A 229,136-nucleotide genomic window follows, 5' to 3' on the forward strand; every position below is an offset into this window, starting at 1 on the left:
GGTTTTATGCCAAAACAGGAAATATGGTGGAGGAAATATTGAGATGTACCCAAGTTACATTATTGGGATATAAAATCTAGTAATTAAAGCTGTCAGTTAAATATAGTAGGGATGTGTCTTTCTGCCCATTGATCCATAATGCCGTTTGCGAGAACGCCATGGTGATTTATTAATGCACACTGAAGGCCTTTACACATGATCAGCTGTGAAACCGCTTTGGGCTGGCTGTCCCATTGTTGTCCTATAGAGAGGCTGGCAGTTATTTTCAAATCTTTATTAACAGCATTATTGATAGGCTTATATTTATACCACAATTGGAGATGTATCAGGATTTATTGGGAGAAAACAAGCAGTTCTATGTAAAATCAGACATTCAGCATTTCAATATGGCCGGAATATAATTGTCCATGTTTCATACCCACATTTTGTGATTATCTGACAATATGAGATTGGCAGTTTAATCAGGCTCCTTTGATCGAATAGTCTATAATCTGGGGTCACTCCTAATATATTGTGGGTTGAAAAGAACAATATTTCTCAGTTCTACAAAGCCGTTCTTAAAAGGAACTCAAACAAATATACATTTCACCACTGCTGAAAGGCACCGTTTATAGCCTACAACAAAGCACTTGTACAGGGTCTTAGAACGGATATCTAACTCCAATGCACTTCTCTGATTGCCAAATATCACGAATAGTATAACCTCTGTATTGAACAGGCAGATCTGATTCGACTGAGAAAATTCTGAGTTGGGGACAGCCCTAGTTGGTGGAAAAGGGGTATCTGACAGTCTCATTCCAAAGGGATTCATGCTGTTGCCCTCGGCTGACTTGGTCGGTGGTATGAATGAGAGAGAGCGTGAGAGAGAAGTTCAATTCCAGCTAACTCTCACCTCCACACTTTGTCGTGAAACGGCAGTAGATGTTGGATTGTCGTTTTAGTAAAAAAAAAATGTAAATGGCCTCCCAAAGCTCTCCCAAGTCTGTGTTCAGAAAGGTGTGTGTGAGTGTGGGAAGGTGATTTCACACACTATTCAAACATCCGACAATCACCTCAGTTGAAGCATACTAACATCCTTGCATCGGACAATCTTTCAAGCCAACAATCTAACAACTGGGCCCATTCTGTGCAGCTATTGAACAGGTGTTTGTAGGTGAAATGTAAAGCTCAAGCTCTCTTCTTTTATGCTTATGTCTGTCACTATTTTGTGTCTTTACAAACTAACGTAAATGCCACCTAGGAGAGACTGTCAGAGAGCGTGTGATGTTATCCCCATTTGAGTGATTATCGTGACTCGCCTCTCTGGAACAGCCGGTCTCAGAGCGAGTATAAACATTTATTCCTTCAGACACAAAAAACATTAATAAATAAAAAAGATACCCTGGCCTTTACAAAGTCATCTTTCTCCCGTCCGCAAACACACATCTCCCAGCCCGTGCATGAAAATGTGTAGACAGCCAGTTTAGAGATTAGATCGAAGGATTGGCTTCTGCTGCTCTGGTGGAAGCTATCTTTCTCAGTGGCAGTTTGACACTAACGTGGTCCCTGTAGACTCATGATCAGAAAACAAAAGGCCAAATCTGGGCGAGGACAGGACAGAGAGCCTGCCACCCTTATGCAAAGTTTCAGGCTTGACGGTGGCGAGTCATTGGTATCTGTATTTAATGCCGCTTCATTACCTTCGAGCCAAGCGAGTAATTAAGGTTTCAAATTGGATTCTGATTGACAAACCGTGACGGGCTGTGTTTCAACACATATAGTCCAGGCAAAATAGCGTTTTTCGACAGACAAATTGTAAAATAATTTTTTTCAGCTCAGATAATTTCTATGAGGTGTCCAGAACAACATACTAAAAGTCCTAAGAAATCCTAGTTGAGGAAATATGTTTAATTCTCATCAATCCGAGATGTGTGCCAATAAGGTGAAACACCAATAAATCGGGTTATTTTTTTCCTTTAGTCCTATCAAAATGAAACTTTACACAATGAAAGTATCCATGATAATTAACATTTTTTGTATTGCAAGTTTCTTTGAAAATTAATTGTAATATGCAAATGAGCTATACACTAATCGTACACGCCCAAAATAAACCCAAATAGGCTTAATTTTTTCCTTTACTCCTACCACAATAAAACTTTACATAGTAAAAGTATACTAGAAAAGTCACTTTTTTTGTATTACAAGTTGCTTTTTAAATGCATTTGAATATGCACATGAGCTCCACACTTATTGAATATCCAATCATCCTACTGCCAATGGGTGATGGCGATGCTGTTTTTAGACTGGCCTCTAACCTGAAAAACTGCCTGGCTTACCTGCCAGGGGTATAACAGGTGCCTCTCATGAATTAGATTAACCCCTCCCTTAGCTAGTGTAATTTTTTACTTTTTTTCAGTGCCATTCCCTTTCCCATGCCAAATAAACGAGACTGAAATGGCATGGATAGAGGAGATTGTCAGACACCTTGGGACCAAGTAACTCCTTTGTCTACTTTATGCACCATACAGTGCTGCTTGAAATGTGTATGTGAACCCCTTGAGCCTTTATGAATTTTATTTATCAATACCAGTATTTTTTACAGTCATATGAAAAAGTTTGGGAACCCCTCTCAGCCGGCAACATTGCACTGATTTGTTGAACCATGTACAGATACACAATCTGCAGCCAGATGTTCTTGCAGGTCTTTGGAGGTGATCTTTGGGTTGTGTGCAACCATTCTCACAATCCGCCGCATATGCCGCTCTTGTACTTTTCTTGGTCTGCTAGACCTGGGTTTAACTGCAACTGTGCCTGTGTCCTTCCATTCCCTGACAACGTTCCTTACAGTAGAAATTGACAATTGAAACCTTTGGGAAAGCTTCTTGTAGCCTTCCCCTAAACCGTGATAATGAATAATCTTTGTTTTTAAGATCTTTTGGGAGCAGTTTTGATGATCCCATTCTGTCTCACTTCAGCAGAGAATCAAAAAGAAGTGCAACTTGCATTTAGGCACCTAAAATACATTTTCTCATGATTAAACAGACATTTCTATGAGGTTCAAGGCTTAACAACATAATCCAACCAACTTTGTGTTTAAAGTCATCAGTTTTACATGCTGTTACAGGCATTAAAATCAACAAAACCACAAGGGTACCCATATTTTTGCACAGCCAGTTTTTCACATTTTATTTTATTTCATACAACCAAATACTGCTTTTCAAAAAATCTTTGTTTGGAAAACATCCCAGTACTTAGCTGTTCCTGGTAAATTAAAGACATACGACTTTTATCTTTTTTTTGTGAAAGCAGAGTCAATTATAATGCCGGCTGAGAGGGGTTCCCAAACTTTTTCATATGACTGTATATGAAATAACAGATTTTTGTTTATCAATTAAACATTTTTCTTTTCCAGAAATCAATTGTTAAAACAGATTTTAAAAAATGATTTGCCAACTTTTGTATGTGAAAAAGTTTGTGAACCCTGAGCTGCATTGGTAATCAGGTGGGCCAAATTTGTGATGAAATGGACCAATGTTATAAAGAAATTGGGTGGCACTAGATAAAACAGAGATCAAACCAGGTCAGTGTAGGCCCACCAAAGTGAACCCATACAGATCAGACTTGCCAAAAGGGAAAGACAATCTCAGAGGATCTCAGGAAGAGAGATGTGATGTTGCACATTTGTCTGGGGACAGCTATCAATTAATTTATTTGGTTCTTGTGCCATAAACAGCTTGTGTGCATTAAGATCAGCATGATGAAACAAGAGTACTAGCAAGTCTGTGTCATCACCTACTGAGACTGTGTCTTTTGTTCTGGCAGAGGCAATGGCAGTTTGGACAATGAGCACATCTGCATCGTGCTTTGTATGGTTTGTGATACACCATTTTTTGTCTTACAAGTTTCTTTGAAAATGAATTTTAATATGCAAATGAGCTATACACTTATCAAATATAGGCTACCCAAATTATATCCGCATAGGCTTAATTTGAACCTTTACTCCTACCACATTAAAACTTTACACAATGAAAGTCTACATGAAAAGTAAAACATTTGTATTAGAAGTTAACTTATAATGGTCAAGGCTTTCCAGAAGGGGTTGGTCGAACGTCAGAACAGGGGTCACATCATACTGCAGAGCTTGAGTTGCCACAAACCTCAATGTTGAGTATATGCAGGATTCATCACTGGGATCAAGATCAATCATTGGAAGGAATGTTACTGAAGCTCTCCCAGGGTGTTCATCTAGAAGATGCAGGATCTGCATCATACCAGACCATGATGGCCTTTGAGAGTGAAGGAGGAGGGTTGTCTTCCACAAAACATCCAGCTGTGATGTTTTGTTATCTGCTGGCAACAGAGCCAGTGGCTGATACACAATAGGCTCACGTATAGGAGGAATCATAAAGTACTGAATGTGTATGCGACCAACTGCAGCAATATCTGCAGCAGTCACTTGGATCTTTAAAAGAAAAAATGAAGCCTATGCGAATATATTTTGGGTAGCCTATATTTGATTAGAGTATAGCTAATTTGCATATTAAAATCAATTCTCAAAGATAAAAATGGAATATCACAAACCATGCAAAGCACGATGCAGATGTGCTCATTGTCCAAACTGCTATTGCCTCTGCCAGAACAAAAGACACAGTCTCAGTAGGTGATGACACAGACTTGTCAGAACTCTTGTTGCATCATGCTGATCTGAATGCACAGGAGCCGTTTATGGCACAAGAACCAAAGAAAGCAACAAAAACAAGACGGATATGGTGCATAAAGTAGACAAAGGAGTTACTTGGTCCCAAGGTGTGTGACAATCTCTTCTTTCTCCATGCCATTTCAGGCTGTGATTCTACGTCTCGTCTATTTGGCATAGGAAAGGGAATGGCACTAGCCTGGAAATCCAGACCTGCCACTAGGCGCTGGCAAGTTAAATGTGCTGCGCCTGTTGGTCTGGGCACTCTCCATTGAAGCTCATTAAATATGTCAAGAAATCCTGAGCTACATTTCAATTGGTTCTATCTGATATGGGCGGGCCAGAGCCCTATGTATGGTGCTCTGGGGCGGACGTAAACGGATGACGACAGTGCGCCGTCGAAGCCGTGATATTAAACATCAAAGATAGCTGCGGATATGTTGTTTGAGTTTGAGACGGCTTTGGCCTCGACCCTTTACAATTTGGAAGACGGCACTCAATCTTTCATTAGCAAGTAAGAGGAATATTCTGTTTTGCAGACGACCACGGCAAAAGTTAAATTTAACAGTTAATCCCGCTGTTCGCTAAATGAACGGGGCTTAATACGGCACATTGTTCATTGCTCTGATTGGTTGTAGTGCTATCAAATTGCGTGCAGTGGCATTTGAAGAGACAAATCTAATTCATGAGAGGCACCCCTGGCAGGTAAGCCAGGCAGTTTTTCAGGTTTGAGGCCAGTCTAAAAGCAGCATTGCCATCACCCATTGGCAGTAGGATGATTGGATATTCAATAAGTGTGGAGCTGATGTGCATATTCAAATTCATTTAAAAAGAAACTTGTAATACAAAAAAAGTGACTTTTCAAGTATACTTTTACTATGTAAAGTTTTATTGTGGTAGGAGTAAAGGAAAAAATTAAGCCTATTTGGGTTTATTTTGGGCATGTACGATTAGTGTATAGCTCATTTGCATATTAAAATTCATTTTCAAAGAAACTTGTAATACAATTTTTTTTTATTTTCATGGATACTTTCATTGTGTAAAGTTTCATTTTGATAGGACTAAGGGAAAAAAATAGCCCTATTGGGATTTATTGGTGTTTCACCTTATTGGCACACATCTCGGATTGATGAGAATTAAATATATTTCCTCAACTAGGATTTCTTAGGACTTTTAGTATGTTGTTCTGGACACCTCATAGAAATTATCTGAGCTGAAAAAAATTATTTTACAATTTGTCTGTTTTTTGGCCCAAAAATGGGTTACTTTGCCTGGCCTAATATGCTGACATAAAGAGTACAGAGATGGTACAGATGAAGAAGAAGAGTGACGGGAAGGCTTGCAAACGGGTCCTCGCTTGATTGGCGGTGAACTGGAATGGACAGCGTGTCTGACAGGTTTCCAGGCTGTGAGAGACGGTCATTAGTGCACTTCAGTGGTGGGGATATGTTATCTTCCCTTAGGTTGTGTGTGTGCCTGCGTGTGTGCGTGCATGCGTGTGCGTGTGTGTGTGAGAAAGAGAGAGGTCACTGCTTAAATGAAATTTACACACACAGGCAGAGATACTTTCCACTTGCACAAACACGCCACGTATCATCGACTGTGGCCAAAACCAATCATATGTCTCTCCTCAGGTGTCCTCCAGCTTCTCGCGTGGACACCTGCTGCCTATTGATTTTCCCTCGCTGTGAAACACAGGTCCACATCCCATCTCAGGAAGTGGATTTCATGCAGAGATACACAGCTGAGATTGTGGGAGAAAAATCTAATTTGCTTAATTTCCTTGGAAGCCGAGGCGAACTGGAAAGCATTTTGAGATACAACATTAACTCTGTTATAAAAAAAAAGGCGTGAAGCGTGAGGGAGATACTGCGTGCTTGCTTGCTGAGTCTGTTGACACGCTGTTATTAAGTCACTTCTAGTCAATTTGATTGGCCTGGCCCTCTGGGTTTAATGTGCAGAAATCTACCTCAAGAGCCTTTTCTGCTTCATCTCGGCCTCTTACTTAAACAAAAGCAATTCAATTTTACGCATGTTTATCGTTCCTTAGCTTTTATGATCACCACATCTGTCACTGTTGAGACTTTTTCCACTAGGAATATACTCTTTCGAATGAAGGATTAAGGCCATGTTACACCCTGCCTGGCTTTAAAGTCCAGTTTGTTCTGGAGTATGGGTTGATTCCTCCATTCACTGAAGGCATTGTACGATTAGATTCTTTTTGCCCTAAAAAAAATCTGCCTTAGATATTTGGGGAAAAAAAATATAAGTGGTGTTTTTTTGTGCTGTACATTTAAACACTGGGATCCTGGAGCTGTCCCAATACTATCCAGGTCAGCATCATTCATCATTTAACGCACCCAGAGTCTTCTTGGATATCTGGCCTGTCTCTGAATCTTTCTGCTTGCAAATGAATCACAACACAACAACTCACTTGAACAATCACATGAATCATTGAACAACTGTGCAGTGACAAATGAAATGCTATTTCCATTACAGTTCGGTTCAAAGGATCCTTCGGTTGTTCTTTGTATTTTTCATATTGTCAATAATTCCATGAAAACCCACATTTCTGCAAAAATGTACCATACACAATGTTTTCTTGACCTGGTTCATAGTACTTTTAACTCTCAAAGAGTGAAAGCTGTGTGTTACATTAGGAGCTTCTCCAACACATTGGATATATTGCTCTCCTGCTGCTGAGATCACACTGTCCAGGAGTGAATAGAGGAAATGAGTGAGAAATATGAACCGAGCATAGTGCAGGGTGTTGAGAAACAATGTGATACTGGTGGGGTTGTACAAATGTTGCGTGTAGGGCAAAATCCACCCAGACACAAATTAGCTATACTCGCTTGTCCCTTATGGTGACAGACAGGGTGCCAGATGGAGAGAGAGAGAGAGATCTCTGAAGGTCAGTGTTCCATGTTTGATTCTGTGTACAATGTCCATGCTTCTCTCATTTGATACTTAACTTGAGTGAGATAGCTTGGATGTCAGTGTATAATCAAGACAAATATTGTGTTACGTGCTACTTAATGCTCAAGTAACCAAATCACATACACGCAGACCTCCGGTAAAATCCGTCATACCCTGCAGAGTTCCAGTAAGCAGCAGATTTTTAGCTCTAAGTGGAACAATAGACGACCAGATTTGTTTAATTCACAGGAGCACTGATGTTGCAAGAGGAAAACTTTTTATTTTTTATTTTGGCATTTTCAAGCTTTATTAGACAGTACAGAGATGAAATGGGGAGACAGAGAGAGAGAGAGAGAGAGAGAGAGAGAGAGGGGGGGGGGGGGGGTGGATGACCTGCAGTAAAGGTCCACGGATCGGATTTGAACCTGTGACCACTGCAACGAAGGCCGGTATGGTACACGCTCTATCCACTACGCCACTGGAGCGCCCCGCAAGAGGAAAACCTTTTAATGTCATGTTGAGATGCTCAAGTACAAGGCTACAACAACACAAGGATTCACAAATGAAGTTAGCAATGAGTTAAGCATTAACTAAGCAAAGCTGTTACTTTGAGCTTAGTTATTGCTTATTAAACATTTACTGAGCATTTATTAATAAGTTAATGCTTAGTTAATGTTTTTAAAGCCTTAACTAAACTTTACGTAACAGTTAATTAATGTACCCTTATTGTAAAGTGTTACTAATGTTTTGCTTATCAACAAATCACATTAAAACACCAAACACGAAGTGTCTGTCAGTCTCATTACTTTTCTGAGTCTACACAGGATACGACACCTGATCATAAGGTTTTTACATTAAGGAAAATCATCACCAGCATTGAAATGTCACTGGTCTGATGTTTCCACCTTTCCCCATGAAACGGTCCAAGACTGAGAGGAAAGTACAGAAGAACTGAAGCTGCTCTGTAGTCATTATGCCACCTTGGTTTCTGATCTAAATGTCAGTCATCATTTTTAATTTGCCAAATATTCCAGTTCCTCTGCTAACCCGCTGGATGTCCAGCTATGACTCTGTTATGTTTATCGCGTGTTCATTACTCATCCATGTTTGCTTTGCTGTCCTGCAAATAGGAGCCCAGCTGCTCCCAGCACACCTGCTTGTCTTTAATTGGTGGATTGATTCTGCTGTCTGTATGCGGGGCCACCTGCAGGAAAAGCCAGACTGACCGGTGGTAAAATGCCGCAAAGTTACAAAACACCATGTGGGGCTGCAATGTGGCTTTGTGGCCAGATGTCCCCCGTAGGGTATTAAGACTCAAAGAAAAAACGCTCCATTATTAGTTTGACCGGCATGAATTTTGGTGGAAATTATGAAAACCTTCTCCACACTGTGTTTGGATAAAGCAGTGAGTCACCGTGCTTTCCTCTGAGCTACATTATTAGTGCAGAGCTGAAAAGGGAGTGCATTTCCTCTGCTCAGAACTTTAACTGTCTCCTTGCTCATGTTTACTCACGACAGAGAGAACGGCAGCAGTAATGTGTGCTCTGTGTGCTCAGGGAGGGCCGCGCAAGGACACCGCGCCTACTGCAGCACACAACTCTGTGATATTGTTATTATGCATTCTTAGCATGACTACACTGCTATAGAGGCTCAGGTAAATATTAGATCATTGACTTTACTAATGTGTGCCAAGGACGTAGGGAGTATCGTGTTATGATCTGCATTTTGGAGTTCCTGCTTTTAATACACTCATTTGCCAATTTATTCGATACACGTTATGAAACCTAACACAGCTAAATATGATTATACAATATTCTTGTTGTTTAAAAAAAATCAAAAATTATCATTTAGATTTTGAAACGCATTTACGTGATAGGGATCAAGTTAGACTTAATAGTCCATGGGTCAGTGATGTCTTTCACTCAACTTTTGACTCAAAAGCTAGAGGGGCAGCTATTTTGGTTAATAAAAGAGTACATTTTACCGCTTCTAAGATCATAGCTGATAAGAATGGGAGATATATGATTGTCGCAGGCCTTCTATACCAGAATCCGGTTTTATTAGTAAACATTTATGCTCCAAAATTTGCCACCCTGCCTTTCTTAGACATCCATCTTTTAATTCTTGCTGGGGACCTGAACTGTGTTATGAATCCAACACTGGACCGCTCTAATCCCCATACTCTCAACCAATCTTCCATGTCTAAATCAATTTCTGATTTTATGCTCCAAAATGGGTTTGTAGATCCTTGGAGATTTCATAATCCCCAAACTAAAGCATATTCTTTTTTCTCCCAAATCCATCAATCCTATTCCCGCATTGATTATTTTTTTGTTGATGGTTCCCTGGTCTCCAACGTGACCTTCTCCGAGTATCATTCAATTGTTATATCTGATCATGCTCCTCTTATTCTCAATATACAACTTTCAGGCCAACCTCGTTTCTCCTCACCCTGGAGGTTTAAAGCTCCCATATTATACACTTTTCAGTACTATTATACACCATATTATATGGTCTTAGTGGTCCCTAATACGTTTTTCTTTAATTGTTTGCTGAAAAAAACTTTCAGATAATTTATTGTACTATGCTGATGTTCAGCTAATCTCACAATGGCCTATTTAAAAAAAAATAGCTGCAGCTCCCCTCGTAAATATACAATCTTTGAGCTCCCCCCGCCCCCTGTCCGGAAGGGAAGCCAGATACGCCTCGCCCTCTGTCTGTCAGGGCCGTGGACCAATAAGAAATAGGGGTGTGGGCTGCACAGTGGAAGCTTCTGGCTTTCCAGTTTGTGAGGTCAGAAACGAGGAGAATTCTGACTGGAGTATATTGGGGGGGAGGGGGGGGGGGTTTCAGAAAGGGGGAGAGTGAGAAAAGGAGAGATTGTTATTTAAAAAAAATATTTTGGCAGTCTCTAGGCACACCGTGGACCCATGGATATGTTAGAACACATTTAAAAAGTGCATTTAGCATAATATGTGACCTTTAACACTCTGCTTCTGTCTGATGATGCATTCAACACCTTTATATTGTCCTCAATTGATGACTTTATAACTATTAACAAAGATGACTCTGTCTCTTACTCATTATTATGGGAGTCGCTCAAAGCCTATTTGCGTGGTCAAATTATTTCTTACTCAGCTCATCGCAATAAAACCCGTAAGGCCAGGCTAAATTAACTCCTAATTAAAATCCGGGATATTGATGGACAAAATGCTATTAACCCATCCCAGAGTTTAGTGAAACAGAGATTTGATCTACAGGCAGAGTTGGACCTCCTTACAACAAGCGACGCTAAGCGACTTTTAGTACGTTCTCGTACTACTTATTATGAGCATGGTGATAAGCCGAGTAGACTCCTGGCTCATCAATTGAAACGTCAAACTACTTCTCGATTAATTCCACAAATTAAAGATTCTAAAAATATCTGAGATTTATGACAAACTCATGGCTCTGGAAAACAATTCCGCTGTCAAAAGCAAAAATGCTTGGGAGCGTGAGCTTGGGGTAAATTTTACAGATCAATGGTGGGATAAGGCTGTGCATAGTATACGCTCATCTTCTCCTTGTGCCAGGCTGCAGCTTATACAGTTTAAAGTGTTACATAGAGTCCATTTTAGCAAATCCAGACTATCGGAAATGTATCGAAATGTTGTGGACCAGTGGCATCTGTCACATTGGACCAATGTGACAGATGCCACGCCTCCTCTTGTAACTTGAGTCATATGTTTTTTTACTGTCCCAGACTAAACAGATTCTGGAATGACTTTTTTATGACCATGACAAAGGTTCTAGGAGCCCAACTTAAAACAGACCCCTTTATTGCAATATTCGGAACCCCATCTCAACAACCCCATATCACAGCCTTACAATCAGAAACATTAGCCTTTACTTTCCTTCTGGCAAGACGCCGTATTTTACTGATGTGGAAATCCCCCAATCCCCCATCAATTCAAATCTGGCTCCAAGATGTTATGTTTTTTTTTAAATTCGAGAAAATTAAATTAACAGTGAAAGGCTGCACTAACAAATTCACAAAAAAATGGTCTTCTTTTATAAATTATTTAAATTCTCTATCAACCCTGGCCTAGTCTGGCATGACCACTTCCGCCAGCGTCTATTCGCTTGCGTCGAAAAGCAACGCAGCCCCATGCGCAGCCCTGACGCAGCCCCCTCCTTTTCCGGTTGCTGGCTTTCCCCTATTGTGATCCAATTCGCTCACTGTCAACCCGTGTGCTTATGTGCAGCGCTCTCTCTCACACACACACACAGGGTGTGGGAAGTCACATTATTGTAGACAGAAATAAAGTGTGGCGATACTTCGGCGGTCCGGGACGTATCCTAGCTTAGCCTAGCTGTCCAACTTCATTGTACAACTACCCCCGGGCAGAAATACCCTCATAAACTCTGGAAAATGAAGCGTGGGGGTTTGAATTGAGCACCGGACCTTATAACCAGCTAGATTAAGATCCGCCGTTCCCTTTCTTTGGTGAATTAGGGACTAAGCAGCGGTGTTTTAGCGACGGGGAAAGATTCCAACGGCTTCCACTATCACCTAGCAACTTACGGCTACTTGCTGCAGTTGGTGTAGCGCTCACAACGTCAAAACCCTGTTCTGCCTGTAAACAGACGGACTACGGCTCTGACTACAGCGATAGGAGGTGGTGACATAAGTTCTCGAATGCTATAAATTCTACTCGACCGCCGTAGCCGTCCTCTCAACCGCCGATGATAATGTTACCAGAGATAACACTACGTGGCAAGTTAACTCCGGTTAAAGGGACACTGTGTAATGTGACATCATCAAGAAAGTTCTAGAAAGTTCTAGAATGCAACGCTCCCTGGGTAACCCCTCCCCTTTCGAATAATAACAGAAGCTACAGTGGCCTTCAAGGACAAGAACAATTCTAAATTTTAAACAATGCACCTGACATTCCAAAAACATGGATTCCTCCATACGACATGCCCGCTCAATGGACAAAATGTAACATTCATTTTTGTAATTCTCTGCTCAGGAGGATAATTAAGATTATTGGCAGAGGTGATTTTACACCAATGAGGACATATTTATGAATGACGATATTGATTTTAGCTAATGACTTACTTAAAATGTTACACAGTGTCCCTTTAAGTTATCCCGTGAGCTCCTCGGGGGCTAAAGTGTATGGTGTCTTGACATGCTGGTTAGAAAGCAACACACTATGTATATTCCTTTTGTCTTTAATAGTTTTTGTGTGGCGTTTGCGGGTTTAGCCATTTCTCTGACAGTCTCTGGGCGTGAAGACGTTCCATCAAAATAAGTCCCCCCCCGGCACTATTTTGCAGGACACCGCTGCTGCTTCCCGGGGTTAGCCCCGCCCTAGATGATTGTGATTGGTTTAAACAAATACAAACAGGCTAGCCCAGTTTCCCCCGGTTTCCCCACCCGAATAGACGGCTCTAAACAGAGTACTTCCAGACCATACTATTTGCTGTAGTTTGGTCTGGCTTCGCGAGACTAACCCTGGCCCAAAACTTTTTCTTTTTTCTTTTAACTGTTTATTTGTGTTCCTTACGTTATTTAGTCGCTGCTTGTTTTTTTTGTTTTTTGTTTTTGTTTTGTCTTTTATGGAACTTTTCATGCCAATTTGTTTGCATTTTTGTGTAAACGCTTGTTTTTGTTTTTTGTGTGAAAAATGAAAAAAGCCAAAAAAAAAAAAATATATATATATGAACTTGGTGTTTAGCATTGATCCCAAAGCACCACTGTGCATTAATGCTGTCTCACAGAGTGGCTGCTGGGGCTAGACTCTCAAATTTGTTCCAAAAGAAGGCGCAGTAAGTGCATAATTGAGGAAGGCTGTGTTTAGCAGTCTGAATCTTTGAAATGAAAAGTATCTATGAATCAAGTCATTCTATCCCCCGCAGCTGCAGCTCATCTTAAAATGCTATAATCACCGAGGTCACCGTAGGCCTTTGGTTTCAAATGAAGCGCAGATGATTCCTGCTGCTTCGTTAGTGGTAATTCATGTAAAATGAAGGGAAGAGGTAGCAGAAGAAAGGACGAGGATGAAAGAGACAGTGATGAATAAGGACTGTAGGAGGCTGGTGTGGCCTTATGCAGATCCTTCCACCCAACTTAATTTGTATTTCTCCTATCAACTTAAATTATACAAACAGACCGAATTTTGTTCTTCTCCTCAGTGACGCATTTAATCCAGTATTCATTTTCCTGGTTGCTTTTATTAACTGCGTTGGAAGCTATTTTTGTGCAAATCAGGTTATTCACAGCAATTTCCTTGATCAGGCACTGCAGCTACATTGAGAATCGTGTCTGTGTCTGTGCGTGTGTGCGTGAGTGCGCATGTGTTCATGTTAAGCATTGGAATCTCATAAATTCTCTTAGAAACAGAAGAAATCAGGGCCAATTAGCATTTCCACAGCACAGTTAAGACTGACATTTTCCCTGCGGACCATTTATCATAATCAAGGCGCCCATAGCTCATATCTTGTTCGGCCCCTGACTCCTCCTGTCCATGAGTCTTTGTCTTAAATACTGAACTCTAAACGATGAGTGTGTGTGCGCACACAGGGGATAACATCAGTCAAATGCTCTACTTGTGCACAGTAATGTTTTGAGCTCAAGGCTGACATTAGCATTGCATTTGGATGTTTGGCAGAAAATAATTTACTTTTTTCATTAATTTCATTATGTTTGCATGCTTACATTTGCTACTTACCACTGGGTACAGTCGATGAGAGACTGAATGTGAATTGGGGATCGGAACATTTTTGATCTTGGATAGATGGATGGATTGATATATAGTTAGAGGAGTTTATTTTACCCTTAAGGGATCATAGCATCATGAATATTTTAACCAAATTTGTCAATCCATTTGTCAATCCAATCAAGTCTGTATCAACGTGTTGAATCAAATAAAAAAATTAAAGTTATGTTGGCGTGCAGGTGTGCAGATAATTAGTCTTGTGAATTTCAGGGACAGATAGAGCCTTGCTAATAGAAGTTGAGAAATAAGGATGATGTGTCCTGGCTTGGAGCCAAATTGGGAGGTTGTTAAGCTGCTTCGGAGCTGTCATTTTCTACCAATTAATTTGGACTCCCTTTTTTATCCTAAAGGAACCAGTGTATTATTTTAATTAATGCTTTTTACACTGTCCAAAGGATGAACATATTTTCCAGGACTTCTACTGCCAACCCATGTATTTTTTCTGACTTACCTGAGTTACCTTCTGTCTGTTTGACCTCATCTAGGTTTCCCAAGAGTGGTCCCCTCCTGTCATCTTCCCCAAGAAGAGGAAAGGGAAATAACTGAAAGAGGAGCGAGTTGCAACATAATGTAGTTCTTTCTTACTTCCTGCGTATGCAACATATTTGCTCGGTTGATTTTGGTGGGAGTGTAGTAGTCTGAGGGACCAATGGAGCAGGCTGTGGAGGATCTGAACCTCTCCTATCTGCTGGAACATGAGAGGGAGATGATTCTGAAGGTGCTGCAGAAAGACGAGAAACTCAGGAAACGAGAGGAGAAGAGGATACGGTGAGGATTTCCGCATGGCCCGTTTGACCCCATGACTCAGATGTTCTATGTTAATAAACCTTCCATGTTTTTCTCCTCCTACAGGAAGCTGAAGAATGAGCTTTTGGAGATCAAACGGAAAGGTTCCCGTCGGCACCAGGAGCTGGGGGAGAGACAGTGTGCCCGCTGCCTTAAGGCTTTAGGGCTGATCTTCGAGCGCGGAGAGCTCTGCGAGGATTGTCAGCTGCGTGTCTGCTGCGACTGCAGTGTTAAAACTCCAGAAACACGGCAGTGGAGGTGCAATGTTTGTGCCAAGATAACGTAAGTGTGATGCCTGCAGGGACGAAAAAGAACAGGAATTACATGTTAAACAACACCACATGAGTGTCTGTAAGGGTCTCACATATTTCGGAGCTGTGATCTTCCTGGAAGGCATAAAGGAATAATCCACCCAAACCCCCCCCCAAAAAAGCCTCCTACTAGCACTGAAGATGTTTTAAACAGTTGAAATGTTGGCATTTAGTAGCAGGAATAGGACAAGTGTAACTGCTGTAAAATATCTGGGTTTGTTTGCATTTAGGTGAGCTGGTTCCAAGGTAACGTAATGTAATGTTTCCAAAATCAAAGAAAATATCAGCTATAATGACAGGTCAAAATGTCTGCCTTCAAAAAGGTATTTTTATTTTGGATGTCAAATAGCCAAATGTGTTTTGTTTTTATTGTCATATACTGTTTATATATGTGTACGTATTAGTGATGTCCCAGGAGATTTTGTCTTTCGAGACCTCATTATCTGAGACAGCGTAGAATTATGAGACTGAGACCCCCAGAAAGTTCTATTGAGACCAGTCTTGCTTTTACAAATCTTTCCATTGCTGTTCAAACAATGGCTTGTTGTGAGTGTTGTGCAACTGGAAAGCCTGTTAAGTTCTTACCACAACCTAAAACTCAGCCTTAAGCTTTCTACCAGTTCATGACTGTTTAAGACTCAACAATCAGTGCATGCTGATGGAAACAACCTTAACACTTTGTTAGTCTAGTCTTTGTAGTTTGCTGCTAATTTGGTTTATCCCAAGTTTGAGCTGCTGAATCACTGTATTTTTTTGCATTTTGTGATTTAGGTATTTATTCTTGCATTATGATATGTTTGGAAAACACAATATAAAAAATGTAGTTATTGTTAAATTATTAGGAACTAACCAAATAATTGCTGATAATCATCAGGGTTTTGGTGTCTGCCCAAAGCTAAAATTAATCTGCAAAATATCAGACTGAAACATAAGCAGGAAAGTAGTCCCATCAATCAGTTTTTTCATCCAGGGGTCCACTGCAGTACTGCAGCTCCACAGACTCATTGATTTCGGTCTTACATTTCATTCACAACCATCTTGAATATATCTTTTCAACTTCTTTGGGAAGTGATATAAGGTATAAAACACAGACTTACCAATGCTTTTGTTTCAGGCCTCTGGATTTATGTAAATCCTTAAATCCATCCTGTTCCTGCTGCTTATCCATGTCCAGGCTGTGTTTAATAATTAATCACTAATATATTTAGAAATGATTGGTATATATACAGCTTTGAAATACTATATGACAATAATGTGATTGGTAAATAACTATGTCCTGTCATCAGCACTGGTTTTCATTGATATCATTAATACTTTGCCCGGTGTGATCGTGAAACAGGTGTTAAACTCCATTCTATGTTATATTTAGAAGGTCATAAAAAGTCTTGAAGCAAACTTTGTGAAACCTGCAGAAAGAGTTTTTAGGTGGATTTTTCATTGGAAAGAAAAAAAAACACATGATGTATGTTGAAGCCAAGGCCGGCGGTTGCCAGGGGCCAGGGTGGGCCGTGCCCACTCAATCAATTATTTTTATTTTTTTTGGTGGAGGTCCAGACCCACTATCGGACGGACCTGTTCATTCGCTGTCCAAGAAAATGTAAAATTAAATTCAGACAATTAATTAATACTAAAGAATATACCATTACCATGCATTGCTTCTAATTGTATTATTGGGTGGGCAGGACAGCCTGCCTCCATGTTACCCACCTGCTTATAGTAGTCACTGGTCAGCAGAGCCGGCCCGAGGCATAAGCGAAATGAGTGGTTGCTTAGGGTCCCGACTGCCAGGGGGTCCCGACTGCCAGGGGGCCTTAATTTTCCTCTCAAAGTGCACCAGATTCATGCATTTCACTTTAAAAAGGTAAAATAAAATCTCCCGGGCCCCCCTAGCAGGGTCGTGACCTCGGGTGGCTACTACTTTCACCCAGCTGGACATCGGAGGCAATAGTGGAAAGACTATATATCTATATAGTGTGTATAGTATATAGCTCTGGACTACCACCATACAGGTTGCCCAGTCCGAAAGCTTTCTCTTCAATCAGCTCAGGCTGCCTACAGTTAATACTGCGATAAAAAAAACATGCAAGAATCAAATCTCCCACACAGCAACACTCAAAGTTTATTTGCATATTGTGTTCTACACAATTCACAGTAAATGTGCCAAAAAGCAGACGCAGAGCTCTGCGCGCGCTCGCATCTTCGGTCTCTCTGCCCAGTGTGCCCACCTAAAATTTCTACAGGCCCACCCTAATCTAACTGTCTAGAACCGGGCCTGGTTGAGGCCATGTATTCCCCAGTAACAGGTGGACGGTGTGTTTGCAGGGAGCTGAAGGTGGTGACAGGAGAGTGGTTCCTGGAGGAGCGGTCCAAGCGCTTTGAGCAGGGCGTGCCGGGCAGCGACGTGATCAAACAGACAATCCTGAGCAGCCCGCCCGGTGAGTTTCTCCACTAATCTTCTGCAAACTGTACAGCTGGTATATCAAGCCATAATGATAATGTGAGAATAGTGTGTTGGTGGTGCTGGGTAAAGTAATGTTGGATATGTGCTAAAATCTTGCTGTTTTTGATCATAAGTCCCAGACGCTAAGTCTACAGAAAACGTCTCGTCTGATTCGGAGAGATCCAGCACACCAAAATCCAGCACCCCAAAATCCAACCGAAGTGGAATACGCAATGTCGTGGACGGTGCCAGGAGGAAAGGGTAATTATTGGAGAAAAAGAAGCACAAGTTATGTAAATGCGAACACTAACAAATTCTGACTTTGATGGGGTTTATTCAATTAATTACACAACACGAAAATTTGGATTTTATGCGGTAGGACTCTTCATCTCCAACAACCACATTTGAAGGAGATCTGCACTGTGTTGAGGACTCACCTCAATACAAAGGCATTAGAAAATGCCAAGTGGTTGCTTATTTGATTAGATTTTATTTCCAGAGAACCTGAATGCATTTTAAAACACATTTAGTAAAGCAACACAGCAGTAATCTGATTGTGCCTGGCTAGCATCACTTGTCTTCTGGGCTGTACTGTTTAATGGGGCCTGAAGGCATCACGTGATTCAGACAAAGAAACCATACAGACAAATTCTAGTAGTAGTGAACCATAAAGATTCTCATGGTAGCGCAAGAGGAAAAGTCAGAAAATAATCAAAATCAGAAGGCTTCATCCTTTCAAGTTTGTGAAGGCTTGTAGCAAACGGAGTACCAATCAATCAAGTTGATGTTGAGATGTTTCAGTCAGGACCAAAGTGGTTGACAAACCAACCAAAACCCCCTTTATCAAGGCTGGTCAGCATGGCTTAAAAATCATGATGTGCATCGTGGCTAATCATATTTGTATCCTGTTAACTGACAAAAAGAGAAACAAACAGGACGGAAAGCAACCTATTTAGAAGAAATAATGAATCAAAATAATTGTGTTAATGTACCATGGTCTAGAGTGAATTCCTGTAGTGGAGCGACAAGATGATGACTGAATATCTCCTATATACAGTAGGTAACATACTCTCTGTGTTTGTGTCTGTGCATGTGTACGTGTGTTTGTGTGTGTGTAGAAAGATGAAGATGGACAAAAAAGGCAGCCGAACCACCTTGAAGCCAGAGAACGGATCTGTTACCGATGGAGATGCTCAAAGCATACGAAGTGTTCGCTCTTCTCTGAGTCCACGTTCAAACAGGTGTGTCCATCCCCCACACTATATAAATAGTAAACTGTACCATGGGATGTCAGTTTCCTATCATACCTCACATTGACACTCCAGAGCTCTATAATATACTGTAGACTTTTATTTTTTGAATTTTTAGCAATGAGGTTAAACTGGGTTATATTTCTTTTGAAGAGTGAGGATTTCCAGGCGTCAAAGCTACAAAGCATGTCAGTGACCATATAAAAGAAACAAGCCTCAAAGAACAAGTGAGAAGGCAATGACAGTTGAAAGCTCAGTCAAATTAAATTATATATTAAAGTGTTAGTAAAATTTGATGAAATATTTTAAGCATTATGCAGCCCTAAAATTTGAGCAGGTTATTTCCCACAAGTGTTACACAAGTATCTAAGACTTGAATCAATATTTAATTCACAAGGAAGGATTAAAGGATCATGTCATGGGTGTTCTTCTTGTTGATCTTGACCTAGTTTTCCTTTTTGTTGTTTTCAAGGGGCGGTGCTGTTGCTTCAGAGTCCTCAGGGATGCCCACAGTACCCAACAACCTGCGCTCCCAAACTCTGGACAGATTGTCTACTTCCAGCGAAAACCGGAGGGTCAGGGTCAGCAACTGACACACACACACACACACACACACACACACACACACACACACACACACACACACACACACACACACACACACACACACACACACACACACAGTGATACAATGGGGACAAATATCTGAATTATAAAGTCATTTTAAACAGCTTTGGGTGTGTCTGTTTGTGTTTGCATGCAGCCTGACGGAGCGGAGAGCGTTGCCAGTTTACAGTCTGGCGATATTGGATCTGAGAAAAAAGCTCTTGGCCATAATAGGACGAATTCGGGGACTCCGACCATATCCGTGTCCAAGGCCTCGGGATCATCAGGTATCTCCACTACAACTCACACACCTATTTCAGTTTTTATTTATTTATTTACTCCAGATTGAAGGACATGACTCCTCCTGTTGTTGTTTTAAAACCTCAGAGCTCACACACTACATTTGCGATATCTTAATTTAAAGTTTCAAGATGAATGTAGTGCAGCAGTATCACATCAAAGCTGATGGTAGAAAGTGTGCTGAAAGTCTGGAGGTCTGCAAAAAAATTCCCCAACTCTGACTGTTAAGTAAAAGCACAAACTTACTCACAACTTGTGTCAGGTTCAACCTACCCTCATGTCACTGTCTGCTACTTCTTTTTTTAAGGATCATCTCCTCTTTGTCTCCCCTGTATATCTGATCCACCGCTTGAAGCTGCTAAGGAGAGAGTGGAGATTTTTAAAGTGGCTCAGATTAGCGTTGTTAGCCTTCAAAGAGCTGCTGATTGAGGATGTCCACTCACTCCCACAGATGTGTCAGACCATATTTAGACCATATATCCAGGATTACATAAACTGAAGATGTAGCCATTTTGTTTTGTGGCAGCGTGTTTCCAGTTTTAGGATATATTTTTTAAGATCCTAGTACCTTTGATCGTTGTATTCATAGGCTTTTCATCTGTGTGGATATGCTCCAAAGATACAGTTTGCCCCCCGTCCCCCGAGGAGTCTTCACACCCTCAGATTTTGATACTCACTTGTGCTGCAGTTTGGAAGCTTATGCAAAACTTCTCACTTCTTTGAACTCCTAAGGGATTTAAAAATCTAAATTATCTTCCCTGTTTTTGCCTGTTCATCTACAGTATGTATGTTACATTCAAATGAACATTTACTTAAATGTTTTGGGAAAGACACCCATTTTGATCTATATCAATCTCATCTCTGGATCTGACTGTATGTTTACATGGAGCTAGAGCTGGTGACTAATAATAAGAATTGTACGTATAATTTCTTACAGTGTACAGAGAGTTTTTTTTTGCCATTTTGAAACAAAACTAAAACACAAGAGCAAAAGTGTGAACTGCTCCTTTAAATCATCAGCTTTCTTTGCTGATTGCTCTCAGTTTACCCTTTTTATGCAAAGCTTTCTTGTGCATTGAAGATTCTTTAGTGTTATATGGAGAGTTCATTTACACACATTTTTCCAAGCAGAAGCCATGGTGTAATCATTAGTTACCCTCTCTTGCACTGACTGCTTCTCTGCCGCAGTCTTTTGCCTCCTTGGTGCCTCACTCCCTTCAAACAGCATCTTTGAAACTAAACTTTTGAACTCTCTCTCTCTCCTCTGTATCCCCCTCTCTTCTCCTCCCTTCCTGCAGCAGATCACAGTCGCTCAGAGATGGACCTGACACTTCCCGGATCTGAACCCATTGACGACACGTTCAGCCTCAGGAGCCGCTCCATTCCCGGCTTTAATGAATCAGTGAGCAACTCATCACACACTCTTAAAATTCAAGCAGTGTCTGTTTTGATCATTCGGTCCATACATCTTTTTAATCTGTCTACATACTATACTGTATGCTAATGAACTCCACGTGATACTTTAATGCCCCATATGTGAATGTTAATTTCACTTCAGAACTCACTTCAAAGAGCCTATACAGGCGTCAGAATGGCTGTAGGCTGAAAACAGGTGGAGCATCAGATGTTCAGTATAGTAAAGAGGTGCGGTGCGTTGTCTCTGCGCTCATTGAGTCATTTGCATTCAAAGAGCTTCACAGAAAAACCCAGCCTCAGACTCTCATATAACTTACTCATTCATTCATGATCAAGGGATTCCTGTGAGCATGAATAGAAGAGTTTGTAAGTTTACTTTGCAATGGCATAGCGATTTTCTATTATCTTATTCCAGAAAGGTGAGTAGTAAACATATTACCACACTCTGTCCTGACTCTGTCATATTGAATTTATGGGCGCTGTCTTCATCCACCCACACACACACAGAGCTGCTGTGTTGAAAACTGTGCAACATACAAATACGCTTTGGCCAGCCTCCCGGATACCATCTCCCCTTTGATTAAATCTGAGCGCTCTCATCCGCAGGAGTTTTCTGACGAGGATACTGGGGAAGATGTGGATGCTGCGATGTCGGCCCACGGCGTGAGTGCCAGCGGCCGCGTCAGCGCCGCAGTTTCAACGGTAACGCCCGTGTTGGAGCTTGCACAAACACAACAAAATTAAAAAACACACATTCTGAGAAGTCCTGTGTGCTCACATACAGTACAAACAATAACTTGCACATTCTGTATACAGACGTCATGCACTCACCCTGGCCTCATGAGTCTGTCAAGTGTGTATAGTGTTTCTATTGTTGACTGACTGTGTAAACATAGTGTGAGCTTCAGGGCCAAGGGACAAAGCTTGTCACATTTAATTTCTTCACGCAGCATTTGTGTTACAAACACCCTCCGCACACTTAGGAAGCCTGCTGCATTTGAACAAACTAACATCACTTTTAGTGTTATAATGAAAGGGTTAGGGTTATGTGTATTACATATACTACATGTGCAGATGATACACATTAATAGTGTATTGTTGTATACATGTTGTGTTTTTTGGTCTGTATAAAGTTTTTGAAAATGTCTTGTTAGATTGTTTTGAAACTTTCTATCTTTTATCATATTATATATAGTCACATAGCCAAAGTAACCAAAAACATATTTTCTCACATTGTTGCAATGTACATAGGAGCTTAGAAGAATACTATTTATGAAGCTCAAAGCAATAAGAAAATACATTTAATGCTGCGCTGATCCTATTTTCTTTTTATATCCGCAATAGTTTAATTGACTGTGTGTATTGTGAAGGGTGCGACTCGTTGTAGTGCATCCACAGATTATTATTGCCCAACTCTGCTATTTCTCTCAGCTCCAAAAGTCTTTTAGCATCTCTAAGCTAAGGTCCGCAACGTTACTGTTTTGGTTCCCTCTCTTCTCATGAACAATAGCGACAACAATTATCCGAAGACATGGAACATAAAAGCAATACTATCAGTGTGGGTAAATGTAACATTACTTCTACTTTTCTACATTCATTTCCCACATTTACACTTCAGTAAAGCCACATACTATTTTCCTCTGAACACCCTTGTGACCAACTGAGTCGTAGATATTGAAATGGCCTGAATAATTGGCTTGTCTCCTGACTCGTGTGCCTGCGTGTGTGTGTGTGTGTGTGTGTGCGTGTGCGTGTGCGTGTGTTGATTGGTTGTGGTTGTGTTTGTGGACATGTGAAAGCGGCTGCATAGGTAATAAGGCGAGACAGACGTCCTGCCTGTCTGACATTTATCGTGTCGTCTCCTAAATGAGCAACAGCCTTCACTGAGCCGTCGTGTGAATAGCAGTGGAAGGAGGTGATGAGGGACATTATGCTGAGAGTCTAGTCTGTCATTAACGGCGAGCCACTGGCCCACTGTTACATTGTTGATTCACAACACGGAGGGCTTTGGTGGATCATGAAAACACCACTGAAGTAGTATAAGTGCCATCTTTTGACAGTGCAATTTTTATTGTAGGTTAGATAGTGATTAGGTCTATTAAATTAATTCAGTTTTACTGAATATTTCAAAAGGAGCAACACATATAACCTCAGTTTCAGGTTTATTAGGTTAGGTCAGTTGATTGCAGTGTAATACAGTCCTGTGATTAAAAAAACAAAACCTTTTAAAAGGTTAGAATCGTTATAGAGAGCTATTGATTTCACTTTATGATCCCTTTGCAGGGTGTGATTTGTGATGCTGTATTATAGCATTATAGCATTTTACAGAGAGTCTTTCTATTATTTAGCCTTCCATTCATTGTTATAAATCAGCTGTTCAAAATAATTACACCTGAAAGGTACAGTGATTAAAGATTTTTTTCTAAGGGTTTAAGAATATTTTCAATCACAATTATCTTGAGCTGGATAATCGTCACATTACATTTTAATATTATCCCATGCCTAATGTAAAAACTACGAATGTTTGTACCACAGCTCTTAGTTATTATAATGTGTGTGTGTGTGTCTGTGTGTCCGCGTCCGTGTCCAGTGCCTCCATGTCGATTTCACAGATGAATCCAGATGAGTTGTAATCTCTGTGGTTTCATCTGATAATCACCATGGTAACAGTGTGTAATGTGCTTTCTGGCTGTGCTGCTGTCAACTGGGTTTTTCTGCAGCTCCTCCTCTGGGGCCTAGGCCGGAGGGGGGGGGGGGGGGGGCGGGGGTCTGGGTCTGTGCTCAGGGTCTGCTGCCTCTATCACTAACATCAAAGAGCTCAGATCTCTCCTCTCTTCCTCTTCTTCTTCCCTTCTTCCTTGCCCTCCCCGTTTTGATCTCTCTGTCTCTTAAACTCAAATCGGACACTATAGTGCTCCACTCCCGTCTCAGAGAGAAGGTGGGGGCATCTCAATATCCCTGACTCGGATGCTGAGACTGTAAGTCGTCCCAATTCTATGCTTGTGCATGCGTTTACAGTCACCATTAAGTCATAGAACACATGAAGCACAAAAACATACGTATTACACGCAGTAGTGTGTACAGAGCAGTTGTATTCTACATATCTTTACTATGTGTGTGTCTGTGTTCATGCTTCGCCTTTTTATTGTGATTATGGCAACAGCTGTTTTCCATTAAGTCTAAGCTCCTCGTATTAAGCTAGTCATCTCTCACACCGGCTCCCTGCAGGAAATAAATGAGGTAGACTTTCCGTTCGTTAGAAGAAGCACAGTGTGCAGCTGTTTCAACACTGGCTTCTTTAATTCAGCGCTCTTGAGACAGTCGTATTATTATTATGGAGTGGATTATTCCAGGCACATCCTATCAAGTGTTAACACGCAATGACCTGCTGTGGTTGTAATTAGTTTAAGTCTTTTGTTCATGAAATAGGTTTTTGCAGCAGTACAATTTAAGGGGGTGGGGGGCAAAATCTGGACTTTAAGCTCTTTAGTTTGTTGTGAAAGACAGCCAGACACACAGGTCAAAACACTTGCTGTTCAATAACAATTTGCAGTGTTCACTAATCTAACACTGGATTTTCACCCTTTGGAGTTTTGTATTTATTTATTACAGTGCATTTCCTTATTCTTCTCTTATACATTCATGGTCCTTATATCTAATCTGCCTATCATTTGAGATTTCAGATTCTCAATTATGAAGATTTCATGCTTTTCTGTTCTCTATGATAGTAAGTTAAATATCTTTTGGGTTTAGGACTGTTGATGCTCAGACCTTTCCAAACTCTCAAAGATGCGTTCTAAGTGTCTTCTAAGAAAAATGTATCATCCACTACCCTCATTATTACTGTCTACACCCAGTAACCGAGGTAATATCGAATTTATGGACACAATACAAACTGCAAACATGTGACACGAACATCAACCTAACGGTGAATCTTCATCTAGAATTATTGGATATTGGTCAAATATTTAAACTTTTTTTAAAACCTTCATTGATCTTCCCTGAGATAAGTGCTGTCCCTCATGAAGGCCCTCTTCATATCTCATATACAGTATTAGAGTGCCCTGATCTCCTCTGTACCGTATGTCTAGATGGCCTATGCATCTTTGTAGTCTACATATACGTAGTAGTATTTCAACTTCTTCAATGGCCGCAGTGGCAATTTTGAATGTCTGATCTTGAGGTTTTGTATGCCCCTGTAAAGCACTTTGAATGGCCTTGTGTCTGAATTGTGCTATATAAATAAAGTTGCCTTGCCTTGCCTTAACATTACCCGGTGTTGCTTGCCACATATGTTATTCAATTCAAGTTCACAAAGGGACTGTGACTGTTTCATTTCTGCCATGTTTCATCATCCCTGTGTAAAGCTTTATTCACTGTTGTTGTTGTTTTCATCCTCCCCCGAGTCTCTTTCACGCTTTTATACCTTTTTAAATGTTTCTCTTTCGTTTTTCTTTCAAAACCTCTTCAACTCCTCCATTAACCTCCCCCCTCTCTCTCTCTCTTCTCCCCCTCTCTCTCTCTTATCTCCTCTGTGTGCCTAACAGAGTAGCATAAACAGCATGATGAGCATGTACAGTGAGACCGGTGACTATGGCAACGCCAGGGTCAGCGGCGAGATCCTGCTGAACATCAGCTACAGCTACAAAACTGGTGCTCTCAACGTCCTCGTCAAAGAGTGTCACAACCTGGCAACGGGAGATGAGAGGAAGCAACGCACGGACGCGTAAGAAATCTGACACACAAGCACACACACGTACATTATTTATGTCACTCTGGAGGACTTTACATAGACTTACATCGTTTTATTGAAGATTTAACCTTACGCTAACCTAAATCAGTGACACAAATATCAGGGACATGGCTTTTTTTCCCAAATTGCACAAGCCGTTCCCCAATCAATTGGTCTACTGTGTATCCCTGCAAGTCACTTTGGTCAGATCACATGTACACACACACGCGCGCGCACGCAGGCGCACACACACACACACACACACACACACACACACACACACACACACACACACACACACACACACACACACATTCACACACTGCTTAGAGATTGTCAGTTAATTTTACTCTTCAAAATATATTGTTATGATGAAAAAAAACTTGTATTAGTAGTATTAACTCAGGGGCCTTTGATATTTCCTATTTGTTGTTATGAACAAGGACAAACTGTCAGTCTGAGTCACTGTGTCTGTCTCCTGGCAGCTATGTGAAGACTTACCTACTGCCGGATATGTCACGACAGAGCAAGAGGAAGACCAGCATCAAGGCCAACAGCATTAATCCTGTGTTCAATGAGAATCTGAGGGTCAGTGGCTAAAAAAAAAAAGCTCAAGTTATTGATTCCTGGATATCGAGTCATCAGGCTTATGTTTTTTTTGTTTTGATTTTTCTCCCTGTGTTGTGTAGTATGTGATCAGCCACTCACAGCTGGAGACACGGACCCTGCAGGTCTCGGTGTGGCACCACGACCGTTTCGGACACAACAGCTTCTTGGGAGAGGTGGAGCTGACCTTTGACTCCTGGGAATTTGATTCCCAAATAGAGGAGTGGTACTCTCTGCAGTCCAAGGTATAGGAACCAGGATCTTTCTGACCTGTTGTCTTCTCCTTCCTCTTCATGGGACAAACACACACACACAAAGTCAAATGTTTGAGGGGCATTGTTGTGAATGACCTTTTTGCAGGTGGACGGCAACATAGACTCCACAATGCAGTATAAAGGAGAACTGACCGTGGTGTTGAAGTACATACCTGCAGAGAAGAACCTCACTCTGCCTCTGGACCAAGTACAAGGTACGTTCTATGTTTTTATGGCTGAACCACTCAATCAAATGGAAATGTTCTAGACGTCTTGTGGATCATTTTCCATTTATTTCCCTACCAGCATACTGTACTTGTTATATATGGAAACTTGTATAGCTTTACTGTGATTTGAAATCAACGTGTTGTGGGTTTTGGGGGTGTGGAATGGCTCAGTCCTAAGAAGCAGCCACAGGTTTGAATACGGCCTGTGGTCGTTCTCTGCCCCATTGCATCTCTGTCTCTTCAAACTGTCTAATAAAGCAAAAAAAATGCCAAACAATTATCATAATGAGGCTGCTTTTTCCTCCCAACTCAGTTATTTCTAAAATTAAACATTTCCCCCCTTCAAAAAAGTTGTTTATGCACTTTTTTTTTTGTAATTCACATATTTATTAAATGTTCACAGGTGGTCACATAGATACAGGGACATCTGATACAAATTCATAATACAAATTCATAATACAAAGTCATATTTCATGTTTCATGGCTTCCATATTATTGTTTTCATGGTGACATAAAAAATAAATAAAAATAGTAACAATAATAATAATAATAATAATAATAATAATAATAATAATAATAATAATAATAATAATAATAATAATAATAATAATAATAATAATAATAATAATAATAGAGAAAGAAAAAAGTAAAATAATAAGAAACATCTAGATACTTCCCCCATGTGGAGATAAGAGCCAATATTTATTCTCCTTTCTTCTCCCCTCAATGTGCCATGGTCAGACCCCACAAGCAAAAACAGGCCAATGACAAAAAAAAATAAATAAAAATAAATAAATAAATACATTTGTTACCATGGTCCGGTGATGTTAGCTGCCTTTGCAGTTGTGGCTGTATTAATTTGGGTCACTATCCACCTTTATGTGGTCCCAAAACCCTTCCCAAGAGGATACCCCCTCCCCCCAATTGTCACTTAATCGGTTCAACATGCATTCATAAGATACAGTTTCAGTCATTGCATTGGCCCATTCTTCAACTTGTGGGGCTTTTGGTATCTTCCAGTGTCTTAAAATAACACGGCAAGCCGTTACTATACCTACAATAATTACAGAAAAGTCACACTTCGATACGTTAGGTATTTGAGATTTGTCCCCTAATAGACAGAGCTCTGGGCTTAAAGGAATTTCTGAACCAAACCAATTGCTTAAAATGAAAATAATCTTAGTCCAGAGAGGCCTGACCATAGCACACTCCCAGATACAATGGAGAAAAGTACCAATTTCAGTTTTACATTTCCAGCATAGGTTATCATTCAATAGTTTCATTCTATGGAGTTTAGAAGGTGTATAATAGTATCTATGTAAAATCTTGTATTGTGTGAGCTTTCCCCTCGCCTCTCTCACATATTTACCACAATCAGCCAAAATATTTGCCCAGTTATCACACTTAATTTCTCCACCAATATCTCTCTGCCAAATCGATCTCATAATATTTGAATCATTACACATAGAAGCATTAGCAGTCTTGTAAAACTGGGAGGCTTTACATTTTTCTGGTGGTAGTTTCATATACTTCATGACATTATTATCAACCACACTGTATGGCTTGGAACTAATACAGCTCCGTATCTGCAAGTATTTCCAAAAATGATCCTTTCCCACCAGGTTAAATCGCTCTAAAAGTTCATTGTATGATAACAGCACTCCGTCCTCAAATAAATCGCTAATAGTACATACACCTCTGGAGTGCCACTGTTTCCAGTACACAGATGTTTTTCCAATGCGGACATCAGGGTTATGCCATAATGATGAATATTTTTGTACAGTATGTTTAAGTTTAAAGATTTTATGGACTTTAATCCACACATCCTTTAAATGTAAAAGTACGGGGTTTGTGATATTAGACCTTTTTTGAGATATAACCTCTATAGGATTGAAGGGTGAGCATATCTCCCTTTCAATATCCATCCAAGCTGCATTATTTTCTGTAACATGCCAATATCTTGCAATTTTAGCCATTTCAAAAGATAAATAATACAATCTCATGTCAGGAAGACCCAGCCCTCCATTTTCTTTATGCGAACATACTTTTCTCAGTTTAATTCGTGGCCTTTTCCCTTCCCATAGGAAGTGTTTTACTATATCATCTAATTGTCTAAATATAGTAGATGGTATTATAATTGGGAGCATCATAGTAACATAATTAAACTGCGGGGCTACCACCATTTTTATTATACTGACTTTTCCCCATAATGTGAGTCTGATCTTCTCCCACTTTTGAAAGTTAGTTTTGATCTTTTGGAGTAAAGGGTTAAAGTTCAACGTTACTATTTCCCCTATGTCCTGGGACAGTTTAATGCCAAGGTATTTCATCCCGTTATGTACCCATCTGAAGTTGTACTTCTCTACCATAAATGGAAAGCAGGACTTGGATAGGGGCATCGCTTCCGATTTAGTCCAGTTTATAGAATAACCTGAACATTTTGAAAAGGATTGGATTGTGTCCATCAAATATGATAAGGATGTTAGGGGGTCAGACACCACTGCTAAGATATCATCGGCATAAAGTAATAGTTTGTGTTCTTTATCTCCTCCCTTAACACCTTTTATTCCAGTGTGTGCCCTAATGGACACTGCTAATACCTCTAGGAAAATGATAAACAATAATGGGCTTAATGAGCATCCTTGACGTGTACCTCGGGTCAGATTAAAAAAGGGGGATACCGTTCCGTTGGTCATCACTGCTGCCTTCGGTTCTTTATACAACATTTTTACCCATTTAATAAAATTAGAGTCGAAGCCAAAATGGGATAGGGTGTGGAACAAAAATTGCCATTCCACCCTATCAAAGGCTTTCTCCGCATCAAGGGAGATGGCAGTAACTGGGGTGTTTTGAGATTGACTCGACCACATTAAATGTAACAAAAGCCTTATATTGTCAGTTGAGGTTCTATTTTTCATGAAACCAACTTGATTGGGATGAATAATACTAGGTAATACACATTGCAAGCGTGTGGCTAGGATTTTGGTCAGGATTTTACAGTCAATGCACTTTTGAATTTCCGATAATTTAATTCAGTCTCTAATTACTGCAGATGTAAGCAAAAGAAAAAAGACCTATGCTCTGAATCCATGCTCCATTCTGTGTGCTGACTTCTTAAAATAAACAAGAGTACTAGTTAACATCGTGTGTATTGTAACTCATCATATATCGCCTTATTCAGTAAAGCAGAACCAGAACATTAAATCGGAGTGGCTGTGATAAAATGGAAGAAAACTAGTACTTTTATTCTTTTCTCTTAGATGGACATTTTAGGTTTTTGATTTTTTTCTGGACCTCTCTATTATGTCATTTCTTTTTAACACATATATATATAACTGAATTTAGCTTAGTATATGTCATGAGTGTGTGTGCTTGGCTATGTATATATAAGATGCGTGTTTATGTGCCCGCACCTCAGCTTCGCTCATGTCAACAGAAAACTTGTATCTCAGGTGTTGCATAAACAAACCTTTACCTTCGAGCTGTATGTTGTTTATTCTTTGTCTCTGTCTGTCTGTCCCTTAGTGAAGAAAAGCTTCCTGAAAAGCAAGAAGGCGAGCAGCTTCACTCTTCCTAAAGGGGGCATGGTAGAGCTGCTCGTCAAAGGAGCCAAAAATCTGACTGCTGTCAAGTCTGGGGGCACTTCGGATCCTTTTGTGAAAGGGTAAGACGCATTTGAATGGTGACCAGCCAGACTGAGGCACAGTTTTAAAGTTTTGTAAAATGAATAAGAATCTTAGTTTGTGTGATGAACAAAACCGTATAAACAACTTTAATTACTCTCTAAGTTGAAATAATATATCTTTAAATAGCCGCTTTTGAAAGCACACATATCCTGCCCATTTGTAGTGATTTTGTCTGTCAATAGGAGTTATTACTTTCTTGATTTTCTTTTTATTGATTTGGTGTCTTTTTGAAGTCCCTTGATTGACATTCCAACAACAAAAGTGTACATTAGGTGCACCTTGGCCTGTTTAGTAATGATACTAAGAAGCTAACCTTTCGACTATAGCGGTCCGGTAGGTAGATTCTGCTGGAGGTATGTGCAACCCCTGGCCACCCTTCTGAGCCCACCCTGGGCTCATTTTATAAGGTATGATTTTGAAAAGCACATCCCTGAGCATTGTAAAGTAAAGTTGTCATTACTTTCTCTCAGATACCTCCTCCCTGACAGCAACAAGTCAACCAAGCACAAGACGGTGGTGGATCGACGCACCGTGAACCCGCAGTGGAACCACACCTTTACCTACTGCGGCCTGCAGGCAGGAGACCTGGAGAACGTCTGCCTGGAGCTCACTGTGTGGGACAAAGAGGCCCTCGCCAGCAATGTCTTCCTGGGGGGAGTCAGGCTCGGAGCTGGCACAGGTGCGAGTAAAAAAATTAAAAAAAAGTCTCTGCTTGCATTTTGTTAGTATGTGCGACATTACAGTATAGCATTTCCACATATTTTCTTTTTTTTCTTCTTCTATGAGGTCTTGAAAGTCTTTCTTGGAATTTCAAATAAGGTGATTAAAACCTCTGAAGCGTTCAGTTCTCAAGTATCTTGTAAAAACTGGTTGCATAACTGGAATACAAAGATCTTTAGGTGCTCAAATTAGAATGTGTAGTGTTTATAATTACACAATGATAAAAACTTAATTCCAATTATAATAATCGTGAAGAAGTTGCCTCTAAATATCACTTCAACTATTGTTAATGCGCGTCAGGGCTTTAATGTCGTTCCAACAATGTTAAATCAAATGTTTACGTGTTTGTCTCTTTTCTCCCCTCAAGGCACTAGCTACGGGAACGAGGTGGACTGGATGGATTCGTACGGGGAGGAACAGAGGCTGTGGAAACGCATGATGGAGAACCCAGAGGTCCCGCAGGAGTGCACTCTGATGCTGCGCTCCAGCATGGCAAGCAGCAAGTGCAACACATGAGCGGTGGGAGAGGAGAGAGAGAGAGAAAGAGAGAGAGAGAGAGAGAGAGAAGGAAAAAAATAAAACATTGAAGGACTCAGACGGCCATAAAGGAACAGAGACTGTCATTCTACTGGCTTCCTCCTTAGCCTCAATGTGAAGCTCTGTTCAGATCCCTTCTCCTGTCCAGAACAGCCAGTCATGCCTTACACTCTCATCCCCCACACACACACCCATGCCCTAATCTTGACCAAGCACTGCTGTTTACTACTTTATATGAATGAAAAAAAACATCTGTTATGTTTGACTTGCTGTTCCTACTGAAGAAGCACGCGGTGTGACTCCCGATGTGTTGTCCCTCGTCTGTTTGATTCATGAACCAGAGTCATATTTGCATGTGGTTACAGATGGACACCCTGTGTAAGGCATTAAGATGCACTGATTCATAATGTAAAGACTTAGACATTCCATTTGTAAGCAACCAAACTACATCCTGGTCTCAAGCACAAGCTCATGCTGACATCCATCCCCTTTTAAAAAAGGCTTTGTGCAGTGGTGGAAAGTGTCATATAGTTCTTGTACTTGGACTTGACTATTATAACTACTATAAGAACAGTTACAATTATTTTAGTAAAATTATAACAGTAGTACAAACGGTATGATTTATGTGGAAGGATCATCTCCTTTTTATGTCAATAGGGTTTTTATTTTAAATGTTCAATCTCTTTACTTACAAGCTTTCGTTAAAATGGAGGGAACATTTTATCAAAGTAAAATTAAGTATACTCCAATAGGCTACTGTGTTATTGTTAACAAAGTTCTATTTAGGGTTGAAGTATAAATACTGATTTTAAAATATACTCAAAAAACGTTTGGTTGGCCCAACACTAGGTCTAGATAGAAATCTCTCAACAACTTTTTGATGGATTGTTTTTAAAATGTGTGCAGACATTCATGGCGCCCAGATGATGAATCCCTTGATATTTTGTAACCTGTCACACAAAGTTTACCCGTAATGGTTCCTAGTCAATTTTCTAAGATCTGACTTCTGTTCTAGTGCCAAAACTTGTGTTTCCTCACACGACAGAAATATCTCAACTAGCTGTTGGATGGATAAACATGATAACCATCAACTCTCACCTTCCAAAAAGGTACAAGTTCTTGAAAAATGTACATGCAGTAACAAGAGCACTTGTAGTTGAGCTAACTTTCCACTTCTTCAACAATGGAGACACTAGTTAAGAGTAGCGTTGATGTAAATTTACATAGCACTGTATCAGTGTGAAACTGCATGGTATTAGATGAGGCAGAGGTAGAAGAACAAAAAGGTTGTATTAAGCACTGAAAAAGACATCACTTTAAACTGGCGTGGTTTTAGGTGTGTTCCCAGGAGCCCAGACACGGGGGCTGTGTGAAAGAGTGAGTCAGCACCGAGGCGCGCTGCCCTCAACTCACGGGGAGCCTAATAATGAGTCAGCTACAGTCTCCTTGTCCCCGTAGCCCCGGGCCGAAATAACCACCATCCTGAGATTAATCACACTATTCACAAAGACATTTCTCGAGGGGGGGGGGGGAAAAAAATCATATGGAATGCCAATTATGTCTGCTTATCCTTGGCAACTCTCTGCTCTTAAAACTCCAAGAGGGAAACCGTTTCTCACTGCACAAGTAGGGCCTATAGTAATAATACACATTGTTTACTGTACAAAAATATTTTAGATGCGGCTCGTGCAATACCTGAATACTAAAGAAACTCTTGATGTATGGCATGTACTATCTCTGTTGTGTCCGGTTTCCAAGCATCAAACTCACTGTATTCAATCCTACTTTGTCCTAAATGTGTTAACAAGAATATTTTCAAATAAACACATCTTTCCATACACTGACTGTTTATTAATTAATTTATGTTTATTAATGAATGCTAAGCTCCCAAATATCAAAAAGTGCTGACCTTCTGCTTTAAAGAACAACACTTGTTCCTCGAAAATGCTTTGAACAAGTTGTGTGTTCTTTGTTTTGTTTCAAAAACATATCCAAAAATGGTTATAAAGAGGGAGATTTCCCCCTTTTTCAGTTTCTCTCTGGTCCTCTGACGATCATGCTCATGTCTTGCATTAACACTGACACACTGGAGATCAAACCCTCAATGATAACACATATTTAATCACTGTCTTTAGACACAGATTTACCGCACACTAACAAAGCAGCGTCACTGTCCCATCCTACACATAAAAACACACACAGTCCAGAGAGTGTGAGAATAAATCATTATTATAGATGAGATACATAAATATTTGACAGATGAAGAGTAATTCAGTTCATACAGTAATGGACCTTTTTGTACAAAATAGTAAAACATTTCTGCTGTGAAAATATCAATAATAATAATACAAATAATAATATATATAATAAAAAAAAAATACAGATAGACAAAACACAAAAATCAACATGATTGCAATATACTGTGTGACCCATTCCATTTAGTAACTCTTTAAAAAAAAAACTTTGATAACACACGTTGGACTGAATGAGTTCAGGTAGGAGTGTGTGACCTGATACAAACTGAAAAAGTCTGAGGGAAAAGATGGCTGACAGTCCATGGAAGTGTTTTATTTTTATTCTTATGATTGACAGTTCTGTCCCGCTTCCTGCTGTTGCAACATATCTTCTATGCGGAGGGGGAAGGTGTCGATGGTGGTGAATAATTCAGCCGCCGTGATCGGGAACGGGTAGCGTTGTTTGTCCATGCCCTGCTTGTCTAGCAGCACCATTTGGAAAGACCTTTGAGGAATGCGCAGCAGTAACCTAGGAAACGAACATCAGCTCAGTTAGCAGCTAGAACGAGGCGAATATGGACGTCATGAAGGTGGTTATAATTGTGTGTGTGTGTGTGTGTGTGTGTGTGTGTGTGTGTGTGTGTGTGTGTGTGTGTGTGTGTGTGTGTGTGTGTGTGTGTGTGTGTGTGTGTGTGTGTGTGTGTGTGTGTGTGTGTGTGTGTATATGAGTACCTGAGCTGCAGGGCCAGTGCTGGGGGCAGCAGCCGGTGTCGTATTCTGCCAATCTGTGCTGGGTAAGTCCCAACCAGCTCTATCACCGTCACGTGTCTCAAGTCCAGTCCACACTGAGCGTGCTGCAAAGACAAATACAAAAAAGAAACTGGTCAATCAATAATATTGATCTTTTCATAGCTTTGGTATTGTTCCCTATGCAGGCAAAATAAAACTAGGTACACACATAAGAAATAGATAGACTCTAAAGAATTTTTGTTCCACAAAGTGAGTGCCGCATAAAAGAAAACAACTCCTTTTAGGATATTGTGGATTATGACTCAGACCAAAAAGTTTTATTTACTCATAACAAGGAAACAATAAGATTATTTCTAACTGTTTCCATTTATAAAAGACTGCATATTGAAACATTCTAGAAACACTTGAATAAGTTGTTTAAATTAGAAATAGGATAAGAAAGCTCTTATAGCAGATTTCTTTATATAACTACCCAATTGATTCCTGCTTCACTCCCTCAGGTTGTGTGTTTTAAACGTGAGCTCCACTTTCAGCCAATAACTAGTCACTTTGAAAGCTTGGGCACTTGATGACAGCTCTGACTTAATGTTTTCCGTCAAGGAGGAGACACATCCATCCCTAGAATAGCCTTATCAAAGCCAGTGTCGGTGTCACTTATTCATGGCCCACCCTGACATTTCCTCTGTCCCACTTTCAAGTGGCAAAGCGAGAAAGAAAAACCAATCTTACAAACACACAGCGGCTCTGTTTTCGGAGCAGCAGCAGTAGGCGGCGCAAATCACAGCAGTGCCTCCTCCCTCCGTCTATAACAAGTGGTGCCTCACCTGCAGGTTTGTCATCTGGAAGCGGTAATTATGATTGGCAGCCGTTGGTGCCGAGATGATGAGGAGCCGTCGTTTCTCATAGAACTGGTCCAGCAGTGCAGCAGCTGAACGCACTCCCACGTTGATGTTCATGGCTGTGAAGACATCGAATGTACAATTAAGTGATTAATACAAGATAGAACACAGTACAAGATATTTTAATTCAACACGATATTACTAGGGACCCGTCATCATTTGAATGTTTCGAGGCTGCTGAATAGATGGAATCTAACAAGAAGCTCGTGAAAGTGTATTCAACAGTGAACTGATCATGCAATCGTTTGCTGATGGTCCGATGCACAAGAGCTGCAACAAGATGTGTCCAATACTTTTTCATGTCTCACATACACAGACAGTCGATAGAAGGATGTCCAGTATTGATTTTTCTCATTGATTGGTAGCCCGGGAAGCCATTTTCACCTCCGTTAAGCTTCTCACATAGAACCAGTCTAGCACAGGAAGGCAACATTTTACACAAAACTGTTGTTTGTTGCCACAAATAAAAAATAAATGGAAGTGAAACATGGAACTATAGCCCAATCAGAGCATCACACCTGCTTAATTGCCATAAACGTAGCCCAATTTGTGCTTTGAGGGATTTTCTTACCAAATCTGACTTAAAGGTGAACTTATTAGATTTTGAGGTCAAAGGTTAATGCTACCACTGTGCTCTCACCCTAGGGCAATAATATGTCTATAATAAATAATAATAATAAAAACCTATGTAGTAGGTAATGCATATCTATGTAGTAGTTACTACAATTTAGTTGACCTTATTGCAAAGTGTTTTCAATATTAATACTGTGCCATAATGAAATTATTATTACAAATCATCAACTCTATTTTATTCCTTCAGTTGCATTTATCAATCTAGTTTTTGCAAAAGGAACTCAGAAATAAATAATAAGTTAGAAAAAAATAAACGATTGTTGTGTTACTGTAAGAATGTGTGTGTTTATCTGCACACAGTATTTACCTGCACAGGCTGTCTCTGTGCCAGACCAGGTGAGTCCATACTGACACACTCTGGCAGGACTGCCCCGCAGCTCATAGCCACCGGTGCAAGTGAATTCACAGTTGGCACCATAGTTGTCTCCGTCACTGTCACACTTCATATAACCGTTGTCCGGGGCAAATAAAGGGCTGCAGCGGCGCACTGCACAGGGAGAGGGGCGAGTTAGACACAAAATGTCAGGAAACATAACACGTTTTGGTGCAAAGGTGTTATTTTGTTTGAGCAATGCTGCAGATATAATTTAGGCCAATAAAATGTAAAAAAAAATAAAAATAAAATTATATGATAAAAAATGTACAAGTCCACATCATTTAAAGGGAGAACAACTCAATTTTAACGGAAGTAACAGTTTTATTGAATAATGAAATGTCATTCTCTATGTATGCTCTTGCCTGTAGACAATTATAAAATTGTAAATTATAAAAGCATATTCAGTTGACCTGCTGTGCACTGACAAACAGATATGTGGGTAACACTAGCAATTCATATGATATAATCTGTGTGTAACAACTGAACACAGTCGTTATTTTGCAAAGTATTACTACCAAATTACAAAGCACTTCCGGCCCGAGGGGACTTCCTGAGGAACAGCCTGTTAAATTAATTGTTACTGACCTCGCACTCTGACAGTGAAGCGGCAGGATCCTTTGTTCCCGGCACGGTCATACACAGTGTAGGACATCTTATGGAGCCCCTCTGGGAAATCTGTTTTGGGAGGCTTCCCTTTCAGAATAACACTGCAAAAAGACAGATTCTGTTATAATCTTTACCTGTGATCTACCTGTTCACAATGGGATAACCGGCTGCACTGTAAATCTGAAAAAGGGGCGGTGGAGAGAAGACTGACTCTGTGAGGATGCCATCTGCGGTGTCTAAGCCCTCTGGTGTGTCCCAGCTCGCCCTCACTGTCAGCTTTCCAGGCTCTGCCCACTTGTCTTTTACATTGGGACACTTGATTTTTGGAGGATCCATATCTGAAGAGAGAGAGAGAGAAGCAACACTTCAACCACATTTATGCAATCTATACTTAATAGGCCACAAACGAAGAATACGACATGTTACCACTATTGGCAAGAGCAGGAAGTGTAGTGTAACCCACATTACTGTTGATGAACATACAACACTAAGCCTTTTTTGGAGAGTTTTGTTCTGAAATAATAACATTTAAAAAAGAAAAAAAGAAAGAAATTGAGCAGGGCCAAATATCACCAATCACTACGTAATAGAAAGGTGAGAAGGGAACCCTCCTGAGCCAGTGATTTGGTTTTCAACAAACCAAAGTGAATCATTAGTCTCATCATTAGTCTGAGGAAACAATAAGCTTAAAGTGTCCTGTCACCTGTCACTTCCCACCAGCATTGTAAGGACATGATAGTGGTGGTGCAGGGAAATCTGAAATTAGTGTGTACGCGCTAAAACACTGTGATTGTCTACTGTAACCGAGGTCTCAGTTTATGTATATGTATTGATGTAAGAGCAGGACTCCAATTTTCAGGCTCAGACTCAAGACTGGAAAGATATGAAAAACATTAATCATTTTCTGGTTATGAGCGACAAACTGCCTGTTACAGTATCTGTTGTGGGTGTTTTACAATGCAGCTTAGCAATCTGCAGACTTCAGTCCTCTGTTAAAGGTGTAATTGTGCACTTAAGGACAGCACACACAATCTTACCGACACAGGTGGGGATCCCGGCACTCCATGTGGTGGTGTGCTGGCAAGTTGCCGTCTTCTGGCCCTTCAAGCTGAATCCAGGGGAGCAGAAAAACTCACAGCGAGAGTTGAAGTAGGAGCCGTCTGAACACTTGACACCTCCGTTTTCTGGCATGCTCAACTTCTGACAGCGGACCTCTGTCAGAGAAAGAACTCAGTGTTGATGGAGAGCTTGCTTTGAGAGGTTGGTCAGATTTCATTTGGTTCAAGTTCATGCAATAAGATTGCTAAAATTTCTGTTCATTCCCTGATCTCATTGATCAAGCGTGTGGAGATGATTCCTGTCACTAATATCAGATCTCAATATTTCAGTGTGGCCATTCAAAACAGTTAAATAGATGACAGTAGGTGTACAAGTCGAAGCAAATTGATATTTACTGTATATTTTAGTGTAACTATCTGCTAAAGTAAATACGAATTTAGTCACATTTCTATCGAATATTAATAGTTGGTTCAATGCTTCAATCATGTAGCAGGTGCAATTGTATTTTTGTACAAGAAGAGGTTTCAATAAGATGATAAGAGTTATCATGTTATAAGAGTGCCAGAGTTAACATTTGTAGAAAACATTTTGGGCGTTTTTCGCTTTCATTAGACAGATTTAGAGAGACTGAGTTGAAATGGGGGCAGAGAGGGGAATAACAGCAGAGAACGACCCGGGCTAGACTCGAAACCAGTGGTCTGCTGCTTCTGAGGACTGAGTCTCTAGGGGCATCGCTCTGACCACTACACCACGAGCGCCCCTGCTACACAGAGATCTGATGGTTTCATCTACTGCCACTTCACCAATGGACGTTTAAGTATTTTTTCCTATTTTACTGAACCTGTTGATTTACCACATTGTTCCCTTCCCTCAAGCTTAATTTTTTTTTTTGTGATTCAGGTTTTTGGAACAGGTGGATGGAAACCTGCCAAGTGAGTTTTGAGAGATTTCGTTAAAAAATTGTACAATATATGTATAATTATCAGGGATCCACATTAAGGAAACCTAGTATATAATTGTATGGTTTGTGTGCACATATGTTTCGTGAGTCCTTACCTCGGCAGGCGTAGTTAGAGGACCAGTGTTTGTTGGCCATACACACCACCTCTGTGTTCGGGGAGTCATATCCCTGCTTGCAGCGGATTTTGCAGCGTGTCCCCATCACGTTCCTGTAGTGCTCTCCTCTGGGCGTGCGACAGCTCACGTCACCATGCTTCAACTTAATGGGCGCGCACCATGGTGTCCCTATACACATGGAGGACAGATAGCTACACTGACCTTTCCTTCATTGCATCAAGGCATTTATAGTACATGCTTCTTAAGGTACAGCCTTGGATCAGGACATATTGTTTGATGTCAGTTCTCAATCAGAAGCACTTACCTGAAGACTATAAAAGGTTAGAAAGACTTCCTTTGTAAGGGTGAAACGGTTTAAACCCGCCCATCATCTGAGTACAGACAGATACGGCGGATTTCTCATTACCTTATCTGCAACTTCCAATAATCCAACAGTGTCTCAAGAGGCAAAGAAGACAGTCGCACTCGAGGAAACGATGACAGATATTGACTTGTAGTGTGTGTGTGTGTGTGTGTGTGTGTGTGTGTTTGTGAAACTGTGAAAATGTACACAACATAGATGAAGGCCTGTGATGAGAGTGCAGCTCTTTAGTGATACTTGTCACACTACTGATATGAACTGTTTGTCGTACCACATGTTTCTTGGCTAGGATTTTCTAGATTACTTCACTCTTTGGATTAAACAAATGGGACATAAAATGTTAAATCATTTTGAGAGTGCTGCTAGGCCGTTTTTTATTAGCTTTGGAATGAACCAAGCAGGCCGTTTCCCTTGTTTTTAAGTCTTTTTAAGAAAATGTCAAAATATTCCTTTAACTACAAAAACTGCATTTGCGTTTTAGCTTTTCTCCTCCAATGGTGGATAGCCTACTTCGGCCGGTCTCTACAATGCTTATGTAAAATACGGATGTTTGAAGCCAAGTTTTTCGGGGGCCACACAGTTCTTATTCCAATTCAGGGAAATCAAAATCTGCAGTTTATTTCCTGCTGGCTAAGGACAAACTCTCAGTCCTGTCGACCAACACACACACATGCACAAACTTGGAGGGATAATACACACCAGCTTAGGCCAATTTCCAGTTGGAATAAAAATGAGTATTCATTACACAGCAAGCCTCCCTTGCTGCCTCTGTGTGTGCGTGTGTTGGCAAGGTCTTCAAAACCACAGAGTAAGAGAAAATAAAACTACTTTCGAACTTTTACACAAGGGTAGAGTTTGCTTTGGCCTGGACAATAATGTTACATGTCTAAATGACCCCAAATTTAATTTATTTTTATTTTTTTAATGTGACTTTCAGTTAACAAAAATGTCTGATCTTAATGCTGTTGAAATATGCCTCTTTGAAAGACACGGTTTACATATTTTCTTATAATTCAATAATTATCAGTCCTTGTATTAAGTGTTCTGTTATGTTTTATTATATAATAAAAAAAACTGTTTTAACAGTATTTACTAGTAGTATCGTAGTGTCATAGGGAGCCTACATGTTTGAAATATGCTAGGATAATCATTTTTTAAATCTAAATACCTCCCTTATGTAAAACTTTCAAATATGTTTGATGATACATCTTGAACTTAATCTTGAAATGAGCTTAATCAGAGGTATTTTGGGGCAACTAGGTACACACTTGGTGTTAGCTAGTGGATAAAGTAGCTAGCATACCTGTAGAAGGTAACGTCACAGGTTAGATGTCTATTTCTGACCACTTTGGAGCAAATCAATAAATTCTAAGAGGATTTTATTTAATACTCTATAGCAACTTAAGTTTCACCCGCAAATATCTCACATTATATAATTTTGCTCAAACTGCCGTTTCACTGTTCCTTTAATAGTATACTGGACTCTTGTAACTCTCAAACAGCTTTACAATACAGGAAACCAGACTTTGAACACAAAATAAAGACTCTCTAAATAGAAATATGAGTAATTTTTTAGAGTGCATTTACTGTATTTATGTCAGCATGTTTTGACAGCATCAAACTGAGCATGAAGTCACCTTTATATCTACGAGAATGCCAGTCCTCATCATCTCCGTAAGCATACCGTCCTGACCCTGGGGATGAAAGAAAAGAAGAAAAAGCAACTAATACGACGAAAAGAGCTGCATCCAAGATGTGAGGCAATGTTTGAAAGCATTGTCCTCGCCAGAGCTGTGGGGCTTTTTATTTTATTTTTATTTTTTCACTGAAAAAACAGCACCGACGAGGACAGGCTTAAAAAATATTGCCCAACTTTATATCTGATCCAGACTCTGGAGGAGGGCGGGGGTCATCTGGATCTTTTGGACACACCGAATGCACAAGTCTCAAAAGATCCCCCTTTTCCGGCTGGATTTGAAAAAATGAATGTTTCTAAACACAAAGATTCATTCTGCTCAATCCAGGTCCCCTGTTGTGTTTGGTAGAGATGGAAGGAGTAAAACTATTTTGAAGCTTTTTGTTCCAAAACGGTTCCCATTCATCATACTTACCATTAAAAGTCAGCTTTAACATTGAACAGATCACAAAGACAGAGCAGAATATGGTTCAACCATAATAATAAATCAGCAGCATCCTGGAGGATCTGAAAACATTCTCAGTGGTGGTGGGTGAATTCAGAGCTGGAGGAGGACACAGCTGCGAGTGCCATTGGGGAAAGACAAATATGAAGGGAATTGTGATGAGCAAGGAGGATTCATTTTAGGAGAGAGTAAGAAGGGATGGGTGGAACAAGTCAGGAAGCAATAAAAAAACAGAGAAGAAAGAGGAAATGAGCAAGGAAGGGGTTAAAGTATAGGGAAGGGGTGTGCAACCTTGGCCCGGGGATGTTATGTGTGTGAATGTGTCCTCTGTTCAGGATCCACAAGTGTTTTGACCCTCCTCCAGCTTCATATATCACCTGCATGTTGGTCATTGAACCTGATACTGGGAGCACATCTCACGTCCCTACCTCCATTCCTCATCATTGCTTTTCTGCCTGTTCAATAAAAAGATGTTTGGACCAAAAATGCCCACAAGTTTTCTGAACAAAAGTCTCCTCTACAAACAAACAACAACAAACTCAGCAGTCAGATGATCACACAGCATTGATCGTACCGAGCAAACGCACATACAGAGATAGTCGGACTTAGCTGTCTAGTGAAAAGACTTTAGTCCGCTTCTTAATTAGGGGGGAAGGAGGGAGGTTGAGTATGGAAAACTAATTACAAGTGTGTGTGTGTGTGTGTGTGTGTCAGAATGTTTCCCCTTCAAAGTAAGCCTTGCATTAAGACATGGGTGCAGCAATTCCCAGCAAACAGGATACAACAACTTACACCATACTATCAATTGGGAGTACCGTGTTTATAAATGGCTGACAGTATGCTGTTAGCGTAACCAGGACTGAAATGTTGAGAACATCAACTCAATCCCAAACTCTGTCAGGCTGCAGATTTACCACACAAGAGGTGGGTTGTTTGGTCGTTCTACATACCAACCTGCATCAACATATACCACCATTAGAAAACAGTAACAGCCGCACTTTAAACCAAGTTTTACTTATGAATCTCGAAACTTGAAAATCGGCCAACTTTAATATGTGTTTAATAGGAGACAAACATAAGAAACAGATAGACATCACAGACTCATGTCCACATCCACAATAAACATCAAACAAGTAAAACGACCAAATCTATATTAACCACAGGGATTTTATTTGTCCATATTGCCCATTGGGGACTGGCAATCTGTTTTTTTACTTCACTCAAATCCAGGACTTGAATGAACATGGTCAAAAAAAATCAAAAGCACCAGAATTACATACGCCATAAAATCAGTGATGAATGATAATTTAACCACAAGCAGAAGCAGAAGCAAAATACATATACCTCTGACATTTCATCTACTGTATATCTCCCCAACTGGGAAAGAAAAGGTCACCGAACTCCATCATGAAATACCATCAAATCAAATAAACTAACTAAGATTGAACCTCACTGTGCCACACTAGCCTGCAGTGAATATTGAATAAGAAATACAATTCAAACTTAAGTTGCCTTTGAAAAAGCACTTCTACTGCAAATATACCACAACCTACATGACTGACAACCATCACAGACACTTCAATTAGTGGCTGCAGTCAGAACACCAAATGTAAACTTTTGTTGAGTATTTATTATATCACGTGGCTTTCCCAGGCACTATGTTAATTTGTCTGAGAGATAGAGATATGTAAACAATAACACATTGCAATAACATGCAAGACAGAACTTCAAACACAACTCAGTCGGTTGTTTGGCCTCTGCATTCCTGTTTTAGACTTCCCTCCCTCTCCAAAATAACCAGGAGGACATATGAGGACATTGAGAGCAGTTTGAACTCTGTAAACCTCCCAGCATTGAGCAGAAAATGTTCTTGATTAAACATCTCCATCTCTGTGAGGTGAGAAAGCCTGCAAGGAGAGAACAAGAGACACTAACGTGCATGTGTTGTAGTGCGGCGCAACAAGAAAGCCAACCAGAAATATAACTTTTCTTTTTGGGTGACAAGTAATGTTGAAATAGATGACACGGATGATACAACTTTCGTGTCTTCATCCGCACATCTTACATCTGCTCCATACTCTTTTCCCAATAGTTGGCACAGGTTGGACTTGAAAGACACCTCTTAAACTGCTCGCACAGATCAGCAGTAATTATCTTAGTCCTGTTCATCTCTCCTACATCAAAGGAGTTCTTAGCAAGAAAGACATCAAAATGTTTAAAGTGCAGGAAGCGTGGAAACTTGTCTTCCAGACAAACCTCTGGGAGACAATAAGCTTTACATTTCAGAGCCTGATTTTCCAATTAGCTTTTCTCAGTGGGCCTGTAATACAAACTGTCATTAGATTTAATTCTCATTCCCCGTAAATGTTAAAGAATAGCTACTGGCTTTCAGAGCAGAAGAGAGTGTGAAATTTTAAATGGGATGTCATTTCTTTATTACTCAATTCAATTAAGATTACGGGGCTTTTTGATCTTTTTCAGAGCAGTAAAGACGTCTGTGCTTTTTCAACTCGTCTGTTTCCCGTTTCTTAAGCAGTTGTTTCAGACCCTGAGGACTGAACTGCTGCCGTTTTTATCTCAATTAACACAGGCACAATGGGGTACAATTGCTAAATGATGCACCCATAGCTCACCAAAAAATACAAAATCATATACAGTATTATAACATACAAAAGTAAAATGCTAGCATCTTGTGTGGCTGTTTTATTTTAATTTTTTTAACATTTATTTGAAAATGTGTGTTGTGGAAGTTGCTGTTTTTTTGTTTTCTTAACTTTTTTGCTGATAAGTAGGTGCAGAAAAAAACAGATCTAAAGAGAGTGAATATCAGGCTGACAAACACATCGTACAAACTGGTCAGCTCACTCTGTCAGTGTTTTCTCCTAAATTCATAAGCATTTTATGATAGAATTACTAGATTAATATAGTTCAAATTAGTTCAAATGTGTCTGTTTCACAGATTCACAACTTTTTACATCAACTACGGTGGTTGAGAAAATGTTGTCTTTGTTATATTGAAGAGTTAAAGTAATTAAAATGGTATCTGCTGGATGTTGAGCTGTCATTTCTAATCATGCAGCACTTAATGTTTCTGCATGGGCTGAAGCTGTCTGTAAAAATGATTTCTTACAGAAGTGGCCTTATTATGTTGTTGTTCATCTTTATTTTGGTCCAGACGTAAATGTCTTAACACCTATTAGATGAATTTCTATGAAATATCGACCAGACATTCAGACCAGACCAGACAATGTAATCCAAATGACTTTTTCACTCTATAGCGGCACCATGAGGTCAACATGTTTTCCTCTTTTTACTTGTGGACCTCTATTTTCTGAGTGAACAGACAAACAGTAATTACATCTCAGTCATTCACTAATTAGCAGTTCCTACCTGATTTGTTCAGGATTTAGCGTGTTGTTTAGTGTGGCTCCTTTTTTCTGGCAGAGACACAACTTAGCACTTATCATAGTGGCTGTTCTCCAGTGATAGTGCATATTGGCATTTCCCTGGGTTAAGTTACTCCCTGAGCGTGGAGGATGCATCTCCCCAAGCTCACATAAGTACAATGGAAAATATGACCATTACTTCTTTTTAAAGGGGGGTATAACTGTAAGATGTGATAGGGTGAAGGCCGGGCATAAAGAATTTCCACTATTAAAAAAAACTAAAGAGAGCATAGCCTGAAACTAGCTCCTTTAAAAAAACTCTTTCATTCTGGTGCACTTACGCCCAGCCTTGAGGCATGCACACTCAACTGATACATGGGCTAATGGACCACCAGAGCAAACACAAACACACCCCTGTAAAATAAACTACTCATAAATAAACATGCACACACACACAGACACACAGACAGACAGACACACACACACACACAACAAGTACAAACCAGTGTCCTCGCTGTTGGCTCGGCAGGTAGTTTTTAGTCTGTCAGTGTAAATCTATTCTGCATTTTGAGTTCTTGTTCAAGCCTGTATGATCATACACCATCAATGAGCCACTCTCACACCATGTACAGGCACATAGCCACTGGGACTGCATGCACACACACATAATACACACACACACACACACACACACACACACACACACACACACACACACACACACACACACACACGCACACGCTTCAAAGTAATTTCATCTCCTCTCTGCAGGCTAAAGACCCTGCTCTGTCTGCTTCCATATGTCTGCAGTCTTCTTATGTTCAGTGTAGGGCTCCAACTAAAGATTATTTTCAATATTACCATAATGATATAATTCACAATGACATAAAACAAAGCAAAAACACACAAAAAGAGCTCAATTAATCAATGAATTTTCTAGAAATCAATGACTCATCACTGCAGCTCTACTTCAGTATGAAGATAAACCTTGTGTGTTGACTCAAGACCAGAGAGAAACTCCTGAGTGAGAACAATGTGAATGCTTCCAGACCCTATTATTTACTATCTATGTTCCAGACACTCACAAGATGCGAAAGTCCTTTGCTGCAGTTTTAATCCAAACGCTTGATGAATTGGTCGCTCTGGGTAAAAGCACTAGTAAGAGACAAGGCGAGGGTAAGTGCAAATTGAACTTCACACTGCAGTGTAGCTGCAGGGCTTTTCATTAGTGACACAGACAGAGCTCTGTGCGGGAGAAACGTCCCCCAGATGCACACTGCACTCCCCCCGCTGTCCACCCCCTCCACGTAAACACAACCGAAGCAGTTCACCAAAAAGCCAGCGGCGAGGAGGAGAACCCTCAAATGCACGAGCAGAAAACGCTACATCTCCCAACTCAAAGCTTTTAATATTAATCATTAGACAGTGATCCCTCCGACCCGACACACACCCCAAAAAAATAAAAAAATTTAAACTCAAGAAAAACTGTTCGATTATTTTATCTTTAAGTCTCAGTGGGAGTTGATGGTGCGAGAGGGTGAATGGGGCCTTAGTCGGTCCTTACCTTCGTACCCGGAGCAGAGGCAGAGCTGGACGAACAGGAGCACCAGTGGCCACATGTCCATAGTGAGACGCGGGACGGACGCTCTTCAACATGTGAAGAGAGCCTGCAGGAAAACTTCCAGCGCATTCCTGCTTTTCTCAAAGGCCCGCCTCTTGCTCCAGAAACAAGGGAGGATTCTCCAAATGCAGTCAGGCCGGCACGAGGCAAGGCAGGGAGGGGAGGCTGTGCCAACATCTGTGGGTCAACTGCGACATGTATCCGGATAGAAAGCAGCCCCTTAACTCCCTTACTCTGCAGTGAATTTGCATGAGTCCAAATGTGAGGTCCTTTATCGTTAACAATACTTATGGAAAATTATGAACAAGTTGTAAACCATTGGTTCCAAACCTGGGGGCCGGGACCCTATAAAGGAGTCGCAAGAAGATAAAGAGATAGACCCTGCGTTCCAAATCACATGCTCTTTCTTTTTACTACACTACATACTAAAGTACAGAAGAGTATTTTTTTTTTATTATGTCAAGAAATGTCAAGAAGAAAGACGAATACTCCAAAATGCTATTGGAGTTAGTTAGGCATTTATGTATTTTCAGCATACTACAATTGAAGTGCATGTATTAAAGGCCTACTTCACCGGTTTGAATATGAAGGTGTATTGAATTCTGAGATCCTATGTAGTATAAATGTGCGAAAAAAATTGAAATCGGTTCATCCTAGCCTGAAAAAAGGCAGAAAGAGTGTTTTTTTAACCCTATATTTCTCTTTCCTGTGACATCACAGAAAGAGAAATATAGAGTTAAAAAAAACTTACTTTGTAAATATTACTGTGATGTCTTTTACTGTGACATCACAGTAATATTTACAAAGTACGTTTTTTTAACCCTATATTTCTCTTTCTGTGATGTCACAAGAAAGAGAAATATAGGGTTAAAAAAAACATACTTTCTGCCTTTTCTCAGGCTGAACCGATTTTAATTTTTTTTGCTTATTTATACTACATAGTATCCCAGAATTCAATACACCTTCATATTCAAACCAGTGAAGTAGGCCTTTAAGACATTCTAAAACTATTTTGGCATACTAAATACAAATAGTAGGGAAGTATGTGATTTGGAATGCAGGGTGAGATTCATTCATGCAAGACTTAGTTTAAAAAAATGCAAGTGCACTTTTAGAGGCAAACCAGTTTGCTTAAATTATTAAAAAACACCTGTTGCTTATCATATTTTCTATTCTTGGGGGGGAAAGGTGAATATTCTGTATAATGCTTCGTTTCCACCGAGCAGAGCGGGTCGGAGCGGCTCAGAAACAGACAGCTTTAGGAATCTGGGTGGTATTTCCACCGCCGACCCTACCCTGGGTTTAGGCTGGACGGCGATAGCAGCCAGAATATGGGTTAAAGTATCGGGCTGTGTAACAGCTGTGTTCAAGCTAGTGGTCTTTCGTTTTTGCTTGGCCAAACCGGCCGCTTCTATTTATTGAGCGTATTACGCAGGTAAATGTATGCACAGAGACGGCTTGGAGCAAGCCGACAGAGACATTGAGCGAACAGCGCTGGCTGCAGCAGTACGTAACTATGGTGACATCGTAGCAGCGGGACAGAGTGTAGCCTTTATAGGTATGTGAGTGTAGTCCATGGACATATAAAGAAAGGGACACCGGATTGAAACACGGCGCCCATTAATTCCTATGAAAGCTGCTCATTGGCGCAGAGAAGCAACAAGGAAGCATAATCCGGAAATTCCATGTGACCCGGAAGCATGACGTAGCATGGACGTAGCTGCATTATGGACCTATCAAGAAAGAGGGCGGCAAGCGTAGCGGACTGGAGGCAGGTGTAGAATCATTCTCGTTCTGTAGCATCTAGCCTGGCGAAAACAAACTGAAAGCCGTTAAAAGCCGTTGGGCTAATAAAACGCTTGAGGTGGCGTTTTGAAATGAGAAAACTTCCATTTTAATAGTATATGGTCTAAAGATAAGTATGAGCCTATGATTGATATCCAGAAATTTTTTGCAGAGACACATTCTTGTTCGCCGCTTGTACTGTGTGGACGGGGTAATCTGCCTACGGACCGCATGAAAATAAGCTCCTCCCCCAACCATGCAATACCAATGGCTTGGCCACATGTCCATGTTGGCTGCTCGGAGAAGGCACAGTCCTGGGGGCCTGGTGTAGCCCACTGATTAATTTAATGAAGAGGAAAAACACCACACAATAAACAGTGCTGTGCCGACATTTTTCGCTAAACACAAGACTCTCCGAGGTGAATACACTCTGCGATTTCATGCGGAAATTATTTTTTCGACCAATCAACGGACGGCAGTGTGTAGATCCACCTTTTCTGCACCCTTTCAGACGGCTGGTACCCCAATGGAGGAGTACCAAAACTAGCAGCGGCTTAGAGCTGTTAGGCGCGCTTATTTCCCTGACGGTGAAAAGCCAAAATAAGCGGACCGAGCCGGTCCGACCCGACCCGCTCTGCTCGGTGGAAACTAGGCATAAGAACTACTCTAAACTTAAAGTTGCATTGGTACATCTTCGGCCACTAGGGGGAAGCAGAAGAAGAGCTGCCATGAAAATTGACGTGTTGCATTTTCATCCACTGAACAAACACAAACTGTTTTTTTTCATGGATTTTTTCTGTTTAAAGAGATTATTATTATTATTATTAATAATCAATTATTAAAGTGAATAAATAATCTCTCAAAAGCATCATAGGCCTTTTTTTCATCACTCTCAAATGAATTACAAAATAAATAATATTTTTACTATAAAGAAGACCCCAATCTACATTTTTATGTTAATGAATGTGTTAAAATCAGAAGAACATGTAATACATTAAGATGTCACTTTAAGCTAGTACAGATCATACACCTAACACATTAAAAGGTACAGTACACTAAGGATTAATAACAATGTCCAAGAAACTGTTCTATTTCAGTGTATCTACCGTTTCACCCGCATCAATGAAAAACAGAAAAACACAGTGGAAAGATTTTCAATTTCAGACATGGGTAGACATTGACTCTGTTTCCCATCTTCCTAATGATGTGAACATTTGACCTAGAGTTGAATCCAAATTAATTTTTTGCCGGCAGCGCTCCTTTGATGAAATCTCCTATAGCAACCATAGAGTAATTAATGTTTTAACTTTTTTGGACCTATATTCTCAGATTAATCCTGGCTTGACATTTGCATAGCTTCTGTCTTTTACGGCTGATCATTATTCTCCTTTAGGGATTCTGTCGCCATTAATGGCAGTGAGTAGCTGGAAGACACATTAGTGGCGTTTGATTTTGGTCCAGAGTGAACAATCTGCTACAGCTTATGTTGAGGTCTCAAAAGGTTTATAATTGTCAATAGTATGTGTGCAGAAACCAGGCACTTTCTCAGCTGCAGAAATATTATAATATGAATAGATTTGAAGAACAAGCTCAGGAACAAATCAAATATTTATAAATAAGACGTTTATACCAAAGGCAGCTTCAGAACGAGAGAGAGCAGATCTTCATTGATGCTTTGCATTCAAGCGTGTCTTGTGTTTCCAAAAATCTGTAGTTTGAATCGCATTTTGATTTTTAAAGGATCACTGTGTTTTTCCTATTGTCAATGAGGGACACATTTATATCTGTTAAATTGGAATTAAAAAATGTAAATTCCTCTACTGAATGTGTGAAAAAACATCTTTAATACATTTTGAGTATTAAAGGTTCAGTAAGCGAAAAGGTTCTTTTAGCTAACTTCCTGTCACTGACTGCAGTTAGCAGTCCCCTCCCTCGTCCCCACGTCACCACATCAATGCACTGTGGTCTTCAAGCAGCGAGTTATCTTGCATCATCTCAGATCCATAAGTGTGATAAAACATGATAAAAACCATCAAAACAGACATTGGAAAGGATTTTTACTTTCTTCGTCATTGTAGGCGCATACACATTCACCCATCTGTCGCTCTGCACGTGCACCGGCAGTGAGACGGGTGCCGTTTTTTAGCGTTCTCTCTTCTGATTGGTTATCGTTAGTGGGATCCCCGAAAAGTTTATTTGCCGATTACATGCAGAGCGAGTGACTGAGAGATCGGCTTTATGAAACGTGCACAATATATAAGTGATCACTGGAAGAATAAAGATCGAATTAACACTTATATTAACATAAAAAAATTGCTTACCTCACCTTTAATAGTCATTTGAGAAAATAAATAAATGGAAACATACATTTGCAAAAAAAAAAGACGAATGTCTGGGGGACACAGTAAGTGAACTGGTAAGTGAAGATGGGCTAACAGTGAAGGTTTTTGTTTTTTTAATGGAATTTGTTGACTACAAGGAAAATTTGCTGACCATCGAGGTGGAGTCACAGTGCATAAGTCTGACTTTACGGCAGCCAGTTGCCGCTGGTGTCGAGTTGGTGTTTTTCCAATTTTACACTAAATATCTTCATTGCAGGTCGAGGTACTGTGGAAGCACGTCGTTCCAGAACTCCTGAGGGTTTTCCTCTTTCTCCTGCCGGGCCCTCGGTGCGGGTCTGGGGGATTCTCTCTGTTGTTTGTCTTTTCTGTCTGAGGGACGAAGCTTCTGCATGTCCACTTTTTTGGTACTGGTTGATTTGACCTTTTCGTCCTCTTCCTCCTCTTCTTCCTCCTCTTCTTCCTCCTCTTCTTCGTTCTCATTTTCCTCACTCTCTTCTTCTTCCTCCTCCTCTTCCTCACCCTCGTCTTCATCTTCCTCAGATTTCTTCCCCTTTGCTACTTCATTTTTCACTCCTTTTGTTTCTTCTCTCGGATTTTTGGGTCTCGTCTCTTGTTTTGGTTTAATCTTTGTTTCATTTTCCTCTTCCTCCTCTCCTTCTTCCTCCTCTTCCCCTCCTTCCTCCTCATCACTCTCTACTATCACCTTTTTGTTAGCCTCAACACTTTTCTCTTTTGTCTTAATTTTTTCCTTCTCTTCACCTTCACTCTCTTCCTCACCCTCTTCTTCACCCTCTTCTTCTTCCTCCTCTGCAACATCCTCGTTTTGCTCATCTTCCTTTCCCTCCTTCTCTGTTACTTCATCCTTGCTCTCTTCTTCCTCCTCTTCATCACCCTCTTCTTCCTCCTTCTCTGTTACATCTTCCTCAGCCTTTATTTCTTTCTCCTCATCTGCAATATCTTCTTCCCCCTCTTCTTCCTCTTCCTCCTCTGCTTTTCCATCTTTCTCTGAAACATCTTCATCCCCTTCTTCTTCCTCGTCTTCACCCTCATTTTCTTCTTCTTCCTCCTCTGCCGCCTCGTCCTCAGCTTCCCCCTCATCTAAGGATGCTTCACTGTGTTTGACGTTTGCAGCCTTTCCCTTTTCCTCACTCTCTTCTTCTTCTTCTTCTTCTTCTTCTTCGTTTTCCTCATCTTCCTTTATTTCCTTCTTTGTTACCTTTTCTTCACTGTTATTTTCCTCCTCATCACCCTCTTCTTCTCCTTCTTCCTCACCCTCTTCTTCCTCCTCTTCCTCCCCAGCTTCCTCCTCCTCACCCAAAGACGCTTCTTCCTCTTCCTCGTTTTCTTCATCACTCTTTTCATACTGCTCTTCCTCCTCAGCTTCACTTTCTCCCTCTTCCTCATTTTCAACGCTCACTTCCTCGTCCTGCTCCTGTTCCTCATCTCCCTCTCCTTCGCTCCCACCAGTTTCCTCAGCATCATCTTCATCATCTTCCTCCTTGTCCTCACTTCCGGTGGAATCTCCATCATCATCATCATCGTCATCTTCTTGTTCCTCAGTTTCACCAACTTCCTCCGCGTCGACCTCATCCCCTTCCTCTTCCTCTGCTTCAGAATCCGACTCTTCTGCAGCCTCACTTCCCTCTTGTTCCTCCTCCTCCTCATCTTCCGACTTTGTGGCACTTCCAGACTCTTCACTGCTGTCATCTTCACTCGACTCACTCTCACTCTCTTCCTTTTCTTCTTCATTCTCCTCTTCTTCACTCAACTCGCTCTCACTTTCTTCACTTCCACTTTCCTCCGCTGCTTCACTGCTGTCTTCATTGTCTATCTCTGAGTCGCTCCCTCCTTTAAGCGTTTCCTCCTCGCTTCCTTCTTCCTCCTCTTCGGCCTGTTCTGTAACGTCGCTCTTGTCGCTTTCCTCGTCTTCTTCCTCACTGCTGGAGCCTGTTTCCTCCTCACCTGCAGAGTCATCTTTAATGTCATTACTACTACTACTACTACTACTACTACTACTACTACTACTACTACTACTACTACTACTACTACTACTACTACTACTACTACTACTACTGCTGCTGCTGCTATTACTGCTGCTACTGCTACTTTCACTTCCCTCTTCCTCTTCCACTTCCACATTGCTTCCACTTTCACCTTCCTCCTCTTCCTCTTCCACATTGCTTCTACTCTTTCCTTCTTCATCTTGAGTGTCTGTGTCTTCTCCCTCTTTATCCTCAACTCCTTCCGAAGTCCTGTAGCTTTCCTCATCTTCTCCGGATTCCTGCTGGGAAGTTTCCACCTCTGTGCCACCATCATTCCCTGTTGCTTGGGAAACGTCTTGCCCTTCGATCTGCTCGGATAGGTCACTGCTGCTTGCCACCCCTTGTTGTGACGTATCAGGAGTGATATCTTTACTTTCTGACTCTGACGGCGGGCTGGTCTGAACATCTTTCTTGGTGCTTTCCTCCGTAGAGGAAAAATGTGCGGAGAAGGAAGGCCTCATGACTGCACTCTGCCTGGGGAATTGCTTGACTTGACTTGCTGGTGCTTTAGGTGGCGGGGTGGAGGGAGCTGTGTCACTCTCGGACTGGAAACCCTGCACGCTAGTCACCACCGCCTGACTAAGAACCCCCAGAGCTGCACCTGCTATCCCCACTGCGGGAAGGATAGAGGCTGCGTCGCTGAGGATTTCCCCCCATCTCGGCTTCTCTTGCTCTCCATCTGTTTCTGAATCTGAATCTGAAAGCACAACAGGTTTGGGGCCCATGGGGGATTTGGCAGCGCTAACGGAAACTGTCTCCTGTTTTCTCTCGGGGCTTTGCGAGGAAATGGTGTTACTCAGCACTTCAATAGGTGTATCCTGCGGCGATAACAGTGAGCTGGGAGCAGCTTCGGTCTGCTTACTCCTCAGCTTGGCTCTCGTATCATCTTTAGAGTCTCCGTTGGTATCTCCTTTAACTTGCTTGGTTTTTGCCTTGAGTTTAGATTCTTCTGCCTGCTTTTTGTCCTTTTCTTTAGCGCTGTCGACACCAGGCTCCTCTGCACTACCTTCCATTCTTTCAGCTTCTTTCAACTCATTTTCAAAAACGTTTCCTTTGCGTTTACTTTTAACTGGGGTACTCTGTTTCCCTTTAACTTTCACAAGTGTAGATTTTTTTGTATCCCCCTGAGCAGGTGGTGTTTCTTTTACCTTGGTTGGTGATTTTACATCCAGCCTTTTACTTTGACCTTTTCCTGGCGAAGATTTAACCTTGTGCAAATCTTTCTTTAAAGTCGATTTTCCTTGCTTTGCTGTCTCCTGTTGAATCTCAGACTCCGCAGGTTTGACGTCACTGGTTTCCGCGTCTTCCTTTGCAGCGTTTTCTATGGATGATGAACTTTCACTTTGGACAGATATGCCGGGCATTTCATTTCCTCTAGTGACCTCGATAACAGGAGATGTCTTTTTCACACCAGATTTTTTATTCTCCGTTTTTGGTGTCCCCATCAAATCTTTCTTTAAAGTGCTAGCATCAATATACATTTGGCTTGTAACATTTTCTTTCAAATGTATATTTCCCTTAACTTCAGTCAGTCTCCCCTGGGCTTCAGTAGGCATCTTCCTGACATATTGTTGAGTTTTTGGGCTTGATTGTGATCCGAATTTGCTTGTTTCATGCTTTGGTGATTTAATATAGGAGAGTACCCCTTGAATGTGACTGTCTTCACGAGTATCCCTTTTATCGGAATGCTTAGTAATGTTCTCTTTGCCTTTAGATGCGACTTTGTTTTTTCTTGGACTCTTTGGGCTCCTCACTGGAGACGCTTCTTTCTTTAGGACGCTGTGGCCTTTCAGGAGCTCTGTGGGTGAGGTTTTTGGAATATTTTGTTCTCCTGTCCCGTTGCGCTTGAGCTGTTCGGCAAACAGCTCGGCCTCTTTCATGGATCTTCTAAGAGCTCTGCCCTTCTTCCTCTCCTACAATAAATTACAGAGAATGCAGGCATTTAGTCAGATGTAAAAATAAAGATAGAACCGGCAGAAAAAGGTCAAATGCACGTCGATGCTGTGTCCCAATTTGTACAAGCGCAGCAGCAAACCTGTAATCAGTGTAACTGCATATGTAGTTGTGGTATTTCGATGTTAGATGTGATTTCTTGTACTGCCAAATGCAAAAACATGTTCTGGAGCGAAATCAATATTTCACCAAAACGGATTTAGAATATCAGAGATCTGTTTCAGTATGTTTTTTGTAGGCATAGATGACTTTCATTTAAACACTTTTGGGTATAATTACAAATATACATAATTATGTTGGCAGCAATCATGTACTTGTATGTATGTAGGCACATAATCAGTTAACAGGTTCAAAAACAGATGTGTGTGGGAGGTAAAGATAAAGATGATGAGGAATCATTTTTTCCATCTGCACAGGATAAAAACAGACAGTGGTTAATTCGGAGTAAGTGAAGTGTGAAAAATTTTTTATTTAACATCTCTCCTACAGCGGCTTTTCTGGCACAAATGAAAGTGCAATAGCTGATAAAGTAGAACAGCTTGATTTATTACATACCATCAATTGCTTTACCTTGTTCAGCAAATGATGAATGAATCTCACCACGCAAAAGAACAGTGGTGGAAAGAACATTTATTAAAATATTGCACTGAAGTACAATGTTGAGGAACAAAAAAGTAACAATTTTTTAATTTATTTATAAAACATTGTTTGAAAAATTATTTGCATTTTTCGGTGCAAAACTGTTGTTATTGAGTTCTTATTATCTAAGTCCTTTATTTGGTTTAGGAAATGCATTCTTTGCATAATGAGTAAGATAATAAATTTTTTTTTTTTTTTACCTAAAATTCAGAATTCTTGTAACATCACTACTAGAACAGGAACGGGTTACTGAGCACCACATGTTGCACAATGACACACAAACAACGTTGGAGACTACTTCACAGCTTGCTTCATCGCTGGCTGTGGAAACACTGATGAAATGTGGCAAGATTCCTGCCAACTATTCCAAAGCATTATATGCATGTGTGTGTGTGTGTGTGTGTGTGTGTGCGTGCGTGCGTCTGGTATCTGAGGCTGGAGTCCGGACTTATTTGTGTGTTGGCAAAATAAATCCTAATCACTGAATCGGCTTTGAGAAGATTAATTACACACATGCTTGGCGGAAAAAAAGCAAATGTATGTGAAAAAAAAAATTCACATACATTTTCAACAAGTGGAAAATGTCTCCACACACACACACACACACACACACACACACACACACACACACACACACACACACACACACACACACACACACACACACACACACACACACACAAATACACACACACACACACACACACACACACACACACACACACACACACAGTACAGTATGTATGCTGAGCTGTGCACATTTCCTGGAAAAGTCAGTGAATGGTTCTGCTTCCTGCCCTGGAGTGCACAGACCACAACCAAGAGGAAAAGAGGAAAACAACATTCAGCTGACTGTGTTTATGACTCTCTGGGGATAATATATTGTGTTGTATTTCTCTCTTCTATCAAAGTCAAAACAACCAAACGAGGAGCCAATAAATATCATTTGTCACTTCTTACCATATTTGGCAACAAGCCAGAGTCGATTCCTTCCTCAGAGATATTCTCCACCACATCTTCTATGACAACTTGTCTCTGAACTGTTTCTCCCTCTGAAAAAAACACAATACAGTTACCATGTAAAACAGGTGTAAGCTACACAATAGTATCTGTCAATTACATGGATGATTTGAAGTACCTGTTTGTGGTGAGGCAGGGTGCTCATCCTCAGTGACATTTCTAATGGAAACACGACTGGAGGGTCTGCTGGGGCTATGGGGCTCATTAGGAGGTACAGGAGATAACAGGTTGTCAGTTAAGGCCTTCATGGGAGTTGCCTCTTTGTACACTCTTTTTTTCACAGTGGTTTTAGGAGATAGTGGGATGTTAGGGTTCGGTGATAGTAAGGGAGAAGGCAACTGTTTGGATTTAGTCTTAGAGGAAGCAGCGATGAAGGTTTTTTTCCGAAATGTGTTTGATGAATGAGAGCGTGGCCTCGATGGCTTAGGAGATAACGCTGGAGTCTGAGGGGACCCGGACAGAGATCTGGAGCAGAGTGGTGGGCTAAGTGTCACTTCTGATTGTGGTTTGGGGGAGGACGAAGGGGTAATAATGTCCTTTGGGGTTAGGATGTTTCTGGACGTTTGCCAGGAGGTGTTGAGGAAGTCAGAGTTTAGACGTGGCAGGTGCTGAAACATCTCCCCAAACAGCTCCACAGAGCTTCCCTGAAAGACAAGAGAGGGAAAACAGCAACAAAAAGACATTACTGTGAGAAAGGTCTTAACCATGTTTCTTGATCTCCCCCAACCAGTTATTAGTGGTACTACAGCAGAGCTACAATTTGTTGTGACATTGCCCCCTACTGGAGTTAAAAAGAGATTACATTTATCCGGTTCTCACTTTTTCTCTGTGGCGGGCTCGAGCACAGAGGGCAGAGAGAGGAACTAGAGGATCAGGATCAATCAAAGTGTCCAGTAGGAGAGTTTCTGTGTAGTTTGAATCCAAACAGCTCTCTGCCATTGCGACGTCCTTCTCCGGCATCTCGCTTTGGCTCTCTGGGGGCCTGGGTGCAGCCAGTACCAGCATGTGGTTACCACCGCAGGACACCTGAACATTAAAAAATCACACAGAAGGAATCAATTTACTACTTTGTCTGTACTTTGTATTTTCTCTTTGTAGTCATTGGTACTTGGTACAACTGTCTTAGTTGGATACACCAGCACATTATTAGTCAGACCTTTTGTTCTTTGATACTTTGATGTCGGTGTGACCAACTGTTATAACTACTATGATACTGAAATTACAACCCAAAGGGCTAACATTGTACCTGCCTGAGGGGTATCCTCACAGCCTGATGATCATCATGCACTCCCACAAATACTATTTTGATGACACTCTAAAGCCCAGGACATTCAGGATAAAAGACTGGAGGTTGACTCCACTTGTCACTGCTTTTTTTAAGCCAAATAGTTTGGGTGTTAAGTTAAAAAAACATTTGACGAGCACAGACGTGGAGGTAGGGTTGGAAGCGATCACGGTATAATTGATGCTCTACCACCTTGAGCCCTTTCATCACAATCACTTACTAACTGAACATTGTACTTGAGAAAACGTGTGCATAGTTTCGGGCTGAACTGGTTGATGAAGTTCTCCACCCCTAACCCCAGCTTTCCATGACGACCATCACCAAATGTGTAGAGACGCCCGTCGTCTGTAAAATAGGAAAGAAAATACATTATCAAAGTTGAAGAGTCAGTAAGCATATACTGTTACTGTTGCTTTGTACTGTAAATCAGAGGACAACATTCCTCAGAGGTAAACAGACAGTACTACATTTTAAAAACAATCATAATGACTAAAAGGAGTTGAGAAGATTGCTTACTTGTGCTCACAGCGGTGTGGTTTTCTCCACAGTCGATATGCTTGACACTGCTGTTACTAAAGTGCTCCAGTGGTTTTGGCAAATCAACTTCAAACAGAAATGTTCCGTGGCCCAGCTGACCGTGTTGACCCCGACCAAACGTGTACACACTCTCTTCTGGCCCAGCATCACAGCATAATGAAACAAATGACTTGGTTTAACAGCAGTGGTGAATGTACATTTACTCAAGAGCTTAATCTTAGTTCAATTTAGCTTTTAATCCTTAACAGTTCAGATATAAATATTTTTCTTTTACATTTTCCTGCAGTGCTTGAATTAAATACTTGTCCTAAAATTTGCATTTTAAGAAAAATCTATTTACTTTCATTGCATAGGAAAATTGTTCTGATAAATGATCTCTGTCAACTAATGTGCATTTTTTCTTGATTCTAGAACGAATTGATTTCGGTCAGAAATATTCCAAAAAGACTGGCAGAGGTGTTGCCCTTAAGAAGGACACACAATATTATCATCATAACAAAAAGTTGTTGATAATGTAAACATACTTTTTTCAAACTGTAAATGCAGGACTTATAGTTGCGACAGAGCATTTTACAAAGTGGTATAACTAACCTGTGAGTGCCACAGTGTGCTCCCCTCCACAGGACACCTGGGTGACGCCACCCAGAATCCCTTCCACCCGCTGAGGGACTCTGTGATTGGCCAGCTGTTCTGCCCGGAGACCAAGGCGTCCATTCTCACTCTCACCAAAGGTGTAGAGATCTCCGTCCACTAAAGCAAAACTAAAGGTTTATTGAAGTAACACCCCACTCTCAACTTTAGGACTTTGCGATCTTACACCCATGTGTGTGTGTGTGTGTGTGTGTGTGTGTGTGTGTCTGGGGGCTAAATTCATGAGCACACAAACACACACATGCTCACACACACACACACAAACATACACACTCACCCTCCCCATACTTGCACTACGCCTTATGTCAGATGTTCTTTTATGTTGTTGGTGACTGTGGGAGCATGTGATGCCTAACAAATCCCTGTGTGAATGGACAGATAAAGTTTGATCTTATCTTAACAGAGAGTCTCTTGTGCAGCGTATCGTTGGACGCTGTTGTAGGGGAGAACGGGGTAAGTAGGCACACTTTTTACTCTAGTGAGAATTGCTCATCACCAAAACATCTGTCAATAGCCATTCCTACATTAAATTGAAGCTTAAGGTGTTGGCTAGAAATGTGTGTCTCTCTTTTTTTCCAACTTATTGTAATGAAGAAGTAATTTACCATCAAAGACACTCTGACACATTGTGACAACCAACCCCATCAAGGGGTCGGTTGTCACACACTATGGGGTTGTTTGTCACAATGTTATCTTAATGGGAAAAATCTTAAAAAGAAGGCAAGGAGGCAGAACCAAATTTGAATGTTTAATTGCATTGTCAAGTTGACAAATAGGCCTACATAACGTTCTGTAGCCTTGGCAGCTGGTCTAGTTTGGGATGCACTGGGTTGTTTTGATTTTGTTGCCCTTTTTTCTTTTGCTTGCTAGCTGCCTTTTCCTGCTCTATTCTTTCCTTCTCTGGGGTGTCAGTGAGGATACAGCTTGACAATTTCTTTCGTTATTGGGTTCCTTTTCTGGCTGCAGCCTTGAGATAACATGTGACAACCAACCCCCCAAAACATTTGACGACCAACCCCAACTTGAATTTCTTGCTAGCATCAAGGCCAACAACCATCTGACAACTAATTAGCTTGCTAACCACAATCTAAACTATAGTTTACCCTTCACACTTTCTGAGGGTAACAAGTGTTTTGTTATAAACCCATTGTGTAAAAGCCTAGAAGAAAAATACTGAGAAGCAAAATATTTTGAATTTGACATGAAAAACACAAAACATCCTCTCACCTGAAATGCAGCAGTCTAACTCCAAGTAAGTCTATGTATGTGACCTCTGATCCCAATTCTGGACCTTTTTTATATCAACATTTCAGAGCTAGCGCGCTCTGGTGGCGAGATATAACGAATGTGACATCCAACCCATGTGACAAATTACCCCGTTCTCCCCTACCTGTGACAAACGCTGAGTGACGGTATCCACAGGAGATCCACATCACCGCTTCCCCGACGTTCACCTCTCTGGGTTCTGCTGCAAATCCCTCATCCCCTAGACCAATCTGACCCACGGAGTTGTCTCCCCATACGAACAGCCTCCCGTCCTCTACCGACACACACAAACATAGTGTAGGAAACATCACACTCACACACACGCACACACACACACACACACACACATACAGTTTGGACCTAAACATCTACTTCAGTCAGTGTCAGTGTCCACACCTGTTAAGGCAGCTGAGGTGTTGCATCCCGCAGAGAGCATTTTGATTGGTGCATGGTCACAGAAGGGCTGCAGCAGGTGAAAAGATGTAGTGTTGTTGCAGTGGCCCAAGCCCAGCTGCCCCCCCTGGTTACTGCCAGCACCATAGACACTGCCCCGTGCTAAACATATGTATACAAACACCGGAATTAAATGCAGGAGCAACCAGTGTAGGTTCAAGACTTTTTAAATATTTTGTTTTAATGCAGTATTTTTGCAGTAGATATGACTTATTAAAATATTATACATATTATAATTTGGTATGTCATTATTTTATTTTAGATCTTCAAAAATACCCTATATGAACCAATAATAATAATAATAATGTGTCACCATTACCATATCAGATCACGCCATGCTTATCTCTTTGGCATTAATGTGAGAGGTAATTGTAAATTATTCAAACAGATGCTACCAATTATTTAGAGTTTTTGAAATATCTACGTCCGGGGAAAAAATGGTTTATAAAATCCAACCCATGTCTTTGCATTTTTTTCTTTTTCAGATGAATGAATTCGATGCCTTTTTAGATTTTTAGGAACAAATCTGTCAAAAATGTATTTGTTAATCGTCTTACACGTGGAGACAATGGTGTGATCTCTCCCACAAGCTGCAAGCTTCACCTTCTCAGACTTTAAGGCTGAAAGGGAAAAACAGAGCCATTAGAGCTACAAAACTAAAATTACAAAAATGATACCTTCTCTGTCTCAGTTTCATCAGCAGCTTTTTGTTCAGCGATCAATTACATCGATTACATAATTTTTCAAGCAAAACTTACAAATACTCTTCAATTGTGAGGATTTAAAGTGGATATATGTTTTAGTTTAGACTGTTGGTGAAATGCAACAACTGTCACTTAAAATACCAAGTGATACAATGACATTGCATTGTAATGAATAATGCAAAAAGTAACAAACCTTTCACGGAGGCGGGTTTGCTCTTTGTAGTAGGCTTAAATACAAGCCCCAGTTGGCCCCAAGTGTTATCACCAAACATGAGCAGCCTGCCATTTTCTGCAATCAATATAGAAAGTGAAATTTGAATGAACTATACACAGTCATTTGTCATTGTTAAAATGTGCATAAACAAGACTGCACCTGTGATGACAGCAGTGTGCTCTCCGCCACAGGATAAGTGCACTGGCAGGTCATTCTTCAGCCAGAATTTACCGGGCACATTGTCTGCAAAACTGCTCTTTCCAAATGTGAAGACGGCTCCTGTTTCTGATGACACATTTGGGATTTCATCTTAAAGACAGGCTTGATAGGCATGACACTGTGTAGGATCTTAACACCGGCTAAATCCCCACCCAACCTGCTGCCCCAACAACCTGCTGCCTTTTAAGTAGCAGCCTAACAGAAATAGCCACAGGTTTACCGCAGACACACACACACACACACACACACACACACACACACACACACACACACACACAAACACAGACATACACACATAATATACAGTATGAGGAAACCTTTAGTAGAGTGTGCAGGTGAATATATCGTTATAAAGCTACTGGTACTATTTTGCTTATAGTGGTATGTGTAGAAAGAGCTCTCACCAGGTATAGCCACATCCTCTTGCCCTGTCATCGCCCCTGCTGTTTAGCTCACCCCTCCCCTCCTTCACCGTGTTCCCCAGTGCTGACTGATAGGTAGATCAAGGAAGCATCAGAGAGGGGCAGGACCCAGCCTGCTACCTGTCCTTGTGCTGAACCATGTGATTTATGTCACTTGCTAGCCTAGGTGAAGAGTGTTATTTATTTTAAATGTATTTGGCTTAATTGTAGGGTAATAACTTTGAAAGGACTCAAGACACTAAAAGGAAAAAAAAATTAAAATTATGATGTTTTTGAATTTCTTCAAGCTAAATGGTCAATGTTAAAACTATACTGAGTTTAACTAATGCAAGGATATGAAAAAATATAAGAATAATGATAATTACTCATGGCCAATAGCAGTCTGTGGGAGTGTTGGATTTAAATGTTACACAGCGTTTCAAATCATACTTTTTTGGACATACAGCATTTAAAATTCATTTGGACATCCTGATTCTTCTTCTGGCATACCAAGCTGGAAGTAGGCTTATCCGTAAAAAATAAAATAAAAAACATTTTGGATATAGGCCTATCTATTTGACTTCTGTGAGATCAAGATATTGCTTTTGACCATGTAACTTGCTGCTTGATAATAAATGAAAACAACGTTTAGTCTTTTCCCCAGAAGAAGCCAAGAAAGCAGGGATCTAGGAGTGCTAGTTTTTCATAGCTGTTGAAAATCTAGTTTTAACTATCTACTTTGCCATATGAAGTACATTTTACTCACCACTTTTAATTTAGTAGCCCACATATATATTATACAATTGATAACCAAAAAGCGGTCTTCATCATATTTTTAGTTGTCAATAGTCCACATCAACAGAACAGTAATCTCCTGAGTAAACTGTTCTTGAAGGAAGCCACGCCTCACTACCGGGTAGCGCGGTGACGTCAGTGATTTCCACCCTGCCAATTGGCCAGTAGCCCTGGCAGCATGTGGTCTGGGATTTTCAGTGAATGAAAGTTGACTTTTCTCTCTGATGAAATATTCCCACAACATTACGCTTTGCATTGAATTCTCGGTCTGAGCCGCAATGGCTACTAAGCTATTATCTGCAAACTGCACCGTTTTCAAGTGTTTGAAAACGTTCCAGAGCAGCCTGCCGCGAGGATTTAGGTAAGAAACTCCAGAAAACTTAATTTGGTAGAGTTGACAAACAATAATGGCAGTCAGTCTTATTGTTATTACAAGCAGTAATACATGCATTATGCCCTGCATATGTTTCTCCCCCCAGCACGGGAGTGGCTTCCCTCGGTTCAGTGAATTTAAAGGGTCGCAGCTTTCTCACTCTGAAAGATTTCAGCTCAGATGAAATCAAGAGACTGTTGTGGGTGTCAAGAGACCTAAAACATCGAATCAAGCATGAAAAACAGGTCGCTAACATCACAAACTCATTTTGACTGCAGTGTGCATTTCTTAGTGTCCCCGTGCAACCTCTAAATGGGTCAAATTTAGGAAGCTACGTGTCCTTTCTATTTCAGTATCTCCCTCTTCTGCAAGGAAAGTCGATTGCAATGATATTCGAGAAGAGGAGCACCAGGACAAGAATGTCCACAGAAACAGGTGTGCATGTGTGTGCCATGCGCTTCTCTTGCACAATCCAATGAACAAAAATATTGGAGGAGGGCAACTTTTAAATGTCAGATTCACACTTAAAATGACGTAAAGAGACAACATTTTTAAACGGAATTGTAACATCTGATACTGCATGTTCGCTGGGTTGATACTAGTCATCATTGTGTTGTTCAGCGCTGTAAAGATCATTGTTAAAGCAGACACAAAAGAACTGCTGAAATGCGACTTCCAGTCTAGCCCAGGAAAAAAGCAGTCTGCATGTGGTGGACTGTTTCCACTCCTCTTTTACCTTGTATGACCCCCCTTTCAACACAAGGTGTTGTTCTTATTTGCCTAAAATATTCCTACATTTTGAAAAACACTTTAATTGAAGTTGTCATAATCTCAAAATTCTAGGTTTTGCTTTGCTGGGCGGACACCCGTGTTTCCTCACCTCTCAGGACATCCACCTGGGAGTGAATGAGAGTAGCACAGACACAGCTAGGTGAGTCTTTATGATTTAGGTTTTCAAATGTCGAAATATAATAAAATTAATCTCAGGCAACGGTTGGATTCAGGGTGGCATATGTGCACTTATCTGTCACTCCATGGAAATCCACTGCTCCGTAGTTATATGCCTACCTACATAATCTCTAACCTCTTATTACCACAGGGTCCTCTCAGGACTCTGTGATATTGTCTTGGCACGAGTGTACAGCCACTCCACGCTGGAGGAACTGGTTAAAGAAGGATCCATTCCCATCATCAACGGACTGTCTGACCTTTACCACCCAATCCAGATTCTGGCTGACTTCCTCACTTTGCAGGTGCAGCAACTCCTCACTATTATACTGTGTAGGCCTTCTAAAATTTCCACACAGTAAAAATTATAATGACAGGGTGTTTTGTAAATCACTATCCCGTTCTCTTCCAGGAACACTATGGGTCACTTAGTGGACTGACCGTGAGCTGGATTGGAGATGGGAACAATGTCCTCCACTCCTTCATGATGACTGCTGCCAAACTGGGAGTTCATCTTAAGATCGCTACTCCAAAGGTTTGCCTCGTCTTGATGTTGTAGAGAACACTTGACTCCTGTTTTCTATTGTTTTTTTTGTCATTTGCAGGTATTGGTGCGTGCTGTCACCCTCTAATCTCTTGTGAGAAGAGAAGTTTATGGACATGAATGTCAATAATCCTACTAATGAACTAAGCTAACACTGTATCTTAATTTACAGGGCTATGAGCCAGACAGGAGTGTTATTCAAGAGGCACAAAGACTCTCCAAAGAGGTGAGGTCCTCTTCAGGTGTCGTAATTAAATACAAACTTCTTATTATATTCATAATATTGCATTTTTCCTCAGCATGGAACCCAGCTCATTCTGACCTCCGACCCGATGGAGGCCGCCCACGGCAGCAATGTTTTGGTCACCGACACCTGGGTCAGCATGGGACAGGAGGAGGAGAAGAAAAAGAGGCTCATAGACTTTGGCGGTTACCAGATTACAATGAAGGTGAAGAAGAGCTTTGTCTTTGTATTATTTGGAGGCAAAATCTTTTCCGACTCCCATGTATCTTTATATCTGGGAAGTAAATTCTAATTTTAGAACATTTTTAGAGAAGAAAGAACTGCAACAAAATGTGGAGAAATTTAGAATATCAGCTTAGTAGGCCAAGTATGTACAAATACAAAGAATTTGACTCCGGTTTGAGACTGCTCTAAATGTTGAAAAGAAAGAAATAGACAAACACACCGAAATTAACATAGTAAGAGAGCCAGAAAGATAGTTTACTATTATGTGCATACAAGTAGACGAAAAATGGTGTATTCAATATAATTAAAGGTGCTGTAAGCGGAATGGTTCTTTTAGCTAACTTCCTGTCAGTTACTGCAGTTAGCAGTCCCCTCGCTCGTCCCTACGTCACCACATTAATGCACTGCGGTCTTCAAGCAGCAAGTTATCTAGCATCATCTCAGATCCATAAGTGTGATAAAACATGATAAAAACCATCAAAACAGACATTGGAAAGGATTTTTTCCTGCTCCGCCATTGTAGGCGCATACACATTCACCCATCTGTTGCTCTGGCGTGCACCTGCAGTGAGACCGTGGAGTGTATATGCTATGAGTGAGACTAGTGTTGGTTTGTAGCGTTCTCTCTTCTGATTGGATAACATTTTCGGGATACTACAATAAGTTTATTTGCCGATTACATGCAAAGCAGCTGACTGAAAGATCGGCTTCATGAAACGCATACATTATGTAAGTGATCACTGTATAAATAAAGAGCGATTTTACACTTATATTAACATAAATAAACCGCTTACTTCATCTTTAAGCAACCATTACCAAAAACGTACACTGTCTACATACAAGTTAAGTTATAAATTCTGTAGATGATGATATCAAAAGATGACTCAGCTGACAAGTACAGGGATTGCCCATGGTCTCCTTTTTCCTTGTATTATAACACCCTGAGTTAGTGTTAATGTCCATATGTTTGGCCCTTGGTCCACTATTACAGACAGGAAGTGTGGCCAAACCAGACTGGACTTTCCTGCATTGTCTCCCCCGGAAAATGGAGGAGGTGGATGACCAAGTATTCTACTCGTCCCGCTCCCTCGTCTTCCCTGAGGCAGAAAACAGAAAGTGGACCATCATGGTGAGTGACCTGTTAAAACGCTATTATTTTATCTATAGTTTAGTTCTATATTAATGGGTGATGTTTTCAGAATAATAGCATTTGCTTCCTCTGTTTGATTCTCTGTCAACTAATCTTCATAACTGTCTTCTCCTTCAGGGTCTGATGGTTTCTCTGCTGACTGACTACTCTCCACAGATCCCCATGCTCAAGTTTTAACTTCCGGCTTTAGGGTAGAGCTTTTATTGGGTGTGTCATGATGTATGACAGACCGACTGCCAAACATACATACTAGTTCAGTGTCTGATGTCAGCTGCTGATAGCACCATTGCAACACTACAGGGATCACCAGCAAAGTAAATGTTTACACTGTTCAAAACGTTCTGATTTAGAGCACGGATAGCACTGTTTGCCGTAGCACTGTTTCATAGGAGACTACAGAAACCAGTCTGATTTCAAACTACACTACAGTGCATTCATTAAAGTTAAGTGTTTACGTTCTACATTAACTGTGACAGAGAGCAAGGATTTGATTGAGTGTGAGGTTTACAATGGAAATGTCTTCGCTAGATGTGTGTTACAGAAAAGGAAGCAAAAGTGTGTATTTCTTGAAATTGTTTAATGTTGTCTTGACTTTACAATTGTTTAAATCGAGTCAGGGTCCTTTTGTTGTTTCATGTCATAACTCTCTCTTCATGTCACTTGTCTGTATTTTCTGTTGTATACTATGTTGAATAAAGGCAAAATGCCAAAGATTTGTTCTTAAAACCGACATTTTATTATTAGTGCAGATTACTTATTTAAAGTCACTTCAGTATAACCATGCATGCAATGTTAAAAAAGGGGCCTTAGAAAGTGGTTGGTAATATAAAATACACAAAGGGGTTCACAAATGGGCTAATAAACTGTCAATAAATAATACATTATATGTTTGGTATGGTTAAAATTTGTTTTTTAGTTTGAATGTGTTCAGATGTGTCTTTTGTATTTTAAGCTTTCCATATCTGTACCCCCTCTAAATTCAGTGTCCACATCTGTGAAAGTGTGGTGATACTGAAACCGTTTTTGGTATTGTGGAACTCAACAGTGTGTCAAATACAGGGTTTAATTATGTGTATTTTTTAGTAATCCGTGGAAATATGCATACACTAACCAGAATAACAAAGAAAAAACAAGAAATGGAAGTGTAACCAATAAACAGAATTTGCTCGGGTTGTGATAGCAGTTTACTATCGATCCAGTTTTTATTTAACATTTGCTGGACTGAAATGCATCTTTCTTAATCACAATGTATGTCAGGAAAACCATGAAACACAATACCTTAAATCACATGGAAATGTGATAGTATTTTAGTTAACCTTATAATATGAAAATAGATATATAAAATATATTTCACCTTTTAAGGGAGTTAAACCAAATATTCAATTGTCTCAAAAACAAACCTGTTCAGTAAAATAAACCTGACGAGATGTTACTCGTTCTCTTAATTGTCTCTTTCTCTCTCAGTCCATAAACAAAATAAATACCGAACGGTCCGAACGGTCTTCTATCTCTCACTCCATGGAACAAAACAAAAGAAAAATACCGAGCGGTCTTCTTATCCAAAAATAGAATACATCTTGAAGTGTCCTTGTATTGTCTTTAGCAACAAGAAAAAAAAAAGTAATCAAATAAAGTAAGGTGCTGGCCAGCAATAATATTATAGAGCTCTATATGTGTGTGGTGGTTTGATTAGTTTTGCCTGCAATCCTCGGGGATATTCAGAAGATGGCGACGGCTCCTCACAAGCTCACGAGCCACTGGAAAAGCACTCAGGAAACAGCGGCAGCGTTTCATCAATGTTCATTCACTCGGCGGAGTTCCTTACTAACGGTCTTCTTATGGGTAAACTTCGCCGATGGCTTCCGGCTTATTATCAAAAGCAAACCGAGTATTTCGTACGGTAAATATTACACTTAAAAATACTCTTAACAAGTTTAAACTCCGAAAATAAACAGCAGGAGAATCACAGCTTGACCACACATTGCTTGCATGCATTGAGAAGAGAACTACCCGCGAAAACACATCTCCAAGGTAACAATAACACACACCGTAAAACAGCAGTCGTAAAGCTGCCACAACATAAAGTGGTCGTAACCCTTAAAGAGACACACACCAAAAACAGTGATATTACAGAAAAGCATTAACTGACTGAAAATATATCTGGGTTACATCCTCCCCCACTTAAAATGTGACGTCCCCGTCACTACCTACTGCTAGAGACTGAACTAACCCTGCAATTTGCTGCTGCAAGGACAATAAGAAACCATAAAACAGTGTCTGCTGTGTAGGGGGACTTAAGGTGTGATGTTTACAATGGGCTTTGCGACCAACTTGGTAGTCACTAAGATAAGCTGGTGGTACCCTTGTTCTCTGAGGCCTAGCCTGGGACGGGCCTGGACTAATTACAGTCTCAGTGTCTGACAAATCATGCTGATCTGACATGTATTCAGGGGCATTAGGACTTAGGGGATTTTGAGACTGAGAGGTACTCTGTTCAGGGGTTTCAAGGCTCATGTTCTGCGTTTCCAAGTCTTGATCCACTTCCATTGAAGACAGATCATCCTCAATATCTCCCTCATCAGTCACCTCAGGAACTTGAGACGGGCTTGCCTGCACATCAGTACTCACAGGATCTGCTTCTAAGGTTGCAGGTAAGAACCCACAGGGAAGAAGCATATCTCGATGCAAAACCCGCTCTCTGCCCTCACCATTATCGGGCCTGACAACATACACCGGGATACTCTCATCCGGCTGTTTGGCAACAACGTAAACAGTGGATTCCCATTTGTCAGAGATTTTGTGCTTCTTTCTGAGACTCAGATTCCTCACAAGGACTCGATCCCCTACCTCTAAAGGCAAGGCAGTCACCTTAGCATCCCAGCGCCTTTTGTTCAACAACTGACGTTTTTCAGCATTTCTTGACGCTAGCTCATATGCGTGTCTGAGTCTTTTCTTTAGGTCTCGCACATATTGTGTGTGCGTTTTGGGATTGTGACCCTGAGGGCTGATGCCAAAACAGAGGTCAATGGGGAGACGCGGCTCTCTGCCAAACATGAGTAGGAAAGGGGCTTCGCCAGTCACATCATTCCGTGTACAATTATATGCGTGTACAAGGGGCTTGACATATTTCCTCCACTCCTCCTTCTTTTTGTCCTCCAGCGTTCCCAAGAGGTCGAGCAGAGTCCTGTTGAATCGTTCTACCGGATTCCCTCTCGGGTGGTAGGGCGTTGTGCGCGACTTGGCAATTCCAGCATGCTTACAAAGTTCTGCTACAACTTCTGACTCAAAACAGGCTCCTTGATCACTATGCAGCCTGCGGGGAAAACCATAGTGACAAATGAAGTTTTCCCATAACACTGTGGCAACAGTCTTGGCTGTCTGGTCTCTAGTTGTATATGCCTGTGCATATTTTGTAAAGTGATCAGTTATGACCAGTATGTTTCTAGTGTCTCTTGAGTCAGGTTCAATTGTCAGAAAATCCATACAGACTAGCTCAAGGGGACCACTGACTTTGATGTTGACTAGTTTGGATGCCTTTTGCACCCTAGATTTTCGTCTGACACATCTTTCACAGCTTTTACACTTTGTCTCAATGTATTTTGCCATCTTCGGCCAGTAGAACCTTGCTCTGGCTAGTTCCAAAGTTCTCTCGATACCCATATGGCCTGTCTCATCATGAATACCTTGGAAGGCTCTTTCTCTGTGACTACTGGGTATGACAAGTTGATGAAACGCTTCACCTCTTTGATTGAGAACTTTGCGGCACAACACTCCGTTCTTCAAGAGTAGCTTTGATTTCTCTCGTAAGAGTTGAGCTACCTCTGGCTCCACAGTCGTCTTATCAAATACCTCAGTGTCAAGCTCATCTTCCAGTATACGAATAACTTGTGCCAAAGCTGCGTCTTCCCTCTGCAACTGATGCCAGTCCTCCATAGACATTTCTGGCAGAGCTGACTGTCCTGGCCCAAGGACTGGATCTTCCAGATCATCAGGGACCGCACTTTCATCACACAAGAGAGTTTCCACTGCAGGTATCACACTGTCCGGATCCTGATTGTCTTGTGAAACTGCATGAACATTGACACCATGGCGCATACAAAGAGTGCTCACTGTCTCCCCATCCAAAACTTGGAACTCCTCAGGTGATAGGCTAGCTCGATCTAGCATACCTGAAATTCTCTGGTCCATCTCTCGAGACTCTTCATCGTCTTCGGATGGTTCATGAGGTCTCCTCGAGAGCCCATCAGCATCGATATTCAGCACACCAGATTTGTAATGGATGTCAAAGTTGAACAGTGATAGAGAAGCAAGCCATCTGTGGCTCGCGGCATCTAACTTTGCACTTGTCAGCACGTATGTCAGAGGATTGTTATCCGTTAGCACTTTGAAGTTAGCCCCGTACAAATAGTCATGAAACTTTTCACTGACCGCCCATTTAAGGGCGAGAAATTCTAACTTATGCACGGGGTAGTTTTTCTCACTTTTAGAGAGACCACGACTGGCGTATGCTACCACTCGGGTTTGGCCATCTTGGACCTGATACAGGGCTGCACCTAAACCGGTCATACTGGCGTCAGTGTGGAGCACATATGGGAGCTGCCAGTTGGAAAACGCAAGCACCGGGGCAGATGTTAATTTCTCAATGATGAGCTCAAATGCTGCTTGGCAATCAGGGGTCCATAATGCACCAAGTGGATGTGACTGTTTTCGTGGCCAGTGGTTAGGGCCTTTGTGCCTGGGCGCTAGATCTCCTTTCAACAAATCATTTAGAGGCCTAACAACCCTAGCATACTCTCTCACAAATCTTCGGTAATACCCAGTGAAACCTAAAAATGACCGAAGCTCTTTGGCTGTTTGAGGCCGGGGCCATTCTTTTACAGCAGCAACTTTGTCAGGATCGGGTTGGATTCCCTCAGCAGATATCACATGCCCTAGGTATTTCACAGAGGTCTGGAAGAATTTGCATTTGGAAGGGGACAGTTTGAGGCCAAAATCAGAGACGCGTTTGAGAACCTTCATTAATCTCTCCTCATGTTCCTCCAAAGAGCTGGAGAATATTATGAGATCGTCGAGGAAAGCAACAACCTCTTGAAGGTTGATACCTTGCATCACCTTCTCCATGGTTCGTTGGAAGGTTGCTGGAGAGTTGGTCAGGCCTTGGGGCATTCTCCGAAACTGCCATGTTCCAAAGGGTGTTGTGAATGCTGTCTTTGGCCGATCAGAGGGTTCAACCTCCAGCTGATAGTACCCACTCTTTAGATCAAGAACAGTGAACCATTTTGAGCCTGACAGCAGGGAGAATGTCTCCTCTATACGAGGTAATGGGTAGGCATCTTTTTTAGTCAAGTTGTTCAGTCTGCGGTAATCCACCACCATTCGCAGATCTCCGTTCTTTTTCCGGACAAGGACAATTGGAGAGGCGTAAGGGCTATGTGATTCCTCTATGATGCCTATGGCCAAAAGGTCTTGGAGATGCCTTTTTAAGTCATTGAAGTCGGCAGGTGAGACACGTCGAGTTCGCTCTTTGAATGGTACATGAGGGTCAAGCTCTATGCGATGAGTGACTCCTGCAATGTTGCCAACATCTAGATCATGTCTAGAAAACGCATCTGACACTTCTTTGTTTATTCTAGCCTGTATGTGCTCCCTTAGTTCTGGTGCTATGGGGCTGTCGCTGAAATCAGGATAGAAGATTTCAGCTGCTGAATTGATCTTTTCATTTTGTGACACCGACAGAGTATGTGTCTGCGGAAGGGCAACATCTGACTGTTTGTTCTGGTCAGAGTGTGAAACGGGCACTGCCCAGTCAATGGGAGAGCACTCAGCAATGACTGTTTTTGGGTATAAGGTGATGTCACGCTGAGAAATATTTTTGACAGCAAGCTTAAATTTATTGTGGGATTGAGGCTTTACATCCACTATCTGGTCATAGACGGCTATCAGGCCTCCTGGCGTAGGTATTTCCTCCGTACCACCCACAAGAGCTTGGAACTCACCTTCACCGGGTTTATTGTGGCAGATGCCCTTTAAAGTACAAAGCTCGCCGCGCTTCAAGCGTATGGGTACTTTGCTGCTGAGCCTAACACGCAGAACTTTGGCGTCTTTTGTTTGGGAGTCAGTCCGGTTATCACACTCTGCATAAGCCATTAGCCAGCTGGCCTGGATAGGAAGAGTTTCTGGGAACTTAGTTCCGCCTTGCTTAATGCAGTCTTGGATCATTGGACGCAAGGCATTAGTACCTACAAGCAGAGAATGCTTGTCATTGTATGACTGATCTGGGCTTACTAAAGCTAGGATGTGAAAACATTGGTCTGTGCCACATTTATCTTTAGGGAACTGCACATCCACTTCAACATAGCCCAAATATGGAACCTTTTGTCCCGCTGCACCTTCAATGTTTAGGGCATCTTTAATAGAGAATAACTGTCTGTGGGAAAGGTAACGGGAATAAAATGACTGGGATATGATTGTTACTTGGGACCCTGTGTCAATTATGCAATTGCATTGGACTCCATCTAACCATGCTTCACTATCACAAGGCTCTCCAACAAGTCCTGCTGGAATCTGAATAGTCGCTGATGCATTTGGGGGTTCATGCATGCACTGGCTCAAAACAGGGGAACTAGTTTGACACTGAGCTCCTGCTTGTCCCACAGCAGGAGCCCTTAACTGTTTAAAGACATATTTGGCTGGGGGTTTGTCTGCTGGTAGCTTAGTGGACGTTGGGTTTGTCTAGTTTGGTGTCTCTCACAAAGTTTCTTCTGCACAAGCACCGCATTAGTTTGGTTTGTGCATTGCGGCATCATATGTGACTCTTCTCCACAGTTGTAACAAAACCTGCCTGCTTTAGTGAGATTCTCTGTGGGCACGGCTTGGAGTGGTGGAGCTGTGTTGCTGCTTTTTGCTTTCTGTGAGAACTTTCGTCCTGCTCTATCATATCTGGGGGGATTGGCATGTTGAGTAGTGACACTTTGCTTTAGTTCAGCCTCTAACAGTCTGATTCTCTCCTCAAGCTGCTCCCTAGTGTTAGCATCGCACACCGCTAGGACTTTGTTGCTAGGGGGCTCAGACTCATCAGTAGTTAGGTGTGTCTTAGTATGAACTTTGGTTGTGCTCCCAGCAGTATGTCGCTTTTTCCTCATTTCCTTTAGCTGACTTTCTTTCTCATAATTTCTTATTTTGAACAGCAACTCTGAGAAAGTGGGCGTGCTCTGGGAGGGGTCATTGAGTTGTTCTTTTAGGTGCAATGTGGTTATCATACTGTCTTCCCAGCAGCCTCTTAGGAACTGCTTTAATAGTTGAGAATCACCATTTTGTTTAGCTACACCTTTATTTTCAACTACTTCCTGTAACAGAGTTTGGAGTCGACGCAAGTAGTCGGATGCTTTCTCCCCACTGTCCTGATGGGTCTCTAAGAAGTGAATATACAGCTCCTCACCTCCTGTAACGTTACCATAAGCCTTGTCTAGTTCATGGAGATAGTCACTTGGTGGGGCTTGGGCTCCAATAGAGAAAGCCACATTTAAAGCAGGGGTATGAAGGCTATCAAGAAGCATACGGCGCTGCTGTGCCTCTGACAGGCTGGAGTCATTTAGTACCTGCTTAGCTCTAAGCCGCCACACTTTGTAATCCACCTCTGTAGAAGGTTTAGGAGAATTTCCAGAGAATGGACGCAGTTCTCTTGCAGGTGGAATGAACACCAGGGAGTCGTGTTTTACAATATGTTCCACGATTACTCTCTGAACATCTGCAGGGAGGGGGTCAACAAGCAGAGTGTCATTAGGGGCCTGTCTTGGACTGGATGCATAGCTATCAGCACTGAAGACAACCGGTCTTGGGTTAGGGGTAGACTGTGCTTTAAATGCCGGGGCTTTAAGAGCAGATGCTGGGGTAGAAGTTACTGGGCCCTTGTCACTATCCCCTTTTCCAGAAATATGATTCACTGCTACTTGCTTCAAAGTAATGGGGCTCATGTTGTATGTTAGAGCTAACTCATTTACCTGCTCTCTGAAATTGACTGTCATGTCATCAATAGCACGAGCAAGAGGCACTACATCATCTGTGGGTGGCTCACTGACTGACTTAGGTGGACAGTATTCATCTATCTGCATAACCTCCCAATATGAGTCATCAGCTGGATGCTCGCGGTCTAGAAGCATTGGAGTTAAAGACTCGCTAAACTGACACAGAATGGTATTGGGAAGGCTGTCAATGTGATGCACTCCAACAACATCATCAAGTAATGCAAAAACCCTTTTTACATCTTCCAGTTTAACCTTAGCTGGGACACCCTTAAGCATAACTGTGCGCTCTGGGTCAAAACCATACATGTCACAAAACTCCATTTTGTTTTCTCAATTAACCCAACCTTACAATTTTCAGATGATAATACTTTAAATAGTTTTTATTAGTGCTGTCAAGCGATTAAAATATTTAATCGCGATTAATCGCATTAATGTCATAGTTAACTCGCGATTAATCGCGATTAATCGCATTTTTATTTATTCTAGCCTGAATGTCCCTTGACTTCTTTTTGTCCCATTATATTTTCTCATTTTAATGCTCTTATCACACCCATTCTAATTATGATATTTAAGAAGAAATACACTGAATTACAATGATACAATATTTCTTCTAAAATATCATAATTTGCAATTCAGTGCAAATAACAATAGCCTATTGACCCCCCCCCCCCCCCTGCACCCTACCCCTTGAACAGCATTCACAAACATATTGGAACTTCTTTTTTTATTTAAAAACCAAACCATAAAACAACATAGGGTATATAAAACAAATTAGTATTAAGGCTACATTAGACTGGTTGCTGCCTAAATGTTTTGGGAGTCTTTCATCCACAACTTATTTCAGACTGTGTTGAGTGGACACACAGGTGGTTGCCATGGCGCTGCTGCAGCCGAGGCTTCAGTCTCCCTTCGTAGCGAAAATTAAAGTGAAAATGAATGACTGGTGGCTGCCACTAACATTCATGGAAGTTTTGGTGTGCGCGCAGGGTTATAAGTTAGACTTCTGCAAATGAAAAGCTTTCTTTTCTGTTCTTTTCCGTGTAGACTCAGAGCATGGGTCTCAGAGTCACACACGGAAGACTAGTGACGGTCGCGTAACTGAGCTAGGAAGTGCTAGGTTCCGGTTTCTGCTTCAAAATAAAAGTCAGAATTGACTTGACGTTTCGCCGTTTTGCCAGTTAAATGATTTTAATGTGAAATTACGCTGTAGGACATGTTCCGTTTGAATTGACAGTAACTTAACTGCGAGCCATATGTATAGTTTGTGGTGTTTCAGTTGTTAAAACATTACTAGTTGATTCAACAGCTTGTGAAAAAACCACAACGTCTCCTAGGACATGACGAGCGTTAATCGCGCGATAAAAAAATTGACGCCGTTAAAATGGGTTTGCGTTAACGCCGTTAATATCGCGTTTAACTGACAGCACTAGTTTTTATATTTAAGATCAAGTAGACGCACTTCAGTCCCTGTTCGGGCGCCAATTTTCGTCTGTAACCAATAAACAGAATTTGCTCGGGTTGTGATAGCAGTTTACTATCGATCCAGTTTTTATTTAACATTTGCTGGACTGAAATGCATCTTTCTTAATCACAATGTATGTCAGGAAAACCATGAAACACAATACCTTAAATCACATGGAAATGTGATAGTATTTTAGTTAACCTTATAATATGAAAATAGATATATAAAATATATTTCACCTTTTAAGGGAGTTAAACCAAATATTCAATTGTCTCAAAAACAAACCTGTTCAGTAAAATAAACCTGACGAGATGTTACTCGTTCTCTTAATTGTCTCTTTCTCTCTCAGTCCATAAACAAAATAAATACCGAACGGTCCGAACGGTCTTCTATCTCTCACTCCATGGAACAAAACAAAAGAAAAATACCGAGCGGTCTTCTTATCCAAAAATAGAATACATCTTGAAGTGTCCTTGTATTGTCTTTAGCAACAAGAAAAAAAAAAGTAATCAAATAAAGTAAGGTGCTGGCCAGCAATAATATTATAGAGCTCTATATGTGTGTGGTGGTTTGATTAGTTTTGCCTGCAATCCTCGGGGATATTCAGAAGATGGCGACGGCTCCTCACAAGCTCACGAGCCACTGGAAAAGCACTCAGGAAACAGCGGCAGCGTTTCATCAATGTTCATTCACTCGGCGGAGTTCCTTACTAACGGTCTTCTTATGGGTAAACTTCGCCGATGGCTTCCGGCTTATTATCAAAAGCAAACCGAGTATTTCGTACGGTAAATATTACACTTAAAAATACTCTTAACAAGTTTAAACTCCGAAAATAAACAGCAGGAGAATCACAGCTTGACCACACATTGCTTGCATGCATTGAGAAGAGAACTACCCGCGAAAACACATCTCCAAGGTAACAATAACACACACCGTAAAACAGCAGTCGTAAAGCTGCCACAACATAAAGTGGTCGTAACCCTTAAAGAGACACACACCAAAAACAGTGATATTACAGAAAAGCATTAACTGACTGAAAATATATCTGGGTTACAGAAGCATACCTCCCATGAGCATATGATTTACCTAAAGAACACCATATTTTTCCTTGCGGAGGACCAGGAAATTTCAAGCAGTACGCGCCATCTAGTGGAAGGAGTCGGTTACGTCCCGGCTCTCTGATTGGACAACGGACGATAACGTGTTAGTGCGGGAAGCTTTGATCTTCGTGGGTGGTCCAACCTGGATTAAAAAAACAATGCCACGGCGCGCAGTAGTAGTTCATTCAGAAACACAAACTAACTACAAAGCCTGTTACTAGAACACATGCGTATTTTGACTTGGGTTTTTGTAGACATGCCTACAAACGCTTACACTAACTACTTCAGGATGCATTCGAAACAGAATAAAATGTACTTGTTAATGGTTTTCAGCTCATACAGTATTCCGATAAGTAAAAACAGAAATGTATGTAACTGTTTAACGAGGTACAGACGTTTAACACAGAGAAATACCGTTAGCAGCTGCAATGTGTGTATGAATACAAGGCTATTCCCACCGGCGACCACCCACACACCGAGGGAGTCTGCGAGGAGAGGGAGTCGGAGCTGAGGTGGGAGGAGGACGCCATTGCAGCCGCAGCTGGCCGTGTGTGATCCGGCTGAGCGAAGGGGCAAAAACGTTACCAAACTTAAAAATGTCGAGGGGCTTTTAGAGTGCCATTCCCCCGGGTTCAGTGCTCAGTTACGGGGTTATTACAGCGTTGATACGGACTTTTACGATGGACAGTGTGCGTTTTGAAGGGGAGAAAATGTGGAGCCACAGCGACGAAACAAAACAGGTAAAGAAGGATAGTTACTCTGGTTTCGGGGAGACAATGGGAGAAAGTTTTGGCCAACCTTGGCTAACTAACGGTATGTTTAGCTACGTTACTGCTAACGAGCGGAAACTAGTGGCAGTCATTGCTTCACCCTCCTTATACTTTTACAAAGTTTACGTTTGGCAGCATTGAACTGTACCCAAACCTAGATTTATTTATTTAAGGTCAATGTTCTCTTGTATTGACATTTTAACTCTCCCAAAAAGTGAACTTTTAACGAGTGAGAGAACCAACATACTCTGCTGCAAAATAGTGTTAACTAACCAAGCTAACGTAGTTCTGATTACACTTTTCCACCCAAGTTTATTTGACGAAAACTTGAAGTGTAGGATGTAGGTTGATGATAGCCTATTAGTGAGGCTTTAGCCTGAAGGCTTTTGAGTTTGTTGTAACGTTCAACTTGTAAATAATGGCTCAGTTACATCATGACTGCTTATGCTTCTCAAGATGGTAAAGAAAAGTGGTTGCAAAAGTACCAATGATGTAAAAAAAAAAAAAAAAAAAAAAAACTCCTGCGTATTTAAACTTAATAAGGAACGTTATATGTGTCATTTGTTGCTAATTGCTTCATTATTTCTTATTCGACAATTAATACAGCTGTAGATGTGAATTAAAGATGTAAATGTTGTTGCTGGTTGAGTTGCAGTTAAATTACAACTTTGTATACTGTTGTAGGCATGGGCAGATCTGAACATTCAAAGTCATGATTATCCTGCTAAATCATCCTGATTCTAAATATCCATTCAATTCTTAAAAGTAGCTCTTAAATTCTCTTGAATAACCTTTTCTTTACATTACTTTTCTGTTTAAATTTTTTTTTAATTGAAAGAAAAAATAATTTGTGCTCTTGATATCTATACGCAATATCTTTACATCACTTTTCAAGAAACAAATATTTTTATTGCATCAGTGATAGGACATCTTTTTAATGAGAACATTTTCTCTTTTATAGGGGATACAATGGGCAAGCCGATCCTTCAGTCATGGTGACACGTTTAGGACTAATGACTGGAAAGATGCAGCGCCACCTTAGGGCAATTCAAAATAGACCAGGAAATCCAATATAGGACATTACGATAGCAAGCTACGCAGCTTCAATCAACATATTGTGGGTGTGATTTATCCCAATTTGAAATAAAATCGTATAACGTCCATCCCTATTGTTGGATTGTTTAATTTAATGCGAAAAGATAATATCTTAACCTATATAGTATGCTTTCAATGTAATGTGCCAATCTGCATAGTAACTTAAGCTGCCAGTAGAGGTACAATGTCTTGCATTTCTTACAACAAGCTGTTAAACCCCCTTGGGTTATGGGATATTGTAACTGGCCAAGAAAAAAAACCCTAGCTTTTCTTGATGAAGTCCTTGTTCATAATTCCTATCTTTTTCTTTTCGTCCTACAGTCTCCTACCATTCCTTCGCTGGCCAGTCGATTGCCATGAACACGAGTAGGAACTGCACGGCGGTGGGGAATGGCGGGGGTCTGGCGGCCCTGGAGTCAGTCTCCATCTTGACCATCACGCTGCTGGCCTGCCTAGGGAACCTCTTGATAGTGGTGACCCTCTATCGCAGGCCCTATCTGCTCACACCCAGCAACAAGATGGTGTTCAGCCTGACCCTGTCCAACCTGCTGCTGTCCATGCTGGTGCTGCCGTTTGTGGCCGTGAGCTCTGCGCGGAGGGAGTGGGTGTTTGGTGTGGTGTGGTGTAACTTCACTGCCCTGCTCTACCTGCTCATCAGCTCCGCCAGCATGCTCACCCTAGGGGCTATTGCCATCGACAGGTCGGTGCTGGATAAATGGTTGTGGTCATAACTTATGCACAGACTTGGATCATTCCTGTATATAGTCATATTGGTGACTGTTATTTCTTTAAACCTGCATTAATTGATTTTGTTAGGCCACTTCTGGGGGAGCAGGGAGCAGTGCAACAAGCTGTAAACACAATAATTACATATAATCACAGTCTTAAAGGAGCAGTGTGTAAATGGAAATTGGCGTTTTTCAGAACAGGCTAGGTAGAAATGGAATGTAATATTCAGTTGAAAATAAAAGTAGGTAACACTTTATATTTATGGTACACAGACAGGGTTTTTCCTGGCACAAAAAGGGTGGTAGATGACATTTTTTGTGGTGTCCTAGTATTTCAAGGTCACCACTTAAAAATTGATTGTCTTGATAAAGTGGTGACGTTGACTTGAATTCAATTGTTTGAATAAGACAAACCAGGTCACTGTTACTAGAATTATTTCATCAAACTACCCAAGTGTTTGAATAATTGAAACTGAGTCAGGCCTTCTTGGAAGCAGGTGAATTTACTTGCAAACAGCATACAAGGGTCAAACAACAATGTACCTGGCTTGATACATGGTTGAATACATCGAATGAACAGTGTACAGAGATTATATGCAAGAGAAGTTGGTGTGTGCGCAAACACATACTAAGTTTGGTGTGTCCAGCCCTTGTTTTGCTGGCGAAAGCAGAAATGTTTTCAATTAGGCAGATAACAGGGTATGGGAAATTTAGGGAGTCTTTTCTCCTCAACTACTGTGCATGAATGCGTCATACCTCTGTATGGGCCAAAATCTTCTTCAAGGCTAAACAACAAACTTGTAGCAAAACACTTTGGAGTTCTCAGGTTCTGGGACAAAGTTCAATAGGCAGAAAGCATGTATTGTGCATTAAAATATTATACAATAAAGCAAATTAAATTCTGTTAACATTCCACCCTTTTTATAATATTTAATGCAACTTTTTGCAACACTTCAAAGCAAAAGGGCAAAGCATATGAGTAAATATATTTCAGTCAAGCAGAATAATATCAAGTACATCAACATCACAGTTGTGAAAATGCAAGTGTGTGTACTGGTGCAACAGTCTATGTACAGTTTCAGAGAGGACAGTTTTTTGCAGAAGCCAGGGAACAGGAACCTAGGTCGTCTTGATGGTCAACAAGTCCTTTTGTGGCATTTTGACGCAAAGTGTCCTTCATATCACAGTCACTGGGGGAATGGTTATGTAGGATATTACCATAACCGATTCAGATTGTTCCTCAGTGTCCAATTGTCCTTATTGAAGAATGGTCAGCTTCGTCTTCTCCTTGCATCTGAAACAGAATGAATTTGAGCAGTAACATGTTCTCAAAAGAAATGCTCATCATTCTGCCAGGGTTGTTTCTAAAATATCATCCTATCCATTTTGCTTGCTTTAGATGTCACAATTAACGCACAACAACATTTTAGGATAGGTTTGATTTCATTCTTCCACATGGTTGTCTGTGTTTGGGCAGCATTCAAGCACACACATTGTCTGTGTCTGGGCTCAGTTACACACACACAGTCAGTGAGACAGGCCCTCCCTTTTCTGCATGGGACTGAATCACACACACACCACATTCCTGAGAAGCTCTCTACTTCTCCAAATCTGACATGGTGTTATAGTTTGTTCTTCAAATAACAAAAGTTAACATGTAGGTTAAGTATAGGTGTCTTTACAGTTAACCAGTTTTTGAATCAATTTATATCAACAATACACATTATGATCATATTTTCAGCATAAAAATCCCCTTTAACTTGTAGTTCAAATCAAAAGCATTGAACAAGTCTTTTCAGTGAACATTTTCATAAAAAGAACACAAAAGGACGCTTTTTTGTAAGTTTATGCTGGAACTTCAAATGATTGACTGCACCTTTAATCTTTAAGGTTCACTATGGGGCTTGGATTTGGCAAGATATTTAGCTCTAAACTTTAAAGCGTTTAGCAATTTAGTCAGAACTCTGGTCATCTTTAGGAGACAAGCATTTTATAACCCATCATAACAGCATAACAATTGTATGCACACTTACTAAACCTTTTATATCTCCCTTCCCCTACATACTTTTTCTTTCTTTATAACATCCATAAACAATCAGTTCCAAACAATCTTTTTCCTCTTACACTTTCAACAACATTCTCTTATTCATCTCTTTGGCCACCACCTTTCTCTTTACTGTTCTCGATGGGGGCTTGGATCAAATGTAAAGTCAGATATTTGATCATATGTAAGAGGGGCAGTTGCTTACAAGTAATTTAATTTTTTTTTAATGTAAAATCTAATCAATTTAACAGGGTGAACACCCCTATTCCCTCCAATTGATTAACAAAATTCACCAATTTAAAACTAGAACACCCTATGTGATGTATTCTAAACAAAACAAATAAATCTACTCTGCAGTTGTAGACTATTGACAAACATAACAAAACAAAACAAATAAACAACCTGTCATAGACTAACTCCCTGGAGCAGTACTATATCCCCAGGCTAAGTAACAACAAGTAGCCAGATATCAATTTGTTTCCATAAAACCTTCCCGAATTACAAAGAACTCTCAGTTTAATGGAACAAACTATATCCGTCAGAATAAAGGGACCACCCTCGACCCCACACTAATGATCATTCTAATTACGTACGTGAGACTTTTGTTTTTGACAGTGTAAATTCTCAAACACCAAAGGCTGAGATAGGTTTGTCTCTAGTGCATCTCCCCAAACACTACAGGTTGAGATAGGTTTGTCTCTAGTGCATCTCCCCAAACACTACAGGTTGAAATATTTTTCTCTTTAGTGCATTTTCCCAAACACTACGATCAGTTATTCTCCCTTACGGTAAAACCATGAGAAATACTGCTTCATAAACTAGTTTATCTACCTAATACATAAAACAAAGGAATTCCTAATTCCTGGACAAAACAAAATCAGCTGTTTATATTCACCTGATTTCAAGAAAGCCTCGACTCGCTCAGGCTCTGGATTCCGTCACCCCTCTCCGTCCAAGTCGAGTCTGCTGACAGCCTCTTTTGTAGCAATGTTCACTGGAGGTCTTTTGTCGAGAGTCGTAGACTCCCCCGTCGTCACGGTGCAGGCTCGTCTTGTCCAGAGAAGAAGATGTTGGATCCGGCTCGAAGGACCATTTGTTACTAGAATTATTTCATCAAACTACCCAAGTGTTTGAATAATTGAAACTGAGTCAGGCCTTCTTGGAAGCAGGTGAATTTACTTGCAAACAGCATACAAGGGTCAAACAACAATGTACCTGGCTTGATACATGGTTGAATACATCGAATGAACAGTGTACAGAGATTATATGCAAGAGAAGTTGGTGTGTGCGCAAACACATACTAAGTTTGGTGTGTCCAGCCCTTGTTTTGCTGGCGAAAGCAGAAATGTTTTCAATTAGGCAGATAACAGGGTATGGGAAATTTAGGGAGTCTTTTCTCCTCAACTACTGTGCATGAATGCGTCATACCTCTGTATGGGCCAAAATCTTCTTCAAGGCTAAACAACAAACTTGTAGCAAAACACTTTGGAGTTCTCAGGTTCTGGGACAAAGTTCAATAGGCAGAAAGCATGTATTGTGCATTAAAATATTATACAATAAAGCAAATTAAATTCTGTTAACAGTCACCACTTTATTTGAAGGGCAACAAACATGATGAAGTCATGAAAAAATAAATGAATGCTTAGTTCATCATGATTTCAACACTTGGTATTTAAAAAAAACACGGACTAGTCAGACATGATCATCAGTAATAACTCAAAGATAATGATGACTGATGTACCTTAGCTGATGCATTAATTAATGTTCCTGTGTTAAATCATGCATGAGATACCATACATAGATCATAGTGAATTACACATAGTTCATTAAGTACTACAGGCATTTTCATGTATTCATTTAGACACAAATTCATGATGATTATTATAAAGTGAAAAGTTGTTTATTTTATTACCATAGAATGAGCATTTTATATCTACATAGGAGGAGGGATCACGTTGCCATTTTGCACTGCCATGTTCCTACAATAGCACAGAACAGACTGATTTAACGGCCTTAGACATTTTTACATATAGTGGGTGCCCACCAGAAATGCACCTTTTTCGAAGAAGAAGAATAAGTACCATAGAATAAATAACTAAATACATCTTCACCCAATCACTTCATATTGTGGAAAGACTTGAGGCAGTGGTGGAGGATGGCATGTTTAGTAAATAGCTTCTTGTCCTTGAAGGCCACCGTATCTTCTGTACATTTTCAGAACAGAAGCGGTAGAGATGGAGCTCTACAATCTAGAACTTTCACCACTAGATTTTCCTACAATACAGCTTTATTACACACTGTACCTTTAAGTTGACGTGGCAACAGTGAATGCAACATAAGCATTCATTTGAAGAAACAAAAACAAAAGTAAAGTTGCCAGAACTATGAGCTGAATAAAGCTCTGTATGAAGAGAACTTCAGAGTTGGGTGATCATTCTCTGCTGTTTTCATCACTATGAGGGACACCTAACAGTATGAATGAACTGAAACTTAAATTAGATTTGTTGGTACTGGGCAACTACCACATGTTATTATAAAGTTTGAGAAATGGGCAAGACATTGCTGAGAAGGAATGTTTGAATTCTTAAATTGAACATTCGTTCCATCGTAATTGAATAAGTCATGTGCCACCAGAATTTTAGAGAAAAAGAGCCACCACTGTTTTCACAAATGTTGCCCTGTGCTTGCGGTCGGTGTAGTAGTTTTTCAAGAGTACTGATGGAATGAGAAGAAACCAGGTTATATGTCACAGTTAAACAAAAAAGTAAAAAGATATACATGTTGTGTAATTCCCCATGCAGTGAAATTGACAGTTAACAAAACTGTTAACAAAACTGGTTTGTGGAAGAAACAAACGCAAACTTGAGTAATTCAGTGTTTGGTGCGTTTCCCTTTAAGGTCAGTATTTAGCCTTGTAAATAAGATTGGTTAACCGCACAATAAGTTTCATAGTATTTTTCACAAGATTTTCCCAGCTCAAGTGACAAGCATTATACAGGATTAGACAAATTACCTATACACATCCACTGAAATGAATGCACCATTTATTATTTTTTTATCCATATAAAAATGACAAAAAAAGATTTGACAATGTCCCCTGGGGATTTTATTTAAATGTAAAACACTTCAATTCAATTAATCAATTGATTGAAACATCATCAACAAACTAAATCAGAAGGGAAAATAAATATTAGTTGCAGCCTTAAAATCGAGTTAATGTTTTCTTTTTGTTAAATGCACTCAAGTTTGGTTGGAACTGACATTGAATAACACTCTGGTTAAATTATATTGTTATTCCTGGTGTCAGGGAAACAAAGGGCTGTTAAACATGGCTACTCAGTTATGTTGTAATTTAGCTGTGTGGCATACAGTCCTCACTGTTCTCACTGCTCTACTAATTACCTTCAGTGCCTCTGGGATTTTTTGATTACAGTGCATGTTTTTGTTCTCCTGCCAAGCCTCTCCTTTTTTTTACTCTGTCTGCAGCTTTTCAGAAAAACACTTTGCAGCATTGTTTGGTGGAGCCTTTTAGCCCCCGTATCACTCACTCACATGTTTCTGGACCAGACGGAATCCCCTGAGACCAGCGTTTGAGTTAGTTTTCTTTTCTTTCCCTAACGGTGTTTCTCTTTCTCTCTTTCTCTCTCTCTCTCTCTCTCTCTCTCTCTCTCTCTCTCTCTCTCTCTCTCTCTCTCTCTCTCTCTCTCTCTCTCTCTCATTCCTAACAGGTACTACGCAGTGCTCTACCCAATGATCTACCCCATGAAGATCACAGGAAACCGTGCGGTGGTGGTCATCGCCTACGTGTGGCTTCACGCCCTGGTGGGCTGCCTGCCTCCTCTGTTCGGTTGGTCTTCCTTTGAGTTTGACTGTTTCAAGTGGACCTGTGTGGCCTCCTGGCACAGAGAGCCCAGCTACACGGCCTTCTGGGTAACCTGGTGCACCCTGCCTCCGTTCTTCGTCATGCTGGCCTGTTACGGCTTCATTTTCCGCGTCGCCCGCATGAAAGCCCGCAAGGTGCACTGTGGGACGGTTGTTGTTTCCCACGACGTTTCAAACGGAACCCAGAGCAACGGACGTAAAAACTCAAGCACTTCCAACTCCTCCAACGGAAGCCGGCGGAGCCTGGTGTACGCAGGGAGTCAGTGCAAGGCCTTCGTCACCATCTTGGTGGTGATCGGGACATTCCTGGTGACCTGGGGCCCGTATGTCGGGGTGGTGTGCACCGAGGCTTTGTGGGGACTGGGGAGTGTGTCTCCCGGGCTGGAGACTCTGGTGGCCTGGTTGTCTTTCTGCAGCGCGGTGTGCCACCCGCTCATCTACGGCCTGTGGAATAAGACGGTGAGGAAGGAGCTGCTGGGGATGTGTTTCGGAGATCGCTACTACAGAGAGTCCTTCGCCACGCGACAGAGGACGTCTCGCCTCTTCAGCATCTCCAACAGAATCACAGGTGGGAGATGACAGAGTCTGTATATGGACATGATTCAGAATTAGCTTTATTAGCCTCTCTTTCTTTACACATACAAGGAATTGCATTTTTGTTTCTAGTGGCTCTCTGTGTATAAACACTGTTAAAAGAACAAAGTCACACAAAGACATACAGCCAAGTCAAGCAGGTATATAGCTATTATATATTATTATATTGTGTCTGTACACTTTAAATAAGGATATGATAAAGCAACACTGAAATGAATATTAAATTGGGGCTTTGCATACAGTTGTTTGTTTATACATATGTACAGTTTATACAGTATGTTTGGATTTACATTCCTGTGTTCTTGTGATTGAATGTTTAATCTTATAAGAACTTGCTTGTGTTCTTTGCAGACTTGGGCATGTCCCCACACCTGACAGCCATGCTGGCCGGTGGAGGGCATCTGCTTGCCCCAGGAAGCAGCACAGGAGATACTGGATTCAGTTTCACTCAGGACTCCTGTAAGTTTAATGCATTCAAAGCTGAAGGAAAAAAGAAAACAAACTGTGTTCCAAATTGTTCGCATATCTCTTTTTTCTTTTCTTTTTTTTACTTTACTACTGCAGCCGTCCATAAAAAGTGTGTTGTTTGCATGCTCAATGCATACAATTTTGACATTCTATGTCATAACATTGTGCTTTGAACTTTTGCTGATATATCGGTCACATTGCTGGTTGTTCTCTGTTGGCGGCTCAGTCGGTGATACGTAACAACAAATGATTGTGGGTCAGAACTGCCAAAAAAGCATGCTGGTTTTCTATACCACCAGATGTAGAAGGATTTGACTGCATTTGACCACATGAATTGGGACATCCTAAATCTTTTTCTGTCATACTACATAGCATGGAAGTATGGGTATTGGAAGGCAGGGACACTTCCTTGGTTTATCCTAAACCCATTTTATTTTGTTATTCGACACAGTATCATCATTAAAGGTATCTGTTTAAAGCAGTAACTACACAAAAAAGACCAATATAATTTACCTTTTTATCCAACTGATAAATGATACAAAAAATAAATTGTCATCTTCCACAAGATTTAACACTTTTCCCCCCTGCCATTCCTAAAATTATGAACTTTCTTTGGGTGATAAAACTATGAGTTAACAAATTCATTAACGATCATTTGTTCCACATTTTACTCTGTTTTGAGTTAACCCTGACTCTAACAACCAGGAACTAGTTGTAATATCTGTAGAAGTTGCTTACTGCTTGACTGTTGATGTGAGCCTGAACGTAACACGGAAATAAAGTGATTCATGTGTAAACATGAGGTGTGAGCGGCCCCGGGGACGCTCTTAGCCTAATGCGTCATTCTCCCACAGCTTTGTCCTAGTCAGCCTCACATTCCTGAAACACAGCTCATGCTTTCAGTTTAGGATGACAGTTTGGGCAAGTAATGTCATCTACAAAACAAAGAAATGTCTGATTGTACAAATCATTTGTGTCCTTTGTTATTAAAATGGTTTCTACTTTTAAATTTGGATTTTTCTGCAAAATACTACACTCAATTGACCTGCCCTTTTTTCTCTGTCTCTCTGTGTGTTTAATGTTCAGGTACAGACGTGATGATGCTGGATAACTTCTCTACAGACGGCTGCTCCCTCCTACAGCACCACGGGAATCTGTCCGGGAAGAGGAGAAGCTCGGTCACCTTTGAAGATCAGGTGGAGCAGTCCAAAGGTATGTTGTCGTTGAAAATTAGAAGGAAAGGAGTTCACTTATACTCACTGAGCTGCAAAACAAGATGTGTGCACGGAAACCTTTTTTTTTTTAAAGATATTTTTTGGGCATTTTTATGCTTTATTTGATAGTGCAGAGAGACAGAGGTGAAATGGGGCAGAGAGGGGAGTGACATGCAGAGGACGACCACGGGTGGGAATCGAACCTGGGTCTGCTGCTGGGCCCGGCCAGGGAGGGGGACGCCTTACCAACTGAGCTAAAGGCGCCCCCGTGCACGGAAACCTTTGTCCGAAATATTTAAGCTATTTATTTATCTATTTTTTTTTACTTCTCCTCAGCCGAAAACACGTCCTCGGTTCAAGTCCACGCAGAGGTACACAAGGCCCTCGATACCTTTGCCTCCTGTCTGGCGAAGGCTATCGAGAGCGACGCTAAGCTAACCCTGTTCGGGGAGGGTCTGTCTCTACCGGGGGGACTGTTTACCACCCGGGCAGCAGCAGCACCCAGACCCAGATACCTGGACGGACAGAGACTGAGGCTGCAAAGTATAGATGAAGGCATCGTAAAAGACGACAGAGATGACGAAGAGCAGGAGGTGGAGGATAAACCAGCCTGAATAGAACCCACACACACTCAGTTTATAAGTGACTTTAACGGTTTCACACCTTAAACATTACTATATGTGGCCATTCTGAGTGGTGCTTCACATTTTCTCTGGTGCAGTTGAAATGCTTGAAATGACTAGGAAACATGAAGAGGCACATTATTCATTCCACTATGTTGGACCAAGTGCACACCATTGTTTTTGTATGGATTCATAATCAAATAGGAGCTTTTACTACTGTAACCCAAATTGTCTATTTGTTGTAGTCATTTGTTTAGAACTACTGTATATATTATTTTCGTCCAATAACGTGCCTCATCAGGGCTGGGCAGCATGAAAGAAAATATGGTAGTTTGTTTCTATCTTTCCAAAAGGATATAACTATCCTCCATCACATAGCACCACACACATTTTACCTGGAACTGTGTTTATATCAGGTGGGATGGAATTGGTTGTTTAAGTGTAAAAATATTGTGCATCGACATAACACCATATTCTTCCCAATGTAGCATCAGTAAAGGACTAATCAGCCAGAATCAGTGGAAACAGAACGTTTAATAAATAAGTAATTTAAAGGAAGCAAAACATTTTGACATGTCGTGGTAGAAAAAAAGGTGTAAATATACAATTGAATGCTGGCTGAATTCTATTAAGCTGCTCGAGTCTCAGGGTTCTGGTGTTAATTCTTGTTCAATGTCACATCTCTGGGACGGACACATGAATAGAACAGAGCAATCATTGTTTCAGTGACACTTGAGCTCGACATACTACAAGTCATCTCAGAATGATTGAAAGCACTAGACTGTCTTTAAGTGTCGATATAAACGCCTTTGTTCGCCCTGACCTCTACCCCATTGCATGCTGGGATAAACCCCCAACCATGCCTCTTTGTATGATGAATTACTAAGGAAAAAATTTAATTATGTTTCTCATCATATCATATCAAAACTATGATGCATTTTGTCTATGCCCAGCCCTGAGCATCATCACATGACCACTGTCTGTTTGTTTATTGTGTAGGAACCAGATTTAACCACATGTGTATTAGAACAGTCCTTCAAGTTTCACTATTATCTGCTGCAGTTATTGCACTGCAACACACAGCGTGAACCGTGTCACCAGAGGTGCTCAGTGTTTGTGCACACAGTTATAGGTAAAGCACATAAAGAAAAGTCCAGAGTTACTGTTATCATTGTTTAAAGATTTGTTATATTATTTCAAATTAAATGACGGGTTCAAACTTCAGAGTATCGTGCACATACTGATGATGAAATGCGTGACTGCGTAAGGACAGTATCTAGGTTACTGAAGAGTTGTGATCTACGTCACTGTCTTAGTCATTGGTTCGTGTTTTACCTCAGTTTATACACTCCACCGCTCCCTTAAATAATAAAGCGTTTCTTAATGTGTAGAGCACAGTTCCGGTGCTTCAGTCTTACCTCGTATCTTCATTATGTTTGAACGGTACTTCTTTGATGTAACCTTTTGATTTCCATTATACAGTAAGTATTTAAACAAATATTTGCATTTACGTTTTGTATCAAGATTGTCCCATTAAAACATTTTACATAACATTGTCTCAACTAATGTTTTGTTTATTATAGTTTTCCTTGTTTGTGTTGCTGTGATATAGTTTAAACTGAGATTAGTGATAGTGTCTGGCCAAACTGTCTGCAGGTTGGTTGAATTGTTGGTAATGTAGGCATCCGGTTCTGAAATCGAAGATGATTGCAACTGCCATTATATTACTGCATTAATGTTTTCATTTTACGAATTAAAGCACACAAACACATCAAAGTCAGAACTTCAAAACTTGGGAATTCGGACCATCAGAGGAGCATGTGAATGCAGCATTATACCGACGTAGATCTCCTCAAACCCGAGTTTTTCTGCGTTAGATTGAAGTCACAACTCTAATACAATGAAGATTTCTACCGGAGTCAGAAACTGGGGTATAAGAGAATGTGATTTTGTTTCAAGCTTCAACTCGTCTTAACGCTGAAACTAATGACAGAGCAGCTAGAGTCTCTGCGTAACAGACAAATGGACCTCAGCGTCATTAGACGGGTACAGTATAATGGATGGGTCTGTTGTATGGAGTTAAACCCGTCGGTAATCACGGTGCAAGAGTTCACATTCTTGTTTATTATTGGAGTGATTTTCAATTACCTTGTCATCTCTAAAGCTTTTATTTCCCAGACCTAAGTGCAGACATCCTTGAGATGCCATAGCTTTCTTTTCTTTCCTTCCAAATTCTGTAAAAGATTAGTATTTATTGACATGTACCTTTGTGGTAGAAGACCCACAGCTTGGTTTCTCTTTTTGTTCACTTCGACAACAAAAATGAAAGCATCCTCCAAGTATTTTAGTTTTACTGAAGTCCTTGTTTACATGCGTAACTGCTGGAGCAGCACATCAACATCTCTTAGCTTTGTGCTATAAATTCAAACAACTCACACGTTAACACTGATCAAAGCTCACTCTCTCCTAACAAAATAATATTGCACTTAACATCCTTGCACACCAGCCGCCATTATTCTCACACTATATATATATATATATAGTCGTATAGACGTCCTTGCCTTTTGCATTCACACGGATGTAGTATATCCTCATACAGAAACATCAGTAAGAAAACCGTCTTAAAAAACACAGGGGGGCTAGAAATTACACTACATTTCAAAAGGAAGTATTCTACACTATACTTGTACAAATCTCAAGTTTTTTTTTTCAAGTGCTATACAGCAAAAAGAAATAGTGTTTTCTTTCAAATAAAACGCCAGTAGGCTACTGCTAGTCCTCGTTTTCCTGACCCGAACCTTCAGAGCGATCACCTTCCAGTCGATCTGTAAAACAGAGAAAGGCGGGGATTTAAAAATAACGGATATTTTAAATATATGAAATCTCTAAATCATTCAAATGAAGTTCAGACTCTTTTTCTTTTAATGTGCGAGTACCTGATCTGATGTGATTGAGGGAGGCCAACATTCGGAGCATGAACGAGGCCGGGACTGTGATTGTGTTTCTGGTTTCCTCCAACATCAGCTCGTTACGAGTTATTACCTTCAAAAGGAAAAAAGAAGAAGAAAATATGTAGGAAAGAGTGAATCACGGTTGAATCGGACATATACAGAAACGTGATTTTTCTTTGATAATATGTATGAATCTTTGCCTCTGAGATGTGGTGGAATAGTATAAAGTTACATATAATAGAAACATTTAAGTCAAGTATGACTACAATAAATTGAACATTACGTGTACGTCATTAGAGTAAATGTGCTTTGTTTTTATGTTGGAAATACGTTTTTTTTTTCAGGGGAGAATAATAAAAAAGTTTCTCTTTCTGAATTCTGTACATTATGGTTTGTGATCTTTCTTTGCTGCTGTTCGTTTGTCTTGTACAGCATTATGAGGTGGGCAGCTTTTTGGGCCAGGTTTCACCTCGTTAGCGAGGACTCTGTTGAAAGACGCCGACTGTTCCAGTGGCGACCAGATCTTGATGTCGTAGTCTATCCCTGAAGAAGCCAGAACTAGAAGAGAGCAGACAGAGTATGTTGAAGCTTATTGGTTGTAGAGGATGATGTGAGGTGCAGGGTTGACGGTGGTGGGGGTGGGTGTGTTGTTCTACTCACTGGGGTCGTAGGGGTGGGGCTGCAGGCAGTTGACCACGTGGTTGTCGGCTTCCAACAGCATGAGGTGCTCTCCCGTCTGTCTGTCCCAGATGAAGATGTGGCCGCAGTCTGAGCCGCTCATCACAAAGTTGTTGCCCCAAAAACAGGATTCTTTTATCTGGGAGGTAAAAGACAGAAAAGCAATGTTGATATGTTTATTTATTATTGATGACTGCACTGCTAACTGATCAAATTGTCCTTACAATTTTATTTTATTTTTTTTTACAATTCTTTGCTGGTCAGTGTGTTTTTGAATTTACTCTAGGCTAGATGCTACTCCCTGTTTACAGTCTTTATGCTAAGCTAAGCTACCCGCCTCCATCTCCATCTCCAGCAGAAATTAAAGTAGAATTAGATCTTTGAATCCAACTCTCAGAAAGAAAGCTGTGCATTTTCCTAAATAGTCAAATAATTCCTTCAAGAGCATTCTTCCTAAACCAGCATGACATAAATGATATGGGGACGTACCATTGTCCTGGAGTTGCGGTGGCCCTTGTAAACCATTTTAACCGAGGGTCTCCTGATATTCTGCGTCTCGCTCTCCTCCATCTCCCGTCTCTCTTTCCTCCGGCGAAACAGCTCCTGGATACGAGCAGCTGCAGAGCGTCTGTGAAACAAAACAAAAAACAAATACAGTAGATGCCAAACATGCCAACCAAAAAAAGAACGCTCCAAAAAAGGCACATGCAGCCACTGATGCTCACAAAACCCCATGCTTTGAGGTTTGAGTGAATTTTATTCTGGTATGATCAAATCAACCAATAACAAGCTTTTATTTTTTTATGCACAACCCAAATCAGGAAGCAGCAAATCTAATACCACTAATATTGTTGAGCAAAGTCTTGTCTATATAAACTACATGACAGCAGAAATCAAAACTTTATATTTGTCTCTGCACCTTTCCAACAGTATGCCATGCACACATTCTTTGTCAATTACATTTTTTTTTTAAAGTCTTCACAATGCTGCTACTCACACCATTTGTGGAGTCAGTACTCACATGCACATCACTCCAACGCTACAGTTAGCTCTGTGTGCATTAGTTGTTTTTGTGTGTATGTGGGATGACCAAACCAAGACAAAACCTTGTTATATTTTCATACTACACACATCCTGATAGGCGGTTGAGGTTTTAATGCTCTGCTGCATCACACGCCTGACAAGGTTAGATGTATTTTTAGTTGCCGGTGCAAACAAAAAACTTTACCTGATCATCCTATCTCCTACTGCAGATCCTCTGGAATTTTCACTACATTTGTAATAAAACAGTCAATGACAAGGCATCAAAAGAAAGCCCTTAAGTGCTTTGAAAGTTGGAGTCAGCCACTATGGAGAACGCTTGTTGACAAAATCCCTTTCAGTGAACATATCCTCACAATCCGATACCTTTCCAAACTGCGTGTGTGATGGAATAAAAAAATGCAGGTGTTTAAACACAGCCTAGGCTATGTAAACTGGGGTCCCCTTAGCTATGCCAGTTTGGAGCCTAGGCTGTGTTCTTAAAACTGGATTTTGTTTTTCAGTGCGCACACAGTATGTACAGAAAGCGGATCAGGAGTAGATGTTCACTGATTTTGACGACAAGCATGCTCCGGAATCCCTGACTCCACATTTAAACATCTTGGTCTATGAGATAAAAACGTGCCATCAAAACACAAGAGGGTCTGAAAACAACGTACCTCTGTCCCTGTCCTCTGAACCTGGTCGCCGGGATGAGAATGGGATCGTCGTCGCTGTCGTCCGAGTCGTGGCTGGCCCTGGTTGTTGCGGGCGTGCTGTGGCCCTCCTCTCCCTCCCCTCCGGTGGGCTCGGCTCTCCTGCAGCCTCCGGTGGTGTCCTCCTCCGTGCCCTCAGGCTGAGTCCTCTCTAGTGGGGCAGGAGACACACAGACGCCCTGGGAGGAAGAGGAGGAGCCCTCGGCTGGGGCTCGGGCAGACGAGCAGGAAGCAGCACACGGTGGCTCTGTTGAGGCGGTGGCCAGAGCACTGTGCTGCTGCTCCGAGGATTCTGAGCCAACTGAGGGGTGAAAAGGGGAAATTAACACATCGGACAAATGTGCTACAGTATGCATGCAAGTAAGACGTGTGTTTGTGATTTAAGTTAAGTGAGGCTCTGTGTTGACAACGGATTCTTAACAGCACACAGACTTTGACACAGCCAGGCATAGACACACACACACACAGACACACACACACACACACACACACACACACAGGTAGCAGATCGCAAGGACATACTCACTGATTTTGACAAAAAGTTATTTTGACGAAAAGCATTCTCCACAATTGCTGACTCCACCTTAAAATATCAACTTAGCGCCCTTACACCAACTAAACAAACAACCCTGAAATTCCTGACAAGAGGAGTACTCCACTAGACCCGTGACGTCAGAGGTCTCATCCAATCACAGCCATCAGTGAGGGGGGACTCACCTTGCTCTGACACTGAACCCCCCTGCGACAGACTCTCTCTCATAGCCACAGCCTCAGATGCTTTGGGACCTCCACTGCCCATAGAGGTGGATGTGCTACTGCTCCTGTGGAAGAAGACACAACTCGGGGTTCATATTCATTATTAACAGTTGTTCCTCAATGGAGGAATTTGTTGTACAAGGCTGATGATGTGACTGCTTCCACAACATGAGTGCCAAATGATCAAGGATACATTAAAGAGATGCTACCGTCTGTTTATAGAGACTGTAGATTGAAAGAATTATACCGATACACGCTTAGATGCACTCGTCAAGGTTTAAGAAATGAACTGAATAAACAACAAGTGCAGCACACATCCATTTGCAAAGTTGTTTGTCATTGTATAATATTTCATGGAAGTCACTGCACACTGGGATGGAAATTGAAAAACCTCTATTGAGAATGTGCCGCTCGAAAACATTTTTCTCCCTAGTAGTATTTTCCTCACTCAGCATCTTGTGTTGACCATGATGATGCCTGCTATTTATTGTCTGCTTGAAATTTGAAACAGTTTTTTTTAGTAACAAGCCTTTACAGGTTTACTGGCTCAGGCTAATGGCTCACCACTCGTCAGTGAAGTCTAGCTTGATGGTGCTGGTGGTGGTTCCCTCTGAGCTGTAGTGCAGGCTGAGGACTGGCTCCGCTGCACTGGGGCGATTGGTGCTGCCCATGGAGGTGGAGGTGGTGGGAGCGCTGCTGCTGCTGCTGCTGCTGCTGCTGACGACTGCTACAGAAACAGTTTGATCGGGAGGAGAGGAGGCTTCTGCTGCTCCTGAGAGGGGAGAGGAAGATACACAGGAAAAAAGCCAGTAGGAATTATTTATTGGTGTTATTGGTGTAAAAAAAAGTTTAAGCTAGCAGTATTTTGTCCCATGGTTCTCAGCATGTAATTGGTTGTCTAAAAGCACACTGGAAGCATGCAACCTTCAGTTGCATCACTTCCCGTCGATTAACAGAAATGGGGAACATGCAGCGGACGTTCACAGAACAGACACAGAGAAGGATCAGCAGCCACAGCAACAAGGCAGAAACACATCAAGACACGAGAAGGATCATTAGGCTTATTACGGAGTTTTTTTCAGAAAAAAACTGCAAGCAGGGCCGTTCTCTGCTTCTGTACATGTGCAAAAAAATCTGATATGCATTAGTTTTTTGTTTTGATTTTTTTGTTTGTATTTTTGGAGTAATTTGGGTGAACTGTCTGAGTATAGTCCGATTCCTTTACTTACAATTATTATTATTATTATTATTATTATTATTATTATTATTATGATGATGATGATGATGATTATTATTATTATTGTGTCCTACAGTCAAAGTAACAGTAACTTGGGTCAGAAACTCTACTCTGTTATTTGCAGGCAGTTAAATATGTGTTGACAGAGAGAATTAAAAAGCATGAAAACGATGGAACAGAAATGAGAGAAAGTGTTTGTGTTTATGAAAGGGGGTGGGGATGGTTAAAGAGAGTAGCAGGGTGGGGTGATGGGTTGGGGACGCACCCTGCTGTTCATCCAGAGTCATGGATCCCAGCTGTTTGTTTACCACAGACGAGGGGGAATCTGGAACACAAATGAGACCGACTAAACATCGGACACAAGAGGTCACACCTTGAGGGTTCACACAGTCAAAGCGCACCAGGGTTAAAAACGCCAAAGTCATGTTAAATTACACACACACACGATCCAAAGCCAGGCAGGAGGAGCTGTAAGATCGGCTGAAGGGGTTAAAAAGCTTCATCTTATAATAACCATCAAGCTTTATACTGTGAGACAGCACAATAATGGAAAATGAAATCCTTATTATTAAGCTCAATTTGCTTTAGAAACCTCAAAAACAAACCCAAATGTCTCATACCTACACAGCAAATTTTTTCTCTGACATGTTATTTAATGATATGTCATCAGTGATAACAAATGTGACAGCTAAACAAAAGCTCCAATTCTCTGCTATTCATCCGTGCAGCTTGGATGTAACAAAACAAGCAATGGCCCTTGATTCCATCCGTCAGTGATTGAGTTAAATTACCATTTGAATAAAAAACTATTTCCGACTTTCATATTGTGACATGAACATAAAGGCTGCAGAAGCACAAGGTTAAACATGCTCAGAGATGAAAAACATATCTTTGCATGGTTCCCAAAATACTGCTTGAGAAACCATAAAACACTGTGAAAGAGCTGATTTTACATTGTTGCAAAATTCCCTTGCAGTGAGGGGGTCGACGATTAAAATAAACTTTTTACAACAGCTATAACCAATAGAACAGAATTTACGCCGATCATGTTTCCACTTGTATTAATGCAAACTGCACAGATGAATTAACACATATCTGGCAAACACATTGTGTCTCCTTATGCAGAGGTTCTGTCACTTTAAACAAACGCAGTGGATGAAGTCGCTGATGTCTTGCGTTCCTGATCTGAAGAAGGCTTTAGTTATGATTCTCAAGATTAAACCAAAGTTCACCATTCCTACATTACGGTCAAATGACTGGTCAATAGTATGCATCACCAAACATGAGCTTCACAGTGACTGGTACCACTCCGACAAGAGAGTTTGCAGGTGAAAAAACTCAAGCAAAGTTGATGGAGTGAAAGCGTTAGTGAGTGAAGGGCAGAGCAGACGGTGGACAGGCGGTCAGGTTAATGAGTACAAGATGCATTAAAGGGGGAATGGAAAGAGGATCACTGTGGGATTAGTGGTCAGTTTTGAGCAAGACCTGGCTTCTTTCTGGAGCCTAACTGTGCCTGCCAACAGACAACATCCACCTTTCCTACATAGAGGAGAAAGGGGAAGATGGCAGGGGAAGGTGCGGGGTGTTGGGGCCCAGGCGAACAGCCTGCATGTAGTGGGGGTTTGGAGGGGAGGGTAACCTGTCTCAGCAGCAGCAGCGGTAGGAGCGGCTCTTTGTGACTGTCTCTCAGCGGCTGCAGAGGAAGGAGAAGAGGCCGCTCCCCGACCCAGTCCTGGAGGGTCGGCCAGCCGGAGCAGCCGCTGCAAACGCCTACATACTAAACTTATGGGCAGCCGATGAGGACCGTACTCTGACAAAGAGGCGAGAAGGAAGAGGAAGAGAAGGGAGAGTGAATGCACGATAAGAAGACTGAAGGGGGAGTAGGTGAGGAAAGAGACAACAGGAGGAGTAGGAGGACAACAGGATGCTGAGAGGGAGAAGAGAGTGAAGTGAGGGCTGCTGCTTGAGTGGAGTGGCTCCAACACGCACACATTCACACACACTCATAAAACACAATCTCAGACTCACACACACAGGGGAGACTGAGTTCACCTTCTCGTATGCACTGAAGCCTAAAATGCAAATTTCTGAAACATTTCATGTGCAGAGTGAGTATGTGTGTGTGTGTGTGTGTGTGTGTGTGTGTGTGGGTGTGTGTGTGTGTGTGTGTGTGTGTGTGTGTGTGTGTGTGTGTGTGTGTGTTTTACCTGAAAGTGCTGGTTCTGAGGTGGCCGTCGCCGTGGTTTGGGCCCGACTCCTCTGCTGCGCGTCAGGCGAGGAGGTGGAAGGGGCCGGTGTTGAGGAGCTGGAGGGAGGAGGAGCAGTGACTGCTGATGAGGAACCAGAGGAGGGAGTGGACCTGGGCATGGCAGCAGCAGCAGCAGCAGCAGTGGTGGGACCGGCAGCTACATCCGGGGCCTCTGTCCCCACGGGCCTCTCCTGGACCCTGCTGGACTCCTGACTGGACTCTCCTGCTGCTGCTGCGGCGGCGGCGGCGGCCGGGGGATTCGACGGCCCTTCTGGACGGGCGGCTGTGCCTGAAACAGGAAAATTATGAGAAAAAATAGTTTTAGAATCTTAGGAGTTTCTGTTGAGTTTAAGGAGAAAAAAAAAAAAAAAAAAAAAAAAAACAGATTTAGAAGGACATTTGAATAAAATATCACGAAAATAAACCTTAAAATAAACTTGCACGGTAAATAACTTGTATAGTTATAGAAGTAATTTTATAGAATATGATAAAAGGGAAAACTGTTCAATAATAAAAAATACATGTGGAGTTATTGCAACCCTCTAATTTAATTTCTTCAAGGTTTTATGAGTTTTTTTTTGTATATGAGCAATCATGTGAAGATTTTTCTATTTAACGTTTATTTTTATAGAAAAGTCTGTAGCATAAACCTATGGCACACACCATAGCATTTATAGCATAAGCTTATTTGCCAAAAAAAAATACACAAAACAACAAAAGACATACATACAAAACACAAATTGTTATTTTTTTTTAGCAGACGGTTAACGGCTCACCTCGGGGTCTTGTCTGAGGCCGAGCTCCTCTGCTGCCCTGAGCCTCGCTGGCCTCCTCAAACCACCGGGACAACATGTCTGACATCCTCTGCATCAGAGACACGTTGGGGCTCTGCTCTCCTACAACAACACAGGAAGAGGAAGAATCATCAAGATGCTTTTAATAACACTCAACGTATAAAGACAAACTTGATGATAGTTAATACGTCCGAACAATGGTCATGGCTTCACACAAGGCAAGGCAAGTTTAGTTATATAGCACAATTCAGACACAAGGCCACTCAAAGTGCTTTACAGGGGCAAGATTAAAATACACAACACACATTAGAAAAGCGAATGAATAAAACATTTAAAAGCGAATGAATAACATTTATATAAAATAAAAATGACAGGTTAAAATGGAAACAGAAAAGTCTTCAGACTTGATTTAAAAGAGCTGAGAGTTGCAGCAGACCTCAAGTTCTCTGGGAGTTTGTTCCAGAGATTTGGTGCATAAGAACTAAAAGCTGCTTCTCCTTGTTTAGTCCTAACTCTGGCGACTGTAAGCAGACCTGTCCCAGACGACCTAAGGGCTCTGGACGGCTCATAACGTATAAGCAGATCAGTAATATATTTTGGCCCTAGGCCATTTAGGGCTTTATAAACACAGCAGAATCTTCTATGATGATGCTATAACACTTCAAAAAGACTGTTGTTTCTCATGTGGGCGCTCAGAAAAGAAGAAGGACACTTGATTTTTTTGGCTCAGCTTTACGTAATGTTACATGTGTGATGGAGACAAAATGTTTATGGTCTGAGTTGACCGCTTTTCAAAATTGTATTATTAACTTCATACTAAATTGTAATAACAAAAAGGTGAGACCTGGAACTTGAGGCCTCTGCTTTAACTTAAAGGAGCAGTACCACATAAAGTACATGTCGGCTGGGTTACCAACTGCTCTGATCTTACCGTCTCTCTCCCGCTCGCTCTCAGGGCGAGCTCGGGGTCCAGTGTCAGACCAGTCACCTCTTAGACGGAGGCGCTTCACTGGAGGCTGCCTCAGCTGTGGACACACACACACACACACACACACACACACACACACACACACACACACACACACACACACACACACACACACACACACACACACACACACACACACACACACACACACACACACACACACACACACACACACACACACACACACACACACACACACACACACACACACACACACACACACACACACACACACACACACACACACACACACACACACACACACACACACACACACACACACACACACAAGCAGTTTGTCAGTCAAAGCATGGTCAAAAATAGCTCCACTGCCAAAGCAAAACACTGCTTGTCTCTGTCAGTGTCTTCTTTAAAGTGCCCCCCCTCCCTCTCTTCTGGCTACACGGCTGAGGTTGCCTTCACTTTCCAGCCCCCCTGGCTCTCTCTATGGGGCAACAGGCTGAGAGCCAGAAATAGAAAGAGAGGGTCTTAGTGCAGGGACTATCAACTGCTTTACACAGAAAATGTCATCAGGTCTGGATAAGGGCTGGAGGTGGTGAAAAGCAGCAGAGGCTGAAAGAGATAAGTGGACTCCATCAGATAGAATGGCTCCTGGAGAAAATAGGTTACAGGTAGAAGGGGAAAAAGTTGAGAGGGCTAATGAGCCTCCAACTATTTTGGACCATGGAGGAGGTCTCAGCCTGCGTCAGTCGCTGTATTTAGAAAGGAATGTGTGTGGTGGTTGCATCTCTCGACACAGCCAAACTCACCAGGGGGGTTTGAAACACTGGCACCGTGATCCAGCACATTCAGACACACGAGACGAGCTGCGCTCACAGTAAACACTTCAGTTTATCTGATCTCACACTTTTTCTGCTTGTTCATCGTAGCACGTACGATGACCCAAATACATTGGAGAAAGGGACTGAAGGAGAAGACCATTTTTATTTGTTTTGAATCTATAATCCAGCGATTGGAATTCTCTATTCTCCCGCTCGTCCTCCCTTTAGTTTCTTCAGGGTCATTTGTTACACTCTCTGCACTGCATCGCTGATGTCTGCAGTGCTCTTAGAGAAGCTCTTAAAAGGCCTCTGTCTTGTTGTGTTTGTTTACAGAAAAAAAGCACTTTCTGCATGAAAGACTCTGCTTCTATGGTACTGATATATGCAGCATCCATTGTGAAGAGCTGGATAATATGTCATGCTACATTTAACGTTTTATCGTTTCTCTGCACCTTAATTAGACCGTATGAAACTGAGTATCTTTGGGTTTTGTGCGATTTGTCACACAAAACAAGGAACTTGAAGGCTTGCGATTTGCATTATTTCACTATGTCTTAAGATGGGCAAGCATCGTGTCTCTCTTCAGAACCAATATATCTCCAAAACCAGGATGCAAGTAAGGACTCAAGCAGAAAAATACTCTACAAGACTTAGATTCAACCTGTGCGTTACAATACCCATACTTCTACTATTTAGTAGTATTCCAAAAAAAGATTTAGGCCCCGTGTCCACCTAACGCCTTTTTCTGACCGCAAGCGCCTTTTTTCAAGTGATACCCGCTCAGAGCTTTTTTTCACCAAGCGTTTTGCCCTTTTTGTGCGGCCGCTTCGAGCATTTCGAGTTGAAAAAAAGCTCAACTTTTCAGAAAAGCGGCGGGGACACCACCGGCGTTTTTATCAACGAGCCAATCAGATAGTAGATCGTCGGGACTTGTCGAAGAAGACGGAAGAGAAACTGCTTTTTTCCCCGACTCTGTTTTACCCGAAACTGTACTTAATGAGTGACTTAAAATGACTACACCAGAGGTAGGAAAGGCCGTTTGTGGGAGCAGATTAGGCGGACACTTTAACTGCTGTATTTGTGGTGTACCCAAAACATGCATGTAAAGTACAATATGTCAAAAATAAGCTAATGTCCTATAACAGATACTGTACTGAACAGCGGTGCTTCCAGATAAATATGAACATGCTAAGTTAACATTTCCTGTTAGGCCCTAATGTCAGGTACAGCTAAAGGCTGATGGGAATGTCACTAGTTTTACATACATTTGGTCATCAACCAAAGTATTAGTGAACATTGTGATGAAAAATGAAAGGATGATCAAAGTAAAGACAATTCATCCGAAGTGGATAAAATGCCATTGTAATCCATCCAATAGTTGTCAGTAGATGCGCGCGAGCACACGCACACACACACACACAATCCAGCGCACTCACCTCTTCCCTCCTCTCCTCAGACGGGCCCTTCAGTTCCCGGGCCTGGTCGTCTTTGGGATCAAACAGGTAGATGTAGTCAGAGGAGTAGCTGACCAACACCTCCTGGCCGTCCCCGCTGTAGCACAGGGACGTCACGCGACACGACTTGTTGGACAGATGATCCGGAACAAACCTCCCACACATGCCTGTTGTTCCCCGGCCCATGTAGTTACCTGAGGACAAGACAGAGAGCGCTTGATATGGTATGTGATGCAATGACATAAAGCACTAGGACCACGGTACATCTCTGAACTTGTGTTTTCACTCTTTGAGTAAAAAAGCATGTTGTGTCTGACTATATCAACATAAACATAAAGACAGAGGAAGCTGAGTGAATGATTTGAAAACAGTTTACCTGTCGCTCTGGTGCCCAACATGCGTCTGTCGTATATCCGCACCGAGCTGTCAGAGCAGCCCACGGCCAGGTAATACGGCACCAGGGGAGAGATGGATATAGAGGTCGCTGCCCTTCGACAGTTTATCAGGATGTCCTGAAAGAAAAAAGAAAGAAAAACTTAGGGAAGTTCTTTTTAAAAGGTAAAGTCATTCCTGCTGGTCCGAAAGTTCACTAGCCCTCGATCAGTTTTTGCAGTAAGAATAGAGATTTGAGGATGATCAGTTGTGGATTTTCCACTTGTAAACAACCAACAGGTTGTAGGATAATTAACACGGGAAGGTAACAGAGTCTGGAAAAACTACACTGACAGTTTTAAGGTCACAGGTAATGCTTGAGCGCGAAACACGAGAAGATGCAACGCAATGCCGAGGGAACACACTCACACTTGCATACACTCAGATAAAGCCACACACACCACGACACACATACACACACAAATAGCCTCGCCTGAAGCCAAGGAAACTGTTTTCTGAATTACCCCATAGACAGAAAGTTGTTTGTGAAGAGTTGAAACTCGGATAGTAAATCTGGGAGACGAAGGTCTGTAACACTATCAATACCAAACTAACGCCAATTCAGTCTATAATAAAAAAAGATAGATCAACAATTACATTTATTTTAAATAAATAATATAAAAGGAGGAAGTATTGACGAAAATCTCAATTTACATTCTGGCCAATTCAAGAGACCTATTCTTTGATTTGAAAAGCTCTAAAATTCAAAAGAAAATCTACACAGTGACAACAAAAACAAACAAAAAAGAAAAAACTGATCCTCACTAATCAAACAGATATTATTGACACTGCTGCTGGGGGGAGGGGGTGATTGGGGTGCACCACAATCACACGCTGAAAAAGGAGACAAACTATCAGCCGTACATCTTTGCAGTCTTCTTTCGTGCAGCTGGTCTTCATGCGCAGGTCAAACCATCGCACGGTGCCATCCTCGCCACATGACAGGAAGGTGTAAGGGTCGTTTGGTACCGTCATAATCTGGAGGAGAGAAAGAGAGAGAGAGGTGGAGGTCAGGAGACAGGTCAAAGAAGGGCTAGAGAAAGACGTGAAGGTGATGGAAGTGTTGAGCACCTCGTAAGCTGTTCCGTAGTGGCAGGTGAACTGACACTGTCTGTTGAGCTCGGGGCTCTTCTCTGTGTGGGTGTAGTAGATGATGCCGTCCCCGGAGCACGAGATGATCTCCTGGCTGTTGGTGTGCGGCATGAACTTCGCGCTGAAGATGTTCGCCCGATGACCCGAGCGGATTGACTTCTTGACCTGAAGAAAGAAAGAAAAAAAAAGAAAAAAAAGCACACTATACCTCAATACACACTTAAACTCACTTAAAACACAAACCTCCATTTCAAAAGAAGAAAACAGGTGAATTTCATGTGGTCAGATGCTCTGCTTCAATATGTTTGCTTCCAAAAATCCTATTTAATTAAGAAAAAAATAATCCCCATATCATTTTGATAACATTCTTTACTAAACTGGACAAAATTGACATGTGTACAGTACAGGTGTAAAAACCTGCATCAAAGCATTGTCAAAATGATCAAAGTGTGACATGATTATTTTGATTATTCATGTCTTTTTCAAGCCCCAACCACAGCAGTTCTACCAGCATCCAATGCGGAAGTGACAAATTGCAGTTGCACCAGGTGGCCACTAGGGGCAGGTTTCAAAACAGAGCAATTTCTCCTTGACTCCCCGTTTTCACAGGATTATTAAACCCATTTAAGGCCTGGTACAAAAAAGCATTCTAGTCTGTGTGTTAATGTCATACCTCCATGACAACACTGAGGGGGGTGAATTTTTTTCTAGCAGGCTAGTCTTTCTTCTTTTGGAGGTTAAAATGTATAAATAATTAGGGGCGCGGTCTCTTGAGTGACAGCTACCCGCCCGTTGGCCCTCACTTCGCCTTGGAGGTATATGTCAACTAGATGGGAGTATCTCCCTCCCCCCGACGTCACATCGTGAGGGGAAATGATGCGAGGTAAAAATATGACAAGATGGCGATGCGCATAAGCCAGGACAATTGGATGCAGTTGGAATAACTGAGGTCAGCCCGGATGCTACATCCATTTTATATTTATCTATATCTATGGTCTTTTTATGTCTTGTTTGGAGGAAGAAATATTTTTTTGATATTACATTTTTACACCTTGTAAACATAGGAAACAAACGATAAGAATAGACTGTATTTCAACCACCTTCATCTCTGTGTGACTCAGCTCATTTGTGCCTGAAGTGTTTCCAGGAGTCACTCAGAGCACCAGCTGTATATGCGTTTAATGATTTTGATTTTCTTTGAGGTAAAGAAATATTTGAACTGGATAAACTTGCGCCAACTGATCAACAAGTTGGATTATCATCATCAATGGAGCAGTTTTCTCTCATAGACAACAGTTCATTCTCCTCCTTATGTTGTTCTCCCATAAGGCAAAGTGGGACCTACCTTCTTGTTGTACGGGTTGGTGATAACCAAGAAGGTATCGTCTGACCCTGACAGGAGGTATTCACCTGTGTCACTCCAGGATATAGTGTTGACCTGTGAAGAGAGAACCACTTGGGTTATATGGGACACAGATAGTTGCTGTGCAGTTTGCATCAGTGCTGAAAGGATTATTTTGCTGACAAAAAAAAACGTCCTTTATGAAGTTATAACTGTTTTTCTTAATTTTAATATCATCATATTCCAATTTTCAAAAGGGCATTTTGAACACTCAATAATCTAGGAGATGATTATCGGGGGAGGAAATACAAAAACAACATTTTCCTACATAGAATTACATTTATACACTTTACTAGAGAAATATTGTTTAGTTTCAACCCTTCAGGTCTCCTTAAGTTGTTGGGGAGGGGTCAAAAATAGAAGACATTGGTTTGAGTGAGGGGTTCAAACTAAATAAGGTTGGGAACCAATGGTCATTTAAACAAAGCTGATCTAAAGAAAGATATGTTTGACGCATGTAACAGAGCTTTAGTCAAATTATTTTCAGTTACGCGTCAATTAACATTCAACTGACTGACATCAGATTAAGTTAACAGCTAACAGTATCCCATCCATGAATCTAAAGTGGAGGAACAGGAACGCTCAGTGAACCGCTTGCTGGCGCTTCGTGGATCAATATTTCATTAACACCAGATGAACACGGCTTCAGCTTCCCCCACCTTTAAACACAGGTCCAAGTGGGTTAGTCTCTTCACCTTCTACAGGCCGATTTGATTAGATCCAGTAAAAGCTACATCTGAGGTTGTGTTATATGTGTGCGTTTGTGTGTTTGACTGGAAATATAATATAAATCTTGCATTCTTTGACTGTTAATGACAACTTGTGTTGCGCAAACCAAATCAGCTCATATGCAACGTACAGCTACTTCCTTGTTCTTACTGATTTTGCAATACAGTTTCTCGTGGCTCTTTCTAAACCTTCAGGCCCAAAATACCAGCAGGTCTCCCATCAAACAGCTCGTAGCATCACTGGCAGCGATATGAAAACACTCTCAGACCATCCGATTCCTAAGAGCTCATATATTTGCATGTACGTCGGGGTTCGAGGTGTTTATTTGTTGTGTGTTTTTTGTAAAAATGTGAACGTCCTGTTGAAAGCGCCAGAGAAGAAAAGCTATATCCTCCAATCCTTTAAATGATATGGACCAATACATCTTTGCTTTTACAGATTACCGAAGATTAACCTGTTGATTAACCCATTGATGACTATGGCAATCTAGGATGCATGTCCTTAATGCCTGAGGGTTTTCTGAAAAAATAGTACGAATTGTCAAGTCTACCAAAACCTTAATATCTAAGCCTGTGTAGCACATAGAAACATGAAATAAAATACATTTAAAAGTTAAGGTTCACAGGTTTCATTTAAACATGCTCCCTTAGCGCTTACAAACCAAAAAATATTTCTAAAAATCGTCAAAATTAGATGAATTAGAAAATTATTAAATATTGTTAATAAATAGATGCAATGTGTTGTGTGATTTTCGTCAGTAGTCTATAGTAGACCTTGATTCTGCGCACCAAACGCCACTAACTGTTCTGTCGCCGACATAGCCGGCGTATTTTTTTTATTATTTTGTTTTATTTTTTTATTTTCAATTTTTTTGATTGACGTTATTTTCGGCAAACCACACAACTTTTGGGTGGTCACGTGGTCTTAAAAAAAATAAACAAAACCCACCTCGTGTATTTGAACCAATGACGGTGCATTCTATGCTGGGAATGCCATGAAAAATAGATAAAATAATAATGCTGCGCGACGCAGCATCAGGCAGGAGAGCCAATGTGGCATCGCGCAGCAGCCGTCATCAATGGGTTAAAGGTCTATAAAAAGATTCAGAAATAATGATTCAATTAATTAAATCACATTCCTGCCTCGGACAGGGCATAATGTTGACATAGAATATCTTGCTTATACATGACTAAAACAGCTAATGAATTAATAATGTGTGTAACAAGAAATTATCTTGAAAGGCTTTTTAGTTCAGACGTTGTGGTTAAACCGAAGCCGGTGTTAGAGTGGAGCCTGGACGTGTGAGCTATAGACGATGGGACATGCTGATAGTGTGACTTTTCTGTCAGCTTCAGGTTTCCCAGAGGCTCAAACCACCTGGCCTGATGTCAAAGGCCTGATGTCAAAGAGCTGTACCAGAAAATCATTAAAATATATTAAAATGGAGAGATTTACAATAAAACTAGAAAAGAAATATATAACAAAATCATATGTATGGGATATGAAAATGTTCGCAGTATAAAGTACAAAGAATATTTGCTATGTGCAGACCAAAATTCTATAAAAACTGTGCATTAATGTGGAGACTTTAATGCAATGTGTAGTGTTCAAGGGCAGTGGGACGAGACTCCGTTGGATTGTCCCACAACGTGTTGATGAGTTCAGCTGAAGACACATAAACTTATAATATAAAAAAAGAAAAGGATTCAAATTTGGAGAACTTACGCAGCCATCGTGAACATTTAGGGTCCCTTCAAGTTTAAGCCTCTGGACAAATTCTCTTCTACCTGTGAAAAGAAGAACAACAAAGTCAAATCATGTCTTATTCTATGGAATGACCAACATACTTTTTCTTTCTTGGATTAATAGCTGTAGTGCACACTTTTATAAAATATCAAATTAATTGCATTCAGTATTGCCACATCTTGTAGTGTACAATCTACATCAAGAGTACATATCCAAACAGTGTACATGCTGCTGCAAGAAGACAGTTTAATGTAACTGCAGGAAAGTGGTCTGATCAGGACTTCACTTCAATAGTTTGTGTAACACAGAAGTAGTTAGAGACAACCTGTTCTTCAAACGTTCTGTGGATGATGTTACTGTGATTTAATATTTTGACCTGAGGCTTCATTTTCATAGGATGCAGCTTCAGTTAAACACTGAATAAACAGCTCCGCAGTGAGCCTGAAACTCTGTTTTAATGTCCTACTTTAAGACAAAACGAGGGGAGAAATACAAACAGGGGAAATTGATTAAACTAAACGTTTAATGTTGTGCAAGTGAAACTACTCAAATAACTAAAAATACCTGTTACATTTTGCCACCTCTTTGTTCAATTTAGCTGGCAGCACCGTCACCGATTGACAGACGTCAGACTTATTGTACTTATTTTTTATATTCCTGTTGGCATCACATAGTTTAGTATGTTGGTTTCTTGTTAACTATCTAGTAGTGAAGATCATACATTGAATACAAATAGAGGTGGGACAGCAATATTGTCCTCTGAGAAAGGTTACTGGAACATGCACACAGTTATTTATTAATGGCATTTTTTCATTGTGCGAAAGATTTAAATCTCTGCTTTGTGTCTGGAGGAAGTACAGTACACATATGGAAATAAGAAGAATGTGTCATAAAAATGCATTTAGCTGCTTTATTTCTAGTTTAACCATGATGCACCTGTGTCAATGTGCAGTGTCCAACTTGCCTGCCTTATTTTTTACTCCATCAAATCTCTCTATTTACACCTAAAACACTGCTACGGACAAATTTTCCTTAAACCTCCTCCGGGCAGTCGTATCTCTTGTAGGAATTCGATGTCTACCACTACTCTTTGCCACCATCGTCACCCCCTCCTTTATGCAGCTAAATATATCCCGACCCGCACGTCACTGCATGCACCCTCTCTACCCGTGCACAATAACAGCTCTCGGGGCCATATCTCAGTGGAAGCTAAATGCAGCGCTGACTAAACCTTCGAGGCACCTGCCCCACCTTCGGAAGGCCCCACACAAACCTTCATTCAAAACGACTCTCATCCCCGGAGCTGACTGCTGGATGAGCCACAGCGCAGACCCCCCCCCCCTCTCTCTCTCTCTGTGTCTGAGCAGCAGCATGCCAGCAGAGCTCTCTCGCCCTCTCTTCTGTTTACTCCGCAGCAGACACAGTGTTGTTTTACTTTTAATACCGTCGTCACAACCACACACACACACACACACGCACACGCACGCACGCACGCACACACACACCAAATGGCTGACTTCTGTCCTAAACTTCTCAGTTCTCACGGATAAACTCAAGACTAGCGACTGCAAATCAGACAGAGACTCATCAGAGTGTGAATGACGTATCGATGAACACTCTTATTCATAACAACAACACAGCAATAACATGGCAATAGATCCTGATTTTATCTTTTTGTGATATATGTCAACACAAAAGAAAAGAAAAACAAAATTAGCGCTGTTGTTGAGACATACCTGAGATGCATTGCTGCTGTATTATAACATTAAACTATTTAGGCTACTACTTATTTTGATTATTATGCATTTAGGATTTTTTTTCCAAGATTGTTTTCACTTTGGATTTAAGGCTTGACACACATGGCCAGTAATTATGGCAAGTAATGAATGTCATTTGTTTTCCGTGAAAAAGATGTAAAATTCGTTCTTGTGTACGGATGTCTAAGAGAGATTGAGACATCCATGTGCCGTAGAGCCAAAACGAGAGCTCTGACTTGCACAGACAGGTTTTATTTGTGTTGCAGGAGTCGAAGTATTTACCATAAATTACATCTACAGCTAATAAGGAGTAAGAGTTACACCCGTATGAAAGTGTTGAGTGTTGAGTAAGTTTCCACATAGGATGTAAATCTCCACAGGAACCTAAAATATTATTGACATTAAACTCTCTCATTGTGTCACGTTCTAAAACCCTGCAGTCTCATGACAAGTTGCAATAGTCATTACCGTTTCACAGTTGTAAAAAAGGGGAAGCATTATGGACAATATGCGCTTTAAAGTTCTAAATGATATGTATCTATATATTTAGCTGTGAGAGTGACTTCAGGAGGATGACACCTTTCGTTTCCTACAAATTCCTGCAAAACTGAAATGCACTTTCAAATGCACTGCACCTTCAGAAAATGCATTACAGCATTGATCCCTGCTTTTAACTCAATCACTTTTGCCATTATAGGACTACAGAGATGCTCCAGTCAGAGTTCAGCTGCACGCGTATGCTTTTCTGTGCATCAACTGTGGCTTAACATGCAAACCCTGAATGATGAGATAAATCTATGTATTTTTCGCTCCAACAGAGAGATGCACTATTGAGGATTATGCGTAACATTTAATCCATAAACGTGTTACGTACTCCCACGTACAGAATGGGACAGGAAGCAAGAAATGAAATGCACAGGATGGATTTACTCTGGACGCTACTGTCTTTGTAGAAGGAGCAACTTTAGCAGCTCTCTGTTGGTAGCAGAACAGACAGGCACTGAAGGCTTAGGGCACACAGTCATCTTGGGGTACAGCTGTCACCACACACACACACACACACACACACACACACACACACACACACACACACACACACACACACACACACACACACACACACACACACACACACACACACACACACACACACACACACACACACACACACACACACACACACACACACACACACACACACGTCGAGTTACCTACCAGACATACTTTCAAAATGCTGCATGTTTTTCACGTTAGCATCAAAGAGGTGTGTTTGTTTCTTACCTAAATAGTTGCTTCTGATGCTGTTGGGCTCGCTGTATCCGATTAGGCGTTTATTTACATCCCAAACCAGGTTGCTGGAGCAGGACATCGTGACCATATGTGCCTTTTAATTAACAATAACATTGAAAAAAACTAAGCTAACCCTTTTCCTGTTGATGTATTCCTGTTTTATTTATTGACGTCTCTGTTTTGCCATCGGGGTACGCCGCTGTCTGTCGGGACAGCGTCACCGTTAGCTCTATACGACACTCAGCTGCTTCATAGCGGGACGTGAAGGTCTCCTCGCCCGTGTCCGGTGTCTGCGTTCCCCGCTGAGTTTACATTCACGGTGTGCCTGCTCTCTGCTGCGCTAACTATCTGTCCTGCTAGCCTAGCCTGGTTTATTTCTTCTAGCAGCGGACAGCTGTTACCAAACATCGCGATAAACCGCGTGGTTTGACAGAAAGGGAGAGGGGCGCTCGTTTTACGAGGACGAACAGCTGGCGGGCGGAGTGTTTCGAAGAAAATTGGGAATTTAACATAGATGGTATATACAATTTAATTTTTTTTGGATTATGTTAATTTATGGCCGGTCTTGTTGTCCCAGGGCAAAAATGGGCTGCCATTCCTTTATCTAATTTACTTTACTACGTGTTATCAATTATTTTCTGTCATGCCCCCCCTAGGGGACAGAAATTAAATACTGTTGGAACCTGCAAATATTTATTTATTTATCTGTACAAAACCACTGTATGAAGTTTCTGGCACGAGCATTCTGCATACAATCACCTTATTATCAAATTAGATGTTAGATTATAAAATTAGCTGAGATAACTTCTGCAACAACTTAAAGAAAATTCGAAGTTCAGTTTATTAGCTCAATTTCTAACATTTAAACAAGACTACTCAGTCTGTGTGAATCTCAGGACAGAGAAACAAGAGCAAATGATTAAGTGAGGTTTGCGTTTCATTAAAAAAATTAAACTGTAAACATAGTTAATGGTGTTTTTTTATTATTATAGGCCAATATGCCTTCTGTGATGCGATAACCTATAGGCCTAATTCATTAATGTTATTATTAGTATACTTGATTTATTTTTAAATAGCCTACAGAGACACTTGGAGACACGTGGACATGTATTTACTGCAAATCGCGGCCTTTCGCGCGGTTATGACCATACACAAGCACACATCGCGCTCGCTAGCAAAAAAAACTCACGGGGGGCGCGCCCCACCATTTCAGAAGCACTGTAAACTATATTGTAGGCTATTCGTCCCACAGCGGGGAACTGTACGTTGTCAACAGTAGGTGATAGTGCAGCTTAGTAAAATGCATTATAAAAAAAGTAAAGAAGTGCACAATAAAATGTCTAACAATGAATTAAAGTCATGATGGTTCTAGCAGCTGCCCGCTCATTGATGATCGGAGTTAGAAGAAACCCAGTTTTGTAGACATTTTATTGCTTTGACTCCCCAAAGCTGGAAGGGCTGGAATAACCTGTTCGGGAACAGCATGGACATATAAAGAAACAACCTCATCTTTTTCCTCAGGGGGAAAAAAAAGTGGTTGTGTTCCTTTACAAATACAGGATGTAATCATATATAGTATATAAAAATGTATGTGGATGTAATGCATGACCTACTCCTGTAAATTAATTAATAGTAAAAACAACAGGATAAAATAGAGTAGAATTAAAGTGTGTATTGCAAAGCAACCCATTTAAAATACCAACTTAATAGAAAGGCAATTAAAACATAAAACTCATCAGCTTATAATGTATAATGGGTTTTTTTTCTGAATACGCAATTTTTCCAGAAAAGTAGTTGTCAAATGTATTATTTGTCTCCACCCAGTTGTAAAAACGTCGTTGTTAAAAAGTAACACTCCTTCTTAAACCAATTATATCGGGGTTCTGACCCGGCGGACCAATGAAGAGAGAGGAAACCCGCCCCTCACACGGTAGGTTGCGTCGCACGGAAAGTCACCTCTTCTTGTCGGTCAGACAGACTGAAGCTAAGCGTCGCTAGTAGCGTTAGCATGGTCATAGTGAGACGGGCGAAGGTCGACAGTAGGACAGCAGCATCATCACCTACCGCTTAACCTACCTTCCCTTTATTTACTTGAACACATCGACCGAATACGGCAGATTTCGTTTTTAGTTCTGCTGCTTTCCCCTCCGTCAGATAACGATTTAGCGAGCTAGCTTCAAGTTCTGTTCCTCACTTACAGTCATGGCAGCGCTGAGAGCGTCCTACCACAGGATTTTGGACAGGATCGAGCACATCCTGCCCGCTAAGCTCAGACCTTTGTACAACCACCCGGCAGGTAAACGCACTTTTTAACAGCTGGCTCCTTATAACAGCAGGATGGGGCCTGGTTTTGGGTTTGTTTTGGTGCTGGTGGGTGACTGGTGATGTGGACTCAGTCCGGCTTTCGTTGTGGATTTGTTGTGAATCCACCTGTCAGTTCCCTCGACGTCGGAGCTGTATCCAAAGCCAGTGTTTGGATGATGTTGTTGTTGATGAACCTGATTTGCCGGTGTCCTGCATAATAATGCACCCACACTTAATCTTTACTCGCGGAGAACTATGAATCAGATGTTTATGATGTTATAATTTAATTTATTGGTTTATCAAACGTATTAATTAACATCCTGAAGGGTTGTTGTATTAAACAATTCTTGCATGAAGGGGTTAATAATGGCCTAAACTGAAATACCTGTATTAGGGGACGGATTACTCAACAATCAGGTTTATAAATGTGTTAATTCTGGTAGGACTCAGTCAACGTCGTCCAAAGAAAGTGTGTGCTGATCAAATCCATTTGGTTCATTCATAGTGTCATTACTGATAATAGAGTAATGTAATGGCCTATTAAAGTTACGCTTTGGGTACAATACATTATTCTGCACAAGTGTATTTATTAAAGTGCAGGTAATTCTCTGTGCAGACTAAATATGAGTTAGTCGCTCCTTGTAAAGCCAAGACGTTTACTGATATATTATGTTCTGTGTTTGAGAGGAGCTCAAAGGTGTTGTCCAAACTGTTGCTGAATAATGTTCCGGTCTGAATCGACTTGTTGTTCAAGTTGTACTTTGTGATTAATAGCATCCTAATTTATCGGACAAATGTACAATATTGAATATGAAGTATCTATAGATTTGTAACATAGCTGTCCTTTGATATATCCTACCATCATGAAGGGTTTATTTTGTCAACGCACTTTCTTCTTATAAATGAGGGCAGACGAGGTACAATGGAAACCCTTCCCTGTGTGATGTTACAGTAGCACAAACAACCATGAATTCATTGCACTGTATTATATTTATCTCGAAGTACAACATACACACACACACGCACACACACGCACACACACATTGAGGTCTTTGACACTGATATTAACTAAAGGGTACAGAGATTAAGGCTTTGCTGGTGTCATTGAGACATTCTGCTCTTTGTTTTGTCTGTGATTGTCAAGGACGACTTTCAGAGGCAGGTATGAAGAAGGGGCGGCAACAAAAGCCAACTCCTTCAACAATCATTGACAAAAAGTCTTGCTTTTTTTTTAGCCAGTGGTATTTATGAGAGTCTTCTCCAAGTGGCCCTGAGTGTGTTTTTACATACTTTCTATGGTTTGGACACACTGACACAGATAATCAGGCGTGACTCTGGTTTTTAAGGTCAAATCTTATACAGAAGCAAAGTAGTAAGAACCCTAACTCTTACCCTATCTTAAGGAGGAAACTTTAATTAAATCAAACCAAATCAAAACTGGCTGTTGACTGACTGTTTGCTTCAAAGGGTTCAAATGTATCCTCATGACTCGTCTATAAAATGTGCTTTGAAAAAAAACTGTCTCGACTTGAGACACTTAAAGCTAGCTAAACTGAAGAGTAAAATATGATCAGTTTGTTCATTTTAGATGTGATATTTACAAACATTTGCATTAATATTGGGGAAAATACTCTCATATTAGAGCAACGGGATTCCAGCTGCTTTCCTCACATTTTTCTTGTAAAATAATTAATGAACAGCTAATAAAGTAGTTTTGGGTCGGCCACAGTGTGTTATGTGTGTACGTCTTGCACAGATACTTATGTCACGTTTCATCTTTACAGTCATTAGAAAATTCCAACAGGAATTAGACATAAAAGATATAATATTTATTTTTGGAAGATAACTGCCCAATTTCTTTTTTCAATTCCAGGTCCAAAGACAGTTTTCTTCTGGGCCCCGATGTTTAAATGGGTAAGTGTATTTTCACACAGTCTAACCTGTTTTGAATTGTGTAAATAAGTGTACTAAACTTAGATCTGCAGTTCCTAACTTTTTGGCTTGTGAAACCATAAACCAAAGCTTTGTGTACATGCAAGCCTCCCCAGATGCACTTTGTGGTATTTAAAATACTTTTCAGGGGACAGAAGATGTAAAGTAATCCAGTATTACATGCAAAAGGAAAATATCGGCCAGACAAAGTGATATCTCTTCTGCTTCAAATCTATCTGATTTAAAAAAAGAAAACAAAGAAAAAGCGTCATGTGTGATGGAGCATGTGGTCTCTTCTCCTGTACAGGGTCTGGTTGCAGCTGGTTTGGCTGATATGAAACGACCAGCAGAGAAACTCAGTGTTTCCCAGTCTGCAGTGCTGACGGCCACAGGTGAGATGAGATTACACAGAGTTTAATTTGAACTCCAAACAGAAACAGAGTGGCCTCATCATCACTGAATGAATGTTCACCAGTTTAGTGTTCAGAGCTAAATTTGACCAATCAGTGCTAAAGGTTGTCTGAAACATCCGCTTTTGCAATATGTTTCTTTAAACAAATGTTATCTCTCACCCCCCCAAAACATAGACTGTCTGTTCTCATGAGCAGCAGCTGGGTTAAGCAGTAGTGTGCATAACCTTCACCTCTTTTCTGTTGTCCTTCGTCACCAGGTCTGATCTGGTCCAGATACTCATTGGTCATAATCCCAAAGAACTGGAACCTGTTTTGTGTCAACTTCTTCCTCGGCGCCGCAGGATCCTCCCAGCTCTACAGGATCTGGAGGTTGGTGGTTGATTCACAGTAAACGGATAAATGAATTACTGTTTTATATTATTATCTCTTAATGTACCATTTTAATGAGCAATTATAATAATTGACCACAGATAAGTGCACAGAAGCTCTCTAATAAATATGATTTTCATTCTCATTGCTGTGTAAAAATGCTAGCAGAAGGTGTGGAAGCCAATTTTATATTGATTAGTTTAATTCTACTCTTGTCTCTACATTCATTATTTGATCATTGTATGAAGTGTATTTCCTCTAATCTTGACTACTGATGTATCTTGTCTGGAGTTTCTATTGTAATTAAATCAGTCTGATTGGGCTGACATCCTAGGTGTGAGCCATCCTGGAAGCTCCCAGATTCAGATTAGCATTGATGTCATCAAGAACCAAACTTGATTGTTCCATTGTTATTCTACCTATCTGACCATGTCAACCATTCTGTATAAAGCAGCTCATTTTGTGTATACAACTCAGTCAAGACCCTGGCATTGCTCTGAGCAGGATGCTCTGGTCTTTTATCCATGCATGAATGCTGACCATAATCATCTGTATTGTCTTTTGAAACTAAGTGAAGATTTGTTTTCATTTTGGACTATAGTGAAGTTTTTCTTCAACAAAAAACTTCTTCCACAAAAGTTAATGTTTAACTAAGTGCGTTGCAGCTAATACAGTAAGAAGTTGTTGTGGATGTGTCACATACAGTATTCTGTATGTGTGCCCACGAGTGACTGAGCTCTGTCAGCAAAATCAGTTTAGCTAATAAAAAGTTAAACTCACCGACCGGATAAATCTAAATAAACTAGCTGTGAGTGAATGAATGAACCAGATGTTCAAACTCTTGGCGCACGTCGTGCATCGTCATCAAGTTGAACTCTTAGGATCATCAGGAGTCAAACACACACAGATACTTTTTTCATTTAGTCATTTTTCATTTAGTCCACCCTATGTAGATCAATGAGGGAGTACTCAATATTACTATAAAACTCAAAAGCAACACAAACTACATCCTGGATCAACAACTTCTTAAAAAAAACTTCACATTCTAATAAATAACAGCTGTGTTTACCTTATTTACTGGCAACTACGTTATCTAGATTTCTTTAATAATGGTTGTAAAAAGAAAAACTGAAATACAGTGTAAGTACCTGTGTTGTTTATGTGCTATCTACTTAGGGCAGCTTTTCCTGTTAAATAGCTGCTATTTTATCATAAACAAGTTGTCTTTGTATCTTTACTTAATGGTCAATTTTAATTCATAAGTAACTGAAAATCAAGAAACATAGAAAAAAATTTACAGAGGTGGTGGCAGTGTTTCATTTAGCGTAGAGTCATGTCTGAACCCACACTTGTTGCTTTGAGCTCCTAAATGCTCATTCATGTTGCAGCAGGTAGTATAACACGTGCATCCCACGTCAGAAAAATACCAACGCACTCACAGTGACACTTAACCCACACCTGATGCACATTTGATATGACTGCTTTGAAGCACTATTCAGAGAGTGTCCCACAATTCACCACGGCCATCTGCTCCACAGCTGTCCAGTTGTTGATGGTATTGGGATTTAAAGATTTACGTTCTGTCCTTTAGAAATTTTTATTAGACAGAAAACCTCAAGATGATATCCAGTTATGTCTTTATTTGTAAAGTGTGCACCAATGTGCTACTCATTTTTTTTTAAACATTGTAGTATTTCTTTATTCATTTTATTCCTCATCTCATCTCCTTTTTTATTTTTACAGTTATCCAGCTGATTGAATGTACGAGTATTTGTGTGAGTGACTGACAGGGTGTCATTAAAACCATAACCACATGCTTGTGGTCTTCATGGAAATGTGTCACATACAGTGGCTTGCAAAAGTATACATACCCCTTGAACTTTTCCACATTTTGTCACGTCACAACCACACACGTACATTTATTTAATTGGGATTTAATGTGATAGACCAACACAAAGTGGCGCATAATTGTGAAGTGGAAGGAAAATGAAACATGGTTTTCAATTTTTTTTATAAATAAAAAAACTGAAAAATGTGGCGTGCAAAAGTATTCAGCCCCCCTGAGTAAATACGTTGTACAACCACCTATCGCTGCAATAACAGCTCCAACTCTATTGGGGTATGTCTCTACCAGCTTTGTACATCTACAGACTAACATTTTTTTTTTTGCAAAATAGCTTGAGCTTCAGATTCAGCGTCAGATTGGATGCAGAGTGTCTGTGAACAGCACTTTTCAAGTCTTTCCAGATATTCTCAATTATATTTAGGTCTGGACTTTGACTGGGCCATTCTAACACATGACTATGCTTTGATCTAAACCATTCCATTGTAGATATGGCTGTTTGTTTAGGGTAGTTGTCCTGCTGGAAGGTGAACTTTCACCCCACTCTCAAGTCAGTTGCAGACTCTAACAGGTTTTCTGCCCTGTATTTGGCTCAATCCATCTTCCCATCAACTCTAACCAGTTTCCCCTTCCCTGCTGAAGAACAGGTAGAGCATGATGCTGCCACCACCATAGTTCTCGTGGGGATGGTGTGTATAGGGTGATGTGCAGTGCAAGTTTTCCCCCACAAATTGCATTTTGCATTATGGCCAAAAACTTCAATTTTGGTCTCATCTGACCTGAGCACCTTACTCCAACCCTTGCCACAAACCATTCGGTGGACGCAGCATATGCAGATAAGACCAAACTTGAAGTTTCTGGCCAAAATGCAATGTGTGGCGGAAAACTAACACTTCACATCACCCTGAAAACACCATCCCTACCGTGAAACATGGTGGTGGCAGCATCATGCAGTGGGGGTCCTGTTCTTCAGCAGGGACAGGGAAGCTGGTCAGAGTTGATGGGAAGATGGGTTGAGCCAAATACAGGGCAGAAAAACCTGTTAGTCTGCAAAAGACTTGAGACTGGGTGGAGGTTCACCGTCAATGAGGACAACTACCCTAAACATACAGCCATATCTTCAATGGAATGGTTTAGATCAAAGCATAGTCATGTGTTAGAATGGCCCAGTCAAAGTCCAGACCTAAATCCAATTGAGAATATCTGGAAAAACTTGAAAATTGCTGTTCAGACACTCTGCATCCAATCTGACGCTGAATCTGAAGCTTGAGCGATTTTGCAAAGATGAACAGGGAAAAAAATGTCAGTCACTCTGTAGATGTGCAAAGCTGGTAGAGACATACCCCAATAGACTTGGAGCTGTAATTGCAGCGATAGGTGGTTCCACAACGTATTTACTCAGGGGGGCTGAATACTTTTGCACGCCACACTTTTCAATTTTTTATTTATAAAAAAAATTGTAAATCATATTTAATTTTCCTTCCACTTCACAATTATGCGCCACTTTGTGTTGGTCTATCATGTGAAATCCCAATAAAATAAATGTACGTGTGTGGTTGTGACGTGACAAAATGTGGAACATTTCAAGGGGTATGAATACTTTTGCAAGCCACTGTACATTAGTTGGCGCTTGACAACTCACACATACTGCGAGTGTGTATATTATATCCATGTGTAATATGGGGCAACCTGCATTTAGCTTGAAAGACGAAACCTAGGGCAAAAGGTGCTGGGTAAGATTATTACTTGTGTGACGAGAGACTCCCAAAATATGAGAAAACTGCGCACTGGATTGTGGGTCAGAATCGCCCAAATAGGATGCATTTTTCAACACTAACAATCTTGGCCGCATGAAGTAGGACATCTGGGTACTTCTAACCATCCTAAATCTGGCCACAAGAATCGGGACATCCTAAATCTTTTTTCTACATACTATATAGTAGAAAGTATGCGATTCGGAACGCAACCACAGTCCTGTGTTGTGCAGGAAATGCAGAATTGTAAATAAAGAATAAAAAAAAACCTTCCTTGTCGTTTGAAAAGACGCGATGCATTGTGGGGCGGTTGAGTAGGAAAAGTATACAATCAATCCATACCCAAAATCTTCCCGGAAGTTAGTACTCATCCGGGAATTTCTCGCATACCCAACCGTCACATACTCACATAAAAGAGTATGAGTAGGACGTTAGTATGGCTTTCTGAACACAGCCCATGAATCTAACCGACGGTCTGCCATATTGAGCTGACGGGCTTGGGTGCCTGTAATCCCAAGTATGTCTGGCCAATCATAGCTGACTGGGTTTATTGGAAGGCGGGGTCTAGCTAAAACCGAGCGTTTCAGACAGAGGCTGAAAAGAGGAGATTCAGGAACTGCAATGTGAGAAATAAAAAGGTTTTTTTGGACATTACAACATGAAAACATTTTCTAGTAAAGTTTTTCTCACCTGGATTGTGATGGTTATACTAAAGAATAAACAATGTTCAGAGAGATTGAATAAAACATTTTCTTATTAAATACATGATAAAAACAAATAATTGTTTTACTGCAATAAATCAATAAAATAATCAAATCTTGACCTAAAATAATGTTATTTCTAATCTGTTTCCCTTTTATAGGTACAAACAGGATCAGAAGGCGCTGGCTAAAGCGGTGACAGAGTCCTGAGAGCTTCTTTGTTGCCGAGGCGCCACAGCCTCGGACTGAAAGGGAGACTTCACACCGGGCTGGCTCCAACCTGCCCCTTCAAATCATCAAATTGTCTCCATAACATCCATGCCATAACCTTTGTTCTACCACAACATGTCCAGTGTCCCTGTTGGAAATGAGCACTTTTCCTCAAGTTCCCAGTTACCTCAGGGTGTAAAAAAAGAAAAGATAAGAGAGAGAACGTCTTTTTTTTAACTGTAGTCAACACACACTCAAGAATGGTGGTCATCAACGCACAAGTTGTTCAACAAGTTGTATGATTGTACTTTTGTTTAATTTAACTTCATGCTTAATGTCTCGTCCAAGTTTTGAGTAGCAAGCAGTACTTAGAGCAGTATCTTCCGAAAAAGCAATGTAACTCTTGGTGATGTGTTGAACTTGGTTTAAGGAATGTTTCCACATGAAAAATTGTTTAGGATGACCATACAATAATCGTTTCATCTACTTATTTATAATTTGGTTCCAATAACTACATCTGTACCTCAGAATAATATATCATTATTGATTACCATGTAATGATTCCTTCCATCTTAATGGCTTTAAATATTTTTAATGTGTGAGAGCAAATCTTAATTTATTAATTTGATTAAAAATGTCTATTGTAGTCAAAACTGTATAAAGAGGATTCTTTTTTGTGCAGCCATTTACCGACTGTTACTACAGAGTCAAATAGCGAACACTGGTGCTGACATGCTAACGGCTCTTAATCGATGTCTTGCTCATGAATGCCTATTTATTCTTAGGAAGGTGTTTTATATTTTGTCTATGTAAGAATAATTCTATCTTTGACATGTTTTCATTAGAGTTAGACATAACCCCGTTAATATTTAAGCAATAACCGGTGTCATATCGACTGACTATTTAAACAAATGGCACTTGATGGTTGATCAATATGGCTCTGTACTGGCGATGTTAAGCTAATAAATCCTGTTTAAAACACCTACAGCTGATTTCAAAGTATGGACATCTCATAATTTCATTATGAAGTGACTTGATGCTAAAGATGGTAGATGTTGTGGGCTCTGGTGTACCCACTATTATCAGTGGAGTGCCCTTTTATCAGCTCACAGGAACATAACCAGCTACTTTTAATAAATTGACAATAGTTTGGTTTTCCAGTAATTCTAGGTCATTTCACTACTTCTGTATTATTAATCACCAAATATTAAACAAAAAGAAAAGGAAAATAATCATAAGTTGCAAACCTGAGGTAAATATGAGGTCTTGTGAAAAGTTCCGTCAGTGGTTTATTGTAACATTACTGCTGCACTCATGTCTATGGTGCATTTTACTGATGTTTGAGGTAGGGATTATATCTACACTCAACAAAAATATAAACGCAACACTTTTGTTTTTGCTCCCATTTTTCATGAGATGGACTTAAAGATCTAAAATTCATTCCAGATACACAATTGTACCATTTCTCTCAAACATTGTTCACAAATCTGTCTAAATGTGTGATAGTGAGCACTTCTGCTTTGCTGAGATAATCCATCCCACCTCACAGATGTGCCACATCAAGATGCTGATCTGACATCATGATTAGTGCACAGGTGTGCCTTAGACTGTCCACAATAAAAGGCCACCCTGAAATGTGCAGTTTTGTCTCACAGCAAAATGCCACAGATGCCACAAGCATTGAGGGAGCGTGCAATTGGCATGCTGACAGCAGGAATGTCAACCAGATCTGTTGCTTGCTTCTGTTAATTTCTCCACCATAAACCGTCTCCAGCAACTTCGCACAGCCATTGAAGAGGAGTGGACCAACATTCCACAGGCCACAATTGACAATCTGATAAACTCTATGCGAAGAAGATTTGTTGCACTGCATGAGGCAAATGGTGGTCACACCAGATACTGACTGGTTCTGAGTCCCCAGACCACCAATAAAGCAAAAAAATGCACATTTCAGAGTGGCCTTTTATTGTGGACAGTCTAAGGCACACCTGTGCACTAATCATGATGTCAGCGTCTTGATGTGGCACACCTGTGAGGTGGGATGGATTATCTCAGCAAAGCAGAAGTGCTCACTATCACACATTTAGACAGATTTGTGAACAATGTTTGAGAGAAATGGTACAATTGTGTATCTGGAATGAATTTTAGATCTTTAAGTCCATTTCATGAAAAATGGGAGCAAAAACAAAAGTGTTGCGTTTATATTTTTGTTGAATGTATATAAAATGCATTCAATCTACAGCAATGCATCATACATTAGTTGCGTGTACATTCCGGTGTGAGTGTGTGTCATGGGTGCCAATAGTTGAGTCAGCAGTTGATGAAAGGCTTTAAACAGCTAATCTCGTCTCTGGCTACATAATAGATGTGAGCCACCGTTTCCACAGTGAATCTCACTTTGGGACAACTGGAACTATATCTCCCTCTGCTGCCTTCACTTTGCACTACAGAGTATTGCGCTCATCAGTCTGAGGTTAACATCACCAGCTGAAAGTCAGATGGAGTCTGACTGCTGCTCCTGAGGTTTTTTCTTGGGGCGCTCCGGTGGCATAGTGGGTCGAGCCGGACATTTAGGCTCAGTCCTTGTCGCAATGGTCGCGAATTCGAATCCGACCCGTGGACCTTTACTGCATGTGACGTCATCCCTCTCTTACCCATTTCCACTGTCACTATATTTCAAAACTGTCAAATGAAGGCTATGACAGAAAAAATATTTTTATGGCTTTGGAATTTTACAATTGTATTTTTGCCCATCAAAGCTCTCACCTGCGGGGGCGCCTTTAGCTCAGTTGGTAAGGCGTCCCCCTCCCGGGCCAGGCCCAGCAGCAGACCCGGGTTCGATTCCCACCCGTGGTCGTTCTCTGCATGTCACTCCCCTCTCTGCCCCATTTCACCTCTGTCTCTCTGCACTATCAAATAAAGCATAAAAATGCCCAAAAAAAAATCTTAAAAAAAAAAAAAAAAAAAAGCTCTCACCTGCAATTTCATACTAAACAGAATTATGACCTGGTAATTGATCCGTCAGAAATCAATAAGTCTGCCCTTAGTCAGATGTTAGGACACCAGGGGCCTCATTTATAAAGCTTTCTACGCACAAAAACCTTGCGTAGACAGGCAGAATGTGCGGTCAAATGTGCGGTGGCAAAACGGTGGTATTTATAAAATAATTCTTTGCGGAGAAGTGTGCGTATTCCCACGCAAACTTTTGACCATGCGTAGAGCTACCGCGAGGTTTTCCTGACTCGGGGAATCAGCGACACTCAATGGCAACACCACGAAATAAAGCTGTCATCGGAAAAACACACATATCCTTGTGAAATGCATGGCAGTGATGGCACCCAATATATTTAATCAATTACATGTGCGTACCTATTGTTGCGAATATAGGCTACTGTTGTCTATGGCATGCAGTAATGATGTAGGTTGATTTACTTATCAAGTAGGTCTATACATGTTTTGGTTATATTTTTACATGTAATCTTATAGTTCTACTCTATAATAATATCATATACGTCGGGAGGTGTGTCCGTGAGTGGCCAGCGGGAGAGCAAAGTCAATATTTTAGGCTGTGTGTAAAAAGTAGTTTTGTACAAAGTTAAGGCCAAACATATTAATTAAAACTAAATATTTCGTTAGATAAAATCATGTTATGAATTTAGCAAATTATTTTATGCATCTCTTTCCCATAACAACTAACCCTGGAAGTTTAAACTATAATCTGACGTTGTTGTTGGAAATGTGTGGATCTCACAGAAGGGGAACAATGCTTTGGAATAGACAATAGGCTAATGCATCATTTCACTTCTCACAACACATTTTATATAGGCCTACATATAGTCCAACAGGTTCGCTAATACGTGATATTTCATACAGTACAAAGTTGGGCAAAACAGTTTACCAAAGACTATAACAACTGTAACTATCATGATATGTGATCAGCGCGCGCGTGTGTTTGTGTTTTAGTGGCAGTTACAGCGACGCATGGCACGGGCTTTCTTCCTTCCCAGTCGCTTTCTTTGCGGCTGGTTGCCTCCCTTTTTTCCCCATGTCAGTCAAAATGTCGTGCTTATTAAGAGCGTCATCATATTCAGGAGCTATTTAGCATTCGCCATGTATGGTAGATTGTGGGATGAAACTGGGAGGTGAAGTGGGATGACACGGGCGGAGATCGTCTGCGCACAATTCACCGCAGGTGGATAATTATAAAGGGAAGATTGCGTGCACAGTTTTATAAATCTCAACTTTTTTTTTGCGCAGCACATTCTTGGCTTTGTGCGAACGCAATGTTTTGGGAAGGTTTCTACGCACACCTTTATAAATGAGGCCCCAGATCCTGTTTAGTAAGTCATGTAGCAGTGTAGTGTATTAAAAACCATAAAAAAATAAAAATAAATTATAGTTAAATTTAAAACAGAAAAAGGGTTGAAATAAGGTTTTCAATATGATCTTGCAGCAAAATTGTCTTGTTTACAAATTTCAGAGTAACACAAATGATGGTTAACCACAATTTTATTAACAACCTTAAAGAATGAGTCACGTTTTAGCGTTTTCCACCAACACGGGGTGCGCTGATCTTCATGGTCTTGGCGATCTTGGGTTTGGGTGCAGCCTTGGTAGATGACTACAGAAGGAGAAATATATTCAGTATAGCGCCGTTACAGCACCACAGCATAATTTAAAACTGACAATGAAGTTACTAAATGAAGTGAATACTAATATAAAGGCCGTTTGTCGATAACAATTATTATAAAGGCCACAAAGACAAGTTACTTAAACCCATATAGTGGCACTGTTTTACTAAGTTAAATTTAATATTTTGTGATTAAGGTTTAAAGTTTTGTTTTTTGGAAACTAATTAAATGTTCTCTTAATTATATTCTTAACGTAAACATCAGCAAAGGGAAAACTTGAGTAAAACAACTACATCTCTGCAACCTGAGATCTTACCTTTGCTGTTGTGGAAGCTGGCTTCTTGGTTGCCTGCTTCACCTTCTTGGCCTCCTTGGCAGCTCTGAGAGAATAAAGAGAAACAAATCAGCAAGACTCAACACGTTGAAGTGGTCGATGGGGATCAAATCCTCCTTTATCTCTGTGCCATCATTCAACCCTAAAATGTGGCATGATAATATCTGGTTAAAAACAAATTCAGAAACAATTTATGGATCAAATAACCTTACAGCAAGTGTCTTCAGTTAGAGATTTGCAACATTGCTTTGAATGGATTAATTCAGATATTTAAGGGGTAGGTACCTTGGTATATATTTTTTTAAATATGTCATCTCATCATGACATGTTCAAATACAGCATTTTATTTTGTTAAAAAAGGGTCATGCGTTTTTTCCCCCCAGGACCACATTGTAGTTATTGTGGTGAAGATTCCACCGTAGAATTCAAGTGAAATCTAACCAATGACTATAATGTTATGCTGTAACTATTGGCCAAAACTATAAAAAGACCTAAAGTTCAGATATTCCTTTAAAAGAGTCAGATTTAATGAACATAGATACAGCCCAAATTCAAAGAGGCTAGATGACATGAAACAATGCTGGTAATGACATTTCTCCTACATTTGAGTTCTTATTTTTTTTAAAGCTCCGTAAAAATGTGGCACAGCAGATGTATATATCAACCACTATCTAAATAGAAATCAGAAATGTTGAAACACTGAAACTAACATGATCCGACAGGTCTACACTCGACTTATTCAAAATGAATATTTACTTCATTATAAAGGCTTTTTGTGGAGAATGAGAATGAAAAACTAATATAACACTCAATTCTCATTACATACAACCTGGGTAACCTGATTGTTCCTCTTTTCCCAATAGTTCCAAAAATCAATAGATAAATTGACGGTTTGTGTCCATACCTGATGGCCTGCTCCCTCTGAGCTTTGCGGACCTCGGGCTTCTGGTTCCTCTTGGCCATGATATCAGCCAGGGAGGCCCCAGTAATGGCCCTCTGGAACTTCACTGCGCGGCGAGTACGCTTCTTTGCAATCTCTTCCTGTTAGAAAACACAAAAAAAGAGACTTTAGTTTCTTTGTAGCCCAATATGCTCTACAGGCCCACAGCACAGATATGTCTAATTCAGCCAGAACTGTTCTCTAGGTCCAAGAAGGATAAAGAGGAAGCTTAGTTAGTGATACATTTGGTTCTAAACACAAGGTGTTGAATCAGTAAAGTTGCAACACGATATATAAAACCACAAACCAGTATGAATGAAACTACCAATACACTTAACTTATGCCTACAGCTAGTTATAACCAGAAAGTTTACAGCAGTGGTTGTGAACCTTTGTTTTTACACTTTTCAGGAATCACCAAACCTACCTACACTTTTACCAATGTAGCTTGAAATAAGAAAACATGTCCCTGGATGCATACACTGTGCCCTACTGACATTTCTATAAAAGCAAAGCAGTGTTTCAACCACCATAAACACATCAGTTTGTGTGTTTTCTGAGGAACCACAATTCGCATAAAACTTTTACAGATTATTCACTGAGAAAATATTCAATGACGGCTTTTACTGTCACTTCTATTCGCCTCCAAGCACATGACCAATACCTTAACTTTTCAGCACATTACGGTAACTGCTGACCATCTAACCAAGCCATGATAGGGGTAACTAAGCAGCCTATTATGACACCAATTGTCAACATAGAAATATCGTTGTTGATGAATTTTCACACAATACCTACAAGCCTGAATTGCTGGTATTTTACAAGTGCTAGCTTTCACATAATCAGGCTGAACATTATAGAGTAACATGATCACTATTATAGTCTATCGGAGAGTTTGGAGGCTGGCCAATGGTAAAGTGTCATGAAGACATCAAAGGCCGGTACTATGATCTCCTGTTGCTCTATGGCTGCAGGTGAGGAGTGAGCGCTGCTGCCCAGGCTGCAAAACACAGTCGGTCAACAACACATAACACAGACTTGCACCGTGCACACCATCCACTCGCAGCCAAGTTCCTAGGTTTAAATTACTGGGGAACTTGTAATGAAAAGATCAAATCAATTTGATTTTATTAAGCAAGTAATTTCCTCTACATTTCCCACTATGATAGCAAGTAGCAACAGTTTTACACATTGGTAAAAACGCCAACAAATGCATTTGTCCAGTTAACAAATTCAGAGTTCGGCCAAATTGACAGCTGCACAGATCATCATAATGCACAGATCATCAGATACCAAATTCACAATCAATTAAATATTTGCACAAGACAATAATTACTGCACCGACAAATACATTTTTTTAGAGCAGAAATCTGCTGCTTAGATTACGCTCACACAAAAGCAAAATAAATCCCATCTGTTTGCAACCGTACATTTACACCGACACATAAAGCTAGTTACTTACAGACTGGCCCTTCTTGTGCTTGCGCCTGTACAGCACGGTCCAGTTGATCTGTCTGGGATTCCTCTTGGAAAGGAAAGCAGACTCACACTTGCCATTCAAAAACTGGAACACCTAATGGGGGGAAAAGACAGTAAACTCAAATAAGTATGGATCATAATTTTATAACATAACTAGCAGGTGTTGTGTTGCTTAACTGCAATTCTTGCACTCACTTAACAGGACAAATTGTATTGTAGGATCGTTTGAAAATGGGGTTTCTGCAGTTTTAACTACTTACATTTCAGACTTCTTAATACATGTTTAAGACCATTTTGAATTAACTGCTTAATTGCTGGTACCAGCCTGAATTGCTGGTATTTTACAGGTTCTAGCTTTTACATAATCAGGCTGAACATTATAGAGTAACATGATCACTATTATAGTCTATCGGAGAGTTTGGAGGCTGGCCAATGGTAAAGTGTCATGAAGACATCAAAGGCCGGTACTATGATCTCCTGTTGCTCTATGGCTGCAGGTGAGGAGTGAGCGCTGCTGCCCAGGCTGCAAAACACAGTCGGTCAACAACACATAACACAGACTTGCACTGTGCACACCATCCACTCGCAGCCAAGTTCCTGGGTTTAAATTACTGGGGAGCTTGTAATGAATAGATCAGGGTTAGGGTTGGGTTTATGAAGCCACAACTGATTCCCTCTACATTACCAACTATGTTAGTATGTAGCAATGGTTTTACATTTACACGGATTGTTTAAAAGTGGTGAAAAGAAAAGAAATGTACATTCTATGGTTCTAGGTTGGTTTTGTTTTCCTAAAAACACATTTAAAAGTGAGACTGAATTTCAAAGAAACTTTATAAAGAGACGTGCCCAAATGAGACCATTTAAAAAGGCCAAAACTATAGATCATTTCAGATCAGATTTTAGGAATCAAAGTAGTGTACATGCAACATACATTCTATGTTGCACTGTGTGAATTTCTGAGGGCATTAAGTAATGATTGAAAGGAGAATTCATACAGTCAAATAACATGATGCAATTTAAATAGTCAACTTAAATCATAAGTGGGGAGTGAATCGCAAACCCAAGTATGCAAAGATCCAACTAATGTTTTTATCCTGAAGAAAACATGGAAACCTTTCTGCTAACCGGGCACTTGGCTAATGCATTACAACCATGATTAAGACACCACGGGACACTTCAATTGGTCAACATTGCAGAGCACCACAACTGCTGTGAAAAGCCAATAGTAGAAAACAACAAGTCCACTTGTGTATTATTATCGGACATATTGTGTAGTGTTGTTTTAAGTTGAGCCGCCAATAGATTATGTTAGCAGCTAGAGTTAGCATGTTCCATAGGGTTCAATAGCCAGATTGGGCCTGTGGCAGAATTTTAATAACGAACACCGATATTGAGAGACATACAATGTATACAAGGATGTCTCGCTCCGATACACTGTACTTTACACCAAATACATGTCCGGGCAACAGTATACAGGTGTTAGGAGTGAACATGTACCTTTCCGTCTATCCTGGCGTATCGGCGGCCATGGCCGGGGTATATTTTATACCCGCTGAAACTACACAACTCGACCCTGAAAACGACAAATACAAGGCATCACTAAAAGTATATGGTACATATGTACTATTAATGTTGATAACATCGTTAGAACGTTTATTTTAGTGTTGCGATGGCATTTGATATAATTCTGTACACTCACTTCATGATGGCTACGAGAGGGCACAAAACCGGAAAGAGAGATGACGGATACGGAAGCTGAATTGGCAGAGGCAGAAACCCCAACACGTCGATATTTTATAAACTAATATATATTGATATTTTTTTCAGTCAGTCAGTTACTTTACTGTTAGTGTTCTCTGCATTAAAATACACGTGTGATTTATTTTTTGTGTGAAAATATAGTAATCGTCATAATACTTTTAATCCCATTGATGACGTCACATTTTGGCGGTTGCCTAGCAAGATAAGAATAATTTCAGGTTTAATTTAGTAGGAATAATTGGAAAAAATGTTTAACATCTCTTCTAGGAATATTTAGTCGTAACGCGTATTATTATTATACTTTTATTTTGTTTAGCTATAACTTGTCTGGCGAAAGGTAACGTCGTGTTAAATGTAGTCTTTTCAACCCACAGCGACACCAGTCGATAATGAGCGCGACGTCTGTTGGGACTACATTTCCCGGAAGTGGAACCTCCTTGGTTTAACCGTTTGACAAGCGACCAAGCGACAGGCGCTTCTCGTCTTTCTCACAACAGTCTGCAGCGAATAGAGTTGTTAACTAGTGTTAGCTGTTGTCTGAGGCGACAGGATGGGTGTATCGGATTTACAGTTTGATACAAATGCTGGTAAGTGGCCCGATTGCTGTTTTGTTGAGTCAGACCACCATGGTTCATTTGTTTTTAACGGTAGCCGTCACGATTATGTTTATTTCTAGCTAACGTTAGCTAGCGTGCATCAGGCATCACCCCAGAGTGCAGCTACCATTACTGACTGTGTCACAGGATGCTGATCAAAACATCATGTGTCAGTCCCTTTGGCATCATACCGACAAGCTATCTTGTAGAAACGTTTGGTAAAACTTAAATATCAATCCAACTCATTTTGTGTTGCGTTAACAATCTGAACGCTGTCTGTGTGTAAATTGTAGAAGAAAATATGAATTGGACAGTAAATTCATCTTCATCACCCTTCTGCCCCTGTTAGTCCTCATCAGCTTTCGTTCGTCCCTTTGGATTTAATGATGTCAACAGTAACAATTGGCTGTAAGCATTATAAGCATTACAACCATTCTATGCACCCAGTTTATAACAAAGGTTCTTAGTCCTACATTTGGAGCCTAACCCTTATCAAAGTAAACTGATAAGGGTCTGTTTAATCTTTACTTTCTTTACTCCTACAAGGACCTGTGGTGGATCTTTCAGCCCGGGGGATGCAAAAGCTGGATCCTAGTTTCACCTGCTCTGATGACACTCACACCCTCATCCTGGACCGTAACCACATAATGAAACTGGACCATCTAGAAAGGAGCCCAGGCCTTCAGCAGGTAGCTTAAACCATTACACTTTTTTCCACTCCCTCTCAATAGTAACTAATGACTGAGTGCTTGATAGTGCACATTTTGTTGATTTAATTCTCTTTGACAACTCTCTTTAGCTGTCTGTTGCCAGCAACCGCCTGGTGAGAATGATGGGCGTGTCTCGGCTAACAGAGTTGACAGTCCTCAATCTTCCCAACAACAGTATTGGATACATCGAGGGGCTGCGAGATCTGCCTAACCTTAAATGGCTCAACCTTTCTGGGAACAATATAAAGGCAAGGAGAATACATTACTGATATATCCTATGTCATTAATTACACAAATGTCCTTGCATAGATAAAGAAACCATTAGTTTCAGCCTGTGTTTTAATGTTACATGATTAAATCACTGTCCCCCATTCGCTCTGACACAGGTCATTGAGCAACTCAACAACTGTGTTTCCCTTCAACACCTGGATCTGTCTGACAATAACATATCTACCATTGGTGATCTGACTAAACTGGTGGCTTTAAAGGTGAGTGCTGGAGCCTTTGAGGTGAAAAGTGAGCCTAAAAAAGTCAGTTTTCTTTTATGTATCTCTGATTTTTCTGTCAATTTCACAGACACTTTTACTCCATGGAAACAGCATTACAACGCTTCGTACTCTTCCTGCTCACATACCCTCCCACCTGTCCATCCTCTCCCTGGCTGAGAACGAGATCAGGGACCTTAATGAAGTAATTCTCTTTTCCCTTTTTGATACAGCTGCACTGACCTTCACTTAGATAACAAAGGGGCTTATTATTATCAACTGACCTTCTTCTGATTATTCCATAGATGTCATACCTGGCACCTCTCCATGACCTGGAGCAGCTGTCCATTATGAGCAACCCTTGTGTCATGGCCACCCCCTCATTGCCCGGTTTTGATTATCGGCCTTATATCATGAGTTGGTGCCTGAGCCTTAAGGTCGTCGATGGCTACGTAGTGTCGCAAAAAGAAGGGTGCGTGCATTCATATGCTTTTACAATATCGTGGTAAACATTGATGTAGGAATATTATCCACATGTTTGAATTTATTTCTTATTTTTTCCTTTTAATTGTAACAATGACAGTCTGAAAGCAGAGTGGCTGTACAGTCAGGGAAAAGGGCGTTCATATCGACCAGGTCAGCATGTTCAGCTGGTCCAATACCTGGCCACTGTTTGCCCTCTGACGGCATCACCAGCCCTGGAGACGGCAGAAAATGCCAAACTGGAGAAGATCCTCAGTAAGCAAAGGTATGACTCTGAATTGAGCAATGCTGCTACACAACAGCTTATAAAAAGACTCAATACTCATTCAATGTCTGTCATATTTTTGCCATACATTGTTCTTAATAGAAAATATTAATCTGAATTCTCTAATGTTTGAATGTACATGTATGTCTGTCAGGTTTCACCAAAGGCAGCTGCTAGAGGAGACCCAAGGTCCCAGCCCTCCTCGTCCCACCCAACTGGATGTGGAGAGACACAGTCCCGCAAATGAAGCTCCACAGGGGGCAGACCGTGAGGTGAAGAGAACCAGTGCACCTGCACCAGCCACTGCTCCGTCAGTCCGGGAGACGGGTAAGAGCAGGCTGCTTTGTCACTCTATGGGATAATACTAATGGACAACATATATTAGTTTTTATTATTTCTCTTTATAAAAAGCTGTGATGCAGAGTTTTCTTTTTATATATATTTTAACTGCTTGGTGTGTCTACTTTTCTACAGAGCCAGTCGTGCAGTTTAACACCTGGATGAGCTGTGATTCTTCTTCCAACCCATTGTTGCCGGTAGTTCGCAGCCCAAGGCCCGGAGCGGAGCAAGTCTATTTGGAGGATGTGCAGACCGATGAGGAGAAACTCAACGGCAGCATGCTTTCCTCAGAGTCAACCTTTCTCCCTTTCACCTCTGATGTGGAGCCACAAGCAACACAATCTGACAGCGAGGACGAGACTGAGACATTTGAACCCGATTCACTGGCGCTACAGAGGCCAGCACAGCCCAATAAGCACAATAAAAACAAGACACTTCAGTCGCAGATGGATATGCACAAGAGAGGCCTTGAAGTGGAAGTTGTTTGTGGTGCGGCCGCAACAGCAGAACCATTGGGGGTCAGAGTCAGCGCACCAAAAAATTATCTGGATGAGTTTAGTACACTGGAGACGAAAGAAGCGCCCAAGCATGAAGAACTTGGTATTTGTGCCAGTAAATTGAGTTTGATGGGGGCAGACAAGGCAGCGGTTAAAATCCAGTCATGGTGGAGGGGACAGCACACCCGATGTTGTCACCCCATGGCCAGAGAGGTGCGCAGTGAAATCCGCCTACGCAGGATGCAAGAACACATCGTCTTCCTGTCTGAAAAGTTGGACAGGTAAGTTGGACACTTTTTTTGTCTTTGACAAATATTACATATTGTTGTGCATGTATAAATATGTATTTGAAATATGTATAAAGATTGAGTGTACTATTGGGTAAAATGGGATTTGTTTGCAGGGTGCAGCAGCACTATGAAGAAGAGAGGTTGCAAAGGCTTGTTCAGGAGGAAGCTGTAAAGTTTCTATGGAAACAGGTCAGTGTAATTTTTCACCATGACTCATGACTAGGGTTGCAAAGGGGTGGAAAGTTTCCGGTAAATTACCGGAAAGTTTCCAGAAACTTTCCACGGGAACTTTCGCTCGGGAATTTTGGGAATATTCAAAATTGGATATTATAGGAATTAACAAAATGGCGGTAATTTAAATGATTTTTTTTTCATAACCAACCATAAATCTAAACTTTTTAACACTATGTTTGGTCATAGGCAGACATCTATGCAAAATAATACAATCAAAAAACATTACATTTGAACAGATTTATTTGTAAGAAGAACTTTATCAAGTTTTGATTATTTTATGAACAATGAATAATTTCACTGAACAACAAAAAGATGAATGTTGAGTAAATTATTACTCATATGTCTGACCCCATTCAATAAATAAAGTCAAATGCCCCCCCACCATGTGATGGAGGAATGCACAGAGCATGTAGGGGACGTGGCCTCAGTACCCCTGCAGTAGGATGTGTGCTATGTGCAATTTGCCAAGTGTACTTGCATAAAATCTGGTTGTTTTAGTCAAGATTATGCTAAAATATATTGTCCCCAACTATATTTAAAATCAAAGCTTAAGCCTCTGTAAACCTGGTCTAGTAAAAATCAATTTATGATATCAAGTTCGGTATCTCAATAAACTTTAAAAAAAAATCTGATTTTAAATTAAATGTTCATAAATATATTAAAACTTAGTTGAAAAAACTGCTTTTTACAGTCTAGAACGTTTGCCTGGACTGAAATAACATAGTTAGGAGAATTTAGTGCATTTGGGTTGCTTTAAATTTAGTAAATTCCCGTTTATTCCCGTTAATTCCCAAAATTCCCGTTAATTCCCATAAATTCCCGTTAATTCCCATGGAAAGTTTCCAACTTTGAAAATTCCCGGAATTTTGCAACCCTACTCATGACTCAAAAGTCATTCATTATGTTTCATTGTCCTATGTTTTTTCTTTTTCCAAACAAGAGTCAACAGACACAGTATCATCCCTGTGTGACTGCACTATGCTTATATGTCCACAAAGCAATATTATGATGCTGATGTTTAGCAGTATTTATCGACCACCTTAGTTTGTAACATTTGCTAATTAGCAAGAACTCAATATTCAGCTGAAGCTGATGGGGCTGTCATTTTGCATGAAGTTGTTTGTAGCTAAAATATAAGACAAATGCAAGAAAAATGAATTGATCATAGTTTATTGCAATTCACCCTGATGGGGGAAAAAGTGTATTGAACAACGTTCCAGGCAATACATCCCCTAGATAGACATTTCAAATCACAAATGTAAACATGCTGCCATGAGTGTTGATCCTTAATCACTGCTAGCCTAGTGAGATGATAACACCTTGAAAGTGTCTGTTATTGGCTTTGAGATATTATTTGCATGCTTTTACACCTTTTCCTGTGTTCTCCTTTGCGTGTAGCTCCAGTCCATGCAGCATTGGAAGCAGTCGGTGGAGCAGCAGATGGCTAGCATTTCTCAGGCTGTGGCCCCTGCTCAGACCTCAGCTCCTGGACTATGTGAGGCCGTTCCTCCCGTTGCCTCCAGCACAACCAAGCCACCCGACACAGACGTCTCCTTCCCCGACTCGGGCTTCCAGTCGACGGGTGATCACCAGCAGGCGGCGCAGGAGGACAGCTTCCTCAGCAGCTGCGGCACAGCGGACTCTCTGAAGACGGTGCGAGCTCTCAGCCCCGTTCGCAGCAGCAGCAGTTTGGCCGGTGGTAGCGACATCGTGGACAGCGCAGACTGCAGCCTGTTGGAGCAGTACCTCTCCTCTGTACAGCAGAGAGAGGAGGAGTCCGAAGAGGTGATAAGCGACGTAACAGACACACCACAGCCCTCTTCGCCCACGTCACCCAGCAAAACAGTACAGTGTAACAACAACTCCCCCCCGCAGAAGGCAGCGGGCAACCAACCAGAAGTGCAAAGAATGGAGGAAACCTCTCTAGGCCCTGTCTGAGAGTTTACACCTAAAATTAAACGTGTACAGAACTACTGAGTGTGTGTAAATTGCCACTGACTGAAGGATCTAGATGCGTTGGCCCCCTCCTGAGACTTTGGCCTTGTCTGAGGACTGCACTCAGCCTGAATACTGACCCAGATCTCGAGTGGCAATGCACTTCGTTCTCTGTGTTTATCGAGAATAAACCATAGATAGTATATAAAAGGAATAAACCCAGGATGGGCATGAAACCAATACCTTACTGTGAATACAACTTGAGTTTTTTTTATTTATTATATATTAATTTGAAAGAAGAAACATTTTTTTATTATAAAATAAGGTGAGTTACCTTTTTATTTATTAAAAGACCAGGAATGGTGTAAGCAATTCCCTTTATCAAAATATACTGCATTTAATACATGTGAGAAACCACAATAAATAAGATTAGGAATTGATGTGTTAACTTGTAACCACTGTCTGATATATACTACACATGAACATTAACAAGCACATCATCTATTATAAGAGGCAGTGATAATCTTTTTTTTTATCGACTTGAGATCACATCACCTAAAAATGTTGTAGCATTTCTATCTTCATATAAAAATGTAAATAAACCTGCGTTATTTTCACGATTGTCTATTTTATGCACGGCTACATGGCCAATTCAAGAATAGTTATTTTACGGCACGGCAAGGGTTGTACTCTATGAAGCTGATTAAAGCCATCTTCAGAGGAGCGAAACACAGGGGTGTTAGGATGGACTAGACGAAAGGGGCAGACCAGAAACCATGAGGTCACTGGTTCGATGATTGTGTTATTGAGCAAGGTATTTAGTCCCAAACTGCTCCAGGGGCAATGAACTGTGGCTGACCCTGCACAAGGACCCCCTCCGAAGTGTAGTATCTTTAGAGGGGATATGCGAAAAAATAAAAATGGCAATGTAGCCATTGACTAATAAAGTAATTTATGATGTAAAAATGACTTTTAAGCATAAATGATTCTCATACTTCTGTCAAGAACTTTTTAACAATGGGCAATTTTTGTTTGAAGCAGAAGAGTAGATATCATTTTCAGTATTCATTTAAGTGTTTTCTTGTTGAGAAAAAAATGGGTTCATTGCAGAGCCGGCCCGAGGCATAAGCGAACTAAGCGGTTGCTTAGGGCCCCCGACCGCCAGGGGGGCCCCCTAAAAAAAACATCATATTATGCAAATGTAAGTTATCATACAAAAAAGGAATAAAATGTTTTGGTCTAGATAATTAATAGCCTAACAATGTAATCAGTTCATCTGGGAGGTAATCCGAAATTATCTGATCATGTCACGTTCACATCCATGCAAAGTGTGTATTGAGTTTATTTAAAAACAATTGGAAAGGGGGCTGACCTCAGTTGCCCATGCACTGTGTATAGTCTATAGCCTATTTCAGTCTCATCTGTGGAAAAAAAAATACAGTAGCTGGACAACAGAGTTCTTCTGCTTTGTTCTCACTGCATTTAAATGCATTCATTATATTACAGAGAAATATGTCCAGTAAAAGAAAAAGAGCTCCAAGCCCAACCCAGAGGACCCTCCATAATATTTTATTTTATATTAATATTTTTATGGAAAATCCATGTGTCCTTCTTCAATAGCTTCTAATTCATCTGACCTAGTGTCTCCAAACTATTTGTTCACACAAAATTAATTTTCCTCTCAAAGTGCACCAGATTCATAGCCTGGAAATCCAGACCCTGATATCTTGAACGATAGAGGGTCTGGCCACGATCAATAGTAATTTCCAACTCAAGGGGCGGCTCCTACTTGTGCATTTCAAATGCCACTGCACGCAGTTGGATAGCACTACAACCAATCAGAGCGATGCACAAGGTGACGTAAGCCCCGTTCGTTTAGCGAACAGCTGTTAAACTGTTAAATTAAACGTTTTCCGTTGTCGGTCGGCAAAACAGAACATTCCACTTACTTGCTAATGAAAGATTTGAGTGCCGTCTTCCAAATCGTAAAGGGTCGAGGCCAAAGCAGTCTCAAATTCACACAACATATCCGCAGCCATTGATGTTTACTATCACGGCTTCGACGTCGCATGCACGTCACTGTCGTCATCCGGTTACGTCCTCCCCAGAGTACCATATAAAGGGCTCTGGCGCGCCCATATTAGATAGAACCAATTGAAACGTGAGCCCGGATTTCTGGGCTTCTTGAAAAAGCTTCAACGGAGAGTGTCCAGACCAGCAGGCGCAGCAAATTTAATTTGCCAGCGCCTAGTGGCAGGTCTGGGAATGCCAGGCTACCAGATTCATGCATTTCACTTTAAAAAGGTTAAAAAAATCTTCCCCCCTAGGAGGGTCTGAATCGAGGCTGACTAATATTTTCGCACAGCTGCACAGTGGAGGCACTAGCGGAAAACATTGGGTGTGTGAATTATATTTAACAAAGATCTATAGTTTCAGCAGCGCTAACATTGGAGAGGGGCCCCCTAATCATATTTCGCTTAGGGCCCCCTGAAGGCTTGGGCCGGCTCTGGTTCATTGAGTGTTTCCAGAGTGTTCTGGTAATTAATTTTTTATGCATCTAACACTAAATGAAGTGACCACTAGATGACGCAGCAGGACCGACCCAACGGCTAAAGCCACCCCCGCCCCGGTGCTGTTTATCCCATCGTGATTACCGGGAGCTCCGGCCGGGTAACATACTACTACTCCGTCCACTGACGTGCCAAACAGGACTCATCCACCTGCAGCGGCTGTGTAACGGTCCGACATTATAGGCTACTTCTTCTTCGACAAAACACGTAAGTAGAGAGTTTCTATGTGGTAAATATTGGGGTACATTACATCTAATAGCTCCATGGGTTACATCACATGGGTTGTGTCACGCTGTTTAAGCGATCCTGGGTGTGTTTGCGTCAATAGTAGGCTATTAGGGAAATATTGCATTGGCTCAGTACCTGCTCTTCTAATGTATCGAATATTGCTACCCATCCTTTCTTCATTCTTTGTTTATGGCTCGTGATCGTAGGCTATACGTCATCATTGCAGTGGTGCCTAAAAAAAGACATCCGCTGACTGTTAGAAAAAAAAGTCTGAGCGGCTGAATAAGACCTTATGCCCATGGATAAGACTCATGATGTGAACCTAAATGTGGGATGTTAACAGTGCCCCATGCCATTTTTAATAGTGTAGCTTGTCTCAGAAACGGAGCTGTGTGACCGGCTGGCGAACCGGCTATATTTAATTTATTATATATATTTTTTTGTAGGCCTATTTGAAATTTCTAGCGTTAGTGGGCAAAAATGCTATAGTTTGAGCTGCCAAAGCAACATTAAAAGGTCCATCGGTTAGGCCTACTGGTTGTAACTCTTCCAATACAAGTAGGCTATTTGTTGGATTTCTTGTCGTTTTTAGGCTATATGTTTATAAAACAAACATAGGTGTTTGACTTGAGCAGACCACACAAACAGGCTGAATGTGTCATCTTTGGCTTTAGGAAATATTGCCGGGCATTTTTTTCAGATGAATGTAGGCTATGGCTATAACATAATCCCTTTCCTCAGAGGTCACATGGCCTGGGAGTCAGACTCAGGTCATATGAAGGAGGGAGAGTGTTTGGCTGCAAACACACATATTATCATATCAGATGGATCTTTAAATATCTGATTTTAAATGAATTCATGTGTGTTTCCAGAACACATGGAAGTCATTTTCAAATTTATAAAAAAAGAGTATTAAAAAAGGTTTAGTTTATTGATTTTTTTCCTCCTAAACGGTTAGTAGGTTACTCGTGTACATCCCTGGGTATAAACCATGCTCATATACACTAACTCCCTTAAAGTAATGTAGCCTATACTCTGTTTTTATGTACATTTCTGTGCACTGTTAACAACAGATTAATGACAGAGAACAGTATCAAATTAAGCAATCAAAATGAATGTTACAGTGGTGAAACAACAAGCTTGTGGTGTAGTGGTGAGAGCGTCCCCCCCTTAAGGGCTCAGTCCTTGTCGCAGTTGACCTGGGTTCGACTCCAGGTAGGGTCGTTTCTGTATGACATTGCATCCCCTCTCTGCCCCATTTCATCCATCTTAATCATCTCTGATAATTGGTTTGTTATACTAGGTAACAGTTTTCGCAGACTATCATGAGAAATACCTCTTTAAACGCATTTTTTTAAAGCATAGAAAATAAAGATACTTCACTTCCTTTGTCTGAGGAGAAATCTTGTATTCACGCACAGAAGAGACGAGAACAGTTGACCTACTGTTTAAATTCTGGCATGAATAGAACAAGTGCTAGTTTTCATTTTGCTCATCCTTCCTTCTTTTCGTCAGCGTCAGCCGCTGTGGAAAAAATGATGCCATCATCATAGTGGTGACAGTCCGGGCCTGATCATGGGAGACAGAAGGAGGTCACCATGTGCCGACATATCTCCAAATATGCCCTCATCTTCCTTTTCCTAGCAGTGGCTGGCATTATATTCCTACTGCGCAACATCCACACTGTGGAGGTGAGAAGAGAATTGGGTTACATGTGGCTTTAACTGGATTCCGATTTTTCAATTGCCTATTAAGGGAAATGGATATATCAATCATTAACCTTTTCTACATTTTGACCAGCTTGTCATGTATTTTGTTTTTTAATTTAATTCAACTGTTGTATTATTTCACAACAGTCCACCACAAGAGGATGACTTATTATGGCCTTTTATGTATTTGAATCTGCCATTCATTGGTTGATGATCCCAACTTTCCCCTCTCTCTCTCTCTCTCTCTCTCTCTCTCTCTCTCTCTCTCTCTCTCTCTCTCTTCAGAACTGGAACTGCCAAACTTTTTCAGCCCTCTACCAGCTCCAGACCAGGATCCAATCATCTTTCCTCCCTACTTTTTATCACAACCACACGTTCTGTGCCCATCTGGGCCAGAAACCCTCGCAGGAAGATGAACTGGAAGAGCGCTACCTGTTGGACCTCATCGCGGGGCCCGTGCCTCTGCTCCGCTCTCTACCCACCACTCTGCGCCAGACCAGTGACCCTGTGCACAGCCTGTTCGCTATCCTCCCCAGCGCGGCAGGGAGGGAGTGGCACCTCGGAGACCAGCTGGAGGTCCTGGTCCAAATGCACGACTTCCAGGGTCGCCCCAAGCGCTACGGAGGGGACTTCCTTTTGGCCAGACTGCACACCCCAGAGCTGGGAGCAGGTTTAGCCGGTAAGGTGGTGGACCACAAGAATGGATTTTTCTCTGCTCTCTTCCCGCTCCTGTGGACGGGGTCGGCACAGGTGGAGATCACGCTGGTGCACTCCAGCGAGGCCGTCACCGTGCTGCGACGGCTAAGGGAGGAACGCTCCGATCGAGTGTTTTTCAAGAGCCTGTTTCGTTTGGGTTTCCTGTCTGAAACTACAGTGTGCAACATGTGTCTGCCCCCCGACCAGCCTCTGTGCAACTACACAGACCTTTACACAGGGGAGCCTTGGTACTGCTACAAACCGAAGATGCTCAGCTGCGACACCAGAATCAACCACGCCAAAGGAGGCTATCTGAAACACCTCATCACCAACAAAGAAGCACTGCTCTTCCAGAGGTGTGTAACATTACAGGATGATGGATGAATATGTTATGTATGTACAACGTAATATGTTATTTATTTTTGTCGTTCAAAATTGTATTTATTATTATTCAAGATTCAAGATTTTTATTAGTGTCCCAAGAGGGCAAATTGGTTTACAGCGAGGAGAGGCGACAACACATAACAGTACAAAACAGTGACGGACGCAAACATCACAACATGTACGCAGGCCTGGGCACTATAGTGCAAAGTGCAAGAATAGTTCAAATATGAAAGCTGCTGCTCCATGTTTAGACTTGACTCAGGAGACTGAAAGTAGACCTGTAGCATCCATTCCACAGCTGAAACTTGTCTTTCTGAAAAAAATCACTAATTTCATGTTGAGTAACCTTGAATATACTTTTTTCAAACAAAAATAAGAGTCTACCGCTATGCTCCACCATGGGTCTGTACACAGCTTTGCAATGAGCTTAATGCTTACATCAGCATGTTCACAAGCAGGAACTGGGCCGAGTGCCACATATTAACAAGTTTGAAAGTGTTAAGAGGCGCTAACGCACTGCTGCTTTTGGTCTTTTTTATGTAGCTTAACATCCAGTTTCAACACTCCCATCTGTTTTTGTTTTTATCTTAGTGGTGTAAACATCAAAGTTCGCATACACGCTTCAGGACAGGACAGAATCGACGTGCTGCCTCCCACGACAGGTACAGTATACCTGCAGAGTAACGTCAGTAGTTTGTGCTTTATGTCACAGTTTGTACAAGCTTTGATCTATCCAAACTAGATTAAAATGTCTGCACTATTTCTCTCTTTGTGTCGGATAAAGAAGAGGTGGAAAGCAGCAGTGTGAAACCAGAACCCATTCAACTAGAGCCATCTGGGTATTACTACGAGGACTCGTGGAGGCCATTAGGCGGTGCTACAATGCGCCAGTTCAATGAGTCGTCTGCCATCACTCAGTGTTTGCAGAACAAGGTGATCCACATGTACGGAGACTCTACCGTAAGGCAGTGGTTTGAGTACATCATTGCTTTAGTACCAGGTGAGAGTTGTCTCTTTGGTTGATCTTTTTATTTGTATTCTCTGCATTTTTCCTTGTGTATCTCACCCGCTGTAACTTTTTTCATTTATTCCTTCTATCCCCAGAATTAAAAGAGTTCAACCTGCACAGTCCAAAAAACGTGGGGCCTTTCATGGCGGTGGACAGCGCGCACAATATTCTCTTGAAGTACCGCTGCCATGGCCCGCCCATCCGCTTCTCCACTGTCATGTCCAGTGAGATGCGGTATGTTTCCAATGAGCTGGACGGCCTCCCGGGGGGTCCCAACACAGTGGTGGTCCTCAGCATTTGGGCCCATTTCAGCACCTTCCCCGTGGAGGTTTACATACGGCGGCTGCGTCACATTCGACGGGCGGTGTTGCGACTTCTGGACCGTGCGCCGGGTACTATCATTGTGATCCGCTCGGCCAACCTCCAAGCCCTGGACCAAGAGGTGAGCCTGTACAACAGTGACTGGTACTCCCTACAGCTGGACATGGTGCTCCGGGCCATGTTCAAGAGTCTCAATGTTCAAGTGGTGGACGCTTGGCAGATGACCTCAGCACACCACCTTCCTCACGCCCTGCACCCACCTCCAGCCATCGTCAGGAACATGATAGACATGCTTCTGTCTTACATTTGCCCAGAGAAGAAGAAGGTCCAACAGACATAGAGGAACAGTGACAGTTATTTGTGTGAATCCATCGAATGGTTCTTCAGTCCCCAAAAGTTAAAGGAGTAGTTAGCAATACAGTATATGTTTGTTGATATACGTGTCACATTGCGCTACATTCATACAGCAATCATTTATACAGTGTGCGCGGTGCTTAATTAAAACAAGTCTCTCAGTCACTCCGCTCTGCAGTTAGCACAGGAAAAACTTTTCTGATATCCCACAACCCTTTATCCAATCAGCAGAGAGAACTCTACAAAGAGGCGAGTCCCTCTTGAACGCGCAGAAAGCTGTTTAACAGGCTTAAATGGGGGAGCAGGTAAAAATCATTCCCGATGTTGGTTTTTATCATGTTTTATCGTACTAAGGATCTGAGGTGACGCAAGATGATTCGCTGCTCTATACCTAGCGCAGACCGCTTCACGTTAATGTATTGAAGTACTGTATGGATGAGGGTAGGGACTGCTGTCACAGAAAATAAGTTAGCTAAAATGATCTGATCGTTTACTTGTACTTTAAGGCTTTTTCTAAATTTGAAGTGTTCTCAAAAGCTACATTCCCTTTAAATACTTCTTCATTGAGAGATTTGCCAGACTTCTACAACTGTTTTCTGTTTACCTGCCTGTTTGATTTCATATTGAATCCCACAGACACATTTTATTCTGAAAATGCCAAAGACTTTGGCTGAGTGATTGTCACTGACCATTTGTTTTGTTACCAAAGTGTTTGTGTGTGTATGCAATATTTTTACTTAAGTTGCCAATATCTGTTGGTATCGCAGTTTTAATTTGAGATGTTTGTATATTTGTTAGTTTTTGCCAAAGCTGAAGACTCAGTGAGTTATCTTTTCTAATATTTTTCTCAGGCTGTTTAGTGTTAAACATGTTCTCATGTGTTACAACATGGTGACCACAGTCTCTACGGCTTCATTTACCCTGCAAGCCTTAGTGCTCAGATGTATTGCTCAGATCAGATCATATGGCTTTTCTCATTGTTTTAAATGTGGCCAATATCAGATTCCAGTGTTAACTGGTCACGGTCCTGAACTGACCCGCAAGCATGAAAGAACAATAACAAAGACGATGCACGCTGTCGTACAGAAGAACCCAAAAAACCCAACACATGTTTAAACGAAAGATTTGACAAGTATGTTTGCAACTATCATTTTATTGTCTTGAGATATACAGTATGTTTTCAGCTTTTGTATCCTCTGACATCACTTAAACGACCTGGCTGTGCTTATATTTTTTCCCGTCCCTCTATATTTTACCTGTTTTTTTCTGTAAGTGACAGAGCAGCCTCTCAGCCCCCCCTCCTTTTTTTTGGCTTAACCTTTGATACATGTTGTAATATCTGCTCTTTTTCTATAACTACCCTATTCTTTCTTTTGCAAAAATACAAAGGGAAAATGTGCCTATTTTCTGTCTAATTATGTTCATCCCTGTAAATTATTATAGGCTTGACTATTGAGAGACTTTGTCAAAAGCAGAGCTACTGTCATGTTTGCTACTACTTGCTTTTAACAAATGTGTGCTTTTTGTAACTGTATTTGGAAGCTGTTGTCATTTGCTTACTCAAACCTGAGGTTAGATCAAGCAGTAAAAGGAGGTTTGATATGGAGCTGGGAGATTTATCTATACAGTATATCTTGCTACACACGGCTATGAGACATACGGAATAAATCAGGACCATAACCTGGGGAAGCACATTTTATCATGCCTCTTCCTGAGCTGAAAGCATGTGGTAGCCTACTATTCAATAAATAATAATGAAGACAGCATAAGGAGTAACCTCAATTTTCATACTTGTGTTGAGTTCAATTTTGTCCAATCTTCACTGAATTTAACAGGTAAAAGTCTTGTTGAAATCCCCCTTTTCAAAGGAAACCTGACCATGTGGACAGCATCAAAACACTGGTCAAACACAATCAACATAAGCAGACAAGACAAAGGTCACACACTGGAAAAAAGATACATGATTTATGTTTCCACCTCATCTCCCCTTTCTTCTATAATATTTATGGTGAAGACAAGACTAGAGGTTCAAGAACATTAATGCTAATTTGAGCAGTGGAAAGTTCAGTTATCGTCAGTTTGAAGGTGTAATGGATTCCCACATTAAAAACCACGCATTGTATATTAAAGATGATGTACAGGAGCACAACAACTGCATTTCACTTTTTTATTTCTGAGAAATTAGACTGTTGTGGAGTTTTTGGAAAGATTACAATTTCGGGAATAGAACATGGTTTCATATTTGCTGCAGTTGACCTAGCTGTAAGTTACTCAGTGGCATACCCCCTGAAGTACGTACATTAAAACTTGTCAGATGGCATTAAATGTCTTGCAAATGAAACAAAAACATTGAGATACAATCTTGGATGAAGTAACCTTAAAAGCCGTGTTTGCGATGTCAGAAAAAGAGCAATATTTCTAGATAAAAATGACACAGTAACAACTGAACATGGGAAGTTTGCCATTTTGCCATTACTTTGGGTAATGAAAAAATCCAACAAGCAAAATAAGAAAACTTTATCGAATATTGCTGACATGTAAAACATGGATTAACATGGGATCTGGTTGAATTCCCAAGACACAAATCAGTCCCAATATTATTATCATAGCTTCTTTCTGCATCTGTTCTACTTAATGGCAGACCATGTGCAGGGAAAAGTGATTGAATCATGCATTAAGTCCAGGACATTTTTAAAAGCAGACTTTGAAACAACTCATGGGTCCACCAGCAGGGAGCACCACCTCCTAAGCAAACCAGGGGCCTATTGCACTTTAATGGAATAGGCCCCTGGTGACACTTGATGGGTTATTTGCTGGAGTACCTTATAGTAATCAAGATGCAATTTTAATTTCATATTTTTCATAAACAGAAAAAACCCATGAATCCCTATTTTTTTCATGACAATTTTATTTAAAAAGTTTCATGTTCCCTTTGAAAACTTCAAGCATATATCTCAGTACTAAAGTTTGCAGAGCATCAATTTATCTATATAAAGGTACAATTCATCAATTACTTTGGCAAAAATACAACAACAGGCAGCGCTCTGTACAAAACTAAAGGGGAAAAACACACACCTAATAATTGTATACAAAAGCATCCTGATGCTGACAACAAATTCCCCCAATAATCCCTCCTCCGGAGTCCGGACACATTCAAGAAAACAGGAGTGCCTCCCAAACAGAAATACAGTAATTCTGGAGTGTTTTTTTTCCTGTTGAGTGCAAAATATGAAGGAGCAGCTTCAGGGGGTGAGCCAGATGTAGCTTCTACGGCGGCTTTGCTATCATTTGCAAAAGTTTTTAACTCGTAATACATATCAGGGATGTCCTGAGGTCGCACAGAAAGAGGCACTGAGAGTTCATGTTAACTTTTTTCATAATTTAAGCTTTGCAAAATAAATTCATACGTGTCAATGTGCGTTTCTGTGAGCCCACTGCTTTGATTTCATTGCACCAGCTCTATTCGTCTCTCAATAAACTGACTTTGGAGTCAATGTGAACGCTGAAATATACAACATCTCAACTTGAAAATCTACGTAAAGAGGAGTGTAAGGTAATTTGTAAGGTTATATAGGACATGCTTATAATATCGGATATGCTTTTCATGCGGCTATAAAATATCTGACTCGGACCTTCGAACGGGTGGAGAGTTGATAAAAACGTACACTGATAAAAACCAATAAAAAGTACAATACTGAAAGAGAAAGTCAAACTATTTAAACACCTGACATTACAGCACTTTAGAGAGAGTCCGAGAACGTTTGTCTGACATCGAAATCATAATCACCACCTGAAAGATATTTACTAACACTTATAAAGAAAAGACAGAAACGAAAGAAATAAAAAAGCTTAAAATTACGAGAGAATAATTGGCGGGCAACAGAGGCAATGCAGAAACTGTATTTGACGCCGCGACAGCATGTGAAGTTTAGAGAGAGAGAGAGAGAGGTGGATGGGAGGATCAAACGTCCTGGACTTTCATGGCATCTTGAGGCCAGCTGTACGTGTCCAGAGTGAAGGAGTCATAATCAGGACTGTAGATGTGAGACAGCACAAACGCCTCCTTGTCTTTAGGCTCCGGGTACAGGGAAGCAATGTTGTGCTTGTACGCATAGTTGACAAGCTGGCAGAGAAAGGATAATAGAACAGTGGAATAAAGTGAGTAAATGATGACTGATCAACAGGACAAAGGGTGCACAGTTAGATTATCATATTATTATAAAGAAAATAAAAGTCCTTCACATTTTATTGTCAAAATCAGTTCACTCACTATGAGTGAATGCAAAATATTCTAACATAGTTATTTGTTATTTTTGGGTGGGTTTTCTTTTTCACTGATAAGATCTCCTATGTTTATTGAATGTAGAAAACAAACAAGTAGACATTAGAGACATCAGTATTAAGATTTATTTGATCCAGTTTAAGGTCTTCACATGCATATGATCGAAAATTCTCATGCCACAATATACCCCTCCCTAATATTTGAACCAGACGACCACCCACCTGCACAGCGATCTTGAAGGACACCTCTCTTATGGAGTTAAGGGGAGGATAGAGTCTGCCCTCAGCCAGGTTCTCCTCCGTCACCATGGCAGCAATCGCCTGGGAGACCAAGACAGAAAAAAATTCAATAACGGTATGGAGATTCAAGTGTGCACCAAAGGGAGTAAATCATTGATGTGCGGTAACTGAAGGGCGAATACCTCCGCTGTGGTGAGGAAGATGTCATCAGATATGTGGCGCACTCCACAGGCTATGACTCCCAAAGCCACTCCAGGGAAGACGTAAGCGTTATTGCCCTGTCCAGGGATGAAGCTGCGTCCATCGGCTAAAGTCACTTTGCTAAACGGACTGCCACTGGCAAAGATGCCCCGACCCTGAGAACAGAGAGGAAAAAGAGGATGAAAGAGTTGAGGTTTGGGTTTGTTTTATACCACCAGCATGCTGCAGGGGGCAGTAATGGTCTAAAGTGTGCTGTCTTGTGCTTCAACAGAAAAAGATGGCAGATTCACACAATAATTACAATTCTTGAAAATCAGTCTGTTATTTAAACCTAAACTCAGCATGTCCACACAGATAGCTACTGACTGTCATGATCATCTATGGCTATATGATCGTTCTAATCGCTATGATAAAAAAGGTAAAGTTAAGTTTTTGCATTAAATGTTCTGAGGAAATTCCCACCTAGCCTTGAAATGTCTTGTCAGTTAGTGAAAGTTATTCACCCGTATCTGGCAAGTGATATTAACTAGTACAGCTGTTTTTGAAGTGATATTAACTAGTACAGCTGTTTTCGTTGGACTTAACTCCAGGTTTATTTACAGTAGGTGGCTCTGGTAGGTCTCAAGCTAACACCCATAGATATGTGCTCATAAAACAGTGAATGTGACCTAAACATTGTTCCTTAAACCTTCATTTTCTACAGCTACACTCTGCATGTACCACACGTACGGTGAGTCTGGCCGTTACCTCAGTGAGCTGGTAGCACTGCTCTGCTGTGCACTCTGCCTTGCTGGTGGGATTACTCAGGGCAAAGATGATCGGCCTCTCGTTGTTGGCTGCCATGTCTTTGATGATGTTCTCAGTGAACGCTCCTCCGATAGCAGCCACTCCTTCATATTCAGGGAGACAGAACAGACTCAGACTCAGTGTTTTTTAAAACCAAACGTCTTTAATCCCGGACGCTGCGATGAGATGACGTGTGAACGATGGGGCTGTTTGTAGGATTGAGACCATATGGGCCAATCATTGTCAAGCAATAAATTACAAAAAAATAAAAAATGACCAAGCAATTACGTATCGATTTTTTTCCTTATCACATTGAAGCAACATCTTTAATTAAAAGCCTTCCAGTTTGTCACGCATGCAACGTTTGAATTGAGAGCATGAGGTTAGATCAATTTAAATGCCAAAGTAGTTATTTTGCTGAACACAGCTGGAGGGAAAGAAAATTCACCTTTAATAGGTTTAATCCTTTTTCTGATCAGGAGATACAGAACCATAGACAAATGAAACAAACAATGTGGGTTATAAAAGTTTTTTTCTAGAAAAACACCATTGAATCCAACATTTTCCTTTGTAGCATTGAACAAAGCATTGATCATTAAATATCACTGAGAACCCCCACGCTGCTTCCAGGTGGACTCACCTATGATTGCGGTGGGTTTGAGTTTGTGCACCGCCTCCTCCAGGGTCTTCAGGTGCGGATGATCGTGAGCGAACTCCTCCTTCTCATGGTTAAGATTGCCTCTTCCCTAAATGAGTAATGTGATATGTGGTATATGAGTAAAAAAATTTAATTTGTCCACATAGTGATTTACACACAAGTGATGTCAATGGGAGAGTGACGGACACACACACACACACACACACACACACACACACACACACACACACACACACACACACACACACACACACACACACACACACACACACACACACACACACACACACACACACACACACACACACACACACACACACACACACACACACACACACACACACACACACACACACACACACACACACACACACACACACACACACACACACACACACACACACACACACACACACACGTTACCTTCACAATGAGACCTCTGGAGTCCACCATCCAGATTCTCTTGGCAGCTTCTTCTCTACTCACTCCCTCTTTGGCCATGGCCATTACAATGAGGTTAGCAATACCCAGAGCAGCCTGGCAAAAACAAACAAACAAACAAGAGGTTAATTATTCATTTGCTAGTTTTAGTTATGTTTTTATCTTGTACAAGGAAAGTCAGTTTTCCGTGCAATAAGACCATTTTCAAATCATTCTCACCTCGCCTGCTCCTTGGAAAACAAAGGTGTGGTCCATGAGTTTGTTCTTGGTGATCTTCAGAGCAGCTAAGATCCCAGCAACAGCCACTGAGGCAGTGCCTGAAAGAGAAAGAAATGAGCAGGTTTGAAATTGTAGCGCTGTAATAAATAAAAATAAAATGGCTGCAGGTCCGTAAGAGTTTTATGGTCGAATACATGAGCATGAAAGAGTCCTGCGAGTGTTTAAAGTACCTTGGATGTCGTCGTTGAAGGTGCAGAATCGATTCCTGTATTTGTTGAGGAGGCGGAAGGCGTTGCTGTTGGCGAAATCTTCAAACTGTATCAGACAGTTCATCCCGTACCTGTGGACCGAGAAGGGGGGGGGGGGGGGGAACAATCAGACACGGCGAAATCTCTTGCACGTTTTTTTTGGTCTATTTTGTGTTTGTACTCACTTGTCCGTCACCGCCTGCATGAACTCGTCTATCAGATCGTCGTACTCCTTCCCTCTGATTCTCTTGTGTTTCAGTCCGATGTACAGCGGGTCGTCGAGTAGCGCCTGGACCACAGATCCGTCAAATCAATAAGACGTAACTTGAACATTTCGGTATGATATGATGATTGCCAATTTGTTAGGTAATGGAAGTGGTTATACACACCTGGTTGTCGGTGCCGACGTCCAGCAGCACAGGGAGACACTGCTGCGGTTTAACCCCACCACAGGCTGTGTACAGCGCCAGCTTCCCCACAGGAATGCCCATCCCGTTGCCTCCCAGGTCACCCAGGCCAAGGATACGCTCCCCATCCGTCACCACAATGGCCTGCATAGAGACGACTCATTAGCAATGGATGACACGGTATTAAGCTGTGTGTGTGTGTGTGTGTGTGTGTGTGTGTGTGTACCTTTATGTCTGCTTCAGGCCAGGAGTTGAGCATGGTGGAGATGTGGCCTTTATCATGGATAGTAATGAACAGTCCTCTGTAAACAAGTAGGTTTCATTTATAAGGCAGCAGTGTTTGATTATTATGATGATCAAACCATGCTTCTCACTAGAGAACGTTAACAGGTTATACCAAATGGAAGAATAAATTCTGTTAGAGAGAGAGAGTTGTGTTTTTATATTTATTTCACCGTGGTCTCCTGAAGGCGACTCCATACTGTTGGCAGGCCAGGCCGACAGTGGGAGTGTACACGATGGGCATGAACTCCTCGATGTCGGAGGTCAGCACGCGGTAGAACAACTTCTCGTTCCTGTCTTGCAGCGTCATCAGCAGGATGTACCTGAGACAGAGACAAATAGAGCCATCAGAGCCCGACATTGGGATTTTTGGCATGATTATCGTAAATCTACGGTACATGTCTGTCAGTCGGCCCACCATTTTGGTCTAATGGATGGATTGCTGTTACATTTTGTAAAAACATTTATTGTCCCAAGAGGATGAAGTGTAATAACTTTAATCCCCTGAACTTTCATATAGGGCCATCTTATTTGCATGTACAAGGCCGTTACAAGCCTTTTTTTTTGCTCTCATTGAAAGCAAATACATACAGAAAGTCTATATTCTATAAAAAGTAAATATACGATAAGAAATGTCCCAGGACAGAATCAAAGCAGGGACACTGCCTAGAATGACTACGGTACTAGTCTTTGATGTGACACTAAACACACTTTACATCTTATAATGAAAGGCCAATGGTGCAGGGCCAGGGGTAACAGATGCTAAAGAAGATTTGCCAGAAAAAAAGTGGGTCGGCAGTGGTTCAGTGGGTTGAGCTCATCTAACAGCTGCAGCTGTGTTGTGACAATCTTGAACAGTACCTATAGCGCGCTTTTATCTTTGTCTGTTCTCTCACTTGTCCAGGGGATTGGTTTGCCTTGCGTAGTTATTCATGACACGCAGCACTTGCACGTCCTGGGACAGGAAGCAGGGGGGCAGCAGGCCGTGGATGCCCAGCTGCAAGCGCTCCTCCAGGGTGAACGCCATTCCCTGTAGAGGGGGAATAGACGAGCGGTTACACAACAGCACTGTTAGTGATCCCTGGAAGGAGTCAAGTCTACAAAACTCAAACAAGAACTCGGGCAAACCAGACCACGGTGACTCATGCTTAAATCATCTGAGGAAGTGGTTGGTCGTGACTCACACCCGCGCCCAAATACAGTGGGTCTTTTTTATACAGACAACGAAGTTAGTGGCCATTTTTTTTTAATGGAAACTTTGGTTCAGACAAAACCAAAAAAGGAAACATTGGAAAGTGAAGTTCTAGAAATGTTTTAGTAACGTATTGCAGTTAAGACCTGATGCCAAGGTCTTATTCTGGTAAACATTCTTGTACCGCTCTCTGCCCTCCTGGTTGCATTTAATGCTGCTGCTCCACTGTCTCAGTGCTGGCAGGCTTCCCACAGAGTGATTTGAGGGCAGTGTGAGGTTTAATCTATTTATTCTGTCCAATAGCGCGGTACCCTGAACTCACTCCCCTGTCAACCTCTCCTCCCCACCCCCCCAAATCTCTGCTTCATCGCTCTCTCGCTCCGTGGCATAAAGAAAACACTGACCCGCATGGAGAAATAAACCCTCAAAGATCTACTGTGGGTCTTTGAATTCCCTTGACACACCATTGCCCCGGTAAATTATTCATGTTGGGAGATGAGAGTGCAATGCAATAGTTGGTTTGATATTGGGCGATATCTGATAGCAGCATACAATCATTACGCCTACAAGCGCCATGCTTTCCCACTGAAGTGTATTTTGATTAAATGCTCGACAGCTGAACAACACTACTATAAAAGCCACGTGCTTCACACTCAGTAGCTGCTAGCAATAGCCTGCCACAAGCCATTAAAAAAGGACATACTCTGATACGCCGATGCCTTAAATAACAAACCAGATTACCACTGGACAAGGACGGACAATGTCAACGCACAGGGAAAAAACTTTCAAAAAGGAAGGCCCACTAGGAGAGAAAGTCGCAGATTAACAGTGTTAAGATAAACCTATTAGAGCGAGAGGCACTAAAGTAAACCCATTAAGGTGAAACTTCTTCTAAGTGGCTATAATTAAGCTCTAAATCAGCACACAAGGACACACAGAGGGAATATATATGGATAGGAGATGTATAAACTGCCTCTAGATTAACCTTTGTAATGACTCTAATTAAAATCTTATCAAGGATTACTGAGTTACAACATGATAGCACTATATACCTTTACCACATGCGCAAATACAGTGCAGATGAAAATTAATTTTTACATTTATGAGCTGGATTTATTTGTTGGAATCAGTTTGGCATGTTTGCAGAAGGACAGAGGTTAGTGAAGAGGGACTTAAACATGGCTTTCCTCAGCAACCACAATGAATAACTTTCTATTAGCTTTACACCGAAGAACATGTGATTAATTTGTGACAACAACTGTGTGTGAATGTGAAGAAGGAGCAATTATTCAGACGTTAACTGGACAGTAAAGTCTATAGATGGTATTATAGTTAAATTGAAATACTTTTTTCTTGTCTCCGATTGAATAACATGTTTAATGTTTTTGTATAAAAGTAGTGCAGAACTTGCTGACTCTTTCCCACCAAACTGACATAGTCAGCATTTAACTGCTGACTGAGCATCAGCAGAGGAAGGACCTGTGACCGAGCTTCTATCAAAAACTAAATCGAGGCAATAAACTCGGCCCTGCTGTCCTCACTGAGATAGCAAGGGCAGGAAGACAGTTTGGAATAAACAATCCAGTAAAGCCACTGGTGAGTCACATGCTGGAGGTTTTAGATCAGTGCTGGTGCAGTGAAAGGGGCATTCATTTTTCACTCTGGAGAAGGAGAAAAAAATAGTAACACTGTCATTCTCTTAATGAATATATTTACTAGGTTAGGATCTGCAATAGTGTAGATTGTATGTAGAGAAATAAATATCTACACTATCAAATAAGATTCAAACAACAATGGCTAGTGCTGAAATCTGAACTGAACACATCAATCTACAAGGAGGTCCTTCAGCTCCAGAGGTGGACGTTCAGCCATTCAACTACCACAGTTAGACAGGAGCGTTGCATTCATGTGGCCTGCTGTGCCTGTGGTCTCTGTTTAGATTAAGTTCCACCTCCATATGATGACATGGTATGCTGGACATAATATTTTGTGTTGACAAAGGCATGTGAACTCATGGATAGCAGGTTCCTCCACACAGAGCATAAGAAAATAATGGAAACACTCTGCGTACCACCAATGTTTTTCTAATGCTCAAGAAAGCTAGGAAAAGTATCAGGCCTACAATTAACTAACAAACAAAAAACTAACAATTATTAGTTAGGCCTAAAATGCATACAATAAAAAGTCAATACTGCTGTACTATGCCGAGCATAGCCTACTGTAGGTTCTCACATATCCTACTTCACAGGTGAGCAAACAGCCTCACCTTTACCTGAATATTACCTTTTGTGTTCTATTCTGTAGCTCAAAAATAAAAACTGCAGGGAGAGGCAGATGTTGGCTAAATAATGAATGTGGTGTTTGGCCGATTAAAAGGTCAAACCCATCAGTGAGCTCACCTTGTTGAGGTGGGGGTTTCTGGTGATGTCGTAGCCCCTCTTCTTGGTGCTGACGCTGCCCTTGTGGCCCGACCCGGAGTGGCAGACCCTCACAGCCTGGAGAGAGGCCCTGTCGGCCGGCGTGGCCCCGGCGGGTTGACCCTGGGAACCGGCGAAGACCCTCAGCCCGCCTGCGGCCGTGCGCCTGCAGAGGGACAGCGCGGTTCTTCCTGGGAGGGAGTTCATGATGCCTGCAGACAGACAGTGGAGCACAGAGTCAAACACTGCTACTGCTACCGCTGCTGCCTAAAGCCCCCGGCTCCCAAAAAAGGACTAACGACCTAGACACGCCGGACATACCGCGAATAGTCCAGTCCTGTAATCAGCCTGCTCCAAAAGCGAGGGGAGTTCACCTGAAGCATTATTAGCATCGCAGGCGCTGAATCACAACAGGTGCCACAGCAGACATATATTTAAAAAAAATATATATATAAGGACACTATGATAGTTTAGAGACGTTTCAGCACTGGAGACAAAGCCCACAGGCAATGATTTCATGTGAAACTCCTGTTGTTTTCATCCTGCATCAGCTCAGCTAGTCGCTGCTAGCTGCACGCGCGCTGCTTTGCACTGTTCTTCTTTTTTCTAATGGAACAAACATGTAGATGCTAATGCTAACAAGCAAATATTCAGGTAAACTCACCTGAAAACGACGTAAAACTGCTTCGTCTGGGATTCTAACCTTGACAGGAGGTGAACGTATCAGTGGATGTTGTTGTGGCGGATCGAGAGCTGACAGCTGATCCTCATGGACCTATGATCCTGGATACTTTGACATCGACGGGTTCACTTCCTCCCTCTCCGGAGCAGCCAATCAGAGGGCGGTCCGGCAGGCTCAGAGGAGGAGCCAACCAGTCAATTGGCCCAACTCAACCCCCATCTCCTCCCCCTTTGATAATGTAAACACAGGCTCTATCTTCAGCTCCAACATCATTGTGCACTCACACATGCAACTTCAATCTCTATGGTTGGAGCTCCAAGTGTCAAACACGTGTATTAGTATAGGCTATTAAAATGATGTTGTGATATGTACAATAGTGGCTCTATTTAAGTTTCATAAAACAATGATGAACCAATGCCACACTCGGAGTGACAGTCCCCCTCATTTGCATATTGAGGCAGATATGTAAATGTAAGAGAAACTTAGAAATGTGACACAGCAATAAATAGGCCTAAGCAAATGAAAGGGGGATGTAAATGGAAAATAATACAGACATAAATACATCAATGAATGAATAAATTAATACATTTAAAAATGTATAGATTTCTAAATTAAATAAAAAGTGTGAAAGTGAAAACATAGGGAAATTAATACAAAGGTGACTATATGGCCTACATTGAGAAATTTAAAAATCAATATCAATTTATGTACATTTTATAATTTAAACATGCCAACATTTATTTAAGTCTGGTTCCCCCTACTGGACAAACCTGATAAACCTGTGTTGTACAATAGTTGTTGTCATTTGCTTTTAACTGCTTTTGTACAGCCTACACCTTGTTTTTATTTGTATGCTCTACTTTCTCAATTCATCTGTATTTAATTATGTCAGTCCCTTTGCTGCTGCAACAACTTACTGAACATCTAAACAAGTAAAGCATATTCATATATCAAGAACACACTTTCCTTTTTGATCAGAGTGCAAAGATTGTGGCCTCTCTCAGATTACCTATTTAAAGTTTATTATTTCATATAATCACATCTTGTTATACTTCACCCTGTGAGGCATTAATTGGGTTTATTTTTTTCTTTGGGGGAACAGGTTTAACCATTGTTTGAGCAAAAATAAACTGAAATAATTATGGTTTTATAACTTAATTTTGACCGAAGATGTAGTAAGATATGTAGTAATTCAGGACCTGGTTGATATATTATTAAAATGACCAGTCTTCTCCTGGAGGTCTGGGTCCCTGGGGCAGTTCCCTACTTTGCCTAGTTGTTAAAAAAGTTTTAGGATTTACTTTAAGTGTAAGGGATCCCTTCTGTCTGGTTGGGACCATCAGAGCTTATACAGACACACACAATGTAAAGAAAACAAATGACCCACCTTACACTAGCTGTATCTAAAAACGTTTATTTAAAGATATACACATATGTCATCACATCACAATATATCTATATTCATGTTTGTTACAAAAGCAAATATGAATGAAAATCACAATTATATATGGACAAAAAAATTGTACCAGAATTGATAAAAAAAATATGAAATTATAAAAAAGCAAACCTTCTTTGGAGAAACACACGTTTAACATGTTCTTCACGATTATGAAACTTTAATAAGCTAATATCTAACATCCAACGGTTAACTTTTTTTCTTTTGTTTTACAAAGAAAATAATGATAGTTTTATCCCTCACCACAAGGAGAAAACATATACAAATTACACTCTTGAATTCAGCTAGGACAAAAATCACACAGTTATCATCTCAAAAACAAGGGATGAGGCTTATTAAAAACTGCATATTCACTGCAATTTATATAGCCTCCAACGGACATATATCTCTTTATATATGAACATGATATTTCTTCATTTGCAATTCACTATCACAATTTCACAACCACAACTATATCCTTACGTATTAAAGATGCCTTCGGTTTGTCTTCATTTTCACGGCTTTTGAAATATTCAGGAAAAATGTCCAAAATATAAAAATAATTAAAAAAAGTCTCAGATGACTACGCTGGTGCTGCTAGGGGAGCTTCTATCCTAAGAGAGAAAAAGGGAGGATGTGGAGTTTAGTTAACGAGATGAGATGATTTATTACACATAAGCAGAAGAAACAGAAAAGTAACAAGTGAAAGAAAGACTAAAAAGACTAAGGGTGTATTCACACATGCCGTGTTTAGTTCGGTTGAAACAAACTCAGATGCACTTCCGCCTTCGGTGCGCATCTTTCAGACATGTGTGAATACAGCAATCGCACTCGGGGGCGGACCAAACAAGCGCTCCGAGACCCAGCTGAAGAGGTAAGCTGCATTCCAATAGTAGTTGCACTTCCCCTCGTTCATTTACCCTCAGCCCTTGGTATGACGTAACAGCATACGTTGCACGGAGGGATCTTGGAGAGCGGAGGGAGACTGGGCGGGGGAGGAGCGGGGGATACAAATGGAACCCACTTGCCCACTTGCCCTTGTAGTCGCAATGGACCGTCAGTTACATAGGTAAATCTGAATGCAAATACAGAATTATAACATTCTGCTAAGGTAGCCTATGTTGCAGAAAGCCATTTCCATAGCATAACAAACATTGAATTTCGACACGGTAACTCAGATTATCAAGATATTGTTACTTACACATGTAAATTGTTTGCTCCGACATATTTTCTTATTTATGTTAGTTTCAACCAAAAACATTTTGATTTTAAATAGTCCTATAATTGGCAGCCATCGGTGTTATAGCAGCAATGTGTAAACTGCAATACATTCACTGGATTGTTCCTATGGAAATAGGATAGCCTAATTGAGGCGTTTTGGAATATATTTATATATAGCCTATATATTTGTCCTGCGGGTGGCCGCGATGTCCCTAAAAGCATACAGTCTACCGGAAAATAAAAGGAGAAGAAGAAGACGAACTGCAATGCACTGTGGGTGATATCCACCTCGGAGTGACCATGGATGTTCACTTGATCACTCAGCCCTCCGAGGGTCTATATCACGAAGTTCACTTCAGTTTCCAGACAATTGGAACGACACTTAAGATGGCGGCGGGGATTCCCCCGAGGGCAAGTGCCTAGGGAAAGTGAACGAGGGCATGTTGAACGGGTATTGGAACGCAGGGGTAGTCTCGATTCCAAACGCACTCTGCTGTAGTTCGTTTGTGGTGTGAATTTGTCCAGACTCGATCCGACCCAATTGCAGGAAGCACTGTGGCTTTTCTTTTTTAATAAATCGCCGTCAGCTTCACATTATGGGAAAGTGATGTTGTCGCCATTGTTAGGAAGATTAGTTGTGGTTTGACCGAGAGCCCCGAGCGAATATATTACATTTGATAGACAGGACGCGTAAACATGCTGATGGGTTCAGCGATCAGATGAAGGAGAGGGGAGCCTCTCCATCACACAGTGACAACAGGTTCAAGCTGCGCTTTGAAGTGCGTGTTTTTATTTTGCTTTCCATGTTACGGGACCGTCAATAGGCTACTCTCCCCGTGTCAGTTTGGAGCTGAGCCACGCCGAACTCACAACAAGCTGACACACGGCTAAATCAGCTGTGTGTCAGCTTGAGCCTATTCCTCGCGAGCCGCGCGTCCAGCAGCAAAAATACAATAAATATTATGTATCACATCGTAGGCTACAAGCCACACATTGACACAGGCCTACATAGGCTATTATAACCATATGAAACAACAATTTTTTATTTATTTTTTTATAGGCTAGATGTAGGCCTATTTATTTATTTATTATTTCTAACCCCATATCGTATCAGTTATATAGACCTATTTCGCAGTTTTCACTTTGTGCTTCCTGCTTCTCTCCACCCCAGAATGTCTGTCCAATGAATGAATGACCTCAGATCACGTGTGGTTTTACTTCTTAACCCATTGATGACGGCTGCTGCGCGATGCCACATTGGCTCTCCTGCCTGATGCTGCGTCGCGCAGCATTATTACTTTATCTAATTTTCATGGCATTCCCAGCATAGAATGCACTGTCATTGGTTCAAATACACATGAGGTGGGTTTTGTTGATTTTTTTTAAGACCACGTGACCAGCCAAAAGTTGTGTGGTTTGCCGAAAATCATGTCAATCAAAAAAAATAAAAATAAAAAAATAAAACAAAATAATAAAAAAAATACGCCAGCTATGTCGGCGACAGAACAGTTAGTGGCGTTTGGTGCGCAGAATCAAGGTCTACTATAGACTACTGACGAAAATCACACAACACATTGCATCTATTTATTAACAATATTTAATAATTTTCTAATTCATCTAATTTTGACGATTTTTAGAAATATTTGTTGGTTTGTAAGCGCTAAGGGAACATGTTTAAATAAAACCTGTGAACCTTAACTTTTAAATGTATTTTATTTCATGTTTCTATGTGCTACACAGGCTTAGATATTAAGGTTTTGGTAGACTTGACAATTCGTACTATTTTTTCAGAAAACCCTCAGGCATTAAGGACATGCATCCTAGATTGCCATAGTCATCAATGGGTTAATGCTGGTTCACTTGCAAAAGGGGCAATATGAAAGTGGACCACACCAAAAAAAAAAATCTAAACTCTATTTGGTCTGGACCAAAGCAAGTGAACTAGCGGACTTTCCCAGTGTGAATACACCCTAAGAGCCTGCAGCCATGCCAGCTGCTCTGTAAGGGCCGTACTGAGGGCTTGTGGTGCTTCCAGCCAACATCATCATGCCAACATGCTATTGTTTACCAGGTATAACGTACCATCTTAGCTTAATGTTTTACACTTGCTAACATTAGCAATTGCTAATTAGAACCCAGCAAAAAAAAAAAAAAAAGGTTTATCAAGAATTTGGTCAAAAATGTGTCTGTGAAATTGAAATGTTTACCTGATGATGGCACTAGAATCAGAAAAGTCAAAGGATCACCACAGTTATTACATTACGTCCTGAGGACAATTCTAATGTGTGTAACAAATCATATCCATAGTTGTCAAGACATTTAATTCAAAACTAGAGGTGAACCTCATGGATACAATTAAAGAAAATGTATTCCACAAAAAAGTCAAGACTAAGGAAACATGAAACCAAGAGACTTAATTCTCATCAGGTCATTGGTTCAGACTAGAGTGTGTCAGTATTTGTGTGTGGCTCTTACAGAGAGACGGTTGTAGTTCCTACGGCGTCCGGGCTGGTTCTCTGGTTCGATGGAGGAGTAGCTGGGCGGCTTCTCTGGCCAATCCTTCCCTTTGCCTCCTTTCCTCCTCCTGCTGCTTTCCTCTTCGTCAGAGCTATAGGAGCCTTTGCGGTGCTGAGGAGGTGAATAACTTCTCTCTCTCCGAGCTGCCCTGTCGTAAAGCTGCTCCAGGAGGTCGTCGCGGCTACGAGTACGTGGCCTGGACCCTCCTCCTCCTCCTCCTCCTCCTCCCTCTCTCCTCCCGGCAGAGCCCCCTCTCTCGTTACTACGCGGCGCTCTCCCTCGCCTGTTCTCCCAATCGGAGTCGTCGCTGTATTCGCGCAGGATGCCCCGCCTGGGAGGAGAGACGTCTCTATGGCTACGACCGTTGCCCGGCAGCAGACCTCCTTCAGAGCGGTTGGTGCTGCTACTGGACTGGCTGGGTATCCTGCTGGTACCCGCTCTGGCTCCATTTCCTCCTCCACCTCTGGGCCCCCTGTGTGAGGAGAAGCTGGGCACACGCTGGATGATGGGAGGCAGGGTGATCACCCGTCTCTCCACCCCTCTCACCCCCATCTCATCCAGGGCCGACAGCATGCTAGGGGGCCCGGGGGTGTAGGGAACTGCTGCAGGAGCTGGCTGGTACTGCTGCTGGTGCTGGTACTGGTATTGGGGTTGCTGCTGTAGTGGAGGCATGTTTTGGACAGCGTACGGAGCCATTTGAGGCACCACATCCAGGCCCCTCACCTGGTTCTCCAAGTAATCCAAAACCTGGTTGGTGCCCTGAATGCTGCCCCGCACGCTGCCATTCACATGGTGGTGGTGAGGGGGAGGAGGCTGCTGCTGGTGGTGATGCTGCTGCAGGGCCATAGGCTGCATGGGAGCCATGGCAAAGTTTTGTTTGTCAGGGTAGTCCGAGTACGAGCCTGGAACAAAAGGAACAGTTTGACTGAGATGTGAATCCATCTCACAACTGCAACAACTGACTTTGGGCCACTCGAGGGCAGCAGAAACGAACAGAACAGTGATATATTTTTCTCTTCTAAAAATATGATATGAAAAAACTGTTAACCAAAATATTTAATAATAATACATAATGACTGTTACCTTATCTGCATGTTCTTAGGCTCAAAAAGATACTTATCAATATTTTAACAGTTTATAATCTCATAAAAAGTTGCTAGAAGTGGACAGTACTTCTTTCTTAGCAAATGTACAAACCCATCAGTATCTTCCTGTGAGACTATATGTGATAATATATGATAACTTAATACAACAATGTACTTTTATTTTTGTTTCAGTCAATCATAATGCATTATAATATTTCTATAATATAGATTTATAAGTATTGTTCTAATAGTTTCTCTGTCTTTGTTTGACTTCATTGTGCCCCCCCCCCCCCCCCCTTTCGAAATCAATCCAAACGTACGCCCTTCGGTTTGGGCAAGCCCGATGCAACAAAGCATTCAACAAAGCATCAAAAGGTGGCTCTTATTGTTCCACTCACCTGAGTAAAGTATGGGGACGCCCTGGGAGGAGGCATGGGAGCTAATGGGAGCGTATATGGGCTGACCGTTCATCCACGGACCCATAGCCTTCTGAGCGTCTCGAATCATCCTGTGCTGCATGACGGCTGAAACCAGAGCAGACCAAAGAACGGGGGTCATAGGTTTGTTGACTCAGCAGGTGGGATGTATCGGCTTGAACAAATAAAAGAATCTGCAACTGCAACCGTTTTGTAAATTATGTATTTATGAAGAAACATAGATCCTATAGAGTCTTTCCTGGTTTCAAACTTGTCCAAATAATTGTTTTCTTTTCACATTGTGACTTGTCATAGCAGGAAAAGCACAGGTGTTACTCATAAGATGAATGATGGCTCAGTTCTACTGAGGCGTCCGAGCAAGACATGACAGTGAGCCAGAACTAACAACACCAGGACCCACGAGCCATAATTAAAGGTTACCTATTAAGCAAAATGCACTTTTTTATGTCTTTTCAACATTGATATGGGGCCCCGGTGTGACTAGAGACTCGCAAAGTATGAGAAAAAAACAACCCTCTCTAATTTTATCCACCTCCATATTTCTGAAACATTAACAAAGTACACGGTATCAACAGACACTTCATGTTGAGGTATCACAAGAAACAAACATGGATCTCTAATTACATGCGGCAAATAATTTTCTCAAGTGGATGTTAAAGTATTGAACAAACCCAAAAGCATTAAAAAAAAAATTCTACCTTTTTCCGGGCAGCAGCAGGTCTGTGGGCAACACGGGCAGCGGACGTAGCAGCAGCACTTCTGTGGACAGCACTGACAGCAGCATATGCCCAAGAGTATGATGAGCAGGAGTGCTCCGAGGATGATCAACAGCACCGTCAGCCAGTCTGCAACGGGAAAGAAGACACGACGTAATCACTGATATCTCAATCTTTACTGTCAGCAGATGAACTACGCATTTTGGGGAAACTTACGGTACACAATGAGTTTGACTTCACGATCTGAGTCCCCTGTTGTGTCACCGGGTGCATCAATGCTGCAGAAATAGACGCCGTTGTCCCACCACATCACCTCGTTGATGACCAGATCGGCCTCTGATGAAGGAAAACGTCACATTACTTTAAGAATAAAATATTAGGGTTTAAATTGTTCTGAGCTGGATCACTAGAAACAAATCTATGTCTACGACAGACATAACATCTTTGTATATATTTGAATATCTTGTTTTAGTATCTTCTCTTCCCTCTATACTGTGTGTCTGCTATAGTCTTATTTCAGTCTTATTTTGTAGATGTGAAATTGGATCAAAATCAGTGGAGAAATCAGATTGTATTGTACCATTCAGACTAAAATATACCAACACTGTCGTTATGATGGGGTCGAACTTACTGTTTTGAATGGTAATCCTGCGTTCTCTGTAGTCGGAGCCCAGTGTTGGCTCGTTGAGGCCTCTCTTCTGGATCACTGTGCGCACTGTGCGCTGTGAGTCGCTGCAGTCATTGGCTGGGTCTTGACCCAGCTGGAGAGCAGACTGATAGGCTTCAGAAACAGGAGGAAAATAAGATGAAAAATGTGCATATTGTTGTCGTTATGTTCCAAACCAGCACACCTTACATTTAAGTATTTGCTCAGTATTATTTATAAAGTATGTAGACTTCTATTCATCCAAACAAAAACAAACTACTAATGAACAATACAAAAGCCAGAATTTTTTACCCACCAATAGGATGGGAGGATATTATTGTGAATGGCGATTTAAAAAAAAAAACATAATATATTGATGGTGAATTTCAGTTATTAGGGAGAATTGGGAAATGTGAATATCATCACATGAGTGATTTTGGTAACAAGTGAGATGCAACCTTGAACTTTTTCAGATATAACACAACAAAAGCATCACGCTTGAGTTGCTACAAACAAATATTGTATCGAAAGGATGGATATGACGGGGAAACCTAATGAAAAAAAGCTTGTCTGTGAACATTTTGCAACAGATTTGCGACAGATTCTTCGTTTACTTATACTTTCCCCATCATTTTGTCTCAAGTCCTTTTCTACCCCACTAAAAAAGCAAATCAAACACAATGTGATGTTGTAATAATTCTTCTGAGCCTGGAAATAACAAGATAAAAAACTACTGGAAAACGTTAACCTTTCACATGAACCTCCCTGCAAGTTTTTTTATGTGCAGCACTATTTTTATCATCAGGTGCTTTAGCTTCCTGCTACGTTAGTACTGCCCTTTAAATCATGTCTCACCTGTGGAGTAATACTCCAGCACTGGGTCTTTACAGAAGGACTTGAACCTCCAGGTGACCAGCACATCCTGAGCGTTTGCTGAAGTGGAATAGTCGCAGCGCAGGATCACCGAGGCAAAGAGAGTGGTGCTCCTCTCCGTCTCTGGAACGATCACCTGGATGGACAGCAGCTCTGACACAAAACAGGAAGTAGATGAAGATAAAAATGCAAAACAGCAGCACACGTGAATTGTAAAGAAAGTTTGTGTGTATGTGTTTCTTTAACTGCATCGCTCCTGAACACTGGATTGATAAGAATCTGACTAGACAGGTTAACAGTTTTCTCCATACGCCTTTAAGTGAGAAGGCGCTGCACTGTATTATTAGACGTAATAACAGCTGTCAATCACAAGCAGCAAGGTAGAGGCTGGTGACAGGCAAACTCTGCTAATTGACAAGAGGAACAGTGAAGAGGTGTGGTTTGAGGTCAGAGTCTGAACACATATTGATAGATTCAGGCTACAACTAATATTTATTTTCATTATCGAATAATCTGAAAAAGAAAAAAATGTAAGAAGGAAAGCTGGAACCAGTGACATTTTGCTATAGAAATGAAGATTATCTATATAGTTATAGTTCTATAATAATAGGATATCAATCATAAAAAACAGCAATTTATTCTAATCTGAGAGGCTGGAACTGTATATGCTTGATGGACCACTTTAATTGTATATATACTTATCAAAATCACGGATTAACTTTCTGGTTATCGATGATTTCAATTGAACAGTATAATAACCAATAATGAAAATAATCTTTATTCGCAGTTTTTCTTCTCTGATGTCCTCATATTTGATCAGATAATCTGATGTCATTATGTTTCCTCTGTTGTGTGTAATGGTTTCTATTATATGAAAAAACTACTGGTAGTGTGGGGTCACGTGACAGTCGGCCTTGTCCTGTTGTTTACACCTGTCGATTATTAACTTTGTTGGTTTCGACAGTTTGCTTAAGTAGCTTCCCTCTAAATTCCTGCCCATAAAATGGAATAATATACAGAGAAACCGGTAATATGATATTTGTATAAAGTAAAAGTTCTAGAGCAGAGAGAGTTCGTTTAAAGCCTAACCTGTGGGCAGGTGAGCCAGCAGAAGCGCCATCAGGATCATATTTCCCATCTCGTTGCCCTTTATCCTTCCGCGGAAGCTTCGCTCTTTACCCTCCAGATAGGCGATTCAAAATCCACCAACAATCCTGAATATCTGGAAGAAAACGTGGCGCGGTCGCTTCTCTGCATAGTAACTTTAGCTTTTTTAAATAATACCTTTAGGACGACATGTAAATACTAGTCAGCCTGTGTTTGTTTCCAAGGAAGACGAGCGTTTACAGCCGCGCGGAAGAAAAACTTTCCCACAGCAGGCGGATCATCCTCCTCTCTCCCCCACCTAGCTGACGTCATGACCCCGCCTCTTGTGACAGGTGCACCATGAATAAGCAGCAAGGTGATGTTCCCTACAAATAGATAGATAGATAGATAGATAGATAGATAGATAGATAGATAGATAGATAGATAGATAGATAGATAGATAGATAGATAGATAGATAGATAGATAGATAGATAGATAGATAGATAGATACTCATACAACGGAATTATTAGATTGTTAATACCGATGCATAAATGTATTAACATGATTTTGCTGTTGTAGCCTAACTGATCAAGGTGAAGCTAGTTTTTACTATGGTTCCCAGATGAGTATTTTGTTATTATAACTATATTTGACTTTTTGTAGGCCTACATAAAAAAAAGTAGGCTACTACATACCAACAAAGATAACAAATGATAAAGCAACAGTGCATCATCTTTTAAGTATCTTTGTAAAAGACAACGATTAAGGGCCACAGGGACGCATGATAAACCTGAGGTGTTGTGGATCAGGGAAATAAGAAAAACAATACTCCGATACACTAATCCGTTTGAACTTTTTGGCCCATTGGCCCTAAGTATTCCCTCGTCGTATCTGTGTCCAATCTTATATCATAATAAAACTGGTACATTTAATACAATCAAACAAAGCACAGTGTTGATGCAATATCTTAAAAGAAACATTATATGATATTATTCATCAGAGGGCATAGTTAAATATGTTGAACAAACACCTGAGTTATTTTGGGGCATTTTTCAAATTATTTTTCAGTCTCAACAGAAAATACTCCCATTCACTGTGAGTCTGTTCTTTCCTGGTTCCTAAGGCGAAACAAACTTTATAGGCAAATTACTAATGTATTAACTAGCTGATGAGTCTTTTATTAATTAGCAGATTTTCTGTTCTCTGCTGTGTTGGTGAGTCCATTGCCACCGATGAGTCTATTTAATTGCTTTATGTAAATGTTAATTCATGTTAAATTGAAAGGAGTGAATGCTGCATAATCTGAATGAATTGAATGAATAAGAAGCAGGTCAGCTCGTCTAGCCCGATAGTTTAGTTGCATTTGTTCTTGGTGAACAGCCCCAGTGTAAAGTTCACTCTCAGGATGAGTCATAGCAGACCAGTGTTGGGAGTTCTTTGTGTCTGGATGTTTACCTCCCTTGTCCACGACATGGATCCCAGCGAGCTTTGCTGTTGACACAAAACACACCCGCCCTGAGCTCAACTCAAGTGCTGCTCTCAGCTCAACTCAAGTGTTGTTGAAATCCTGTGTAAAATGCTGTATGGATGAAAAAGCTTTGCCGTAACATCTCTGTCTGTCTCCACTCTCCACTCCTGGACCTGGAGACGTGCCAGTTTAAAAAAAATTCTTCAGTATCTTAGGAGGAGGACACAAGGAACTAACTCCTCATTCCCTGTGTGTTTTTATCAGCTGTGTTGTAAAATATTTACACTGTAATTTTCAGGCTGCGTTACAAAGCCTTACCAAATGTTCTTATGTTTTGTTTCTATGGACATTTTGTCTCATTTTGTTTGAACTAAACAGTGGGAATGTGCAGGGGCGGGGCCAGAGGGTGGCCAGGGGTGGACTACAGGACTACAAAGAGACACAGAATAACTACAAATAGAAGTAAAAGGATTACAAAGAATAGAAAAACAGCTACGACTAGAGGCAAAATAAAACAAAGAACCGCTACATTACTAAAGGGAATCCCAGAGACGCAAAATGACTACAACGATTCACAAAACAACAAGACAAATGTATAGTAACATGTTGTTCTTATGTTAATGTTTTGAGATCATGATGTGCCATTTAGCCCAATTACAGTGTGAAATACATCAACATTTTAAAGCTGCACACAAACTTTAAACGATAATGTGCACTGATTGTGTGTAGCTGTGTAGATTCAAGTTGTCAGTGAAGCTCTAGTGTTTATTCATTTGTGTACGTTTGATAAGATATGACAAAAAACACAGGCTTTATTCCAAAGTACACACACTTCATCACACATATTGTCAAACACAGCGCCCGCTCAAACCTCACATTCTGAGACGGACAATAGCTATTTTATATCTAAGTTCACTTTTCATTGAAATTCAATTGAAATGTAAATACATGCAAAATTGACGACCATTTGTGTCTTTGTTGTATCCTCAAGACAAAATACAAGTTAAGAAGAATGCATAAATCATATCTTCACTTATTAAATATTTTTGGGGGGCATCTATTCTGTGTGTGAAGAAATGTTTTCTATTTTCCCCCTTGACCAGGATAATTTAAAAAATAGATTAATCTAATGGAGCAAAGATTTCTTAGAGTTTCCTTTATTAAAAAAGTATTTAAGCAGTGCAATCGAAACAAATTCAAGGTACAGTACTGAGATACAGAATGATAACAACCACAACAACAACAACAGACAAACACAAATGCAAAGGGAACCTGAGTTGCAGTGAACTGTGAGATGAAGTGAAATACAGGAGTATACGTCAAGTGTCCTGTTTTACAAAACACCATTATGAAACTGGCAGATAATAATGAAAAACATCTTGGCACTGGTTTCAGTAAAATGTTACTTAACTTAACAACATGTAAAGCTGTTGTAAACACCACATGTCCTACATAACATATGTATAGACTACACATGCATAAATACCCAGGTATAAGGCATGCACAGGAGTTAAAAAGTCCAGTACTAACAGACATGCACACGCTGCTTTGTTCACTTCTTAGCATTTTCCTTCTGCTACTTCTGTTATTTTTCAGTGCGGTTATTTCATGAGATGAGCCAGACTTGGTGTGGCTGACGGCAGAACAGTAAGACTCTCCTGCGTAGCGACAGGACGGGTTTAAATGAGCGGACTGGCAGTGCTGTGCGGGTCGAGGCTGGGAAACCTTGTCACACTATGAGTGAGTCCCTGCTCAGTGCAGTGCTCTGTTAAAGAAATACACCAATGTTAGAGACTTTGCATTCATGCACATGCTTGGTTAGTCCAGCCAATTCACAGGAATCATGCAGCTCAAGCCGTGTTAGTATTAATGATTGTGATAGGAATTCCAGTGAGTGCAATCACATTAAGTTTGTTACACTGTGATGGTTGCAGGTCAGAATATACAGTGCATGTCTGAGTTAAATCCAAAATGTATTTTACTTTACGTCATTTAAATGTATGCAAAACGTGTTAGTGCGACCTAGATAAAAATGATATCAGAAGAACTAAATTATAGTGTTTCAGTGTTAAGACGATAAATCGTGTATATACTGTACATTGCACAAGAGACGATCAGATTATGTACATAATACTGTAAAAAAAAAAAGTAAATGTCCAAGCACACAGCTGGTATGTAGTATTAATCCTATTGACAACAAATCCCATGAAAAGACTGAGATCAATAAAGGATCTCAGTACTTTCTGACTTTGTAATGATCCATTAATTCCAAATGTTTTCAAAAAATATTTTAATAAGTTATTTGCAGTATTTGCCTTGATTTGATAGATACAGATAAGAGCAGAACACGAAGATGGAATGACATGCAATAAGAGTTCCACCTGGACTTGAAGTCTTAAGTCAGAAAAAAAGGCTTATTACACTCCAAAAATAGCACCAGGCCTCACAGTGTTTGCTATGAGTCTGCAATAAAACAATATGATTCAGCAACAAAAAAATATATATATAACTTTACAGGTTATTATGTGCAATTACCTTAAACTTGGGGCAGTTTGTGGAACATATGTTTAGTAGTTTATGAACAAGAATAGAGCTCTATGGTTCTGAGGAATAAGCTACAGCAGGCTTTGCCTACATAGACAACACTTGTTAGTAGGATCACAAATGACTGGTTTTGGACTTTTCATGGGATTTATTGACATTAAGAAAATATTGAATAAAGCCAGACTTTTCCTGTCACTATTTACAGGACCTAGAGGCTCTTTCCGGAAGAGCTGAAGAGGAAGGAGGTCCTTGTTCCTGCTACAAGTAACTCACCATGTTTCGGCTACGCTCCCTCTCCTCTCTGCCCCCTTGCAGTGTGTGGGACGGTCCCTGGTTGGGGCGTGTGTAGGAGAAAGGCTTCATGGGAGGTTCAGTTGTCCTGTATCGTTCTGATCTAGGAGGCTCTGCGGTGCGGTACCGCTCTGCGGTGGCGTCGGCCCTGCGGTATCGCTCAGCCTCCCACTCAGAGTAGGGCGGCAGAGGGTCCTCCTCTTCTGGACGGTTGCTTGGCGAGCGGCTGTAGTAACTATCGCTGCCCTTTCCTCTGGAGCTGCCTTTAGAGGGAGTGTCACTGTCCTCGTCGGGCCTGGCAGTGCCCCTGTCCCCTCCCCGGCCCCTGGCCTTGCTCTCTAGCGCGTTGTTGAGGAGGGTGTTGTCGTATCCTTTGCTTTGGGGCGGTCGAGACGGGCGGTCGCTGTCCCACGTGTCCCTTCTCTTCTGTGGTAACGGCGAGGGGCTGCGGCGGCCCCATCTGTCATCATCTTCTTCTCTGTAGAAACGGCGTGGAGGGCTGTAGTCCCGCTCATAGGCCCGACTAGGAGGCTCACCCCGACGCCCACGGGGGCCGTAAGACTGGGCGAATTCCTCCAGCTCGTCCAGGGAACCGGTGCGCCCTCTTCTGCTCAGTGTCTTTCTCTGCAGGTGCTCTGAGCGGGGGTTCCACCTATAGCAAAGGGAGAGCACACAGTGACAAACCAAACATTAGAAGCGGCTACTAAAAAATGGTTTTCGAGTAACTTCTTCAATTAGGAGCGGTCATAGGTCCACACATGTCTGGTGCCTGGTCCTGGATGGTGAGAAGAGGAGGTTGGTGATGGGAGGGGGGCTGTTAATGGAGGGCTTTATGAGTGAAGAGAAGGAGTTTGAAGTTAATTAATCTGTGCATCCTTGGTGTTTTTTCACGACACAAGAGTGGTTTTATTAAAAAAGTTCAATCAATGAAATCATTAAGAACAATCCTCTCCTCCCAGACCTGTTTCAACAGAATCAACAGTACCATTGTCCTCTTGAAACATAAACACATGTGTCCTACATGACACCATAATTATACCTTCTGTCCAGCTCATCGTCTGAGTGGTTGCCCCTGTCCCTTCCGGGCCTCCGACTCTGTCGCGGTGGCGCTGCCCTCAACATGGACTGCTCATCCAGGTCTGCAATGGGCGGGAGTGCCTTCATCTGGACTGTCTGATACGTGTGTCTGAAGTCTGCGTTTCCTCCATCATGCAGAGAGCTCAGCTCCGACATGCTACTAGCTGTGGGGACAGACACATCACTAGACCCACAATTGCTACTTACATATTGAAAATGTATTTATCTAGCCACCCACTGTACACAAGTATGAATCAAGATGTGGTTATGTGCTGGAACTACTTATACTATAAGTACTAAGTGCTTATGTGTTTGGGTTTAAGGGCTTGGTAGATACTTTACATCACCTACTTTCTGGTTGGAGGTGATGATGTCTATATAATCATGAGTGCTGATTATAGCAGACTGCAAATAACTATAGACAGAAATATCTCATGTGCCATCTCAAACCAGTTAAAGCTGGGGGGGGGGACTTTTTCCTATTGTTGTCAACACATTTTATTAAAGGACAACATTAAACAACAATGAATTGATCCTACTAACAACACTATTATAAAAAAACATGTTCAGCATCAAGTGTATAAATCCATACCAGAAACCCCAATTTGTTTTCATATTTACTCCTTTTTTGAGTCACATTTACTAAAAACTACAGTACCCAGAAGTTTTAAAAACTAAGGAATCACTAAAATTGTTTTACTTCATGACCTGTTTTTTTTAAAGATCTATCCTATATTCATTAGGAACCAGCTAATGCAAATCAATGAGCAGAAATGCATTCTCTGATCTGTCAAGTATTACAGTATGTTTCATACATATACTGTGGATGAATTATTTGCATATACTGTGGATTATATGTATTTTTTAGGGCCCGACCGATATTGATTTTGGAGTGCCGATGCCGATTATTTTCAGAGAAAAATTACGATTACGATTAAATCGGACGATTACGAAAAAAATAAAAATCCCCAAAATATATATTGAAAAAAAAAAGTATTCAAAAGTCAACTCAAAACTCACCTCTTTAAGGAAGCATAATGACACCTGACTCTACATCAAACCTTATTTAAATTTTTTCTGTATTTTGTTTTCTTTTTCTACATGTATGATTCTCTATGATGTAAAGTGTCTTTGAATGACCTCCAAAAAAGCACCATATAAATTCTATCAATTATTATTATTATTATTAACTGTCAAGCGATGACCAATGCCTCTGCTATTGTTTGCAGGGGGAACAGTGCAAGTGTAAATTAATCCAATGTATTACAACACACCTGCTGCTGCTGTTAATAGGATATAGCATTAATGCTATTCAATTAGGCTACCTCCAGGGCAGCAATACATTTCACACATGATTGCTTAAAAAAAGTAATAATAAAAAAAAAAAAAAAAATAAAAAAAAAAAAAATAATAATAATAATAATAATAATAATAATAATAAAAAAAAATAATAAAAAAAAAAAAAATATGCCGATAATTCCGAAATATGCGAAAATCGGCCGATATAATCGGTCGGGCCCTAATTTTACTCACCCCTATTATGGACTCAGCTGACTTGCCTGTGTTTTTGTGTATAGACAGTTTGATGTTAAGAAATGAATGTAAGGATTAGATGGAATCTAGCACTTGTTAATTTACACAAACCATGCACATTAAAGTGACAACACTACGACACAAATACAGTCACACAGCCACAGAGATATAACATTAATGGGCCCTAGTCTGTGCAGGCTTACGTTTGAGAGAAGCCGTCTTGGCAGAGGGAAAATGACCCTGCTCCTTCTCTATGACGTACACAACTTTCATTGAGTCCTGGTCTGGACTGGCTTTCAGCCAATAACCACTGTGCGCTATGGATGTGGACACACACACACGTACAATGATAACCATGCATGGACACACATTTATAAACGGAACTGTACAATGCAGATTGATTCAGAGCAAACACTATCAACTAGATTCCAATATTTTTAAAGCTATACTGCGTAACTTTTTTCATAAAATCGAATGTCAGTTACATTCAAGCCATTGCCAAATGAGGTGACACAAATGTGTTGATTAAGCCTATCAGCTCCACAAGAATCTCTCTGTATTTCTTAGTCTGGCAAAATTAACAAACTAGTGTCGCCCCCCCAACACGGGCGCAGGAGTTCTGGACATACAGCAGAAGGAATCAAGTCCATGCACAATCACCGAAGGCTTACCTAATGCAGATGTGCTGACAGTGTTGTTGTAACTACTCAGAATTCCTCATGGGGGCGACAGAAATTACACACTATAGCTTTAAGACTAGAATTAAATAACAGACATGCATGCAGACAGACGGACTCAACGGATGAAATGAGGGTTAGTGAAGTCAGTGTTACTGAAAGGAAATAAAACAGGCAACTGTTGTATTGACACTCACCCCCGACTAGGTTATTCTCCACTGAGGGTATCGAGGCAATCTTTGGCTCCGTTAGGGTTGATGGGGCGAGAGGAACCATAGTAGGCACACCAGGGATGTAGTAAGGGTAAACAGGAACCGGAGCAGGAGGTCGACTCTTTGCCATCTTCCCTGCCTCATATACTTTGCAAAGAGAAGTACAACAAAGCATAAAACCTTTCCCACTGAACGTTTAATAAATGCAGATTGAAGCTCTTTAGTTGTTTGAGTGACTCACAGTGTCGTGGACAGCAGCAGGTGTCGGGACAGCAGCAGCAGCTGACGTAGCAGCAGCAGGAGTGAGGACAACACTGGCACCAGCAGATCCCCATCAACAACACAAATAAGACACTGCCCAGGACTACAGAGCCCACAAACGCCCACTCTGGAATACAGACACAAACACAAATGATTCCTTCTTCCTTTATGTAAGGAATGAGGGTATACTATAGAATGGTATAATTCTATATATTTGTCAAATGCAACACAGCTTAAATGTATCCAACTGTGATTCCTTTTATAAACAACAATTACATTTTTCTTGGTCGTTTGTTTTAGTCCTTAAATCATGATTCATTCTGTTTTATGTAACACACTTTTCATACAAAACCCCTTTCCTTTATTTTGTGAATACATGATAGTACAACTCGTAAATGTTTGATTAAAATTGCAAGGACACTGACATAATGTGTTGCATATGTAAACTGACAGACTGCAAAATGACTTGCTCTTTGATTACTGACAGCAGTTGCCCCTAGTTTTTATTTTGGATATGTGTATGAATAAGTGCACATGCATTAACAGATATACAAGTGACACTCTTAAGATACTATGAGGTGTATATCATATTATGCCCACCTATAGGTATAAGCACATACGTACATCTGCATGTATTATATTGCAGAATTACCTATAGTATACTGTAAAAGTGTGACTAAAAACTTGAGATATACAGAAATCTTTAAAGTGCTCTTTTCCAGAAACCCCTTAAAAGATTACAAGAAAATTACAAGTTACAGGTTAGACATGTTCTGCAAAGTCATGAAATGACACGACACGAGGCGGATGATTACTGGTCGTGCACTAATTGAAAGAATCGGAGGGACACACTTTTTACACTTTACTTAAAGGGTCATTTCACAAATGGGGTTGTATATTCAGTGTTTTGCCGTTATTCCTTGTGATAAAACATGGATTGCTGTGACCTGACAACGCAGCATCGTCCTTGATAAACCATGCATGTTCCTGCAATGATGTCTCAAGAGACCACAGAGTATGAAAAAAAGGAAACTTCGAGGGACTCTTATCCAGCATGACATCTCCAAAGCATCCAGACCCTAACAACACACTTCCTCAGGGTGTGCCCAAAAGCAAAATCCACTCAAAGCATCTCACAAGCAAGTCGACAAATCCCTGTGGGATTTAAATGATGCGCATAACTAAATAATAAGATAAACTTTTTTAATCGTTCGAAATAAAAATGTAATTAATTCAATGGTTAGATGCTGTATGAGCAGGGCGGTCAGCTGCTTTTTGGTACATTTTCCTCATATTGAAAGTTCAGCGTCAACACAGGCTCATGAATAAGTATTGTTTGTTAGTCAAAGAGAGTTTTGATTGGTTTGAGAATTAAACATTAGGCGGCGTAAGGGAAGCCAGAAGATGCCAGGCAGTGAGACTTAAGTGCAGGCGCGGCGCAGTACCTGGCATAACCTCCACATCAAACTCAGGTAGGAGATCGTCTGGCTGACCTGTCCGGCCTGCAGAGAGAGGGAGAGCACAGGTGAAGAGCCGGCAGAGGAAGCAGGGAAGCAAGAGCCAAAAAGTTCAGGCAAATGAGAAAAATCTGGTAGCAGAGTGGATGATTAATGGTCATGCACCAGCACTAATTAAAGGAACCGGAGGGAAAAACTTTTTACACTATCACCAAAAATCAGCAAACTTACAGTAACACTGTGTTAATGCTTCAATTCATGTAAACCAATAAATGTGCCAATCTGCATACACATAGAGAATTCTTCACCATATGCTATCATGAAGATGATTGAGGACATCTGAACCTGGACACTACAAGTGTGGCTGAATGCCAATGTTGGTCGGTCTGCCAATTTATTTGAGAGTGGCAAGATCTCAATATCTATTAAATAATTAAGTTGAAAGTTTGTGCATGGTTCCCAGAGGTTCAAATAACTTAACTTAACTTTGCCTCTAGTGCCACAATGCACTTGACATACAAATATTACAAATTTTGTACAGACATGTGTGCTAGCAATATTAGCATGCTAATACACACAAGTAAAAAGGTGAACATTGTTAACATTAGACTGCTGGCATTAGCTGAAAATGCTGCTGTGCCTGTATGTTAAGCCTCCCAGAGCTGCTACCGTGGCTGTAATAGAGTTTCTTGGAAGTGCTTTCCAAAACACTAACCCTTGAACATGCACATAAATCAGTCAGGGGTTAGAGTTCGAACAAACTTTACTTCATATCTAATTCTAGCAGGGGGCAAGCTGTAGGCCTATAGTGTTTCTGTACTGAGATGAACGCCACACACGTGCCCCTCCATAACGTTAAGACTGCAAATAAATTAATGAGCGCACAAGCCACTTATATACATGCTATGTGCATACAGAGAAACACAAACGCACTCATGGAGAGGTGCCAAGAGAGGCAGCGTGTGAGGACAAAGAGGGGGCTTTTTTGGAAACTGGGGCACATAACTATTTCTAGGACAACTATTTACCATGGGAACTAATCAGAAAAAGGTCACACAAGCAGTATGGTTGTGAAACAGTGGCTCTTTTGTGCTTCATATACGAAACAGACAAGTCATAAAGAGAAAAAAACTGAAATTCACAGCCGTTAAAGAAAACCTGTAAAATTCAGAACATGAAAGGAAAGGTGACTGGTGTGCTTGCAGGTGTTCATGTTTTTAAGTTTATCTTGAGGTTTGGAAGGACTACATTCACTTCAGTCTGACTGCAGGGATAGACTAAACACATGGTAGTCTGCAGATTGTGCTGAGTGGACTGTTACTGTGGAGGGGGCAGGAGAAAAACATTGCACACCCTTCCCACCTGATAAAAAAAAATAAAAAAAGAGTAATCCTGTTTCCCTGGCCTGGCACACTCGGCCTACATACCATGAAGCTCAGTAACGCTGAGTAACCTGAGAGAGCTGAGGAGCTATGCAGCCTCAAGAGAGAGATAGAGAGAGAGAGAGAGAGAGAGAGAGAGGGAGGGAGGGAGGGAGGGAGGGAGGCAGGAATGAGTGATAGAGGAGTAGATTTGGAGATTTTGCAAGACAAATTAGAGAGCGAAGGGAGTGAACTCCAAATTAAATATGACTCCAAAAGAAAAATGAAGTAAAAGATAAGATAGAGGGAGGGTGGGTGGGAGAAGAAACGTCTCAACGTGTTGCGTTTATTAACTTTACCTCTATTTTGTCAATTTGCTAATTCACTGTAGGGTCTATGCTTAGCATACATAATGGAAGCGGGGAGACAGCTATCAAAAACTTTTTTGTTAAAACCTTACAAAATCAGAAGTAAGCCGGTTATGTTCAGACTTGTATGTTTCAAACAAACAAGATATAACATATATCATCACTGACAATAGTGAGCTATAGAAATGCTGTTGGGCGTATTTTTCTAGCGTTCGACCGAGCCCGGCTAGCTGCGTTCAAGCCTTTATTGCTACGCTAAGCTGACAGGCTACTGTCAGTAGCTTGATATGAAACCAACAGAAATTATAGTTTCATTTTTGTAATTTAATTTATAGCAAAAAAGTTAAAAAAGCACATTTCCCAATTATATAGTAGGCCTATATCTCCCAAAAATATATTCCCAAAATGTTGAACTATTACTTTAAGTATTAGTGTATAAAACTGGGAGCATATATGCGATCCTAAAACCTAGTGTAGTCTTGTTATTCCCACACGTTTAAGCCTCCCCCTCTTCTCTCCTGTGTGCTGATCATAATCAGATTAGCGCTCGGTGGAGTATGTCACCTGTATGAATGAGAAGAATTAAATACTACAAGCAAACACAACGTCAGTCAAACTCTCTAAAGGCAGAAAACTGTAAAGTTCAGTTCACATTGTGGTGAGATTTTAGCCTGGTTCTAGTCTCATTTCTACGTCCCTCCCTCTCTCTCTCTCTCTCTCTCTCTCTCTCTCTCTCTCTCTCTCTCTCTCTCTCCCTCTCCCTCTCCCTCCATGTCGACACCAGCAGCCACCCTTAACGGGCTCCAGCCCTCTCTGAAAAAAGCATGTTGTCATGGTAACGGCTTAAGGAGTGGCTTTGGCAACAATAGTCTCCACAATTTATTTCAGTGAATGGCCATGTTACTTGGAAGTTTCATTGACCTTCAGCACATAAAATATTAGCAGTTCAGGTTTGAGGAGCCGCAGTATGATTGTGAATCATGAATTGGAAACAAAATAAAACAAGATCACACACAAACTGTTTTACAGCTGAACATGTGAACCCAGACATGTTTTGAAGCCGTGCAAACCCTGACATACTGTCTAACGGACTGAAGACGTAAAGAACTCTTTAGCAGCCAAGTCCAAGTCAACCCCTTAAAGTGAGCTGTTTGCTAAAACATGTAAAAAGGCCAACACCATTTTGCTACGGTCCCTATGGAAGCGCTCGTAAAAACTCAATCAACAAAGAAACCTAAAACCTTTACGAACATATAGAAAGAGGCACCACCGAGTTTAAAATAAAAAAAAACATACAAACAAGCAACCACGTGCATGATCAGGCTCAAAGTTGGTTTCAATCATAACTGTTGAAAAAAAAAAGTGTATGCATACCGAGCACCAGTAACTCCAGCTCGGCCTCGTTCTTGCCCTCCAAATCATCAGCGATGACAACTTTACAGAAGTAAACTCCACTGTCGCCCCACTGCAGCTCCCCAATACGCAGGTCTGCTCCTGCACAGACACAGGAAACAAGGTTATGCATGTGCAGTAAGTCGTGAGAGGTCAGATGGCAGATGTGCACATTCACAAAGCAGTACAATGTTTATTGTTAATTTCAATTAAAATTCTTACCAAATTCACAAATTGAACACATTTATCGGTCCATGTTGACTTCTGTGTACTTATGTGTGAATACTAGTGCTGAATTTGAATTTAAATAAGAAAGGAATGATCAAAGGACAAGTTAACAAGACTAAGAAAGTAACCTGACCAGATATTTGGTGGTAGGTTTCCCTGCTTGACAAAAATCAATACTTTGTGCTGCTGACATGTTTTGACCAGAGGCTTTCAGGTTGGAAAACAAGCTCCTAATGAATATGTGTACATTCACACATTAGTGTTTGCTTTATTTACGTGATTACCATGAATCAACAAGGATAGATTCTTTCATCATGTCAGTGAACCTTTATTCTTCTGCTGCATTAAATGACGTCAGGAGGACATTGTTGACCTGGTACGTTCAACTGACACATTTGGATAGAAGACGGGTGTTTGGTCTTGATAAGGGTTGAGGTTTTACAGTTAGTCGTACATGAATGGGAGTGAGAGCAGGGGGTTTGATAGTGTGTGTGTGTGTGTGTGTGTGTTTGTGTTGGAGTGTAGTGCTCTGCTCTATTGTGACTCAAAGACAAAAGAGGTTTATTTAGAGAACAGGAAACACAAAGCACAGTCAGCTCTGGTCCCTGAGTGTACTGGTCAAGCAGATGCAGCAACGGTTTCTCCTCAAAGGTGGAGCCAGCGATTCTGGAGAATGCTTGTTGTGTCAAAATCCCTTTTTGTCAAAATCAGTGACCATCTCCTCACTATCCGCTGCCTCTACGTACTGTGTTGTGTGCGCTTAAAAAAAGAAACCAGTGTTGATACACAGCCCAGGCTCTGTAAACGGGCATGTTGCTAGCTGTTGGCCTCCTTTGTTTACATACCAGTTTACAGAGCCTATGTTGTGTACTCAAACCAGATTTCTTTTCAGAGCACACACATTATGGACAGAGAGTGACTTTGACACAATGAGCATTCTCTAGAATCGCTGTCTCCACCGATTATTAGATTTTTTAAAAAGTTGACATTACTGTTTACGATGGCGATGTCTCTGCCTTTGTAGTGCTCAGCCAGCGTCATGGAGGCTCCCTGCGCCGAGGCCACGACCCGAACCGTGCGGCTGCTGTCGGAGCACTCCAGGTGGGACGAGGCACCCAGCTCGGAGGCCTGGACGCCCAGCTTCTCTGGCAGGGTGAAGGAGTCTCGCGTGCGGTCTCGGCAGTAGGACTTGTACCACCACTGCACCACCGGAGTCTGGGTGGAGGCCGTTTGGTACTGGCACGGGAGGACCACCGACTGGAAGAGCATCGCAAACCGCTGCTTCTCCCGCACTGAGACATGCACGCCATCACACACGAACGCTGACACATAGGAAAAACACAAATAGAGAAATAAAATGGGGAATAAGTAATTAAGTTTCACTCTTGTTTTAAAGCATTGAATCAGCAAGAGTTTTTTCACTTAATAGAATACACACCCAAAAAGAAAATATATATTAAAATAACTTCTAGCCCAATATGATGCCTTCAAATGTCTGGTTTTGTCAAACAAAATATCTAGCTATTCAGTTTAAATAATACAAATCTGCACAATTTAAGAGATGGGATTAAGAATGTATGGGCCACCCTTATTTGCTTGAAAATTTTAAAAGTTGAGGATTAATAATCCTTACTTAAATGTAGTCATATTTGATTGTTTGAGGTCCAGTTTAACCATTGTTATAAATGGGGGTGACAAACGTTTGCAGACCTCCTAACAACAGGAAAAAGGATGCAGATGACATCTTGATCACAGAAAGAACCAGCTGTGCCTCTCCTTCATCTGTGCGGAGGACTGTACACTGTTCACCTGGGAGATATTCTGCATCATATTAAAAGACAGGAAAGACAGACGAGGTGTGTGTGGAGGGGGCTCCCTTGGTTGCTCGGCACCAGGGTCAGAGAGGTTAAATTCCAGTGTGCGTGGGGGGCTGGGGAGGCCTGCGGAGAGGCAGGGGGGGTTATCATCACAGAGGGAGGGGATGGAGAGGGTCAGACGCTCGTCAGGAGCTTTACTGCTGCTGGTCCTATTAGGTCTAGGTGGGGCAGGAACTCGCTCTAAACATTTCCCAGAAGACAGGAAATCAACACAAAAGCCAACAGCCCTCCTCTCCTTAGGACCGTTTATAGAGTTTATCTAAAATGGACGTTGCTGTTTCTCTAGTTTCCTTCTAGGTCTGCTCATTCCTCATTAGGATAACTAAGAGTTATGTTCAATACTAACTCAATTTCAATCAATTATTGATGAGCTTTGGATAACAGTGGGAAAAAAATGCCCATCACTGTTTCTCAGAGTCCAAAGTGACGTCTTTAGATGTCGAGTTTTGTCCGACATCCAGTCAAAGCCATAACGATTTTCAGTTTACAATGAATTGTACAAAACCAACAAATCCTCAAAATTGAGAAACAGGAACCATATAATGTATTTGATTGAAACTAACTTTGACTGAAACTAACAGTGGATAATCATAGTTGTTGCCAATTCTTTTTCCATCTGTCGACCAAACCAAAACCTAAATAAATCTAATTTGAGTCTGACATATTGAGCTCGGACATATGAGCATCATCAGGATCTTACTTCCCCTGATAAGAAACTACGGTTGCGTTCCGAATCGCATACTCTTTCTTTTTTCTATTCTACATACTACATCCGACGATAAAAAGAATCTAGTTAGGATGCAGTAGACATACTATTGGGACATACTTTTCTCTCTTATTTCATCATAACATTGCGTCTCGATCTTGCCTCTTGCTTTTATATCCGTCGCATCCCCGTTTGTTTTCATAACATGGACCTAATAGGCTTCGTCGATGTTACGTCACTTCACGTGCGCACTGGATTGTGGGTCAGAATCGCCCAAATAGGATGCACTTTTCAACACTAACAATCTTGGCCGCATGAAGTAGACCATCCGGGTATTCTAACCATCCTAAATCTGGCCACAAGAATCGGGACATCCTAAATCTTTTTTCTACATACTATATAGTAGAACGTATGCGATTCGGAACGCAACCTACACTTTATCTGAAGCTTTCCAATTAGGCCAACAGTGATGTCCACAAAGGATTTTGACAGGATAAGAGAAAATGAGGAGGGGCCGCTGAGCTCCTAAATTCCTCCCATGAAGAAACTCTGGTCTTCCCTTTGTTACTTTTTTTCATGGACCAGTCCATTGTAAGGGCAGTGCTAAAAAATCCCCCCCTCCTTCACCATCTCTGTCCCACTGAGAGGGGATGAGAGGGGGAGGAGGTCACACACGCTCCCAACCAATGAGAGAATCCGGCCTTGTCCAGCTGGGTGCGAGCAGACCAATTAACTACTAGAGATTTAAACCAAACCGTTACTTCACCAATTGCCACCAGGCTGAGGTGAGAGGAGGTTCATATGCCAGTCTCAAAGTGTCTGTTAAGTTAACTGTTGTGTTGAGTTTACATCAGGTGTGACTCACTGTAAGTTAATGAGCAGGTTACAGAGACAGCAGACAGCCTCTTCCTACACCTGCATACAGACTGAATGCCTCATTCAGAGGGTAATACCTTTTTTAAACAGCCAGCGGCCCACAAACGTGTTCCAGGTCAAAGTTCTGCTGCAGGACGCGGCGTGTTTCCTGAACACGCTCACTGTTTTCCTCTCCAAAGCTGTCACATTTCCTGCTTTTACTGTGTCGCACATTCCTTCACATTGACTCAGTAGAAGCAACAAGAAGACAAACACTGATAAGACTGAATATAGCCTCCATGTTTGATTAAGGATTTCAATGCAGTTTTACAGCAGCACACAGAAAGGAAAGTTTGAGATGAAGTGAGAATTTTTGTTAGGAGTGCCTTGTTCACAGATGTTTATCACATGTAAGCCATATTTACAAATCTCTTGAGACCTGATGTGTGATCCCTGATGTGCAATTTGTCAATAATTGTTGCTATATGATATACATGAATGAGGTATAGTTCTGTAACTAATGTTTACATTAATTCTGCTCAGTATATTCTTGATAAATTGATTGTTTTTTGTCTATAAAATGTCTGAAAATATGGAAAAATTACGGTTGTGATTTGCCACAGCTAAAGGAGGTGAAGTTAAATAACTTGTTTGGTTTGATCAACAGTCTAAAACTTTTAAATTTTCTGTTCATAATTATGATATCAAAGAAAAGCTCTAAATTCCTGCATTTCAGAACCTAAGGCCCGGGATGTTGTACAATTTAGCTTGAAAAATTACACAAATAATGAATTGATTATCAAAAATGAATAGAGCAATCGAATAATTATTTCAGACCTACAATTAAAAGCTGTTCTTTAAAATAAAAAAATGTAATGCTTTTACATTGGCTTTAAACTATAGTGGCATCCAATACAGATATAGGCAAAGCTAGCAATAAGCCCACCTGGGAATATTATTGTCACATTTATTCAGATAAGGTTTAAGCTACTATGAAGTAGGCCTACATGATGACCAGACAATACATCCCTAAATGCTTATTTAGTTATTAATTCGTTAAAACGGTGCAGACCATCTTCACCCAATGAAACAGACCTATGCAACAAAAAAGAGACTCTTACTATTTACTAAGTATAACAACCAGATATGCTGTGCCTGTGCCTGGGATAAGCAGTCAGTTGATCATGCAACCTGTTGCGCTGAGTTCGTAAATATGAATCATTGTGTAAGGAAATTAGACGCGTTTCAGTTAAAAAAGAAAGAGATTTACCTGATGCTCCCAGTAAAATAGCCAGCAGGTAAACGTTCATCATAGCCTACAGTCCGTTTTATAGTAAAGTGTAGTTTATCCGCATGTTGATCATTCTTGGGGTTGCTCCATAGGGTTGTTCTCCAACTGCTGCTGCTGAAAGGACGTCCAGACTGCGACTAACGGGACTGTACCACTTCACAGAGAGGTGAGTCCCGCGCTCTGAAACTCTTACAACTCTTCAGCTGCTCTCTCGTTAAAACACAAGGTAAGTGGTGTTGCTTTTTTCCCCTCGTGTGCGTTTGTCTTCTCGAATCTATTTTTATTTTTTCTGCAGCGGGTGTATCAAAAGTGTCAGATTAGAGAGGTCTGCACGGTGAGAGGGTGGAGGAGGGGGGGGGGGGGGGGTGGTTTGGGGGGCAGCCACATGATGAAATCAGGTCAGACTTTGCTGTGAGATTATTAAGGAATTTAACTGCACACAAACCTCAAATTTTGACCAATTTTCTTTATTAGACTCGATTTGATTTTGCTTCAAATGAAAAAAAAGTACATTCAAGGGGTATCTTATCAACTTTATCAATCAAAAGCAAGCAGGCCTACAAAAGCGGGTAGCTAACACAGATGCTAGATACAAGTCATCACTTTTAATCAATTTATTTTCAGTATTTAAACTGGCACTTACAAAACCAAAATTGCAATAACATTAAACAAGAGTTTTCTCCACACACATGTTAAAAAACAGGCTTAAAAATAGATGTTAAATTGACTATGAGGAATTTTATATGATTTTAGCGGCCTCTTTGGACAAACGCAGTAGTGTTTTTAAGACCCCAGCGCCTGCTGTTGTAAAGATCTTTTCTAGCATTGTTTGGTAGCCTAATGTTATATGTGACTACAGTGTGTAGACTACAATTAATAATGGTAATATGACGATTATGAGGCAAAGTAAACTTGGATTAAGTACCATTCAGGAAACACAGGCTTTTCAGGTCTGCCTATTGAGCAATAAAGCACTCTGAGGTGTGTGTTTTTTTGTTGCTTTTTACAGAATACATTCAGTAATTTCAGTCATTTTAGGCTAAACTAATTAAATGTTAGCAGGATCAGTATCCAAGTTGATTAGGTTTGGATTAAGCATATTTTAAGTTACAGTTAAAGTTGTCTGCTGTATCAACTCCTTTTAACGGGTCAGAGAAACCAGTATTAATTACCGCAACATTTTGGACAAAATCAATTCATTTAATCGAGGCGATCACGGCTTCCGTAACGACCAACATGATCGTCAAGGCGATCACGACTTCCACGGTTACGATCTCGTTGATCGTCAAGGCGATCTCGACTGCCTCCATAACGATCTCGTTGATCATCAAGGCGATCTCGACTACCACTGTAATGATCTCTTTGATCGTCAAGGCGATCACGATTACCACTGTAATGATCTCTTCTATCGTCAAGGCGATCTCGACTGCCTCTCCTATCGTCAAGGCGATCATGACTGCCTCTTCTATCGTCAAGGCGATCACAACTCCCACCATAACGATCTTGTCGATCGTCAAGGCGATCTCGACTGCCTCTTCTATCGTCAAGGCGATCCCGACTTCCACTGTATTGGTTTGGTCTATCATCAAGGCGATCTTGACTACCACGATAGTGATCATGGGCGTCGTCCTGGTAACGTTGAGAGTCAATATCACTGCCCTTGCCACCTAGCCTTTCTTTACCACTATTAGAACTGTGTTGGTCGTCCTCAAACCTCTGCACAGACGTTCCTACGCTGTAATCGCTTTGAGGAACAACATCTTTGTCCTCATAATGCTCAACCTCTTTTGTCTTGCTCGATGACTTTGACTCATCCCAGTACGGCTCAGCTTCTGGACCATCTTTGTCATAAAATGCCATTTCTCTGGGGGAACTAACAGATGAAAAAAAGTGAATGAATTACTGCACTCTTGAACACCACTTACATATCAATAATTGCAATCAATAGGTTACATTAAAATAATTGTTGGTGTTGGTTTACAGTGAAAAAGCATACTGTACATACCCTTCAGCATTGTCTTCATTTTTGCCCTTTTTCCGGTAGCAACAATAGGCGACAATCCCCAGACACACAACACCTGCGAGGACTCCTCCGATTATAGCTGCCGTGGACCCAACATTCATGCTAGCTGGGGAGAAAGAAGCAAAGACAAGCTGTACTGACCTCACACTATACTTATACCAGGTCCAAGTAGCCATTTAGCCAGCCTTCACAGCTCCATAAGCCATTTGAACTCACACATTTGTATCTGAAATATTTGAGCCTTGTCCATATTTTTCATGACATATCTTTGAAAAGACTACTGGAGGTAGTAAGCTAATAAGCTGGACATGCTATCACTTGCAGTCAGCTTCAAACTAAAAAAAAAACAGTATCTTGACAGACCTGATGTACCTCGTTATAATCACTTAGCTTGTACAAGTTCAGAGAAGAGGTTTATTCTCCATTTACATCATTGATCAACCCAACAAAGTAGCAAAATTAGCATTATATTCCTGGCCACCTGATGGAGGTAAGTCCAAAATTCCCTTCTTCAAACTCCTGAGAAAAATATCTGTCTTTTTAATGCCTAAGGTTACTATGTCCTCAGCTAGTGGCTAACTTTTTGACCATGTGGTGAGAGCCTGAGTTTAGATGAGCCTTTTCATTGAAATAGGCTGTCTGCTGTTGCTCCTGCCTACATGGGGCTAAAAAGCTCAGATGATCTGAGGATAATTGCGGAACTGAGTGGCCGTTATCTGTGGGTTCATGAAGAACAGATGAGCAGGAAAATCATTTCAAAAATACTCACCAGGCACCACAGCTAAGGTAAGGTTGCAGCTGGCTGAAGCAATTGGATTTGTTGATGTACAAATGTAGAACCCAGACATTTCTCTTGAAATATTGAAGAGAGATAGAACTCCTTCCTCTGCAAAACAATGACAAAAATGAGTCTGAACGTGGACATGACATTCTTCACATTAACACTAATGATGGGAACAAACTCTCCAGCAGCCTGCAAATGATGTGTGCTTCAAATAACACAAATAACATGGTTGAAATGCATACTTTCGTTTGTCTTTGGTGGAAATTGTCTGGGGATGTTTTGAACACTATAGGTCCTCCATTCATAGACGGGTTTCGGGGATCCCTCCTCAGACTTGCAGGTGAGGCTGATGTCTTGCCAGTACTCCGCCTTACCCTGAATCCCGCAGATTGGTGGAGAGGGAGGCTCTGGAAGAAAGCAAATAATTAAACATGAAATTTGTATTCATTACAAGATAACTATAAAATGTAGAACTGTTTTACATCTTTATGGAGACAACATAAATAGCCTACAGTTATTCACAAAAGTTACATGGACTAAAAACATGCCAGGGGCTGTTTCTCACCCAGGACCAAAAGGGAAGTGGTGGCAGCTGGTGTTCCCTCATCATCGTTGGGGATAAGGACACTGCACTGGTAACGGCGGCTGTCCTGCATGGTCACCTTTTTTAGGTGGAGTCGGCTCACTTGATTGTCAACATCAACCTCCATAAGTGCTCTGCCTTCATAAGCAGGTGCAATGTCAACTGGAGTGTTAAGAAAGAAGGTGGCCACGGATTTCTAAACAGATAAACACAAACATAGCCTATAGTGTTCAGAAAATATCCATTTGTGACATAATAGATTACAAATATTACAACCCAGCTAAATGTTAGGGACTTTTTTTTAACATTAATTTGCATAATAACGGAATTTTAGGCCAGCAAACTCAACAGCTGCAGCAGCAAATTTGTGCCCGTTAGCCAGACCATCAACAATGCTAAAGGTATTTCAACCAAACTAAAGGCTGCTCCCGTGAACAAAAAGTGACACACTAACTGAACTTCTATAGTAACTGAACTCCTTAGCCTAACAAAGCTACTCATGCTACCTTGCTCGGCCAAAGTGTAGAGTCATGGTCAGCTTTGTAGCTTACCCTGAGCAACCACAACAGGTTTATCTGCATCTATCTTTTTGGTATCCACAAAGTTGTGTGTCTCTGAGACTAGTCGATTGATAGAGGAATAACCATCAACTATTTTTATAAGGTTCAAAGTCACTTTTCAAGCAGGAGTGAAATGCTGCTTTTATTTGTCCTGCTATGTGTTAGTAAATTAAATATTTAGATGTTGCCCTGTTGTTTTCAAAGCTATTTATGGACTAAGCTATAAATCAAGAAAATAATTGAAAGATTAATCAATAATGAAAATAATCATTATAGACTGTACAGAATTTATCTGCCGAATAAGCGTACAAAGTAGGCTAGGTCTTGATAACGACATGCATTCTTTAGTTTGATTTTCTTCTGTTATTTGCAGCAGTAGATTATTTGCTGGAGGCAATCTTGGTGTATTTACTTATTCATTCTGCAGGACAAAGGTTGCAGTATATACAGCCATACAGAAGGAAAAACTTAAATGCTCAACATCTGTAGTATCACATTCAGTCAAAGCACAGGACACCACCTTATAGAAACTCTTATTTCACTACAGTGAATCATTTTCCATTTGCTGCCAGCTTGTTATGATGAATATAGTCCATACTTTGCACACTCAAATCACTGGTTTAAATATTGACTTAATCTGGGTCAATATAGCACAGACACAATAATGAGTTTAACAATATAAGGATGTGATGGAAATGATAAAAGATTGGGAAGTAACCAATAATATGATTATAAAATATGTATATCACTGATTGGATGCTTCCCATAATGCAGCTTTAATGCAAATCTTTGATAGACCTTCCCTGTCTGGTAAACAGGCTCTACATCCCCAGGTTTATTTTCTTTTATAATTTTAGTCTCCAAGCCTAAGCCGAGATATCAGAAAACTGAGTTCAAAGACTCAGCACCGAACATTATTACAGTATATCCATCTGGTAAGAGGTCCTTTATACGCTGCTGACAACAATTTGCTGCTTTAAGATTTTATACCACACGCTGCTAGTTTAACCTCTCACCATTGGATCGGCATTATTGTCGGGGAAAGCCTCCCATGTGAGGACCATAGCGTTGGTGACTGGTCTGGCTGGGATGAAGTTGCAGGTCAGGGTTGTATCACCTCCTTTTGCAATTTTATACTCTGGCTCTGGAATAGAAACCTGCAAACTACTGACGCAGGGAAGCACTGAAATAAAAAGAATTACATAATAATACATAGCAAACCTCTTTCACAGTCATAGTTATTTATTTGTGTGTTTGCTAAATTATTGACAACTATTTGAGTTATGTGATATAGGGGACACATTTATACGATTAAATCATTGTAATATAAGTAAATAATAGTCTAAAATATGCTGATATACAGTACTGTATGTTTCTTTCAAGGGCAAACTAAATAAATGGTTTCACCTAAAGGTCTCTTAGTGAAATACTATCCTGCTTCCGGTTTAGTAGCAAGAAGTTGGATTAATGATTAACACAGGTGACAATACCATAAAGGTGTGGTGGTGGTTTATAGGAAAGAGAAAGAATAAACGCATAAAGCCTACCTGTGAGCATCAAAAATAGCTTTCGCCATCCAAGTTGCATCTTTGTCGCCATCGGCAAAAGATGATACAAAAATCCAGCCATGAAATGTTAAAAATGTGAAATTATTGCTCACAATCCAAGAGCGAGAGCCCGCCTAACCCTTCACCATGAAAGCCTTGGTATGGAGAAGTTGACTCTTCCAGGTAATTAGTCAACTGCTGCAGGTCGCAGGTCACATGTCACCTAAGGGGCCAATCATTGTTCTGTTTTATTTAAACCTGCCCATTAGAAATGAATATGATAGGGAAGGGGCTAAACCACAGCCTGGGCCTAAATGATAAAATATAACATTAAAAGACAGAGACAAATGACTTTTATCTATTTATAATATTACTATTGTGTTTTACTTTATTTGATCATATTCTATATCTTCTATTTTGAGCGCAATAAGACGGAGTCTGCTACACCAACAGTTCACTGTACATACTGTATAAGCATGTTACAAATAAAGTATTTTGAATCTTTGAATCGTGATGTTTGATTCAGGGCTTTTATACTCAGTTTGACCTTCAGGTGGCAGTATTACACTGACTATCACACTGCATGTGTTTGACACATGAAAATGATCACTAATTGCTTAAGCATAAACAAAATAAAAGATCATGAATGTAATTGATAAGTAATTGATCGTTGACCAGTAATTGATCAGATGATGACCTTGTGTTCCTGTTTTAAGTTTTTATGGTGAACTGAAACCTCTGACTGATGGTTTGATTTTAAAACATGATGTATATTCAACATGTCAGCTGTGGTAGAGTATTCATTTTGTCAAAGGCTTTATGTTAAGCCTATGACAGTCTGAATACTTCAGTTTAACCATTTGTTGTGCAAGAGAGAACCAACATTGTTCGTCTCTACATGGGGGGGAGGAGGGGAGGAACATACCACCCACTTAATGACCTGAAAAGCTAAACCAGCATTAATCCTTAGTCCACCTCTGCCAAAAATTGCATCCACCCTGTACATCAATACTACTCTGTAGTTTGGTCTGGCTGTGCACCTTGTTACTTCATACATGGGCTTGTGATTTTATACGTAAGCAAATGTTATGTTCAGTTAAAGGACCAGAGAATTTGAGATCCTTTACAATGCTTGAGTTCCTCTTTTTTAAATGTATCTTATCTACTGCTCCAGCCAGGTGCTTCTTGCTTTCCAGTCAATTCCCTACAGTCTGAAAATTAATTATTAGTCTTTTCTCAAGCTGTCCACATTAGCCTGTTGAGGTGCCACAGGGAAAACATTAGCTTTTGAAACATATTAACCCATCTGCCTCTGCCTTCTTTGCATATGTACGCTTTACAGTGCCCACACCGGACTCCACATGGCAACCTTATAAGACCACCTATAGCATATCTTGTCATTTCAGTGCCTGCTCTGGTGTCTTCCACTCCATTTATTATCCACAACTGTTAGTACCGATTGCACACCTGCACCTCACCCCTTCTCAGTGTGTCCATATATGAGTTAACTTCCTGTGTTCACTGCCAGATTGTCTTTGGTCAACATAGAGAAATGGCCCTGTGTCTTTATGGTTTTCTTAGTCACTATAGATTGATACCAATACCATATATGATTTTTGCCTTTCTGGTTTTGTTTGCCGTAATTTGACTTACTTTCTGTGTTTGACTGCCTTGTTTACTAGTGAAGATTTGAGCGCTACACTGGGAAAATTGCCTACAAACTGGCAAGAGGTGTTCTGTTTCCTGGTTTTTGACCATTTTATGATGTGTATTTTATGAATATGTACCAGGTGAGGGCAATTTAGGCTAAAATAATAAGGGGGTATTAAAACAAAATGTTGGCAGAATTCCCCACCAAGACCAGGCTGTATCATGAGGTTATGATGCAGGTCCCCTAGTTGATATCTTATGTATGGTTGAAAATGTACAATTAATTCAATTATGAAAGTGGCATGCAGTGAACATGGGGCTGCCCCATTAACTGGTTGTTAATCAAGCCTTATGCAGTTGTGTAATCAGCCATAAAGATCCCGTCTGCATTAATTTGTGTCCGTGTTAAGCTGTCGTTGCATGGAAGTACAGCTTGATTTCCAAATACTGTCTCTCATTGACTTGCAACAAAACTTTAACTTTGAGAAAAAAAGAATGCAGATTTGCTCACTCACTGTGATGTGTACACAACTTATCAACACTTTTTGTAGTTATAAACACTATATAAACACTTGATAAACTCTTCAACACTACAATGTTGTAAGCAGCATATGGAGCTTCCACAAAAGCTGTTGAGAAGTTAACAAATGATTTATAACACAGTGCATCATTACTCATAACATGTATTATAAACATGTATAGATGATACACATGTACAGTCAGTATAGATGATTCAAAGGCACATTTAAGGTTTCATTAGGGGGCCTGTTGAGCTTTTGGGTCCATTGTTACCTTCAACGCAAGATACTGACTTACTTTATTGTGTGTTTATGAAATTACCTGCTGAAGTATTTGTGATCGATTAATCTGTTCACTCTGTGAATTAATCGGGCAAAGTGATGTAATCTAGCAGGTTATCTCTTTATATTGAGATCAGATCAATGTGCAAACAATCAGGAAATGGCTGGGATAACAAAGAAATGTGTCCCCACTTCAAAACCCTGCATTTTAGAGAAGTTACATTTTATTTTTTTCTGGTCAAGCAGAGGTCATGAAACACATCTGACAATTTGTTTCTTTAGCAAAGATTTTGCTGCAGCTATGTTTATCTATAGCCAAAAATAAAACATTGCATTGAATTCCATTCATTTCCTGTAGGGTTAGGGTTAGAAAATGATGAATGAACAATACAGTAGAGTAAATATTTGAAAGCAATACAGAATGCCTGAGAGCTTTACTGCTTTATATTCCATTATATTTACGTCACTGGGAGCCTGTCTTTTCCTTTACAGAAATTAAGACATGTCCACCATAAATAAATACAGAAGGCATAAATTAGTTCATAAAAATTCACCAGAATCCACAAAATGGAATGTTTGAAACATTTTTTTCCTTCTGGTGGAGTACCCCCAGACCCCCACTTATAATGTACCCCCCCGCCCCCCCAAATGTTGAAGGGAAACCTACGACCAATCTCCAGAATCGCTGACTGCACCTTTAATGCTGTCCTATATGCCTATCTCTGTCAAAATAATATCAACAAAGTATAGGCTATACATTGAATTTCTCCTAGGGGATTACTAAAGTAGGGCTAGGCCTATGCCTCTTTCTCATTATAGGCCAATTGGTCTACAAAAAAACAAGGTATTTCAGATCTGCCCTTGCCTTTTTCGGCCCAAAGGTGTGTAAGAAAAGTCTAGATAATTATTTAAGTAGCCTCAGTATAAAGAAGAAAAAACTAACAACACCCTTCACACACTCACCTTTACTTTTTTGCCCTGATGTAAAAGCGCGTGTCCGTGCCCGTGCACTTGTCCGTGTGCACGTGTGTGCGTGTGTGTAGCACTGGTAGGCTCAGGGCTGGGATTTTGGGTTAAATATTCAAAATGGCGGACGGAGGAGCAGCGAGTCAAGATGAGAGTTCAGGACCAGGTAATGATTACAGCATTTTACATATTCATACTCATATTCAAACTGTGTTACTCTACAATTTATGATACACTGAGTGCGGATGAAAACGCAGATTGAGCAACAGATCGGGGTGATGTCGGGCGCTGTTGTTAGTTTACACACAGCTAAGCCAAGTGTAATTTGACAGAGGAGGAAACGACGGCAAATTACATGGAAACATGCCTCCCCCCTTTGTGTGATTAGACCGCTGTACGCCGCTACATATTCATACCTCTGTCGACAAATACAATTTAGCATATTTTATTAGTAATCGCCGACGTGACTCCGGTTCATATCTGTGACATATTAAGATGTTTCGCTGAGGCGGTTTGGTAGAAATGAGAGGGCTAGCGGGCTAGCGTTAGCTCTCGTGCTAGCGCTCGGCTTTGTGTTGATGCACACTTTGAAACATGTTTGCATATTCATTTCTGGAGAGCCCGGGCAGAGGCTGCGCTTGTTTCTTTTTTTTGACTGCTGTTTACACGAGGGGAAATGTCGAACAGTAGCAGCCAAGCACGGCCCGTTAACTCGTTGTTATGGTTGTTTGTTACATACAGTGTCAGCTCGGTGGGCTTTAATAGCAGGGCATTTTTTCCTCTCAGCCTTTTGTGCTCGGCGCAGCGGAGCCTCGGCAGCCTGTTGTGTTATTCATGCGGGCCTGCCTCAACCAGAGTGCGGAGTTCAGCATATTCCTCCACCCTCCACTGCATGTCAACACAACAAACGTTACGCTACACGCACATAATGACTGGCCAGCGTTAGTATAATCTAGTCTATTCAAATTGCTCGCGGTTGTCTTCCCCGTGAACGAACAGGTATCCTCCTGTAACTCTAACCAGGTCCGTTGGTTTACAGTAATTCAACTACAGTATAAACAACATTGTGGCGGTTATCTGGTACAGATGGCGTTAATAGTGCTGTATTGTTGGTTTTCTCTACAGTTTGTTTGAAGTGTTTTTCTTTTTATAAACTTGAAGTGGGAGTTATCCTTCTGGCGAACTGTTAATCCATCTCATTAGAATATTTAGGCAAATTGATTTTTTCAACTTTTCATGACTCCTGAAAACTTAAAAGTTGGTATCCGTCGCACCGTTGTTGCAGGATTTTTTCTTCGACCCAGTCAGTATGTCTGCGCGGAATACAAAGATTGTACCTGTGTGTCCCCCCGCCCCCCTCGGGCGCAGGGAGGGGTTGTAGTGAGGCCCACTTCCGGAAGCCCCACAATAATAGCAGGCAGGAGTTTCTTACTATTCACTCTACAGGTTTCATAGCCGGGCAAGACACAGCTTGATGCCCCCTCCCCACCCCCTCTTTTTCTTCTCCTTCTCCTGCTCCTTTTTTTTAAAATCTGAAGTGTATTGTAGCAACAGTAGAGAGGTTGGGTTTCTATTATCTGTGATTTTCAAGTGGCTTTTATACAGAAGCCAGACAGAAGGGTGTCAAAGAGGAATAGGTGAAACCATTTTTGAAAATAGATGGTTATGACAGTGAAGGGGTGATGTAGTTGGGAGTTATAATGCCAAGGAAGACGTTTCAAAACAGGAATTGTTGTGTGTTTCTTTACCTGGTTTGTTTTAACAAATAAATGTATCCTGGTGTCCATGGCTTTACTGGTTATTTAAATAACCAGTATTTTTTATGAGGCAAAACTCTCTGCTTGCATGCCTTAACTTTGCCTAGGGATGTCCATGGTTAACCTGTTAACCGTTAAGAAGATCTTTAACCGGTTAATACTAAAGGTTAAACGGTTAATTTTTTTTTAATTCATCTTAATTTCACTCAAATCCGGACTCTTATTTTGATATCACAATGGCTACCCATCCGCTAAGCCTGTGTGTGTGTAAATGTATGTACATTTCAGTCACTTATTGCACTTTCGGCTCCTACATTCGCATACTAGACCTCTTCTCACAACAGACAAGGTGCTGTGTGAATGTCAAAATGTAGGCATTTAAATTGGCTACTGGCCCCTGAATTGTTTTTAATTGAATATGCCAGTCCTTGGAACAAAAAAAGGTCGTGAGCCCTGCTATAATGCTTCATGTATTTCACTATAAATAGGCTACATTAAATCTTAACGGTTAACCGGTTAATAACTGTTCATTCTTGTGGTTAACCGGTTAAAGAAAAAATTCTAAATGGCCATCCCTACCACACGTAACAAATACGACAGTATCACATTACAGGTAATTTGTGAGATATTGAAGGACAATCATGATCTTAAATTATGTTCTTTATTGTAAGCCAAGCCAAGATTTAGTTTGTTTGCACTTTGTAAAATGATATCCATCCACTGACTAGAAATAAGCTATAAGGAAAAATATATAATGTATAATTAACTTATTAATCTGGGCAACTTTACAGAACATATCAGGAATAATTCAGTCAACCACACACTTAGGTTACTTTTCTCATTTAATTAGTTTTACTGTTCCAGCCTCATTCGAGCCTTGTAGTTCCATCATAAATATTCATTGATGTAAACACACTTGTTATGAATAATGCATCATTCACAGTAATAAATTCAGCACATGCCATCTCAAAGTGCTGAGAAGGCCTCCATGTAGGCTCCTTTAGACAAGCCTTTTCACTGTGGAGGAAGAATATCATAACTAATCAGAGCTGCGTGGTGAGTTCACAACAGATAACTTATTGTCTCTGGTGATCTGTAGTAAAGTGAGCATGTCATGACTAAACAACGCAAATCCAGCTTTCTTTGTAAGGTAAAGCAGACATTTTGCTATAGATAGACCAGTATCAGCAAAACTGTGTATTTAAAGCAAATAACAACATACTTATATACTAAACATTTGGAAAAGAGATAAATATAGAAAACCTATAGGAAATACTTTAGGTAAAAGTTTGTATCCAAGTACTAGACAGGGTGTTGTTTTCAATTTTACTCTCATGTGTCTGCTTTTATAAAGATAATAGTAAACATTTGCCAGATGTTATGTTCCAGACAGCTTTAACATTGGTCAAACCTTAGTTGTGAAAACAGAGACCTTTGCAAGAAAGTATTCAATCAATTCAAATATGGCTTCTTTCAAAATGGGCAAACATGGGAAAGGTAGCAGGAGGAAACAGTCTGTCTCAATTCAGTTAAAAGTGCAGAATTGAGCTATTACAAGAAAAACATGAGTTTATGTGCCAATAATATCAGCCTCCTATGTGAATATTATTCTAATTCAATAGTTGCCACCCTGTAGAAACTTCCCTTTTATTTAGTTAGATTGAGTTCCCCAGTTAGCCTATAGACAGTTGGCTAATGACCACCCAAGAGATACCACAGTAGCTTTAGAGTGGTGTTAGCGGCATTGCCGTTCCTCAAATTACACTGCAGCCTTCATCTTGATCATCTGTGGGTTTGGGTTTTGTACCATCTGTTGTTATACTGTGTGGGCTTAATGCGTCGGCTGGTATTAAAAGCTATTTCAAAGAGTTCTTGGCTATGCAAGTTGATTCTGCATTAAAACGGGAAGCTTTAGGTTGTCAAGTTATTAATTCCCCTTAAATTGAAAGATTATCTGCCGTGACCATACATCCAGGCCGTCCCAAAAATCTGCTTAAAGGTCACATATTATGCTAAATGCACTTTTTCAATGTGTTCTAACATATCCATGGGTCCACGGTGTGCCTAGAGACTGCCAAAATATAAAAAAAAATAACAATCTCTCCTTTTCTCCCTCTCCCCCTTTCTGAAACCCCCACCCCTCCCCTCCAATATACTCCAGTCAGAATTCTCGCCGACTATAACGTCACAGTCGGCACAGCCACACCCCCATATTTTCTTTATATGTCCATGCTTCCCCCCCACATTAGTAACCAGAAACTTCCACCGTGCAGTAGTCACCGTGCAGTAGTCTATGATAACCCCCCGCCCACCCCCCTATTTCTTATTGGTCCACGGCCCCGAGATCCTCTGGAAAATTTTCCGAGCGACAGCCATGTTGTTTTCCCCGCTAAACGACAAGATGCCCGTAGTGCAGCAAACCATGCAGAGTGTTGCATAAACCAACACAGAAGCATTCTGCTCATAATCCACAAATTTATCTTAATCACAGCAGTCTTAATAATGCCGCGTTTATAACGAGACAAAGCTTAGGGAACTACTTGTGTAGTAATTCCATCGGTGAAACTAAAAGGAATCTCCTCAATGGTTGTTTGCCTGTTATTTACCTAGTGTAGCATGTAGCTTCGGGAGTAGCACCCAACGTTTGCTTCTATTACACTAACTTAGCTTTCCCATTGGAGTTTAATAATGCCTCGTTTTTAACACCACAAAGGGTGGGAAGTTATTCCTGTAGAAATCAAACTTTGAAGCTACTGTTGTCACTGGTTTTAATCATGTCAGGTCATGTCAAACTGTTCAAAGTATGGCTTCGCTCCGGGTAAACACTGTGTTCGCAGTCACGCAGTGTCTGTCTAGTATCACGAGAGCACGGCAGAGACGGTGGGAGGGCCCGGCAGAGAGGTGGGAGGGGCCAGCCAGATCGCAGGCTGCAGACACCAATATACAGTCCCCTCCATAAGTATCGGAACAGTGAGGCCAATTCATTTATTTTTGCTGTAGACTGGAAACATTTGGGTTTGACACCAAAATATGAATATGAGACAATAGATCAACATTCAAGCTTTCATTTCCAGGTATTTACATCTGGATCTGATACACAACTGAGAAGATAGCATTTATTGTTAAGGAACACCACATTTTTAGGTGAGCAAAAGTATTGGAACAAATAGACTTAAAGTAAATTAAAGTGAATAAGACTTAATATTTTGTTGCAAATCCTTCGCTTGCAATAACTGCATCAACCCTGTGACCCATTGACATAACAAAACTTTTGCATTCTTCTTTTGTGATGCTTTTCCAGGCCTTTACCGCAGCCTCATTCAGTTGCTGCTGTTTGTTTTGGGGGTTTACACCCTTCGGTCTCCTCTTTAGCAGGTAAAATGCATGCTCTAAAGGGTTTAAGTCTGGAGATTGACTTGGCCAGTCTAAAACCTTCCACTTCTTGCCCCTGATGAACTCCTTTGTTGTTTTTGCAGTTTTTTTGGATCATTATCTTGCTGCATGATGGAGGATCTTCCAATCAGTTTGGTTGCATCTTTCTTTAAATTGGCAGACAGAATGTTTCTGTAGACTTCTAAGTTCATTTTGCTGCTGCCATCATGTGTTACTGTGTTGTTGTCAAGATGAACCTTTACCAAAGTGATGGAAAGGCTAAAGTTTGGAGAAAGAAAGGATCTGCTCATGACCCCAAGCATACAAGCTCATCTGTAAAACACGGTGGAGGCAATGTCATGGCTTGGGCTTGCATGGCTTATTCCCGGATGGGGTCATTAATCTTCATTGATGATGTAGCACATGATGGCAACAGCTAAATGAACTCAGAGGTTTACATAAACATTTTGTCTGCCAATTTAAAGAAAGATGCAACCAAACTGATTGGAAGATCCTTCATAATGCAGCAAGATAATGGCCCGAAACACACTGCAAAAACAACAAAGGAGTTAATCAGGGTCAAGAAATGGAAGGTTTTAGACTGGCCAAGTCAATCTCCAGACTTAAACCCTATAGAGAATGCATTTTACCTGCTAAAGAGAAGACGGAAGAGATTAAACAAACAGCAACTGAATAAGGCTGCGGTGAAAGCCTGGAAAAGCATCACAAAAGAAGAATGCTAAAGTTTTGTTATGTCAATGGGTCACAGGCTTGATGCAGTTATTGCAAGCGAAGGCTTTGCAACAAAATATTAAGTCTTATCAGGGCTGTACAGTGCGACAGTTTTGATCGCATTTGCTACTGAAATTGATCACGTGCGATGATGAATACAAGTCCACTCGCACTAGTGCGACAGCTTGCTAATGAGCAGATGCTGTCTCTTTGAGACACAGAAGAGCGCTGCACAACACTGCTTAGAGGGCTCTACATTAACACTCTCCAAATGCGGGTGAATGTAGTCTTAGGCGAGTAAGTTATTGAGTCTACCGGCCACTTTGGCTGGTTAAAGATGTGTGCTCGGGATCTGTTCTCGTGTGGCGATTCGACCGTCTAATAAACTTCACCAACGGTAATAACCGGAAGGAGACGGCTCTTATTGCAGTTAAGTTAGCGCGTGTGCAAACAGAACATTTCCTGTGCGCCTTCACATTAAAAGTCTGTTGCTAGCCAAAAATGAGTTGACTTTTATTTTGAAGCCGGTAAGAACAGGAAGTTAGCGCTTCACAGCCCTGCAGTGTGCTAGCTTCAAAGGCAAAGATCCTTCAGCTGCTGAGAAAAATCAACAGTAGTCTATTTTCAAAGTTTGAAATAAGCCACTGAAGAACTAGGCTACTCCCAACACATTTACAACAACCTATTCAATTTATCCTAAATTGTACCAATATGTATACTTATTTATTTAATAGGCTATGTTTAATGTTTTAAAGTTTGGTTGTAATTAACAGAAGGACATTGGCGAAGTGGGTAGGAAGATTGCCTCTGGAGTGCAGGGTCGGAGGTTCGATTCCCCACCTACCCGCCACATGTCGAAGTGTCCCTGGGCAAGACACTGAACCCCAAATTGCTCCCGATGGTTCAGAGAGCGCCTTGCATGGCAGCTACTGCCATCGGTGTATGAGTGTGTGTATGAATGGGTGAATGTGGTAAGATATGTAAAGTGCTTTGGGGCTGGGGCTGAGAAAATTGGCTAGAAAAGCGCTATATAAGTCAAGTCCATTTACCATTTACATTTTTTTTTTTAAATTATCATTAATATAATAATGATATGCTGTGTATATACAAAAAATATATAGATAGATATTATTTTTATAGTTTTATGGGAAGAAATAATTCTGAATCAGAAAAAAATTGGAATTGTCAGGTTAGGTTATTTTGTCTAAATTGCAATCAGTGCAACCAGGGCCGACAGACTGTGGGGGAAAGTGCGACAGTCACGGGGGGGCCCCATCAGAAAAAAAAAAAAAAAAACTTTTTCTTTTTTTAAACTGAATGTGGGGCCCCGATCTTCGAAGGCCCTGAACAATGCCATTCCAAAAAAAGAAATAATTGACTGGCTCATGATAGGCCCCTGACCCTTGCAAGGAGATCAGGGGCCTGCGCATGACTAAGGCATGTGTGAGGGAGAGTAAGCAGGAGCAAGCCGACATTGAATTGAACTGGTGGCGAAAATAAACGCAGCGATGTTTCTATGGGGATATTTAGCAGTACAGAAATAAGTGCTGGCAAAGCTAGAACAGTTTAAGACTCCACATCACTGTGGCAACACAACCTATCTATCGGCTCAGAAAGCGCAGAGAAAAGTCTGATAAATACATGAGAGTGATGGCCCCTGCAAGTTTCAGTAAGCTTACAGAAGTGCCACACTGTTACTGTCTTTGAAATGCATTTAGACATTTTAAGGGGAAAACACATTGTATTTATTATTTCAACTATTGAGTTATTTGTAGAACGGCATGCTAGTGTAGGCCAACAAGATTAATTTTCTGAATTTTCAATACATGTTCCAAAACAACCAATAACCTTTGTATTTAAAAATAAATCAAGCAAGTTGGCTAATAATAACCATTAATGAATTATAGGCTATCACAGTAGGCCTATTGTCCACAATAATCACAGCCCCCCATCCATAAAGAAACTTTAAAAAGTTGAATTTGCACTTGTTGTGCATACACAAGTGTATGGTCTATTATTTGTATTTAGTGTCAGCATAGCATTGCACCAAAACAGTAGAAGTTTTTTAATTGTGTTTTGTACTGTCCGTAAAATTTTACCTGCACATAGCAAACAAAATTGCACAACTGTAAGGTCAGTGTCTGTTGTATTTTTGTATTCAAATAAACAGTTGTTTATTTCTATAGTGCGCATTGGCATCTTTGAGCAAAATACCCCCAAAATGTTCGCCCTCCTGTGACCCTGGCCAGTGACCACCTTGACTAAGACATTTTCTGGGGGAAACACCGGTAAAAGTAATGATTTGGTCATTCATCAAATGAAATATTGTGGAGTTGTCTGGCTCAGAGAGCCATGTGTATTGTAAGACCGCCTTTCATGGGGCCCATCAGGACTTTTTGTATAGGGGCCCAGAATTTGGTGCTACGCCCCTGAGTGCAACCCTATTAATTTTTCTACAATTATTACTGCACACACTAGGATATAATAGTAATTGAGAATCTCAAATGAGACCAAGATGACAGGCTCAAAGGTAATTACAGCGAAATGCAAGGGTTAAGGTTATGCACGTTTTCGATCATACTTTGTGTGCTACCAAATTAGTTTTTGTGCTACTGATTTTTTTTTATTGCTAGCACCAGTGCTACTACCTAAAAAAATAAGCGTACAGCCCTGCTTATTCACTTTACTTTATTTTAAATAAAATAAAATAAAATCCAATACTTTTGCTCACCTAAAATTGTGGTGTTCCTTTACAAATAATGCTATCTTCTCAGTTATGTATCAGATCCAGATGTGAATACCTGGAAATGAAAGCTGAAATGTTGATCTATTGTCTCATATTCATATTTTGGTGTCAAACCCAAATGTTTCCAGTCTACAGCAAAAATAAAGGAATTGGCCTCACTGTTCCGATACTTATGGAGGGGATTGTAGGTCATCCTGAGACCAGAGGAACATCGGGGTATAGAGGCTTGCTACAATAAATGATCTGAATGGGTTTTTCAGCAAACATTTAAAAAAATAAGTATTAGGGACTACTTAGACCATATAAAATTGACAGCAAAGTGCATAATATGTGAGCTTTAATGCTCAGACTGGTCCAGATTTGGAAAAAAGGGTCTTGATATATTCGGTGTTTTAAGATGAAGAAAATAGATAGTAGGGCAGAATGTGGATGTAGTAATTAAGTTTTGCTCTGTCTCATTTTGAATCTCTCTGCGCTCACATTAACGGCTCTGCAGTATTCAGCCAGCCTTCCCATATTACAGTGCTAATGAGATACCTATTTAAAATTCCCTTTGCAGGATATTTGTATAATGCATTGTTCCACAGCAGGGTTTTGCAAACTCGCTCAACCAAGTAACTGTACATGTGTCGAAGTGCACGGCTGATAAGTGCCTTTGCATTCACTTCTGCTTTTTCTCATTTGGTTGCATGATGGGATTGTTAAAGAGGTCAGAGAGGCCCACCCCCTTCCAGATTTTTTACACTAGTGTGGTATCTTTAGAGATCCCACAGTGGCTATCTCAGTAAACAGTGGACGGCAGTTAGAGTTAACACTGCATTGTAGAGTGGGGTATGGAGTATCATACAGTGAGTGTCCATTTTTTAAAATTTTATTACAGGGGCACTGCTGCATTTAACAGAACTTAGGGGTTACTGAACATCTGTAAAATGTGAGAATATCGCTAATAAAGCATAGAAAACAGAATAAAGTTGGATTTAGGACTGACAAAACAAATTATTTGAAGTCTTAAACTTTGGGTTTTTATGGCATTTTTTTCTACTTTTTTTGACACTTCAAAGACCTAACAAAAAATAAAAGGGATAACTATGAGATTTATTGAAAATAATTGATTCGGGTATTTGTGTTAAGGAGGGATATGATAAAAACAGAATGATATCATATTGGTGTGTGGCTGAGCATTAATATACTTATTATTTTACTCATTAAATATTAGGCTATCGGAAAAATCCAGACATTTTAAGAAGTCCCCCTTAGCTCTTGAGAATCCTGACAGACATTTCTCAATATTTTATACAAAACTGTCCTCACACACTGCCACTAAAGGCCTCTCTGTAATTCTGGACGCAGTGTGTCGACACCACCGTGCTCTCTCTTTGCATTGTGTGATTCGGCCAACCGTTGTGTAAATGCCTCTCGTCAGACAGCGGGAAAATTTAAGAAGTTGGTTAGAGCTTTGGCCTTTGAGCAGTTGTTGTGGATTTAGTCAGTAAGCCACTTCCCCTGTAGACCACAATACAGCACTGTAGATTCACTAGACACCTGTACTGCTCCAAAGCAGGGCCTCTATTAACCCCTGCTCCCCTGCGCCGTATTAACTCTTTGGGTGTGCTGGAAATGAATTTTAAAGCGCCCCCAAATGAAATACTAATGGAATGTAAAGCTAATCTAAATATGCTAATCCTCAAACACTTCATAAACATAGACGCAATAGCCCGCCACCCACTCTCTGTAGACGCCCGCTGTGGAATGCTTTAGCCACAGGGGGTCTAGCAGTAATGACAGGCTTGTGGAGGATTAATGCAGAGTTATTTATTTCCGATTGAACGCGTCTCCCCCCTCCCATTCTTACTCCCTTCTTTTTTTAGCAGTACAGCCCCAGTCCCCGTGACTCCGAACGAGCAGTCTCAGACCTTCTATTAATGCTGTCCGCCTTGCTAACATGCCCAGACCTCCCCCGACAGGCCTCACACTGCATTCTGGGATATCTCTAGCCCTTTACCTGCTCTTAGCTAATTATTTTTTTGTCGTGCACTTGCACAATAATTGGTCTTGTGCCGTTCCCTCCCTCCGCTGCGCCAAGTGCTAGTTTGAGCACTTTCTTTCCCCCCTCTCCTCCCTGTGTCGTCCTTATTCCCCTGTTTTTTATCGTCCTCCAAAAAGCCATCCAATTAATATGCTAATGAGCTGATAAATATTTATAGGGGTTTAAATTATGCAGAAAGCTTTCAGAGCCCGGTGTGAAATGCGTCGCTCGCAGGACTTCAAAGCCTTGCATTGCTAACGAGGCAGGGGAAGATTTGCATACGGCTTTAATCAGCTGAATACTGATTATGCTTCATTATAGAGTTTGGAGGGAGGGGAGCCCAGTTGGAGGAGGCCGCCAGCTGCACTGTTCGCTTGTTTCATTCCAGCAAGAGAAGGAGAGGTTGAACTTTTTCAGAAGTACAGACAATCTTGACACAGGAGACAGAGAGAGAGAGAGAGAGAGAGAGAGAGAGAGAGAGAGAGAGAGAGAGAGAGAGAGAGAGAGAGAGAGAGACTGTTGAAGAGAGGGAGAGGGGCCGAGCTATAATAAAAGAAAATTGCAGAGAGAGACCGAAGGAGAGCTGTTTGCTTAAACCCTTTTGGCTTTCCCAGTGTGCGTCTCCCAGTGTTGCTCATTGAACCGTGCGGTGGACAGTGCTACTGTGTCTGTGTCATAGCTCTGGTTGTATTGAAGTCTGCTTTGCCGCCGCTGACCAGTAGAGAGTGAAGAGAGGGAGGGAGTGGGAGGAGGAACAGGCTGCCGGACGCCCCGTCGGGCTGGGTTTGCTCCGGCAAGGCCATTTCACATGATAGGTTCCGCGACCATGCTGGAAAACAAAGGTGGAGCAATAGCGGGTGAGTTTTTTTTGATGAAGTTGTTGTGATGGAGCTCAGCTGGGTTTTGTTGTTGCCTGGCGTCGCTGTGTGAAACGAGAAAGGTTGATTGGGCACACAGTGAATCAAAATGACACCTGTAAGAGTTGATTGTATTAATTGGGACATCAGATATGATGTCATTCTCTTACCACAAATAGTTGGTTTGCGTAATTTTTGCTCTCAAATGTTATCGTATGATAGGAATATCATGCAATAATGGGAATATGCTCATGTGACAACAGTTTGTGCACTTCTCTTATCATTGAGACAGGGCTTGTTCTATTTTAACCAGCAGTAGGTGTGAGTTTGTCTCACTATCTGTCTCTGTCTGGCTCTTCCAGATGCTAAAGTGAATAATCAGTCAGAAACTACTAAATGTGCAATGGAAAGTGGTGACGGGAACACCGGTGAGTGACCTCCAACTTTGTTATGTTTTTTGATTGTTTTTTGCCTCATGCAACAGGTTTCTAATTTACAACCACATTTCTAAATAAATCAGACGAAGCTCACTACTTTCTACCTTTTTTATTATTGACTTAATAAAACAGGCATGACAGCTTTCCAAAACCCCTGTGAGCGTTCATCTTTGTCCAATAAAATGTTGTTTACCTCATAGAGCAGTTTCCCTCAGTTGATCCTATTGAATGTCACAGTAATTTGCTCTGTCTCAGCGCTTCAGTGATTCTATGATTCGAGTTATCGACCTCAGAGTGAACATTTATGATTCAGTGCTTAGCTTTACATTCCTATTGTGTAATGCAAAAATAAGTCCCTGCTAATCGTTGCTTCTATTTTTTTTTTTTTTTTTTTGTGGTGATTCACCAGCCTGCATTCTTTCTAACACATCTGTGTAATGCTCTATTACAGGTGCATCTTCTGTCACTGTGTTTCATGAACTACATTTCTGTCCTCAGGAATCCAACTAAATGGATTTGACTTTCAGAGGCAGACGATGTCAACCACGAGTGCAATAACGAATGCACACGCACATGCACAAGCCCTCTTCCAACAGGTATGCACACCATTACACACTTAAACCCAAACCCTTTGAGTGATTTTTTTTCTTTTTAACTTGTCCAATTTCTTTTTGGAAGGAAAATATGTGTTAACAGATCACGTTTCGGTACAGTGACGCAGCTCAGTTTATAGTTTTAAAGTGACATAAGGTGTGAGGTATGCACATACACATGCACAAACAGAGAGGGTTTCATCTAAATGAGCCAAGGCTCTCCTTTAGTCGCCTGGCAACAAGGCAGATTAATCAACCCTGTATGCTAATTAGCTGCTCTGCGGTTGCTTGGAAACAGATGGCCGAGAATATGCAAATCTATGCAGAATTTACATGCACCGCATAACAGTTATTTTAATTAGCATCTCAACTCTCCCCTCCCTTTCCATTCACTTTCCTTGTCTCTGAAGGCTGCAGCATATTTTAAAAACCCACTTACTCTCACATCCTCCTGAATTCAAATTTCAGCTCATTGTGGATCGCTCAGAGATTTGATGTTTTTTTGTGTTTTTCAAGTTTAATGCCATTTTTACTAAGACTTTTGATTTTGTCTTGATTAAAATCCTTCCAATCTGCTTTCAGCTACAAAGTTTAGGATCTTGTTATCTGTATGATGCCAACAATAACGTGAAGTGATTTGAGCAGGCCTTTCTCAAGCTGTCAATATGCTCAGTTATGCCTGTAGGATGCTCTCCTACCTCTCTCTAAGCCTACCCCTCTTTGCTTCACCTCCACTAGTCTAAGTCGGAAGACTCGAGTGCTCTTCCGACCTCCGTCCAGCAGAGCGTATTGCCTCAAACACAGCTAATGTTGGCCGGGGGACAGATTGCTGGAGTAAGTGGCCTGTTGCCTCATTGCTTTAAATAAAATGAAAATAGTCGTAGTAGTCATGCATCTGGGGTGACGCCTCAACATAATCAACCCTGGCTGAAAGATTGGGTGATGAAATGGTCGTTTGCCCAAAGTCTGTGCTGGTGTCTCCTCTGTCCTTCTGCCTGTTCACGCCAGTGGTTGCAAGGCTATGTCCAAATAATAGTGGAGTTGCAGTTTTGGACATAGTCTTGATGCGTCTGCACACTCTGGTCAGGCCAACCACGTTTCATATCCAATCCATCCATGTTCTCTCCCGGGGGCATTCAGTAGTTGAGAAGGCCCTGCCGGGTTGAATGGGGCTCTTATCGTGCTTTTTGTGGGAGTGAATGTTTACTGTGCATGTGGAATTGAGTTGGAACATGACATCAACATGCTCATCTGCACTACTGCATGAGTCGTCTCTGCGTTAGCTTGTCTGAGCTCATATAATATTAGTGTTGCCATGATAACGAAAGTTTCAATACTGCTTCGATAACTTTGTGAAAAGTCAATAGGAAACATTTATATAAACAGTCAGTACTATGACTTTAATGTATATACAAATGGAGCATTATTTTAGTGTTAATCTCATTGCACATACAGTATCTCACAAAAGTGAGTACACCCCTTACATTTCTTCACATTTTTCTTTATATCTTTCCATGGGACAACACTGAAGAAATGACACTTTGATACAATGTAAAGTAGTCAGTGTACAGCTTGTATAACAGTGTAAATTTACTGTCCCCTCAAAATAACTCGACACACAGCCATTAATGTCTAAACTGCTGGCAACAAAAGTGAGTACACCCCTTAGAAAAAATTTACAAATCGGGCCCAAAGTGTAAATATTTTGTGTGGCCACCATTATTTTCCAGCACTGCCTTAACCCTCTTGGGCATGTAGTTCACTAGAGCTTCACAGGTTGCAACTGGAACCCTCTTCCACCCATTTATGACAGCATCACAGAGCTGGTGGATATTAAAGACCTTGCGCTCCTCCACCTTCTGTTTGAGGATGCCCCAAAGATGCTCAATAGGGTTTAGGTCTGGAGACATGCTTGGCCAGGCCATAACCTTTACCCTCAGCTTTTTTAGCAAGCCACTGGTCATCTTGGAGGTGTGTTTGGGGTCGTTATCATGTTGCAATACCACCCTGCGGCCCAGTTTACGAAGGTTGAGTGCACGTGGTCAGCGTCGTACACAGAGGTTGGCTTTGGAAAATAGACGTATGAGTGCTGCCAGCATTGCTGAAGGGCTTGAAGGGGTGGGGGGTCAACCTGTCAGTGCTCAGACCATACGCCGCACTCTGCATCATACTGGTCTGCATGGCTGTCATCCCAGAAGGAAGCCTATTCTAAAGATGATGCACAAGAAACCCCACAAAAAGTTTTGCTGAAGACAAACAGACTACGGCTTACTTACTTAACAGACATGGATTACTGCAACCATGTCCTGTGGTCTGATGAGACCAAAATACATTTATTTGGTTCAGATGGTGTTAAGAGTGTGGAGCGGCAACCAGGTGAGGAGTACAAAGACAAGTGTGTCTTGCCTAGAGTGAAGCATGGTGTTTGGAGTGTCATGGTCTGGGGCTGCATGAGTGCTGCCAGCACTGGGGATCTACAGTTCATTGAATTCTAACATGTACTGTGACATACTGAAGCAGAGCATGATCCCCTCCCTTCATAAACTGGGCCGCAGGGCAGTACTGCAACATGATAACGACCCCAAACACACCTCCGAACGACCACTGGCTTGCTAAAGAAGCTGAGGGTAAAGGTTATGGACTGGCCAAGCATGTCTCCAGTCTTAAACCCTATTGAGCATCTTTGGGGCATCCTCAAACGGGAGATGGAGGAGCGCAAGGACTCTAATATCCACCAGCTCCTTGATGTCGTCATGAATGGGTAGAAGAGGGTTCCAGTTGCAACCTGTGAAGCTCTAGTGAACTACATGCCCAAGAGGGTTAAGGCAGTGATAGAAAATAATGATGGCAAAACAAAATATTGACACTTTGGGCCCAATTTGGACATTTTTTCTTAGGGGTGTACTCACTTTTGTTGCCAACAGTTTAGACATTAATGGCTGTGTGTCGAGTTATTTTGAGGGGACAGTAAATTTACACTGTTATACAAGCTGTACACTGACTACTTGACATTGTATCAAAGTGTCATTTATTCAGTGTTGTCGCATGGAAAGATATAATGAAATATTTGAAGAAATGTTAGGGGTGTACTCACTTTTGTGAGATACTGTAATTAAACTCGGAATCTATCAGAAATCCTTTAATATGTAACTGATAAAATTTGTACAGTATCTTGCTGTGGGACCGTAGTTATTTTCATGTTAGATGTTAAACTTTCCATGGGTATTGAAGCCAGAACTAAAGTGTCATGACAACCCTAACTCATCCGATCTCCATGATGTAACAAAACACTTGATTGGTCTACAGATACTGACTTTCTCTGTGCGTTGGTCTTTGTCTCGGCTCCTCAGTTGACCCTGACCCCCGCGCAGCAGCAGATGTTGATCCAGCAGGCCCAGGCTCAGCTCCTGGCTGCCGCCGTGCAGCAGCATTCAGCCAGCCAGCAGAACAGCACCACTGGGGCCAGCATCTCTGCCTCCGCAGCCACACCCATTACCCAGCTGTCACAGCCCATCCAGATCGCCCCGGTAAGACACTGTCACCCATGTAACAGGGTTTCTGCAAGTCCTTACAACACTTCCTGAATGTAAACTGGCTTGATATACAGTCCCCTCCATAAGTATCGGAACAGTGTGGCCAATTCCTTTATTTTTGCTGTAGACTGGAAACATTTGGGTTTCACACCAAAAGATGAATATGAGACAATAGCTCAACATTTCAGCTTTCATTTCCAGGTATTCACATCTGGATTTGATACACAACTGAGAAGATATCATTATTTGAAAAGGAACACCACATTTTTAGGCAAGCAAAAGTATTGGAACAGATAGACTTTAAATAAATTAAAGTGAATAAACCGTAATATTTTTCCGCAAATACTTTGCTTGCAATAACTGCATCAAGCCTGTGACCCATTGACATCACAAAACGTTTGCATTCTTCTTTTGTGATGCTTTTCCAGGCTTTCACCGCAGCCTCATTCAGTTGCTGTTTGTTTTGGGGGGTTCGGGCTTCGGTCTCCTCTTTAGCAGGTAAAATGCATGCTCTATAGCGTTTAAGTCTGGAGATGGACTTGGCCAGTCTAAAACCCTTCCATTTATTGCCCCTGATGAACTCCTTTGTTGTTTTTGCAGTTTTTTTGGATCATTATCTTGCTGCATGATGGATCATCTTCCAATCAGTTTGGTTGCATCATTCTTTAAATTGGCAGACCGAATGTTTCTGTAGACTTCTAAGTTCATTTTGCTGTTGCCATCATGTGTTACTGTGTTGTTGTCAAGATGAACCTTTACCAAAGTGATGGAAAGGCTAAAGTTTGGAGAAAGAAAGGATCTACTCATGATCCCAAACACACAGGCTCATCTGTGAAACACGGTGGAGGCAATGTCATGGCTTGGGCTTGCATGGCTTCTTCTGGGACGGGCTCATTATTCTTCATTGATGATGTAACACATGATGGCAACAGCAAAATGAACTCAGAAGTTTACAGAAACATTTTGTCTGACAATTTAAGGAAAGATGCAACCAAACTGATTGGAAGATCCTCCATCATGCAGCAAGATAATGACCCAAAACACAACAAAGGAGTTAATCAGGGGCAAGAAGTGGAAGGGTTTTAGACTGTCTAAGTCAATCTCCAGACTTAAACGCTATAGAGCATGCATTTTACCTGCTAAAGAGGAGACGTAAGAGAGTAACCCCCTAACGCAAACAACAACTGAATGAGGCTGCGTTGAAAGCCTGGAAAAGCATCACAAAAGAAGAATGCAAAAGTTTTGTGATGTCAATGGGTCACAGGCTTGATGCGGTTATTGCAAGCAAAGGATTTGCGACAAAATAGTAAGTTTTGTTCACTTTAATTTATTTTAAGTCTATCTGTTCCAATACTTCTGCTCGCCTAAAAATGTGGTGTTCCTTTACAAATAATGATATCTTCTCAGTTGTGTATCGGATCCAGATGTGAATACCTGGAAATGAAAGCTGAAATGTTGAGCTATTGTCTCATATTCATCTTTTGGTGTACAGTCTACAGCAAAAATAAAGGAATTGGCTTCACTGTTCCGATACTTATGGAGGGGACTGTATATAGCAACACTGAAATGGGTTACTGCAAATACCTAAATATAAAATTCAGCATTGGTTGGCATAATTGATTGAATTATTATGCATGTATTGTCAGTGTATTTGTGCCAAACTTTGGATATGTGGCTCTCCCCATGATTGTAGTGGAATCATTCTTGTTCTTTTGTTTTCTGGCAGCAGCTCCAGCAGCAGAGTCTAGGTCTGCCTCAGTTTGTTCTGGTGCAGCCCGGCCACCACATCGCCACACAACTGCAGCCTCAGTTCATCATCTCACAGACACCGCAGGCCCAACACAGTAATGGCGCTTTTCCATTTCATGGTACCGGCTCTACTCTACTCTACTCAACTTCACCCAGTAGGTACCAGGTACTAGACGGTGATTGGTCAGAGAGAATCATCTCTGCTATTGCATCATCAATGAGCGGCTTCCTATCCTGCACAATAAACGGCCAAGCTACTGTAGCGGTCGCAGTTTTTGAGCTTGCTTTCTCTTCAGTTTTTGTTTTACTTTCAAAAACGCCATCCCGGACAACCACGCAGTGGTCGCTCGACGCGGTACAGCCATTCCTCATGTTGGATATCGAAGACAAAATTCCCAGGGCGAGCTGGACAGGGCCACACGAAATGAGTCTACCAGCGAGTCTTTAAAGAGATGGCGATGTAGATGAGTATCTTGAAAAAATGTAAATACAATAGGGCAGCCTGCTATAACACGACACATTTTTCTGAGTGAAGAAGGATCTAATGTTACTTCATCCAATAACAAAATAAACAAACAATCGCCCTGATGAAGACTGAGTAGAAACGCATAAGCGCTTCACATTAGCTGCTTACATTGCTATGGCGACCAGCTACACAGAAGCGGTGCTATCATGGGTAGTCTCTTGTAATAGTAAACAACCTCCAAAAAAGTTCCCGGTACCAAAGGCGAGTAGAGCAGAGTAGAGTTGAGCCGTCACTATGTAATGGAAAAGCGCTTGAAGTTGTGTTTTGATTTCCAAGCATATTTACGATGAGATATACAGTATAGTCCAAGTATTTGATTGTTATAGATGCATTTTTCACTCCCATGTCTTTCACCCTGTAGGCATATTGCAAGCCCAGAGTCTTCTAACTCAACTACCTCAAAGCCAAGCTAACCTCCTGCCGACCCAACCAAGCATCACACTTGCATCTCAGGTTTGCAATAATGCCGTTTAAGCTTGATGCACATTTTTTTTTAACAACTCTATATTCTTCTACATTTCACCTTTGTTGTTATATTTTGTTGTTTCTTTACAGCCTGCAACTCCAACCCGCACAACAGCAGCCACACCCATTCTGTCCCTGCCCCACAGCCAGACGCCCCCCAAACGGCTGGATACCCCGACTCTGGAGGAGCCTAGTGATCTGGAGGAACTGGAACAGTTTGCCAAGACCTTCAAACAAAGGCGTATCAAACTGGGCTTCACACAGGTTTGTATTATTATCATAAGCATAAGGTCGTAGTGAATAAAGAAATATTTAACTTATATCAAAGGTCCTTGCCTGCGTGTCAAATTAACCGTGATGCTGTTGTTAACATTTTGCATGTGTCTCTCTCCCTCTCCGATGCCCCTACTTCTCACCAGGGCGATGTTGGCCTGGCCATGGGGAAGCTGTATGGAAACGACTTCAGCCAAACTACCATCTCTCGCTTTGAGGCCTTGAATCTGAGCTTTAAAAACATGTGCAAACTCAAGCCATTGCTAGAGAAGTGGCTCAACGATGCAGGTTTGTCCCTAAACCTTTTATTTTTTAAAATTATTTTCATATCTGTTTTGTTCTCGCGTATTGGGCAAAGGGCAGCGGGGATTGTGCATTAAGACAGTACCGTGTCTTTACCTCTCTTCCCTTCCTTTATGTCGGTGCTGTTTGTGCAGAGAACCTGACATCCGATCAGTCCATGTCCAGTCCCAGTGCCATGGGCTCCCCAGGCATGGGCATAGAGGGGATCAACCGCAGACGAAAGAAGAGGACCAGTATTGAGACCAACATCCGAGTGGCCTTAGAAAAGAGCTTTCTGGAGGTTGGATATTCATATTAACAATAGTTACCTTTTGTAGCTGAGTGTTTACTGCGCATGCCCATTGGATCAAAGCAACCTTTTTTTGCATGTCTTTACCACTGTCTTCCTACATTTAATGTCAAATTCTCTCTTTACATCTATCAATAAAAAGCCAAAATTCCCTAAAAACAGTGTTTAATTAGTAAACTGTGAAATGATCATGTGATACAGTTTTGGTCATAGTGCATAAACCTACAGCAGCTCTAATCCAGAAGCAAAATTACTCAAGCCTGTAGTTTCCTCAGTGCTCACATGGAATCCCTGGTCTTTTGCCCTCTTCAAGCAGAACCAAAAACCTACCTCTGAAGAGATCACCATGATCGCCGACCAGCTCAACATGGAGAAGGAGGTGATTCGGGTCTGGTTCTGCAATCGCCGGCAAAAAGAGAAGAGGATCAACCCCCCCAGCAGTGGAGGCTGCACCCCCATCAAAACCATCTTTACCCCCAGTAGCCCAATGGTAAGAATGGATACACTAAATGCTTCTTCAAGGATGTTTCCCTCCTAGATGTCCCCGTTATGTTCCTGGATCAATCTGAGGATGAGATAAACTTGTATTTGCAGGTTTAACTCGACATATTGATTTAAAAAATAGTGTTCTCTGGGATTAGATACAATTTGAAAATGTGGCATTATATTTGTGTGCAGCTCATTCAATCCTCCCACTTTTTTTTCCCGCCCAGGTGGCCAGCACAGCAAGCCTTGTGAACAGTCCAACTATTAACACACCCACCACTCTGACTGTAAACACAGTGATGCCTCTCACTAGCACCAGCGTCTCCGGTTTGTCTTTCACAGGTGTGTATGTGTGCGCTTCACACGTGTGTTTGCCTTAAGGTGGATGTGTGTCTAGTCACACATAATGATATAATTCAAGTTTAATGTTATGTTTTCTCCGGACCCTCCCTTTAAAGGCTCGACAGTCGGAAACACAGCGTCCGTCATCTCCACTGCACCTATGGTTACTACTGCAACCAGCTCCCCATCTTTAAGCCCGTCACTGACAACTATCATGTCCAGCAACTCCGATAGCAAGGCTGCCATGCAGGCGCAAACCATCTTCACCCAGGCCCCGACATCCATCGCCAACGCTTTTAGCGGGGGTCAGCTGATGGTGACGTCTCAAGGGCTTTCTGCGGCGCTGCAGAATGCTTCCCAGTTACCCACCAGTGCCAGCTTTGCTGCTATGGCCGCCGCTGCTGCAGGGCTCAACCCGGGACTGATGACTTCGTCCCAGTTCGCTCAAGGGTTACAAGGGTTAGTATTGGTCATGTTCAAACAACCTGCCTTTGAATATTACTTGTGTGGAGCTCAGTTAATGGTGTCCTCTCTATTGATCTAAATGATGTTGTCTGTGTGTCTAGGGGGACCCTGCTCAGTCTGTCTCCTGGTAGCCTTGGTAACTTCATGAGCAACAGCACCCTGGCTACCATCCAAGGTGTGTACCAATGTTATGACAATGTTTTAAATACTAACTTGCAATTTTTTTCTAACGTACACCGAAAGCTGTTTTCCTTTATTCATTGTTAATTCATTTTAATCAGTTGAATTACTGTATATTTATTTATTTTCTTTTTCACTCCAGCTCCTCCACACACCCTCTGTCTTGCTCTCATTCTAAATGCACTAACTTTTTTCATCTTTTCTCCACAGCTCTGGCCTCTGGCGGTTCTATCCCCATCACTTCTCTGGACGGAGGGAACCTGCTTTTCGCCAACACCTCTGGCAGCAACAACCTGATGACCACGCCGCTCTTCCTGAACCCCCAGAACCTGTCGCTGCTTACCAGCAACCCGGTCAGCCTGGTGTCTGCCGGGGCGGGGGGGCTGCAGCTCACTACTGACGGCCACCATCAAGCCACCGCGGCCGCTGTGCCTGTGCAAGCCTCAACCATTACCACTGCCTCCAAGGCTCAGTGAAGCCAGTCCTGAATGATCGCCCCTATTTCTTATGTCGTGCACTACTCCTATCACACCATGTAGGGTATAGGGGAGACCGTTTGATATAGGCTCTGTGCTTCACTAACCACCGCCCACGTTCTTTCCCCATTGTATCTATCATTATTTAATTACTTTGCTGCCACCAAAAAGAAAACAACCTCAAATGAGGTTGGGGTTGACTTTTATTTTTTTTTCACTTTGTTTCCTGTCTTCTCCTTCATGATTTTTGGATGGGGATTTTCTACCACAAACAGTGGACAGATGGCCTGCCGCTCCTCATGAATCTTGAAAAGTGTCCCAGGAAGAAAAAATATCCTCGGCACTCAAGCTGTTCACTTTTTGTATATATATACATATATATATATCCTCCTCTTTCCAGGTCAGACTTTTCTCTGAAACACTTCTAACCAAAAACTTTAGAATTTTTCTCTTTTTAACATTCAAACTAAAACTGATTTACTACTAATTCCCAAATACTCATCATCACTAATGGGGGTTTGTATGTCACCCCATCTTTAATTTATCTTTTTTTTTTTTTGGGACAGGCATTGACGTAATTCATATCAAAGTTATATTGTAGAGACTTCTTGTCCCTTAATCTTTTCTTTCTATATATATATATATATATAATTTTTTTTAACATTTTCAGAACTTTGTAAGTCTAATATTAAGTTAAGATTTAATTATCAATTTTTAATCGTGGTTATAAGGCTTTAAAAACAAGTAATAAGTGGCCGATATAAAGGTTATCATTGCTTTAAGGGTCGGAGGGACCGTTTCCCTCCGAGTCTCTCTTTCTGGAAACACTGAGTTTTACATTTCGCTGCTGTGGCAACGTAGCCAACGAGCTTTTGTAGAACGATGGTCTCATAGACACTGATAGAAATGACTGAACATTTTACATTGATAGCTTTGAAAGGAGCTGCATACATGCAGCCCTGTGTCTGATTATGGGTGATCTGTTTTTGGATGGTGGTCTATTGGAAAACTGTATATTATGTTTGGATTCAGAGCTAGGAATTAGAAGTCTGCATGTGTTGTCTACAGCTCAAGCAGATGCTGAGAGTTCAGTAACTGCATGATCCAAAAGGCTCTGCGGCCGACTAGTCCGGGGGGGCATGTTCATCATACCAAATGTATGGTGCCGTTGGCTCGATGGGGTTATTGTATCGTGTTTTTGTTTTCTTTTTCTACATTTTTTAAATAGTAGTACCGTCGTACCTACTTGTGCACAGTATCTGTACCAAAAAACTGGATTGATGAGCTGCAGTCTGCCTGTTTGGGGAGGAATGAAATTCTGTTTTGTTTTTTTCTTTTCTGTCTGCAGTCATTTGACTGACTTATGTACTTTAAGATATACCAAAAATATTTGTTAAGATCATTGCTGTGTAGTTGGTGTAGCTTAGTCTAGTCAATATATTTATGAGTACAGAATTTCTCTTCATTATCAACAGAATATAGAAATGCAATATTTTGATGGTTATTTTCCAAAGATGACCTTTTTGACCGAGTGTCTCATAGCTCCACTTTTTAAATGGCAGCACAACTGACCAAAAAAGAAGATGGATTTCTGGGTTGGGGCATGAGAAATTAGTTTCTTTTCAACTCTTTTGAAATTATTATTTTTTTATCATGGGGCCTCGCCCTGACGCCTGATCATGAGCCATTTGATGGCTTGATTTTCTTTTCATCTGTTTTGGCCAGTTTGGTAGCGGTTTTGCCCAAATTCTGAAGCATAGTGGAAAGGTTTCTGTTTTTTGGTTTTGTACTAATATTCAGCCATAAAAACAACAGCTTGAACCAAAGTGGTTTTCCTCAGTAGTTGCTGTGCCTGTCCGTGCACGCGGGTTGACGTTCACACGATCTCTACTCCACACTGCTGATAAATGACCCCCTTCGCCTCGGCCAATACCTGATATTGCTGATTCGGTGCTGCTGGATAAGGATCACTGAAACTTAGCTTTAACATCTTGCTGCTGGAACTCCCGGTGGAGTTTAGCTGTTGAGAGGCCGGCATGCTAACCTAAAGCTTTACGACTACATCCTGTGGAAATCAGGTTTTGTGGTTTAGACGCTCCCTGTGTAGAGGGCTTACCTTTGTAAATGCATAGACCTGATCATCAGATAACATACTACACCTCCTCTCGACCCCACCATTTTGAACCAGCATGTTACGAAACAATATGCTGCTCCCTAAATCTGTCTGAGGACTAGTTTTTAAAACCTGACAACTTATCTTACCCAACGCAGCGTTGGGCAAAGTACTGTTATTGTGCTACACATTCAACAAAACCCCACATAAAAGTAGCAATGCCAGCTGCTTCCAACCAAGAAAACAAATTACCACAGTAAAATCACTGAGACTGTACGCAGTGAAATTTGTCCAAGTTATCCTCTTGTGTACTTCTTTTTCTGTCGTTGAATTATTTTGACTGAATATACCTCAGCAGCACTTAAACATAAGGTTCACTTTTAGACATTTCTGTGTATAGAACAGTGTAGAATGTATAAGTACTGTCTGGTTTTGCCATTCAAAGTTTATACCGATGAACCATACATAGGAACCATACATAAAAAAGGACAACCTACTACTGCTATTTTCTAGTACTACTATTTATGGGGTATTTCCAGGTTTGAATATTATTTAGAGATCCTTGCCAAAGTAAAAGCCTTTCTCGTTGCAGCTAGGCAGGTGTCTGGCTGCTCATGTTGCTGGTTTCCCTGTCTTTAAGGCCACAATGGGCTGATGGGACTCAGACCTATTCCAGTGCTGTTTGTAGTTACTAAAGAGTTGAACATGTTCTAGCAAGATGAACCAGTTGCCATCGGCAACATAAGATGTTACTGAAATATTTATCAAAGGAAAGACTTAAGAATTAGAGAAACGATCTTTTCTTAATTCTATACATATAAATATATATATAAACACTTGTAAGATATTCATATTTTATATTTGAACCAGTATGTTATCAAGACTGAATGTAGTGTTTATCATGCTTACTCAAAAGAAAAGAAAAATCTCCCCCAAATCTTCCTTTTTTATTATTGCAAAATAGCAATTTTTCTTTTGAAAACCAACAAGACCAAAACAATTTAATAAGAAAAGAAATGTGAGACCACGCAATGGAGGTTCGTGAGTCGCTGACACCTGTGTCTGTCGTGTATCTGCGAGGTCTTTTCCACGGGAGGGGCCACTTTAGGCACTCCTGACTGAAGCATCTGATCTTAATCTTTTAATATTTTTTATTTTTGTGTGGTTTTTGGTTGAGTCGCTGTGGACTTGATTTGTTGTGCTGTCTTTAACAATCATTTGATTTTATTTTTTAAATAATACTTTATGCCTTTAATTGTTTTGTATAGTGAGAGGGCAAGATCACTGGCTTTCTTAGTTTGACAAAGATTAACATTATCATTTATGCCTTATTGTTACGTAGAAGACATGAGCATTGTAGCATTGTTGTGTGCGTGTGTGAGTGACTGAGCTTGAGCCTTAAGCTCACTTGGTGCATTGTTTTCACTGAAACAATACAATGTACTTTGGGCATTTTTTGGGGCGCTATTATGTTGCTACCTATGTTATTTAGGTGCGACTCAGACAGGTTAAGGATACCTGTGAGAAAAGCTTTACTAATAATTCCAGCAGATGGGTGTGTGCGTGTGTGTCTTAACGAGAGAGAATAAGGAGGGCAGTCTGCAAACCATTATGGTGCATCTTTTCCATCTTGCAGCGGATGTTTTTAGAGCATTTTTCTTTAAATAGTGAGATGTAATTTAGTTTTGTCTAAAGGGTGGGTCTCTACTGATAAACTAAATCCTTTCAAGCAAGCTAGCTTATATAAAGGTAAAACTATAGTTTGTGATAGTCTGACTAATGATCTGACTGACTGGGGTTTTTGGCACTGGCTTGGCTTTTGACGCTTTACTTTCATTACTTGGTCCTGAGCGTTCGAGACTTCCAAGTTCTCGTGGATCAGCCAATGCGTCGAGTTGTAGTACGTTGACCCACCACACTGGTTTGCTGGTTTTTAAACGTTCACAAAGGAAGTGTGAAGCACCAGTAAGGCAAAATGGAGCTGTTGTATACCTCATTTCTAACTCAAGACTGAGTGAAACCTGCTTTAACCTACTAGTGAAATTAAAAATATATAAAAAGAAAAAAAATCACATAAAAAAAGAGATGAAAATACAAACTGTCAGTGGAGAAGCCTGCTCGTTCCTGTGCTTTGTGTAGGGTTGTGGAAAATTGCCATCACAAGGGGGAGACATGTTACATACCAGTACTCATGAATGTCTGCTGTTTTTTATTTCTTCACAGTTTTGGTGTTTTTATGCTGCACACTAATGTATTTCAGCATCACTTTAAAATGGTTTGTTGTAACTTGAGACAAAAGCTTCTTTTAATGTATACTATTTCTTAAATGTCAGTTAAAGTGAACTTTTTATCACATAAGTACCCCCCCCCTTCCATGTTTAAACACTTTTATGATTTTGACAATCCTGTTTTTTAAATTGTTTTATTTTCACTATGACAGAGTGCAGGTATGTACGCGTCTTCCCACAGCCTGCTCTTTAGCTTTCCCGCGGTACCAACGTTAACCAAAGACTTCTAACTTGATTGTATATGACGCCGTCTGTCTCTCTCTCTGTCTCTCTCTCTCGCCCTGTCCCGCCTCACTGCTCAGCATCAAATCCCGGCCTCGCACGCACTCTCACCCCTGAGTCCTCGAAAGAAAAATAGTTTTTCTATTGCATGCGAATGTGTTCGTAAAACGCTGCGGTTTCAGTGCCTGTAGGGCGGGGGTCGGAGGGGTCAGAGTGCGGAGGGGTCAAAACAGGGAGAGCGGGCTTCTCCCACTGACACAAACCAATCTAAGTGGTAGCTGGATGATTGTTTGTTAATACACACTGAGGGTTAATCCTGTACACACTGTACATGCTCATGACTCTGTATGTCTTGAGCACTGTTGCTAGGATGCCCCCCCACCCCGCCTCGCTTTTTCTCTCTATCTCTCAAGGACTGTGGTTAAAATGCTTTTCCTGCCTCGCTCAAAGTGTGTCTGACTTCTTCCTCATCATCCGTACACTGTATAGCCCCAGGACATTACCCTGTTGTCTCCAGGAGAAATACACTTTCTGAGGTCCCTAAAAATTCACTGCTGTGTCCCCCTTCCTCCCTGTCCGCCGTCTCTTTCTTTCTCACATGGTCTCTTGTTCACTACAGACTCTGATCAGCTGTGACACTATGCATCCCTCTGGCTCAGACCGACGGGCTTCAGTGACACTTTGTTTAAGGCTTTACTCCGAGTGAGGTTGTTGGACCTCGCAAGCGCTATCCCAAAGGCAAAAATCCAAATATTTAACTTTTTTGACAAATGCAGATACCAAAGATATCTCTCTGTCCTGTGTGTGTCTCTCTCTCTCTCTCTCTATTTCCTCTTCCTTCCTTCCACCCTGCAGCATGTGTATTAAGAGACAAACCCAGCACTGGCTTCAGTCCTAGCCTCAGTAATTCCAAAGCTTAGATGTATATTTTGGTATATTTCTGAGAAAAGCTTGGGCGTAAAGCGTCTATTTCTCATTTGTTTGTTGTAATCTCTTTTTTCTGTCACAGCATGGAACTAATTGCAGAACTGTCTTACTCTTGGTAGGTTAAAAGATATAGTATTTTTGTATGTTTTTTGGGTGTGTCATGTGTGTGATTTATCAGTTCACAGCCCAAGTGACCATGGCTTTTCAACAAGAGAGAAAAATGAGGAAAAAAAACTAAAAACAAAGAAAAAACACAAACTATGTACATATTATGTCCGTTTATCTCAAGAAATGCATTCTCTAAAACATTAACGACTCGTGTAGGAAGCTTGGGCTCATCTTAAAGGAATGTGTCCTCAACTTTTTTATTTCTTATTATGCAGTCTGATAAAGAAATGGTCTCAACAGAACTCTTAATGTAAAGCGTTCTGGTTTTCCATCAAGGACAACAACACTGAGGGTCACTGCTCTGTATGACTATAATAAAAAATAAAATAAGAAACCTGCCTACTGTCATCGCGGCATAGAACTGAAAGATTGTGTAGGAGTTTTAAGTATGTGAATCAGGATACATAGTAGATTTTGAAGCATTTGTCTGCTGTATTTGTTTGTTTTTGTTTTTATACACATAAAAGATAATCTTTTACTGTTAATGTACAGTTCTCTTTTGTTGTAAACATCATTAAACCATTTTCCAAGTGTTTTGACATGGGCGTTGTCTTTTTACTGAGATTCACTGACACCATGAAGCAAACCCATTTTGTGCACGACTATTGGCTTTTAAACAGTCCCACCATAATGTCTTTGATGTTTGAATATGTTACTAAATAATAATAATAACATTCACGTTAGCTTCTTCTGTAGCCTACTTGAGTTTTGTGGTAATTAGCTAATGTTAGCATGCTATCATGATAAAATAACAGCAAACATCTGCTGCATACTTTCATTGCATTAGCACTTTATGACTGCAGTTTTTAGACTAAATACCAATATATAAACGAAAACAATGTTTTTAATGTCTTTTTGGATTAGGGGTTGATGGTAAAGTGGACAGTTATTTTCATTTTCAAAAAAAAATTATTCAATGTATCGTACAAATAGGGAAAATACATTAATCGGCTATTTTTGTCGACCAACAGTTCAAACCCCCAAATTTAGTTGGCTATACTTTGTAGAACCTTGATCCAGAGCATGATTGGCATTTTTGCTTGATAAATCAGTTCAAAGATCAACTGATCATCGAAAACAGTTGCTGATTAATCATGTTATCAGTTAATTATTTCAGATGTAACAATGCTGTATACTGTTGACTCAGGAGTGAGGGTGTCAGTAGGAAGGCAGAGGTCGGGCTGCGGCATTGAGCGTATGGGGTTCTTGGCCCCTGTCCTGAGCTGGGCTCGGCTGTGGAGGGGGAGAGACAGACAGAGTTTAAGATCTGCATTGATTAGGCCAAAGGTTATCAATCTGGTGACATCATCAGAAGGTGAGAAGCTGCACTTTTTTTATACATTTATGGAATCAGTATACCAGAGGAAACACAATGTTACTAAATCTATGCCAATGGGCTTCATAGTGAGATCATATTTAAAGTTATTTGTAATTGTTTTAATCACAGCAATGTACATTTAAAGTAGCCTTAAATCTTTTTTTGGAGTATAGTTTAAGACAATTTTGTTTATAATTATTAATTATCCTGCCACCAGGAGCCACATTTCAGAAAAACTAAGTCCATCATTAATAAATAGCCACTTTTACAACACCGTTCCTTTTATTTTGACTATATCCCACAATTAAATCCATTTTATTTTGTTTTTTGTTATTTTATTTATGGTTGTGTAAGTGAGTCAATCTTACCTCAAGTTTCTTTTTCTTTGCGGCTCTTTTCTAAAGATGAAACACAACATAATGAATGAGAGTTCAGGTGAGAATGTGACCTATTTACGAGTCTTCAGTGACCTACCTTCCTTTTTGACGGTTCGAGCACCTGGTAGGGATCAGAGTCGCTTGGTATCTGAAGCTCCTAGTGTGGAAATATAAAAAAATTATAAACAAACTCTCCGTAGAGCAGCTAAGGGAAAAGTCATATGGAGTGGGAGCTTTAGGCCTACTAACCTGGTAAATAGCTCCATTATCATTCTGTTAAGCCAACACACACACAAAATGAGGTGAAATACACTTGAAATGCACTTATTCAAGCAGTTGCTCTTAAATGAAGATACAAGATTAATTGTAATTAATAAAGTAGGCAGTCACTAATATAAAGACAAAACATGGAAACTCACAGGAACCCCGACAGCCACAGATGGGATGTAGGAAAACTACAGAGGAAAAAAAATATATAACACACAATTTTAAATTAATGCATCAAATAACAAATATAATTGATTAATCTTGACGAGAAAAAGATCCCAATTTTATGTCTTTAAATACAGTCTTTTGTTGAGCAGAATTTCTCAGTCCGAATTGTCGCTTTTCTCTGATTTAAATAATATCGAGGCAAGAAAATTTAGATTTTTGGTCTGTTGGTTGGAGAAAACAACTGATATCACCTTGCACTGCGGTAAATTGTGGTGATGATCTTAATATTTTAGGAAATTATACTTTAACTGACAAAATTCTAAATCATTCATGAAGAAAATAATACTTCAAATTGCCTCCTTTGTCTGTTAAATTATGTAAAACCCAGAAGGATAACCATCACATATTCACATCTGAGAAGCCTGAAAAAGAAAAAGTCTGATTTTTTTATCTTGTTGAATGACATTAAATAATGAGAATTTAAAACCGTATGTAGCTTTTCGTCATTCAACTACACGTCCGAATGAAGCATATGTTTCCTGTACCATAACTCACCTTTGCTTTGTAGAATAACACAGTGGCAATGATGCAGTAAATTATGAGGAACCCATCCAGGATGTAGCAGATGACCGGGTCACTGAAAAAACCCTCTACAAGACAAACAGAGAAGAGACATTATTCAAAACTGACTACATCTGACAGATATAGATATCAGTAACTTTCCCTATCTCTATCTCCATATCTCTCAGATCCACATTTAAGTGATTAAGATAATATTATAGAATATATTACAGCCTGAGCAGTAAATAGTCATGGAACCTATTATGGAAGAAAAAAATGCATGTCTGTATACAAGAATTGTGCAAAGATCTGTGTGAGTTCGTACAAAATAATTTTGTACAAAAATAATAATTGTAAGTATTTTCTATAATGTAATTTTTTCAGAATGACAATAATTATTTGGAGCAGCAGCAGTATATTTGCTATTGTTTTAAACTGCAGACACTTAAAAAAAAAATAGAAATCCAAAAACGAGTAGATTCAATTTAATAATATAAGACATTACAATGACAGATCTTTACAATTCATGTATTCAAGACTATCAAGTTTCCATTATAAAAATAAATACCATCAAATAAATAACTATATTTTAGCATTGAAATAACTTACTTCTGAAACTTTGGATACCGTGTGTTGATTTACCTTGTATTTAAAAATAATAATGGATGCAGTACTTTGACCTGGAATTATTTTAAATAGAGTTGATACAAGTAAAAGGCTATGCATATGCCTTCCACCACTGGGTTTAAGTATGAATGATAATAGAATTATGTCACATTGTGACACACAATCATGTATCTTCCTTCATCTTGATTTTTTTTTTACGGAAAAAACTTTTATTACCAGTTTTGGACAAATTACAATAGTAGTTCAACAGGTACGTTTGTATGTTTTCCTATGTGCATCTGTGACATGACATACACAGGATGTCCATTTAGCAACATGGGATGGAAAATAACAGCACAGCGAGGCTCATGAGAGAGTCGAGTAAGGTTTTATGAAACAGGAAAGAAGGCAGTTCAGTACTTGAGTGTGTGTGGTGGGTTGCTTTGAGGTTGTGGCGAGGCGAGTTTATGTCTCTGTGTGGTTGGAAAAAGTAACCATGTTGTGAGGACGCAGCAGGTGATCCAGGATACAACATTTATCTCTTGTCTAAATGTATTTTTTAAACTTCAAAAAGGCCAATTGTGAAATGACTCTAACTAAATGAGAGGCTTAAGATGAGCAATGCGACTGGTCAGAGTTACTCACAGACTCACAGTTATGAATGTTTTCCATAGCAACTCACAAGCTCATGTTTCAGTTGTTTTAACTGTTTTAACAGTTGTAAGAATTATTTGGACAAAACTTGTAATACCCTTAAGGGAATAGGAAATATGCTTGTCTAACCATTTCCTTGGAGGACCTTCACATTGAATGGACAGGGATGAGAGGGATACTAATCTGTTTGTCCAAATATTGGTAAGAAATCAAATAATAATTTTTCCAATTATGTAAAACTATAACTTTTAAACCCCAATAAATGAACAGTTAATCAGTTATTAAAAACCTCCCGTGCAGCCAAATATTGTTCAAATTGACAACATTTTATTTAAAATTCTACTAATATGGGTCCATTATTAAAGTATAACTATTTACAAATGTGTATTTAAAATATGTATTTATCAGATTTATAAATGTGTAAATCTGTATTGATATTTGCAAGTGTATTGAATTTTGTAACTAAAGACAAAACTGTAAATGTGTACATTAATATTTTAATGTGTAGACAAGAATGTAGATGTGTATAAAGATATTAATACAGTAGCTCATAAATATTTTTCTTCAAGATCTGGAATTACAGACAATGTTTATCTCACAGATAGTGGAGTAAAAAATTTTTTTTTCTGATCTACTGCATGTTAATGAACTGAGGATGTTATTTACCATACTTAAACCACATTGTTAAAGCTAATCCACATTCCCTGTTCAATATTTAGTCATGACATTGAAAGGGTCATATGCCTGCAGAAAAGTAGCAAAGTAAGTATATTATTATGTATTTGGGTGTAACACTTTCTTTACACAATATAATGTTTTTTCTACTAAGTTTAGATGTGTTATCATATGAGTTTTTTCTTCGCATGCCGCTGCGAAAAAAATGGAAAAGCAGGGACATACTCATGCAAGCTTTCTTGTAGTCCCTACATCATGATAATGTCCTCACTGAAATATGACAGGAATAAAGGGTTTTTGGATTGTTTTGAAAATATATTTTCACTATCCCCCCCTTCGACCTAAAAGAGAAAAGTCAGATGAACATCAAATGGACAAAAAAACTTGTAGGCCTATATGTTTATTTTCTTTCCAGCGTTCCACATAAAGACAACTGTTTTCATAATATTTAATGGAAAATGTTCTTCATGTCTAAATTTCCTTTACCTCTTACCACAAACAGCTCTACTTTTTCCATAAGATAATGCTGCATGGAGAACATTTCTACTTTCCCTATATTTTGCATGCACATTGGGCATCAATTTACTGTTAATGCTATACGTTATTAACGTTAAAGTTAATGCTTGGTTCAGCATTTACTATGCTTAGTAAACTAATCCTAAGTGTATCATTAACTAAGCATAACAGTTAGTTAATGCAATTTTAAAAGGATGGTTAATGCTTACTTAATGCATTAACTAACAGTCAATTGATGTACCCTTATTGTAAAGTGTTACCAGCATCACTTACCTTTACAGGAAACAGGCACCAGCAGGAAAACAAACAACACAACTGTCCTCAGTGAGCCCATGACTGTCTGTTCAAACAATATTTTTCTGTCTTCCTTTTCTTTCCAAACCTCTCGGTTGATTTCTGGTTGCCTCACTCTTAACCCCCCCCCCCCAATCTGATCAGAGGAAGTGGCTGAACTGACTATGTGCTGATGGACTGAAACGTATGCTGCGTGAACCTCAAAGCATCGTACAACCTTCAACACCCACAGTTAGAGTAGACTTCCTCTCAGAACCTGACAACATGCGTCCCTCCTGGCTCTTATGAGCATCACTGATGGATTACAATATTTATATCATTCTGTTATATGTACAGTTAGGTCTCCTTTTCTTGATTAGACGCTCGCTATTAAAGGAGGGTGAAATAAAAGGTGGGTAACACTTTAAAAGAAATGTATAACATATTCTAATGAAGTTGTAAGAATGTGTAAGACAAGGTTTTTTTAATGGGTTATTAAAACATTTATAAATAGTAGTAAATGTTAATTATCATTTCTGAAATTCCTTTTGTGTCTTTGGCAATTGTAGGACAAATGTATGCCTACTGAAAATTAATAAATCCTTTGATACTGCTCGCTTGACTAGTCATACATTGCACATGATTACTGCCTATTTCGCAAGATACGATTTATGTTATGTTAAGTTAAGCTAAGATAAGATAAAAATGTTGTTTAACCACAGACAGGGCCGTACACAGGATTTCAGAAATTCAGAGGTCCAAAAGTGGATCTTGCAAATGGGCATACCCCTACAGCCCCTCCCCTGGAATTTCCTTATTTTGATTATCTAAATTGTGCCTTTTTAGGGCAAAAAAAAAATGATAACCATGTATGGGCAGAGATTTGTGTCAGTAGAACTTGAATTCGAATTGATAGAACTTGAATTCGAATTGATCGACTTGAATAGGAATTGATCAACCTGCATTTAAATTATTGATACTTGAATTCGAATTTATACACTTGAATATGAATTATCCATTTGAATCTGAATTTTATTTACTTGAATCTGAATCAGTTAATATTCCAAATGACTTTCAAATAAAAATTCAAAATTCAAGTTTTCAAATTCAAGTAGAAAAAATTCAAGTAGAAAAAATTCAAGTAGAAAAAATTCAGGTAGAAAAAATTCAAGTAGAAAAAATTCAAGTAGAAAAAATTCAGGTAGAAAAAATTCAAGTAGAAAAAATTCAAGTAGAAAAAATTCAGATTCAAGTAAAAATGTGCACATCCGGTTTCTTTGAGGAAGAGCAATCGAGTGCAGATCTCTGATCCTAGGCTACAGCATCCGGCGGGTGACCGTTGTTTAACGTTCAGGAAATATAAAGTCATACATTAATTTGTTTAATCATCATCTGTGTTTTTGACCTCTTGTTTTATAATCGAAGTATCTTTTAGAACACTAATCACGTTTGAGTAATGAAACTGAAAGTAGTTATAATATCGCCAATATGCTATATCATATCAATGAAAACAGACGGTCAAACAGGGTCCAAATGAGCTAAAATCCTAAATCCAATAAACAGTAACATGGCAAACTTATTTTTAGGCAAGCTCTAATTGATTATTTATTCATTTTTTCACACGTTTACATGTTTAGAGGCGGAGGATTCCTCCGACGCTCTCTGTCCGGCTTATCAGACAGCACTCAGCTGTCTGTCAGTTGAACTGGACAAGCAAACGTAAAATCATCAGGAAATGATAAAAACATCCCGATGGAGATTTCTATGCAGTGATTTTTTGATTTTACAGGGTCACGTTGTGGCAGTGACACTCTTTCATCAGTCGGAGCTGCAGCGTAAAGTGAAAACAAACTCAGAGTAGGCCTATATAGGCTAGTCATTAATAAACACTTAGGCTACAATAGATAAGAGATCACCACCGCCTGCACCCCCTCTCCGCCCCCCTACACTTTGCCCTGTGCTCCCGCGATTGCTCTGTAAACAATCGCATAGCCTATGTCCTCTTTCCCATCTCCTGCTCCCTCACATCAACTTGACAGATCATAAATATACACTATAATATATATACAGCTTATAGGCTATATACTGTATAGGCTACAGTATAGGGCCCATATATGTTCGCCTTTACTTGATGCATGCGCGCTCACCGGCCGGCTGGGACACAATTCTTATCAGCGGTAACTTGGCACGATACCGGCACACACCTTGGAGGAGCAGGTGCGCAGGTGAACATTGCATCCTGTCAGCGCATCTCTCTCTCTCTCTCTCTCTCTCTCTCTCTCTCTCTCTCTCTCTCTCTCTCTCTCTCCCCCCTGTGGTAGGGCGCTTAGCAGACGGAGGGAACGTATAGTGACTATGTTGAAGTTATCTACTGCTTTGTGCCATTACCCTGGATTTTTAATGATAACCTAATGCTCATTAGTGCGCGCCTCTCAGCACTCTGACTCTACCGAAGTGCGCATGGGAAGGCGGGGCACAAACGTAATCTTGTCCTGGGCACGGGGAAGAAATGCGACGGGCATAGGCCCTATACTGTAGCCTATACAGTATATAGCCTACAAGCTGTATATATTATAGTGTATATTTATGATCTGTCAAGTTGATGTGAGGGAGCAGGAGATGGGAAAGAGGACATAGGCCTAGGCTATGAGACTGTTTACAGAGCAATCGCGGGAGCACAGGGCAAAGTGTAGGGGGGCGGAGAGGGGGTGCAGGCGGTGGTGATCTCTTATCTATTGTAGCCTAAGTGTTTATTAATGACTATATATATAGGCCTACTCTGAGTTTGTTTTCACTTTACGCTGCAGCTCCGACTGATGAAAGAGTGTCACTGCCACAACGTGACCCTGTAAAATCAAAAAATCACTGCATAGAAATCTCCATCGGGATGTTTTTATCATTTCCTGATGATTTTACGTTTGCTTGTCCAGTTCAACTGACAGACAGCTGAGTGCTGTCTGATAAGCCGGACAGAGAGCGTCGGAGGAATCCTCCGCCTCTAAACATGTAAATGTGTGAAAAAATGAATAAATAATCAATTAGAGCTTGCCTAAAAATAAGTTTGCCATGTTACTGTTTATTGGATTTAGGATTTTAGCTCATTTGGACCCTGTTTGACCGTCTGTTTTCATTGATATGATATAGGCCTAGCATATTGGCGATATTATAACTACTTTCAGTTTCATTACTCAAACGTGATTAGTGTTCTAAAAGATACTTCGATTATAAAACAAGAGGTCAAAAACACAGATGATGATTAAACAAATTAATGTATGACTTTATATTTCCTGAACGTTAAACAACGGTCACCCGCCGGATGCTGTAGCCTAGGATCAGAGATCTGCACTCGATTGCTCTTCCTCAAAGAAACCGGATGTGCACATTTTTACTTGAATCTGAATTTTTTCTACTTGAATTTTTTCTACTTGAATTTTTTCTACCTGAATTTTTTCTACTTGAATTTTTTCTACTTGAATTTTTTCTACTTGAATTTTTTCTACTTGAATTTGAAAACTTGATTTTTGAATTTTTATTTGAAAGTCATTTGGAATATTAACTGATTCAGATTCAAGTAAATAAAATTCAGATTCAAATGGATAATTCATATTCAAGTGTATAAATTCGAATTCAAGTATCAATAATTTAAATGCAGGTTGATCAATTCCTATTCAAGTCGATCAATTCGAATTCAAGTTCTATCAATTCGAATTCAAGTTCTACTGACACAAATCTCTGCCCATAACCATGGCTTTAAAACCATGTCAGCCTTGTTTACTGTGTATCTCTTCTTTCCGTGACCTGCTCCCTCTCTCTCTCAGGTCTTCTTTACCTTCATCGTCAAATTTTCTTTCCGTCCTCTATTTTTTGTTTTCTGTCTTTGTTTTCACTTCCTGTCCCTCTCTCCGGGGCTCTTCACTTGTCTCTCCTGGCGAAGTTTATTACAAAATTATTTAGTTGATTTTTGCTCTTAAAATGCACATAGAACAGGGAAATCAAAATGTTTTGGGGCGAGCTTATCTCTGAATCTACCCAGAGCAAGCCCCGTTTTTGGACCTCTTTATTTCTATGGCCCTGCAGATACAAAGTACAATGTGCTTGTTGATAAACAGTTGACTAGATAAATGTAAAGAGTTCTTCAGAAAACTGCAGGCAGATTGATTTAACATTTGTAGCCAGTTACAGCCTTCTTAATGTTTGAAAGGTCAAAAAATAGGTTAACTGTATATGAAACATGTTAGGGCCTGTCTGTGTAAAGTAAGGGGTTACAGATACGAGACCTCTTCAGCTTTCCAAAGTGTCTTGTTGGTCTCAGTTTTGCATAATCACACTGCTCTGTGACACTTAAGGAAGCTACTGAACCAGTGGGCAGAGAAGTGAGGCCAGGTTCCATTTTGACACAATTGTGTGAAATGTTCAGAGACATCTGACTGAGGTCTGACCTCAGGGGCCTTTAATTAGACGGCCATATCTAAACTTCTGTTAGTTAGCTGAATCATTGTCGTGTGAGGGGCGTGTGAGGGGCACAAAACCCTGTATAACTAAAAGACACGTAAAGAAAGATGTTTGGCTTTAGTTTTCATTATTATTATTATATGTTTATTACCTTGATAGTGCACAAAGCATCATATGTTATTGAATGCAACATTTCAATCAGCAAATGAATGGTAAATACTGTATAGCTGTCAAACATAACCGATTGATGTACATTTTGCTCTGAAATGTAACGGAGTAGATGTGTCTTAAAATGGACAAACTCAAGTAACATTTGACCTTGTTTACACCCAGTTAGTCAGTTTT

At 40.8% G+C, this 229,136-nt stretch overlaps 16 protein-coding genes across 23 annotated transcripts; 7 read left to right on the forward strand and 9 right to left on the reverse strand.

The window, feature by feature from the left end:
• Positions 1–14,855: 14,855 nt before the first annotated feature.
• Positions 14,856–32,208, forward strand: sytl5 (synaptotagmin-like 5; the record flags this gene model as incomplete). Its single annotated transcript, XM_080037766.1, has 17 exons — positions 14,856–15,126; positions 15,211–15,426; positions 17,778–17,890; positions 18,030–18,156; positions 19,014–19,136; positions 19,618–19,726; positions 19,909–20,038; positions 21,353–21,453; positions 22,074–22,169; positions 24,380–24,445; positions 26,015–26,193; positions 26,685–26,787; positions 26,889–27,050; positions 27,166–27,274; positions 30,812–30,950; positions 31,443–31,651; positions 32,060–32,208. The coding sequence occupies exons 1-17, from the start codon at positions 15,008–15,010 to the stop codon at positions 32,206–32,208; spliced, it is 2,250 nt and encodes a 749-aa protein (XP_079893892.1). The 5' UTR covers positions 14,856–15,007.
• A 1,967-nt stretch (positions 32,209–34,175) lies between these two features.
• On the reverse strand, positions 34,176–47,443 carry srpx (sushi-repeat containing protein X-linked). The gene is made up of 10 exons (XM_080037469.1): positions 47,316–47,443; positions 41,862–41,918; positions 39,843–40,031; positions 38,765–38,941; positions 37,939–38,065; positions 37,707–37,828; positions 37,053–37,232; positions 36,038–36,171; positions 35,196–35,317; positions 34,176–34,992 (listed from the first exon to the last, which is right to left on the reverse strand). The coding sequence occupies exons 1-10, from the start codon at positions 47,374–47,376 to the stop codon at positions 34,809–34,811; spliced, it is 1,353 nt and encodes a 450-aa protein (XP_079893595.1). The 5' UTR covers positions 47,377–47,443; the 3' UTR covers positions 34,176–34,808.
• A 3,885-nt stretch (positions 47,444–51,328) lies between these two features.
• On the reverse strand, positions 51,329–53,767 carry LOC307258820 (uncharacterized protein; the record flags this gene model as incomplete). Its single annotated transcript, XM_080038487.1, has 3 exons — positions 51,329–52,597; positions 52,748–53,453; positions 53,591–53,767. 3 exons carry the CDS (start codon positions 53,765–53,767, stop codon positions 51,747–51,749), a joined length of 1,734 nt encoding a protein of 577 aa, XP_079894613.1. The 3' UTR covers positions 51,329–51,746.
• Positions 53,768–63,910: 10,143 nt separating this feature from the next.
• On the forward strand, positions 63,911–67,888 carry otc (ornithine transcarbamylase). Of its 2 annotated transcripts, none has more exons than XM_080038112.1 (10): positions 63,911–64,039; positions 64,158–64,296; positions 64,405–64,486; positions 64,895–64,982; positions 65,151–65,304; positions 65,412–65,534; positions 65,716–65,769; positions 65,843–65,992; positions 67,004–67,141; positions 67,280–67,888. In XM_080038112.1, exons 1-10 carry the CDS (start codon positions 63,957–63,959, stop codon positions 67,337–67,339), a joined length of 1,071 nt encoding a protein of 356 aa, XP_079894238.1. In that variant the 5' UTR covers positions 63,911–63,956; the 3' UTR covers positions 67,340–67,888. The 2 variants fall into 2 exon arrangements, with proteins under 2 accessions (XP_079894238.1, XP_079894239.1); XM_080038113.1 differs by having other exon boundaries at positions 65,855–65,992.
• Positions 67,889–78,256: 10,368 nt separating this feature from the next.
• gpr161b (G protein-coupled receptor 161b) lies at positions 78,257–89,160 on the forward strand. Its single transcript, XM_080037545.1, has 6 exons — positions 78,257–78,488; positions 79,935–80,313; positions 86,114–86,835; positions 87,213–87,320; positions 88,416–88,541; positions 88,880–89,160. The coding sequence occupies exons 2-6, from the start codon at positions 79,970–79,972 to the stop codon at positions 89,155–89,157; spliced, it is 1,578 nt and encodes a 525-aa protein (XP_079893671.1). The 5' UTR covers positions 78,257–78,488; positions 79,935–79,969; the 3' UTR covers positions 89,158–89,160.
• Positions 89,161–91,852: 2,692 nt separating this feature from the next.
• On the reverse strand, positions 91,853–111,716 carry dcaf6 (ddb1 and cul4 associated factor 6). Of its 3 annotated transcripts, XM_080037541.1 has the most exons (20): positions 111,230–111,716; positions 108,171–108,232; positions 105,660–105,752; positions 104,294–104,479; positions 104,087–104,200; positions 103,167–103,302; positions 102,773–102,984; positions 100,498–100,591; positions 99,549–99,668; positions 98,732–99,061; positions 98,164–98,334; positions 96,790–96,849; positions 95,852–96,059; positions 95,249–95,352; positions 94,496–94,832; positions 93,285–93,423; positions 92,778–92,934; positions 92,587–92,675; positions 92,103–92,208; positions 91,853–91,991 (listed from the first exon to the last, which is right to left on the reverse strand). In XM_080037541.1, exons 1-20 carry the CDS (start codon positions 111,324–111,326, stop codon positions 91,939–91,941), a joined length of 2,868 nt encoding a protein of 955 aa, XP_079893667.1. In that variant the 5' UTR covers positions 111,327–111,716; the 3' UTR covers positions 91,853–91,938. The 3 variants fall into 3 exon arrangements, with proteins under 3 accessions (XP_079893667.1, XP_079893668.1, XP_079893669.1); XM_080037542.1 differs by lacking the exon at positions 98,164–98,334 and having other exon boundaries at positions 111,230–111,714; XM_080037543.1 differs by lacking the exons at positions 96,790–96,849; positions 98,164–98,334 and having other exon boundaries at positions 111,230–111,712.
• A 1,484-nt stretch (positions 111,717–113,200) lies between these two features.
• mpc2b (mitochondrial pyruvate carrier 2b) lies at positions 113,201–121,750 on the forward strand. Its single transcript, XM_080037687.1, has 5 exons — positions 113,201–113,534; positions 115,416–115,456; positions 115,782–115,866; positions 116,145–116,256; positions 120,716–121,750. The coding sequence occupies exons 1-5, from the start codon at positions 113,441–113,443 to the stop codon at positions 120,762–120,764; spliced, it is 381 nt and encodes a 126-aa protein (XP_079893813.1). The 5' UTR covers positions 113,201–113,440; the 3' UTR covers positions 120,765–121,750.
• Positions 121,751–125,255: 3,505 nt separating this feature from the next.
• rpl24 (ribosomal protein L24) lies at positions 125,256–129,901 on the reverse strand. Its single transcript, XM_080037529.1, has 6 exons — positions 129,850–129,901; positions 129,648–129,723; positions 128,131–128,241; positions 126,634–126,770; positions 125,712–125,775; positions 125,256–125,385 (listed from the first exon to the last, which is right to left on the reverse strand). Exons 1-6 carry the CDS (start codon positions 129,852–129,854, stop codon positions 125,305–125,307), a joined length of 474 nt encoding a protein of 157 aa, XP_079893655.1. The 5' UTR covers positions 129,855–129,901; the 3' UTR covers positions 125,256–125,304.
• A 501-nt stretch (positions 129,902–130,402) lies between these two features.
• On the forward strand, positions 130,403–136,308 carry cep97 (centrosomal protein 97). The gene is made up of 11 exons (XM_080037815.1): positions 130,403–130,498; positions 131,054–131,196; positions 131,307–131,465; positions 131,604–131,705; positions 131,794–131,907; positions 132,008–132,174; positions 132,286–132,450; positions 132,605–132,777; positions 132,925–133,567; positions 133,690–133,765; positions 135,209–136,308. Exons 1-11 carry the CDS (start codon positions 130,462–130,464, stop codon positions 135,746–135,748), a joined length of 2,319 nt encoding a protein of 772 aa, XP_079893941.1. The 5' UTR covers positions 130,403–130,461; the 3' UTR covers positions 135,749–136,308.
• Positions 136,309–140,141: 3,833 nt separating this feature from the next.
• On the forward strand, positions 140,142–143,002 carry nxpe3 (neurexophilin and PC-esterase domain family, member 3; the record flags this gene model as incomplete). The annotated part of the gene is made up of 5 exons (XM_080038488.1): positions 140,142–140,234; positions 140,538–141,304; positions 141,924–141,994; positions 142,117–142,332; positions 142,437–143,002. The coding sequence occupies 5 exons, from the start codon at positions 140,142–140,144 to the stop codon at positions 143,000–143,002; spliced, it is 1,713 nt and encodes a 570-aa protein (XP_079894614.1).
• A 2,924-nt stretch (positions 143,003–145,926) lies between these two features.
• On the reverse strand, positions 145,927–155,173 carry me3 (malic enzyme 3, NADP(+)-dependent, mitochondrial). Its single transcript, XM_080037753.1, has 15 exons — positions 155,053–155,173; positions 154,371–154,600; positions 151,676–151,809; positions 150,953–151,102; positions 150,724–150,799; positions 150,480–150,641; positions 150,276–150,379; positions 150,073–150,182; positions 149,843–149,940; positions 149,606–149,719; positions 149,165–149,270; positions 148,486–148,628; positions 147,720–147,893; positions 147,520–147,618; positions 145,927–147,139 (listed from the first exon to the last, which is right to left on the reverse strand). The coding sequence occupies exons 2-15, from the start codon at positions 154,593–154,595 to the stop codon at positions 146,978–146,980; spliced, it is 1,857 nt and encodes a 618-aa protein (XP_079893879.1). The 5' UTR covers positions 154,596–154,600; positions 155,053–155,173; the 3' UTR covers positions 145,927–146,977.
• Positions 155,174–156,572: 1,399 nt separating this feature from the next.
• LOC307258531 (immunoglobulin-like domain-containing receptor 1) lies at positions 156,573–165,336 on the reverse strand. Of its 2 annotated transcripts, none has more exons than XM_080038098.1 (8): positions 165,090–165,336; positions 163,983–164,153; positions 163,113–163,262; positions 162,698–162,817; positions 162,464–162,610; positions 161,727–161,852; positions 160,202–161,145; positions 156,573–157,114 (listed from the first exon to the last, which is right to left on the reverse strand). In XM_080038098.1, the coding sequence occupies exons 1-8, from the start codon at positions 165,136–165,138 to the stop codon at positions 157,103–157,105; spliced, it is 1,719 nt and encodes a 572-aa protein (XP_079894224.1). In that variant the 5' UTR covers positions 165,139–165,336; the 3' UTR covers positions 156,573–157,102. The 2 variants fall into 2 exon arrangements, with proteins under 2 accessions (XP_079894224.1, XP_079894223.1); XM_080038097.1 differs by having other exon boundaries at positions 156,573–157,119.
• Positions 165,337–167,861: 2,525 nt separating this feature from the next.
• Positions 167,862–182,708, reverse strand: LOC307259029 (immunoglobulin-like domain-containing receptor 2; the record flags this gene model as incomplete). 2 transcript variants are annotated; one of them, XM_080038747.1, is made up of 10 exons in its annotated part: positions 167,862–168,321; positions 169,374–170,043; positions 170,431–170,632; positions 172,205–172,318; positions 172,876–173,037; positions 173,132–173,278; positions 174,597–174,653; positions 177,712–177,831; positions 178,950–179,279; positions 182,666–182,708. In XM_080038747.1, the coding sequence occupies 10 exons, from the start codon at positions 182,706–182,708 to the stop codon at positions 168,286–168,288; spliced, it is 1,881 nt and encodes a 626-aa protein (XP_079894873.1). In that variant the 3' UTR covers positions 167,862–168,285. The 2 variants fall into 2 exon arrangements, with proteins under 2 accessions (XP_079894873.1, XP_079894874.1); XM_080038748.1 differs by lacking the exons at positions 172,205–172,318; positions 182,666–182,708 and having other exon boundaries at positions 178,950–179,241.
• A 1,178-nt stretch (positions 182,709–183,886) lies between these two features.
• LOC307258822 (V-set and immunoglobulin domain-containing protein 2-like) lies at positions 183,887–188,422 on the reverse strand (the record flags this gene model as incomplete). Its single annotated transcript, XM_080038489.1, has 7 exons — positions 183,887–184,559; positions 184,692–184,815; positions 185,479–185,595; positions 185,736–185,900; positions 186,059–186,272; positions 187,653–187,819; positions 188,407–188,422. The coding sequence occupies 7 exons, from the start codon at positions 188,420–188,422 to the stop codon at positions 183,887–183,889; spliced, it is 1,476 nt and encodes a 491-aa protein (XP_079894615.1).
• Positions 188,423–191,719: 3,297 nt separating this feature from the next.
• pou2f1b (POU class 2 homeobox 1b) lies at positions 191,720–219,459 on the forward strand (the record flags this gene model as incomplete). Of its 3 annotated transcripts, none has more annotated exons than XM_080038165.1 (14): positions 191,720–191,765; positions 203,452–203,517; positions 204,025–204,122; positions 207,470–207,646; positions 209,379–209,556; positions 210,289–210,380; positions 210,483–210,656; positions 210,812–210,953; positions 211,103–211,248; positions 211,571–211,747; positions 211,971–212,085; positions 212,202–212,544; positions 212,652–212,725; positions 212,941–219,459. In XM_080038165.1, the coding sequence occupies 14 exons, from the start codon at positions 191,720–191,722 to the stop codon at positions 213,204–213,206; spliced, it is 2,094 nt and encodes a 697-aa protein (XP_079894291.1). In that variant the 3' UTR covers positions 213,207–219,459. The 3 variants fall into 3 exon arrangements, with proteins under 3 accessions (XP_079894291.1, XP_079894293.1, XP_079894292.1); XM_080038167.1 differs by having other exon boundaries at positions 209,379–209,496; XM_080038166.1 differs by having other exon boundaries at positions 209,382–209,556.
• A 134-nt stretch (positions 219,460–219,593) lies between these two features.
• On the reverse strand, positions 219,594–224,400 carry LOC307258575 (T-cell surface glycoprotein CD3 zeta chain-like; the record flags this gene model as incomplete). Its single annotated transcript, XM_080038169.1, has 7 exons — positions 219,594–220,157; positions 220,611–220,640; positions 220,717–220,776; positions 220,869–220,892; positions 221,039–221,074; positions 221,610–221,704; positions 224,340–224,400. The coding sequence occupies 7 exons, from the start codon at positions 224,398–224,400 to the stop codon at positions 220,083–220,085; spliced, it is 381 nt and encodes a 126-aa protein (XP_079894295.1). The 3' UTR covers positions 219,594–220,082.
• Positions 224,401–229,136: the final 4,736 nt, after the last annotated feature.

The sequence above is a fragment of the Ammodytes marinus genome (assembly GCF_949987685.1).
Source record: "Ammodytes marinus genome assembly, chromosome: 12".
Taxonomy (NCBI): Eukaryota; Metazoa; Chordata; class Actinopteri; order Uranoscopiformes; family Ammodytidae; genus Ammodytes; species Ammodytes marinus.

What these genes read in the sequence shown, in the direction of transcription:
- srpx (XM_080037469.1), bottom strand. Translation starts at nt 47,376, where the DNA reads ATGGACATGTGGCCACTGGTGCTCCTGTTCGTCCAGCTCTGCCTCTGC. An exon ending in CCTCTGCTCCGGGTACGAAG is followed by an intron (nt 41,919 to 47,315) that starts GTAAGGACCGAC and finishes TTTCATCCCCAG; the next exon opens with GGTCAGGACGGTATGCTTAC. An exon ending in TCCAGATGACAAACCTGCAG is followed by an intron (nt 35,318 to 36,037) that starts GTGAGGCACCAC and finishes TTGTCTTTGCAG; the next exon opens with CACGCTCAGTGTGGACTGGA.
- otc (XM_080038112.1), top strand. Translation starts at nt 63,957, where the DNA reads ATGGCTACTAAGCTATTATCTGCAAACTGCACCGTTTTCAAGTGTTTG. An exon ending in AGTAGCACAGACACAGCTAG is followed by an intron (nt 64,983 to 65,150) that starts GTGAGTCTTTAT and finishes TTATTACCACAG; the next exon opens with GGTCCTCTCAGGACTCTGTG. An exon ending in CACAAAGACTCTCCAAAGAG is followed by an intron (nt 65,770 to 65,842) that starts GTGAGGTCCTCT and finishes ATTTTTCCTCAG; the next exon opens with CATGGAACCCAGCTCATTCT.
- gpr161b (XM_080037545.1), top strand. Translation starts at nt 79,970, where the DNA reads ATGAACACGAGTAGGAACTGCACGGCGGTGGGGAATGGCGGGGGTCTG. An exon ending in CAGTTTCACTCAGGACTCCT is followed by an intron (nt 87,321 to 88,415) that starts GTAAGTTTAATG and finishes TTTAATGTTCAG; the next exon opens with GTACAGACGTGATGATGCTG. An exon ending in TCAGGTGGAGCAGTCCAAAG is followed by an intron (nt 88,542 to 88,879) that starts GTATGTTGTCGT and finishes ACTTCTCCTCAG; the next exon opens with CCGAAAACACGTCCTCGGTT.
- dcaf6 (XM_080037541.1), bottom strand. Translation starts at nt 111,326, where the DNA reads ATGGTCACGATGTCCTGCTCCAGCAACCTGGTTTGGGATGTAAATAAA. An exon ending in CATCAGAAGCAACTATTTAG is followed by an intron (nt 108,233 to 111,229) that starts GTAAGAAACAAA and finishes TTCTTTTCACAG; the next exon opens with GTAGAAGAGAATTTGTCCAG. An exon ending in CCAACCCGTACAACAAGAAG is followed by an intron (nt 104,480 to 105,659) that starts GTAGGTCCCACT and finishes TTCTTTCTTCAG; the next exon opens with GTCAAGAAGTCAATCCGCTC.
- mpc2b (XM_080037687.1), top strand. Translation starts at nt 113,441, where the DNA reads ATGGCAGCGCTGAGAGCGTCCTACCACAGGATTTTGGACAGGATCGAG. An exon ending in TGCAGTGCTGACGGCCACAG is followed by an intron (nt 115,867 to 116,144) that starts GTGAGATGAGAT and finishes CTTCGTCACCAG; the next exon opens with GTCTGATCTGGTCCAGATAC. An exon ending in CAGCTCTACAGGATCTGGAG is followed by an intron (nt 116,257 to 120,715) that starts GTTGGTGGTTGA and finishes TCCCTTTTATAG; the next exon opens with GTACAAACAGGATCAGAAGG.
- rpl24 (XM_080037529.1), bottom strand. An exon ending in AGCACAAGAAGGGCCAGTCT is followed by an intron (nt 126,771 to 128,130) that starts GTAAGTAACTAG and finishes GTTTTCTAACAG; the next exon opens with GAAGAGATTGCAAAGAAGCG. An exon ending in CAGAGGGAGCAGGCCATCAG is followed by an intron (nt 125,776 to 126,633) that starts GTATGGACACAA and finishes TTATTCTCTCAG; the next exon opens with AGCTGCCAAGGAGGCCAAGA.
- cep97 (XM_080037815.1), top strand. Translation starts at nt 130,462, where the DNA reads ATGGGTGTATCGGATTTACAGTTTGATACAAATGCTG. An exon ending in GTAGTGTCGCAAAAAGAAGG is followed by an intron (nt 132,175 to 132,285) that starts GTGCGTGCATTC and finishes TAACAATGACAG; the next exon opens with TCTGAAAGCAGAGTGGCTGT. An exon ending in TAAAGTTTCTATGGAAACAG is followed by an intron (nt 133,766 to 135,208) that starts GTCAGTGTAATT and finishes CTTTGCGTGTAG; the next exon opens with CTCCAGTCCATGCAGCATTG.
- me3 (XM_080037753.1), bottom strand. Translation starts at nt 154,595, where the DNA reads ATGAACTCCCTCCCAGGAAGAACCGCGCTGTCCCTCTGCAGGCGCACG. An exon ending in GAAACCCCCACCTCAACAAG is followed by an intron (nt 151,810 to 154,370) that starts GTGAGCTCACTG and finishes CCCCCTCTACAG; the next exon opens with GGAATGGCGTTCACCCTGGA. An exon ending in CTTCAACGACGACATCCAAG is followed by an intron (nt 149,941 to 150,072) that starts GTACTTTAAACA and finishes TTTCTCTTTCAG; the next exon opens with GCACTGCCTCAGTGGCTGTT.
- LOC307258531 (XM_080038097.1), bottom strand. Translation starts at nt 165,138, where the DNA reads ATGGGAAATATGATCCTGATGGCGCTTCTGCTGGCTCACCTGCCCACA. An exon ending in CAGGATTACCATTCAAAACA is followed by an intron (nt 162,818 to 163,112) that starts GTAAGTTCGACC and finishes TTCCTTCATCAG; the next exon opens with AGGCCGATCTGGTCATCAAC. An exon ending in CGTCCCCATACTTTACTCAG is followed by an intron (nt 161,146 to 161,726) that starts GTGAGTGGAACA and finishes CTTTTGTTCCAG; the next exon opens with GCTCGTACTCGGACTACCCT.